Raw genomic sequence first — 288,358 nt, 5'->3', positions numbered from 1 at the left:
ACTGAAAAGAAACTTTGTGTTCCCAACAAGCTAGTTGAAGGTCGGCTTTCACACACACTTATCTCTCAGAACTGAGCATGTGGAGAGACGTTCGTTCATCTAGCACAAAGGGAACGGGTTGCAGGGGAAACTTTACTGTGGTTTCTCAATCTGTTTCCTAGTGCCGGTTTGAAGTTCTTGCAGTTTTCACTGTAAAACCGATTTGGAGCTAGTACCTCCCCATATATATGTATGGAGTGGAGTTTGCAACTGAAAAGAACCTTTGTGTTCCCAACAAGCTAGGTGAAGGACGGCTTTCACACACACATATCTCTCAGAACTGAGCATGTGGAGAGACGTTCGTTCATCTAGCACAAATGTAACGGGTTGCAGGAGAAACTTTTACTGTGGTTTCTCAGTCTGTTTCCTAGTGCCGTTTTGAAGTTCCTGCAGTTTTCACTGTAAAACCGAGTTGGAGCTAGAACCTCCCCATATATATGTATGGAGTGGAGTTTGCAACAGAAAAGAAACTTTGTGTTCCCAACAAGCTAGGTGAAGGACGGCTTTCACACACACTTATCTCTCAGAACTGAGCATGTGGAGAGACGTTCGTTCATCTAGCACAGAGGGATCGGGTTGCAGGAGAAACTTAACTGTGGTTTCTTAGTCTGTTTTCTAGTGCCGGTTTGAAGTTCCTGCAGTTTTCACTGTAAAACCGAGTTGGAGCTAGTAACTCCCCATATATATGTATGGTTTGGAGTTTGCAAGTGAAAAGAAACTTTGTGTTCCAAACAAGCTAGGTGAAGGTCGGCTTTCACACACACTTATCTCTCAGAACTGAGCATGTGGAGAGACGTTCGTTCATCTAGCACAAAGGGAACGGGTTGCAGGAGAAACTTTTACTGTGGTTTCTCAGTCTGTTTCCTAGTGCCGGTTTGAAGTTCCTGCAGTTTTCACTGTAAAACCGAGTTGGAGATAGTACCTCCCCATATATATGTATGGAGTGGAGTTTGCAACTGAAAAGAAACTTTGTGTTCCCAACAAGCTAGGTGAAGGACGGCTTTCACACACACTCAATTCTCAGAACTGAGCATGTGGAGAGACGTTCGTTCATCTAGCACAAAGGGAATGGGTTGCAGGAGAAACTTTTACTCTGGTTTCTCAGTCTGTTTCCTAGTGCCGGTTTGAAATTCCTGCAGTTTTCACTGTAAAACCGAGTTGGAGCTAGTACCTCCCCATATATATGTATGGAGTGGAGTTTGCAACTGAAAAGAAACTTTGTGTTACCAACAAGCTAGGTGAAGGACGGCTTTCACACACACTTATCTCTCAGAACTGAGCATGTGGAGAGACGTTCGTTCATCTTGCACAAAGGGAACGGGTTGCAGGAGAAACTTTTACTCTGGTTTCTCAGTCTGTTTCCTAGTGCCGGTTTGAAGTTCCTGCAGTTTTCACTGTAAAACCGAGTTGGAGCTTGTACCTCCCCATATATATGTATGGAGTGGAGTTTGCAACTGAAAAGAAACTTTGTGTTCCCTACAAGCTAGGTGAAGGACGGCTTTCACACACACTTATCTCTCAGAACTGAGCAAGTGGAGAGACGTTCGTTCATCTAGCACAAAGGGAACGGGTTGCATGAGAAAATTTTACTCTGGTTTCTCAGTCTGTTTCCTAGTGCCGTTTTGAATTTCCTGCAGTTTTCACTGTAAAACCGAGTTGGAGCTAGTTCTTCCCCATATATATGTATGGAGTTGAGTTTGCAACTGAAAAGAAACTTTGTGTTCCCAACAAGCTAGGTGAAGGACGGCTTTCACACACACTTAACTCTCAGAACTGAGCATGTGGAGAGACGTTCGTTCATCTAGCACAAATGTAACGGGTTGCAGGAGAAACTTTTACTGTGGTTTCTCAGTCTGTTTCCTAGTGCCGTTTTGAAGTTCCTGCAGTTTTCACTGTAAAACCGAGTTGGAGCTAGTACTTCCCCATATATATGTATGGAGTGGAGTTTGCAACTGAAAAGAAACTTTGTGTTCCCAACAAGCTAGGTGAAGGACGGCTTTCACACACACTTATCTCTCAGAACTGAGCATGTGGAGAGACGTTCGTTCATCTATCACAAAGGGAACGGGTTGCAGGAGAAACTTTTACTCTGGTTTCTCAGTCTGTTTCCTAGTGCCGGTTTGAAGTTCTTGCAGTTTTCACTGTAAAACCGATTTGGAGATAGTACCTCCCCATATATATGTATGGAGTGGAGTTTGCAACTGAAAAGAAACTTTGTGTTCCCAACAAGCTAGGTGAAGGACGGCTTTCACACACACTTATCTCTCAGAACTGAGCATGTGGAGAGACGTTCGTTCATCTAGCACAGAGGGATCGGGTTGCAGGAGAAACTTTACTGTGGTTTCTTAGTCTGTTTCCTAGTGCCGGTTTGAAGTTCCTGCATTTTTCACTGTAAAACCGAGTTGGAGCTAGTACCTCCCCATATATATGTATGGATTGGAGTTTGCAACTGAAAAGAAACTTTGTGTTTCAAACAAGCTAGGTGAAGGTCGGCTTTCACACACACTTATCTCTCAGAACTGAGCATGTGGAGAGACGTTCGTTCATCTAGCACAAAGGGAAAGGGTTGCAGGAGAAACTTTACTGTGGTTTCTCAGTCTGTTTCCTAGTGCCGGTTTGAAGTTCCTGCAGTTTTCACTGTAAACACGAGTTGGATCTAGTACCCCCCATATATATGTATGGAGTGGATTTTGCAACTGAAAAGAAACTTTGTGTTCCCAACAAGCTAGGTGAAGGACGGCTTTCACACACACTTATCTCTCAGAACTGAGCATGTGGAGAGACGTTCGTTCATCTAGCACAAAGGGAACGGGTTGCAGGAGAAACTTTTACTGTGGTTTCTCAGTCTGTTTCCTAGTGCCGGTTTGAAGTTCCTGCATTTTTCACTGTAAAACCGAGTTGGAGCTAGTACCTCCCCATATATATGTATGGAGTGGAGTTTGCAACTGAAAAGAAACTTTGTGTTCCCAACAAGATAGGTGAAGGACGGCTTTCACACACAATTATCTCTCAGAATTGAGCATGTGGAGAGACGCTCGTTCATCTAGCACAAGGGGAACGGGTTGCAGGAGAAACTTTTACTGTGGTTTCTCAGTCTGTTTCCTAGTGCCGTTTTGAAGTTCCTGCAGTTTTCACTGTAAAACCGAGTTGGAGCTAGAACCTCCCCATATATATGTATGGAGTGGAGTTTGCAACAGAAAAGAAACTTTGTGTTCCCAACAAGCTAGGTGAAGGACGGCTTTCACACACACTTATCTCTCAGAACTGAGCAAGTGGAGAGACGTTCGTTCATCTAGCACAAAGGGAACGGGTTGCATGAGAAAATTTTACTCTGGTTTCTCAGTCTGTTTCCTAGTGCCGTTTTGAATTTCCTGCAGTTTTCACTGTAAAACCGAGTTGGAGCTAGTTCTTCCCCATATATATGTATGGAGTTGAGTTTGCAACTGAAAAGAAACTTTGTGTTCCCAACAAGCTAGGTGAAGGACGGCTTTCACACACACTTATCTCTCAGAACTGAGCATGTGGAGAGACGTTCGTTCATCTAGCACAAATGTAACGGGTTGCAGGAGAAACTTTTACTGTGGTTTCTCAGTCTGTTTCCTAGTGCCGTTTTGAAGTTCCTGCAGTTTTCACTGTAAAACCGAGTTGGAGCTAGTACTTCCCCATATATATGTATGGAGTGGAGTTTGCAACTGAAAAGAAACTTTGTGTTCCCAACAAGCTAGGTGAAGGACGGCTTTCACACACACTTATCTCTCAGAACTGAGCATGTGGAGAGACGTTCGTTCATCTATCACAAAGGGAACGGGTTGCAGGAGAAACTTTTACTCTGGTTTCTCAGTCTGTTTCCTAGTGCCGGTTTGAATTTCTTGCAGTTTTCACTGTAAAACAGATTTGGAGATAGTACCTCCCCATATATATGTATGGAGTGGAGTTTGCAACTGAAAAGAAACTTTGTGTTCCCAACAAGCTAGGTGAAGGACGGCTTTCACACACACTTATCTCTCAGAACTGAGCATGTGGAGAGACGTTCGTTCATCTAGCACAGAGGGATCGGGTTGCAGGAGAAACTTTACTGTGGTTTCTTAGTCTGTTTCCTAGTGCCGGTTTGAAGTTCCTGCATTTTTCACTGTAAAACCGAGTTGGAGCTAGTACCTCCCCATATATATGTATGGATTGGAGTTTGCAACTGAAAAGAAACTTTGTGTTTCAAACAAGCTAGGTGAAGGTCGGCTTTCACACACACTTATCTCTCAGAACTGAGCATGTGGAGAGACGTTCGTTCATCTAGCACAAAGGGAAAGTGTTGCAGGAGAAACTTTACTGTGGTTTCTCAGTCTGTTTCCTAGTGCCGGTTTGAAGTTCCTGCAGTTTTCACTGTAAACACGAGTTGGATCTAGTACCCCCCATATATATGTATGGAGTGGATTTTGCAACTGAAAAGAAACTTTGTGTTCCCAACAAGCTAGGTGAAGGACGGCTTTCACACACACTTATCTCTCAGAACTGAGCATGTGGAGAGACGTTCGTTCATCTAGCACAAAGGGAACGGGTTGCAGGAGAAACTTTTACTGTGGTTTCTCAGTCTGTTTCCTAGTGCCGGTTTGAAGTTCCTGCATTTTTCACTGTAAAACCGAGTTGGAGCTAGTACCTCCCCATATATATGTATGGAGTGGAGTTTGCAACTGAAAAGAAACTTTGTGTTCCCAACAAGATAGGTGAAGGACGGCTTTCACACACAATTATCTCTCAGAATTGAGCATGTGGAGAGACGCTCGTTCATCTAGCACAAGGGGAACGGGTTGCAGGAGAAACTTTTACTGTGGTTTCTCAGTCTGTTTCCTAGTGCCGTTTTGAAGTTCCTGCAGTTTTCACTGTAAAACCGAGTTGGAGCTAGAACCTCCCCATATATATGTATGGAGTGGAGTTTGCAACAGAAAAGAAACTTTGTGTTCCCAACAAGCTAGGTGAAGGACGGCTTTCACACACACTTATCTCTCAGAACTGAGCATGTGGAGAGACGTTCGTTCATCTAGCATAGAGGGATCGGGTTGCAGGAGAAACTTAACTGTGGTTTCTTAGTCTGTTTTCTAGTGCCGGTTTGAAGTTCCTGCAGTTTTCACTGTAAAACCGAGTTGGAGCTAGTACCTCCCCATATATATGTATGGTTTGGAGTTTGCAACTGAAAAGAAACTTTGTGTTCCAAACAAGCTAGGTGAAGGTCGGCTTTCACACACACTTATCTCTCAGAACTGAGCATGTGGAGAGACGTTCGTTCATCTAGCACAAAGGGAACGGGTTGCAGGAGAAACTTTTACTGTGGTTTCTCAGTCTGTTTCCTAGTGCCGGTTTGAAGTTCCTGCAGTTTTCACTGTAAAACCGAGTTGGAGATAGTACCTCCCCATATATATGTATGGAGTGGAGTTTGCAACTGAAAAGAAACTTTGTGTTCCCAACAAGCTAGGTGAAGGACGGCTTTCACACACACTCTATTCTCAGAACTGAGCATGTGGAGAGACGTTCGTTCATCTAGCACAAAGGGAATGGGTTGCAGGAGAAACTTTTACTCTGGTTTCTCAGTCTGTTTCCTAGTGCCGGTTTGAAGTTCTTGCAGTTTTCACTGTAAACCGAGTTGGAGCTAGTACCTCCCCATATATATGTATGGAGGAGAGTTTGCAACTGAAAAGAACCTTTGTGTTCCCAACAAGCTAGGTGAAGGACGGCTTTCACACACACATATCTCTCAGAACTGAGCATGTGGAGAGACGTTCGTTCATCTAGCACAAAGGGAACGGGTTGTAGGAGAAACTTTTACTCTGGTTTCTCAGTCTGTTTCCTAGTGCCGGTTTGAAGTTCCTGCAGTTTTCACTGTAAAACCGAGTTGGAGCTAGTACCTCCCCATATATATGTATGGAGTGGAGTTTGCAACTGAAAAGAAACTTTGTGTTACCAACAAGCTAGGTGAAGGACGGCTTTCACACACACTTATCTCTCAGAACTGAGCATGTCGGGAGTCGTTCGTTCATCTAGCACAAAGGGAACGGGTTGCAGGAGAAACTTTTACTCTGGTTTCCAGTCTGTTTCCTAGTGCCGGTTTGAAGTTCCTGCATTTTTCACTGTAAAACCGAGTTGGAGCTAGTACCTCCCCATATATATGTATGGAGTGGAGTTTGCAACTGAAAAGAACCTTTGTGTTCCCAACAAGCTAGGTGAAGGACGGCTTTCACACACACTTATCTCTTAGAACTGAGCATGTGGAGAGACGTTCGTTCATCTAGCACAAAGGGAACGGGTTGTAGGAGAAACTTTTACTCTGGTTTCTCAGTCTGTTTCCTAGTGCCGGTTTGAAGTTCCTGCAGTTTTCACTGTAAAACCGAGTTGGAGCTAGTACCTCCCCATATATATGTATGGAGTGGAGTTTGCAACTGAAAAGAAACTTTGTGTTACCAACAAGCTAGGTGAAGGACGGCTTTCACACACACTTTTCTCTCAGAACTGAGCATATGGAGAGACTTTCGTTCATCTAGCACAAAGGGAACGGGTTGCAAGAGAAACTTTTACTGTGGTTTCCAGTCTGTTTCCTAGTGCCGGTTTGAAGTTCCTGCATTTTTCACTGTAAAATCGAGTTGGAGCTAGTACCTCCCCATATATATGTACGGAGTGGAGTTTGCAACTGAAAAGAAACTTTGTGTTCCCAACAAGCTAGGTGAAGGACGGCTTTCACACACACTTATCTCTCAGAACTGAGCATGTGGAGAGACGTTCTTTCATCTAGCACAAAGGGAACGGGTTGCAGGAGAAACTTTTACTGTGGTTTCTCAGTCTGTTTCCTAGTGCCGGTTTGAAGTTCCTGCATTTTTCACTGTAAAACCGAGTTGGAGCTAGTACCTCCCCATATATATGTATGGAGTGGAGTTTGCAACTGAAAAGAAACTTTGTGTTCCCAACAAGCTATGTGAAGGACGGCTTTCACACCCAATTATCTCTCAGAATTGAGCATGTGGAGAGACGCTCTTTCATTTAGCACAAGGGGAACGGGTTGCAGGAGAAACTTTTACTCTGGTTTCTCAGTCTGTTTCCTAGTGCCGGTTTGAAGTTCCTGCAGTTTTCACTGTAAAACCGTGTTGGAGCTAGTACCTCCCCATATATATGTATGGAGTGGAGTTTGCACCTGAAAAGAAACTTTGTGTTACCAACAAGTTAGGTGAAGGACGGCTTTCACACACACTTATCTCTCAGAACTGAGCATGTCGGGAGACGTTCGTTCATCTAGCACAAAGGGAACGGGTTGCAGGAGAAACTTTTCTGTGGTTTCTCAGTCTGTTTCCTAGTGCCGGTTTCAAGTTCCTGCATTTTTCACTGTAAAACCGAGTTGGAGCTAGTACCTCCCCATATATATGTATGGAGTGGAGTTTGCAACTGAAAAGAACCTTTGTGTTCCCAACAAGCTAGGTGAAGGACGGCTTTCACACACACTTATCTCTCAGAACTGAGCATGTGGAGAGACGTTCGTTCATCTAGCACAAAGGGAACGGGTTGCAGGAGAAACTTTTACTCTGGTTTCTCAGTCTGTTTCCTAGTGCCGGTTTGATGTTCTTGCAGTTTTCACTGTAAAACCGAGTTGGAGCTAGTACCTCCCCATATATATGTATGGAGTGGAGTTTGCAACTGAAAAGAACCTTTGTGTTCCCAACAAGCTAGGTGAAGGACAGCTTTCACACACACTTATCTCTCAGAACTGAGCATGTGGAGAGACGTTCGTTCATCTAGCACAAAGGGAACGGGTTGTAGGAGAAACTTTTACTCTGGTTTCTCAGTCTGTTTCCTAGTGCCGGTTTGAAGTTCCTGCAGTTTTCACTGTAAAACCGAGTTGGAGCTAGTACCTCCCCATATATATGTATGGAGTGGAGTTTGCAACTGAAAAGAAACTTTGTGTTCCCTACAAGCTAGGTGAAGGACGGCTTTCACACACATTTATCTCTCAGAACTGAGCAAGTGGAGAGACGTTCGTTCATCTAACACAAAGGGGACGGGTTGCATGAGAAAATTTTACTCTGGTTTCTCAGTCTGTTTCCTAGTGCCGGTTTGAAGTTCCTGCAGTTTTCACTGTAAAACCGAGTTGGAGCTAGTACCTCCACATATATATGTATGGAGTGGAGTTTGCAACTGAAAAGAAACTTTGTGTTCCCAACAAGCTAGGTGAAGGACGGCTTTCACACACACATTTCTCTCAGACCTGAGCATGTCGGGAGACGTTCGTTCATCTAGCACAAAGGGAACGGGTTGCAGGAGAAACTTTTACTGTGTTTCTCAGTCTGTTTCCTAGTGCCGGTTTGAAGTTCCTGCATTTTTCACTGTAAAACCGAGTTGGAGCTAGTACCTCCCCATATATATGTATGGATTGGAGTTTGCCACTGAAAAGAAACTTTGTGTTCCCAACAAGCTAGGTGAAGTTCGGCTTTCTCACACAATTATCTCTCAGAAATGAGCATGTGGAGAGACGTTCGTTCATCTAGCACAAATGGAACGGATTGCAGGAGAAACTTTACCGTGGTTTCTCAGTCTGTTTCCTAGTGCCGGTTTGAAGTTCCTGCAGTTTTCACTGTAAAACAGAGTTGGAGCTAGTACCTCCCCATATATATGTATGGAGTGGAGTTTGCAACTGAAAAGAAACTTTGTGTTCCCAACAAGCTAGGTGAAGGACGGCTTTCACACACACATATCTCTCAGAATTGAGCATTTGGAGAGACGTTCCTTCATCTAGCACATAGGAAACGGGTTGAAGTAGAAACTTTTACTCTGGTTTCTCAGTCTGTTTCCTAGTGCTTGTTTGAAGTTCCTGCAGTTTTCACTGTAAAACCGAGTTGGAGCTAGTACCTCCCCATATATATGTACGGATTGGAGTTTGCAACTGAAAAGAAACTTTGTGTTACCAACAAGCTAGGTGAAGGACCGCTTTCACACACACTTATCTCTCAGAACTGAGCATGTGGAGAGACGTTCGTTCATGTAGCACAAAGGGAATGGGTTGCAGGAGAAACCTTTATTCGGGATTCTCAGTCTGTTTCCTAGTGGCGGTTTTAAGTTCCTGCAGTTTTCACTGCAAAACCGAGTTGGAGCTAGTACCTCCCCATATATATTTATAGAGTGCAGTTTGCAACTGAAAAGAAACTTTGTGTTCCCAACAAGCTAGGTGAAGGACGGCTTTCACACAAACTTTTCTCTCAGAACTGAGCATGTAGAGAGACGTTCGTTCATCTAGCACAAAGGGAACGGGTTGCAGGAGAAACTTTTACTGTGGTTTCTCAGTCTGTTTCCTAGTGCCGGTTTGAAGTTCCTGCATTTTTCACTGTAAAACCGAGTTGGAGCTAGTACCTCCCCATATATATGTACGGATTGGAGTTTGCAACTGAAAAGAAACTTTGTGTTCCCAACAAGCTAGGTGAAGGTCGGCTTTCACACACACATATCTCTCAGAACTGAGCATGTGGAGAGACGTTCGTTCATCTAGCACAAAGGGAACGGGTTGCAGGAGAAACTTTTACTCTGGTTTCTCAGTCTGTTTCCTAGTGCCGGTTTGAAGTTCCTGCAGTTTTCACTGTAAAACCGAGTTGGAGCTAGTACCTCCCCATATATATGTATGGAGTGGAGATTGCAACTGAAAAGAAACTTTGTGTTCCCAACAAGATAGGTGAAGGACGGCTTTCACACACACTTATCTCTCAGAACTGAGCATGTGGTGAGACGTTCGTTCATCTAACACAAAGGGAATGGTTTGCAGGAGAAACTTTTCTGTGGTTTCTCAGTCTGTTTCCTAGTGCCGGTTTGAAGTTCCTGCATTTTTCACTGTAAAACAGATTTGGAGCTAGTACCCCCCATATATATGTATGGATTGGAATTTGCAACTGAAAAGAAACTTTGTGTTCCCAACAAGCTAGGTGAAGGTCGGCTTTCACACACACTTATCTCTCAGAACTGAGCATGTGGAGAGACGTTCGTTCATCTAGCACAAAGGGAACGGGTTGCAGGAGAAACTTTTACTCTGGTTTCTCAGTCTGTTTCCTAGTGCCGGTTTGAAGTTCCTGCAGTTTTCACTGTAAAACCGAGTTGGAGCTTGTACCTCCCCATATATAAGTATGGAGTGGAATTTGCAACTGAAAAGAAACTTTGTGTTCCCAACAAGCTAGGTGAAGGACGGCTTTCACACACACTTTTCTCTCAGACCTGAGCATGTCGGGAGACGTTCGTTCATCTAGCACAAGGGGAACGGGTTGCAGGAGAAACTTTTACTCTGGTTTCTCAGTCTGTTTCCTAGTGCCGGTTTGATGTTCTTGCAGTTTTCACTGTAAAACCGAGTTGGAGCTAGTACCTCCCCATATATATGTATGGAGTGGAGTTTGCAACTGAAAAGAACCTTTGTGTTCCCAACAAGCTAGGTGAAGGGCGGCTTTCACACACACTTATCTCTCAGAACTGAGCATGTGGAGAGACGTTCGTTCATCTAGCACAAAGGGAACGGGTTGCAGGAGAAACTTTTACTCTGGTTTCTCAGTCTGTTTCCTAGTGCCGTTTTGAAGTTCCTGCAGTTTTCACTGTAAAACCGAGTTGGAGCTAGAACTTCCCCATATATATGTATGGAGTGGAGTTTGCAACTGAAAAGAAACTTTGTGTTCCCAACAAGCTAGGTGAAGGACGGCTTTCACACACACTTATCTCTCAGAACTGAGCATGTGGAGAGACGTTCGTTCATCTAGCACAAAGGGAACGGGTTGCAGGAGAAATTTTATTCTGGTTTCTCAGTCTGTTTCCTAGTGCCGTTTTGAAGTTCTTGCAGTTTTCACTGTAAAACCGATTTGGAGATAGTACCTCCCCATATATATGTATGGAGTGGAGTTTGCAACTGAAAAGAAACTTTGTGTTCCCAACAAGGTAGGTGAAGGACGGCTTTCACACACACTTATCTCTCAGAACTGAGCATGTGGAGAGACGTTCGTTCATCTAGCACAGAGGGAACGGGTTGCAGGAGAAACTTTACTGTGGTTTCTTAGTCTGTTTCCTAGTGCCGGTTTGAAGTTCCTGCATTTTTCACTGTAAAACCGAGTTGGAGCTAGTACCTCCCCATATATATGTATGGATTGGAGTTTGCAACTGAAAAGAAACTTTGTGTTCCCAACAAGCTAGTTGAAGGTCGGCTTTCACACACACTTATTTCTCAGAACTGAGCATGTGGTGAGAAGTTCTTTCATCAAGCACAAAGGGAACGGGTTGCATTAGAAACTTTTACTGTGGTTTCTCGGTCTGTTTCCTATTGCCGGTTTGAAGATCCTGCAGTTTTCACTGTAAAACCGAGTTGGAGCTAGTACCTCCCCATATATATGTACAGAGTGCAGTTTGCAACTGAAAAGAAACTTTGTGTTCCCAACAAGCTATGTGAAGGACGGCTTTCACACACACTTATCTCTCAGAACGGAGCATGTGGAGAGACGTTCGTTCATCTAGCACAAAGGGAACGGGTTGCAGGAGAGACTTTACTGTGGTTTCTCAGTCTGTTTCCTAGTGCCGGTTTGAAGTTCCTACAGTTTTCACTGTAAACAAGAGTTGGAGCTAGTACCCCCCCATATATTTGTATGGAGTGGTGTTTGCAACTGAAAAGAAACTTTGTGTTCCCAACAAGCTAGGTGAAGGACGGCTTTCACACACACTTATCTCTCAGAACTGAGCATGTGGAGAGACGTTCTTTCATCTAGCACAAAGGGAACGGGTTGCAGGAGAAACTTTTACTGTGGTTTCTCAGTCTGTTTCCTAGTGCCGGTTTGAAGTTCCTGCATTTTTCACTGTAAACCGAGTTGGAGCTAGTACCTCCCCATATATATGTATGGAGTGGAGTTTGCAACTGAAAAGAAACTTTGTGTTCCCAACAAGCTAGGTGAAGGACGGCTTTCACACCCAATTATCTCTCAGAATTGAGCATGTGGAGAGACGCTCGTTCATTTAGCACAAGGGGAACGGGTTGCAGGAGAAACTTTTACTCTGGTTTCTCAGTCTGTTTCCTAGTGCCGGTTTGAAGTTCCTGCAGTTTTCACTGTAAAACCGTGTTGGAGCTAGTACCTCCCCATATATATGTATGGAGTGGAGTATGCACCTGAAAAGAAACTTTGTGTTACCAACAAGCTAGGTGAAGGACGGCTTTCACACACACTTATCTCTCAGAACTGAGCATGTCGGGAGACGTTCGTTCATCTAGCACAAAGGGAACGGGTTGCAGGAGAAACTTTTCTGTGGTTTCTCAGTCTGTTTCCTAGTGCCGGTTTGAAGTTCCTGCATTTTTCACTGTAAAACCGAGTTGGAGCTAGTACCTCCCCATATATATGTATGGAGTGGAGTTTGCAACTGAAAAGAACCTTTGTGTTCCCAACAAGCTAGGTGAAGGACGGCTTTCACACACACTTATCTCTCAGAACTGAGCATGTGGAGAGACGTTCGTTCATCTAGCACAAAGGGAACGGGTTGCAGGAGAAACTTTTACTCTGGTTTCTCAGTCTGTTTCCTAGTGCCGGTTTGATGTTCTTGCAGTTTTCACTGTAAAACCGAGTTGGAGCTAGTAACTCCCCATATATATGTATGGAGTGGAGTTTGCAACTGAAAAGAACCTTTGTGTTCCCAACAAGCTAGGTGAAGTACGGCTTTCACACACACTTATCTCTTAGAACTGAGCATGTGGAGAGACGTTCGTTCATCTAGCACAAAGGGAACGGGTTGAAGGAGAAACTTTTACTCTGGTTTCTCAGTCTGTTTCTTAGTGCCGGTTTGAAGTTCCTGCAGTTTTCACTGTAAAACCGAGTTGGAGCTAGTACCTCCCCATATATATGTATGGAGTGGAGTTTGCAACTGAAAAGAAACTTTGTGTTACCAACAAGCTAGGTGAAGGACGGCTTTCACACACACTTTTCTCTCAGAACTGAGCATATGGAGAGACGTTCGTTCATCTAGCACAAAGGGAACGGGTTGCAAGAGAAACTTTTACTGTGGTTTCCAGTCTGTTTCCTTGTGCCGGTTTGAAGTTCCTGCATTTTTCACTGTAAAATCGAGTTGGAGCTAGTACCTCCCCATATATATGTACGGAGTGGAGTTTGCAACTGAAAAGAAACTTTGTGTTCCCAACAAGCTAGGTGAAGGACGGCTTTCACACACACTTATCTCTCAGAACTGAGCATGTGGAGAGACGTTCGTTCATCTAGCACAAAGGGAACGGGTTGCAGGAGAAACTTTTACTCTGGTTTCTCAGTCTGTTTCCTAGTGCCTGTTTGAAGTTCCTGCAGTTTTCACTGTAAAACCGAGTTGGAGCTAGTACCTCCCCATATATATGTATGGAGTGGAGTTTGCAACTGAAAAGAAACTTTGTGTTCCCAACAAGCTAGGTGAAGGTCGGCTTTCACACACACTTATTTCTCAGAACTGAGCATGTGGTGAGAAGTTCTTTCATCAAGCACAAAGGGAACGGGTTGCATTAGAAACTTTTACTGTGGTTTCTCGGTCTGTTTCCTATTGCCGGTTTGAAGATCCTGCAGTTTTCACTGTAAAACCGAGTTGGAGCTAGTACCTCCCCATATATATGTACAGAGTGCAGTTTGCAACTGAAAAGAAACTTTGTGTTCCCAACAAGCTATGTGAAGGACGGCTTTCACACACACTTATCTCTCAGAACGGAGCATGTGGAGAGACGTTCGTTCATCTAGCACAAAGGGAACGGGTTGCAGGAGAGACTTTACTGTGGTTTCTCAGTCTGTTTCCTAGTGCCGGTTTGAAGTTCCTACAGTTTTCACTGTAAACAAGAGTTGGAGCTAGTACCCCCCCATATATTTGTATGGAGTGGTGTTTGCAACTGAAAAGAAACTTTGTGTTCCCAACAAGCTAGGTGAAGGACGGCTTTCACACACACTTATCTCTCAGAACTGAGCATGTGGAGAGACGTTCTTTCATCTAGCACAAAGGGAACGGGTTGCAGGAGAAACTTTTACTGTGGTTTCTCAGTCTGTTTCCTAGTGCCGGTTTGAAGTTCCTGCATTTTTCACTGTAAACCGAGTTGGAGCTAGTACCTCCCCATATATATGTATGGAGTGGAGTTTGCAACTGAAAAGAAACTTTGTGTTACCAACAAGCTAGGTGAAGGACGGCTTTCACACACACTTTTCTCTCAGAACTGAGCATATGGAGAGACGTTCGTTCATCTAGCACAAAGGGAACGGGTTGCAAGAGAAACTTTTACTGTGGTTTCCAGTCTGTTTCCTAGTGCCGGTTTGAAGTTCCTGCATTTTTCACTGTAAAATCGAGTTGGAGCTAGTACCTCCCCATATATATGTACGGAGTGGAGTTTGCAACTGAAAAGAAACTTTGTGTTCCCAACAAGCTAGGTGAAGGACGGCTTTCACACACACTTATCTCTCAGAACTGAGCATGTGGAGAGACGTTCGTTCATCTAGCACAAAGGGAACGGGTTGCAGGAGAAACTTTTACTCTGGTTTCTCAGTCTGTTTCCTAGTGCCTGTTTGAAGTTCCTGCAGTTTTCACTGTAAAACCGAGTTGGAGCTAGTACCTCCCCATATATATGTATGGAGTGGAGTTTGCAACTGAAAAGAAACTTTGTGTTCCCAACAAGCTAGTTGAAGGTCGGCTTTCACACACACTTATTTCTCAGAACTGAGCATGTGGTGAGAAGTTCTTTCATCAAGCACAAAGGGAACGGGTTGCATTAGAAACTTTTACTGTGGTTTCTCGGTCTGTTTCCTATTGCCGGTTTGAAGATCCTGCAGTTTTCACTGTAAAACCGAGTTGGAGCTAGTACCTCCCCATATATATGTACAGAGTGCAGTTTGCAACTGAAAAGAAACTTTGTGTTCCCAACAAGCTATGTGAAGGACGGCTTTCACACACACTTATCTCTCAGAACGGAGCATGTGGAGAGACGTTCGTTCATCTAGCACAAAGGGAACGGGTTGCAGGAGAGACTTTACTGTGGTTTCTCAGTCTGTTTCCTAGTGCCGGTTTGAAGTTCCTACAGTTTTCACTGTAAACAAGAGTTGGAGCTAGTACCCCCCCATATATTTGTATGGAGTGGTGTTTGCAACTGAAAAGAAACTTTGTGTTCCCAACAAGCTAGGTGAAGGACGGCTTTCACACACACTTATCTCTCAGAACTGAGCATGTGGAGAGACGTTCTTTCATCTAGCACAAAGGGAACGGGTTGCAGGAGAAACTTTTACTGTGGTTTCTCAGTCTGTTTCCTAGTGCCGGTTTGAAGTTCCTGCATTTTTCACTGTAAACCGAGTTGGAGCTAGTACCTCCCCATATATATGTATGGAGTGGAGTTTGCAACTGAAAAGAAACTTTGTGTTCCCAACAAGCTAGGTGAAGGACGGCTTTCACACCCAATTATCTCTCAGAATTGAGCATGTGGAGAGACGCTCGTTCATTTAGCACAAGGGGAACGGGTTGCAGGAGAAACTTTTACTCTGGTTTCTCAGTCTGTTTCCTAGTGCCGGTTTGAAGTTCCTGCAGTTTTCACTGTAAAACCGTGTTGGAGCTAGTACCTCCCCATATATATGTATGGAGTGGAGTATGCACCTGAAAAGAAACTTTGTGTTACCAACAAGCTAGGTGAAGGACGGCTTTCACACACACTTATCTCTCAGAACTGAGCATGTCGGGAGACGTTCGTTCATCTAGCACAAAGGGAACGGGTTGCAGGAGAAACTTTTCTGTGGTTTCTCAGTCTGTTTCCTAGTGCCGGTTTGAAGTTCCTGCATTTTTCACTGTAAAACCGAGTTGGAGCTAGTACCTCCCCATATATATGTATGGAGTGGAGTTTGCAACTGAAAAGAACCTTTGTGTTCCCAACAAGCTAGGTGAAGGACGGCTTTCACACACACTTATCTCTCAGAACTGAGCATGTGGAGAGACGTTCGTTCATCTAGCACAAAGGGAACGGGTTGCAGGAGAAACTTTTACTCTGGTTTCTCAGTCTGTTTCCTAGTGCCGGTTTGATGTTCTTGCAGTTTTCACTGTAAAACCGAGTTGGAGCTAGTAACTCCCCATATATATGTATGGAGTGGAGTTTGCAACTGAAAAGAACCTTTGTGTTCCCAACAAGCTAGGTGAAGTACGGCTTTCACACACACTTATCTCTTAGAACTGAGCATGTGGAGAGACGTTCGTTCATCTAGCACAAAGGGAACGGGTTGAAGGAGAAACTTTTACTCTGGTTTCTCAGTCTGTTTCTTAGTGCCGGTTTGAAGTTCCTGCAGTTTTCACTGTAAAACCGAGTTGGAGCTAGTACCTCCCCATATATATGTATGGAGTGGAGTTTGCAACTGAAAAGAAACTTTGTGTTACCAACAAGCTAGGTGAAGGACGGCTTTCACACACACTTTTCTCTCAGAACTGAGCATATGGAGAGACGTTCGTTCATCTAGCACAAAGGGAACGGGTTGCAAGAGAAACTTTTACTGTGGTTTCCAGTCTGTTTCCTAGTGCCGGTTTGAAGTTCCTGCATTTTTCACTGTAAAATCGAGTTGGAGCTAGTACCTCCCCATATATATGTACGGAGTGGAGTTTGCAACTGAAAAGAAACTTTGTGTTCCCAACAAGCTAGGTGAAGGACGGCTTTCACACACACTTATCTCTCAGAACTGAGCATGTGGAGAGACGTTCGTTCATCTAGCACAAAGGGAACGGGTTGCAGGAGAAACTTTTACTCTGGTTTCTCAGTCTGTTTCCTAGTGCCTGTTTGAAGTTCCTGCAGTTTTCACTGTAAAACCGAGTTGGAGCTAGTACCTCCCCATATATATGTATGGAGTGGAGTTTGCAACTGAAAAGAAACTTTGTGTTCCCTACAATCTAGGTGAAGGACGGCTTTCACACACATTTATCTCTCAGAACTGAGCAAGTGGACAGACGTTCGTTCATCTAGCACAAAGGGGACGGGTTGCATGAGAAAATTTTACTCTGGTTTCTCAGTCTGTTTCCTAGTGCCGGTTTGAAGTTCCTGCAGTTTTCACTGTAAAACCGAGTTGGAGCTAGTACCTCCACATATATATGTATGGAGTGGAGTTTGCAACTGAAAAGAAACTTTGTGTTCCCAACAAGCTAGGTGAAGGACGGCTTTCACACACACTTTTCTCTCAGACCTGAGCATGTCGGGAGACGTTCGTTCATCTAGCACAAAGGGAAAGGGTTGCAGGAGAAACTTTTACTGTGGTTTCTCAGTCTGTTTCCTAGTGCCGGTTTGAAGTTCCTGCATTTTTCACTGTAAAACCGAGTTGGAGCTAGTACCTCCCCATATATATGTATGGATTGGAGTTTGCCACTGAAAAGAAACTTTGTGTTCCCAACAAGCTAGGTGAAGTTCGGCTTTCTCACACAATTATCTCTCAAAAATGAGCATGTGGAGAGACGTTCGTTCATCTAGCACAAATGGAACGGATTGCAGGAGAAACTTTACTGTGGTTTCTCAGTCTGTTTCCTAGTGCCGGTTTGAAGTTCCTGCAGTTTTCACTGTAAAACAGAGTTGGAGCTAGTACCTCCCCATATATATGTATGGAGTGGAGTTTGCAACTGAAAAGAACTTTGTGTTCCCAACAAGCTAGGTGAAGGACGGCTTTCACACACACATATCTCTCAGAATTGAGCATTTGGAGAGACGTTCCTTCATCTAGCACATAGGAAACGGGTTGAAGTAGAAACTTTTACTCTGGTTTCTCAGTCTGTTTCCTAGTGCTTGTTTGAAGTTCCTGCAGTTTTCACTGTAAAACCGAGTTGGAGCTAGTACTTCCCCATATATATCTATGGAGTGGAGTTTGCAACTGAAAAGAAACTTTGTGTTCCCAACAAGCTATGTGAAGGACGGCTTTCACACACATTTATCTCTCAGAACTGAGCATGTGGAGAGACGTTCGTTCATCTAGAACAAATGGAACGGGTTGCAGGAGATACTTTTACTGTGGTTTCTCAGTCTGTTTCCTAGTGCCGGTTTGAAGTTCCTGCAGTTTTCACTGTAAAACCGAGTTGGAGTTAGTACTTCCCCATATATATGTATGGAGTGGAGTTTGCAACTTAAAAGAAACTTTGTGTTCCCAACAAGCTATGTGAAGGACGGCTTTCACACACACTTATCTCTCAGAACTGAGCATGTGGAGAGACGTTCGTTCATCTAGCACAAAGGGAACGGGTTGCAGGAGAAACTTTACTGTGGTTTCTCAGTCTGTTTCCTAGTGCCGGTTTGAAGTTCTTGCAGTTTTCACTGTAAAACCGAGTTGGAGCTAGTACCTCCCCATATATATGTATGGAGTGGAGTTTGCAACTGAAAAGAACCTTTGTGTTACCAACAAGCTAGGTGAAGGACGGCTTTTACACACATTTATCTCTCAGAACTGAGCATGTGGAGAGACGTTCGTTCATCTAGCACAAAGGGAACGGGTTGCAGGAGAGACTTTACTGTGGTTTCTCAGTCTGTTTCCTAGTGCCGGTTTGAAGTTCCTACAGTTTTCACTGTAAACAAGAGTTGGAGCTAGTACCCCCCCATATATTTGTATGGAGTGGTGTTTGCAACTGAAAAGAAACTTTGTGTTCCCAACAAGCTAGGTGAAGGACGGCTTTCACACACACTTATCTCTCAGAACTGAGCATGTGGAGAGACGTTCTTTCATCCAGCACAAAGGGAACGGGTTGCAGGAGAAACTTTTACTGTGGTTTCTCAGTCTGTTTCCTAGTGCCGGTTTGAAGTTCCTGCATTTTTCACTGTAAAACCGAGTTGGAGCTAGTACCTCCCCATATATATGTATGGAGTGGAGTTTGCAACTGAAAAGAAACTTTTTGTTCCCAACAAGCTAGGTGAAGGACGGCTTTCACACCCAATTATCTCTCAGAATTGAGCATGTGGAGAGACGCTCGTTCATTTAGCACAAGGGGAACGGGTTGCAGGAGAAACTTTTACTCTGGTTTCTCAGTCTGTTTCCTAGTGCCGGTTTGAAGTTCCTGCAGTTTTCACTGTAAAACCGTGTTGGAGCTAGTACCTCCCCATATATATGTATGGAGTGGAGTTTGCACCTGAAAAGAAACTTTGTGTTACCAACAAGCTAGGTGAAGGACGGCTTTCACACACACTTATCTCTCAGAACTGAGCATGTCGGGAGACGTTCGTTCATCTAGCACAAAGGGAACGGGTTGCAGGAGAAACTTTTCTGTGTTTTCTCAGTCTGTTTCCTAGTGCCGGTTTGAAGTTCCTGCATTTTTCACTGTAAAACCGAGTTGGAGCTAGTACCTCCCCATATATATGTATGGAGTGGAGTTTGCAACTGAAAAGAAACTTTGTGTTCCCAACAAGCTAGGTGAAGGACGGCTTTCACACACACTTATCTCTCAGAACTGAGCATGTGGAGAGACGTTCGTTCATCTAGCACAAAGGGAACGGGTTGCAGGAGAAACTTTTACTCTGATTTCTCAGTCTGTTTCCTAGTGCCGGTTTGATGTTCTTGCAGTTTTCACTGTAAAACCGAGTTGGAGCTAGTACCTCCCCATATATATGTATGGAGTGGAGTTTGCAACTGAAAAGAACCTTTGTGTTCCCAACAAGCTAGGTGAAGGACGGCTTTCACACACACTTATCTCTCAGAACTGAGCATGTGGAGAGACGTTCGTTCATCTAGCACAAAGGGAACGGGTTGTAGGAGAAACTTTTACTCTGGTTTCTCAGTCTGTTTCCTAGTGCCGGTTTGAAGTTCCTGCAGTTTTCACTGTAAAACCGAGTTGGAGCTAGTACCTCCCCATATATATGTATGGAGTGGAGTTTGCAACTGAAAAGAAACTTTGTGTTACCAACAAGCTAGGTGAAGGACGGCTTTCACACACACTTATCTCTCAGAACTGAGCATATGGAGAGACGTTCGTTCATCTAGCACAAAGGGAACGGGTTGCAAGAGAAACCTTTACTGTGGTTTCCAGTCTGTTTCCTTGTGCCGGTTTGAAGTTCCTGCATTTTTCAATGTAAAATCGATTTGGAGCTAGTACCTCCCCATATATATGTATGAATTGGAGTTTGCAACTGAAAAGAAACTTTGTGTTCCCAACAAGCTAGGTGAAGGACGGCTTTCACACACACTTATCTCTCAGAACTGAGCATGTGGGGAGACGTTCGTTCATCTAGCACAAAGGGAACGGGTTGCAGGAGAAACTTTTACTCTGGTTTCTCAGTCTGTTTCCTAGTGCCGGTTTGAAGTTCCTGCAGTTTTCACTGTAAAACCGAGTTGGAGCTAGTACCTCCCCATATATATGTATGGAGTGGAGTTTGCAACTGAAAAGAAACTTTGTGTTCCCTACAAGCTAGGTGAAGGACGGCTTTCACACACATTTATCTCTCAGAACTGAGCAAGTGGAGAGACGTTCGTTCATCTAGCACAAAGGGGACGGGTTGCATGAGAAAATTTTACTCTGGTTTCTCAGTCTGTTTCCTAGTGCCGGTTTGAAGTTCCTGCAGTTTTCACTGTAAAACCGAGTTGGAGCTAGTACCTCCACATATATATGTATGGAGTGGAGTTTGCAACTGAAAAGAAACTTTGTGTTCCCAACAAGCTAGGTGAAGGACGGCTTTCACACACACATTTCTCTCAGACCTGAGCATGTCGGGAGACGTTCGTTCATCTAGCACAAAGGGAACGGGTTGCAGGAGTAACTTTTACTGTGGTTTCTCAGTCTGTTTCCTAGTGCCGGTTTGAAGTTCCTGCATTTTTCACTGTAAAACCGAGTTGGAGCTAGTACCTCCCCATATATATGTATGGATTGGAGTTTGCCACTGAAAAGAAACTTTGTGTTCCCAACAAGCTAGGTGAAGTTCGGCTTTCTCACACAATTATCTCTCAGAAATGAGCATGTGGAGAGACGTTCGTTCATCTAGCACAAATGGAACGGATTGCAGGAGAAACTTTACCGTGGTTTCTCAGTCTGTTTCCTAGTGCCGGTTTGAAGTTCCTGCAGTTTTCACTGTAAAACAGAGTTGGAGCTAGTACCTCCCCATATATATGTATGGAGTGGAGTTTGCAACTGAAAAGAATCTTTGTGTTCCCAACAAGCTAGGTGAAGGACGGCTTTCACACACACATATCTCTCAGAATTGAGCATTTGGAGAGACGTTCCTTCATCTAGCACATAGGAAACGGGTTGAAGTAGAAACTTTTACTCTGGTTTCTCAGTCTGTTTCCTAGTGCTTGTTTGAAGTTCCTGCAGTTTTCACTGTAAAACCGAGTTGGAGCTAGTACCTCCCCATATATATCTATGGAGTGGAGTTTGCAACTGAAAAGAAACTTTGTGTTCCCAACAAGCTAGGTGAAGGACGGCTTTCACACACATTTATCTCTCAGAACTGAGCATGTGGAGAGACGTTCGTTCATCTAGAACAAATGGAACGGGTTGCAGGAGATACTTTTACTGTGGTTTCTCAGTCTGTTTCCTAGTGCCGGTTTGAAGTTCCTGCAGTTTTCACTGTAAAACCGAGTTGGAGCTAGTACTTCCCCATATATATGTATGGAGTGGAGTTTGCAACTTAAAAGAAACTTTGTTTTCCCAACAAGCTAGGTGAAGGACGGCTTTCACACACACTTATCTCTCAGAACTGAGCATGTGGAGAGACGTTCGTTCATCTAGCACAAAGGGAACGGGTTGCAGGAGAAAGTTTACTGTGGTTTCTCAGTCTGTTTCCTAGTGCCGGTTTGAAGTTCTTGCAGTTTTCACTGTAAAACCGAGTTGGAGCTAGTACCTCCCCATATATATGTATGGAGTGGAGTTTGCAACTGAAAAGAACCTTTGTGTTACCAACAAGCTAGGTGAAGGACGGCTTTTACACACATTTATCTCTCAGAACTGAGCATGTGGAGAGACGTTCGTTCATCTAGCACAAAGGGAACGGGTTGCAGGAGAGACTTTACTGTGGTTTCTCAGTCTGTTTCCTAGTGCCGGTTTGAAGTTCCTACAGTTTTCACTGTAAACAAGAGTTGGAGCTAGTACCCCCCCATATATTTGTATGGAGTGGTGTTTGCAACTGAAAAGAAACTTTGTGTTCCCAACAAGCTAGGTGAAGGACGGCTTTCACACACACTTATCTCTCAGAACTGAGCATGTGGAGAGACGTTCTTTCATCTAGCACAAAGGGAACGGGTTGCAGGAGAAACTTTTACTGTGGTTTCTCAGTCTGTTTCCTAGTGCCGGTTTGAAGTTCCTGCAGTTTTCACTGTAAAACCGAGTTGGAGCTAGTACCTCCCCATATATATGTATGGAGTGGAGTTTGCAACTGAAAAGAAACTTTGTGTTCCCAACAAGCTAGGTGAAGGACGGTTTCACACCCAATTATCTCTCAGAATTGAGCATGTGGAGAGACGCTCGTTCATTTAGCACAAGGGGAACGGGTTGCAGGAGAAACTTTTACTCTGGTTTCTCAGTCTGTTTCCTAGTGCCGGTTTGAAGTTCCTGCAGTTTTCACTGTAAAACCGTGTTGGAGCTAGTACCTCCCCATATATATGTATGGAGTGGAGTTTGCACCTGAAAAGAAACTTTGTGTTACCAACAAGCTAGGTGAAGGACGGCTTTCACACACACTTATCTCTCAGAACTGAGCATGTCGGGAGACGTTCGTTCATCTAGCACAAAGGGAACGGGTTGCAGGAGAAACTTTTCTGTGGTTTCTCAGTCTGTTTCCTAGTGCCGGTTTGAAGTTCCTGCATTTTTCACTGTAAAACCGAGTTGGAGCTAGTACCTCCCCATATATATGTATGGAGTGGAGTTTGCAACTGAAAAGAACCTTTGTGTTCCCAACAAGCTAGGTGAAGGACGGCTTTCACACACACTTATCTCTCAGAACTGAGCATGTGGAGAGACGTTCGTTCATCTAGCACAAAGGGAACGGGTTGCAGGAGAAACTTTTACTCTGGTTTCTCAGTCTGTTTCCTAGTGCCGGTTTGATGTTCTTGCAGTTTTCACTGTAAAACCGAGTTGGAGCTAGTACCTCCCCATATATATGTATGGAGTGGAGTTTGCAACTGAAAAGAACCTTTGTGTTCCCAACAAGCTAGGTGAAGGACGGCTTTCACACACACTTATCTCTCAGAACTGAGCATGTGGAGAGACGTTCGTTCATCTAGCACAAAGGGAACGGGTTGTAGGAGAAACTTTTACTCTGGTTTCTCAGTCTGTTTCCTAGTGCCGGTTTGAAGTTCCTGCAGTTTTCACTGTAAAACCGAGTTGGAGCTAGTACCTCCCCATATATATGTATGGAGTGGAGTTTGCAACTGAAAAGAAACTTTGTGTTACCAACAAGCTAGGTGAAGGACGGCTTTCACACACACTTATCTCTCAGAACTGAGCATATGGAGAGACGTTCGTTCATCTAGCACAAAGGGAACGGGTTGCAAGAGAAACTTTTACTGTGGTTTCCAGTCTGTTTCCTTGTGCCGGTTTGAAGTTCCTGCATTTTTCACTGTAAAATCGAGTTGGAGCTAGTACCTCCCCATATATATGTATGGATTGGAGTTTGCAACTGAAAAGAAACTTTGTGTTCCCAACAAGCTAGGTGAAGGACGGCTTTCACACACACTTATCTCTCAGAACTGAGCATGTGGGGAGACGTTCGTTCATCTAGCACAAAGGGAACGGGTTGCAGGAGAAACTTTTACTCTGGTTTCTCAGTCTGTTTCCTAGTGCCGGTTTGAAGTTCCTGCAGTTTTCACTGTAAAACCGAGTTGGAGCTAGTACCTCCCCATATATATGTATGGAGTGGAGTTTGCAACTGAAAAGAAACTTTGTGTTCCCTACAAGCTAGGTGAAGGACGGCTTTCACACACATTTATCTCTCAGAACTGAGCAAGTGGAGAGACGTTCGTTCATCTAGCAAAAAGGGGACGGGTTGCATGAGAAAATTTTACTCTGGTTTCTCAGTCTGTTTCCTAGTGCCGGTTTGAAGTTCCTGCAGTTTTCACTGTAAAACCGAGTTGGAGCTAGTACCTCCCCATATATATGTATGGAGTGGAGTTTGCAACTGAAAAGAAACTTTGTGTTCCCAACAAGCTAGGTGAAGGACGGCTTTCACACACACATTTCTCTCAGACCTGAGCATGTCGGGAGACGTTCGTTCATCTAGCACAAAGGGAACGGGTTGCAGGAGAAACTTTTACTGTGGTTTCTCAGTCTGTTTCCTAGTGCCGGTTTGAAGTTCCTGCATTTTTCACTGTAAAACCGAGTTGGAGCTAGTACCTCCCCATATATATGTATGGAGTGGAGTTTGCCACTGAAAAGAAACTTTGTGTTCCCAACAAGCTAGGTGAAGTTCGGCTTTCTCACACAATTATCTCTCAGAAATGAGCATGTGGAGAGACGTTCGTTCATCTAGCACAAATGGAACGGATTGCAGGAGAAACTTTACTGTGGTTTCTCAGTCTGTTTCCTAGTGCCGGTTTGAAGTTCCTGCAGTTTTCACTGTAAAACAGAGTTGGAGCTAGTACCTCCCCATATATATGTATGGAGTGGAGTTTGCAACTGAAAAGAAACTTTGTGTTCCCAACAAGCTAGGTGAAGGACGGCTTTCACACACACATATCTCTCAGAATTGAGCATTTGGAGAGACGTTCCTTCATCTAGCACATAGGAAACGGGTTGCAGTAGAAACTTTTACTCTGGTTTCTCAGTCTGTTTCCTAGTGCTTGTTTGAAGTTCCTGCAGTTTTCACTGTAAAACCGAGTTGGAGCTAGTACCTCCCCATATATATCTATGGAGTGGAGTTTGCAACTGAAAAGAAACTTTGTGTTCCCAACAAGCTAGGTGAAGGACGGCTTTCACACACATTTATCTCTCAGAACTGAGCATGTGGAGAGACGTTCGTTCATCTAGAACAAATGGAACGGGTTGCAGGAGAAACTTTTACTGTGGTTTCTCAGTCTGTTTCCTAGTGCCGGTTTGAAGTTTCTGCAGTTTTCACTGTAAAACCGACTTGGAGCTTGTACTTCCCCATATATATGTATGGAGTGGAGTTTGCAACTGAAAAGAAACTTTGTGTTCCCAACAAGCTAGGTGAAGGACGGCTTTCACACACACTTGTCTCTCAGAACTAAGCATGTGGAGAGACGTTCGTTCATCTAGCACAAAGGGAACGGGTTGCAGGAGAAACTTTTACTCTGGTTTCTCAGTCTGTTTCCTAGTGCCGGTTTGATGTTCTTGCAGTTTTCACTGTAAAACCGAGTTGGAGCTAGTACCTCCCCATATATATGTATGGAGTGGAGTTTGCAACTGAAAAGAACCTTTGTGTTCCCAACAAGCTAGGTGAAGGACGGCTTTCACACACACTTATCTCTCAGAACTGAGCATGTGGAGAGACGTTCGTTCATCTAGCACAAAGGGAACGTGTTGTAGGAGAAACTTTTACTCTGGTTTCTCAGTCTGTTTCCTAGTGCCGGTTTGAAGTTCCTGCATGTTTCACTGTAAAACCGAGTTGGAGCTAGTACCTCCCCATATATATGTATGGAGTGGAGTTTGCAACTGAAAAGAAACTTTGTGTTACCAACAAGCTAGGTGAAGGACGGCTTTCACACACACTTATCTCTCAGAACTGAGCAAGTCGGGAGACGTTCGTTCATCTAGCACAAAAGGAACGGGTTGCAGGAGAAACTTTTACTGTGGTTTCCAGTCTGTTTCCTAGTGCCGGTTTGAAGTTCCTGCATTTTTCACTGTAAAACAGAGTTGGAGCTAGTACCTCCCCATATATATGTATGGATTGGAGTTTGCAACTGAAAAGAAACTTTGTGTTCCCAACAAGCTAGGTGAAGGTCGGCTTCCACACACACTTATCTCTCAGAACTGAGCATGTGGAGAGACGTTCGTTCATCTAGCACAAAGGGAACGGGTTGCAGGAGAAACTTTTACTCTGGTTTCTCAGTCTGTTTCCTAGTGCCGTTTTGAAGTTCCTGCAGTTTTCACTGTAAAACCGAGTTGGAGGTAGTACTTCCCCATATATATGTATGGAGTGGAGTTTGCAACTGAAAAGAAACTTTGTGTTCCCAACAAGCTAGGTGAAGGACGGCTTTCACACACACTTATCTCTCAGAACTGAGCATGTGGAGAGACGTTCGTTCATCTAGCACAAAGGGAACGGGTTGCAGGAGAAATTTTACTCTGGTTTCTCAGTCTGTTTCCTAGTGCCGGTTTGAAGTTCTTGCAGTTTTCACTGTAAAACCGATTTGGAGATAGTACCTCCCCATATATATGTATGGAGTGGAGTTTGCAACTGAAAAGAAACTTTGTGTTCCCAACAAGCTAGGTGAAGGTCGGCTTTCACACACACTTATCTCTCAGAACTGAGCATGTGGAGAGACGTTCGTTCATCTAGCACAAAGGGAACGGGTTGCAGGAGAGACTTTACTGTGGTTTCTCAGTCTGTTTCCTAGTGCCGGTTTGAAGTTCCTGCAGTTTTCACTGTAAAACCGAGTTGGAGCTAGTACTTCCCCATATATATGTATGGAGTGGAGATTGCAAGTGAAAAGAACCTTTGTGTTCCCAACAAGCTAGGTGAAGGACGGCTTTCACACACACTTATCTCTCAGAACTGAGCATGTGGAGAGACGTTCGTTCATCTAGCACAAAGGGAACGGGTTGCAGGAGAAACTATTACTGTGGTTTCTCAGTCTGTTTCCTAGTGCCGGTTTGAAGTTCCTGCAGTTTTCACTGTAAAACCTATTTGGAGCTAGTACCTCCCCATATATATGTACGTATTGGAGTTTGCAACTGAAAAGAAACTTTGTGTTACCAACAAGCTAGGTGAAGGACCGCTTTCACACACACATATCTCTCAGAACTGAGCATGTGGAGAGACGTTCGTTCATGTAGCACAAAGGGAATGGGTTGCAGGAGAAACTTTTATTCGGGATACTCAGTCTGTTTCCTAGTGGCGGTTTTAAGTTCCTGCAGTTTTCACTGCAAAACCGAGTTGGAGCTAGTACCTCCCCATATATATTTATTGAGTGCAGTTTGCAACTGAAAAGAAACTTTGTGTTCCCAACAAGCTAGGTGAAGGACGGCTTTCACACAAACTTTTCTCTCAGAACTGAGCATGTGGAGAGACGTTCGTTCATCTAGCACAAAGGGAACGGGTTGCAGGAGAAACTTTTTCTGTGGTTTCTCAGTCTGTTTCCTAGTGCCGGTTTGAAGTTCCTGCATTTTTCACTGTAAAACCGAGTTGGAGCTAGTACCTCCCCATATATATGTACGGATTGGAGTTTGCAACTGAAAAGAAACTTTGTGTTCCCAACAAGCTAGGTGAAGGTCGGCTTTCACACACACTTATCTCTCAGAACTGAGCATGTGGAGAGACGTTCGTTCATCTAGCACAAAGGGAACGGGTTGCAGGAGAAACTTTTACTCAGGTTTCTCAGTCTGTTTCCTAGTGCCGGTTTGAAGTTCCTGCAGTTTTCACTGTAAAACCGAGTTGGAGCTAGTACCTCCCCATATATATGTATGGATTGGAGTTTGCAACTGAAAAGAAACTTTGTGTTCCCAACAACCTAGTTGAAGGTCGGCTTTCACACACACTTATTTCTCAGAACTGAGCATGTGGTGAGAAGTTCTTTCATCAAGCACAAAGGGAACGGGTTGCATTAGAAACTTTTACTGTGGTTTCTCGGTCTGTTTCCTATTGCCGGTTTGAAGATCCTGCAGTTTTCACTGTAAAACCGAGTTGGAGCTAGTACCTCCCCATATATATGTACAGAGTGCAGTTTGCAACTGAAAAGATACTTTGTGTTCCCAACAAGCTATGTGAAGGACGGCTTTCACACACACTTATCTCTCAGAACGGAGCATGTGGAGAGACGTTCGTTCATCTAGCACAAAGGGAACGGGTTGCAGGAGAGACTTTACTGTGGTTTCTCAGTCTGTTTCCTAGTGCCGGTTTGAAGTTCCTACAGTTTTCACTGTAAACAAGAGTTGGAGCTAGTACCCCCCCATATATTTGTATGGAGTGGTGTTTGCAACTGAAAAGAAACTTTGTGTTCCCAACAAGCTAGGTGAAGGACGGCTTTCACACACACTTATCTCTCAGAACTGAGCATGTGGAGAGACGTTCTTTCATCTAGCACAAAGGGAACGGGTTGCAGGAGAAACTTTTACTGTGGTTTCTCAGTCTGTTTCCTAGTGCCGGTTTGAAGTTCCTGCATTTTTCACTGTAAACCGAGTTGGAGCTAGTACCTCCCCATATATATGTATGGAGTGGAGTTTGCAACTGAAAAGAAACTTTGTGTTCCCAACAAGCTAGGTGAAGGACGGCTTTCACACCCAATTATCTCTCAGAATTGAGCATGTGGAGAGACGCTCGTTCATTTAGCACAAGGGGAACGGGTTGCAGGAGAAACTTTTACTCTGGTTTCTCAGTCTGTTTCCTAGTGCCGGTTTGAAGTTCCTGCAGTTTTCACTGTAAAACCGTGTTGGAGCTAGTACCTCCCCATATATATGTATGGAGTGGAGTTTGCACCTGAAAAGAAACTTTGTGTTACCAACAAGCTAGTTGAAGGACGGCTTTCACACACACTTATCTCTCAGAACTGAGCATGTCGGGAGACGTTCGTTCATCTAGCACAAAGGGAACGGGTTGCAGGAGAAACTTTTCTGTGGTTTCTCAGTCTGTTTCCTAGTGCCGGTTTGAAGTTCCTGCATTTTTCACTGTAAAACCGAGTTGGAGCTAGTACCTCCCCATATATATGTATGGAGTGGAGTTTGCAACTGAAAAGAACCTTTGTGTTCCCAACAAGCTAGGTGAAGGACGGCTTTCACACACACTTATCTCTCAGAACTGAGCATGTGGAGAGACGTTCGTTCATCTAGCACAAAGGGAACGGGTTGCAGGAGAAACTTTTACTCTGGTTTCTCAGTCTGTTTCCTAGTGCCGGTTTGATGTTCTTGCAGTTTTCACTGTAAAACCGAGTTGGAGCTAGTACCTCCCCATATATATGTATGGAGTGGAGTTTGCAACTGAAAAGAACCTTTGTGTTCCCAACAAGCTAGGTGAAGGACGGCTTTCACACACACTTATCTCTCAGAACTGAGCATGTGGAGAGACGTTCGTTCATCTAGCACAAAGGGAACGGGTTGTAGGAGAAACTTTTACTCTGGTTTCTCAGTCTGTTTCCTAGTGCCGGTTTGAAGTTCCTGCAGTTTTCACTGTAAAACCGAGTTGGAGCTAGTACCTCCCCATATATATGTATGGAGTGGAGTTTGCAACTGAAAAGAAACTTTGTGTTACCAACAAGCTAGGTGAAGGACGGCTTTCACACACACTTATCTCTCAGAACTGAGCATATGGAGAGACGTTCGTTCATCTAGCACAAAGGGAACGGGTTGCAAGAGAAACTTTTACTGTGGTTTCCAGTCTGTTTCCTAGTGCCGGTTTGAAGTTCCTGCATTTTTCACTGTAAAATCGAGTTGGAGCTAGTACCTCCCCATATATATGTATGGATTGGAGTTTGCAACTGAAAAGAAACTTTGTGTTCCCAACAAGCTAGGTGAAGGACGGCTTTCACACACACTTATCTCTCAGAACTGAGCATGTGGAGAGACGTTCGTTCATCTAGCACAAAGGGAACGGGTTGCAGGAGAAACTTTTACTCTGGTTTCTCAGTCTGTTTCCTAGTGCCGGTTTGAAGTTCCTGCAGTTTTCACTGTAAAACCGAGTTGGAGCTAGTACCTCCCCATATATATGTATGGAGTGGAGTTTGCAACTGAAAAGAAACTTTGTGTTCCCTACAAGCTAGGTGAAGGACGGCTTTCACACACATTTATCTCTCAGAACTGAGCAAGTGGAGAGACGTTCGTTCATCTAGCACAAAGGGGACGGGTTGCATGAGAAAATTTTACTCTGGTTTCTCAGTCTGTTTCCTAGTGCCGGTTTGAAGTTCCTGCAGTTTACACTGTAAAACCGAGTTGGAGCTAGTACCTCCACATATATATGTATGGAGTGGAGTTTGCAACTGAAAAGAAACTTTGTGTTCCCAACAAGCTAGGTGAAAGACGGCTTTCACACACACTTTTCTCTCAGACCTGAGCATGTCGGGAGACGTTCGTTCATCTAGCACAAAGGGAACGGGTTGCAGGAGAAACTTTTACTGTGGTTTCTCAGTCTGTTTCCTAGTGCCGGTTTGAAGTTCCTGCATTTTTCACTGTAAAACCGAGTTGGAGCTAGTACCTCCCCATATATATGTATGGATTGGAGTTTGCCACTGAAAAGAAACTTTGTGTTCCCAACAAGCTAGGTGAAGTTCGGCTTTCTCACACAATTATCTCTCAGAAATGAGCATGTGGAGAGACGTTCGTTCATCTAGCACAAATGGAACGGATTGCAGGAGAAACTTTACTGTGGTTTCTCAGTCTGTTTCCTAGTGCCGGTTTGAAGTTCCTGCAGTTTTCACTGTAAAACAGAGTTGGAGCTAGTACCTCCCCATATATATGTATGGAGTGGAGTTTGCAACTGAAAAGAAACTTTGTGTTCCCAACAAGCTAGGTGAAGGACGGCTTTCACACACACATATCTCTCAGAATTGAGCATTTGGAGAGACGTTCCTTCATCTAGCACATAGGAAACGGGTTGCAGTAGAAACTTTTACTCTGGTTTCTCAGTCTGTTTCCTAGTGCTTGTTTGAAGTTCATGCAGTTTTCACTGTAAAACCGAGTTGGAGCTAGTACCTCCCCATATATATCTATGGAGTGGAGTTTGCAACTGAAAAGAAACTTTGTGTTCCCAACAAGCTAGGTGAAGGACGGCTTTCACACACATTTATCTCTCAGAACTGAGCATGTGGAGAGACGTTCGTTCATCTAGAACAAATGGAACGGGTTGCAGGAGATACTTTTACTGTGGTTTCTCAGTCTGTTTCCTAGTGCCGGTTTGAAGTTCCTGCAGTTTTCACTGTAAAACCGAGTTGGAGCTAGTACTTCTCCATATATATGTATGGAGTGGAGTTTGCAACTTAAAAGAAACTTTGTGTTCCCAACAATCTAGGTGAAGGACGGCTTTCACACACACTTATCTCTCAGAACTGAGCATGTGGAGAGACGTTCGTTCATCTAGCACAAAGGGAATGGGTTGCAGGAGAAACTTTACTGTGGTTTCTCAGTCTGTTTCCTAGTGCCGGTTTGATGTTCTTGCAGTTTTCACTGTAAAACCGAGTTGGAGCTAGTACCTCCCCATATATATGTATGGAGTGGAGTTTGCAACTGAAAAGAACCTTTGTGTTACCAACAAGCTAGGTGAAGGACGGCTTTTACACACATTTATCTCTCAGAACTGAGCATGTGGAGAGACGTTCGTTCATCTAGCACAAAGGGAACGGGTTGCAGGAGAGACTTTACTGTGGTTTCTCAGTCTGTTTCCTAGTGCCGGTTTGAAGTTCCTACAGTTTTCACTGTAAACAAGAGTTGGAGCTAGTACCCCCCCATATATTTGTATGGAGTGGTGTTTGCAACTGAAAAGAAACTTTGTGTTCCCAACAAGCTAGGTGAAGGACGGCTTTCACACACACTTATCTCTCAGAACTGAGCATGTGGAGAGACGTTCTTTCATCTAGCACAAAGGGAACGGGTTGCAGGAGAAACTTTTACTGTGGTTTCTCAGTCTGTTTCCTAGTGCCGGTTTGAAGTTCCTGCATTTTTCACTGTAAAACCGAGTTGGAGCTAGTACCTCCCCATATATATGTATGGAGAGGAGTTTGCAACTGAAAAGAAACTTTGTGTTCCCAACAAGCTAGGTGAAGGACGGCTTTCACACCCAATTATCTCTCAGAATTGAGCATGTGGAGAGACGCTCGTTCATTTAGCACAAGGGGAACGGGTTGCAGGAGAAACTTTTACTCTGGTTTCTCAGTCTGTTTCCTAGTGCCGGTTTGAAGTTCCTGCAGTTTTCACTGTAAAACCGCGTTGGAGCTAGTACCACCCCATATATATGTATGGAGTGGAGTTTGCACCTGAAAAGAAACTTTGTGTTACCAACAAGCTAGGTGAAGGACGGCTTTCACACACACTTATCTCTCAGAACTGAGCATGTCGGGAGACGTTCGTTCATCTAGCACAAAGGGAACGGGTTGCAGGAGAAACTTTTCTGTGGTTTCTCAGTCTGTTTCCTAGTGCCGGTTTGAAGTTCCTGCATTTTTCACTGTAAAACCGAGTTGGAGCTAGTACCTCCCCATATATATGTATGGAGTGGAGTTTGCAACTGAAAAGAACCTTTGTGTTCCCAACAAGCTAGGTGAAGGACGGCTTTCACACACACTTATCTCTCAGAACTGAGCATGTGGAGAGACGTTCGTTCATCTAGCACAAAGGGAACGGGTTGCAGGAGAAACTTTTACTCTGGTTTCTCAGTCTGTTTCCTAGTGCCGGTTTGATGTTCTTGCAGTTTTCACTGTAAAACCGAGTTGGAGCTAGTACCTCCCCATATATATGTATGGAGTGGAGTTTGCAACTGAAAAGAACCTTTGTGTTCCCAACAAGCTAGGTGAAGGACGGCTTTCACACACACTTATCTCTCAGAACTGAGCATGTGGAGAGACGTTCGTTCATCTAGCACAAAGGGAACGGGTTGTAGGAGAAACTTTTACTCTGGATTCTCAGTCTGTTTCCTAGTGCCGGTTTGAAGTTCCTGCAGTTTTCACTGTAAAATCGAGTTGGAGCTAGTACCTCCCCATATATATGTATGGATTGGAGTTTGCAACTGAAAAGAAACTTTGTGTTCCCAACAAGCTAGGTGAAGGACGGCTTTCACACACACTTATCTCTCAGAACTGAGCATGTGGGGAGACGTTCGTTCATCTAGCACAAAGGGAACGGGTTGCAGGAGAAACTTTTACTCTGGTTTCTCAGTCTGTTTCCTAGTGCCGGTTTGAAGTTCCTGCAGTTTTCACTGTAAAACCGAGTTGGAGCTAGTACCTCCCCATATATATGTATGGAGTGGAGTTTGCAACTGAAAAGAAACTTTGTGTTCCCTACAAGCTAGGTGAAGGACGGCTTTCACACACATTTATCTCTCAGAACTGAGCAAGTGGAGAGACGTTCGTTCATCTAGCAAAAAGGGGACGGGTTGCATGAGAAAATTTTACTCTGGTTTCTCAGTCTGTTTCCTAGTGCCGGTTTGAAGTTCCTGCAGTTTTCACTGTAAAACCGAGTTGGAGCTAGTACCTCCCCATATATATGTATGGAGTGGAGTTTGCAACTGAAAAGAAACTTTGTGTTCCCAACAAGCTAGGTGAAGGACGGCTTTCACACACACATTTCTCTCAGACCTGAGCATGTCGGGAGACGTTCGTTCATCTAGCACAAAGGGAACGGGTTGCAGGAGAAACTTTTCTGTGGTTTCTCAGTCTGTTTCCTAGTGCCGGTTTGAAGTTCCTGCATTTTTCACTGTAAAACCGAGTTGGAGCTAGTACCTCCCCATATATATGTATGGAGTGGAGTTTGCAACTGAAAAGAACCTTTGTGTTCCCAACAAGCTAGGTGAAGGACGGCTTTCACACACACTTATCTCTCAGAACTGAGCATGTGGAGAGACGTTCGTTCATCTAGCACAAAGGGAACGGGTTGCAGGAGAAACTTTTACTCTGGTTTCTCAGTCTGTTTCCTAGTGCCGGTTTGATGTTCTTGCAGTTTTCACTGTAAAACCGAGTTGGAGCTAGTACCTCCCCATATATATGTATGGAGTGGAGTTTGCAACTGAAAAGAACCTTTGTGTTCCCAACAAGCTAGGTGAAGGACGGCTTTCACACACACTTATCTCTCAGAACTGAGCATGTGGAGAGACGTTCGTTCATCTAGCACAAAGGGAACGGGTTGTAGGAGAAACTTTTACTCTGGTTTCTCAGTCTGTTTCCTAGTGCCGGTTTGAAGTTCCTGCAGTTTTCACTGTAAAACCGAGTTGGAGCTAGTACCTCCCCATATATATGTATGGAGTGGAGTTTGCAAATGAAAAGAAACTTTGTGTTCCCTACAAGCTAGGTGAAGGACGGCTTTCACACACATTTATCTCTCAGAACTTAGCAAGTGGAGAGACGTTCGTTCATCTAGCAAAAAGGGGACGGGTTGCATGAGAAAATTTTACTCTGGTTTCTCAGTCTGTTTCCTAGTGCCGGTTTGAAGTTCCTGCAGTTTTCACTGTAAAACCGAGTTGGAGCTAGTACCTCCCCATATATATGTATGGAGTGGAGTTTGCAACTGAAAAGAAACTTTGTGTTCCCAACAAGCTAGGTGAAGGACGGCTTTCACACACACATTTCTCTCAGACCTGAGCATGTCGGGAGACGTTCGTTCATCTAGCACAAAGGGAACGGGTTGCAGGAGAAACTTTTACTGTGGTTTCTCAGTCTGTTTCCTAGTGCCGGTTTGAAGTTCCTGCATTTTTCACTGTAAAACCGAGTTGGAGCTAGTACCTCCCCATATATATGTATGGATTGGAGTTTGCCACTGAAAAGAAACTTTGTGTTCCCAACAAGCTAGGTGAAGTTCGGCTTTCTCACACAATTATCTCTCAGAAATGAGCATGTGGAGAGACGTTCGTTCATCTAGCACAAATGGAACGGATTGCAGGAGAAACTTTACTGTGGTTTCTCAGTCTGTTTCCTAGTGCCGGTTTGAAGTTCCTGCCGTTTTCACTGTAAAACAGAGTTGGAGCTAGTACCTCCCCATATATATGTATGGAGTGGAGTTTGCAACTGAAAAGAAACTTTGTGTTCCCAACAAGCTAGGTGAAGGACGGCTTTCACACACACATATCTCTCAGAATTGAGCATTTGGAGAGACGTTCCTTCATCTAGCACATAGGAAACGGGTTGCAGTAGAAACTTTTACTCTGGTTTCTCAGTCTGTTTCCTAGTGCTTGTTTGAAGTTCCTGCAGTTTTCACTGTAAAACCGAGTTGGAGCTAGTACCTCCCCATATATATCTATGGAGTGGAGTTTGCAACTGAAAAGAAACTTTGTGTTCCCAACAAGCTAGGTGAAGGACGGCTTTCACACACATTTATCTCTCAGAACTGAGCATGTGGAGAGACGTTCGTTCATCTAGAACAAATGGAACGGGTTGCAGGAGATACTTTTACTGTGGTTTCTCAGTCTGTTTCCTAGTGCCGGTTTGAAGTTCCTGCAGTTTTCACTGTAAAACCGAGTTGGAGCTAGTACTTCCCCATATATATGTATGGAGTGGAGTTTGCAACTGAAAAGAAACTTTGTGTTCCCAACAAGCTAGGTGAAGGACGGCTTTCACACACACATATCTCTCAGAACTGAGCATGTGCAGAGACGTTCGTTCATCTAGCACAAATGTAACGGGTTGCAGGAGAAACTTTTACTGTGGTTTCTCAGTCTGTTTCCTAGTGCCGTTTTGAAGTTCCTGCAGTTTTCACTGTAAAACCGAGTTGGAGCTAGTACTTCCCCATATATATGTATGGAGTGGAGTTTGCAACTTAAAAGAAACTTTGTGTTCCCAACAAGCTAGGTAAAGGACGGCTTTCACACACACTTATCTCTCAGAACTGAGCATGTGGAGAGACGTTCGTTCATCTAGCACAAAGGGAACGGGTTGCAGGAGAAATTTTACTCTGGTTTCTCAGTCTGTTTCCTAGTCCCGGTTTGAAGTTCTTGCAGTTTTCACTGTAAAACTGATTTGGAGATATTACCTCCCCATATATATGTATGGAGTGGAGTTTGCAACTGAAAAGAAACTTTGTGTTTCCAACAAGCTAGGTGAAGGACGGCTTTCACACACACTTATCTCTCAGAACTTAGCATGTGGAGAGACGTTCGTTCATCTAGCACAAAGGGAACGGGTTGCATTAGAAACTTTTACTGTGGTTTCTCGGTCTGTTTCCTATTGCCGGTTTGAAGTTCCTGCAGTTTTCACTGTAAAACCGAGTTGGAGTTATTACCTCCCCATATATATTTATGGAGTGGAGTTTGCAACTGAAAAGAAACTTTGTGTTCCCAACAAGCTATGTGAAGGACGGCTTTCACACACACTTATATCTCAGAACGGAGCATGTGGAGAGACGTTCGTTCATCTAGCACAAAGTTAACGGGTTGCAGGAGAAAATTTTACTCTGGTTTCTCAGTCTGTTTCCTATTGCCGGTTTGAAGTTCCTGCAGTTTTCAGTGTAAAACCGAGTTGGAGCTAGTACCTCCCCATATATATGTATGGATTGGATTTTGCAAATGAAAAGAAACTTTGTGTTCCCAAAAAGCTAGGTGAAGGTCGGCTTTCACACACACTTATCTCTCAGAACTGAGCATGTGGAGAGACGTTCGTTCATCTAGCAGAAAGGGAACGTGTTGCAGGAGAAACTTTACTGTGGTTTCTCAGTCTGTTTCCTAGTGCCGGTTTGAAGTTCCTGCAGTTTTCACTGTAAACACGAGTAGGAGCTAGTACTCCCCCATATATATGTATGGATTGGAGTTTGCAACTGAAAAGAAACTTTGTGTTCCCAACAAGCTAGGTGAAGGACGGCTTTCACACACACTTATCTCTCAGAACTGAGCATGTGGAGAGACGTTCGTTCATCTAGCACAAAGGGAACGGGTTGCATTAGAAACTTTTACTGTGGTTTCTCGGTCTGTTTCCTATTGCCGGTTTGAAGTTCCTGCAGTTTTCACTGTAAAACCGAGTTGGAGTTAGTACCTCCCCATATATATTTATGGAGTGGAGTTTGCAACTGAAAAGAAACTTTGTGTTCCCAACAAGCTATGTGAAGGACGGCTTTCACACACACTTATATCTCAGATCGGAGCATGTGGAGAGACGTTCGTTCATCTAGCACAAAGTTAAAGGGTTGCAGGAGAAACTTTTACTCTGGTTTCTCAGTCTGTTTCCTATTGCCGGTTTGAAGTTCCTGCAGTTTTCAGTGTAAAACCGAGTTGGAGCTAGTACCTCCCCATATATATGTATGGATTGGATTTTGCAAATGAAAAGAAACTTTGTGTTCCCAACAAGCTAGGTGAAGGTCGGCTTTCACACACACTTATCTCTCAGAACTGAGCATGTGGAGAGACGTTCGTTCATCTAGCACAAAGGGAACGTGTTGCAGGAGAATCTTTACTGTGGTTTCTCAGTCTGTTTCCTAGTGCCGGTTTGAAGTTCCTACAGTTTTCACTGTAAACACGAGTAGGAGCTAGTACTCCCCCATATATATGTATGGATTGGAGTTTGCAACTGAAAAGAAACTTTGTGTTCCCAACAAGCTAGGTGAAGGACGGCTTTCACACACACTTATCTCTCAGAACTGAGCATGTGGAGAGACGTTCTTTCATCTAGCACAAAGGGAACGGGTTGCAGGAGAAACTTTTACTGTGGTTTCTCAGTCTGTTTCCTAGTGCCGGTTTGAAGTTCCTGCATTTTTCACTGTAAAACCGAGTTGGAGCTAGTACCTCCCCATATATATGTATGGAGTGGAGTTTGCAACTGAAAAGAAACTTTGTGTTCCCAACAAGCTAGGTGAAGGTCGGCTTTCACACACACTTATCTCTCAGAACTGAGCATGTGGAGAGACGTTCGTTCATCTAGCACAAAGGGAACGGGTTGCAGGGGAAACTTTTACTCTGGTTTCTCAGTCTGTTTCCTAGTGCCGGTTTGAAGTTCCTGCAGTTTTCACTGTAAAACCCAGTTGGAGATAGTACCTCCCCATATATATGTATGGAGTGGAGTTTGCAACTGAAAAGAACCTTTGTGTTCCCAACAAGCTAGGTGAAGGACGGCTTTCACACACATTTATCTCTCAGAACTTAGCATGTGGAGAGACGTTCGTTCATCTAGCACAAAGGGAACGGGTTGCAGGAGAAACTATACTGTGGTTTCTCAGTCTGTTTCCTAGTGCCGGTTTGAAGTTCCTGCAGTTTTCACTGTAAAATCGAGTTGGAGCTAGTACCTCCCCATATATAAGTATGGAGTGCAGTTTGCAACTGAAAAGAAACTTTGTGTTCCCAACAAGCTAGGTGAAGGACGGCTTTCACACACACTTATATCTCAGAACTGAGCATGTGGAGAGACGTTCGTTCATCTAGCACAAAGGGAACGGTTTGCAGTAGAAACTTTTACTGTGGTTTCTCAGTCTGTTTCCTAGTGCCGGTTTGAAGTTCCTGCAGTTTTCACTGTAAACACGAGTTGGAGCTAGTACCTCCCCATATATATGTATGGAGTGGAGTTTGCAACTGAAAAGAAACTTTGTGTTCCCAACAAGCTAGGTGAAGTACGGCTTTCACACACACTTATCTCTCAGAACTGAGCATGTGGAGAGACGTTCGTTCATCTAGCACAAAGGGAACGGGTTGCAGGAGAGACTTTACTGTGGTTTCTCAGTCTGTTTCCTAGTGCCGGTTTGAAGTTCCTACAGTTTTCACTGTAAACAAGAGTTGGAGCTAGTACCCCCCCATATATTTGTATGGAGTGGTGTTTGCAACTGAAAAGAAACTTTGTGTTCCCAACAAGCTAGGTGAAGGACGGCTTTCACACACACTTATCTCTCAGAACTGAGCATGTGGAGAGACGTTCTTTCATCTAGCACAAAGGGAACGGGTTGCAGGAGAAACTTTTACTGTGGTTTCTCAGTCTGTTTCCTAGTGCCGGTTTGAAGTTCCTGCATTTTTCACTGTAAACCGAGTTGGAGCTAGTACCTCCCCATATATATGTATGGAGTGGAGTTTGCAACTGAAAAGAAACTTTGTGTTCCCAACAAGCTAGGTGAAGGACGGCTTTCACACCCAATTATCTCTCAGAATTGAGCATGTGGAGAGACGCTCGTTCATTTAGCACAAGGGGAACGGGTTGCAGGAGAAACTTTTACTCTGGTTTCTCAGTCTGTTTCTTAGTGCCGGTTTGAAGTTCCTGCAGTTTTCACTGTAAAACCGTGTTGGAGCTAGTACCTCCCCATATATATGTATGGAGTGGAGTTTGCACCTGAAAAGAAACTTTGTGTTACCAACAAGCTAGTTGAAGGACGGCTTTCACACACACTTATCTCTCAGAACTGAGCATGTCGGGAGACGTTCGTTCATCTAGCACAAAGGGAACGGGTTGCAGGAGAAACTTTTCTGTGGTTTCTCAGTCTGTTTCCTAGTGCCGGTTTGAAGTTCCTGCATTTTTCACTGTAAAACCGAGTTGGAGCTAGTACCTCCCCATATATATGTATGGAGTGGAGTTTGCAACTGAAAAGAACCTTTGTGTTCCCAACAAGCTAGGTGAAGGACGGCTTTCACACACACTTATCTCTCAGAACTGAGCATGTGGAGAGACGTTCGTTCATCTAGCACAAAGGGAACGGGTTGCAGGAGAAACTTTTACTCTGGTTTCTCAGTCTGTTTCCTAGTGCCGGTTTGATGTTCTTGCAGTTTTCACTGTAAAACCGAGTTGGAGCTAGTACCTCCCCATATATATGTATGGAGTGGAGTTTGCAACTGAAAAGAACCTTTGTGTTCCCAACAAGCTAGGTGAAGGACGGCTTTCACACACACTTATCTCTCAGAACTGAGCATGTGGAGAGACGTTCGTTCATCTAGCACAAAGGGAACGGGTTGTAGGAGAAACTTTTACTCTGGTTTCTCAGTCTGTTTCCTAGTGCCGGTTTGAAGTTCCTGCAGTTTTCACTGTAAAACCGAGTTGGAGCTAGTACCTCCCCATATATATGTATGGAGTGGAGTTTGCAACTGAAAAGAAACTTTGTGTTACCAACAAGCTAGGTGAAGGACGGCTTTCACACACACTTATCTCTCAGAACTGAGCATATGGAGAGACGTTCGTTCATCTAGCACAAAGGGAACGGGTTGCAAGAGAAACTTTTACTGTGGTTTCCAGTCTGTTTCCTAGTGCCGGTTTGAAGTTCCTGCATTTTTCACTGTAAAATCGAGTTGGAGCTAGTACCTCCCCATATATATGTATGGAGTGGAGTTTGCAACTGAAAAGAAACTTTGTGTTCCCAACAAGCTAGGTGAAGGACGGCTTTCACACACACTTATCTCTCAGAACTGAGCAAGTGGAGAGACGTTCGTTCATCTAGCACAAAGGGGACGGGTTGCATGAGAAAATTTTACTCTGGTTTCTCAGTCTGTTTCCTAGTGCCGGTTTGAAGTTCCTGCAGTTTTCACTCTAAAACCGAGTTGGAGCTAGTACCTCCACATATATATGTATGGAGTGGAGTTTGCAACTGAAAAGAAACTTTGTGTTCCCAACAAGCTAGGTGAAAGACGGCTTTCACACACACTTTTCTCTCAGACCTGAGCATGTCGGGAGACGTTCGTTCATCTAGCACAAAGGGAACGGGTTGCAGGAGAAACTTTTACTGTGGTTTCTCAGTCTGTTTCCTAGTGCCGGTTTGAAGTTCCTGCATTTTTCACTGTAAAACCGAGTTGGAGCTAGTACCTCCCCATATATATGTATGGATTGGAGTTTGCCACTGAAAAGAAACTTTGTGTTCCCAACAAGCTAGGTGAAGTTCGGCTTTCTCACACAATTATCTCTCAGAAATGAGCATGTGGAGAGACGTTCGTTCATCTAGCACAAATGGAACGGATTGCAGGAGAAACTTTACTGTGGTTTCTCAGTCTGTTTCCTAGTGCCGGTTTGAAGTTCCTGCAGTTTTCACTGTAAAACAGAGTTGGAGCTAGTACCTCCCCATATATATGTATGGAGTGGAGTTTGCAACTGAAAAGAAACTTTGTGTTCCCAACAAGCTAGGTGAAGGACGGCTTTCACACACACATATCTCTCAGAATTGAGCATTTGGAGAGACGTTCCTTCATCTAGCACATAGGAAACGGGTTGCAGTAGAAACTTTTACTCTGGTTTCTCAGTCTGTTTCCTAGTGCTTGTTTGAAGTTCCTGCAGTTTTCACTGTAAAACCGAGTTGGAGCTAGTACCTCCCCATATATATCTATGGAGTGGAGTTTGCAACTGAAAAGAAACTTTGTGTTCCCAACAAGCTAGGTGAAGGACGGCTTTCACACACATTTATCTCTCAGAACTGAGCATGTGGAGAGACGTTCGTTCATCTAGAACAAATGGAACGGGTTGCAGGAGATACTTTTACTGTGGTTTCTCAGTCTGTTTCCTAGTGCCGGTTTGAAGTTCCTGCAGTTTTCACTGTAAAACCGAGTTGGAGCTAGTACTTCCCCATATATATGTATGGAGTGGAGTTTGCAACTTAAAAGAAACTTTGTGTTCCCAACAAGCTAGGTGAAGGACGGCTTTCACACACACTTATCTCTCAGAACTGAGCATGTGGAGAGACGTTCGTTCATCTAGCACAAAGGGAATGGGTTGCAGGAGAAACTTTACTGTGGTTTCTCAGTCTGTTTCCTAGTGCCGGTTTGAAGTTCTTGCAGTTTTCACTGTAAAACCGAGTTGGAGCTAGTACCTCCCCATATATATGTATGGAGTGGAGTTTGCAACTGAAAAGAACCTTTGTGTTACCAACAAGCTAGGTGAAGGACGGCTTTTACACACATTTATCTCTCAGAACTGAGCATGTGGAGAGACGTTCGTTCATCTAGCACAAAGGGAACGGGTTGCAGGAGAGACTTTACTGTGGTTTCTCAGTCTGTTTCCTAGTGCCGGTTTGAAGTTCCTACAGATTTCACTGTAAACAAGAGTTGGAGCTAGTACCCCCCCATATATTTGTATGGAGTGGTGTTTGCAACTGAAAAGAAACTTTGTGTTCCCAACAAGCTAGGTGAAGGACGGCTTTCACACACACTTATCTCTCAGAACTGAGCATGTGGAGAGACGTTCTTTCATCTAGCACAAAGGGAACGGGTTGCAGGAGAAACTTTTACTGTGGTTTCTCAGTCTGTTTCCTAGTGCCGGTTTGAAGTTCCTGCATTTTTCACTGTAAAACCGAGTTGGAGCTAGTACCTCCCCATATATATGTATGGAGTGGAGTTTGCAACTGAAAAGAAACTTTGTGTTCCCAACAAGCTAGGTGAAGGACGGCTTTCACACCCAATTATCTCTCAGAATTGAGCATGTGGAGAGACGCTCGTTCATTTAGCACAAGGGGAACGGGTTGCAGGAGAAACTTTTACTCTGGTTTCTCAGTCTGTTTCCTAGTGCCGGTTTGAAGTTCCTGCAGTTTTCACTGTAAAACCGCGTTGGAGCTAGTACCACCCCATATATATGTATGGAGTGGAGTTTGCACCTGAAAAGAAACTTTGTGTTACCAACAAGCTAGGTGAAGGACGGCTTTCACACACACTTATCTCTCAGAACTGAGCATGTCGGGAGACGTTCGTTCATCTAGCACAAAGGGAACGGTTTGCAGGAGAAACTTTTCTGTGGTTTCTCAGTCTGTTTCCTAGTGCCGGTTTGAAGTTCCTGCATTTTTCACTGTAAAACAGAGTTGGAGCTAGTACCTCCCCATATATATGTATGGAGTGGAGTTTGCAACTGAAAAGAACCTTTGTGTTCCCAACAAGCTAGGTGAAGGACGGCTTTCACACACACTTATCTCTCAGAACTGAGCATGTGGAGAGACGTTCGTTCATCTAGCACAAAGGGAACGGGTTGCAGGAGAAACTTTTACTCTGGTTTCTCAGTCTGTTTCCTAGTGCCGGTTTGATGTTCTTGCAGTTTTCACTGTAAAACCGAGTTGGAGCTAGTACCTCCCCATATATATGTATGGAGTGGAGTTTGCAACTGAAAAGAACCTTTGTGTTCCCAACAAGCTAGGTGAAGGACGGCTTTCACACACACTTATCTCTCAGAACTGAGCATGTGGAGAGACGTTCGTTCATCTAGCACAAAGGGAACGGGTTGTAGGAGAAACTTTTACTCTGGTTTCTCAGTCTGTTTCCTAGTGCCGGTTTGAAGTTCCTGCAGTTTTCACTGTAAAATCGAGTTGGAGCTAGTACCTCCCCATATATATGTATGGATTGGAGTTTGCAACTGAAAAGAAACTTTGTGTTCCCAACAAGCTAGGTGAAGGACGGCTTTCACACACACTTATCTCTCAGAACTGAGCATGTGGGGAGACGTTCGTTCATCTAGCACAAAGGGAACGGGTTGCAGGAGAAACTTTTACTCTGGTTTCTCAGTCTGTTTCCTAGTGCCGGTTTGAAGTTCCTGCAGTTTTCACTGTAAAACCGAGTTGGAGCTAGTACCTCCCCATATATATGTATGGAGTGGAGTTTGCAACTGAAAAGAAACTTTGTGTTCCCTACAAGCTAGGTGAAGGACGGCTTTCACACACATTTATCTCTCAGAACTGAGCAAGCGGAGAGACGTTCGTTCATCTAGCAAAAAGGGGACGGGTTGCATGAGAAAATTTTACTCTGGTTTCTCAGTCTGTTTCCTAGTGCCGGTTTGAAGTTCCTGCAGTTTTCACTGTAAAACCGAGTTGGAGCTAGTACCTCCCCATATATATGTATGGAGTGGAGTTTGCAACTGAAAAGAAACTTTGTGTTCCCAACAAGCTAGGTGAAGGACGGCTTTCACACACACATTTCTCTCAGACCTGAGCATGTCGGGAGACGTTCGTTCATCTAGCACAAAGGGAACGGGTTGCAGGAGAAACTTTTCTGTGGTTTCTCAGTCTGTTTCCTAGTGCCGGTTTGAAGTTCCTGCATTTTTCACTGTAAAACCGAGTTGGAGCTAGTACCTCCCCATATATATGTATGGAGTGGAGTTTGCAACTGAAAAGAACCTTTGTGTTCCCAACAAGCTAGGTGAAGGACGGCTTTCACACACACTTATCTCTCAGAACTGAGCATGTGGAGAGACGTTCGTTCATCTAGCACAAAGGGAACGGGTTGCAGGAGAAACTTTTACTCTGGTTTCTCAGTCTGTTTCCTAGTGCCGGTTTGATGTTCTTGCAGTTTTCACTGTAAAACCGAGTTGGAGCTAGTACCTCCCCATATATATGTATGGAGTGGAGTTTGCAACTGAAAAGAACCTTTGTGTTCCCAACAAGCTAGGTGAAGGACGGCTTTCACACACACTTATCTCTCAGAACTGAGCATGTGGAGAGACGTTCGTTCATCTAGCACAAAGGGAACGGGTTGTAGGAGAAACTTTTACTCTGGTTTCTCAGTCTGTTTCCTACTGCCGGTTTGAAGTTCCTGCAGTTTTCTCTTTAAAACCGAGTTGGAGCTAGTACCTCCCCATATATATGTATGGAGTGGAGTTTGCAAATGAAAAGAAACTTTGTGTTCCCTACAAGCTAGGTGAAGGACGGCTTTCACACACATTTATCTCTCAGAACTGAGCAAGTGGAGAGACGTTCGTTCATCTAGCAAAAAGGGGACGGGTTGCATGAGAAAATTTTACTCTGGTTTCTCAGTCTGTTTCCTAGTGCCGGTTTGAAGTTCCTGCAGTTTTCACTGTAAAACCGAGTTGGAGCTAGTACCTCCCCATATATATGTATGGAGTGGAGTTTGCAACTGAAAAGAAACTTTGTGTTCCCAACAAGCTAGGTGAAGGACGGCTTTCACACACACATTTCTCTCAGACCTGAGCATGTCGGGAGACGTTCGTTCATCTAGCACAAATGGAACGGGTTGCAGGAGAAACTTTTACTGTGGTTTCTCAGTCTGTTTCCTAGTGCCGGTTTGAAGTTCCTGCATTTTTCACTGTAAAACCGAGTTGGAGCTAGTACCTCCCCATATATATGTATGGATTGGAGTTTGCCACTGAAAAGAAACTTTGTGTTCCCAACAAGCTAGGTGAAGTTCGGCTTTCTCACACAATTATCTCTCAGAAATGAGCATGTGGAGAGACGTTCGTTCATCTAGCACAAATGGAACGGATTGCAGGAGAAACTTTACTGTGGTTTCTCAGTCTGTTTCCTAGTGCCGGTTTGAAGTTCCTGCCGTTTTCACTGTAAAACAGAGTTGGAGCTAGTACCTCCCCATATATATGTATGGAGTGGAGTTTGCAACTGAAAAGAAACTTTGTGTTCCCAACAAGCTAGGTGAAGGACGGCTTTCACACACACATATCTCTCAGAATTGAGCATTTGGAGAGACGTTCCTTCATCTAGCACATAGGAAACGGGTTGCAGTAGAAACTTTTACTCTGGTTTCTCAGTCTGTTTCCTAGTGCTTGTTTGAAGTTCCTGCAGTTTTCACTGTAAAACCGAGTTGGAGCTAGTACCTCCCCATATATATCTATGGAGTGGAGTTTGCAACTGAAAAGAAACTTTGTGTTCCCAACAAGCTAGGTGAAGGTCGGCTTTCACACACATTTATCTCTCAGAACTGAGCATGTGGAGAGACGTTCGTTCATCTAGAACAAATGGAACGGGTTGCAGGAGATACTTTTACTGTGGTTTCTCAGTCTGTTTCCTAGTGCCGGTTTGAAGTTCCTGCAGTTTTCACTGTAAAACCGAGTTGGAGCTAGTACTTCCCCATATATATGTATGGAGTGGAGTTTGCAACTGAAAAGAAACTTTGTGTTCCCAACAAGCTAGGTGAAGGACGGCTTTCACACACACTTATCTCTCAGAACTGAGCATGTGGAGAGACGTTCGTTCATCTAGCACAAAGGGAACGGGTTGCAGGAGAAACTTTACTGTGGTTTCTCAGTCTGTTTCCTAGTGCCGGTTTGAAGTTCTTGCAGTTTTCACTGTAAAACCGAGTTGGAGCTAGTACCTCCCCATATATATGTATGGAGTGGAGTTTGCAACTGAAAAGAACCTTTGTGTTACCAACAAGCTAGGTGAAGGACGGCTTTTACACACATATATCTCTCAGAACTGAGCATGTGGAGAGACGTTCGTTCATCTAGCACAAATGGAACGGGTTGCAGGAGAAACTTTTACTGTGGTTTCTCAGTCTGTTTCCTAGTGCCGGTTTGAAGTTCCTGCAGTTTTCACTGTAAAACAGAGTTGGAGCTAGTACTACCCCATATATATGTATGGAGTGGAGTATGCAACTGAAAAGAAACTTTGTGTTCCCAACAAGCTAGGTGAAGAACGGCTTTAACACACACATATCTCTCAGAACTGAGCATGTGCAGAGACGTTCGTTCATCTAGCACAAATGTAACGGGTTGCAGGAGAAACTTTTACTGTGGTTTCTCAGTCTGTTTCCTAGTGCCGTTTTGAAGTTCCTGCAGTTTTCACTGTAAAACCGAGTTGGAGCTAGTACTTCCCCATATATATGTATGGAGTGGAGTTTGCAACTTAAAAGAAACTTTGTGTTCCCAACAAGCTAGGTAAAGGACGGCTTTCACACACACTTATCTCTCAGAACTGAGCATGTGGAGAGACGTTCGTTCATCTAGCACAAAGGGAACGGGTTGCAGGAGAAATTTTACTCTGGTTTCTCAGTCTGTTTCCTAGTCCCGGTTTGAAGTTCTTGCAGTTTTCACTGTAAAACTGATTTGGAGATATTACCTCCCCATATATATGTATGGAGTGGAGTTTGCAACTGAAAAGAAACTTTGTGTTTCCAACAAGCTAGGTGAAGGACGGCTTTCACACACACTTATCTCTCAGAACTGAGCATGTGGAGAGACGTTCGTTCATCTAGCACAAAGGGAACGGGTTGCATTAGAAACTTTTACTGTGGTTTCTCGGTCTGTTTCCTATTGCCGGTTTGAAGTTCCTGCAGTTTTCACTGTAAAACCGAGTTGGAGTTATTACCTCCCCATATATATTTATGGATTGGAGTTTGCAACTGAAAAGAAACTTTGTGTTCCCAACAAGCTATGTTAAGGACGGCTTTCACACACACTTATATCTCAGAACGGAGCATGTGGAGAGACGTTCGTTCATCTAGCACAAAGTTAACGGGTTGCAGGAGAAACTTTTACTCTGGTTTCTCAGTCTGTTTCCTATTGCCGGTTTGAAGTTCCTGCAGTTTTCAGTGTAAAACCGAGTTGGAGCTAGTACCTCCCCATATATATGTATGGATTGGATTTTGCAAATGAAAAGAAACTTTGTGTTCCCAAAAAGCTAGGTGAAGGTCGGCTTTCACACACACTTATCTCTCAGAACTGAGCATGTGGAGAGACGTTCGTTCATCTAGCACAAAGGGAACGTGTTGCAGGAGAAACTTTACTGTGGTTTCTCAGTCTGTTTCCTAGTGCCGGTTTGAAGTTCCTGCAGTTTTCACTGTAAACACGAGTAGGAGCTAGTACTCCCCCATATATATGTATGGATTGGAGTTTGCAACTGAAAAGAAACTTTGTGTTCCCAACAAGCTAGGTGAAGGACGGCTTTCACACACACTTATCTCTCAGAACTGAGCATGTGGAGAGACGTTCGTTCATCTAGCACAAAGGGAACGGGTTGCATTAGAAACTTTTACTGTGGTTTCTCGGTCTGTTTCCTATTGCCGGTTTGAAGTTCCTGCAGTTTTCACTGTAAAACCGAGTTGGAGTTAGTACCTCCCCATATATATTTATGGAGTGGAGTTTGCTACTGAAAAGAAACTTTGTGTTCCCAACAAGCTATGTGAAGGACGGCTTTCACACACACTTATATCTCAGAACGGAGCATGTGGAGAGACGTTCGTTCATCTAGCACAAAGTTAAAGGGTTGCAGGAGAAACTTTTACTCTGGTTTCTCAGTCTGTTTCCTATTGCCGGTTTGAAGTTCCTGCAGTTTTCAGTGTAAAACCGAGTTGGAGCTAGTACCTCCCCATATATATGTATGGATTGGATTTTGCAAATGAAAAGAAACTTTGTGTTCCCAACAAGCTAGGTGAAGGTCGGCTTTCACACACACTTATCTCTCAGAACTGAGCATGTGGAGAGACGTTCGTTCATCTAGCACAAAGGGAACGTGTTGCAGGAGAAACTTTACTGTGGTTTCTCAGTCTGTTTCCTAGTGCCGGTTTGAAGTTCCTACAGTTTTCACTGTAAACACGAGTAGGAGCTAGTACTCCCCCATATATATGTATGGATTGGAGTTTGCAACTGAAAAGAAACTTTGTGTTCCCAACAAGCTAGGTGAAGGACGGCTTTCACACACACTTATCTCTCAGAACTGAGCATGTGGAGAGACGTTCTTTCATCTAGCACAAAGGGAACGGGTTGCAGGAGAAACTTTTACTGTGGTTTCTCAGTCTGTTTCCTAGTGCCGGTTTGAAGTTCCTGCATTTTTCACTGTAAAACCGAGTTGGAGCTAGTACCTCCCCATATATATGTATGGAGTGGAGTTTGCAACTGAAAAGAATCTTTGTGTTCCCAACAAGCTAGGTGAAGGACGGCTTTCACACACACTTATCTCTCAGAACTTAGCATGTGGAGAGACGTTCGTTCATCTAGCACAAAGGGAACAGGTTGCAGGAGAAACTTTTACTCTGGTTTCTCAGTCTGTTTACTAGTGTCGGTATGAAGTTCCTGCAGTTTTCACTGTAAAACCGATTTGGAGCAAGTACCTCCCCATATATATGTATGGACTGGAGTTTGCAACTTAAAAGAAACTTTGTGTTCCCAACAAGCTAGGTGAAGGACGGCTTTCACACACACTTATCTCCCAGAACTGAGCATGTAGAGAGACGTTCGTTCATCTAGCACAAAGGGAACGGGTGGCAGGAGAAACTTTACTGTGGTTTCTCAGTCTGTTTCCTAGTGTCGGTTTGAAGTTCCTGCAGTTTTCACTGTAAAACCGAGTTGGAGCTAGTACCTCCCCATATATATGTATGGAGTGGAGTTTGCAACTGAAAAGAAACTTTGTGTTCCCAACAAGCTAGGTGAAGGACGGCTTTCACAAACAATTATCTCTCAGAACTTAGCATGTGGAGAGACGTTCGTTCATCTAGCACAAAGGGAACGGGTTGCAGGAGAAACTATACTGTGGTTTCTCAGTCTGTTTCCTAGTGCCGGTTTGAAGTTCCTGCAGTTTTCACTGTAAAATCGAGTTGGAGCTAGTACCTCCCCATATATAAGTATGGAGTGCAGTTTGCAACTGAAAAGAAACTTTGTGTTCCCAACAAGCTATGTGAAGGACGGCTTTCACACACACTTATATCTCAGAACTGAGCATGTGGAGAGACGTTCGTTCATCTAGCACAAAGGGAACGGTTTGCAGTAGAAACTTTTACTGTGGTTTCTCAGTCTGTTTCCTAGTGCCGGTTTGAAGTTCCTGCAGTTTTCACTGTAAACACGAGTTGGAGCTAGTACCTCCCCATATATATGTATGGAGTGGAGTTTGCAACTGAAAAGAAACTTTGTGTTCCCAACAAGCTAGGTGAAGTACGGCTTTCACACACACTTATCCCTCAGAAGTGAGCATGTGGAGAGACGTTCTTTCATCTAGCACAAAAGGAACGGGCTGCATTAGAAACTTTTACTGTGGTTTCTCGGTCTGTTTCCTAGTGCCGGTTTGAAGTTCTTGCAGTTTTCACTGTAAAACCGAGTTGGAGCTAGTACCTCCCCATATATATGTATGGACTGGAGTTTGCAACTTAAAAGAAACTTTGTGTTCCCAACAAGCTAGGTGAAGGACGGCTTTCACACACACTTATCTCCCAGAACTGAGCATGTAGAGAGACGTTCGTTCATCCAGCACAAAAGGAACGGGTGGCAGGAGAAACTTTACTGTGGTTTCTCAGTCTGTTTCCTAGTGCCGGTTTGAAGTTCCTGCAGTTTTCACTGTAAAACCGAGTTGGAGCTAGTACCTCCCCATATATATGTATGGAGTGGAGTTTGCAACTGAAAAGAAACTTTGTGTTCCCAACAAGCTAGGTGAAGGACGGCTTTCACAAACAATTATCTCTCAGAACTTAGCATGTGGAGAGACGTTCGTTCATCTAGCACAAAGGGAACGGTTTGCAGGAGAAACTATACTGTGGTTTCTCAGTCTGTTTCCTAGTGCCGGTTTGAAGTTCCTGCAGTTTTCACTGTAAAATCGAGTTGGAGCTAGTACCACCCCATATATATGTATGGAGTGGAGTTTGCAACTGAAAAGAAACTTTGTGTTCCCAACAAGCTAGGTGAAGGACGGCTTTCACACACACTTATCTCTCAGAACTGAGCATGTGGTGAGACGTTCTTTCATCTAGCACAAAGGGAACGGGTTCTATTAGAAACTTTTACTGTGGTTTCTCGGTTTGTTTCCTATTGCCGGTTTGAAGTTCCTGCAGTTTTCACTGTAAAACCGAGTTGGAGCTAGTACCTCCCCATATATATATATGGAGTGCAGTTTGCAACTGAAAAGAAACTTTGTGTTCCCAACAAGCTAGGTGAAGGACGGCTTTCACACACACTTATCTCTCAGAACTTAGCATGTGGAGAGACGTTCGTTCATCTAGCACAAAGGTAACGGGTTGCAGGAGAAACATTTACTCTGGTTTCTCAGTCTGTTTACTAGTGCCGGTTTGAAGTTCTTGCAGTTTTCACTGTAAAACCGAGTTGGAGCTAGTACCTCCCCATATATATGTATGGATTGGAGTTTGCAACTGAAAAGAAACTTTGTGTTCCCAACAAGCTAGGTGAAGGACGGCTTTCACACACACTTATCTCTCAGAACTGAGCATGTGGAGAGACGTTCGTTCATCTAGCACAAAGGGAACGGGTTGCAGGAGAAACTTTTACTGTGGTTTCTCAGTCTGTTTCCTAGTGCCGGTTTGAAGTTCCTGCAGTTTTCACTGTAAACACGAGTTGGCGCTAGTACCTCCCCATATATATGTATGGAGTGGAGTTTGCAACTGAAAAGAAACTTTGTGTTCCCAACAAGATAGGTGAAGAACGGCTTTCACACACACTTCTCCCTCAGAAGTGAGCATGTGGAGAGACGTTCTTTCATCTAGCACAAAAGGAACGGGCTGCATTAGAAACTTTTACTGTGGTTTCTCGGTCTGTTTCCTAGTGCCGGTTTGAAGTTCTTGCAGTTTTCACTGTAAAACCGAGTTGGAGCTAGTACCTCCCCATATATATGTATGGAGTGGAGTTTGCAACTTAAAAGAAACTTTGAGTTCCCAACAAGCTAGGTGAAGGACGGCTTTCACACACACTTATCTCCCAGAACTGAGCATGTGGAGAGACGTTCGTTCATCTAGCACAAAGGGAACGGTTTGCAGTAGAAACTTTTACTGTGGTTTCTCAGTCTGTTTCCTAGTGCCGTTTGGAATTTCCTGCAGTTTTCACTGTAAACACGAGTTGGAGCTAGTACCTCCCCATATATATGTATGGAGTGGAGTTTGCAACTGAAAAGAAACTTTGTGTTCCCAACAAGCTAGGTGAAGTACGGCTTTCACACACACTTATCCCTCAGAAGGGAGCATGTGGAGAGACGTTCTTTCATCTAGCACAAAAGGAACGGGCTGCATTAGAAACTTTTACTGTGGTTTCTCGGTCTGTTTCCTAGTGCCGGTTTGAAGTTCTTGCAGTTTTCACTGTAAAACCGAGTTGGAGCTAGTACCTCCCCATATATATGTATGGACTGGAGTTTGCAACTTAAAAGAAACTTTGTGTTCCCAACAAGCTAGGTGAAGGACGGCTTTCACACACACTTATCTCCCAGAACTGAGCATGTAGAGAGACGTTCGTTCATCCAGCACAAAGGGAACGTGTGGCAGGAGAAACTTTACTGTGGTTTCTCAGTCTGTTTCCTAGTGTCGGTTTGAAGTTCCTGCAGTTTTCACTGTAAAACCGAGTTGGAGCTAGTACCTCCCCATATATATATATGGAGTGGAGTTTGCAAATGAAAAGAAACTTTGTGTTCCCAACAAGCTAGGTGAAGGACGGCTTTCACACACAATTATCTCTCAGAACTGAGCATGTCGGGAGACGCTCGTTCATCTAGCACAAAGGGAACGGGTTGCAGGAGAAACTTTTACTCTGGTTTCTCAGTCTGTTTCCTAGTGCCGGTTTGAAGTTCCTGCAGTTTTCACTGTAAAACAGAGTTGGAGTTTGTACCTCCCCATATATATGTATGGAGTGGATTTTGCAACTGAAAAGAAACTTTGTGTTCCCAACAAGCTAGGTGAAGGACGGCTTTCACACACACTTATCTCTCAGAACTGAGCATGTGGAGAGACGTTCGTTCATCTAGCACAAAGTGAACGGGGTGCAGGGGAAACTTTTACTCTGGTTTCTCAGTCTGTTTCCTAGTGCCGGTTTGAAGTTCCTGCAGTTTTCACAGTAAACCCGAGTTGGAGCTAGTACCTCCCCATATATATGTATGGAGTGGAGTTTGCAACTGAAAAGAAACTTTGTGTTCCCAACAAGCTAGGTGAAGGACGGCTTTCACACACACTTATCTCTCAGAACTGAGCATGTGGAGAGACGTTCGTTCATCTAGCACAAATGGAACGGGTTGCAGGAGAAACTTTTACTCTGGTTTCTCAGTCTGTTTCCTAGTGCCGGTTTGAAGTTCCTGCAGTTTTCACTGTAAAACCGAGTTGGAGCTAGTACCTCCCCATATATATGTATGGAGTGGAGTTTGCAACTGAAAAGAAACTATGTGTTCCCAACAAGCTAGGTGAAGGACGGCTTTCACAAACACTTATCTCTCAGAACTGAGCATGTGGAGAGACGTTCGTTCATCTAGCACAAAGGGAACGGGTTGCAGGAGAAACTTTTACTCTGGTTTTTCAGTCTGTTTCCTAGTGCCGGTTTGAAGTTCCTGCAGTTTTCCCTGTAAAACCGAGTTGGAGCTAGTACCTCCCCATATATACGTATGGAGTGGAGTTTGCAACTGAAAAGAAACTTTGTGTTCCCAACAAGATAGGTGAATGACGGCTTTCACACACACTTATCTCTCAGAACTGAGCATGTGGAGAGACGTTCTTTCATCTAGCACAAATGGAACGGTTTGCATTAGAAACTTTTACTGTGGTTTCTCGGTCTGTTTCCTAGTGCCGGTTTGAAATTCTTGCAGTTTTCACTGTAAAACCGAGTTGGAGCTAGTACCTCCCCATATATATGTAAGGAGTGGAGTTTGCAACTGAAAAGAAACTTTGTGTTCCCAACACACTAGGTGAAGGACGGCTTTCACACACAATTATCTCTGAGAACTGAGCATATTGAGAGACGTTCGTTCATCTAGCACAAAGGGAACGGGTTGCAGGGGAAACTTTTACTGTGGTTTCTCAGTCTGTTTCCTAGTGCCGGTTTGAAGTTCCTGCAGTTTTCACTGTAAAACCGTGTTGGAGCTAGTACCTCCCCATATATATGTATGGAGTGGAGTTTGCAACTGAAAAGAAACTTTGTGTTCCCAACAAGCTAGGTGAAGTACGGCTTTCACACACACTTATCTCTCAGAACTGAGCATGTGGAGAGACGTTCGTTCATCTAGCACAAAGGGAACGGGTTGCAGGAGAAAATTTTACTCTGGTTTCTCAGTGTGTTTCCTAGTGGCGGTTTGAAGTTCCTGCAGTTTTCACTGCAAAACCGAGTTGGAGCTAGTACCTCCCCATATACATTTATGGAGTGCAGTTTGCAACTGAAAAGAAACTTTGTGTTCCCAACAAGCTAGGTGAAGGACGGCTTTCACACACACTTAACTCTCAGAACTGAGCATGTGGAGAGACGTTCGTTCATCTAGCACAAAGGGAACGGGTTGCAGGAGAATCTTTTACTCTGGTTTCTCTGTCTGTTTCCTAGTGCCGGTTTGAAGTTCCTGCAGTGTTCACTGTAAAACCGAGTTGGAGCTAGTACCTCCCCATATATATGTATGGAGTGGAGTTTGCAACTGAAAAGAAACTTTGTGTTCCCAACATGTTAGGTGAAGGACGGCTTTCACACACACTTATCTCTCAGAACTGAGCATGTGGAGAGACGTTCGTTCATGTAGCACAAAGGGAACTGGTTGCAGGAGAAACTTTTACTGTTGTTTCTCAGTCTGTTTCCTAGTGCCAGTTTGAAGTTCCTGCCGTTTTCACTGTAAAACCGAGTTGGAGCTAGTACCTCCCATTATATTTGTATGGAGTGGAGTTTGCAACTGAAAGGAAACTTTGTGTTCCCAACAAGCTAGGTGAAGGACGGCTTTAACACTCACTTATCTCTCAGAACTGAGCATGTGGAGAGACGTTCGTTCCTCTAGCACAAAGGGAACGGGTTGCAGGGAAAACTTTTACTGTGGTTTCTCAGTCTGTTCCCTAGTGCCGGTTTTAAGTTCCTGCAGTTTTCACTGTAAAACAGAGTTGGAGTTATTACCTACCCATATATATGTATGGAGTGGATTTTGCAACTGAAAAGAAACTTTGTGTTCCCAACAAGCTAGGTGAAGGACGGCTTTCACACACACATGTCTCTCAGAACTGAGCATGTGGAGAGACGTTCGTTCATCTAGCACAAATGGAACGGGATGCAGGAGAAACTTTTACTGTGGTTTCTCAGTCTGTTTCCTAGTGCCTGTTTAAAGTTCCTGCAGTTTTCACTGTAAAACCGATTTGGAGCTAGTACCTCCCCATATATATGTATGGAGTGGAGTTTGCAATGAAAAGAAACTTTGTGTTCCCAACAAGCTAGGTGAAGGACGGCTTTCACACACACTTATCTCTCAGAAATGAGCATGTGGAGAGACGTTCGTTCATCTAGCACAAAGGGAACGGGTTGCAGGAAAAACTTTTACTCTGGTTTCTCAGTCTGTTTTCTAGTGCCGGTTTGAAGTTCCTGCAGTTTTCACTGTAAAACCGAGTTGGAGCTAGTACCTAACCATATATGTTTATGGAGTGGATTTTGCAACTGAAAAGAAACTTTGTGTTCCCAACAAGCTAGGTGAAGGACGGCTTTCACACACACTTATCTCTCAGAACTGAGCATGTGGAGAGACGTTCGTTCATCTAGCAAAAAGGGAACGGGTTGCAGGAGAAACTTTTACTCCGGTTTCTCTGTTTCAAAGTGCCGGTTTGAGGTTCCTGCAGTTTTCACTGTAAAACCTAGTTGGAGCTAGAACCTCCCCATATATATGTAAGGAGTGGAGTTTGCAACTGAAAAGTAACTTTGTGTTCCCAACAAGCTAGGTGAAGGACGGCTTTCACACACACTTATCTCTCAGAACTGAGCATGTGGAGAGACGTTCTTTCATCTAGCACAAAAGGAACGGGCTGCATTAGAAACTTTTACTGTGGTTTCTCGGTCTGTTTCCTAGTGCCGGTTTGAAGTTCTTGCAGTTTTCACTGTAAAACCGAGTTGGAGCTAGTACCTCCCCATATATATGTATGGAGTGGAGTTTGCAACTTAAAAGAAACTTTGAGTTCCCAACAAGCTAGGTGAAGGACGGCTTTCACACACACTTATCTCCCAGAACTGAGCATGTGGAGAGACGTTCGTTCATCTAGCACAAAGGGAACGGTTTGCAGTAGAAACTTTTACTGTGGTTTCTCAGTCTGTTTCCTAGTGCCGTTTGGAATTTCCTGCAGTTTTCACTGTAAACACGAGTTGGAGCTAGTACCTCCCCATATATATGTATGGAGTGGAGTTTGCAACTGAAAAGAAACTTTGTGTTCCCAACAAGCTAGGTGAAGTACGGCTTTCACACACACTTATCCCTCAGAAGGGAGCATGTGGAGAGACGTTCTTTCATCTAGCACAAAAGGAACGGGCTGCATTAGAAACTTTTACTGTGGTTTCTCGGTCTGTTTCCTAGTGCCGGTTTGAAGTTCTTGCAGTTTTCACTGTAAAACCGAGTTGGAGCTAGTACCTCCCCATATATATGTATGGACTGGAGTTTGCAACTTAAAAGAAACTTTGTGTTCCCAACAAGCTAGGTGAAGGACGGCTTTCACACACACTTATCTCCCAGAACTGAGCATGTAGAGAGACGTTCGTTCATCCAGCACAAAGGGAACGTGTGGCAGGAGAAACTTTACTGTGGTTTCTCAGTCTGTTTCCTAGTGTCGGTTTGAAGTTCCTGCAGTTTTCACTGTAAAACCGAGTTGGAGCTAGTACCTCCCCATATATATTTATGGAGTGGAGTTTGCAAATGAAAAGAAACTTTGTGTTCCCAACAAGCTAGGTGAAGGACGGCTTTCACACACAATTATCTCTCAGAACTGAGCATGTCGGGAGACGTTCGTTCATCTAGCACAAAGGGAACGGGTTGCAGGAGAAACTTTTACTCTGGTTTCTCAGTCTGTTTCCTAGTGCCGGTTTGAAGTTCCTGCAGTTTTCACTGTAAAACAGAGTTGGAGTTTGTACCTCCCCATATATATGTATGGAGTGGATTTTGCAACTGAAAAGAAACTTTGTGTTCCCAACAAGCTAGGTGAAGGACGGCTTTCACACACACTTATCTCTCAGAACTGAGCATGTGGAGAGACGTTCGTTCATCTAGCACAAAGTGAACGGGGTGCAGGGGAAACTTTTACTCTGGTTTCTCAGTCTGTTTCCTAGTGCCGGTTTGAAGTTCCTGCAGTTTTCACAGTAAACCCGAGTTGGAGCTAGTACCTCCCCATATATATGTATGGAGTGGAGTTTGCAACTGAAAAGAAACTTTGTGTTCCCAACAAGCTAGGTGAAGGACGGCTTTCACACACACTTATCTCTCAGAACTGAGCATGTGGAGAGACGTTCGTTCATCTAGCACAAATGGAACGGGTTGCAGGAGAAACTTTTACTCTGGTTTCTCAGTCTGTTTCCTAGTGCCGGTTTGAAGTTCCTGCAGTTTTCACTGTAAAACCGAGTTGGAGCTAGTACCTCCCCATATATATGTATGGAGTGGAGTTTGCAACTGAAAAGAAACTATGTGTTCCCAACAAGCTAGGTGAAGGACGGCTTTCACAAACACTTATCTCTCAGAACTGAGCATGTGGAGAGACGTTCGTTCATCTAGCACAAAGGGAACGGGTTGCAGGAGAAACTTTTACTCTGGTTTTTCAGTCTGTTTCCTAGTGCCGGTTTGAAGTTCCTGCAGTTTTCCCTGTAAAACCGAGTTGGAGCTAGTACCTCCCCATATATACGTATGGAGTGGAGTTTGCAACTGAAAAGAAACTTTGTGTTCCCAACAAGATAGGTGAATGACGGCTTTCACACACACTTATCTCTCAGAACTGAGCATGTGGAGAGACGTTCTTTCATCTAGCACAAATGGAACGGTTTGCATTAGAAACATTTACTGTGGTTTCTCGGTCTGTTTCCTAGTGCCGGTTTGAAATTCTTGCAGTTTTCACTGTAAAACCGAGTTGGAGCTAGTACCTCCCCATATATATGTAAGGAGTGGAGTTTGCAACTGAAAAGAAACTTTGTGTTCCCAACCCACTAGGTGAAGGACGGCTTTCACACACAATTATCTCTGAGAACTGAGCATATTGAGAGACGTTCGTTCATCTAGCACAAAGGGAACGGGTTGCAGGGGAAACTTTTACTGTGGTTTCTCAGTCTGTTTCCTAGTGCCGGTTTGAAGTTCCTGCAGTTTTCACTGTAAAACCGTGTTGGAGCTAGTACCTCCCCATATATATGTATGGAGTGGAGTTTGCAACTGAAAAGAAACTTTGTGTTCCCAACAAGCTAGGTGAAGTACGGCTTTCACACACACTTATCTCTCAGAACTGAGCATGTGGAGAGACGTTCGTTCATCTAGCACAAAGGGAACGGGTTGCAGGAGAAAATTTTACTCTGGTTTCTCAGTGTGTTTCCTAGTGGCGGTTTGAAGTTCCTGCAGTTTTCACTGCAAAACCGAGTTGGAGCTAGTACCTCCCCATATACATTTATGGAGTGCAGTTTGCAACTGAAAAGAAACTTTGTGTTCCCAACAAGCTAGGTGAAGGACGGCTTTCACACACACTTAACTCTCAGAACTGAGCATGTGGAGAGACGTTCGTTCATCTAGCACAAAGGGAACGGGTTGCAGGAGAATCTTTTACTCTGGTTTCTCTGTCTGTTTCCTAGTGCCGGTTTGAAGTTCCTGCAGTGTTCACTGTAAAACCGAGTTGGAGCTAGTACCTCCCCATATATATGTATGGAGTGGATTTTGCAACTGAAAAGAAACTTTGTGTTCCCAACATGTTAGGTGAAGGACGGCTTTCACACACACTTATCTCTCAGAACTGAGCATGTGGAGAGACGTTCGTTCATGTAGCACAAAGGGAACTGGTTGCAGGAGAAACTTTTACTGTTGTTTCTCAGTCTGTTTCCTAGTGCCAGTTTGAAGTTCCTGCAGTTTTCACTGTAAAACCGAGTTGGAGCTAGTACCTCCCATTATATTTGTATGGAGTGGAGTTTGCAACTGAAAGGAAACTTTGTGTTCCCAACAAGCTAGGTGAAGGACGGCTTTAACACTCACTTATCTCTCAGAACTGAGCATGTGGAGAGACGTTCGTTCCTCTAGCACAAAGGGAACGGGTTGCAGGGAAAACTTTTACTGTGGTTTCTCAGTCTGTTCCCTAGTGCCGGTTTTAAGTTCCTGCAGTTTTCACTGTAAAACAGAGTTGGAGTTATTACCTACCCATATATATGTATGGAGTGGATTTTGCAACTGAAAAGAAACTTTGTGTTCCCAACAAGCTAGGTGAAGGACGGCTTTCACACACACATGTCTCTCAGAACTGAGCATGTGGAGAGACGTTCGTTCATCTAGCACAAATGGAACGGGATGCAGGAGAAACTTTTACTGTGGTTTCTCAGTCTGTTTCCTAGTGCCTGTTTAAAGTTCCTGCAGTTTTCACTGTAAAACCGATTTGGAGCTAGTACCTCCCCATATATATGTATGGAGTGGAGTTTGCAATGAAAAGAAACTTTGTGTTCCCAACAAGCTAGGTGAAGGACGGCTTTCACACACACTTATCTCTCAGAAATGAGCATGTGGAGAGACGTTCGTTCATCTAGCACAAAGGGAACGGGTTGCAGGAAAAACTTTTACTCTGGTTTCTCAGTCTGTTTTCTAGTGCCGGTTTGAAGTTCCTGCAGTTTTCACTGTAAAACCGAGTTGGAGCTAGTACCTAACCATATATGTTTATGGAGTGGATTTTGCAACTGAAAAGAAACTTTGTGTTCCCAACAAGCTAGGTGAAGGACGGCTTTCACACACACTTATCTCTCAGAACTGAGCATGTGGAGAGACGTTCGTTCATCTAGCAAAAAGGGAACGGGTTGCAGGAGAAACTTTTACTCCGGTTTCTCTGTTTCAAAGTGCCGGTTTGAGGTTCCTGCAGTTTTCACTGTAAAACCTAGTTGGAGCTAGAACCTCCCCATATATATGTAAGGAGTGGAGTTTGCAACTGAAAAGTAACTTTGTGTTCCCAACAAGCTAGGTGAAGGACGGCTTTCACACACACTTATCTCTCAGAACTGAGCATGTGGAGAGACGTTCGTTCATCTAGCACAAAGGGAACGGGTTGCAGGAGAAACTTTTAATCTGGTTTCTCAGTCTGTTTCCTAATGCCGGTTAGAAGTTCCTGCAGTTTTCACTGTAAAACCGAGTTGGAGCTAGAACCTCCCCATATATATGTATGGAGTGTAGTTTGCAACTGAAAAGTAACTCTGTGTTCCCAACAAGCTAGGTGAAGGACGGCTTTCACACACACTTATCTCTCAGAACTGAGCATGTGGAGAGACGTTCGTTCATCTAGCACAAAGGGAACGGGTTGCAGGAGAAACATTTACTCTGGTTTCTCAGTCTGTTTCCTAGTGCCGGTTTGAAATTCCTGCAGTTTTCAATGTAAAACCGAGTTGGAGCTAGTACCTCCCCTTATATATGTATGGAGTGGAGTTTGCAAATGAAAAGAAACTTTGTGTTCCCAACAAGATAGGTGAAGGACGGCTTTCACACACACTTATCTCTCAGAACTGAGCATGTGGAGAGGCTTTCGTTCATCTAGCACAAAGGGAACGTGTTGCAGGAGAAACTTTTACTCTGGAATCTCAGTCTTTTTCCTAGTGCCGGTTTGAAGTTCCTGCAGTTTTCACTATAAAACCGGGTTGGAGCTAGTACCTCCCCATATATATGTATGGAGTGGAGTTTGCAACTGAAAAGAAACTTAGTTTTCCCAACAAGTTAGGTGAAGGACGGCTTTCACACACACTTATCTCTCAGAACTGAGCATGTGGGGAGACGTTCGTTCATCTAGCACAAAGGGAACGGTTTGCAGGGGAAACTTTTACTGTTGTATCTCAGTCTGTTTCCTAGTGCCGGTTTGAAGTTCCTGCAGTTTTCACTGTAAAACCGAGTTGGAGCTAGTACCTCCCCATATATATGTATGGAGTGGAGTTTGCAAATGAAAAGAAACTTTGTGTTCCCAACAAGCTAGGTGAAGGACGGCTTTCACACACACTTATCTCTCAGAACTGAGCATGTGGAGAGACGTTCGTTCATCTAGCAAAATGGGAACGGGTTGCAGGAGAAACTTTTACTGTGGTTTCTCAGTCTGTTTCCTAGTGCCGGTTTGAATTTCCTGCAGTTTTCATTGAAAAAACCGTGTTGGAGCTAGTACCTCCCCATATATATGTATGGAGTGGTGTTTGCAACTGAAAAGAAACTTTGTGTTCCCTACAAGCTAGGTGAAGGACGGCTTTCACACACACTTATCTCTCAGAACTGAGCATGTGGAGAGACGTTCGTTCATCTAGCACAAAGGGAACGGGTTGCAGGAGAAACTTTTACTCTGGTTTCTCAGTATGTTTCCTAGTGCCGGTTTGAAGTTCCTGCAGTTTTCACTTTAAAACCGAGTTGCAGCTAGTACCTCCACATATTTATGTATGGAGTGGATTTTGCAACTGAAAAGAAACTTTGTGTTCCCAACAAGCTAGGTGAAGGACGGCTTTCACACACACTTATCTCTCAGAACTGAGCATGTGGAGAGACGTTCGTTCATCAAGCACAAACTGAACGGGTTTCAGGAGAAACTTTTACTCTGGTTTCTCAGTCTGTTTCCTAGTGCCGGTTTGAAGTTCCTGCAGTTTTCACTGTAAACCCGAGTTGGAGCTAGTACCTCCCCATATATATGTATGGAGTGGAGTTTGCAACTGAAAAGAAACTTTGTGTTCCCAACAAGCTAGGTGAAGGACGGCTTTCACACACACTTATCTCTCAGAACTGAGCATGTGGAGAGACGTTCGTTCATCTAGCACAAAGGGAACGGGTTGCAGGAGAAACATTTAATCTGGTTTCTCAGTCTGTTTCCTAGTGCCGGTTTGAAGTTCCTGCAGTTTTCACTGTAAACCCGAGTTGGAGCTAGTACCTCCCCATATATAAGTATGGAGTGGAGTTTGCAAATGAAAAGAAACTTTGTGTTCCCAACAAGCTAGGTGAAGGACGGCTTTCACACACACTTATCTCTCAGAACTGAGCATGTGGAGAGACGTTCGTTCATCTAGCACAAAGGGAACGGGTTGCAGGAGAAACTTTTACTCTGGTTTTTCAGTCTGTTTCCTAGTGCCGGTTTGAAGTTCCTGCAGTTTTCACTGTAAAACCGAGTTGCAGCTAGTACCTCCCCATATTTATGTATGGAGTGGATTTTGCAACTGAAAAGAAACTTTGTGTTCCCAACAAGCAAGGTGAAGTACGGCTTTCACACACACTTATCTCTCAGAACTGAGCATGTGGAGAGACGTTCGTTCATCAAGCACAATGTGAACGGGTTGCAGGAGAAACTTTTACTCTGGTTTCTCTGTTTCCCAGTGCCGGTTTGAAGTTCCTGCAGTTTTCACTGTAAAACAGAGTTGGAGCTAGAACCTTCCCTTATATATGTAAGGAGTGGAGTTTGCAACTGAAAAGTAAATTTGTGTTCCCAACAAGCTAGGTGAAGGACGTCTTTCACACACACTTATCTCTCAGAACTGAGCAGTGGAGAGACGTTCGTTCATCTAGCACAAAGGGAACGGGTTGCAGGAGAAACTTTTACTCTGGTATCTCAGTCTGTTTCCTAGTGCCGGTTTGAAGTTCCTGCAGTTTTCACTGTAAACACGAGTTGGAGCTAGTACCTCCCCATATATATGTATGGAGTGGAGTTTGCAACTGAAAAGAAACCTTGTGTTCCCAACAAGCTAGGTGAAGTTCGGCTTTCACACACACTTATCTCTCAGATCTGAGCATGTGGAGAGACGTTCGTTCATCTAGCACAAATGGAACGGGTTGCAGGAGAAACTTTTAATTTGGTTTCTCAGTCTGTTTCCTAGTGCCGGTTTGAAGTTCCTGCAGTTTTCACTGTAAACACGAGTTGGAGCTAGTACCTCCCCATATATATGTATGGAGTGGAGTTTGCAACTGAAAAGAAACTTTGTGTTCCCAACAAGCTAGGTGAAGGTCGGCTTTCACACACACTTATCTCTCAGATCTGAGCATGTGGAGAGATGTTCGTTCATCTAGCACAAAGGGAACGGGTTCAGGAGAAACTTTTAATCTGGTTTCTCAGTCTGTTTCCTACTGCCGGTTAGAAGTTCCTGCAGTTTTCACTGTAAAACCGAGTTGGAGCTAGAACCTCCCCATATATATGTATGGAGTGTAGTTTGCAACTGAAAAGTAAGTTTGTGTTCCCAACAAGCTAGGTGAAGGACGGCTTTCACACACACTTATCTCTCAGAACTGAGCATGTGGAGAGACGTTCGTTCATCTAGCACAAAGGGAACGGGTTGCAGGAGAAACATTTACTCTGGTTTCTCAGTCTGTTTCCTAGTGCCGGTTTGAAATTCCTGCAGTTTTCAATGTAAAACCGAGTTGGAGCTAGTACCTCCCCTTATATATGTATGGAGTGGAGTTTGCAAATGAAAAGAAACTTTGTGTTCCCAACAAGATAGGTGAAGGACGGCTTTCACACACACTTATCTCTCAGAACTGAGCATGTGGAGAGGCTTTCGTTCATCTAGCACAAAGGGAACGTGTTGCAGGAGAAACTTTTACTCTGGAATCTCAGTCTTTTTCCTAGTGCCGGTTTGAAGTTCCTGCAGTTTTCACTATAAAACCGGGTTGGAGCTAGTACCTCCCCATATATATGTATGGAGTGGAGTTTGCAACTGAAAAGAAACTTAGTTTTCCCAACAAGTTAGGTGAAGGACGGCTTTCACACACACATCTCTCAGAACTGAGCATGTGGGGAGACGTTCGTTCATCTAGCACAAAGGGAACGGTTTGCAGGGGAAACTTTTACTGTTGTTTCTCAGTCTGTTTCCTAGTGCCGGTTTGAAGTTCCTGCAGTTTTCACTGTAAAACCGAGTTGGAGCTAGTACCTCCCCATATATATGTATGGAGTGGAGTTTGCAAATGAAAAGAAACTTTGTGTTCCCAACAAGCTAGGTGAAGGACGGCTTTCACACACACTTATCTCTCAGAACTGAGCATGTGGAGAGACGTTCGTTCATCTAGCAAAATGGGAACGGGTTGCAGGAGAAACTTTTACTGTGGTTTCTCAGTCTGTTTCCTAGTGCCGGTTTGAATTTCCTGCAGTTTTCATTGAAAAAACCGTGTTGGAGCTAGTACCTCCCCATATATATGTATGGAGTGGTGTTTGCAACTGAAAAGAAACTTTGTGTTCCCTACAAGCTAGGTGAAGGACGGCTTTCACACACACTTATCTCTCAGAACTGAGCATGTGGAGAGACGTTCGTTCATCTAGCACAAAGGGAACGGGTTGCAGGAGAAACTTTTACTCTGGTTTCTCAGTATGTTTCCTAGTGCCGGTTTGAAGTTCCTGCAGTTTTCACTGTAAAACCGAGTTGCAGCTAGTACCTCCACATATTTATGTATGGAGTGGATTTTGCAACTGAAAAGAAACTTTGTGTTCCCAACAAGCTAGGTGAAGGACGGCTTTCACACACACTTATCTCTCAGAACTGAGCATGTGGAGAGACGTTCGTTCATCAAGCACAAACTGAACGGGTTTCAGGAGAAACTTTTACTCTGGTTTCTCAGTCTGTTTCCTAGTGCCGGTTTGAAGTTCCTGCAGTTTTCACTGTAAACCCGAGTTGGAGCTAGTACCTCCCCATATATATGTATGGAGTGGAGTTTGCAACTGAAAAGAAACTTTGTGTTCCCAACAAGCTAGGTGAAGGACGGCTTTCACACACACTTATCTCTCAGAACTGAGCATGTGGAGAGACGTTCGTTCATCTAGCACAAAGGGAACGGGTTGCAGGAGAAACATTTAATCTGGTTTCTCAGTCTGTTTCCTAGTGCCGGTTTGAAGTTCCTGCAGTTTTCACTGTAAACCCGAGTTGGAGCTAGTACCTCCCCATATATAAGTATGGAGTGGAGTTTGCAAATGAAAAGAAACTTTGTGTTCCCAACAAGCTAGGTGAAGGACGGCTTTCACACACACTTATCTCTCAGAACTGAGCATGTGGAGAGACGTTCGTTCATCTAGCACAAAGGGAACGGGTTGCAGGAGAAACTTTTACTCTGGTTTTTCAGTCTGTTTCCTAGTGCCGGTTTGAAGTTCCTGCAGTTTTCACTGTAAAACCGAGTTGCAGCTAGTACCTCCCCATATTTATGTATGGAGTGGATTTTGCAACTGAAAAGAAACTTTGTGTTCCCAACAAGCAAGGTGAAGGACGGCTTTCACACACACTTATCTCTCAGAACTGAGCATGTGGAGAGACGTTCGTTCATCAAGCACAATGTGAACGGGTTGCAGGAGAAACTTTTACTCTGGTTTCTCTGTTTCCCAGTGCCGGTTTGAAGTTCCTGCAGTTTTCACTGTAAAACAGAGTTGGAGCTAGAACCTTCCCTTATATATGTAAGGAGTGGAGTTTGCAACTGAAAAGTAAATTTGTGTTCCCAACAAGCTAGGTGAAGGACGTCTTTCACACACACTTATCTCTCAGAACTGAGCAGTGGAGAGACGTTCGTTCATCTAGCACAAAGGGAACGGGTTGCAGGAGAAACTTTTACTCTGGTATCTCAGTCTGTTTCCTAGTGCCGGTTTGAAGTTCCTGCAGTTTTCACTGTAAACACGAGTTGGAGCTAGTACCTCCCCATATATATGTATGGAGTGGAGTTTGCAACTGAAAAGAAACCTTGTGTTCCCAACAAGCTAGGTGAAGGTCGGCTTTCACACACACTTATCTCTCAGATCTGAGCATGTGGAGAGACGTTCGTTCATCTAGCACAAATGGAACGGGTTGCAGGAGAAACTTTAAATTTGGTTTCTCAGTCTGTTTCCTAGTGCCGGTTTGAAGTTCCTGCAGTTTTCACTGTAAACACGAGTTGGAGCTAGTACCTCCCCATATATATGTATGGAGTGGAGTTTGCAACTGAAAAGAAACTTTGTGTTCCCAACAAGCTAGGTGAAGGTCGGCTTTCACACACACTTATCTCTCAGATCTGAGCATGTGGAGAGATGTTCGTTCATCTAGCACAAAGGGAACGGGTTGCAGGAGAAACTTTTAATCTGGTTTCTCAGTCTGTTTCCTACTGCCGGTTAGAAGTTCCTGCAGTTTTCACTGTAAAACCGAGTTGGAGCTAGAACCTCCCCATATATATGTATGGAGTGTAGTTTGCAACTGAAAAGTAAGTTTGTGTTCCCAACAAGCTAGGTGAAGGACGGCTTTCACACACACTTATCTCTCAGAACTGAGCATGTGGAGAGACGTTCGTTCATCTAGCACAAATGGAACGGGTTGCAGGAGAAACTTTTACTCTGGTTTCTCAGTCTGTTTCCTAGTGCCTATTTGAAGTTCCTGCAGTTTTCACTGTAAAACCCAGTTGGAGCTAGTACCTCCCCATATATATGTAAGGAGTGGAGTTTGCAACTGAAAAGAAACTTTGTTTTCCCAACAAGCTAGCTGAAGGACGGCTTTCACACACACTTATCTCTCAGAACTGAGCATGTGGAGAGACGTTCTTTCATCTAGCACAAAGGGAACCGGATGCAGGAGAAACTTTTACTGTTGTTTCTCGGTCTGTTTCCTAGTGCCGGTTTGAAGTTCTTGCAGTTTTCACTGTAAAACCGAGTTGGAGCTAGTACTTCCCATATATATGTATGGAGTGGAGTTTGCAACTGAAAAGAAACTTTGTGTTCCCAACAAGCTAGGTGAAGGACGGCTTTCACACACACTTTTCTCACAGAACTGAGCATGTGGAGAGACGTTCGTTCATCTAGCACCAAGGGAACGAGTTGCAGGAAAAAGTTTACTCTTTATTCTCAGACTGTTTCCTGGTGCCGGTTTGATTTCCTGCAGTTTTCACTGTAAAACCGTGTTGGAACTAGTACCTCCCCATATATAAGTATGGAGTGGAATTTGCACCTGAAAAGAAACTTTGTGTTCCCAACAACCTAGTTGAAGGACGGCTATCACGCACACTTATCTCTCAGAAATTAGAAAGAGGAGACACTTTCGTTCACCTAGCACAAAGGGAACGGGTTGCAGGAGACACTTTTTCTCTGGTTTCTCAGTCTGTTTCCTAGTGCCTGTTTGAAGATCCTGCAGTTTTCACTGAAAAACCGAGTCGGAGCTAGTACCTCCCCATATATATGTATCAGTTGGGGTTTGCAAACGAAAAGAATGTTTGTGTTCCCAACAAGCTAGGTGAAGGACGGCTTTCACACACACTTATCTCTCAGAACTGTGCATGTGGAGAGACGTTCGTTCATCTAGCAGCAAGGGAACGGGATGCTGAGCAACTTTTTCTCTGGTTTCTCAGTCTGTTTCCTAGTGCCGTTTTGAAGTTCCAGCATTTTTCACTGTAAAAACGATTAGGCGCTAGAACCTCCCCATATATTTGTATGGAGTGGAGTTTGCAACTGAAAAGAAACATTGTGTTCCCAACAAGCTAGGTTAAGGACGTCTTTCACACACACTTATCTCTCAGAACTGATCATGTGGAGAGACTTTCGTTCATGTAGCACCAAGTGAACGGGTTGCAGGAGAAACTTTTTCTCAGGATTCTCAGTCTGTTTCCTAGTGCCGGTTTGAAGTTCCTGCAGTTTTCACTGTAAAACCGAGTTGGAGCTCGTACCTACCCTTATATATGTATGGAGTGGAGATTGCTACTGAAATGAAACTTTGTTTTCCCAACAAGCTAATTGAAGGACGGCTTTCACACACACTATTCTCTCAGATATGAGCATGTAGAGACGTTCGTTCATCTAGCATCAAGGGAACGGGTTTCAGAAGGAACTTTTACTCAGGTTTCTCAGTCTGTTTCCTAGTGCCGGTTTGAAGTTCCTGCAGTTTTCATTGTAAAACCGTGTTGGGGCTAGTACCTCCCCATATATATGTATGGAGTGGAGTTTGCAACTGAAAAGAAACTTTGTGTTCCCTACAAGCTAGGTGAAGGACGGCTTTCACACACAGTTATCTCTCAGAACTGAGCATGTGGAGAGACGTTCGTTCATCTAGCACAAAGGGAACGGATTACAGGAGAAACATTTACTCTGGATTCTCAGTCTGTTTCCTAGTGCCTATTTGAAGTTCCCGAAGTTTTCACTGTAAAACCGAGTTGGAGCTTGTACCTCCCCATATATATGTATGGAGTGGAGTTTGCAAATGAAAAGAAACTTTGTGTTCCCAACAAGCTAGGTGAAGGACGGCTTTAACACACACTTATCTCTCAGAACTGAGCATGTGGAGAGACGTTCGTTCATCTAGCAAAAAGGGAACGGGTTGCAGGAGAAACTTTTACTGTGTTTTCTCAGTCTGTTTCCTAGTGCCGGTTAGAAGTTCCTGCAGTTTTCATTGTAAAACCGAGTTGGAGCTAGTACCTCCCCATATATATGTATGGAGTGGAGTTTGCAACTGAAAAGAAACTTTGTGTTCCCTACAAGCTAGGTGAAGGACGGCTTTCACACACACTTTTCTCTCAGAACTGAGCATGTGGAGAGACGTTCGTTCATCTAGCACAAAGGGAACGGGTTGCAGGAGAAACTTTTACTGTTGTTTCTCAGTCTGTTTCCTAGTGCCGGTTTGAAGTTCCTGCAGTTTTCACTGCAAAACCGAGTTGGAGCTAGTACCTCCCCATATATATGTATGGAGAGGAGTTTGCTACTGAAAAGAAACTTTGTGTTCCCAACAAGCTAGGTGAAGGACGGCTTTCACACACACTTATCTCTCAGAACTGAGCATGTGGAGAGACGTTCGTTCATCTAGCACAAAGGGAACGGGTTGCAGGAGAAACTTTTACTGTTGTCTCTCAGTCTGTTTCCTAGTGCCGGTTTGAAGTTCCTGCATTTTTCACTGTAAAACCGAGTTGGAGCTAGTACCTCCCCATATATATGTATGGAGTGGAGTTTGCTACTGAAAACAAACTTTGTTTTCCCAACAAGCTAGGTCAAGGACGGCTTTCACACACACTTATCTCTCATAACTGAGCATGTGGAGAGACGTTCGTTCTCTAGCACAAAGGGAACGGGTTGCAGGAGAAACTTTTACTGTGGTTTCTCAGTCTGTTTCCTAGTGCCGGTTTGAAGTTACTGCAGTTTTCACTGTAAAATCGAGTTGGAGCTAGTACCTCCCCATATATATGTATGGAATGGAGTTTGCAACTGAAAAGAAAGTTTGTGTTCCCAACAAGCTAGGTGAAGGACGGCTTTAACACACACTTATCTCTCAGAACTGAGCATGTGGAGAGACGTTCGTTCATCTAGCACCAAGGGAACGAGTTGCAGGAAAAAGTTTACTCTTTATTCTCAGACTGTTTCCTGGTGCCGGTTTGATTTCCTGCAGTTTTCACTGTAAAACCGTGTTGGAACTAGTACCTCCCCATATATAAGTATGGAGTGGAATTTGCACCTGAAAAGAAACTTTGTGTTCCCAACAACCTAGTTGAAGGACGGCTATCACGCACACTTATCTCTCAGAAATTAGAAAGAGGAGACACTTTCGTTCACCTAGCACAAAGGGAACGGGTTGCAGGAGACACTTTTTCTCTGGTTTCTCAGTCTGTTTCCTAGTGCCTGTTTGAAGATCCTGCAGTTTTCACTGAAAAACCGAGTCGGAGCTAGTACCTCCCCATATATATGTATCAGGTGGGGTTTGCAAACGAAAAGAATGTTTGTGTTCCCAACAAGCTAGGTGAAGGACGGCTTTCACACACACTTATCTCTCAGAACTGTGCATGTGGAGAGACGTTCGTTCATCTAGCAGCAAGGGAACGGGATGCTGAACAACTTTTTCTCTGGTTTCTCAGTCTGTTTCCTAGTGCCGTTTTGAAGTTCCAGCATTTTTCACTGTAAAACCGATTAGGCGCTAGAACCTCCCCATATATTTGTATGGAGTGGAGTTTGCAACTGAAAAGAAACATTGTGTTCCCAACAAGCTAGGTGAAGGACGTCTTTCACACACACTTATCTCTCAGAACTGATCATGTGGAGAGACTTTCGTTCATGTAGCACCAAGTGAACGGGTTGCAGGAGAAACTTTTTCTCAGGATTCTCAGTCTGTTTCCTAGTGCCGGTTTGAAGTTCCTGCAGTTTTCACTGTAAAACCGAGTTGGAGCTCGTACCTACCCTTATATATGTATGGAGTGGAGATTGCTACTGAAATGAAACTTTGTTTTCCCAACAAGCTAATTGAAGGACGGCTTTCACACACACTATTCTCTCAGATATGAGCATGTAGAGACGTTCGTTCATCTAGCATCAAGGGAACGGGTTTCAGAAGGAACTTTTACTCAGGTTTCTCAGTCTGTTTCCTAGTGCCGGTTTGAAGTTCCTGCAGTTTTCATTGTAAAACCGTGTTGGGGCTAGTACCTCCCCATATATATGTATGGAGTGGAGTTTGCAACTGAAAAGAAATTTTGTGTTCCCTACAAGCTAGGTGAAGGACGGCTTTCACACACAGTTATCTCTCAGAACTGAGCATGTGGAGAGACGTTCGTTCATCTAGCACAAAGGGAACGGGTTACAGGAGAAACGTTTACTCTGGATTCTCAGTCTGTTTCCTAGTGCCTATTTGAAGTTCCCGCAGTTTTCACTGTAAAACCGAGTTGGAGCTTGTACCTCCCCATATATATGTATGGAGTGGAGTTTGCAAATGAAAAGAAACTTTGTGTTCCCAACAAGCTAGGTGAAGGACGGCTTTCACACACACTTATCTCTCAGAACTGAGCATGTGGAGAGACGTTCGTTCATCTAGCAAAAAGGGAACGGGTTGCAGGAGAAACTTTTACTGTGGATTCTCAGTCTGTTTCCTAGTGCCGGTTTGAAGTTCCTGCAGTTTTCACTGTAAAACCAGGTTGGAGCTAGTACCTCCCCATATATATGTATGGAGTGGAGTTTGCAAATGAAAAGAAACTTTGTTTTCCCAACAAGCTAGGTGAAGGACGGCTTTCACACACACTTATCTCTCAGAACTGAGCATGTGGAGAGACGTTCGTTCATCTAGCACAAAGGGAACGGGTTGCAGGAGAAACTTTTACTCTGGTTTCTCAGTCTGTTTCCTAGTGCCGTTTTGAAGTTCCTGCAGTTTTCACTGTAAAACCGAGTTGGAGCTTGTACCTCCCCATATATATGTATGGAGTGGAGTTTGCAAATGAAAAGAAACTTTGTGTTCCCAACAAGCTATGTGAAGGACGGCTTTCACACACACTTATCTCCAGAACCTAGCATGTGGAGAGACGTTCGTTCATCTAGCACAAAGGGAACGGGTTGCAGGAGAAACTTTTTCTCTGGTTTCTCAGTCTGTTTCCTAGTGCTCTTTTGACGTTCCTGCAGTTTTCACTGTAAAACCAGTTTGGAGCTAGTACCTCCCCATATATATGTATGGTGTGGAGTTTGCAACTGAAAAGAAACTTTGTTTTCCCAACAAGCTAGGTGAAGGACGGCTTTCACACACAGTTATCTCTCAGAACTGAGCATGTGGAGAGACGTTCTTTCATCTAGCACAAAGGGAATGGGTTGCAGGAGAAACTTTTACTGTGGATTCTCAGTCTGTTTCCTAGTGCCGGTTTGAAGTTCCTGCAGTTTTCACTGTAAAACCGAGTTGGAGCTAGTACCTCCCCATATATATGTATGGAGTGGAGTTTGCAAATGAAAAGAAACTTTGTTTTCCCAACAAGCTATGTGAAGGACGGCTTTCACACACACTTATCTCTCAGAACTGAGCATTTGGAGAGACGTTCGTTCATCTAGCACAAAGGGAACGGGTTGCAGGAGAAACTTTTACTCTGGTTTCTCAGTCTGTTTCCTAGTGCCGTTTTGAAGTTCCTGCAGTTTTCACTGTAAAACCGAGTTGGAGCTTGTACCTCCCCATATATATGTATGGAGTGGAGATTGCAAATTAAAAGAAACTTTGTGTTCCCAACAAGCTATGTGAAGGACGGCTTTCACACACACTTATCTCCAGAACCTAGCATGTGGAGAGACGTTCGTTCATCTAGCACAAAGGGAACGGGTTGCAGGAGAAACTTTTTCTCTGGTTTCTCAGTCTGTTTCCTAGTGCTCTTTTGACGTTCCTGCAGTTTTCGTGGTAAAACAGAGTTGGAGCTGTTCCTCCCCTTATATATGTATGGAGTGTAGCTCGCTACTGAAAAGAAACTTTGTGTTCCCAACAAGCTAGGTGAAGGACGGCTTTCACACACACTTATCTCTCAGAACTGAGCATGTGGAGAGACGTTCGTTCATCTAGCACAATGGGAACGGGTTGCAGGAGAAACTTTTTCTCTGGTTTCTCAGTCTGTTTCCTAGTGCTCTTTTGACGTTCCTGCAGTTTTCGTGTTAAAACAGAGTTGGAGCTGTTCCTCCCCTTATATATGTATGGAGTGTAGCTCGCTACTGAAAAGAAACTTTGTGTTCCCAACAAGCTAGGTGAAGGACGGCTTTCACACACACTTATCTCTCAGTACTGAGCATGTGGGAGACGTTCGTTCATCTAGCAGAAAAGGATCGGTTGCAGGAGCATGTTTTACTCTGGTTTCTTAGTCTTTTTCCTAGTGCCGTTTTGAAGTTCCTGCAGTTTTCACTGTAAAACCGTGTTGGAGCTAGTACCTCCCCTTATATATGTATGGAGTGGAGTTTGCAACTGAAAAGAAACTTTGTGTTCCCAACAACCTAGTTGAAGTACGGCTATCACACACACTTATCTCTCAGAACTTAGAAAGAGGAGACACTTTCGTTCACATAGCACAAAGGGAACGGGTTGCAGGAGAAACTTTTACTGTGGATTCTCAGTCTGTTTCCTAGTGCCGGTTTGAAGTTCCTGCAGTTTTCATTGAAAAAACCGTGTTGGACCTAGTACCTCCCCATATATATGTATGGAGTGGTGTTTGCAACTGAAAAGAAACTTTGTGTTCCCTACAAGCTAGGTGAAGGACGGCTTTCACACACACTTATCTCTCAGAAATGAGCATGTGGAGAGACGTTCGTTCATCTAGCACAAATGGAACGGGTTGCAGGAGAAACTTTTACTCTGGTTTCTCAGTCTGTTTCCTAGTGCCTATTTGAAGTTCCTGCAGTTTTCACTGTAAAACCGAGTTGGAGCTAGTACCTCCCCATATATATGTAAGGAGTGGAGTTTGCAACTGAAAAGAAACTTTGTTTTCCCAACAAGGTAGCTGAAGGACGGCTTTCACACACACTTATCTCTCAGAACTGAGCATGTGGAGAGACGTTCTTTCATCTAGCACAAAGGGAACCGGATGCAGGAGAAACTTTTACTGTGGTTTCTCGGTCTGTTTCCTAGTGCCGGTTTGAAGTTCTTGCAGTTTTCACTGTAAAACCGAGTTGGAGCTAGTACCTCCCATATATATGTATGGAGTGGAGTTTGCAACTGAAAAGAAACTTTGTGTTCCCAACAAGCTAGGTGAAGGACGGCTTTCACACACACGTTTCTCACAGAACTGAGCATGTGGAGAGACTTTCGTTCATCTAGCACAAAGGAAAGGGTTGCTGGAGAAACTTTTACTCTGGTTTCTCAGTATGTTTCCTAGTGCCGGTTTGAAGTTCCTGCAGTTTTCACTGTAAAACGGAGTTGGAGCTAGTACTTCCCCATATATAAGTATGCAGTGGAGTTTGCAAGTGAAAAGAAACTTTGTGTTCCCAACAAGCTAGCTGAAGGTCGGCTTTCACACACATTTATCTCTCAGAACTGAGCATGTGGAGAGACGTTCGTTCATCTAGCACCAAGGGAACGAGTTGCAGGAAAAAATTTACTCTTTATTCTCAGACTGTTTCCTGGTGCCGGTTTGATTTCCTGCAGTTTTCACTGTAAAACCGTGTTGGAACTAGTACCTCCCCATATATAAGTATGGAGTGGAATTTGAACCTGAAAAGAAACTTTGTGTTCCCAACAACCTAGTTGAAGGACGGCTATCACGCACACTTATCTCTCAGAAATTAGAAAGAGGAGACACTTTCGTTCACCTAGCACAAAGGGAACGGGTTGCAGGAGACACTTTTTCTCTGGTTTCTCAGTCTGTTTCCTAGTGCCTGTTTGAAGATCCTGCAGTTTTCACTGAAAAACCGAGTTGGAGCTAGTACCTCCCCATATATATGTATCTGGTGGGGTTTGCAAACGAAAAGAATGTTTGTGTTCCCAACAAGCTAGGTGAAGGACGGCTTTCACACACACTTATCTCTCAGAACTGTGCATGTGGAGAGACGTTCGTTCATCTAGCAGCAAGGGAACGGGATGCTGAGCAACTTTTTCTCTGGTTTCTCAGTCTGTTTCCTAGTGCCGTTTTGAAGTTCCAGCATTTTTCACTGTAAAACCGATTAGGCGCTAGAACCTCCCCATATATTTGTATGGAGTGGAGTTTGCAACTGAAAAGAAACATTGTGTTCCCAACAAGCTAGGTGAAGGACGGCTTTCACACACACTTATCTCTCAGAACTGATCATGTGGAGAGACTTTCGTTCATGTAGCACCCAGTGAACGGGTTGCAGGAGAAACTTTTTCTCTGGATTCTCAGTCTGTTTCCTAGTGCCGGTTTGAAGTTCCTGCAGTTTTCACTGTAAAACCGAGTTGGAGCTCGTACCTACCCTTATATATGTATGGAGTGGAGATTGCTACTGAAATGAAACTTTGTTTTCCCAACAAGCTAATTGAAGGACGGCTTTCACACACACTATTCTCTCAGATATGAGCATGTAGAGACGTTCGTTCATCTAGCATCAAGGGAACGGGTTTCAGAAGGAACTTTTACTCAGGTTTCTCAGTCTGTTTCCTAGTGCCGGTTTGAAGTTCCTGCAGTTTTCATTGTAAAACCGTGTTGGGGCTAGTACCTCCCCATATATATGTATGGAGTGGAGTTTGCAACTGAAAAGAAACTTTGTGTTCCCTACAAGCTAGGTGAAGGACGGCTTTCACACACAGTTATCTCTCAGAACTGAGCATGTGGAGAGACGTTCGTTCATCTAGCACAAAGGGAACGGGTTACAGGAGAAACTTTTACTCTGGATTCTCAGTCTGTTTCCTAGTGCCTATTTGAAGTTCCCGCAGTTTTCACTGTAAAACCGAGTTGGAGCTTGTACCTCCCCATATATATGTATGGAGTGGAGTTTGCAAATGAAAAGAAACTTTGTGTTCCCAACAAGCTAGGTGAAGGACGGCTTTCACACACACTTATCTCTCAGAACTGAGCATGTGGAGAGACGTTCGTTCATCTAGCAAAAAGGGAACGGGTTGCAGGAGAAACTTTTACTGTGGTTTCTCAGTCTGTTTCCTAGTGCCGGTTAGAAGTTCCTGCAGTTTTCATTGTAAAACCGAGTTGGAGCTAGTACCTCCCCATATATATGTATGGAGTGGAGTTTGCAACTGAAAAGAAACTTTGTGTTCCCTACAAGCTAGGTGAAGGACGGCTTTCACACACACGTATCTCTCAGAACTGAGCATGTGGAGAGACGTTCGTTCATCTAGCACAAAGGGAACGGGTTGCAGGAGAAACTTTTACTGTTGTTTCTCAGTCTGTTTCCTAGTGCCGGTTTGAAGTTCCTGCAGTTTTCACTGTAAAACCGAGTTGGAGCTAGTACCTCCCCATATATATGTATGGAGAGGAGTTTGCTACTGAAAAGAAACTTTGTGTTCCCAACAAGCTAGGTCAAGGACGGCTTTCACACACACTTATCTCTCAGAACTGAGCATGTGGAGAGACGTTCGTTCATCTAGCACAAAGGGAACGGGTTGCAGGAGAAACTTTTACTGTTGTCTCTCAGTCTGTTTCCTAGTGCCGGTTTGAAGTTCCTGCATTTTTCACTGTAAAACCGAGTTGGAGCTAGTACCTCCCCATATATATGTATGGAGTGGAGTTTGCTACTGAAAACAAACTTTGTTTTCCCAACAAGCTAGGTCAAGGACGGCTTTCACACACACTTATCTCTCATAACTGAGCATGTGGAGAGACGTTCGTTCTCTAGCACAAAGGGAACGGGTTGCAGGAGAAACTTTTACTGTGGTTTCTCAGTCTGTTTCCTAGTGCCGGTTTGAAGTTACTGCAGTTTTCACTGTAAAATCGAGTTGGAGCTAGTACCTCCCCATATATATGTATGGAGTGGAGTTTGCAACTGAAAAGAAAGTTTGTGTTCCCAACAAGCTAGGTGAAGGACGGCTTTAACACACACTTATCTCTCAGAACTGAGCATGAGGAGAGACGTTCGTTCATCTAGCACAAATGGAACGGGTTGCAGGAGAAACTTTTACTGTGGTTTCTCAGTCTGTTTCCTAGTGCCGCTATGAAGTTCTTGCAGTTTTCACTGTAAAATCGAGTTGGAGCTAGTACCTCCCCATATATATGTATGGAGTGGAGTTTGCAACTGAAAAGAAACTTTGTTTTCCCAACAAGCTAGCTGAAGGACGGCTTTCACACACACTTATCTCTCAGAACTGAGCATGTGGAGAGACGTTCGTTCATCTAGCACAAAGGGAACCGAATGCAGGAGAAACTTTTACTGTGGTTTCTCGGTCTGTTTCCTAGTGCCGGTTTGAAGTTCTTGCAGTTTTCACTGTAAAACCGAGTTGGAGCTAGTACCTCCCCATATATATGTATGGAGTGGAGTTTGCAACTGAAAAGAAACTTTGTGTTCCCAACAAGCTAGTTGAAGGACGGCTGTCACACACACTTTTCTCTCAGAACTGAGCATGTGGAGAGACTTTCGTTCATCTAGCACAAAGGAACGGGTTGCTGGAGAAACATTTACTCTGGTTTCTCAGACTGTTTCCTGGTGCCGGTTTGATTTTCTGCAGTTTTCACTGTAAAACCGAGTTGGAACTAGTACCTCCCCATATATAAGTATGGAGTGGAATTTGCACCTGAAAAGATACTTTGTGTTCCCAACAACCTAGTTGAAGTACGGCTAGCACACACACTTATCTCTCAGAAATTAGAAAGAGGAGACACTTTCGTTCACCTAGCACAAAGGGAACGGGTTGCAGGAGACACTTTTTCTCTGGTTTCTCAGTCTGTTTCCTAGTGCCTGTTTGAATAACCTGCAGTTTTCACTGAAAAACCGAGTTGGAGCTAGTACCTCACCATATATATGTATGGGGTGGGGTTTGCAAACGAAAAGAATGTTTGTGTTCCCAACAAGCTAGGTGAAGGACGGCTTTCACACACACTTATCTCTCAGAACTGAGCATGTGGAGAGACGTTCGTTCATCTAGCACAAATGGAACGGGTTGCAGGAGAAACTTTTACTCTGGTTTCTCAGTCTGTTTCCTAGTGCTCTTTTGACGTTCCTGCAGTTTTCGTGGTAAAACAGAGTTGGAGCTGTTCCTCCCCTTATATATGTATGGAGTGTAGCTCGCTACTGAAAAGAAACTTTGTGTTCCCAACAAGCTAGGTGAAGGACGGCTTTCACACCCACATATCTCTCAGAAATGAGGATGTGGAGAGACGTTCGTTCATCTAGCACAAATTGAACGGTTTGCAGGATCAAGTTTTGCTCTGGTTTCTCAGTCTGTTTCTTAGTGCCGGTTTGAAGTTCCTGCAGTTTTCACTGTAAAACCGAGTTGGAGCTAGTACCTCCCCATATATATATATGGAGTGGAGTTTGCAACTGAAAAGAAACTTTGTGTTCCCAACAAGGTAGGTGAAGGACAGCTTTCAAACACACTTATCTCTGAGAATTGAGCATTGGAGAGACGTTCATTCATTTAGCCAATAAGAACGGGTTGCAGGAGAAACTTTTACTCTTTTTTCTCTGTCTGTTCCCTAGTGCCCGTTTGACGTTCCTGCAGTTTTCGAGGGAAAACAGAGTCGGAGCTGTTCCTCCCCATATATATGTATGGATTGTAGCTTGCTACTTAAAAGAAACTTTGTGTTCCCAACAAGCTAGGTGAAGGACGGCTTTCACACACACATATCTCTCAGAACTGAGCATGTGGAGAGACGTTCGTTCATCTAGCACAAAGGGAACGGGTTGCAGGAGAAACATTTACTGTGGATTCTCAGTCTGTTTCCTAGTGCCGGTTTGAAGTTCCTGCAGTTTTCACTGTAAAACCAGGTTGGAGCTAGTACCTCCCCATATATATTTATGGGGTGGAGTTTGCAACTGAAAAGAAACATTGTTTTCCCAACAAGCTAGGTGAAGGACGGCTTTCACACACACTTATCTCTCAGAACTGAGCATGTGGAGAGACGTTCGTTCATCTAGCAAAGGGAACGGTTTGCAGGAGAAACTTTTACTGTTGTTTCTCAGTCTGTTTCCTAGTGCCGGTTTGAAGTTCCTGCAGTTTTCACTGTAAAACCGAGTTGGAGCTAGTACCTCCCCATATATATGTATGGAGTGGAGTTTGCAAATGAAAAGAAACTTTGTGTTCCCAACAAGCTGGGTGAAGGACGGCTTTCACACACACTTATCTCTCAGAACTGAGCATGTGGAGAGACGTTCGTTCATCTAGCACAAAGGGAACGGGTTGCAGGAGAAACTTTTTCTCTGGTTTCTGTCTGTTTCCTAGTGCTCTTTTGACGTTCCTGCAGTTTTCGTGGTAAAACAGAGTTGGAGCTGTTCCTCCCCTTATATATGTATGGAGTGTAGCTCGCTACTGAAAAGAAACTTTGTGTTCCCAACAAGCTAGGTGAAGGACGGCTTTCACACACACTTATCTCTCAGTACTGAGCATGTGGGAGACGTTCGTTCATCTAGCAGCAAGGGAACGGGATGCTGGGCAACTTTTTCTCTGGTTTCTCAGTCTGTTTCCTAGTGCCGTTTTGAAGTTCAAGCATTTTTCACTGTAAAACCGATTAGGCGCTAGAACCTCCCCATATATTTGTATGGAGTGGAGTTTGCAACTGAAAAGAAACATTGTGTTCACAACAAGCTATGTGAAGGACGTCTTTCACACACACTTATATCTCAGAACTGATCATGTGGAGAGACTTTCGTTCATGTAGCACCAAGTGAACGGGTTGCAGGAGAAACTTTTTCTCTGGATTCTCAGTCTGTTTCCTAGTGCCGGTTTGAAGTTCCTGCAGTTTTCACTGTAAAACCGGGTTGGAGCTCGTACCTACCCTTATATAAGTATGGAGTGGAGATTGCTACTGAAATGAAACTTTGTTTTCCCAACAAGCTAATTGAAGGACGGCTTTCACACACACTATTCTCTCAGATATGAGCATGTGGAGACGTTCGTTCATCTAGCACCAAGGGAACGGGTTGCAGAAGAAACTTTTACTCAGGTTTCTCAGTCTGTTTCCTAGTGCCGGTTTGAATTTCCTGCAGTTTTCACTGTAAAATCGATTTGGAGCTAGTACCTCCCCATATATATGTATGGAGTGGAGTTTGCAACTGAAAAGAAACATTGTGTTCCCAACAAGCTAGGTGAAGGACGGCTTTCACACACACTTATCTCTCAGAACTTAGCAAGAGGAGACACTTTCGTTCACCAAGCACAAAGGGAACGAGTTGAAGGAGACAGTTTTTCTCTGCTTTCTCAGTCTGTTTCCTACTGCCTGTTTGAAGTTCCTGCAGTATTCACTGTAAAACCGAGTTGGAGGTAGTACCTCCCATATATATGTATGGGGTGGTGTTTGCAAATGAAAAGAAACTTTGTGTTCCCAACAAGCTAGTGAAGGACGGCTTTCACACACACTTATATCTCAGAACTGAGCATGTGGAGAGACGTTCGTTCATCTAGCACCAAGGGAACGGGTTGCAGGAGAAAGTTTACTCATTTTTCTCAGACTGTTTCCTGGTGCCAGTTTGATTTTCCTGCAGTTTTCACTGTAAAACCGAGATGGATCTAATAACTCCCCATATTTATGTATGGAGTGGAGTTTGCAACTGAAAAGAAACTTTGTTTTCCCAACAAGCTACGTGAAGGACGGCTTTCACACACACTTATCTCTCAGAACTGAGCATGTGGTGAGACGTTCGTTCATCTAGCAAAGGGAACGGGTTGCAGGAGAAACTTTTACTGTTGTTTCTCAGTCTCTTTCCTAGTGCCGGTTTGAAGTTCCTGCAGTTTTCACTGTAAAACCGAGTTGGAGCTAGTACTTCCCCATATATATGTATGGAGTGGATTTTGCAAATGAAAAGAAACTTTGTTTTCCCAACAAGCTAGGTGAAGGACGGCTTTCAAACACACTTATCTCTGAGAATTGAGCATTGGAGAGACGTTCATTCATTTAGCCAATAAGAACGGGTTGCAGGAGAAACTTTTACTCTTTTTTCTCTGTCTGTTCCCTAGTGCCCGTTTGACGTTCCTGCAGTTTTCGTGGGAAAACAGAGTTGGAGCTGTTCCTCCCCATATATATGTATGGATTGTAGCTTGCTACTTAAAAGAAACTTTGTGTTCCCAACAAGCTAGGTGAAGGACGGCTTTCACACACACATATCTCTCAGAACTGAGCATGTGGAGAGACGTTCGTTCATCTAGCACAAAGGGAACGGGTTGCAGGAGAAACATTTACTGTGGATTCTCAGTCTGTTTCCTAGTGCCGGTTTGAAGTTCCTGCAGTTTTCACTGTAAAACCAGGTTGGAGCTAGTACCTCCCCATATATATTTATGGGGTGGAGTTTGCAACTGAAAAGAAACATTGTTTTCCCAACAAGCTAGGTGAAGGACGGCTTTCACACACACTTATCTCTCAGAACGGAGCATGTGGAGAGACGTTCGTTCATCTAGCAAAGGGAACGGTTTGCAGGAGAAACTTTTACTGTTGTTTCTCAGTCTGTTTCCTAGTGCCGGTTTGAAGTTCCTGCAGTTTTCACTGTAAAACCGAGTTGGAGCTAGTACCTCCCCTTATATATGTATGGAGTGGAGTTTGCAACTGAAAAGAAACTTTGTGTTCCCAACAACCTAGTTGAAGTACGGCTATCACACACACTTGTCTCTCAGAACTTCGAAAGAGGAGACACTTTCGTTCACCTAGCACAAAGGGAACGGGTTGCAGGAGAAACTTTTACTGTGGATTCTCAGTCTGTTTCCTAGTGCCGGTTTGAAGTTCCTGCAGTTTTCACTGTAAAACCGAGTTGGAGCTAGTACCTCCCCATATATATGTATGGAGTGGAGTTTGCAAATGAAAAGAAACTTTGTTTTCCCAACAAGCTACGTGAAGGACGGCTTTCACACACACTTATCTCTCAGAACTGAGCATGTGGAGAGACGTTCGTTCATCTAGCAAAGGGAACGGTTTGCAGGAGAAACTTTTACTGTTGTTTCTCAGTCTGTTTCCTAGTGCCGGTTTGAAGTTCCTGCAGTTTTCACTGTAAAACCGAGTTGGAGCTAGTACCTCCCCATATATATGTATGGAGTGGAGTTTGCTATTGAAAAGAAACTTTGTGTTCCCAACAAGCTAGCTGAAGGACGGCTTTCACACACACTTATCTCTCAGAACTGAGCATGTGGAGAGACGTTCTTTCATCTAGCACAAAGGGAACGGGTTGCAGGAGAAACTTTTACTGTGGATTCTCAGTCTGTTTCCTAGTGCCGGTTTGAAGTTCCTGCAGTTTTCACTGTAAAACCGAGTTGGAGCTAGTACCTCCCCATATATATGTATGGAGTGGAGTTTGCAAATGAAAAGAAACTTTGTTTTCCCAACAAGCTAGGTGAAGGACGGCTTTCACACACACTTATCTCTCAGAACTGAGCATGTGGAGAGACGTTCGTTCACCTAGCACAAAGGGAACGGGTTGCAGGAGAAACTTTTACTCTGGTTTCTTAGTCTGTTTCCTAGTGCCGTTTTGAAGTTCCTGCAGTTTTCACTGTAAAACCGAGTTGGAGCTTGTACCTCCCCATATATATGTATGGAGTGGAGTTTGCAAATGAAAAGAAACTTTGTGTTCCCAACAAGCTATGTGAAGGACGGCTTTCACACACACTTATCTCCAGAACCTAGCATGTGGAGAGACGTTCGTTCATCTAGCACAAAGGGAACGGGTTGCAGGAGAAACTTTTTCTCTGGTTTCTCAGTCTGTTTCCTAGTGCTCTTTTGACGTTCCTGCAGTTTTCGTGGTAAAACAGAGTTGGAGCTGTTCCTCCCCTTATATATGTATGGAGTGTAGCTCGCTACTGAAAAGTAACTTTGTGTTCCCAACAAGCTAGGTGAAGGACGGCTTTCACACCCACATATCTCTCAGAAATGAGGATGTGGAGAGACGTTCGTTCATCTAGCACAAATTGAACGGTTTGCAGGATCAAGTTTTGCTCTGGTTTCTCAGTCTGTTTCTTAGTGCCGGTTTGAAGTTCCTGCAGTTTTCACTGTAAAACCGAGTTGGAGCTAGTACCTCCCCATATATATATATGGAGTGGAGTTTGCAACTGAAAAGAAACTTTGTGTTCCCAACAAGGTAGGTGAAGGACGGCTTTCAAACACACTTATCTCTGAGAATTGAGCATTGGAGAGACGTTCATTCATTTAGCCAATAAGAACGGGTTGCAGGAGAAACTTTTACTCTTTTTTCTCTGTCTGTTCCCTAGTGCCCGTTTGACGTTCCTGCAGTTTTCGTGGGAAAACAGAGTTGGAGCTGTTCCTCCCCATATATATGTATGGATTGTAGCTTGCTACTTAAAAGAAACTTTGTGTTCCCAACAAGCTAGGTGAAGGACGGCTTTCACACACACATATCTCTCAGAACTGAGCATGTGGAGAGACGTTCGTTCATCTAGCACAAAGGGAACGGGTTGCAGGAGAAACATTTACTGTGGATTCTCAGTCTGTTTCCTAGTGCCGGTTTGAAGTTCCTGCAGTTTTCACTGTAAAACCAGGTTGGAGCTAGTACCTCCCCATATATATTTATGGGGTGGAGTTTGCAACTGAAAAGAAACATTGTTTTCCCAACAAGCTAGGTGAAGGACGGCTTTCACACACACTTATCTCTCAGAACGGAGCATGTGGAGAGACGTTCGTTCATCTAGCAATGGGAACGGTTTGCAGGAGAAACTTTTACTGTTGTTTCTCAGTCTGTTTCCTAGTGCCGGTTTGAAGTTCCTGCAGTTTTCACTGTAAAACCGAGTTGGAGCTAGTACCTCCCCATATATATGTATGGAGTGGAGTTTGCAAATGAAAAGAAACTTTGTGTTCCCAACAAGCTGGGTGAAGGACGGCTTTCACACACACTTATCTCTCAGAACTGAGCATGTGGAGAGACGTTCGTTCATCTAGCACAAAGGGAACGGGTTGCAGGAGAAACTTTTTCTCTGGTTTCTCAGTCTGTTTCCTAGTGCTCTTTTGACGTTCCTGCAGTTTTCGTGGTAAAACAGAGTTGGAGCTGTTCCTCCCCTTATATATGTATGGAGTGTAGCTCGCTACTGAAAAGAAACTTTGTGTTCCCAACAAGCTAGGTGAAGGACGGCTTTCACACACACTTATCTCTCAGTACTGAGCATGTGGGAGACGTTCGTTCATCTAGCAGAAAAGGATCGGTTGCAGGAGCAAGTTTTACTCTGGTTTCTTAGTCTTTTTCCTAGTGCCGGTTTGAAGTTCCTGCAGTTTTCACTGTAAAACCGAGTTGGAGCTAGTACCTCCCCTTATATATGTATGGAGTGGAGTTTGCAACTGAAAAGAAACTTTGTGTTCCCAACAACCTAGTTGAAGTACGGCTATCACACACACTTGTCTCTCAGAACTTCGAAAGAGGAGACACTTTCGTTCACCTAGCACAAAGGGAACGGGTTGCAGGAGAAACTTTTACTGTGGATTCTCAGTCTGTTTCCTAGTGCCGGTTTGAAGTTCCTGCAGTTTTCACTGTAAAACCGAGTTGGAGCTAGTACCTCCCCATATATATGTATGGAGTGGAGTTTGCAAATGAAAAGAAACTTTGTTTTCCCAACAAGCTACGTGAAGGACGGCTTTCACACACACTAATCTCTCAGAACTGAGCATGTGGAGAGACGTTCGTTCATCTAGCAAAGGGAACGGTTTGCAGGAGAAACTTTTACTGTTGTTTCTCAGTCTGTTTCCTAGTGCCGGTTTGAAGTTCCTGCAGTTTTCACTGTAAAACCGAGTTGGAGCTAGTACCTCCCCATATATATGTATGGAGTGGAGTTTGCTATTGAAAAGAAACTTTGTGTTCCCAACAAGCTAGCTGAAGGACGGCTTTCACACACACTTATCTCTCAGAACTTAGCATGTGGAGAGACGTTCTTTCATCTAGCACAAAGGGAACGGGTTGCAGGAGAAACTTTTACTGTGGATTCTCAGTCTGTTTCCTAGTGCCGGTTTGAAGTTCCTGCAGTTTTCACTGTAAAACCGAGTTGGAGCTAGTACCTCCCCATATATATGTATGGAGTGGAGTTTGCAAATGAAAAGAAACTTTGTTTTCCCAACAAGCTAGGTGAAGGACGGCTTTCACACACACTTATTTCTCAGAACTGAGCATGTGGAGAGACGTTCGTTCATCTAGCACAAAGGGAACGGGTTGCAGGAGAAACTTTTACTCTGGTTTCTCAGTCTGTTTCCTAGTGCCGTTTTGAAGTTCCTGCAGTTTTCACTGTAAAACCAGGTTGGAGCTTGTACCTCCCCATATATATGTATGGAGTGGAGTTTGCAAATGAAAAGAAACTTTGTGTTCCCAACAAGCTATGTGAAGGACGGCTTTCACACACACATATCTCCAGAACCTAGCATGTGGAGAGACGTTCGTTCATCTAGCACAAAGGGAACGGGTTGCAGGAGAAACTTTTTCTCTGGTTTCTCAGTCTGTTTCCTAGTGCTCTTTTGACGTTCCTGCAGTTTTCGTGGTAAAACAGAGTTGAAGCTGTTCCTCCCCTTATATATGTATGGAGTGTAGCTCGCTACTGAAAAGAAACTTTGTGTTCCCAACAAGCTAGGTGAAGGACGGCTTTCACACCCACATATCTCTCAGAAATGAGGATGTGGAGAGACGTTCGTTCATCTAGCACAAATTGAACGGTTTGCAGGATCAAGTTTTGCTCTGGTTTCTCAGTCTGTTTCTTAGTGCCGGTTTGAAGTTCCTGCAGTTTTCACTGTAAAACCGAGTTGGAGCTAGTACCTCCCCTTATATATGTATGGAGTGGAGTTTGCAACTGAAAATAACTTTGTGTTCCCAACAACCTAGTTGAAGTACGGCTATCACACACACTTATCTCTCAGAACTTAGAAAGAGGAGACACTTTCGTTCACCTAGCAGAAAGGGAACGGGTTGCAGGAGAAACTTTTACTGTGGATTCTCAGTCTGTTTCCTAGTGCCGGTTTGAAGTTCCTGCATTTTTCACTGTAAAACCTAGTTGGAGCTAGTACCTCCCCATATATATGTATGGAGTGGAGTTTGCTATTGAAAAGAAACTTTGTGTTCCCAACAAGCTAGCTGAAGGACGGCTTTCACACACACTTATCTCTCAGAACTGAGCATGTGGAGAGACGTTCTTTCATCTAGCACAAAGGGAACGGATTGCAGGAGAAACTTTTACTGTGGATTCTCAGTCTGTTTCCTAGTGCCGGTTTGAAGTTCCTGCAGTTTTCACTGTAAAACCGAGTTGGAGCTAGTACCTCCCCATATATATGTATGGAGTGGAGTTTGCAAATGAAAAGAAACTTTGTTTTCCCAACAAGCTAGGTGAAGGACGGCTTTCACACACACTTATCTCTCAGAACTGAGCATGTGGAGAGACGTTCGTTCATCTAGCACAAAGGGAACGGGTTGCAGGAGAAACTTTTACTCTGGTTTCTCAGTCTGTTTCCTAGTGCCGTTTTGAAGTTCCTGCAGTTTTCACTGTAAAACCGTGTTGGAGCTTGTACCTCCCCATATATATGTATGGAGTGGAGATTGCAAATGATAAGAAACTTTGTGTTCCCAACAAGCTATGTGAAGGACGGCTTTCACACACACATATCTCCAGAACCTAGCATGTGGAGAGACGTTCGTTCATCTAGCACAAAGGGAACGGGTTGCAGGAGAAACTTTTTCTCTGGTTTCTCAGTCTGTTTCCTAGTGCTCTTTTGACGTTCCTGCAGTTTTCTTGGTAAAACAGTGTTGAAGCTGTTCCTCCCCTTATATATGTATGGAGTGTAGCTCGCTACTGAAAAGAAACTTTGTGTTCCCAACAAGCTAGGTGAAGGACGGCTTTCACACCCACATATCTCTCAGAAATGAGGATGTGGAGAGACGTTCGTTCATCTAGCACAAATTGAACGGTTTGCAGGATCAAGTTTTGCTCTGGTTTCTCAGTCTGTTTCTTAGTGCCGGTTTGAAGTTCCTGCAGTTTTCACTGTAAAACCGAGTTGGAGCTAGTACCTCCCCTTATATATGTATGGAGTGGAGTTTGCAACTGAAAAGAAACTTTGTGTTCCCAACAACCTAGTTGAAGTACGGCTATCACACACACTTATCTCTCAGAACTTAGAAAGAGGAGACACTTTCGTTCACGTAGCAGAAAGGGAACGGGTTGCAGGAGATACTTTTACTGTGGATTCTCAGTCTGTTTCCTAGTGCCGGTTTGAATTTCCTGCAGTTTTCACTGTAAAACCGAGTTGGAGCTAGTACCTCCCCATATATATGTATGGAGTGGAGTTTGCAAATGAAAAGAAACTTTGATTTCCCAACAAGCTAGGTGAAGGACGGCTTTCACACACACTTATCTCCAGAACCTAGCATGTGGAGAGACGTTCGTTCATCTAGCACAAAGGGAACGGGTTGCAGGAGAAACTTTTTCTCTGGTTTCTCAGTCTGTTTCCTAGTGCTCTTTTGACGTTCCTGCAGTTTTCACTGTAAAACCAGTTTGGAGCTAGTACCTCCCCATATATATGTATGGAGTGGATTTTGCAACTGAAAAGAAACTTTGTTTTCCCAACAAGCTAGGTGAAGGACGGCTTTCACACACAGTTATCTCTCAGAACTGAGCATGTGGAGAGACGTTCTTTCATCTAGCACAAAGGGAACGGGTTGCAGGAGAAACTTTTACTGTGGATTCTCAGTCTGTTTCCTAGTGCCGGTTTGAAGTTCCTGCAGTTTTCACTGTAAAACCGAGTTGGAGCTAGTTCCTCCCCATATATATGTATGGAGTGGAGTTTGCAAATGAAAAGAAACTTTGTTTTCCCAACAAGCTAGGTGAAGGACGGCTTTCACACACACTTATCTCTCAGAACTGAGCATGTGGAGAGACGTTCGTTCATCTAGCACAAAGGGAACGGGTTGCAGGAGAAACTTTTACTCTGGTTTCTCAGTCTGTTTCCTAGTGCCGTTTTGAAGTTCCTGCAGTTTTCACTGTAAAACCGAGTTGGAGCTTGTACCTCCCCATATATATGTATGGAGTGGAGTTTGCAAATGAAAAGAAACTTTGTGTTCCCAACAAGCTATGTGAAGGACGGCTTTCACACACACTTATCTCCAGAACCTAGCATGTGGAGAGACGTTCGTTCATCTAGCACAAAGGGAACGGGTTGCAGGAGAAACTTTTTCTCTGGTTTCTCAGTCTGTTTCCTAGTGCTCTTTTGACGTTCCTGCAGTTTTCGTGGTAAAACAGAGTTGGAGCTGTTCCTCCCTTTATATATGTATGGAGTGTAGCTCGCTACTGAAAAGAAACTTTGTGTTCCCAACAAGCTAGGTGAAGGACGGCTTTCACACCCACATATCTCTCAGAAATGAGGATGTGGAGAGACGTTCGTTCATCTAGCACAAATTTAACGGTTTGCAGGATCAAGTTTTGCTCTGGTTTCTCAGTCTGTTTCTTAGTGCCGGTTTGAAGTTCCTGCAGTTTTCACTGTAAAACCGAGTTGGAGCTAGTACCTCCCCATATATATATATGGAGTGGAGTTTGCAACTGAAAATAAACTTTGTGTTCCCAACAAGGTAGGTGAAGGACGGCTTTCAAACACACTTATCTCTGAGAATTGAGCATTGGAGAGACGTTCATTCATTTAGCCAATAAGAACGGGTTGCAGGAGAAACTTTTACTCTTTTTTCTCTGTCTGTTCCCTAGTGCCCGTTTGACGTTCCTGCAGTTTTCGTGGGAAAACAGAGTTGGAGCTGTTCCTCCCCATATATATGTATGGATTGTAGCTTGCTACTTAAAAGAAACTTTGTGTTCCCAACAAGCTAGGTGAAGGACGGCTTTCACACACACATATCTCTCAGAACTGAGCATGTGGAGAGACGTTCGTTCATCTAGCACAAAGGGAACGGGTTGCAGGAGAAACATTTACTGTGGATTCTCAGTCTGTTTCCTAGTGCCGGTTTGAAGTTCCTGCAGTTTTCACTGTAAAACCGAGTTGGAGCTAGTACCTCCCCAAATATATTTATGGGGTGGAGTTTGCAACTGAAAAGAAACATTGTTTTCCCAACAAGCTAGGTGAAGGACGGCTTTCACACACACTTATCTCTCAGAACTGAGCATGTGGAGAGACGTTCGTTCATCTAGCAAAGGGAACGGTTTGCAGGAGAAACTTTTACTGTTGTTTCTCAGTCTGTTTCCTAGTGCCGGTTTGAAGTTCCTGCAGTTTTCACTGTAAAACCGAGTTGGAGCTAGTACCTCCCCATATATATGTATGGAGTGGAGTTTGCAAATGAAAAGAAACTTTGTGTTCCCAACAAGCTGGGTGAAGGACGGCTTTCACACACACTTATCTCTCAGAACTGAGCATGTGGAGAGACGTTCGTTCATCTAGCACAAAGGGAACGGGTTGCAGGAGAAACTTTTTCTCTGGTTTCTCAGTCTGTTTCCTAGTGCTCTTTTGACGTTCCTGCAGTTTTCGTGGTAAAACAGAGTTGGAGCTGTTCCTCCCCTTATATATGTATGGAGTGTAGCTCGCTACTGAAAAGAAACTTTGTGTTCCCAACAAGCTAGGTGAAGGACGGCTTTCACACACACTTATCTCTCAGTACTGAGCATGTGGGAGACGTTCGTTCATCTAGCAGAAAAGGATCGGTTGCAGGAGCAAGTTTTACTCTGGTTTCTTAGTCTTTTTCCTAGTGCCGGTTTGAAGTTCCTGCAGTTTTCACTGTAAAACCGAGTTGGAGCTAGTACCTCCCCTTATATATGTATGGAGTGGAGTTTGCAACTGAAAAGAAACTTTGTGTTCCCAACAACCTAGTTGAAGTACGGCTATCACACACACTTATCTCTCAGAACTTAGAAAGAGGAGACACTTTCGTTCACCTAGCACAAAGGGAACGGGTTGCAGGAGAAACTTTTACTGTGGATTCTCAGTCTGTTTCCTAGTGCCGGTTTGAAGTTCCTGCAGTTTTCACTGTAAAACCGAGTTGGAGCTAGTACCTCCCCATATATATGTATGGAGTGGAGTTTGCAATCGAAAAGAATGTTTGTGTTCCCAACAAGCTATGTGAAGGACGGCTTTCACACACACTTATCTCTCAGAACTGTGCATGTGGAGAGACGTTCGTTCATCTAGCAGCAAGGGAACGGGATGCTGGGCAACTTTTTCTCTGGTTTCTCAGTCTGTTTCCTAGTGCCGTTTTGAAGTTCAAGCATTTTTCACTGTAAAACAGATTAGGCGCTAGAACCTCCCCATATATTTGTATGGAGTGGAGTTTGCAACTGAAAAGAAACATTGTGTTCACAACAAGCTAGGTGAAGGACGTCTTTCACACACACTTATCTCTCAGAACTGATCATGTGGAGAGACTTTCGTTCATGTAGCACCAAGTGAACGGGTTGCAGGAGAAACTTTTTCTCTGGATTCTCAGTCTGTTTCCTAGTGCCGGTTTGAAGTTCCTGCAGTTTTCACTGTAAAACCGGGTTGGAGCTCGTACCTACCCTTATATATGTATGGAGTGGAGATTGCTACTGAAATGAAACTGTGTTTTCCCAACAAGCTAATTGAAGGACGGCTTTCACACACACTATTCTCTCAGATATGAGCATGTGGAGACGTTCGTTCATCTAGCACAAAGGGAACGGTTTGCAGGGGAAACTTTTACTGTTGTTTCTCAGTCTGTTTCCTAGTGCCGGTTTGAAGTTCCTGCAGTTTTCACTGTAAAACCGAGTTGGAGCTAGTACCTCCCCATATATATGTATGGAGTGGAGTTTGCAAATGAAAAGAAACTTTGTGTTCCCAACAAGCTAGGTGAAGGACGGCTTTCACACACACTTATCTCTCAGAACTGAGCATGTGGAGAGACGTTCGTTCATCTAGCACCAAGGGAACGAGTTGCAGGAAAAAGTTTACTCTTTATTCTCAGACTGTTTCCTGGTGCCGGTTTGATTTCCTGCAGTTTTCACTGTAAAACCGTGTTGGAACTAGTACCTCCCCATATATAAGTATGGAGTGGAGTTTGCAACTGAAAAGAAACTTTGTGTTCCCAACAAGCTAGTTGAAGGACGGCTTTCACACACACTTTTCTCACAGAACTGAGCATGTGGAGAGACTTTCGTTCACCTAGCACAAAGGGAACGGGTTGCAGGAGACACTTTTTCTCTGGTTTCTCAGTCTGTTTCCTAGTGCCTGTTTGAAGATCCTGCAGTTTTCACTGAAAAACCGAGTTGGAGCTAGTACCTCCCCATATATATGTATCTGGTGGGGTTTGCAAACGAAAAGAATGTTTGTGTTCCCAACAAGCTAGGTGAAGGACGGCTTTCACACACACTTATCTCTCAGAACTGAGCATGTGGAGAGACGTTCGTTCATCTAGCACAAAGGGAACGGGTTGCAGGAGAAACTTTTACTATTGTCTCTCAGTCTGTTTCCTAGTGCCGGTTTGAAGTTCCTGCATTTTTCACTGTAAAACCGAGTTGGAGCTAGTACCTCCCCATATATATGTATGGAATGGAGTTTGCTACTGAAAACAAACTTTGTTTTCCCAACAAGCTAGGTCAAGGACGGCTTTCACACACACTTATCTCTCATAACTGAGCATGTGGAGAGACGTTCGTTCTCTAGCACAAAGGGAACGGGTTGCAGGAGAAACTTCTACTGTGGTTTCTCAGTATGTTTCCTAGTGCCGGTTTGAAGTTACTGCAGTTTTCACTGTAAAATCGAGTTGGAGCTAGTACCTCCCCATATATATGTATGGAGTGGGGTTTGCAACTGAAAAGAAAGTTTGTGTTCCCAACAAGCTAGGTGAAGGACGGCTTTAACACACACTTATCTCTCAGAACTGAGCATGTGGAGAGACGTTCGTTCATCTAGCACAAATGGAACGGGTTGCAGGAGAAACTTTTACTGTGGTTTCTCAGTCTGTTTCCTAGTGCCGCTTTGAAGTTCTTGCAGTTTTCACTGTAAAACCGAGTTGGAGCTAGTACCTCCCCATATATATGTATGGAGTGGAGTTTGCAACTGAAAGAAACTTTGTTTTCCCAACAAGCTAGCTGAAGGACGGCTTTCACACACACCTATCTCTCAGAACTGATCATGTGGAGAGACTTTCGTTCATGTAGCACCAAGAGAACGGGTTGCAGGAGAAACTTTTTCTCTGGATTCTCAGTCTGTTTCCTAGTGCCGGTTTGAAGTTCCTGCAGTTTTCACTGTAAAACCGAGTTGGAGCTCGTACCTACCCTTATATATGTATGGAGTGGAGATTGCTACTGAAATGAAACTTTGTTTTCCCAACAAGCTAATTGAAGGACGGCTTTCACACACACTATTCTCTCAGATATGAGCATGTGGAGACGTTCGTTCATCTAGCATCAAGGGAACGGTTTGCAGAAGAAACATTTACTCAGGTTTCTCAGTCTGTTTCCTAGTGCTGGTTTGAATTTCCTGCAGTTTTCACTGTAAAACCGATTTGGAGCTAGTACCTCCCCATATATATGTATGGAGTGGTGTTTGCAACTGAAAAGAAACATTGTGTTCCCAACAAGCTAGGTGAAAGACGGCTTTCACACACACTTATCTCTCAGAACTTAGCAAGAGGAGACACTTTCGTTCACCAAGCACAAAGGGAAAGAGTTGAAAGAGACAGTTTTTCTCTGATTTCTCAGTCTGTTTCCTACTGCCTGTTTGAAGTTCCTGCAGTATTCACTGTAAAACCGAGTTGGAGCTAGTACCTCCCATATATATGTTTGTGGTGGTGTTTGCAAATGAAAAGAAACTTTGTGTTCCCAACAAGCTAGTGAAGGACGGCTTTCACACACACTTATGTCTCAGAACTGAGCATGTGGAGAGACGTTCGTTCATCTAGCACCAAGGGAACGGGTTGCAGGAGAAATTTTACTCATTTTTCTCAGACTGTTTCCTGGTGCCAGTGTGATTTTCCTGCAGTTTTCACTGTAAAACCGAGATGGATCTAATAACTCCCCATATTTATGTATGGAGTGGAGTTTGCAACTGAAAAGAAACTTTGTTTTCCCAACAAGCTACGTGAAGGACGGCTTTCACACACACTTATCTCTCAGAACTGAGCATGTGGAGAGACGTTCGTTCATCTAGCAAAGGGAACGGGTTGCAGGAGAAACTTTTACTGTTGTTTCTCAGTCTGTTTCCTAGTGCCGGTTTGAAGTTCCTGCAGTTTTCACTGTAAAACCGAGTTGGAGCTAGTACCTCCCCATATATATGTATGGAGTGGAGTTTGCAAATGAAAAGAAACTTTGTTTTCCCAACAAGCTAGGTGAAGGACGGCTTTCACACACACTTATCTCTCAGAACTGAGCATGTGGAGAGACGTTCGTTCATCTAGCACAAAGGGAACGGGTTGCAGGAGAAACTTTTACTCTGGTTTCTTAGTCTGTTTCATAGTGCCGTTTTGAAGTTCCTGCAGTTTTCACTGTAAAACCGAGTTGGAGCTTGTACCTCCCCATATATATGTATGGAGTGGAGTTTGCAAATGAAAAGAAACTTTGTGTTCCCAACAAGCTATGTGAAGGACGGCTTTCACACACACTTATCTCCAGAACCTAGCATGTGGAGAGACGTTCGTTCATCTAACACAAAGGGAACGGGTTGCAGGAGAAACTTTTTCTCTGGTTTCTCAGTCTGTTTCCTAGTGCTCTTTTGACGTTCCTGCAGTTTTCGTGGTAAAACAGAGTTGGAGCTGTTCCTCCCCTTATATATGTATGGAGTGTAGCTCGCTACTGAAAAGAAACTTTGTGTTTTCAACAAGCTAGGTGAAGGACGGCTTTCACACCCACATATCTCTCTGAAATGAGGATGTGGAGAGACGTTCGTTCATCTAGCACAAATTGAACGGTTTGCAGGATCAAGTTTTGCTCTGGTTTCTCAGTCTGTTTCTTAGTGCCGGTTTGAAGTTCCTGCAGTTTTCACTGTAAAACCGAGTTGGAGCTAGTACCTCCCCATATATATATATGGAGTGGAGTTTGCAACTGAAAAGAAACTTTGTGTTCCCAACAAGGTAGGTGAAGGACGGCTTTCAAACACACTTATCTCTGAGAATTGAGCATTGGAGAGACGTTCATTCATTTAGCCAATAAGAACGGGTTGCAGGAGAAACTTTTACTCTTTTTTCTCTGTCTGTTCCCTAGTGCCCGTTTGACGTTCCTGCAGTTTTCGTGGGAAAACAGAGTTGGAGCTGTTCCTCCCCATATATATGTATGGATTGTAGCTTGCTACTTAAAAGAAACTTTGTGTTCCCAACAAGCTAGGTGAAGGACGGCTTTCACACACACATATCACTCAGAACTGAGCATGTGGAGAGACGTTCGTTCATCTAGCACAAAGGGAACGGGTTGCAGGAGAAACATTTACTGTGGATTCTCAGTCTGTTTCCTAGTGCCGGTTTGAAGTTCCTGCAGTTTTCACTGTAAAACCAGGTTGGAGCTAGTACCTCCCAATATATATTTATGGGGTGGAGTTTGCAACTGAAAAGAAACATTGTTTTCCCAACAAGCTAGGTGAAGGACGGCTTTCACACACACTTATCTCTCAGAACTGAGCATGTGGAGAGACGTTCGTTCATCTAGCAAAGGGAACGGTTTGCAGGAGAAACTTTTACTGTTGTTTCTCAGTCTGTTTCCTAGTGCCGGTTTGAAGTTCCTGCAGTTTTCACTGTAAAACCGAGTTGGAGCTAGTACCTCCCCATATATATGTATGGAGTGGAGTTTGCAAATGAAAAGAAACTTTGTGTTCCCAACAAGCTGGGTGAAGGACGGCTTTCACACACACTTATCTCTCAGAACTGAGCATGTGGAGAGACGTTCGTTCATCTAGCACAAAGGGAACGGGTTGCAGGAGAAACTTTTTCTCTGGTTTCTCAGTCTGTTTCCTAGTGCTCTTTTGACGTTCCTGCAGTTTTCGTGGTAAAACAGAGTTGGAGCTGTTCCTCCCCTTATATATGTATGGAGTGTAGCTCGCTACTGAAAAGAAACTTTGTGTTCCCAACAAGCTAGGTGAAGGACGGCTTTCACACACACTTATCTCTCAGTACTGAGCATGTGGGAGACGTTCGTTCATCTAGCAGAAAAGGATCGGTTGCAGGAGCAAGTTTTACTCTGGTTTCTTAGTCTTTTTCCTAGTGCCGGTTTGAAGTTCCTGCAGTTTTCACTGTAAAACCGAGTTGGAGCTAGTACCTCCCCTTATATATGTATGGAGTGGAGTTTGCAACTGAAAAGAAACTTTGTGTTCCCAACAACCTAGTTGAAGTACGGCTATCACACACACTTATCTCTCAGAACTTAGAAAGAGGAGACACTTTCGTTCACCTAGCACAAAGGGAACGGGTTGCAGGAGAAACTTTTACTGTGGATTCTCAGTCTGTTTCCTAGTGCCGGTTTGAAGTTCCCGCAGTTTTCACTGTAAAACCGAGTTGGAGCTAGTACCTCCCCATATATATGTATGGAGTGGAGTTTGCAATCGAAAAGAATGTTTGTGTTCCCAACAAGCTAGGTGAAGGACGGCTTTCACACACACTTATCTCTCAGAACTGTGCATGTGGAGAGACGTTCGTTCATCTAGCAGCAAGGGAACGGGATGCTGGGCAACTTTTTCTCTGGTTTCTCAGTCTGTTTCCTAGTGCCGTTTTGAAGTTCAAGCATTTTTCACTGTAAAACCGATTAGGCGCTAGAACCTCCCCATATATTTGTATGGAGTGGAGTTTGCAACTGAAAAGAAACATTGTGTTCACAACAAGCTAGGTGAAGGACGTCTTTCACACACACTTATCTCTCAGAACTGATCATGTGGAGAGACTTTCGTTCATGTAGCACCAAGTGAACGGGTTGCAGGAGAAACTTTTTCTCTGGATTCTCAGTCTGTTTCCTAGTGCCGGTTTGAAGTTCCTGCAGTTTTCACTGTAAAACCGAGTTGGAGCTCGTACCTACCCTTATATATGTATGGAGTGGAGATTGCTACTGAAATGAAACTTTGTTTTCCCAACAAGCTAATTGAAGGACGGCTTTCACACACACTATTCTCTCAGATATGAGCATGTGGAGACGTTCTTTCATCTAGCACCAAGGGAACGGGTTGCAGAAGAAACTTTTATTCAGGTTTCTCAGTCTGTTTCCTAGTGCCGGTTTGAATTTCCTGCAGTTTTCACTGTTAAATCGATTTGGAGCTAGTACCTCCCCATATATATGTATGGAGTGGAGTTTGCAACTGAAAAGAAACATTGTGTTCCCAACAAGCTAGGTGAAGGACGGCTTTCACACACACTTATCTCTCAGAACTTAGCAAGAGGAGACACTTTCGTTCACCAAGCACAAAGGGAACGAGTTGAAGGAGACAGTTTTTCTCTGCTTTCTCAGTCTGTTTCCTACTGCCTGTTTGAAGTTCCTGCAGTATTCACTGTAAAACCGAGTTGGAGGTAGTACCTCCCATATATATGTATGGGGTGGTGTTTGCAAATGAAAAGAAACTTTGTGTTCCCAACAAGCTAGTGAAGGAAGGCTTTCACACACACTTATCTCCAGAACCTAGCATGTGGAGAGACGTTCGTTCATCTAGCACAAAGGGAACGGGTTGCAGGAGAAACTTTTTCTCTGGTTTCTCAGTCTGTTTCCTAGTGCTCTTTTGACGTTCCTGCAGTTTTCGTGGTAAAACAGAGTTGGAGCTGTTCCTCCCCTTATATATGTATGGAGTGTAGCTCGCTACTGAAAAGAAACTTTGTGTTCCCAACAAGCTAGGTGAAGGACGGCTTTCACACCCACATATCTCTCAGAAATGAGGATGTGGAGAGACGTTCGTTCATCTAGCACAAATTGAACGGTTTGCAGGATCAAGTTTTGCTCTGGTTTCTCAGTCTGTTTCTTAGTGCCGGTTTGAATTTCCTGCAGTTTTCACTGTAAAACCGAGTTGGAGCTAGTACCTCCCCATATATATATATGGAGTGGAGTTTGCAACTGAAAAGAAACTTTGTGTTCCCAACAAGGTAGGTGAAGGACGGCTTTCAAACACACTTATCTCTGAGAATTGAGCATTGGAGAGACGTTCATTCATTTAGCCAATATGAACGGGTTGCAGGAGAAACTTTTACTCTTTTTTCTCTGTCTGTTCCCTAGTGCCCGTTTGACGTTCCTGCAGTTTTCGAGGGAAAACAGAGTTGGAGCTGTTCCTCCCCATATATATGTATGGATTGTAGCTTGCTACTTAAAAGAAACTTTGTGTTCCCAACAAGCTAGGTGAAGGACGGCTTTCACACACACATATCTCTCAGAACTGAGCATGTGGAGAGACGTTCGTTCATCTAGCAAAAAGGGAACGGGTTGCAGGAGAAACATTTACTGTGGATTCTCAGTCTGTTTCCTAGTGCCGGTTTGAAGTTCCTGCAGTTTTCACTGTAAAACCAGGTTGGAGCTAGTACCTCCCCATATATATTTATGGGGTGGAGTTTGCAACTGAAAAGAAACATTGTTTTCCCAACAAGCTAGGTGAAGAACGGCTTTCACACACACTTATCTCTCAGAACTGAGCATGTGGAGAGACGTTCGTTCATCTAGCAAAGGGAACGGTTTGCAGGAGAAACTTTTACTGTTGTTTCTCAGTCTGTTTCCTAGTGCCGGTTTGAAGTTCCTGCAGTTTTCACTGTAAAACCGAGTTGGAGCTAGTACCTGACCATATATATGTATGGAGTGGAGTTTGCAAATGAAAAGAAACTTTGTGTTCCCAACAAGCTGGGTGAAGGACGGCTTTCACACACACTTATCTCTCAGAACTGAGCATGTGGAGAGACGTTCGTTCATCTAGCACAAAGGGAACGGGTTGCAGGAGAAACTTTTTCTCTGGTTTCTCAGTCTGTTTCCTAGTGCTCTTTTGACGTTCCTGCAGTTTTCGTGGTAAAACAGAGTTGGAGCTGTTCTTTCCCTTATATATGTATGGAGTGTAGCTCGCTACTGAAAAGAAACTTTGTGTTCCCAACAAGCTAGGTGAAGGACGGCTTTCACACACACTTATCTCTCAGTACTGAGCATGTGGGAGACGTTCGTTCATCTAGCAGAAAAGGATCGGTTGCAGGAGCAAGTTTTACTCTGGTTTCTTAGTCTTTTTCCTAGTGCCGGTTTGAAGTTCCTGCAGTTTTCACTGTAAAACCGAGTTGGAGCTAGTACCTCCCCTTATATATGTATGGAGTGGAGTTTGCAACTGAAAAGAAACTTTGTGTTCCCAACAACCTAGTTGAAGTACGGCTATCACACACACTTATCTCTCAGAACTTCGAAAGAGGAGACACTTTCGTTCACCTAGCACAAAGGGAACGGGTTGCAGGAGAAACTTTTACTGTGGATTCTCAGTCTGTTTCCTAGTGCCGGTTTGAAGTTCCTGCAGTTATCACTGTAAAACCAGGTTGGAGCTAGTACCTCCCCATATATATGTATGGAGTGGAGTTTGCAACTGAAAAGAAACTTTGTTTTCCCAACAAGCTATGTGAAGGACGGCTTTCACACACACTTATCTCTCAGAACTGAGCATGTGGAGAGACGTTCGTTCATCTAGCAAAGGGAACGGTTTGCAGGAGAAACTTTTACTGTTGTTTCTCAGTCTGTTTCCTAGTGCCGGTTTGAAGTTCCTGCAGTTTTCACTGTAAAACCGAGTTGGAGCTAGTACCTCCCCATATATATGTATGGAGTGGAGATTGCAAATGAAAAGAAACTTTGTGTTCCCAACAAGCTGGGTGAAGGACGGCTTTCACACACACTTATCTCCAGAACCTAGCATGTGGAGAGACGTTCGTTCATCTAGCACAAAGGGAACGGGTTGCAGGAGAAACTTTTTCTCTGGTTTCTCAGTCTGTTTCCTAGTGCCGGTTTGAAGTTCCTGCAGTTTTCACTGTAAAACAGAGTTGGAGTTTGTACCTCCCCATATATATGTATGGAGTGGATTTTGCAACTGAAAAGAAACTTTGTGTTCCCAACAAGCTAGGTGAAGGAATGCTTTCACACACACTTATCTCTCAGAACAGAGCATGTGGAGAGACGTTCGTTCATCTAGCACAAAGGGAACGGGTTGCATGAGAAACTTTTACTCTGGTTTCTTAGTCTGTTTCCTAGTGCCGTTTTGAAGTTCCTGCAGTTTTCACTGTAAAACCGAGTTGGAGCTTGTACCTCCCCATATATATGTATGGAGTGGAGTTTGCAAATGAAAAGAAACTTTGTGTTCCCAACAAGCTATGTGAAGGACGGCTTTCACACACACTTATCTCCAGAACCTAGCATGTGGAGAGACGTTCGTTCATCTAGCACAAAGGGAACGGGTTGCAGGAGAAACTTTTTCTCTGGTTTCTCAGTCTGTTTCCTAGTGCTCTTTTGACGTTCCTGCAGTTTTCGTGGTAAAACAGAGTTGGAGCTGTTCCTCCCCTTATATATGTATAGAGTGTAGCTCGCTACTGAAAAGAAACTTTGTGTTCCCAACAAGCTAGGTGAAGGACGGCTTTCACACCCACATATCTCTCAGAAATGAGGATGTGGAGAGACGTTCGTTCATCTAGCACAAATTGAACGGTTTGCAGGATCAAGTTTTGCTCTGGTTTCTCAGTCTGTTTCTTAGTGCCGGTTTGAAGTTCCTGCAGTTTTCACGGAAAAACCGAGTTGGAGCTAGTACCTCCCCATATATATATATGGAGTGGAGTTTGCAACTGAAAAGAAACTTTGTGTTCCCAACAAGGTAGGTGAAGGACGGCTTTCAAACACACTTATCTCTGAGAATTGAGCATTGGAGAGACGTTCATTCATTTAGCCAATAAGAACGGGTTGCAGGAGAAACTTTTACTCTTTTTTCTCTGTCTGTTCCCTAGTGCCCGTTTGACGTTCCTGCAGTTTTCGAGGGAAAACAGAGTTGGAGCTGTTCCTCCCCATATATATGTATGGATTGTAGCTTGCTACTTAAAAGAAACTTTGTGTTCCCAACAAGCTAGGTGAAGGACGGCTTTCACACACACATATCTCTCAGAACTGAGCATGTGGAGAGACGTTCGTTCATCTAGCACAAAGGGAACGGGTTGCAGGAGAAACATTTACTGTGGATTCTCAGTCTGTTTCCTAGTGCCGGTTTGAAGTTCCTGCAGTTTTCACTGTAAAACCAGGTTGGAGCTAGTACCTCCCCATATATATTTATGGGGTGGAGTTTGCAACTGAAAAGAATCATTGTTTTACCAACAAGCTAGGTGAAGAACGGCTTTCACACACACTTATCTCTCAGAACTGAGCATGTGGAGAGACGTTCGTTCATCTAGCAAAGGGAACGGTTTGCAGGAGAAACTTTTACTGTTGTTTCTCAGTCTGTTTCCTAGTGCCGGTTTGAAGTTCCTGCAGTTTTCACTGTAAAACCGAGTTGGAGCTAGTACCTCCCCATATATATGTATGGAGTGGAGTTTGCAAATGAAAAGAAACTTTGTGTTCCCAACAAGCTGGGTGAAGGACGGCTTTCACACACACTTATCTCTCAGAACTGAGCATGTGGAGAGACGTTCGTTCATCTAGCACAAAGGGAACGGGTTGCAGGAGAAACTTTTACTGTGGATTCTCAGTCTGTTTCCTAGTGCCGGTTTGAAGTTCCTGCAGTTTTCACTGTAAAACCGAGTTGGAGCTTGTACCTCCCCATATATATGTATGGAGTGGAGTTTGCAAATGAAAAGAAACTTTGTTTTCCCAACAAGCTAGGTGAAGGACGGCTTTCACACACACTTATCTCTCAGAACTGAGCATGTGGAGAGACGTTCGTTCATCTAGCACAAAGGGAACGGGTTGCAGGAGAAACTTTTACTCTGGTTTCTCAGTCTGTTTCCTAGTGCCGTTTTGAAGTTCCTGCAGTTTTCACTGTAAAACCAAGTTGGAGCTTGTACCTCCCCATATATATGTATGGAGTGGAGTTTGCAAATGAAAAGAAACTTTGTGTTCCCAACAAGCTATGTGAAGGACGGCTTTCACACACACATATCTCCAGAACCTAGCATGTGGAGAGACGTTCGTTCATCTAACACAAAGGGAACGGGTTGCAGGAGAAACTTTTTCTCTGGATTCTCAGTCTGTTTCCTAGTGCTCTTTTGACGTTCCTGCAGTTTTCGTGGTAAAACAGAGTTGGAGCTGTTCCTCCCCTTATATATGTATGGAGTGTAGCTCGCTACTGGAAAGAATCTTTGTGTTCCCAACAAGCTAGGTGAAGGACGGCTTTCACACACACATATCTCTCAGAAATGAGGATGTGGAGAGACGTTCGTTCATCTAGCACAAATTGAACGGTTTGCAGGATCAAGTTTTGCTCTGGTTTCTCAGTCTGTTTCTTAGTGCCGGTTTGAAGTTCCTGCAGTTTTCACTGTAAAACCGAGTTGGAGCTAGTACCTCCCCTTATATATGTATGGAGTGGAGTTTGCAACTGAAAAGAAACTTTGTGTTCCCAACAACCTAGTTGAAGTACGGCTATCACACACACTTATCTCTCAGAACTTAGAAAGAGGAGACACTTTCGTTCACCTAGCAGAAAGGGAACGGGTTGCAGGAGAAACTTTTACTGTGGATTCTCAGTCTGTTTCCTAGTGCCGGTTTGAAGTTCCTGCAGTTTTCACTGTAAAACCGAGTTGGAGCTAGTACCTCCCCATATATATGTATGGAGTGGAGTTTGCAAATGAAAAGAAACTTTGTTTTCCCAACAAGCTAGGTGAAGGACGGCTTTCACACACACTTATCTCTCAGAACTGAGCATGTGGAGAGACGTTCGTTCATCTAGCACAAAGGGAACGGGTTGCAGGAGAAACATTTACTGTGGATTCTCAGTCTGTTTCCTAGTGCCGGTGTGAAGTTCCTGCAGTTTTCACTGTAAAACCAGGTTGGAGCTAGTACCTTCCCATATATATGTATGGAGTGGAGTTTGCAACTGAAAAGAATCTTTGTTTTCCCAACAAGCTATGTGAAGGACGGCTTTCACACACACTTATCTCTCAGAACTGAGCATGTGGAGAGACGTTCGTTCATCTAGCACAAAGGGAACGGGTTGCAGGAGAATCTTTTACTCTGGTTTCTCAGTCTGTTTCCTAGTGCCGGTTTGAAGTTCCTGCAGTTTTCACTGTAAAACCGAGTTGGAGCTTGTACCTCCCCATATATATGTATGGAGTGGAGTTTGCAAGTGAAAAGAAACTTTGTGTTCCCAACAAGCTATGTGAAGGACGGCTTTCACACACACTTATCTCTCAGAACCTAGCATGTGGAGAGACGTTCGTTCATCTAGGACAAAGGGAACGGGTTGCAGGAGAAACTTTTTCTCTGGTTTCTCAGTCTGTTTCCTAGTGCTCTTTTGACGTTCCTGCAGTTTTCGTGGTAAAACAGTGTTGGAGCTGTTCCTCCCCTTATATATGTATGGAGTGTAGCTCGCTACTGAAAAGAAACTTTGTGTTCCCAACAAACTAGGTGAAGGACGGCTTTCACACCCACATATCTCTCAGAAATGAGCATGTGGAGAGACGTTCGTTCATCTAGCACAAATTGAACGGTTTGCAGGATCATTTTTTGCTCTGGTTTCTTAGTCTGTTTCTTAGTGCCGGTTTGAAGTTCCTGCAGTTTTCACTGTAAAACCGAGTTGGAGCTAGTACCTCCCCATATATATGTATGGAGTGGAGTTTGCAACTGAAAAGAAACTTTGTGTTCCCAACAAGGTAGGTGAAGGACGGCTTTCAAACACACTTATCTCTGAGAATTGAGCATTGGAGAGACGTTCATTCATTTAGCAAATAAGAACGGGTTGCAGGAGAAACTTTTACTCTTTTTTCTCTGTCTGTTTCCTAGTGCTCTTTTGACGTTCCTGCAGTTTTCGTGGGAAAACAGAGTTGGAGCTGTTCCTCCCCATATATATGTATGGATTGTAGCTTGCTACTTAAAAGAAACTTTGTGTTCCCAACAAGCTAGGTGAAGGACGGCTTTCAAACACACATATCTCTCAGAACTGAGCATGTGGAGAGACGTTCGTTCATCTAGCACAAAGTGAACGGTTTGCTGGATCAAGTTTTGCTCTGGTTTCTCAGTCTTTTTCTTAGTGCCGGTTTGAAGTTCCTGCAGTTTTCATTGTAAAACCGAGTTGGAGCTAGTACCTCCCCATATATATGTATGGAGTGTAGTTTGTATCTGAAAAGAAACTTTGTGTTCCCATCAAGCTAAGTAAAGGACGGCTTTCACACACACTTATCTCTCAGTACTGAGCATGTGGGAGACGTTCGTTCATCTAGCAGAAAAGGATCGGTTGCAGGAGCAAGTTTTACTCTGGTTTCTTAGTCTTTTTCCTAGTGCCGGTTTGAAGTTCCTGCAGTTTTCACTGTAAAACAGAGTTGGAGCTAGTACCTCCCCTTATATATGTATGGAGTGGAGTTTGCAACTGAAAAGAAACTTTGTGTTCCCAACAACCTAGTTGAAGTACGGCTATCACACACACTTATCTCTCAGAACTTAGAAAGAGGAGACACTTTCGTTCACCTAGCACAAAGGGAACGGGTTGCAGGAGACACTTTTTCTCTGTTTTCTCAGTCTGTTTCCTAGTGCCTGTTTGAAGATCCTGCAGTTTTCACTGAAAAACCGAGTTGGAGCTAGTACCTCCCCATATATATGTATGGGGTGGGGTTTGCAATCGAAAAGAATGTTTGTGTTCCCAACAAGCTAGGTGAAGGACGGCTTTCACACACACTTATCTCTCAGAACTGTGCATGTGGAGAGACGTTCGTTCATCTAGCAGCAAGGGAACGGGTTGCAGGAGAAAGTTTACTCATTTTTCTCAGACTGTTTCCTGGTGCCAGTTTGATTTTCCTGCAGTTTTCACTGTAAAACCGAGATGGATCTAATAACTCCCCATATTTATGAATGGAGTGGAGTTTGCAACTGAAAAGAAACTTTGTTTTCCCAACAAGCTACGTGAAGGACGGCTTTCACACACACTTATCTCTCAGAACTGAGCATGTGGAGAGACGTTCGTTCATCTAGCAAATGGAACGGTTTGCAGGAGAAACTTTTACTGTTGTTTCTCAGTCTGTTTCCTAGTGCCGGTTTGAAGTTCCTGCAGTTTTCACTGTAAAACCGAGTTGGAGCTAGTACCTCCCCATATATATGTATGGAGTGGAGTTTGCTATTGAAAAGAAACTTTGTGTTCCCAACAATCTAGCTGAAGGACGGCTTTCACACACACTTATCTCTCAGAACTGAGCATGTGGAGAGACGTTCTTTCATCTAGCACAAAGGGAACGGGTTGCAGGAGAAACTTTTACTGTGGATTCTCAGTCTGTTTCCTAGTGCCGGTTTGAAGTTCCTGCAGTTTTCACTGTAAAACCGAGTTGGAGCTAGTACCTCCCCTTATATATGTATGGAGTGAAGTTTGCAACTGAAAAGAAACTTTGTGTTCCCAACAAGCTAGGTGAAGTCGGCTTTCACACACACTTATCTCTCAGAACTGAGCATGTGGAGAGACTTTCTTTCATATTTCATCATGTGGTGGGACGTTCTTCTATCCAGTTAATAGGTAGCGTGTATTTTAATAACACCTTCTCATTTCTTTGTAAGGATTCAATGGTCGGTTTTCATGTAAATCTTTTTTGCTGTTTAAAATGTTTTTGCAGTAGTGCTTGCCCTGGGATATGTAAGTAATGTATTTTCTCTAGACCAGTAACTCTGGTTTTCCAAGGATTTATGTGAAGGACTTCTCCAACACACATACTGATGTGGGAATTCACCATGTGTTGAGCCGTTCTATCATGCAGTATTTAAGTTAAGTAATACAGAAACTCTTACTCTATTTTCTCTGTTTGTTTCTCAAAGCCGGTTTCCAAGAAAAGTTTTTTGCACTCGAAAACCGATTTGGTCCTAATACATTGCCATATATATGAAAACAGTGTAGTTTCCGCTCCCAAAATCTCTGGTTTCCCAAGAAGCCAGTGGAAACGCGGCTTCCATACTCATACAGACCTAAAAATTTTGCATGTATATAGGCATTATGTCATCCAGCATAAAGTACAAGGTGACTTCTAGAGACACATTCTCTGATTTCTCAGAATGTTTCCTGATGCCGGTTTCAAAGTTAAAGCCGTTTCCTCTGGATAACCGTTTTGGAGATTGTGCCTCCCTTTACATATATAATTAGTGTAGATGCTCTAATACAGAAGCTCTGTGTACCCAAAAATCTAGTTTTACAACAGCTTCCACACAGATTGAGATGTCAGAAGTGATCATGTGGAGAGGCTTTTTACATCCGTCATAAAAGGTAGAGTGACATGTAGAAACACTTACTCTCTTTTCTCAGCATGATTCTTAAAGCCGGTCTGTAGTAAAATCGGTTTGCAATGGAAAAGCGCGCTGGAGTTTTTGCCTCCCCTTTGATATGTAACTAGCCTATTTCCCCGTGGCCAGAAACTCTGGGTTTCCAAAAACCTAAGTGAAGGAGGCTGCAACACATATTCCGTTCCCAAAATGGTACATGTGGGGACGCATTCCTTTATGTAACGTAAACAGCAAGGCTACACCTCAAGCACTTACCATGATTTCTCAGCATGATTTCTAGAGTAGGTTTAAAGCTAAAAGCATTTTTCGCTCAAAAACCTTATTAGAGCTTGTTCCTTCTCTTATATTTATAGGTCGGGCAGTGCCCCTAACACCAAAATTCTGTGTTCCAACAGGGTTGGTGAAGGATGATTTGCAAACACATTCGGTTTTCTCTCCTCCTCACTCTTCTGCTAAGGGAACCATGCAGGTTGTCTATTCTGGAAGCCAAGGAAAGTTTTTTCATTTAGGATCAGCCTCGGAGAAAACTGAGACCTGCTTCTGCTTCTGCTTCTTTTCCCTGCTAGATTTCCTCTTGATGCATTTCCAGATCCTCACGAGTGAGTTCCTGTAACCAAGAAATTATTTCAAAGAAAATGAGCAGGTTTCCGTAAGGCCGCTACTTCTTTTATATTCTTGCTTTTTAATACCTCATTTCCATCTCTTTATCTCCAGGTATCTTATTTCTATGTTCTTTGGTTGAGGCTGAAGTCTAATCAGCAATAGTGTAGAAATTATTGCTTGATATTACTGATCTACTTTCTTTCCATGGATATTTGAATTATCATTGGATTTTAGGGAAGATACATTCTTTAAAAAAATTCTGGTAAGTATCTTGTGGGTGATTCTGATTCTCTTTGTCTAGAATTATAATGCTTAATTTCTGAATAAGTGATGCTTTCATAGAGCTCAAAATTCCAAAGGTTTGAGTGCCACCACTGTCCCGAAGCCTTTCAAACTTTTCCTTGGGGGCACTCAGAACTGCGTGTGTCTCTGTGTGTGTGTGTGTGTGTGTGTGTGTGTGTGTGTGTGTGTGTGTGTGTGTCCTTCTGGACTTAGTTTAGCCTGAAATGAGCAAAAGGAAGTACCCCTCTTTTTACACAAACAGCAGACGACTTTCACATATTTATAACTTTTAAAAATATATGAACTGTAATGTTGTAGAATTTTACAAGAGGCAGTGACCTTCAGAGCTGTCAATAATGGAGGCAGAACAGTTGGAAGGACAGCAGGTGCTCGTGCTCAGTGGCTGAAGTCACAGAACATCCACGGCCACCTCTGGTTAATCTTATAGAGTTGGTGCTGTCTGCAGGCATTCAGGGCTGTGCCACCCTCCCCACCAAATATATATATTAGGAAAACTGGTGAGCCTCAGTATGAGAAACAATAAAGTATTAGAAGGGGAAATTGAGTATATTGTTTTTTAAAAAAAATTAGCATCCAGGTAGTTTAATTTCAGCTCCTAATAGACTGATGTGATGACATTGACAAGGATGCGTAAACACCTGTAAGATCAAGGGACAGGACTGGAGACTCTGAAGCAGCAATCACCACACACAACCTTCACTGCTGTCCTTGACAACCTTATTGAATTACTTGATTTAAAATAGACTATAGATGTTAAACATCATCATTTTGAGAAAGCAGATCTTTTGAAATCTTATATATTAATGTAACTGAATTGGATAAAGAAATGCTAAATGTGTAATAAAGTATCCAAAGAGGTAACGATTACTGTAAACACCACAAATTGAATAGGACCACAGCATAATGTGCATATATAGTTTAATGATCTGGAAGAATCACTCACCATTGTATTCAAGACATCTAGAGATGATGTTAAATGTGGTTGTCCTTGGATAGATTTTTGTGAATGTTAGAATGAAATCAGGGTCAAGCACACAAGTTTAGTTTAAAAGCAAAAGGTGAAACAGACTTCTTTTCAAAAAGCTATTGTGTCTGGTTAGAAATCATCGAACCCATGGGTCAAGGGAAGGAAAAAAAACCTAGTGACCACGTGACTGTTTCAGGAGCTGGTAGTAAAATGAAAGTTGACAATAGTGTAAATTAGATATGATATTGATGTCCAACTGACCCAATGATTTTTAGTCCATGTGTAAAAAATATATCAAGGAATAAATACTGATTTATGTGTTCTCAGCTCTGTTGCCCCCCTTCAAGCCTGCATTCTGGTTGGGAAAATAAGAACTTCTACTGCAGGGAGGAGGATTTTCAAAAAAGGAGTGTCCCCCAACCGAGAAAATAAAGAAAAAGTAGACGACCACTTTAGAGACACAGGGAGATCTGTTGAGCCAGATGACACTTGCTTTACTGTCAATTAGTAGGAGGCACAGCTTTTTGATGAGTTGGGTAACGTATTGCTGCCTTTCTCAAGGTATTGCCCACGGCTCTTGAGAAGCGATGAAGTGGGGCCAAGGAATTAGCCTCCGAATGCCCTTTGCCATGGAAGTTGTCTCTATTTTCCACTTTTAAGCTTTAGCTTAGACAAGTTGCCGTGTCTTGCCAAGTGAGCTACAGACAGTAAGTACATCTTGAAGCACACGGCTCTTTCCTCTTCACTGCAGCAGAGAACCTCTGCATTGGAGCATCCTGAGATGTCATTGGTGGTCATTTTTCATGTTAGGAATCAGTAAGGATGCTATGTCCACATGGATGAGGAGGGTAAGGCTTCAGTCTCTAAAGTGTAATGATGGGTTTACCTTTTCACTTAAAGAGTCTCACATCAACAAATGCGGGTCTGTTCTGGACCAAGAAGAAACAAGTGTTTCAAAAATAACAGCTTGAAAGGTCAGTGGGACATGCCAGGCATCTTCTTCATGTCTTCAAGTTCGGGTATCAAACATGGGTTTCCTATCCTGAGTGATAATGACAATTTGTCATGCTCTGTGCCTCATGTATACCAAAGGCTTTCCTAGATAAAATGTCTAGAAATGGTATCATTCTTGATATCTGTTAAACAGGGGAAGATGAAGGAATTAAATTTAGTCCCTAATGTGCATTGATTTTTTTAAAGACATCAATTTTATAGAAACTTTTGAAGAATTAAAGTGACAGAAAATTGTAAAGCACCTTCTCCTTCTGGTAGAAAACTATTCTGTTTTCGTTTTTTGAAGAATGTGACATAGAATCAGTACTAATATTGTTTGTATTGTACTTAGTGTTTACAGAGTGATTGACAGATATTCTCCTATTTCATCTGTGCAATGACCTCTGGAAGATAAGATTTCCTAGTTATGCTTTTTAATGTCTGTTTCCTAACTCTGTCTAAAAGCAGATTGATTGAGCTCCATTTGCTCAATTTAGAAGGCTGGACTGACTAATTGTGTCAGAACATTCCAGGAGGCAGAGGAAAGGAAGAGACAGGGGTTCTACACGATGGAAGCTGCTCCTGAAATGATTTGACAAGCAGTCTTATCCATTTTTCCCAAGGATGGAAAGAAAAGACAACCCAAGGCAAGGAAAACAGGGAGCCCATGAGACTCCAACCTTGGCACGTAGAGTCACAGCTGTCCTCCTGTGCCTTGGAGAAGAGGAGGCTTTGTGTCTCTGTTCTATAATCTCTGTTTTGCTTTTTCTCCACAGTGTCTTGTTTTACTAGCATATGCAGAAAATTGATTTACATTTCATAGCATTAAAACAAAAATCAGGAACTCTTTATCATTTATTAACTATTTGGTAAATAGTTTTTGGTGAATCTTTAACTTTATTATTAGGACTTACCGTGGCAATTTACAACACCTACTTCCCCAGATAACAGCGGTAGCTTACACATGCTAAACTTGTATTTCCCTCTTACATAAAGAAGTCAAGCAATCGGTACCACAGGGCTGGTTTGCATGAAGGTCCCAGGGTCAGAGAACCAGATGTCTCTTATTTTCAGCCCGTCAACTTGATGGCCCAAAGTGTCTGCCTGAGGGTCAAAAATCAGGCCCACATTCCAGGCAGCAGAAAGGAGGGAAGAAAGGTGCTTCAGTTCCCTTTTGGGTTGGTTCTGTAAAGTCCCAGGTAGCTTTCCTGCTTTTATCTTGCTTTAGACAGAGGGCTGAGAGACAGCTTGCTATGAGGTAAGCTTAGCTCAGGACCAGCCATCTCCATCGAGGGGAGGGGAGGGAGGGGGCGGGGAGGCACTGCTCATCCTGCACATGGTGTAAGACAACACGATGAGACGCCGGGGGCCTCCGCAGTCCGTCCATTGCTTCGGGATGCACTGATCGGTTGGTAACGGTTGAGATTTTCCCGTAGAAGTGCGTGTATGCTCGAACAATTGCTCGGTTCATTTAAACTAGTGGCTACCAGAGCACGTTGGAGAACACATTTGTTCTCACCTTCTAGCCAGTGACTCTCCCGCCATGTTTCTGTCCTACTGTTCATTTCCACCTTATTTTCCAAGACTCCCGGAGGAAACGTAAGCAGCCTGATGCTCAAATGCTTTTCTGTGTGATTCCCCCCTTGTTCTTTGAAGGAAAAACAAATTGCCTAGAGAACAGTGGACGAAATGCCAACCCCCCATTTCTTTAAGGGTCTGAGATTTGGTGTTAGGAAATAGAAGAAATTTCCAGAAACACCCTTAAGAAACATTATTTCTTTGAAATGTGATTTGGAACAACAAAGGACAATATATTTTATAGCACAGCTTTTAAGACAAATGAATTGGCAGTAAGTTAGCATAATGAAACTTCCAACGTCTTTATATTTCTCCTGGAATTTCCATGGTTCTTGGTGTAAATTTTTAATAATTAATACCAGCTTTCTATTCTTTCTCTTCCTGTAGTTGTAGAGTTAACTTGAAAATAGCTTGTTGTGTCACTGAGAAAGCCTCCTGGTCAGCCTTCTAGTTAAACAGCTTGTGTGCGTTTCGGTGGCAGGTGTGCTAAATAGTAGTTTTCAGGCACTTGAGGGATGCCCATCACACCAGCACTGCGGGAGCCTATTTCTCACCCACGACAAGGTGAGACCCTCCTTTCCTCCGCTGCCTCGCCCAGGCCCCCGCATTCTGGTTCTTTCTCATGACCCATTTTCATAAAGTTTAGCCCTGCACCAGCAGAGCAAGTCTTGGTTTCTCAAAGACCAGGAACTTAGTTCAAGGTTTTCTGTTAAAGGACAGTGTATAAAATCAGGCAAATTGATATGTCTTTTGAGGCCTCAGGATCTCTGCATTTAAAACAAGAACTTGAGTTACAATACTTTTCTCTTCCACTTTTGAAATTCTAAAGCTCCACACAATAGCTTTTTTAATTGCTAAAATTTTTTTCTAGACTATATTTTTCAAAGATTCACAAATATCTGTTAATTTATATTTAAAGATGTTATATTTAAGAAATGGAATAATTATTTACATTTAAATAGGAATTTAAGTCAAGAAATATTTGATACTGAATGTTTACTCTGAGTTCAAGTATGTAAGCTTAATTTTTGTGGTACTGTCGATAAACCACAAAACGTGAGAGTTGTTGGTTAAAGTTTATCTGGGGCAAAATAAGGACCAGAGCCCAGGTGACAGCATCTCAGAGAGCTCGGAGGAACTGCTCTGAAGAGGAGGGGGAGCTCAGAATTATATAAGATTTCAGTGAAGGGGGACGTGCGGTCCAATACAAGTTTAGGCAGAGGCTGCTGCTAGTCAAGAAGCAGGTGTCTCTGTTAATGATTTTAGCGCTTTTCTAGATAGGAGGGGATGTAAGAATTTGGGCGCATAAAATTTCCTGAAAATGTCTAACTATCTGAAGACTCTTCTGCCCATTTTCCCAGAGCACAGAGCGCCCCATTCCTGATCTCCACACTTAACTACTTTCAGAGGGTGTTGAAAGTCAGCAGCTGCAGTGGCTCATGACTTAACCAAATCAGAGGCAGATGACAAGTGCCAATTTTTAGTTGACAATATGTATATATTGTAGGAAAAAATGTTACTTTCCAACCCTACCCGTGTTCTAGTTTTAGTTAGAGATCAACGGATAACTGTGTTCGATGACTTAGGTCAGACGAGGGGGCGACGGGGTCGTCTCGTGAGCCGGCCAGTGCTCTATGTCAGCCTCCTTGATCACATTCAATTTTCTTTCTCTTCAAACAGTATGCTTCTGATTTTGTGCAGTTTGGAGCCTGTCCTGAGCACATGGGTTCTGGAGGTGGCCCTGTTCCTGTGGTCTTTGTTTATTCTGTGAATTATGGTGTGAATCTTTATGTGCCCAAGCTTCATCATAATTTCAAACTTAAAGGATTTAAATATGGGAGATGGATGCCACGTTCTGGGAATAGATTTTCAGGATAACAGCCAGGATTGGTAAAAAGTAGGGAGAATGGATACGGCCTTCAAAAAAGAAATGCTATTTTACAATTTCTTGTAGACAAATTAAAGTGCTTGTTGGGATTCTATCAGGAATGTTTAATTGGGAGACTTGCCTCCCATTTTCATGAAACAAAATAATTTTATTATTTGTTTAGTGCCTACTGTCTGGCAATGAAGTAGCCCCTTTGCGTACAGTTTTATCATTTAATCTCTACAAAGAGTCCCAGGAGAACACATGTGTCACCGGTGAGGGAACCAAGGTCATCCAGGGTATGTGGCTGGAAGGCAGATGGGCTGGAGGGCTTACCCTCCTTCAGGCTGAGAGACACCAAGGTTTATTGACAAGCATGTTGCAGAATGGCTTACTTAATACTTTGCTTCCTTGATGAAGTGGATCTCTTGAAATTGTTTATGTCTGGCTTATATTCCCCTCTCTCCTGTGCCTCAGGACTTCTCGTAAGTAGAATGAATTCAGCCTGAACTGATTCAGGAAAATCAGAAAATATAAAATTAGCTCACACAAATGTCTGATTAGTCCTTGTAATTCAGTAATTCCTAAAACTCCTAGAAATGCAAGGAAGGTGTGTTACCTCGGGGACTGAGTGCATTTAAAGAGTGAGAAATTTAGTGTGATCTGGTAAAGGCACAGGCTCTATAGACAAAGATCCGGGTTTGGATCCTGGCTCCACCAAGTACTGGAAACATGACCACACATAGCCTCAGTTTCTTCATGTGTTAAATGGGCTGATGGAGCTCACCTCTAAGCAGTCAGGTCAAAATAAGATGGTACGAGTGACTCTTAGGCAGAATGCTTGGCAAAGTGCTAGTTGCTCTTGCTGCTTTATAATGTCTTCTTAGGTAATTCCGTTGTCCATTGGCTTGCAAATATCTCCTCATTTGATTTAAGAAATATAGCATGCCTTAAGAATTTTAAAATAAGGAATGAAGATTTTCTGGTTAATGCTGGGTGTATTTTTATAGGTCATTTATTAAAAACAAGTAGTTCTCTAAAAAGAATTTATTCAGTGTGCCTAGAACATGATTCAGTTAAAAATGATTTTCCTTTAAATTCTTTTCAGAAATTTTCTGTGATATTTTTATCGAATAGTAGTTGAAGTTTTCTGAGGAGGGGTTACATTTTGAAAAGATTATTCTAGTAACAATTGATATATTAAATAAATGATTCATATCCCTGGACAGCGTAAAGCCCTGTTTTTTTTAAATATATATAATTTTGGGGCTTAGTTCTATGTCATTTTATTGGGCAGAAGTATTTCCCATTTCCATTTTACAGGCAGAGAAGATGAGTCATACAATACTCATTACACAAGAGCAGCAGAGGCTGATTAATTTGGGCAGAGGAGGAAAAGTGTGTGGAGAAAAAATCCTTATTCTCAAACTGGACACATTCTGCAGTGCTGTGCAGCTGGAACGGTTTTGAATTTGCTTCTGGGCTGTCCTAGGTTTCGGCCCATGTGCCTGGAAAGATCACTCAGGCAAACATGCTAATTTAAGAAGTTTGTCATTCTAAATGCTCTTAAGAGGATTAAACAAAGTCCACAGCAAATAAATGAACATGTTTGGAAGGTTTTCCACCCTCATGTAATTTCCAGAAAACAGACATGATTCACTTGCTAAACCAAACACACATGTATATTAATGAGCCTGGTTCACATGACTGGACAGCACGGAGGGAGCCTCATCTATTGGCGTGGGTTCTGCTGCAGGAACCGCACCTGAAGGTTTAATTAGAATTTATTTCCAGCGGGTGCTGCTCCAGCCTTTTTCTCCCCAATGTAAGAAAGCGCCCTCCTTGCCTGGCCATTAGTCTGCAGAGCCCCGCGGCTCACACACTCCCCTGCTCATCAGGATGCTGATGAAGCCAGCTTGCTTAGACACACTTAGCTACACTCGCAGCGGGGATCATCAGTCTCTTCTGTGTGTTCACCTCCACGTGCAGGGGAGAAAATCGAGTTTTGCTGGAGACAAACGCTAATTGACCACCAGTTGTTTCAGAGGGACTGTGATGTTGAAAACTGGAGTCCCTTTCATTTTTATATGTTGGATGCAGACAAACTGCACGGCGACACCCCCACTGTAAGTACACCTACCAGGGAGGGGGTCGGAATTTTGATCTGCACGTATTCAGATCCTGGCACTGGTCAGCTTACAGTGTTCTCGCTGGGTTTGGGAGACTGTTTCCGTAGTGATTTATTTGGTTTCCAATAAATTTGCACAGCCGTCTCCTTCAGTCGAGTTCTGATGAGTTCAGTTGGGAGGGGCATGTGAAATTGGGGCAGGCAGAGAGGTGCAATGAAGACTAGACACCATCTGGTTACCTCTCATTTTTTATGGGCCCAAAAATGCTTGTCTTGTTTTCTTTTCTCCTCCATCTACCCCTTCAGTTCAGGGAGTCATCTTCAAGAATTTCATCCTAAAATATAAAGTAATGAAGAAGGCAGTGTGTCTCTTTGGTTGATTTCATTTGACTTGGGTTCATTGTTAAAGATTTTCCAGTGAGGAGTTTGTGAGCTTTTAAAAGCTGGAAGTGCAGCACAACCAAGGAGAGAAAGTCAGAGAAACGAGTCAGCGGCCCCTGTGAGGTCTGCAGGACGAAGGCAGGAAGTGGGGCGGAGGCAGCACCGTGGCCTCCCCTGTAGCCCTGAGGCCAACGTGGGCATGAAAAGCCAGCTTCTCTTGTCGCCATGTGTTCTACCAGGTCTCCAACTAAAGGAATGCGAGGAGATTTGGAGAGGCCTTACCTTTTACCCTCTTGTCAAACATCTTAATGCTGACTGTATTTATTCAAGATGACACAGAGATCACCTGCAGAGCTTGAGGGAGTGGTGCTTGCTTCCTGACTTGCCCTCCCCAGGCTCACTCATCAGACTCCTGATTCTTGCAGGCACTGCAGTGCCCGTGGGGGGCGCTCTGCTCCTGGGGGGGTCTCTGCTCCTGTGGGGGGAGCTCTGCTCCTGGAGGAGCTGGGCACTGGAGTGCTCACATTGGAGCCGGTCGCACAAGCGCTGATCCCTCACCACGTGATGAGCCCTTTGTGTAAGTAGTAGAGGTGGGAAACAGAGTCTTCCTGTGTCTACGGAGTTCTCCAGTAAAGCCAACTTGGAGGAAAGAAAGAAAATGCCTACTGTTCCATGACTGTGTCCTAAGGGTTTAAAGCTCACTGCGGGGCACACGTGAGATCTCATCCAGTAAATACTCTGGGGTCTTGACTCTGACATGTCATGAATTTGGCATTCTCATAATGTTATTTCTCTTAAAATATGTCTAAGCAATCATTTTTGTGTGATGGTTATATGTGCATAAGTGTCCTGAAGAAACTGTTGTGGATGGAAGTGTGGGCATCAGTGGTACCAGAATAGCTGGTGGTCCTGGGGGTTGCCCGAGCTGCACACCATTTGTTACCAGCAGTCTTTCAGGTCGCATCTTATTCCAGAGCTCACCGGGGCTCCCATCTCTCACTATGTGTCTTGAGAGAATATTTGTTCAGAGGGTAGGGGACAGGGTGCTTCCAAGTCTGGGTTCTGGGGTTCCCTGTCTAAAGGTGGCACTGGCACAAATCCTTTATTCATGGGGTAATTAAGCCACACAGTCTCGTGGTTAATTTGGCCTCCCTGTCCTTCTTCATGTTAGAAGCTGGAGGGCTTGGGTAAGGCCCCCAAACCTGTTTTTGGTAAGCTTTCAGCCCTACCACACAACCTGGGTTGTCCCGTTTCAGTCACATGACTTTGATTTTTGCAGGTAGGTGTGACTCCTGGACAGTGCCTGGGACTTCCAGGTTTCCCCTACAGTAGGAACACTGAAGAAATTTCAACCCGTAAGTTGTGTTTGGGGGCCTCGAGGACAAGTAGGGACCCACAGAAAGATATCTGGATGGGTGGCGATCAGGCCCGAGTCTTGGAAGGACAGAGATTCCATTATTGTTTTAACAGTGAACTTAAGGGAGGAATTCGGGAAGGTCTGATGCAATTGAGGTTAAAAATATTATCTGGCTTTTATTGTTAGCAGTAGTGGTTTTTAAACCTTAGACCCATTCCCGCTTTTTATAAGAAATATTTTGCAACCTTTCTTTTTTGGTGCCCGGAATTGAACATCATGGAAAGTGTAACCTAAGTATAAATATGATAAACAAATAGACAGGTAGATGGAAAAATGGGGTATCTAAATTCTTATATTATGGGGTATTTTATATTTATGCTAATTAGTGACCTCTCAGGACAAAAGGCACATACAAAGGGAGACACTTCTAATAAACTGTTTTTCCAAGCCTTACCTAACTGGGAAACAAGTGGCTTCAGAATGTTAGAGCACCTCCCAGGTCCCCGGGGAAATCTCCTTGTCAGAGTTACACTTGCTGATGGTGTCCTGTGCCAAGTGCAAGCAGATGCGGTTCGGAAGCTGCCCGGGGGCTGACACCGGGGATTCCTTCTCCGTCTCAGCTCTGAGGGAGCCTTGCCTTTCCTGACCACAACCACAGAGGCGATTTTGAATCTCTGAAAATTGCCATACCAGTGTATATCACAACCCCCACAAGATATGTTGAATAAAGTAGAAAACTTTAAGTGCCTCCTTTAGGATAGAAATAGGATATAAAATAAATCATGATTTAAAAAATTCTAGTGCCCGAATAAGTGCTACATTACACTGGCTGCATTATTAGGTTAGACAACTTCATTACTGCTTTCCATACCACATCTTCTAGTTAGTTTTTATTTATCTTTTTTTCCCTAAAGAAAAAAATCATATGATGCATTCTTGTGTCAGAGGTGACAAGAAGAGAGCAAGTGTAAAACCGGAAATCGTGATGCTGGTCAGTCTAATATCAGCTCCGTCACTGCACAGATCATCTTAACTCATTTTACTGCAATTTTTGGAATTACCTTCTCACTTGGAAAATCCCCTGTGTCAGTTAGATTTGCTAGTAAAACAATTTTTTTTCTTACTTAGTGCATCAGTGATGTTTTCAAGATGATAAAAAATTTTGCCCATGGCATTTAAACAGTTGCTTCTTCTCGTAATTCATGGTTCACGGTCTTGTATTTGTCACAACTGGAGAAATGTGTTTTCTGTGTGCAAATTCTCATGGTTTTGGTGACGCAGGGACACTTGTCCTTACTGGATGGAGTATGATAGTAGTTGTTTGAATTCTCTCTCTAAATCTGGAGTCCTGTGTTATGATTCCTGTTACCTTAAAAAATATGAATATTGTTATTTACCTAAATAGATAACATCACACCAGTGATGTATATCAAATTGGTCCAACTAGGAATTCCAATATTAAATGAGACAGTAATTTCACAACTCACTATTCCAAAAATTTGGATTGATGGTTCAATTATACCAGGGACATTACCTGTTGTAATTGAATCAATCATTGCTTTCTTCAATAAAAGTTTCCATTCCATCTGCTCTTTTGTTTTATTGTCCTTCAGTGTTTTGTTTGCTTTCTTTCCCAAATATATATGATTTTGGATTTTGTCATTGAAAATCCTTGCTGGTTTTGCTACCTCATGCTGCAGAGAAAGCCTTGTGACTCTTTTATAGTCACTGATTTCATGGTTGTATGAGTGCTTAATGCCACCTTGCAGGGATGTGGAGACCTAATGAAGTGTGTGCATAAAAGGCTTAGTCTACATTGAGTGCAGGGTTAGTGTGAGCAGCTCATGTCATCAGTATCATAGTTAATCCATTACAATCATCCTCTGTTAATCAGTGTTATCATTCTAACGTCTCCAGGAGAGGAAATGTAGTATTCTAAATGCAAATCTTTGCCACTCTTTTAGTCAATTCAACACCTTTAAAGCTTTGCTGTAATAGGACTGTGTGCCTGGTATCCCTACTTTTGCTTCTCCTGACCCAGGACGCGGTCTCCACGGCTGATGATCCATGAGACACTGGATTTTTGGTCCCATGGCTCTGTGTGTTCTGGGACATCTGGGGACTTCAGCACTGTTTTAGGGGCTTTGGGTCCCACCTCTTCATAGCATTGCTGAGATGAGATCTGTGGGTTCACCCTCATTCTTGAGTGTATGGTTCATTTTTTCTAGAACCAACACACGCCACCGTGACAGCACTGCTTTGACCACGTGCTGGGGCAGCGTGTGCTTGTCAGTTCTTGGGTTTAAATTTTCTGTTCAAATTTCTAAAATGGGGTATATTGACAGATACACTCCTTGTAAACAGAAGCTCTGTGGGGTTTTCAGCAACTTCTAAGAGCATAAATATTCCTGAAGCAGCTAATCTTCCACCCAACAAGTGAGGAGCAAGCCGGCAAGTCCTGGGGGCCTGTGGCGGCCAAGCTGTGCAGCCCAGGCTGCTCACCGAGGAGCAAGGAGAAAATCTTAAAAACCTACTTCCATGCTGTCTTTCACAGAATCTCAGAACTGAATGTTTTAATATTTAGAGGGGTGATTAGTTTTTTTATATATTATTTTATTTTTTTCCTTTTTCAGTATTATTAGGTATAATTATTACAGTTCAACTCCACATACACATTGCATGTAAATACATGTATAGAGTATACTGCATTTTTTTAGTTACATATATGTACTAATTATTGTTTCTAAGAACAGATTAGAGTTTCAGATTTTTAAACTTACATAGTTACCAGAGGAATAAAGCCAACTACAAAAGAATAATAAACAGAATATGGTAATCCAATCACAAAGGACAGTCATATGTGCTTAAGCATATTAAAGAAATCAAAATAACAATTAGTTCATTTGTGGTCTTATTATTATTGCTATTAATTTTAGATTCCTCATAAATGAAGTCTTATGGCATTTTTCTTTCTCTTTTCACCCCACTTCACTTAGAATGACAGTCTTCAGGTCCATCCATGTTGCTGCAAATTGCATCTGTTATGGCTGAGTAGTATTCCATTGTAGATATGTATCACCTTGTCTTTATCCAGTCATGTGCTGATGGACATTTGTGTTGTTTCCATGTTCTTTGTTCTATGTCCCTTCTGGCAACAATTACTGATTTTAAATATTTTCCACCTTAAAATCCTTCCTGAAGGAGACGTGGTAACAGGAATCAAAAACAGTTACAGCACAGGGTTGTGTGTGATGGGCCCTAGGGGCTTGGTAGGAAGGTTGGCAGAAAAGATTTCAGATTCTGATCAAATGATTCCTCCTCTTGTAGCCCTGCTGACCGCCTCTCTCACGGCCTGCTCTACTAGTCTGACCAGTCCCTTCTGTGAATCCCACTGTATTGTGCACAAATTTTTTCCAATTGGTGTCATCCCGCAGGGACCTTAGGTGAGGCACCTAAGCTCCTGTGTTGGTTTCTTCCATCAGCCCTTAACTTCCTTGGGAGCCAGGACTGTCTCATTGCCCCAAGGATTCCTAATGCCTAGTGAGATGCCTGATACAGCTGGTACTTAACGAGCACATAAGTCAAATGGAAAAACCTGATCAAAGAAATGGCCCTCATTTTTCAGACATGCCTACTTGAGTACATAGGGTAAAATGACATGTTTTCTTGAATTTGCTGTCAAATACTTCAACAAAGGACAAGTAAAAGAACAAAGGTCTGAATAAAGGAAATATGGAAATGTTTGTGAATTCCTTAATCTGGGTGATGGGCTTATTGTACTATATTTATTGATGTATACTTAAGTTATTTTATAATTTTCTTATCATTAGCTGAATAGCAAGTATTAATACGTATTAATTGAAATCCTTTGAGCCGACCAAACTTACCCCACACAAAATCCTTAATGTCCTAGTAGTGTGTCTTAAAGAAATCTTTTCCCATAAAGACAGGAAGAAAGGGAAAGACAGATCTGTGCAGTATTTCCACATTGTCAAAAGACCAAAGACCGACACAAAGAAGAGATTCTAAAAAAGATAAAGAGGCTGAAATCAATGTCCTGAAAACCAAGCCAAGAATTCTAAATGTCCCAACTTAACTAACCTCAGCACTGCCGCATCAAGAATGAGGCAAGTAGAACCTTGAGGATTTTTTTTAAATAAATAAATAATGATCCAGTTCCTACCACAGGCAATTATGATAAGAGTGAGTATATGTTCTAACACCAACTAGTGTACAAATTGTAATTTATACTTGATTCAAACTGCTTCTTCTATAAAATCTGAATCTTTTTATTCTTAAGACAGATTTGTGGCATATGACCTAGTGATAAAATTTTCAACTCGCTTGTATTCAAAAAGTTCACCAATGTGAGAGTTTATTACAACAACTATTGCTTTTTGGGAAACCCATGTGCCTTGTCACTCTCTTCCATAAGATTTCCTGTGGAAAATTCAATCCCTCATTCAGGAAGGGGCTGAGCAAACAGTCTGATGGAAAACCTTCATACACTGCAACACAAGAAAATTAAAATGACAGTGAGCAGCCCGTGAAGCTGGCAGACACACACAGCTCACGGCTGTGTTCCCGCCATGACTTTCTGTAACCAGCAGGGAAAATGTGCATTTCAAGAAATAGACATAAACACTTTTCAGGACCTGAGCACATAATTTCCCTTTCAGGGTTTAGTGGGCTTCCATTTAATTCTATGAGAAGTGTTTAAAACAACAGAACAACAGCTGAGATATGGTTTAAAGTAACATTTGTCTTAGTGAAAATAAAGCCAGCTGATAGTTATCATTTTTACTTTATTTGATCTCACTCTCCTACTTTACCTCCCCAACCTCCTCCACAAAATGATGGTGAACGTCCCCTCCTGGGTCAGAAGGCTAAGTAGAAAGTACCAATCACATGGAGGTGTGCTTTGTTGTTTTATTTTTCAAAAGAAACATGTTTCATTCATTTGATTTAAAATTAAGATCAAGAAACAAACTCTATTCAATGAATGGTAGCCAACACATGTCGTCATAGCTGCTCATCAGGTTTGGCCCCACGTTACACACATTTACATGGACATGTGACATGTGCTGTCATGGGACATGGTGAGTGGGGACAGGGTCTCTGCTCTCACAGGGCACACAGCCTGGTGGGGGAGGCAGTGTTCAATTATTGCCTTTTTTTTAATGTACTTACAAATTATGGGAAATGCTATTTAAAAAGAACAAAGTGAGTCAATGAAAGTGAAAAGTTCAAGGACAGTATTTAGGTGAGGGAAGACAGGGAACCTCTTTGAAGAGCTGACACTCCACTGAGACCCAAAGGACAACTCCAGTGCTGCAGGTGAAGGGCAGGGACACATTGATAAAGGGCTGATATCCAGAATACACCAAAATCTCTTTAAACTCAACAAGAAGAATGAATAACCTGCTTAAAAAATGAGCAAAATGCCTCAACACACACCTCAAAATGGAAACTAGTTGCCAAAGAAATCTATGGAAACATGCTCCACAGCATCTGTCTTCAAGGGGCTGCAGACTGAAACAGCGAGGTATCACTGCACACCAGTCAGAACTGCCAAAACTCAGAACACTGACAGCACCAAATTCTGGTGAGGATGTGGAGCGTCAGGAATTTTCTTGCATTGCTGGTGGGAATGAAAAATGGCCCAGATACTTTGGAAGACGGTCTGGCAATTTTTTACAAAACTAAACGTGCTCCTACCATATGATCTGGCAACTGTGCTCCTTGGTGTTTACTGAACAAAATGGAAAATTACGTCCACACACAAATCTGCATACAGATGTTAATAGCAGCTTTATTCATAATCACCAGAACTCAGAAACAACTAAGCTGTTCTTCAGTAGGTGAAAGGATAAATAAACTGTGGTCCAGGCAGAAAATGGACTATTTATGGTGTTAAAATAAAATGAGTTATCAAGGCATGGAAAGACATGGAGGAACCTTAAATGCATATTACTAAGTGAAAGAAGCCAATCTGGGAAGATTCTGCAACTGTCTGATTCCAACTGTATGGTGTTCTGGGAAAGGCAAAACCACAGAGACTAAAAGATCAGTTACTGTCAGAGGCTAGAGGGGAAGGAGTAATGAATGAGGTGCAGCAAGGAGCATTTTTAGGGTCACTAAGACAGACTACTCTGTATGATGCTGTGATGGTAGAAACGTGTCATTGTACATCTGTCCAAACCCACAGAGTGCACACCACCAATTGTAAATCCTAGTGTCAAGTATGGGCTATTGGTGATGATGATGTGTCAGTGTAGGTTCACCCATTGTCGCAAATGCACGCTCAGGTACAGGCGTCAATAGTGAGGAGGCTGTGGGGACAAACTGCAGTTCATACACCCAATCCAGCCCCAGCCACTGCTGTGAATAAAGCTCTGTGGGTGTGTGGACTGTCCGGCTGCTCTGGCGTCTGAACAGCAGAGCTGAGCAGCTGCACCAGAGATCAGGAGGTTTGCAGATCCTGAAATATTGACTCCCAAGCCCTTGACAGAAAAAAGTCTGCTGTGTCCTGCTCTACACGAATCACAATTCACCCTGATGAGACAGGAGAGCAGGGCCCAAACAAGGCATGGTTAATCGGACTGAAGCAATGTTTTACTTCCAAAACCTTTGTTGAAGTCCTGCAGAATCAGTGACAGACTGTAGCCAGGAAGCGTCTGCAGAAGGAGTCGGTAGCAGGCCTTCCCGCCAGGCTCCGGGATGCCGGGGGCCAAGCGCTGCACGGGGGCCACCCACTTGAAGAAGACGGACTTGCAGTGGAAGCCGATCAACTCATAGAGCTCGGAGAGGATGCTGCACTGCTGAATTCTCTCCTAGGAATGCTGAAGCACAGGGAAAAAAGCAACAAGCATCTGAACGAAACTTGTAAGTGAAAAAAGACACGTAAAAAATGTTTTCCCATAAAACAGAGACCTGATGACACAGGAAGGAAGAGGAAGGCTGACTTCATGCACTGATGGGACTGGATGCAGAAATGCAGGGAAGCAGCGCTGTGCAGATGCTCCAGACCCCCTCCGGCCCCACCTATCCACGTTCATCCTGTCCTTTTCCTAGAAAGGCCTGTATTCCCTGAAACAGAGGAATCTGCTCCCTACACATGAGACGCAGAGAAAGGAAGGAGCAAAATAAAGGGAAAGTAAAGGAACAACGTTTCATCTAGACCCTAGTATTTGGGCAGGACTTTCACCAAACACACATCTTCTCAAAGCACAGAGCACACAGTGAGAGGCTGACAGAGTGACTGCGACTTCTGCTCCTTAAACACCAGCTACCTGCCAGCACACGCTGCGCCCCTTACTGAATCATTACAATCATCTCAGAAACTATTACTACCCCGTCTCACAGGCAAGGAAATCTGAAACTCGGGGAGGAATTATTATCATCCTGGACAATGTCCCACGACCCAGAATTGTCAGAGCCTCCACAGACCCTGGACTAAAATTCTCCACTTCACCACGGGCCCTGAGCCTCAGGCTGAGGCCACATCAGGCCTGCACGGGCCCAGAGCACGAGTATGTGGGACAGGGAATGGTCCCACTCGAAGTGCCAGGCCAAGGCCCTCAGAAACCTATGAAATGAAACCAAATCCCCAAACTCCTTTCCAACCCACTGCCCTGTCTGGGAGGACTGCTCGGCACATCTGCGCTGTCACCTGTGCACAGGCTGAGCAAGGGGCCCAGACAGTGATGTGACGTCCCAGTGGAAGTGGCTAGGAGGCCGCTTCATCACAGGACAGACTCTCCCGGCTTCCAACGTTAACTCTCCATTCCATTTTCAACTGGAAAGTAAGTTTAGACTTCTTTTCCTCTCCTAGAAACAAAGAGAGTGGTAATATCAGCAGGAAACTCAAGACTGAGGAAGAGTCTCCTGGCCATCTGGAAGAATAGGCCGGGGAGGGAACAGAGACTGGGATCAGAAAGACCCGTGTTCCAGTCCAAAGTCTGCACGTCACTCGCTTTGACAGTTTACTTATTAATACAGGTGAAAAAATCTAATTATGATTGTTGGGAAAACTAATTGAAATAACGTATGCCACTAGCATACGTCTAAAATCCTTCATGAGTGTCCCAGAAATGGAAGTGATCGTGGTTAGTTACTGTCTGCCAAGTCTTGGGTGCTAAGCCCACATCAGCCAGCCAGAGATGTGCCAGAGAATGCCTCACCAGCTAGCAGCCTTCTCCAACTTGGAAACTCACAGTGTCTGAAGAACAGGCAGTGGTGGATGCTTTGGGACACTCTGGAGGTAGCACTCCAGTGATGACTTTAAAAAGCTGGGGAGAATTTAGGGGACCATACAGTTCAAATACAGAAAACACATTCCATGTCTGCCCACATTCATCTCTAGCCATGATGATTCAGAGAGGAAATACATATTCAAACGTACACCATTTTCCCACATAAGTGCATCAAAACAATTTGGAAAGAATGTAACTTTCTTCTCTAGATCACACAGCGGGGATTACAAGGTTTGTACTGAGAGCCCTACTTGTAAAACATCTGCTAACATAACTGGGTCCACTATCAGTCCATTCAAAGAGAAGGATGGAAAAGAACAAAGCCAAGCTAATATGCTCCGGTTTTTGGTGGGTTACAATGTCACAAAGGAGATGGACAGGTCATCAAGGAACCACCCTGCCGTGATCACGGAGCCGGGCAACGGGGTGGGCGGCAAGATGTATGACGCAGCCGCAGCTGTGCCCGCGCTTCTAGGCAGGTATCCAAAGTCTCCTCGACATGGCGTCCAATGCTTGTTCCCACGTCCTCATCACCTGAGATGTATTTAAGAGAAATGAAAACTAATAAACGGAAAATACCTTTGGTGGGCACACCGTCCAAAGAGCAAAGTCACAGTTTGACAACTGGCCATCCCGGTTCCCTGGGATTCATTCTTGGAGAACCTTAAAAACCACCCCTCTGTCCTCAAGAAGTGCTGCCTACTTGTCCTATCTTTGGCTCAGGGATACAGCACGTTCACGTGAACTTCAATGTCTGCACAGATTTGACTGTCTTTCTCCAGGTTCATTTGTCCATTCTGAAGAGGCCTGAGTTAAGTCCATCTTCTGTAAGATCAATTCCCTCCAGTGAAAACTCATCGAGCCTGCAATTAAAAGCCAAATGAACAGGACTGTCCTCAGCTAAAAAGTTCACCCACCCTTCACTGCTTTCTTAATTTCCTTTCCTAGCTAATTGCAACAGACTAAAACCTCCCTCCACCCAGCTCCCCAACTATGTCAAACAGAAAGTAAGGTCCATAAAAGAGGAGACAACTCCATAGTCACCTCTGAATTCCTAGCATATACTAATGTCAATAAATAGAACTATGATTATGGCTTCTTTCCTTTAAAACCTTTCTGGTTATTTAAATGAGACCTTGGAAGAGAGCTGTTTGGGTCTAGTATCTTGATCCAGAAGACTCAGGAGGCCTTTTTAGGAATGGCTGTTCACTGTTTCATTCAAAACTCAACTTCTCATTCCGGGAGGAGCTGTGATTTTCTGCCAGGAGATTGTGGTCACTCTCATGCCAGAACAGCTTTAAACTAAATCCTTACTTTGGATTTGTTATTTTTCCCTGCATCCCCAAAAATTGACTTTCCTTAATTTCTTGCCTTGAGGAATGATATTTTTCTTTCTTTCTAATTCACCCTTTATTAAACAGGATTCTCAGGATGTGCTTGGCCTTACATAGGATGAGCCATCCAACTCCCAGTGTGAGAGGCCCGGGGCTCACCTCCCGCCCTCCTGCCAGGGCAACTAACACTTAGTTCAGGAGCCAACCAGCACCCCAGGGATTCTAAGTCTCACGTATCTCCCAGAATCCCTGCTTTCTGGTATGACTTGGATTCTGAGGATTTCCCCTCACTTTCTTGAAAATTAGCTGTGCAGCTTGAAAGATGAGGAAGGAAGGATTTATTTCTTAATCAGCATTTTAAGGAACTTGTGTAATGAACGTTTTCACGAGTTTCTAGAACACTCCATTGCCGAGACAGAAAACACAATAGATATTTTCTAAACTTAGGTATCATGTGCATTGTTTCTTTGCTTTTGTTTTCTTAACTACTAACACACATTTTTTAATTAAAAAAAATAAGGCCCAAAATAGGATAGAAACTTGAAGGGGCAAACAAAATTTAAGGGCAAAGAAAGAAAAATGATAAGTACTCTACAAAGTTAATATAATACATACACTATGGATCAGATCAGCAATTCTCAGTAACAGCTAATTGAAACATGACCATGAGGTAAAACGTCTCTCCTGTCAGGAGATGACCAACAGATAATAGAATTAAAACAACAAATTAAAATTCTAAGTCTGGCGAGGTATAGAAGGCTACCAGCTAAATGTGTCTACTTCTGGAAAAGAGGGAGGCTCACCAGCTCTTTACTGTGGAGCCTGAGCCTAGGGGAGGGCGGTGAAGAACCGCCCTGTAAGTATCCAATTAACAAAGTGGGTTATGAATAAAGAGACGTGAGTTTTGATGACAGAGATGATACTACTATTCACTTGTCCTTTAAAGAATACTTCACGTTCAGCGATCAATACCTCGGCGTCCTCAGGGATTGAGATTATAGGAAAATGCACAGCCCGGGCCCAGACCTCCTCTGTGAGCTCGTGACACTGCACTTAGATGTCTCAAGAGCAACTCCAACTCCACCTGCAAAGAGCTGACTTCACGGTGCTCCTCCCATAGCCGTCCTGCCCAGGGCCCCTGGTTGGGAGGGAAGGTCTCTCTGCCCCTCCCAGCTCAGGCCCATCACTCACAGATGTGACTGGACCCCTCCTTCAGGGCTCAGATTTCCTCAGTCACCGAGACCCACCACCGACACCTGACCTACCAGGTATTCACAGGCACTCCCTCAGCACTGACTCTGGGCTGGGGACCACGCTGCACACTGTGCGAATGTTATCTCACTGGATCTCCACAACAGTCCTGGGAATTGGGTACATCACTGCTTCAATTGATTAAATAAATTGTTTCACTTCCTTGAGTGCGTCATCCAAAGTGACACGTCTACTGAGCCACAAACATGGGACTGAAAACCACTTGAAAATTCAACACTGCTACACCTCGCAGCCACCCTACTCTGATTCGTCACATCACTTTCTGCCGAGCCTACTGAATGTTTGCAAGCATTCTACAAACACAAAAGTGATCTACGAGAGCACCCCACTCCCCTAATTAAAATCTGTCAATGACGGTCCACTGCTCTTCAGAGAAAGCCTCACCAGGCCTGAGCACAGCCCAACGGCCCGGCATCCTCGTTCCCTGCGCGGCCACGCCGCCTCACCCACCACGCAGCACAGTGCCATGTCCAGGACTGGGATGCTGACTACGTACAACACGGGGCTCGTCTCACTCGAACAATGATCACCTTCTTCAGTGGTCACCCTCTAAAATGCTGACTCTCAGAAAAATATTTTCTCAGGATGAATCAATATCTTTTTCCTTACAACTTCCAGTCATTGATAATGAGCTCCCCCAAAAAGAGAGAAGACTTAATCCTCAGTCTCCTTATCTGTAAAGTGGGAATAACAAGGAAATATGTAAGGTTTTCAGAGAAATAAAATTCATGTGAGTCTGAGGGACAATTCCCAACATACAGTAAGCACTCAATATGGGCTTACTTAGTATTAATAAGAATATGTTGCATTCCAGCAACCTTAAATCAATGATTTATGGCTTTGTCCAACAGACTACTGACAAACAGTTGGACGAACCCCTTTGAGCAGATCAGCACAAGTGTATTGGGAGAGGTAAGCGCTGCCTCCAGTTACAGCTCAAACTCTTACATGTTGTTTGAGCATTTAGTTGTCGTTATTGAATAAAGACAGTTGTTCTTTAGTCAAAGCTCCTGAAACATAAATCTTCAAAGATAGATACAAATTAGGTTTCAAGTACAACATTCTCACTAGAAATTATTTGAAAATGATAGTCTTAGCTCCTCTGTACATCAAAAGGGCATGTTCTTAATGTATCTGACTATATACACTGAAAGGATTGTTTAAAAGAAATTAAGAAGAAGCCATCCTAAATAAGTTCTCAGTATCATCTGCACAAAGCCCCACCCAAGGGTCTCATTTCTCACTTCCACATAGGTGTTCAGGTAGTTTAACCTGGGTCTTGGTTTTTTAAAACACAGGGGAGGGAAGAGTTGTGGATAGATTTATGTAGCAAATATAAACCTAGTGTATTTGATGTGTAGGAATCCTAGAAATAAACAAATTGATATATAGTCCCACCCTTAAGAAGCTCAGCCTTTCCATTTACAACAGCATTAAAAATAAAATGGGAGATACATTTAACAAAAATTTACAAGATTTGTACATTGAACAATTTGAAGTATCACTGAAAAAATTTTAGAAGATCTACATATACGGAAGACATCCCATGTTCATGGAATAGTAGACAATATTGTTAAAAATGTTAAGACTCCCCAAAGTGATCTACAAATTCAGTGGAATCGCTATCAAAATTCCAGCTGACTTCTTTGCAAAAATTGAAAAACTGATCCCAAAATTCATATGGAAGTGCAAGGGGCCCAGGACAGCCAAAGCTATCTTGAAGAAGCAGAGCAAAGTGGGAGGACTCACTTTAAATGTTACTACAAATCTATAGTACTGAAGTCATTATGGTACTGTCATAAGTTTGGGTACATAAATCTATGAGACACAGTAAAAATTCCAGGGGGGAAACTTATATTTACAGTCAGTTTTCAACAAGGGTGCCAACAACACTGCACTGAAAGAATAGTCTATTCAACGAATGGTGCAGGGAAGGCTGGGTATCTGCAGGCAAAAGAATGAATTTAGAATCTGAAACCCCTTATTGTATATAACAAATAAAAATTAATTGAAAATGGATCACAGAAACGTAAAATCTAAAACTATAAACTTTCTAAAAGAAGACATAGTATAAATCTTTGTGGTCCTAGGATAGGTTATGGTTTCCTAGATACAATACCAAGAGCAGAAGTGATAAAAAAAAAAACCAGATAAACTGGACTTCATCAAAATTAAAACCACTTGTTACAAAAGACATCATCAAGAAAGTGAAATGAAAGGGGAAGTGGGTAGCTCAAGTGATAGAGTGCATGCTTGGCAAAAAATAAATAAATAAATAAAATAAATGAATAAATCTAATTACCTCCCCTATAAAGAAATTGTCTTAATGTTTAAAAAAAGTAAAGTGGAATGACAATCTGCAGAATAGTAGAAAAAATTTGCAAAGCATATATCTAATAAGAGACTAGTATCCAGGATATAAAAAAAATGTTTACAACTGACCAATACAAAGAAAATCGACCCAATTTTTAAATTTACCAAGGAATTAAATAGATACACAAATGGCCAATAAGCATATGAAAAGATGCTCAGCATCACTAGTCAAATCAAAATCAAAATGAGATCTCATTTTACACCCACTAGGATGGTTATAATCAAAACACGGACAATAACAATTGTCGGTCAGGAGGCAGAGGAATGGGAACCCTCAATATGCAGCCATTGGAAATGGTCAATGGTGCAGCTTCTTTGGAAAAGTCTGGTGTTTCCTCAAAAGTTTAGTGTTATCATATGGCTCAGCAATTCTACTCCTACATATAGGGTCATCCCTCAGTATCCTCGGGGGATTGGTTTCAGGAACCCACCACCCTGGATTCCATAATCCAAGGATCTTCGAGTCCCTTTACAACCAGCCATCTGGATCCATGAAGTGGAAACTACAGATATGGAGGGCCAACTGTACAGCCAACAGAATGAAAACATATTCTCACAAAAATTTGCACATCAATATTCATAGCAGTATCATTCAGAGTAGCCAAAAGTTACAAACAATTTCCATCCATCAATGAATGGGTAAAAAAATTATCAAGAATAGTCCCAAAAACTTTTGGTCATTGAATCTTTGACAAAGGAGGTGAGAAAATACAATGGAGTAAAGACAGCCTCTTCAGAAAATGGTGTAGGGAAAACTGGACAGCTGCATGTACATCAATGAAGTTAGACTACTCCCTCACAGCACACACAAAAATAAATTCAAAATGGCTTAAAGACTTAAACATGTAGACAAGACACTACAAACCTCTTAGAAGAAAACGTAGGCAAAACATCTGACATGCATCTCAACAATGTTCTCCTAGAGCAGTCTACTCAAGCAATAGAAATACAAGCAAAAGTATACAAGTGGGGTCTAATTAAACTTTCAAGCTTTTTCACAGCAAAGGAAACCGTAAGCAAAACAAAAAGACAGCCTATGGAATGGGAGAAAATATTTACATTAAATGAGACTGTCAAGGGGTTAATTCCCAGAATATATAAACAGCTTTTACACTTCATAAGAAAGAAAAATAAACAATTCAATCCAAAAATGGGCAGAAGTGCTAAAGAAACTTTTCTCCAATGAAAACATACAAATGGCCAATAGGCACATGAAAAAATGTTCAATATCATTATCAGAGAAATGCAAATCAAAACTACAATCAAGTATCACCTCACACCAGTCAGAATAGCCATCATTCAGAAGTTCACAAACAATAAATGCTGGAGAGGCTGTGGAGAAAATGGAACCCTCCTACACTGTGCTAGGAATGCAGTTTGGTGGAGCCATTGTGGAAAACTGTATGGAGATTCACCAAAAGACAAAAAATTTACTTCCCCTATGACCCAGCAATCCCACTCCTGGGCATATATCCAGAAGTAACCCTAATTCAAAAGACACCTTCCCCCAAATATTCACAGCAGCACTATTTACAATAGCCAAGACATGGAAACAACCTAAATGTCCACTGACAGATGACTGGATAAAGAGGTTGCAGTATATTTATACCATAGACTACTACGTAGGCATAAAAAAATAGTAAAATAATGCCATTTGCAGTAACATGAATGGACCTGGAGAATGTCATTCTAAGAGAAGTAAGCCAGAAAGAGAAAGAAAAATACCATATGAGATCGCTCATATGTGGAATCTTAAAAAAAAAAAAAAAAAAAAAAGAGAAACTTATCTACAGAGCAGAAACAGACACAGAGACATAGAAACCAAACTATGGTTACCAGAGGGGAGACGGTGTGGGAAGGGATAACTTGTGAGTTCAAGGTTTGCAGATACTGATTATGTATAGAATAAACAGCAAGTTTATACTGTATAGTACAGGGAAATATGTTTAATATCTTATAGTAACTTATGTTGAAAAAGAATATGAAAATGAATACATGTATATTCCTATATAACTGAAGTGTTGTGCTGTAAACAAGAAACTGATGCAACATTATAAACTGACTAGACTTCAATGAAACTATTTTTAAATAGACCAAAAACAAAAAAAAAAAGAAAAAAGATATTATTAAACCAAAAGAATAAATTACTGTTTCAGGCTACAACATGGATGAACCTTAAAAATGTATGCTGAAGTAAGCCAGAAACAAAAGGACAAATACTGCTCTTTTAGGTGAAGTGTATCTAAGTGTTCATTGTACTACTCCTGTAAATTTTCCGGAAGTTTGAAGTCTATTAAATTAAAAATAAAGTGTATTATTCATTAAAAACATAAAACGATCCCTCACAGGAGGGCTTTAAATAATAAATGAAGAAATGCATGTAAATCTCCTGGAACAACACTTTGCACGTCCACAGACAGTCACTGCTGTCACTGCCACTCAGAGGTTGGTACCAGCGCTGATGAGAGCTGCCTCCACTCGCTGCCCTGCAGACAGGTGTGAGGGCCTGGGGTCTGACAGGCAGGGTGACCTGGAACCTGAGTCAGACACAGCAATGCCCCAGACTCTGTGTTACCCAACTTTCTTATACAAGCTGCTACATGTAACATAAACACGCTAGAGGGATGTATCTTACAACATAGGCAATACAGTCAATGTTTTACAATAACTATAAATGGATCAACTATTGTACACCTGAAACATATATTGTAAATCAGCTATACCTTTTGAAAAAATTAAAAAATAATGTAAAAATATTATAACTTTAATATCAGTCCAGTTTTTAAGTAACTACTAAACAGCTTAGAATGTATAAAAGCATTTAAGTGTGATGTTTATTTACATATTTATTTACTTTCAGCCTCCTGCTAAAAGAGAATTTAAACAATTTTTTAAACACAGCTTAACAACAATAACAACAAAAAGACAAAAGTGAGAGTGAAAAGAAAATGGAGATTCAATACTTAAATGAAACCAGGGGGAGGTAAAGTCATAAAAATGGATGCCATGAAGTCAGGGTAAGTGTTAAAGGCCGACTAGAAATTCAGCTGTAAGATTTTTGGCAGCTAAAGCAAAAAGAAAAAGATGAAGGGGCGGGTGGTAGAGCTCAGTGTTAGAGCGTGTGTATAGCATACACAGGGTCTGGGTTCAAGCCCCAGGGCCTCCACTAACAGATAAATACACCTAATTACCTACCCCCCCAAAAAGAGCCCCAAAGAAAATAAAAAGAGAAATTTGTTTCCTAAAAAAACCTGATATTAAATTTAGATTAAATACTTAAAAAAAAAAAAGGAAAATAGAAACAAATGAGTGACACAAGCGATAATGCCCGTGAGATAAATCTGCGGTGCAGCTGGCAGGTCCCTATGTCCCACGTGGGAAAATCTGAAACATCTTTCACACCACCCAGAGTCATCCTCAGCCTACACCACCCCTCCCCCTGTTAAATGCAGGAGCACAGCCAGGGCCGGGCCTTTGTTCTCTCTGTGTCATCACAGTGAGACAGGATGGAAGGGGGCAGAGCACAGCCATTCAAGGAAGGCCAAAGCAATTAACATCAAAATGGTGAAGGATTCAACCCCCAATAGGCCTTGAGGCTCAGGATGAAGAGATTTAAGTTCTAGCAGATCTTGAGCTTCATTACACACCCATTGTAATAGTAACATGGTGAATAACAAGCCCCCAGGCACCATGGCAGTCCCAAGGCTAGACAAAAATGGTCAAAGGGTGGGAAATGGCCAACTCCCTGTGAATTCCAGCCCCTTGCCCTTAAGCTGGTCCTTCTACTTATTAGCATATGAAACCATCAAGCCCATGAATACAAGCAACACAGCACCGCCTAGGGGTCACACCTCTCTCTCCCGCTTCAGAGAAGGCCCACACTCTGTGGAGTGTGTACCTACTTTTAATCTGAGCATCAAACCCCCACACATCGTGGAATATCTCTTGCCTTTCAACAAATCTCTCTGAATAAATCTACCTTTACTCAACAGTGGCTTGCCCTTGAATACTTTCCTGCATGAAGCCAAGTACCCACATCTGGCAGGGCACATCCAAGGGGCTCAACCAAAGCCTGGGACACAGCCCTTCTCATGCCCACTTATTTTTTCTAGTATCAACAGGACTGGGTTGTGAAGGGAGCTCTAAGGCCCCGGCTAAGGGACAGAAGCAGCCCCAAGGGCTCGAATTGGTGGGCAGCATCTCCCCCAGCAGGGGCCCTGGGGTCTGCCCGTTTCTCTATGTTTCTTTGTTGTGCTGACTCCCCAGCCACAGAGCGTTCTCCCTAGGCCTGTCCCCACAAAACCCTTCTCTCCAAAATACAAGCACATCATGTCACAGTCCTCTTGTTCAACCAGGAAATGTTCAGCCCACTATTTCCCTCCCCAGTAAAGTACCTAACTGTCCTCCCTCCCATCCCACCACTTCTTTCTTTGTGACAACTCTGCACTCTCCACCCACCATCCTGAACGCAGGTGCCTTGCTGGCTGGGACCGAGATGTTTCAGTCTTACACAGCCTGCGTCCTTTCACTTTCCCCTTTCTACCTTAAAAAGCCTTTCCTGAGTCTCCCACCCATCTGATTCTGAACTTCACAAAGTGCTGAGTTTACGGTCACTATGTGCATACATCCCAGGTTTTCACTAGGTTTCCTTCACAAGATCAACATTAAGGCGCTGCATCAAGAAGTTTAAAGAGGCTATTCTTACATCTGAGCGGAGGAGCCTGCATAAAATTTAAATGGCTTTGAATAGACTGTTAACCAGGGACAGAGAGGTCCCAGGTCCTAGTCAACAGTGTCATGAGGCAAAATGTTCTTCAAAGGCTCAGAGTGGCTTCTGAACACGGAGTCGGCAGGGAGGAGGTGACAGGCAGTGAGTGGAGTGTGTGACAGAGCTTACATTCCCCCAGCTGGGGAAGAATTGAATTTTTTTCTAGTTTTCCAAACAATTTCTTACTACCTTTTTCTCCTACTGTCACATACCATTTCCTACGAATTAAGAAATCAATATCAGTCATTTGGGCCACTTGGGAGAAGCTACACGATGCCATTCACAGGGCTGGGGCATGACAGCCACGCCAGTCTAGGTTGAAAGACCAGTGGGGGTATTTTCACGGTAATCACGGGCATGCAGCAAACTCCCCAGCTTCAATGACCTCATCTCAAAGGTGGGGCCAATAAAACTACCAAGCAAAGTGCGTGATGATTATGGCCAACATCTGTTTACTAGGTAAGTGCCCATGACAGCTGCCGCTTAATGGGGAATGAGTATGACTAACGAGGCCCAGTCTACCTGGTCACACGTGCCCTGCCTTCCTGCCTTTGTGCAGCAGCAGAGCTTGTTTAGCTGAGATGAACGCCCCCAGAGCAGCCCCGACGGGTAAGCTCCCAGCGCTGCACGGCAAGGTCTGTTCCTTTCCTTCTCATAGCTGATCACAGTTTGCTGTCATCTGTTTTTATGTTTATCCATTTTGTAACTGCCTCCACCCCGGAGTTTTGCTCAAGCAGCACAGGGCCAGGTATGTCTTGCTCCCTGCTGGATATTCTGGGCTGGGAGACAGCCGAGCACACATCTGGCTCAGGTGCTGAGAGGAGAGGGCAGAAGGCCCAGGGGCCCATGCTGAACTGAGGCCCCTGCACCCAAAATTATGGTCTGACTTTGGGCAAATTACACAGTCTTCTTTACCCTGAGATTCCTCATCTGTCCATGAAAATAACTGCCCATGGCACACAGATTTACCAAAAGGAAATAACCAAATTCACAACCTATTCAAGGGGCTACCAGTGCATCCTCAACAGACAAATGCTGCCTTTACGACTCTGACACACGCGAAGCAGGACGTCCACACACAGTGAACACTGCTAAGTGCCAGTGTGTTAAGTGCTTCATGTGTGCTATAATACTCTTTACAACTTACAACAATCCCAGGTAGAAACCAATATTATCATGCCCATTTCACAGATTCACCAACAGGTTAGGAGAGGTTACATTCTAGTCCAAGGCCCCATTGTGAGGAAATGGCGATTTAAACCTGAATCTGGGTACAGGCTTGGGCTCCATCTCTCTCCCATCCACTTGACCACTTGCCTATGAAATCCACCTGTCCAATACACAAGTTTGCAGCTTGCCAGCTCTTGAATGCAATGTTTGCCACCGTTTCTCAATGTTCATTAATTACCATAAACTGTTCTCAGGAACCACTACAGAAAAGAAAGGTGGGCTTACGTCCCTGCCCACAAAGAAAAGGAATTCTGCCTTCTCCTGTAATGTGCAGAACACCTTCCCTACACCACCAAATCCTTTTGTATGCTTCCTCCATGTTTATGTTTGCACACGGCGTATTAAATTAGAAGGTACCTGAAGTAATTCCATCTCGGTTGCTTTCCAAGTTTGCAGATTATCCATAATCATTTTGTGACCGAAAATACTACAGTGTGAATGAAAATACTGCAACCATGTCAGTAAACAAAGAATGCTGAAACCAAATCATCAGTGGCTGCCAACACACCCCAGCGAAGACAGGCCTGCAGCCCAGCCTCTACAGCCACTCACAACGGTGCCCTCTGAGCAGACTCAGAATAAGAAAGGACAGGATACTTGCCCTAGATAGCTAGGTGCTTGTCTAAAGAATGAATTCAGTGAGTCAAAATGTTTGCTTCCTCCCATACATGGAAAAGCACTAAATTCTTGAACTTGAGATACCTGGCTTTCTTTAGATAACAAGCAATCTTTTATTGTTCCAACAACCTTGTCTTTGTTGTAAAGCTCCTATATATCCTAGCTCCTCCTCAACCACTTGGGAACAGTCCCTCCGAGCGATCTGAGAGGATGTCATCCCGGCTCGAGTCCTCCCGCCAAATAAAACATAACTCTTAACTTTTAGGCTGCACATGTATTTCAGTCAAAAGTTTTGGACACCAGGAAGGGACCCAGAGCAGACTTCTCTCCAGCTGAACTCTCAGAGTTACCGGAGCCTTGGTACCAGCATTGGCACTTTGTGCCCATCTGCCTCCTTGGGGAATCCAGATGAATTTGGGTGAGTCTCTCCTGGTTCTCGGATCTCCCATATTGGTTGATGATCCTGAGTTTTATTTTGTGGTGTATCCAGGTACCTGGCCCTCCAGTTGAAAGATACTGGGGGGAATAACCCACCCAGTGGAGACATACTGGGTGGGGCCTGGTTGAAAGATAACAGGAAACACCCACCTTGAGGAGACGTCTGAAGTGGGGCTGGTGGAAACATACCAGGAAAATACTCACCCAGTGAAAACGTCCTGAGTGGGTCCCAGTTGTAAGACACTGGGTTCAGGACTAAGTGGTTAGGTAAGAGGCTGGTCTAATGTTGTCCTCGATTTGGTTACCTCCATTGAATTTTTCGGAATAGAAGTAAAACTCTTATGAGGAACCTTTCAACTCCAAAAATGGGACCCTCCTCCTGGCTGGTAACAGCTTTCTTGGGTGATGGAGAAAATTACAGTAATGGTAGAGGCAAAGACTTCATGCCATAGTGTTGTCCCTGCGGGAAATCTTACCAGCAATTTTATTCTGAGAACCCGACCTTACAATGGGAAATAGAACTTTCAAAAAAAAATTAAAAAAAAAAAACACAGAACAGAAAAGAAAAAGAAATGACAGATTGCCAGCCTCCAACTAATACACTAGCCAGGTTTATATACGTACAAAACTTACAACATTCATTAGGAATTAGAAAAAAAAACTCACCCTGAAAGTAACTAACCAGGCCTGATAAAATATTTTTTGGAATTCTGAACTTATAAGAACAAAATCCCATTTAGGGGGAACTTGGATTTCTCTTCCTGTGTCCTTGAAATGTAAATGTTTTATCTTACTCTGGGTGTTTTATGTGTGTGTATGTATGTATATATGTGTTTCTTTTTTTTTAAACGACACCTTGGACTCTGTCATACAAAAGGTACAAGTATTGTGTACATATTGTGGCCACGCAAATAAATTGGGATTCTCAAAAATCCTTTGATTGTACCAATTTTCAGATATTTTGCCATCTTAACCGTTGTTCCATCAGCCTGGACCACAAAGGCTTTTAGCTTTTGGAAAGTAAACTTTTGAATTTTATTTAAGCAACACCCCCACTGTCATGTGGAAAAGCCTCTTCATCTTATTGGTTTCAAATCACTTTATATATATATATATAAATTGATGGCCATATGATGGATCCTTTAATTTGGGAAAACTTTTAAATTGGTGAAAGTTGAAAGAGCTCTCATTATAAACAGCCGTTTTATTGGTACCTATTAAAATCAAGTTTAAAGGTAGAAAAATATATCTAATGGTTAACCTAAGAAATTAGTTAAAAAAAAAAAAACTGGTTTGAAAACCTACATTTGTGTTTTTCCTTTCCGATCAATGGTTTTAGGGATGCTAATAAATACTTAGAATAATTAATGTTAATTAGGCTGAATAACTGGAAAAAGGATTGTAAAAATGTCAAAAAAAATAAAGATAAGGGGCTTATCCCAAATGGATAAATATTTTTATATGGTTATTTTGAATGAGATAAATAAAATGGACATTTTTGGATTTAGATACAAGGTTTTGATACTACACTATGTAAAGTAAAAAAAATAAAGGGCCAAAGAGATCACCTACTCCCCGCCAACATTAAAGTTCAAACAAGTCCGCTTTAGCACAGTTTAAAATATATGTATTTATAGAGCTAAAAAAATACATATTTATAGACTGAAATACTTGATCAATGATTGGGACAACAGACCTATTAATCAAATTGAAAATTGAGAAGGGCCTAAGCTCTTTGGCTGAAACTTGGGAATCCCAGAGACTTTTCTATATAATTAGATACAATGCACACACACAAAAAAAAAGCTTCTGACACTCCTTCTAGAAATAGGAATTACTGATTAAACCTAATAAATATAAAAATTAAAGGTACGAGATTTAATAAAATTGAGATAAAGTTTGTAAAATTGGTATATTAAATGGGCTTTATATAAAACATTTGCTTAATTATATTGTGGGATAGATATATTTCAATGGAAAAACGCTTCCCCTTCTTGGTATTATAAGGCTGGGCACATATCTGTCCCTTAGAAAATATTAATTGAACAAAGTAAAGTAAACCAATAGAGTTTCGTGAGCCTTCCAATATAACGTAAAATTAAAAACTAATATTCAGTGGCTAATAGACAATAAAGTAAGAGGTTTACCCTGGGTTTAACTTATAACCCAAGGAAAAGAGACCTCACTAAATACCTTATGCAAGCTTTGGAAGACATGCTAAAGTAAATCTTAAAGTTTTAAAACATGGAATTCTTTGTTTACAGCTCTTCTCACTGATACAAAAAAAAGCCAATTAAGGAGATACAATTGGATCTGCGTGACAGAGCAGTTCTCTGGGGAACTGGAAGCATCTGTCTTTGTCTTGCAGATCAGAAATATAAATACAGCAAACAGTGACCTAGACTGAGCCTAATTAGTTCAACGAGATAATACTTAAGGCCAAGAAATTTTTGGCATTTTAGAACTCATAACTCTGACGTGTACTTCAGCATTTGTCAAGAAATCTTAAATGTCGGTTTCATAAATAGTAAGCCTTAGTGATTTGAGCAAGCAAATTCAGCTTACTCCAACTATTATTATACCTATCTTATAAGTAAGTTTTAAAGTGAACCTATGAGATCTCTAGCTTTTGTCTGTTTATAATCCTGCGTACACATTATAGATGTGAGATATTTCTACAGCTGAAAAAAAAAATCAAAGTCAAAGATCTCTGCTTATTTGACGTAAAAAAAATAAGAGCTTACAAATTAAGTATTTTTAAAATAAAAACTGACCAAATTGACTTTCAGCGTTACGTGAACTGGAAAATATTCAATATTAAGATTACACTTGGTATTGTTTAGTTTAAGTATGTTCTAATTAATATAGACATCTTTAAAGTCATCAATATTAAGTACAATACCTTTACTGTACCTAGTTTTAATGAAAGTCAAATAAGATCCTGTTATATCTGTTGCAGAATTGTCAAGAAAAAAAATAGTAATGTGGTGTAGTAAAATTTTAACTAAATTAAATGCAAATGAGATGAGAGCTTTGGGTAAATTTTTAAAATATATTTTTAAAATGTATGGTTAAGATACTCTCTAAATGTTTGGTATCTTTAAATTCTAGAGTTGTGCTAAATTAAGTTAAATGATAGGAGTTTATTAAATAGCTATGACACTTTCAGATAAAATAAGATTGTAATATGAATTATTTAACATTTAACTTACCCTTACAGAGAAAGTAAAGGTGTTTAGAAAAATTAATAAATGGTTGGTGCTACCCTGAAATAATCTCTATTATTAAGGGTATAATCTCAGTATCCTAGGAAAGTAAGATAAATGTGTAAAGGAAGATATATGAATGTAATTATATTTTGTTAATAAAAAATAGTGACTTTCTTCTGAAGCTGGTTACTTCTGAATGGAAGAGAAAATAAAGGACACACTAATGTGAGTATAGAAAGCTGTGGAACGCTTGTGGAAGAGGAACCCTGAGGAAAGGGTTTTGTACGTTGTCGGAATTGTCTAAGTTTAGAATCAACTTGGGCAAAGTAAATGAATCTTAGAAGTAATCTGGTAGAAGACTAGATTTGGTTTTCTCTCTGTTAAGATGACAAAATTTTCTAAAAATGTTAATCCACTTTCAATAACAAATTGTAAAGCTTCTTATACCACATAACTGACCTGTTCTGCTTTTCCCTTTAACGTATTTTCTTGTTAATGAAAAAGAACTACTTTACAGTGATCTATATGTTTATCTGAGCAAGTGTTCTGAAAACTTTTAACAAGCTCCCCAAATATCAATTTCTAATTAAAGTTCTTTTAATCTCCAGTTAAGTTTGGGATGCTACAGAGGGCCCCTGAAACATCCCAAAGAGAGATTTTAAAGTAGTATGTTTCATTTGGCATGTTAAATAACATGGTATTGTCAAATGAATAATAGATCTTCCTAGGTTATATTGTATGAGAAAATATTATTAATATAGATATTCTAGAAATTATATGGATTCCCTAAAATTCTGGTATATCTGAAATGTTACCAGTCATAATTCTAGTTATAGTGACCAGCTTTCTTTATCGATTATAGTGTAACGTTGTTTAACCATGCTTTTAAATCACTTGTCATTTATATACAGTTAATTGTTTCCTTCTGATGATTTTGCAAATTGCTTTCTCTTCAAGGAGATTTATTGATTTCAAATGAATTTCAAATTATAGCACTGAACTAAACTGGGTAAGTAATTTTAAAGGTCTAATGGATACTCTGAGTAAAAGAATTAGTTACATGGGACTGAGTAAACTGGTGAATATGGTTATAATTTTTGATTTTGTCTGAAATACTACTGGCTTTTAACCTGTTTCCCAGACATAAAGAAACTCTTCTCCTCAAGCTAGTTATGTTTCACAGAAATTTGATAAATTATACTTATGTACGCAGACTTGGAACAGTTATCTTTTCTCTCTATCTGATCCCTTAAGAGACTAAAAACTCTAAGGTCCCCAGTGGCTCTATCAGACAAATGAGGAAGATCATCTCCTAACAGATATAGCAATCTCAAAGTATTTTAAGGATTTTAAAGAGAAAAGAATTTACCTAAATCTGTAAGGCAGAAATCCATGACAAGCCCTTGACGAGGCATTCTGGGCCTAAGAAAACCTTATTAACATTCTACCCTGAGAGTCCTTATTAAAAGTTCCAACACAGCCAATTTAAAAAAAGCCTATATAATCAAATAATCAGACTTAGCTTGTAAATAAATTAATCTTGATTTGACTATAATTGAGAAAACTGAGGGTAACTCTAGAGAGAAAAAAGATTATATTTTAGTGGATATAATTTCTAGTTTTGTTGATTGAGGTCTATATTTACTTAGACATTTCCCAGATCATTCCTTGCTGTTATGTCACATTGCTGTAAAGTTTAATTGAATTATGAAAAGAACACTCTAGGTTTGTTTCTGAGGCTCAGTAATCTATCCTTGGTAAAGATCCAATGCCCCATGACCAGAAGCCAGGGGAATATACATACTGGTACAGGCATGACTTAAAGAACTGTCTCCAACCTGAATGGAAGGACCCTTTATCAGGTACTCTTAACAAGACCATACACACCAAAGCTGAAGGAAATGGACTTTCAGATTCATTTCCTATCAGAAACAGCCCCTGCAGTGCACTGGCCTATAGAGCACTGCTCACCTTAAAACAATGCCCAAATGGAGAAGAATCTACCAGGTCAGGATGAGAAGAAGTCAACATCTGAAGAAGACTGCAGACCCAAGACACAGAACCAGGCCTGTATGCCAATTACTTTGATAATTTCTCCTACCTTTGATTATGAACTACTCCAGCTGCTAAGTTTATGGTAAATTACCTATGTCTAGTACTTCTGTGTTACCTTGGTGGGTTTCCCTACTCCAAGGCTCTAACTAGATAGCCCTCAGAAATGTTATTCTAAAAAGAAATTATAGTTCTCTTTAGGCCACTATTGATCTTACAAGGTGGGAGACCTCACCTGGCCAATTAATACCTGCTCTGACCCTGACCATAAATATGAAATTTCTGATAAGATCACTCAAACTCAATCAGGAACACAAGGAAAATTTTAACCCAAAAATATAACTTCTCGACTATTAAATTCTTACTCATGACTTTATAAACGTTACTAGCTGAATTACTTATATTCTGTCTATATAATAAAATTGTTGTCTGTTACATTTCCCAATGTGTAACTAGGCCTACAAAATTGATGATGGCTAAACATCTTGAAGGAATAGATAAAATTTATAACTCTGTGTAAAATAATTGTAATAGTGTGATTCTAGTTATGGTAATGAGCAATGAAGGGTAAACAATTCCTGGATCATAATAGACTAGTAAGACAGGCGATCCAGAGAACTTTTAGTATCAACAGGGTCTGATAAAAAACTAACACCTTGAATGGCAGCTCAGAAGATAATTCACCTGAACTAGGAATGAGCCATCCTAGCACCCTGGGACAAAATTGGTCATGAAACGTCTCTCAAAATATTGGTCGAATTTAGGACCAAGGGGGAGCACTGTGAATGAAAGTACTACAATGTGAAAGAAAATACTGCAACCATGTCAGTAAACAAAGAATCCTGAAGCCAAGCCATCAGCAGCCACTGCCACACCCCAGCGAGTACAGGCCTGCAGCCCAGCCTCTCAGCCACTCATATTGGTGCCCTCTGAGCAGACTCAGAATAAGAAAGGACAGGATACTTGCCCTATATAGCTAGGTGCTTGTTAAAGTATGAATTCAGTGAGTCCAAATGTTTGCTTCCTCCCATACATAGAAAACCACTACATACTTGAACTTGAGATACCTGGCTTTCTTTAGATAACAAGCAATCTTTTATTGTTCCAACTACCTGGTCTTTGTTGTAAAGCTCCTGTATATCCTAGCTCTTCCCATACCTCTTGGGAGCAGTTCCTCAGAGTGATCTGAGAGGCTGTCATCCTGGCTTGAGTCCTCCCGCCAAATGAAACACAACTCTTAATTTTAGGCTGAACGTTTATTTCAATCAACTCCCAGAATAGACACAACTCATCACTTCTGTAATGGAATACACTGGATCAGTAACCAAAAGCGTGTTCTAGTCCTGAAAAACTAGTGGTTCCTCTTTCTTCCTGTCATTATACAGTCCCACCAGAACTCATTACTTTGCTGTCTGCTCATCTGGTAACCAAACTCAGAGAAGAGTCAACTCAGCAGACTGCCCTACTGGGGAGAACAGCCGGCAAAAGCACTGTGGGTTGCCTGCCCTCCCGCACGCTCTGCTGACCCCTAGTGTCCTCCGTGGAGACCAGAGCAACAGAGCTGTTCCCAACAACTGCAAAGTCCCACACGTTAAGAAAATCATTTTATTTTATACGATATGTTACGTATATACCCATCTCTGAAAACAGCTTTGCCAGAAGCCCAAATCTTCAACATTAATCAGCAAAGGCAAATCCGGTCCCTAAGTGAATACAAGTTTTAAGACGACGCTAAGGCCTCCAAAGTTCTCTCCACGACCATCAATCAAACTGCCTGCAGGTCTGCAGCTGCAGGCGGCAACATGTCTGCTTTTAAAGCAAACCCATCCTGCCCTCGGGTGCTACAATGTCCCTCTACGCCCTCCCATCTCAGGGTAAGAGCAGCCGCTGCAGAACCTCACAGGGCAGCACTGACAGGACTGGACACAGAGGATCAGAGCTAAACTAAGCCTTCTGATGACACTAGCTTGTCACTGTGTCACTTTACAGATGAAGATATATATAGAGAGAACTGGGGTGATCTTGCTCAAATTCACAAAGCTAATAAGTGGCAAAGTCTATAACTCTGCTCCTCCCTCCGGCGTGACACACCAGCTGGGATGCCCACAGGGTTCTCTCGTGCCTGCCTGACCAGTCCTTTCCTGTCACTCATAACCCACCACAGGGTCTGAACCTAGCCTGCCTTTTCAGCATCTTTTACCTCCAGTCTCTCAGGAACAAGGCTGCTCGGGCCACTGTATGACTTCCGGCTTCCCAAACCCTCCGTGCTCAGGGTGGTCTTGCCTGTGCATCCAGCACCCTGCTCAGAGGCTCTTCCTCCCCTGCAGGAGGACGTTTCCACTCTCCGTAGGGACACCCCCTCAGGGAAACCCTCTTCTCGCCCTCAGCACAGCAGGTGTCCCAGGCCACATCACGAGCTGCCCCATTAGGACTGCGGGTGCCCAGGTTTGCCAGTCAGACCAGAAGCCTCAGAGCAAGGGATTATGCCCGGGTCTCCCTGCAAACCTACTGCCCGCCTAACAGTCCCCAACCAGCAGGTCACCTGGAAGTCACAGCAAGTGCCCCACCCAATCCAGAAGTCTCTTCATTTACCAGCACCGCTGAAGACTGGTTTCCAACCTTTGGTCAGTTTTGCACAAAAAGGCACCTTCCACTGTGAACCAGGGGGGGGGTTTTGCTTATGCTACTCACCCTTACTGGAAACGTCAAGGGAAACCAAAAGGCCTTTTCTCGACAATTTTTTGATGACACCCTCCCACCCACAATACTCAAATGTTCAAGAGAATTGGGTCCACGTGATTTTGTTTTCCTTACGCTGTGGCTCAAAACACTGCGGGTTTCTTTCTCTTTTGAGGGTATTTGTACTAAGTTTATAGGCTTTAATCTGCTTTTGTCTCACTCTTCAGTATCCCTAGCAGTTGCCACTTCTTACTCCCTTCAGCAGCCTCCCTCCCAACATCAAGTCTAGGAAATCAGCTGTGATGAGGGGCCCAGGGGCAGTCACAGAAGATGCAACTAAGGCACAGAGAGGCGACATAATTTGCCCAAGGTGATCAGCTTCAACCCCTAACAGTGTGTGTCACGTCCCTCTGTTTAACTCTTATGCTAAGCAAGTTAACTTTTTGTAGATTATAGTTATAAACAGATGAGGTATCAAAATATACACAAGGACACACATCAAATCTAAGATGTTGATTAACTCCACTATTTTGTTTCTATTTATTTTATTTCTCTTAAAAAAATTAAGAACCTCTGCAGTCAATAATGCAAAATGTTACTGGGTTTTAAATCCAAAATATAGAGGTGTTAAGTGTGTCATTGCTCATCCTTATTTGTATGTTCACAAGACAAAATGATTTGAAAGACTCTCTCCCCTCCCCCTACTCACTACTGGATCTCACCAGAGCTCCCAGTCCACACATTTAACAGCCTTTCATTTACCCACAGCTGAACTCATCAGATTTTCCCCAGAATTCCCTCTGCAGGTTTCCCTCATCACAGCACAGCAGGACTATCATTTACCTCATTAATCCACCCAGAAACCTGGGCCTTACTCCATTCTAACTTCACAGACAGCATTCATCCTTTCTTATTTACCATCGAAACATGTCTTCAATCTGTTTGCTTTAACACATTAACCGTCCCACCGCTCAAGTGGAAGCCACCAACACTGCACTCCTGGACTCACGAGTCTCCCAAGTGGCCCTAAAGCCGCTCTCCCCTACTTGAGACAAATGGGATTGTGTCACTCCCTCGCTTTTAGGACTCTTTTCAAACCCACTCTTCTTAGAAGAAACTCCCAGTTCTTCACCTGGTGAAGGTCTTTGCCGTCAAACTGTCAGCTCAGGGAGGGCAGGACACGCCCTCTCCCCTTGGCCCCACCCTCTGGCAGAGCATCAGCATGGGAGGACCTGCTGAGCTACACCAGCCTGTATTCTAAACCTGGTCTTGATTTCTTAGCAAACTGCTTCACTTATCCATACAAATCCAAGGTAGATTAGAAAGATTTTAGATGTTGAGCTAGACTATTGATTTGGGGATTTTGCACTAGCAACCTGCAAGTACATGTTCTAATGATTCTGTCTTCTAAAAACCACACCCAGATTTAAGTAGTACTTGTGGAATGTCTTCGGAGTAAAAGGGACTGTACTTTTACAGACTTTATATTTTATAACATGAACAAACCGGACAGGGTCACAAATGGAACTGCCTCACAAGTGACAGAAGACAGGTGAGAGGCATATAGCAACAGGTCACAAAGATGGTAAGAGAAACGTTGATTCTCCAACCCCCCAAAAAATTTTTTAAAGAACCGAAAACTCTGAATTTTGAAAGTAAAACACTATCATATAAAGAAATAAAATAAATAATCCTCTTCATCAGTGTTTCAAGATCTGACTGCAGAATTTTTAGCAGGCCATACTGAATCCTAGCACAGAAAAATCAGATGGACTAGTGGTGAGTAAGTTCCAGGGAAACGGCAGCAATTCCTCCACTTGTAAGAGGACACACACTCAATTGTCGAAGGTGATTTTAAACCACATTCTGGAGAAATTCAGAAGATTCAGGCACCGATTCTAGATGGTGATGACACGGAAGGACGGGTTGGATGCATGCTTCTAACTGAGTCACCGGCATTCTTACACTGCAGGGGGAAACGGAGGCTCTCAGTTATGAGCAGAGATGTTCCTGTCATGTCTCCCAGGCCGTGCCTCGGGGACTCAGTGCCCTGCAGCAGCCTGGCCCCAGGCGAGGACCCGCAGCGTGGCCCACTCAACCAGGAGGGGCACTGTGCTTGAGAAAGCCCATCCCCGATGGGAGAAAGAGGGGCTGGTGGGATTGTGTGTACCTATAAATTATCATAGAAATACACCTGCATACATTCATTTGATACAATTAATATTAGCAGGCTATTTAACAAAATTTCAATTGTCAGTGTTAATTTTACCATTCCTTTCCTCTTGTCCCCTGCACTCTGAGACAGGCTTAGGCTCTCTCACACCTGCAGCTCTGATGCAATAGTTGTGAAGTCATTTTACTTTGCTGCAAGTGTCCTTGCTCCCCGTGTCGCTGTGACTGTCGTCTCTTAACAGAGTCAAATATCTTCCTGGATCTCTCCCTGATTTCCCTGCTCCTGCTTCTCAGATCCTGAGATAAAGAACAAGTGAAGACACATGACTAGAAAAGGCACTGTGGACTTGACCAAAGTCCTCAGTGACCCCCTAGGTGAGTGCTGCCCACCCCTTACCTTCGATTCTCAACGTTCTGCCCAGGGTGACATCCAGACAGGAAAGAGTCTTGGGCCCAATTAAAAGCTGTGAGGCTTGGGTGCAGGGAAAGGTGCAGGAGCTGGTTCTGGAGCCGGGCCCCTCCCCACCTCTGCTACTCTCTCTCCCGAGGCCCTGCCCCCAAGCCCCCAGGCTCCCTGATCTTCTGTCCTTCTCTTCTACACTACTCCAAGCCCTTTTCCCCTTCCTTTATTCCCTGATTATCCCCAGCTGTAGTGATTTTTTCATCACAGCATCTAAAAAAATTTCCTACAGCTGAAAAAGAAGTCTCCAGAGGTCAATGCCCACATGGTGGTTCCTGAAGAGAGCCCCTGGTTAGGGGGACCCTCACCAACACTCACAGGGCATCAGACATGTTGCAGGGTCGACCACACCCAACAAGAGTTTGCTGTGACCCCTATGCCCGCACAGCATCCCTGTTCACAAAACTGTAGTTGGGCCACTTATCCGTTATTAAGAAGCAAAAGTAAAAAAATTGCTCATGTTTCTTACTAAAATTATCTATGAGGTGGAAAAAGAAATTGTAATAGAAAAGAACAAATTTGACTCCATGTTAGATGTGTTCATTTGGCTTTAAACCTGTACCCTGTTTTCTAGGCTAAGACTTGTTATCTCTGCACCTTTTGTAAAAGAAAGTTGCCTTTAGCCTGAAATATCCAGGAGGGCCTATTCTGCGGGCTCTGATCTTTAAGGATGTTAGCTCTTCTACACTTATGTAGAGATGGCAAGTTGCAAAATAAAGAATAAACTTTGTTTTTTTTGAGGTTTTACAGGGGCGCCATGATTTGACCCACATGGACAGCTGCAAGAACAAAGGATTCCAAGGAAATCAATTCATACAGCAAGAAGTTTGCAACAACCAACCACACCCCCACCACTTTTTAGTATAAAAGGAGACTGAATTCTGACTTGGGGAAGAGAGTTCTCCTGGATATCAGTATGCCATCTTCTGAGTCTGCCAGCTTTTCAAATAAAGTCACTACTCCTTACTCCAAAAGCTCATCTCCTGATTTATTGGCCTGTCATGCAGCAAGCAGAACGAGTTTGGACTTGGTAAATAAATGACTGCATTAGAGGTAGTATGTCTCCACTGTTTCCTCATTTCCAGTATGTCACAACCAATCAATTTTATATGCTGTTTAACAACACGACCAAAAAACCTATTATTCGGAATTGATTCCATGGAAATAAAATTATTTCTACTCCTTCAAAACTTTGTTCTTTTCTATTTTATTTTGTTTTGCTTATTGAAAAGAAAATAAAAGTCAAATCATTTTATTTCACGTATTTTTTATAGCTACATATTGTAAATACTACAAAGATATTTAAATTGCAATAAAAATTGTTCATATATTAGTATAAAGATATATACACAATCAAAGCAGAGTAGGAAAGAAGTGGATATTTACTAAAAATCCACTGCACATCCAGTCTTTTACAAGCATATCCTGGAATATAAGCTCTATTATCCAGGGGTCCACCACCCCCATTCTCACTGCCGAGTTCCATAGTAATCAACCTCCAAGGCACCAGCATAGAACCACGCGATCACTATTTTAGGTATAAATGAGGGAATTAGCTCATTCAATTCTAAAACTGAAACCTTAAAATAAATACTGAACTTATTTACAAACAAAGAAAATTGGACACAAAAAAGTACAGTTTCTCCCCCAAGTCACAAAGATAATTACTGGTAAAGGCAATATTTGAACTCATCTGCCTGATTCTAAAAACTAAGGTGGAAATCCCCTTCGACTGTGGAGGTCCAGCAGCACAGCCTATCACCCTATCTTTGTTCAGATCTAGCATTAGACAGCCTGAGACAGCACCCCATTCCTATGGAACTCGAGGGCAAACGATAACAATAAGGATTTTATATTCAGTAGTTTCTTGGTCTCATTTATATAAAGTGTCAGCAGGTCAGCAGAAAACTCTGGGAAATATGAGTGGGTCCAGAGCTTTTTGCTGATAAGAAACAATCTATCAGGACAGAGTGACCTTCCCATGAGAGGCCTCATGGACATAAACTAAAGGCAGCTGAGCAATGAAAACTAGCAAGACCATGGAACTCAAGCAAGAAAGATCCCTGCCATCCCCCACCCAGTTGCCTTTTCACCCACATGGACAAGATGGCAGAAGACCCAGGTTCTTGTCCAAGTTACACCATCATGGATTCTTACCCATAAAAAGTTATGACTCTATGCTGTCTTAAGCCCTTTCCAACTCAAATATGATGACACCAATATCTCAGCAGAATGTCTATGTCTTCACTTTCTCTCTTCTATTAGGATACTATATCTATGGCCAAAAAGCAGAAATCCAATTAAAAACACCATGCACGAAGGCTGGTGAAAGTCTGCGTAAGAGACTTTGTTCTCACGCTCAGTGAATGAAAACTCAGAAAAAGTGTTCCTTCTCCCTCTGCAAGTGGGAGGTAGCCTGATTGTGTGTGTGTGTTTGTGCAAGCGTGTGTTTGTGTAAATCAAATACAATGCATTCTGGGATGTGTACAGATTTTTTTTATGTTACTGTCATTTCATGAGGATGAGCCAACCTTAAAAGTAACTTGAATCTAGTGTTCTGAGAGAGTCCCAGGATCTTTTCATGGAGGAGGGGAAAGGGGAAAGGAAAGGAGGAAAGAAGTAAATGAAGCAAAGGAGTAAGAATACTACTAGGGAAAGGCAAGAGTTTAATTTTGTTCCTACTTGCATCACACACAAATTAGGGACTGGCTTTCCCCCATGTCTCATCAAGCACTGAGTTGCAGAAGAAGAGGTGACAGCCCATTTCTCACTGAGATTGTGACTGTACATGGCATCTTATAGACACAAATTATTTACCCTGATCAAACACTCTAGCAGCAGGCCGTAATTCTCCTGTTTTGAGAGACAAGAAAACAGGAGTTCAAAGAGGATGTATAACTTGAGAAAAGTCAGAGGACCAGTAAACTAAAGAGGATGAATTCAAACTCAGATCTGAATGGAGAGTCTGATCTTCCCACTCCCAGGGCTGGAAAATCCTTAACAGACAGGCTTCCCAGCTCCCTGCATTGTTCCTGGCACCAAGCATTTTCCATGGCGATGGTATCCTGTTCTCACAGACACAGTGCTCTGTGCAGCCAATAACCTCCATTCGACCTTGATCATATACCTGCCTCACTCACCAGGCTTCTCCATACAGGCAGGAAAGCTGGCTTTCAAGTGCGTACAAAGCCACCCCTGGTCTTACCTGGGCTCTTCAGCGGCTTTTCCAGCATAAAGGCAGCCATGAAAGTGCTCACAGTTTGTACATGAGCCACACTACCTCTCTCCATCTGTCTCCCCACCTATACTACTTAGCTATGACCATTTTGAGAATCTTGGAAACAAATTTTTAAAAACAGAAAAGAAACTATTCTGTAACAAGTACTTAATACTTACAATTTTAAATGACAAGTTACAAAGTGAGTATTTACAAATTGAATCTGCCTTCCTAGGTGTCAGTTTTAACAGTTAAAAAATATAATAGCAAAAAATTCTCACTTACAAAATTAACAAAAACATCAACAATAATCTGGAATAAACTCAAAAACAATGCCCATGTTTTACATGGAGAAACACAGGACTGTACTGAGGGGTAAAGTAAGAAGTGTGAATGCAGAGACATCAACATATTGTATGGAGGAAAGCAGTTTTGTAAAGATGAACGTTCTCCTAAAGATAATTCAAAACTTACTAAAAAATCCCATGACAGCTCTTATCTGTTTTTTTTTAACTTGAACAAAATATTTTGGAACTCTTCAGGAATAATAAAGTGATAATACTAGACAAGAAAATTGGGGATGGAAAAAAGAATAAAAAAAGTCGCACTGTCAGATATTAAATAAATTTTTACAATATGTAAGATATAGCACTGGAGTAAGAAAGTAAGACTGACAGAAATAAACCATGAGCTCAAAAAGAGACTCTAGTGTACATAAATATTTTGTACAGGTGGGATTTCAAATCAAAGAGCAAAGTATGAATTCAATAATTGTCTTGGGACAATCAGAGAATCACCTGGAAAAAACAAATTCTATTCCAGTCATAATGACCACAAGAAAAATTACAGATAGTGATGTAAATATTAGAAAGTACTAATAACAGCAAATACAACTCTTTGCTTATAGTAATTCAACTTCTCCTCACTATAAAAAGTAGTATTATCATCTCCATCATAGAGATTAAAAAATCCTACAGAGGAGATATATACCATTATAAGAAAGTATTTCTAAGAATACTATCAAGGATAAAACCCAAAAAGAAGACATTTACTGTCTTAAGATTATTTTCGGCCACAACAAAAATAAACCTACTGAACAAAATGAAAGGCAAGAAATGACAAGAAAAAGCTCTGTGATACATGTTAATGAAGACAAGGGGTTAATGTTCATAACATACAAAGAGCTGTCACAAAGCAACAAGAAGCTCCCTCACTTAAATGTGTGCAAAGGACAAAAGGGATCATTCACCTTTTAAAAGTCAGATGGCTAATGAGTGAAAAATGCTCAATACCTCACTGGTCATCAAGTGCAAACTAAAACAATGAAAAAGCAGTTTTGCTCATCATATTGGCAAATGTTTTTAAAAAATATTCTAGGTAGTGTCCATCTTTGAGAGAACAAACTGAGCGATCTTTTTGGAGGACGACGTGTCAATGGATATGTAAACTCTGAAAAATGTGTGTACAAACAGACTGAACTCCATTTTAGGAATCGTTTCGTTTAGAAAAAAAATCAGTTCAAAAAGATGTACTCATCAGAGCATTTACACAGCACTGTTTACAATGGTGGGAAGAAAAGCTGAAGTGAAATCATATCCAGCGATAGAGAATTGGTTACATAAGTTATTCTACATCTTTTCATTCCCCGCAGGAGAAGGAATTTCTAGAGTCACTTGAAAGGAGCCTGTGACGTATGTAATTGTCACATCCAGGGACTAAATTTCCAGAAACCTTAACTAAAGGAATACTCATACAAGATCACAGGAATGTTTGTACAAGAAGGACGCCAGTCAAACACCCTTTCTGACAGTGGAAAATGGAGAAAACTTAAGTATCCACCATCAAGACAATGATGCGGTAAATGAAGGCGACCTGTGGGCACTAAGGGGCAGGCGTTTTGGCTTGGTCCAAGGCCTTGTCCACAGTACTCTCCCACCAAAGGTGTCCTTGCACAAGAGACCAAATCTACTGCACATCAGGAGACCCCTCTACTCTATCTGAAATGACCGGGTGAGTCTGGAGTGGGAGGACGTCTATGATATACACCTCAGTGTATAAACCGAGCTGCACAAAACATATAGTATGGCCTTATTTTTCAATAAAGCATATATACACACACATATACATAGATTTCTCATATACATGTATGTATGTATGTGTATATATATATGACAGGCATAAAGGTCATGAAATATATACACCACATTTTCAGCAGTTTTTACTCTCAGGAAAAAAAGGGGAAGGGATGTAGGGGCCTTTCGGTACCACCACAGTTCTCTTTTCAGTATTTCAGTTAAATATACTTGGAATTTAAAAGGTTATTTAAGTCCGAAGTAAAATGGACGTTGCCTCCACAAGACAGAATGCTATACTGGTCATTAAAAATCATGCCAGGGGAGAGAGAATACTGTAGAAAAAAGTGTAATAAGCCGAATGGAAAATGGAGGTCTCCACAAAGTAAACAGGCACAGAGTGCTCGCTCGTTTTTATGACAGACGTAATACACACTGATGAAAAGAACAGAAAATAGATGTTAAATTGTTAATTATTATCTCTGAGTAGTGGGGCCAGGATAGACCCTTTTGTCCCTTTTTTTAAGACTTATTATATTAAATACACATTATTTTTCATCTGAAAAAAGCATTTTTAGATGTCTAGTACCACACATTGAAAAAAATACACGAGTACTTACAGAAATAACTAGGAGACACGGCAGCAGCGTCACACAGTGTAGAACGGGCGATCCTGAATAACACTGCGCAGTTACATAAGGACCCACAAATTGAGAGCACCTGCTGTCACAGGGCATAGCCCCCTTCTATTTGTCAGTTGTGTCTTCAGGGCTGAGGCAGTTCTGAGCACGGCCAGTGTCAGTGCTGGTGTCTGGATGGATGCCACTGGAGGTGAGGGCACCTGCAAGCCGAGAGGAAGAACAGAAATCATCCCCTGCTTTTTCTGTCTTGTTTCTTTGTTACTTTTGAAGAGAGGTGTAAATAAGATAAACTAAATCTTCCCTACTAAAATTTCAGTAATGAAACCGTTTTTAAAGTGTTCACAACTTATATTCTGCCTATAACTGTCTTTTCAACAAAGCATCATATTTTTTAAATGTTAATTAACTCAGTTAATTAACTACCTGTTGAAACCTATTAAAGAACATGAAATGCACTATGTAAAATCACCACGCCTGCAGTGACTGGCACAGCTGTCTTGATAGCAGTGAAGTCAGCCCCCACCATCCCGTGGCCCTGAGCTCCTGATGCTGCTAAGAGAGCACGCTGCCACCTCAGATGGAGAGAAACGGTGAAAGCGTTTTCTGAAATCTACAGCACTGACAAAACATAACTGACAAATCCCAGGCTCCTTTGAGGCTGTCATTTTCTGTTTCTGGCCAACCCCCGTCAATGAGCAGAACCACCCCATTTCCGAGCCATGGGACTCACGTGGGAAGCAGTTTTGGAGAAATTTCCAGGTATAGAATGTAACAAACTATACATAGATCTCTGAAAAAAGAAAAGATGCAATACTCTGATTTTGGAAGAAACTCAAAATATTCTCCTAAGCCTTAGTAGCTGGAAAGGCTGGGCATCTCCTAAGCCACTTATTTATTTCACAGCCAGTGAGAATCTCCCAGAAACCCTGTTTCCCTGTGTCTGCTGGGAACCTCAGGCACACTGTTGCTGTCGATCTTATAAGTCACAGGGCTGAGGCGTGTGTCTCACGCCTGCAACTCTCACACAGGCTCGCCTCCTAGCCTCACTGTCTGAACTTGGCCCCATTTCCTCACCTGTTTATTTGGTATCTGTTCTTCTGTAAGCTGCCTGAAATGCTTTTTGGAATAAGTCAGAAGAATCAGTGGGTAGATAAATGGACAGATGGACAGGTGAGAGTTGGGGAGACAGAGTGACTCCAAGAAAAGGGGAACAAAGAAAATTTCCTATGCAGAACCCTCTTCTAGTCAGGGAAGAAAACCACCACGGAGAAGTGTGAAGAGGCAGGTGGCTTAGGACTGTTTCCTGGATTCCATGAAAAGTCACACCAAGAGATGAGAGGGTAGAACTATAAATAATAAAAGAAAAAAGCATGCATGCTTGAAAAATATATCTACAATATGTACTTTCTAAAGAATAGATTCAAATCAGCACGGCCCAATAACAAAATCCTTGGGTATTTACAGAAGTGAGAATCCCATCTCCAAACCACAAGGCATCCCTTCGGAGCACTAAGAGTCTACACGGGACGGTCACAAAGTTGTCACCGCAAAAGCGATGCTATCCTGCCCTTACGAGGAATGAGCAGCTGTGCTCGGGCTGCCCACGCGTGCCATTTACACCCCACAGCACCTCTAAGGGGGAGGGACGCCTAGCGAGCCCCATCTCTGCAGGACAGAAAACAAGTCCGGGAGAGGCTAAGCCGACCTACCAGTTCTCCATCTCACAGGACTGGTCACTCCAGAGCAGGACTCGAACTCGGAACCACGTTTGTAACCGCAGTACTACCGTGATTTGTGTGCTTTTTGTGTGTATAATACATTTGTTTCCGGCATGAAAGGATATTTAACAAATGTTCGGTTGTCTTGTCTATCTCATTAGCTCACAATCTTTATATTTTTGAATTGTACTCTTTTCCCCTGGAGAAAGGAACGGAAAGAGCGAGGGTCAGAATGAGATGGGGCTCCATTCTTTATCTGTTAACACATCTCATCCAGTCCCCAACCAGGGAGAAGGAGCAAATGTTCTCTTCATCTTTAAAGAGAGAGCTCCACTGATGGTGACTTACTCAACTCCAAAACCAAGTCTGGGGGAAGGGCACAGACAGCAACCAGAGAAGTATCACCCGTAGGAAGGAGAAAAGAGATCAGGGGAGGGCTCAGGGGGTCAGCCTGATTTAATTTCAATGGATAATATAATACCACAGACTAAAAATACTAGCATGCAGTGAATTTGCTATTTCTTGACATCTAGCAAGTTTTCATAGCCCGCATGAAACATTATCGTGAACTAGTGAAAGGAAGAGTCCACACTCAGGGAAAATCAATGCCACAGGCAGGCTGAAACCCAGGTTGGAGGAAAGGAAGAGAAAAGGCATAGTTAAGAAGAGGGGGAAGTCTGGGAAAAAGACATCATCACAAGGACTCTCCAGCATCATCCAGCAATCATATAATCATTCATTCAAGAGAGAGTTACTTAGGTCCTATTTTGTGCAAGATTTTACACAGGGCAAAGCAAGAGTGCAGCGTCCATGGTGGCAGCAATTGGCGGGGCTATAATACAATTCTGATCCTAGTACCTTGCACAATTGTACTCAGTATAAAGGCAAAAAAATAAGGTAAAATAATACTATGTAAACTCTACGCATTGTTGAAAAAAATTAAAGAAGACCTAAATACCTGGACAGACACACCACGCACATTCCTGGATCAGATGACAGCGCTCTTGGGATGGCAGTGCTCCCCAGAGCGATCTGTATACTCAACGTGGTCTCGATCACAATCCCAGCGGGCTCCTCTGCAGTAACTGACTAGCTGCTGCTACTATTCATATGGGAATTCGAGGGACTCAGTAACCAAAACGTACTTGAAAAAGAAGAAAAACATGAGAGGACTTGTAATTCTCAATTTCAAACCTTACAACTGTATCTCCAGGTGAGATTAGAGGCCATTTTTAAGTTATTACTGGGTTTATCCTTATTTTCAAAATTCTGTACAATGAATATACCTGTTAGAATAAGAAAAATAAAAAGTAAGGTATCTTGTAAAACATGCACAGTGATTCATTCATTAGGAAAAAAATTATTTTAACTATAAAGAGGTAAACAAATATCTAGTGAAAAAGGACTACTTAAAAACAAGTGTGCATTTACAATTTTCATAAATTGAAAACTGAAAAGCACAAAAACATCAAGTTTCTAGGGAGACTAGTGAAACATATTAATAGTTATTTTCAAAAATTCTAATTGAACAATGAAAACTCAAGAAAAGGAAAATTGTGATTGACACCCAAGTGCAAACACATGGAGAGCAAAGGCCTAGAAATCACAGTTCCTTTAAATCTGCTTCTAACACAATAGGAGAGGAAATTCCTCACTTAGGGGACAGTGGAATCCCATACATAAGACAGGATACACAGTACAAACTGCAGTAGTATCGGGAGTGAATTTCTTAGAATTCTAATGTTACAACATTGCTGAAAAACTATAAAAACACTGACAGACAGATTAAAACACACAGTCATATATATTATATTGAAACATATGAAGTCTGCTCCCATGTTGCATAGAAATACAAACATATTTGTTCATTTATAGGCACTGATTACTTTATCCCAGATAGAATATTTCAACTAAAACAAAAAATCAATAATACACTCCTCTTGACAAATCTACTTGATAAGTTACTCTGCTATGTAACCATAATGTGTTTAAGATAGATCTAAAATTAGTGAAAAATCTTTGTATGGTTTCTTGAATTGTTCTCAAAATTCCAAGCTTAATTTTCAAATAGATCTGAGCAGTATTTCTATATTATCTTTTCCCTTGTGAAATGAACAACACAGTCTGTTGTCAAAATTCTGTCCTTACAATGATTCACGAGCACCGTTTCCTAACAAAACTGCTGAACAGCAAGGCACTATCCAGACACTGTGACCAAATAAATGAAACACAAGGAAGACAGTGACCCTAACCTGGAGGGCTTATAATCTGTGTCAACAGCGGGTTTTTATTTGATTGGTTTGATTGGGTAGCAAAATAAAATCAATCAAGTACTTTCTGCTTTTTGCATTCTGTAAGTCATGACTGTTTTTAGTTTCATGAGAAGGAAAGACTTAAGCATGACTTGATTAGGTCAACTAGCAACAATCATCACTGGAGAGTGAGTAATAAAGAAGTTAACTGATAGAAATGCTTCTGCCTACATGAGACCTAAAATAAATCTACACTGATATCCGAAAGGAAAATGAGGAGATGAGGTCCCCAATGAGAAAACAAACAAGGAATCAAAAAAGGAAAGACGTTTTCATTAACGATTCCAGGCAGTAGTGGAGCATGGTGGTGAGGATCACAGATGTTTGGGACGAACATGAGTGCCTGAACTCCCACAGCACTGGGTAGCTGTGAAACTGATATTTCAGAGAAATTTTCTGCATCTCAGTCTTCTATCCATACACTGGGGACAACAACCGCACCCATCTCCTAGAACGGTCCTACGAATTAAGTTATTTTATATATAAAATTTTAAATAAAATACCTCAGATTTTAAATAATACCCCAAAAGCACAAGGAACAAAGAAAACAGAGATAAATTGGAGTTCATCAAAATTTAAAACTTTGCTTCAAAGGGCACCATCCAGAAAGTGAAAAAACAACACACAGAAGAAATTTTTTTCAAATCATTTATCTGATAAGGAATTTGTATCTATAAAAAAAACAAGTACCTCCTACAAATCAACAATAAAAAGGCAACTCAATTAAAAGGTGAATAAAGGATCTGAAATGGTATTTTTCAAGGAAAATATACAAATGGCCAATAAGCACAATGAAACGATGTTCAATATCATTAGCTGTAAGGGAAATCAAGTCAAACCCACTAGGAGAAACCGCTTCACACTCACAACAATAGGTTATAATAAAAAAAAGGGTAACAAGCACTAATAAGGACACAGAGGAAGCGGAGCGCGCAGCCCTTGCTGGTGAGGACATAACACAGCGTGGCCACTTTGGAAAACAGCCTGGCAGGTCCTCAGAGAGTTGAACATTTGGTTTCTGAATGACCCAGCAACTCTGCTGTCTGGGCACAAACGTAAGAGAACTGAAAACAAATGTCCACATAAAAACTCCTACAGGAATATTCATGGCGACACTACTCATCACAGCCAAAAAGCAGAAACAACCCAATTGCCAATCACCTGATGAATGGGTAAACAGTGGGGCCCAGCCATACAGTGGAATATTAGTCAACAATAGCAAAGCATAGAGTACTGACCCAGGCCACAACGTGGACAAACTTTGATAACGTTACTCAGTGTGAAATAAGTCAGTCACAATAGACGGTTCCACTTACATGAAGTGACTCGATTTAAATGAAATGTCCAGCACAGGCAAATCCACAGAGAGAGAAGAGTGGCTCCTTGGGGCTGGGGGAGGATGGGGAAGATGGGAATGACTGCTTATGCATACGGGGCTTCCTGTTGGGGGAATGAAAATATTCTAAGATTAAATGGGATGCACAATTCTGGGCATAGAGTAAAAACGACTGTATATTTAAATGGGTGAGTTGTATTAAAACTGGTAAGAAAAAAAGCACCTCGGGCCAGTACCTTCCCTAGTAAATGCAAATTGCTAACTTTTATTAGAGGAAGAAGAAACTGCCCTCAGCATGAAAGTAGGAGATCAGCAAATGTGAGTTAACCAAAATTGGACAAGAGCATTTCACTTGAAACAGTTGCTGAGTGTACACGAAATATTCAGAATTAGGAAAATCAGTTTCACATCAGGAAGAAGCATTCTGCTTCAAATGCAGATCAAGGATTCGGCAAGCCCAGCTGCTACAAATGACCAGAGAAGAAACCTGGTTCTTAAAACAAGCACCAGAGCCAACAAGGAAATGGTGGTGAGGAAAGCAGGCGGCCGAAAATCTGGAACAGTTTGCTAAAAATAATTTCTCCACTGAAAATTTAAAAATAAAATGAAAGTTATGTAATGCTCTGTTGACCTCACGTGAATGGGCTTCCTTCGGTGCTCGACTGTTCTGTAACCCCGATTGAGAGACTCAGGAGAATCAGCATGTCTCCTGGGAGTCCCCAAAGGACTGCCCACCAGCACGCTGACCACCATCACATCTGCCAGGGTTGAATTGCAGAGAAGAGAACAACTTCTGAAAGGCACAGGAAATGTTGACAAGGGAAGAAAAGGCTGCAGTCAGTCCTGGGACAGAGGCCCTCTGAGCAGAGGCCAGAAGGCTGCAGGTGAACTGCAGTGGCCGTGGGACAGGAAGCGACCATGGGGGAGCATATCTCAATTCTCTCCTCTGTCTCCATCGGGTAGGAGAGGTAAACCTGCATCCTTCTCACCTGGAACTGTGGGTTGGCTGGCAGAAGTCTTACCGACATGGAATGATTATTCAAGTCTCTGTGGAAAAAGTCAATAAATCGAGAGGGAGTAGGGAGCCAACTCCACGAGCCTCTCAATTGCACCCTTATTTATTGTGTATAATCAAAGGAAAAATTCATTAACAGTTGTGTGATAGTAATAGGAACTTCGGGAAAGACAGTATGAAGCAGAGATTGTAGAATACACAATGAGTACAAAGGATTAGTGTATCTTTAGGGAAGTAATGGGGTGAGGGGAACAAGATACATTTTTAGACATGTGAATTACAAAGCAGACCACCAGACCAGCCAGGTCCTTGTTCTGTGGATCATAGACTATCTAACAGCACACAAGCTCAGCGTTTATACCTGAGGGCCTCGGTCCTTGCTTTGCAACCAGCAGAGTGCTATCTAAAACCTCAACTATGCAAGCAAAGCATTGTCTCTGCTTTTTAATGCAAGGAGACTGGAGTGAGTATGTACAGGCACTTGCTTGTAAAGCAGTTTTTAAGCATATATTTTTCTTCTTAAAGTTCACAGGCGGCTGGAGTGTGTTACAATTTGTTAAACCAATCATGGTCTCCCACATGGAACCATTATGGAGGACACCCTAGGATGACAAATCCTGCCTCTGGGTCTTTTCCTGCCATCTTCAGCCACTCTAGCAGGGTCTAGGTACATCCGTGAATAACGATCCTACAGAACTACCCACACTCTTAACTCCTGGTGCTTGAAACTTAATTTTAGCTCTACACAACTTACCGTAGAAAAGTTTCAGAAATAAAAGGTATAATATTCCTTTTATATCTCATCATATTACTGATTTTTCTGATTGCTCTAAGTTGCTTCTACTTGGTAAAGCACATAATTCTGCAGGTGAATTCAGTAATTTCCATTGGGCATATCTAGCCATTTTGGGCTCTCTAACTTCTATTGGTCAAATACCGATACACTTAATTGATTTCTTTGTTTATCAATTTCAGCCGGGAGGAGAGGGAGTGTCACTCTTTTCCTCAGCCCACCCTCAACCCTTTTCTCATCAACTCAGGCCTCCTGAAAACAAAACAAAGGATTTGTTTCCCTTCTACTCTTTCCACAAAACCAACAGGAAACATCAGCCTGGAGAAAGAATTCAACACAAATGTTAAAACAAAAATCTATAAACCTGGAGCAACTCCATCTCCGAATCATGATACACAATGACATGAGAGTAAGTGTGTCAGGCACAAAGCATGCGTGAGCCTGACCACCTGATTTCTATTCTTCAAAGGAAGGAAGGTTTTCATATTTTTTATTATCATTCTTTGTCATTGTTTCTGAATATGCCAAAAAATAGTTTATGAAAGAATTATGCACTTCAATAACAGGTTACTATTGTATCAATTTTAGAAGGCATTCAGAGGGGATAGGAAAAGCCACCTCTGTAAAAAATGCAAAATTTCTTCCCCTGTTAAGAACACGTATACAAAATGCAACAGAGAATTCAAATTCTTGTGGAGAGGAGCAAAAGCCACAGAACCAAAGCAAAGTCAACAGAATGAGTTAATTCAGAATTCACTGGACAAACATGCTCAATGTATTCAAATAATTTTAAAGGCACACTGCAAACCATTCACTTAATGATCTGCAGGCTAGAGGAAGCATTTCCTGCTTTAACAGACAACAGAAATCAATAGGGTGCCCCAACAAACAAGGACCAAAGAACAATCAGGTTTTTAACAGCTCTGATAAATCAGCATGTTCTAAAGATCAAAATCCAGAAATTTTAAACATTCATTCACACCACAATGAAACAAGCACTTAAAAAAAAAAAAAAAACAAAGAAACTAAGCACATAGATCATGTACATAGATCGATGAGGACTTCATGTACCGCTGGAAGAACAGACTATAGCCTTTTACTTGAAAAATAAAACTACATTTAATGATAACTGCTAAAACACATTTCATCATTCATGTTGCCTTGAAAAATCTGAGGCACTTGTATCTGATCAGAAAAGCAATTCTGGGTAATAGTAGGTTACAATTCAGTGCCAGTTTGCTTTAGAAGAAAAGAGAAAAAAAAGCTACTCTTTCTCATATCCTGCACAAAGTGTGAAGTGCCTCCCGGCCTCTTTCTCCTCCCGTTTTCTGAGCTCATGCTCCCCAACCCTTCTGAAACAAGTATGACAACCTCTTATTCCCACCAATATGCAAAATGACAAAAGAATATCAATTTATTTGTGTAAATATATGCCTATACCTTGAACTGTAGGAGAAAGGTATCAGAAGTCCATATGGAACTTATTTCTAGATTCCTGAAATCACACACACAAACGTTCACACAGACACAGACACATACCCCCTGGATTACTGGGCACTTCACAAGTTTAGGAATTCCAACTTCTAGAAGATAACTTTGTAGTTAGTTTAAAATACAAATCTGTCAGCTTATGAAAGCCTTGATCATCTGCTAAACCATCCAAATATCAAAGAGATCCAATTAGCTTTCTCTGTAGAATGTAATTTCACTTGATGGCAAAACAGACTGTACTGGATCAAAGATTCGTGTTTATCACTACCTATGATCGTTTTTAAGCACATTAACAGATTCAGAAATGTATGTCTCAACAACATTTATTCTTATTGAAAAAGCATACGTGTTCAACTCTCTATACAGAGACTAGGTCCCATGATGGTGTTTAAGAGCTATTTTGTGTATTGAAATATTTATTTTCAAGTGCAGACAAGGAGGGTGTGTATTACTCAGTTGTAGAGCACCTGCTTAGCATGAACAATGTCCTGGATTCAGTCCCCAGTACCTCCAAAAAAATAAATAAAAATAAGTGCATATTTAAAAATAAGAATAAAGTTATAAAAAAAAAAGCAGACTAAAAAGCACTGCAATTTATGTGCTACAATTATACTAAAAAAACAAGTGTTTCTTTCAAATATTGACTATATGCCAATCACAGAGACAATCACAAATCACACCTGAACCATTACGTGTGATTCTCAACAACCCTAAGTAGACACGGATGAGAAACCCGGCACTGAGGATGAGGAGACGGAGCTCGGAAGATCCGGGGACTCTGACCGTCCTGCTCCCCGTGCCACCACGTCAACCCAGGGCAAGCACTGACAGACCTGCTCTGAGGGGACACCCAGCTGCATGGAACCTTGGGGCATTGGGGAGTCCCAGAAAACACTAAAAATTGTTCAGTGAAAAACCAGCTCAAATATATTACACTTTGCCACATCCTTTAAAAAGGGAAAATGACTGAGACCTATTTGATGCCTCCGTGTCCTTTCTGCCATCATCAATTATTTGCCCTCTCAGGGTGACCAGTGATGAACTGGACCCCATATGAAATGCGCTCAGATGGAAGAGCTTTTAAAGTTATTTTACGAAGTTTGTAAGACCCTGTCTATGCCTCACACAGGTGGTCATCCATCACTTCTCACCGGTTTGGACGTACCACCTGAAATCACTCCTTTCTGCTTTTTAAAATCCCTTCATCTAATCCAGGCTTTTCAACAGCAAAGAAGCACCTCAACCACAGACACTGGACAGCTTTTCACCAAACGGACTCGAACAGCCCATCGGACTACCTGGAAACCCTTTTCTTCTATTAAAACCACTTCCAGGTACTTCATCATTTTCTGATTGGTGGACTTGGCCTCTGACTGGCCTACTCAGAGAGCTCCCAGCCTCACATGCGGGGGTGGGAGAGGACCCTGCTGTTGGGGGAAATCAGTGAGGAAGGCGGACATATTCCCGCCAGGTCTGCACGGGTAGAAGTGCCACAACGTGCTCAGAAATTATACCGTCATCACCCCTGGGCTCCCATGGACTTGTTTCACATTAACCAAACTCATGACACACTGATGAAAGAAAACCAGAAACTTAACTTATTAATGTAACAGAAGACGTGAAACTATGAACCAGACTGAAATATCAGAATTCAACCATGAGTACATTTTCTCAATGGCCTAATCATGGGGAGGCAGTCACATGGCAAGCATGGACAGAAACAGAGCAGGAAGGGTTTCTAGATTAACTCAATGGACTAAATTTCTGTTATAAGAACTGATCTACTGCCTGGAAAACAAATAACGCCAATCATGATGCACTCTCTGTGGACAGTGGCCAAGACATGACTATGAGCATCTGTGTAACTCTCCTTTCCCTGTCCTTTCTGGGCTAACATATGCACAGAGGTACAAAGATTCAGGGATGCAGATAACGCTAAACACCCAAAGCCCATCTCTGGGAGCCTCAAACCAGTCAGCCAGGGTTTAAATACCAGCTCTGCCACTTACTAGTTCTGTGATTTTGGCCAACTTACCCTCTGTGTGCCTCAATTTCCACACTGTAAAAGTGGGATAACAATCAAAACTTCCTTACTCGCTTGTTGAGAAGATTGAAGGATTCATTTCTGTAAAACTCTCAGAAAAGAATGTAGCACATTTTGGGTGTTCAACAAATGTCAACTTAATATCAAAGTGATTTACAAGTCTCCCTTCTAATCATCTTATGTGTTTCCTGGCTAGTCTAAGTCCCAAAGAAAATCCTTATTTCTCCTTTTATAAACTCTTGGGGAGGACCCTTCTCTTCCATCCCACCACCTGTTTAAACCGAGGGAGGGAATGCCTCCTAACCACTCCTCTGGGCCATGGAGAGTGCTTCTCCATTCACACCCCTGGCCCCTGGCCCACAGCTAGCCCTCGTCACACTAACAGAGTGAGGTGTGAGTCCGGGGAGACAAGCAGGGCATTTGAAACCCTTCCTTTCCCTCCAGTGTTGATCACCATCGGGAAGCACTTGGGATGCTCGGCTCCATGGCAGGACAGCCTTGTGCATGAACGGGCAGGTCCTCTCAAGGGAAGGCTCGCTGTGTCACAGAGCTACATGGGACAGGGTGAGTCTCTAATTCTGGGACACAGTATCATGACACGCATTTTCTCACAGCCCTGAAGTTCATGGAGAACGTGGCTTCATCAGTAACAAAGAAGACATTTATTGCCTGCCTAATCTTTTGTGTCATCTCTCAGTTGGCTGCTGGAGACAACATGTGTATAAGTATTGGATCCCTTTAAGCCCCAAAATATATGAAGTAACAAAGAATTCTGTGGCTTAACATTGGTTCAGGGCGACTGTGTAACAGTTCTGACTCTGCTGATGCTTAATTATGGGTATAGGAACTAAGGAACCTCCTCAAATATCTTTCATCATAAAACCAGCTTTTCTTATTTTCCTGTTTCTTAGTAATTGCCAAAGACTCTCAAATGATGGCTTCACACAAAAAAGCAGCTAAAGTTTATGAGCCCTCTTGACATACCGACTGTGGTAAACACTTTACATAATTTCTAATTCTCACAATTCTACAAAGCAGATATGAATGTCCCCATCTCACAGACGAGGGAAAAACTCAGAGCAAACTGACTCAGGCTCACGTGGCTCAGTGGCAGCACGTGCACGCAAAGCCAAGTCAAAAATCTACACCCCTTCGTATATGTACCAAATCTCCTACCACCAATTAACACACAGCAGCGGGGTCAATACTCAGGGAACCCAGTACACTTTTCAGCTTTAAAGTGCTCCAGAGGCCGCTTCTAGCTGTTTTATAAAATCCCGGCTCACTGACTTCTAACACTGGAAGAAAAGACCGATTTTGCCATTGTTTGCACAGCAAGTCTGAAATGTTCACAGCGAGATGACAGAATAAGTCTAAGACATAAGCAGAATAATTTTTCCAGGTAGACAGACATAATGGACATTGTGCTATTCTGAAGCACTAAGCAACGGAATCAAAACAAAATAACATTTGTTAAGCCTTCTTTTGCAAAAGGAATATTAAGACTGTTAGAAGGTGCAACAGCGCCACCTATGGCTAAAATGACCTTCCAGGATGCCGGGAAAGATGCAACACAAAAATTGCCTGTAGGATCAGAAAAGAGAATCAGATAACTAAAAGCTTATGTAGCACATACTGCACTTTGCTTCGGGGGAAAGGAAGGGTATTCAGTATTTAATCTGATATTGCTAATACTCCTGAATATAAACAAAAGACATAGGTTCATGGAAACTCATCTTAGAAGAGGAAAGAATCCAGTCCAGCCACTTCATTTTACAGGAGGGGAAACTGAGACATGGGTTCTGTCCTGCAATCGGCAGCAAAGCTCTCCCAGGCCTCATGTCTTGCACTGTAGCATAAACCAACAGATCTGTACTAGGCCTATATTCATAAAAGTCACGTTTGTATTTTTCCAACAGTAGGTTATCTAAGTATCTTGCAAAATAATTCTCAAAAAGCCAGGATATCATACAAGTTTGATGAAATACAAAAACATTTATTTACATAATAAAACAGCATGAGCTTTATTCTATTAAAAAAGTGACTTGTTAAATCAATGTTTTGATATTTTAAACCTGTTAAGAGTGCAGAAAAAAAAATCAAAATTTTGCTTAATCACAAAAGAGAGAAGCTTATTCCCTGAAAATGATCAATGTGGATTTTACTAAACTTAATGAATCTGGTCAGAATCCCACGAATTTAAATGTCTGTGTGGATGGTTACACGGCAACATGAATTCTGAGTTGTAACAATACATATTCTGTGTAAATAATATTCAAGGTCGTCTGATTAAGGCAATTTAACTAGTCCCTGTCTCACTAGTATGATACAGATTTCATTAAAACTTCATACTACACTAAAAAAAAAAAAATGAATCCTTGTTACTTTAAACCATATTCAAATATATCATATATATAAGTATTATAAATATTGAATATGCATCAGAAATAAGCGACACTCTTTAGTATTCAGAGTTGATCCTTCTAAAATATCTGTCATTCTGACAGCACATTTTTATTAAGCACCTCTTGGGTTCTTTGTATACAAGGCGTCTAACTCTCACAGTCAGACAAGTTAAACGATATTACTCAAATTTCACAAATGAGGAAATGTACTTAAGCCATGAAAACAACTTACATATTCACCATCAGGAAAGAAAAGAGTAAAGATTTTACTTACAATATTCACTGACAATTTTTTCTTCCATATTAAGACTACATAAAACCAATTCAGTCTTTGTAAGTATTTCTGTCAATAAGGGCCACTAGAGAAAAACAAATAACATCATTAACAGTGGTTGGACTTTCAAAGCCCACTTCTCTTTGGCACTATAATTGTTTTTAATGTTTTGTTTTTTGTGCTAACAGACCACTAAAATAAAAAAATTAAGTTTTTAAGTAATTACCTGAGAATTAAACATTTGTGAAAATGTACAAATTTAATTTATGCCACTCTGTCTCACATTCTCACTGGTGTCTCTCCTTTGAAGGCCTCATAAGGCTGAGATCACTTAAATCGGCCATTTATCGAGTCACAGGCGTTCGGGTAACCACTCAACGGGAGGCTGATTAGAGGAGCAATTAAGAATGCATCCTGTGCAGCCTGGGTTCCAGCACCGAGCTAGCCACCGCCAGCTGCGTGTGATTTGGGACAAGCTGCTCCATCTATCAATCCCTCAGCTGCAAAAAAGGAGACACTGATACCTACCGTCAAACACCTGCTATGAAGTAAAATATGAGGAAAGCATTTTAGCCTTAGGTATGTGTCCACTCAGAGCGAGTTTGGTCATTATGATGATGAGGATGTCTGTTAATAAATTGAGCTAGACCAAAAAGGAGAAATCACCTTAAAGGAGAAACATTTTAAGCCAATGAGCATTTCCTTTTGGATGGATTGCAGAATATTCTATTAATTTTTTTAAAAAACAAAGTTTTGTCCATTAATAATAGATTTACAGGTTCATGGACAAGTCTCCAGAAAAAGAATTAGAGGCCTCTAACCTCTGAATACTAAGAAAGTAAATTAAAAAAAAAATCATTTGGGAGATTATACCTCATTTGGGAGAGTATGTGCTTAGCATGCATGAGGCCCTCAGTTCAGTCCCCATAAACTCCATTTAAAAACTTTCTTTTTTAAGAAATGGAGAATTAAAGCAAAAAGATGGAGGAATACAGAATTTTTTAGAGACTCATCTCAGATTTAAGATGGGGAGAAAACATCCATTTCTCAGAGGAAATCTTGAGAACTATGTAAACAGGATCTGAGATGTCTAGTCTTCTAACATTATTCATGAATTCATATTACCAAGTCTTAAAACTACCTGATAACCCACAGAGGTGTTACTGATTGTAACACCTGCCAACACGGATCGAGCTCCCGCTAGGACTGCTCTGTTCTGACATCTCTGCTCCTGAGGCCTGACCAGGCTGAGAGCACTAAATTCGGTCATTCATGAGCATCTCGTATAAGTCCTCCATGTGTGCTCCTAACTCTCCCCTCACCAGCCCCTCTGAGGGAAGCACTGTTATCATCATCCCCACCCGCAGATAAGGCCACTGAGGCACAGAGACTAAACCCGTTCCAGGTCACATTGGCATTAAAGGACGTCTGTATTTCTGCTGTTTTGCTTTTGACAAAGGAATCTGACATATCAATTCAAGGGAGACTGTTAAATAGTCAAGTCTGTCAGGTCTTCACCTCAAAGAGCAGATACTATAAATTCCTGATGTAGGATGAGGCTGCCGCCACAAACTGACTCAGCTTGAAATTAATATCCAAGATGAAGTAGTGGATTCACGTAAATATTCACGACTGTCAACTCCGCTCTCGGGTCTGGGCACTTCACTGCCTGAACGGGGGTGAAATCCCCACCCGTGTCAGGGAGGGAAGCGCAGCTCTTCCGGGACTTACCCAGGATTCACGGGCTGTTTCCCCCCACAGGCTGTCCTCAATGATTTAAAAGCTCTCAAGATTTTTACACCATGCCAAACTAAAAGACATTTCTGCAGATGGAGCACTTTCTCAGGCTTAAACCTTTTTTGCCTACACTCAGCAAGGGTCAAAAAAAAAAAAAAAGAAACATGACTCTACAAAGTCTCTGACCCTCACCACTCACGGGAGTAGAACGGCCACAGCAGCAGATGAGTCTTCTCATTGCACGATGAGAACAAAATAAAGCCGCCCCAACAACAGGCACTCCCAGAGACAGAGCTCAGCAGTCTTCTGCATACTCACAGTTGTGCAGCCCTCACCACCATCTATTTCCTGAACACTTCATCACCCCAGAAGAAACCTCCTGTCACTAACAGTCACTCCCTAATCCCCCTCCACCCAGCCCCTTTCAACCATCCCCTGCTCTCTGCCTCTGCATGTGCCTTTTCTGGGCATTTCAGATCACTGAAATCAACAATATGTGGCCGTTTGTGTCTGCTTCCTTTCACTTAAAATGCTGTTTTCAAGGCTTGTCCATTTTGAAGTGGTATCAGCATCTCTCTCTCTCTTTTTTTTGAAAAAGTTAAAGTTTATTAGAAGGTAGTAAGTACTATCAAAAAAAGTACGGTGGAGCATAAGTGATTTGGTTTCAAAGGGAAAAGTGCGGGTTGAACAGTCAGGGATGAGTTCCCAGAACTGGTAGCCTTTTTCATTTTCCTCTTTATTTGTTTTTTCTTTTTTATTCACCCTTACATGTGAATAATGTTCCACTACATGGAGATACTACATTCTGTTCTTCCATTCAGCAGCTATTTATGGACGAAGTCCAGTAGAATGAGTGTAAGAAGTGACTACCATGGATGGCATTTAAGCAAAGGGCAAGACGTGCTTTCAAAAAACAAGCCAACAAACAGAGGCACAAGGAAATTCAGTGCGTTTCTGAGCAAAGAGCATGCTTGCTTCGGCAGGACTACCGTGCAGGGCTGGGGCGGATACTGGCAAGAATCACGGTGAGGGAGTCACCTGAGAAGACTCCCCACTGCAAGCAGCTCAGCCAATTCTCCCTCATCCTGTATTGTTAGAGCCATGTTTCTAGGTTACTCTTATTTCAAGTAATAGTACTTTAACTGCACATCTGATCATCTGCCTCAGACCACATTACCTCCAAGCCACAGAAAATCATTCACTGACCGGAGCAGCTCCAGGACATAACGGTGATGGATCAGGGAGTCCAGCAGCATTCCAGCCTGCAGGCACAAACCCCACATGTGCCCTGGTGATGTCCGGAAAATAAAATGCATGGAAATATCTCACTGCTGGTACACGACATCTGCCCTCAAATTGCCCCAAAATCATGCTGGCAAAGCACTACTCAACCTTTTCACTCCAAAAAAAAAAAAAAAAGCTAAGAAGGCAAATTTAGTCCCTTCCATTAAAAACCAGCAACCATCACTGCCAGTATCTGAGTTGGAATGCTCCTGACTTCAAAAACCACCGCGCAGTTACTTTTCAAAAGTGAAAGTCATATATGTATTCCACGTAGATGATATTACAGTAGGATTTTTCTTTTCAAAATTTCCAGTTGCAACATTAGCACAAGAAAGTTTATGTTTCAGCTTTAAAAAAAATCAATTATCCTCCACTTTCTTAATTTTGAACCTATTATTATTTTATAAAGGGAGCTATGCTGCCTATTATAAACCAACTGTTTCGTTTCTGCAAATAAGACCTTTATGACCTCACTATTTCAGAGCAAACTTTAATGATGTTTTGAGAGGTGGGGCCTGGGGAGCTCACTAACAGCTCTTTAAATACTGACAAGTATGTGCTCTTAAGTAATGCAAAGGCTCTAACTCCACACTAGCTCAGAAAGCAAAGACACTGCACCAAAGACTTACTTTAACAATTTAATATATTCCTATTGTTTTGAATATTAAAGTTCTTAAAAGATATGATTTTTTTTGAGAAAGCCAACAGCTGTATTAAATTTCCTCTCACCAAGAAAGCAATCTTTATCAAGAATAAAAACCCCTATAGAAATCGAAATGACGGGACGTTTCTAGCTAAGTGAACATGCAGATCTGAACACAAACCAAAATCCTATCAGATCTCACTCGAACGAGCTCAACAAATTCCTGGGCTACCCTGGAACTTAGCTCTTCTTTTCCAAAAGTTGGCTGAGCTAAGATCATCACACAAGGCAGGGAAGGAGAGAAGAGGAAAGTCCACCTGGCAGCCTCCATCTGTTTTCTTCCAGCCAAAAGTCGCCTCTAGGGTCGCCCTGCTAACAAGCCCTTCCCATAAGGAAATCCGGCATCCACACTGCCCCTGCCATCCCCAAGCAGTCCCGACGCCTCTCTCCCAGACTGTGAATGTTCTTCTAATGACCCCCCTGTTGGTGGCACCCTTCCCCTCTTCCCTGCTACACACACACACACACACACACACAGAGCCACAGCAGTCTTCCCAAATCACAAATTTGATTACATCACCCCCACTTCATACCCTTCAGAGGCTCCCTGGTGGAATTCTAGTCCCACCCCAGACACTGCTTGCCCAGCCTCACCTCAGTACACAGGTTCCCAGTGACCTCAGGGGTCCCCTGAATTGCTCCTACTTCCCACTTGTCTCCAGGCTCATTTTGACTGTTTCCCAAGGAAGCCTTCCCTCCTTCCAAATTCCACAATTTGTTCCTCTATTCCTAGAACATTGTAGGCTAAGTCAACTTCTGACAATGCTAAGCTCACAAGAAGCAAATACATTTTGCTTACTAATGTGGCTCCACCCTCTCTCCCCTAGACACACAGAAGTGCACGTGTTATGAATAAATGAATGACGGGGTGGGTCTCAAAGGGACAGACATACCTACTCTCGCCCGTCCCGACCCTTGTGTCTGTAGAATATCAGAAGCAAAACCAGAATTACCTTTCCTGAGGGTCACTTTCTGATGACACCCTTCACTGACTACTGTGTCAGTTCTAGTAAAACCCAAGCTCTTCCAAAGACCTCCATCCCGGACCCTCTCCAGTGTCCTCACCAGCAGGGGCACCTTCCACCCTGGACCACACAGGGCACTCTCCCCGTTTCCCCACGCCAAAAGCCTCCAGGCATCTGCCCGGGCTGCACCTGCCACCTGAGCCACATTCTTGACTACTTCTCCTGGCTGACACTCTGTCCTCACAAATGAATGTAGAGTCCATTTCTTCCAGGAAGTCCTCTCTGATAATGTCCTTTAGGTCTTGGTTGGGCTTCATCTATAGCAGCAGTACATGGTGACCAACTGGGTGTTTGCCCGCTCCTTTGAGACCACGAACTCTTGGGGGCCACATGGGAAGGAGTGAGAGATTACAAGAGGGGTGGGGGAAGCAAAAAGCAAAAATCACAGCCCAAGTCCCAAATTCAAGGATACTTTCTCAGGAAAAAGTATAAACAATTTCACACGTGTGCAATTTGGCTACTGTTTTTGTGGCTTGTGGACAGCAAGAACTTGGTGTTCTAGTCCAAAACCCAGATTACATGCAAAGAAATGTATATATTCATATCCAAAGGAAACCAGAGCTGCTTAACAACAGTTTGCAGTTAGAATTGAAAGGAACTTTGATAAAGGCAATCTCTCTCTCTCTCTTCCTTCTTTTCTGGCATCATATAATTTTAGAAGTATTTGCGTGACCAAGAGATGGCTACAGCCCGTGATTCTTCACTGGAGTGTTTGAGGCTGAGGAAGACCAGATTACATTCACTGCGTAAATGCAATCACACCAACACACTGATAGGTGCCGTGGTGGTGGAGAGGATGTTCCAAAGCAGGCAACCATATTCTGTAAGAGAACTCTAAATAGAAAGTAAGAAATGCAATGTTCTGTAGTCAATTTCATTTGCTATATGGGTCATTAATTGATAGTATATCTTGTCTAATGAAACCCAAAAATAAATTGTCAAAGTCGATTTTCTTCATCTGACCATTTTATGCTAACTTTGGATATTAAACCCTCACTCCATAAGTAAAACTCAGGCCTACGCTGCAGCACAGTTACATCCCGTGGAAGAAAGCCGATCAAGGGAGAACTGGAGAGTTTCCCTTCAGAAGCTGCTAAGTCTGGTTTTGCACCTGTACGTGATTTGCAACCACGTCATCGAGAATGGAGTAAAACCTAACAACTTTGGGGCGAAAAGCACTGCGGTGCTTCAGAAAAATCAAAGAACGCTGAGCTTTGTGAAACAGTCCTGAGGCACTTAAATCGTACTTTTTCTGAAAGGCTCCAAAACTGACCCAATTCACCATTCCAGGTTCAACAGGGAGGTACCGGAATTAGTAGAGAAAACATGCCCTTGAAGTCTGACAATGCCTTGCTTGAATTCTGCTACAGCATTTACTAGCCACTAAACGGACCAATTCCTTAACCCTCTGAGAAGGCTTCCCGATCTGCAAAAGGGGGCTGCCACCGCCCACCTGGGAGGCATGGATGTGAATTCAACACGCAAGTAGGGCGGCCGACTGGTACCTGACACGGGGCCTGGCTAGTTTCCCTCCACTGCCCTTCTCCCCCTTTAAACTTGCACTGTTCCCCCGGTAAGGATCAAGACCACGGAACAGAATGCCCGATTCTTCTGTGTATCCCTGGATACATGACTTACCCTTAGGAGGCCAGAAAAACTGCCTCCTCCCCAGTCACTATCAACGTTCTTAAGGTTCTGGGTATTTTTAACTCTATTTTCCAGAGAGACTATTCCAGATATTTCCAAGCACCATTCTCCAGGTTGGCTCCCCTCCCAGCACCCATCCCTTCTCACCTCAGATACTCTGTATGATTGCCTTCTGTTCATGGGAAAGCGAGTCTGGTAGGGTGGGGACTCCCAAGGACTCCCCCCTCCCTCACAGGTGAGTGTGACTACCTTCTGCCCACTCCTCACTCCAGCTTCTAAGAAGTCTACCCTCCCGGACCCTGCAGACTCTGCATCTTCCCAAGACACACACGTGGCCACGACCCTCCCTTCAGATTTCTTCCTGGCTGGCCCTGCACAGCCCCCGGCCCCTTAAAGATAAATGGCATTAGGCTGAAATCGCAAATGCCGCTGACTGACACACCAAAGCTGCATGGTCTGGGCTTTCCTCCAACCCAGGCAGGGCCCTGCCCCCCCTCAGCCTCAGTCTGCAGCTCTCGAGATGATCTAATTCACATGGAAGGCTATGAACACCAGCTAAGAATGACGACTCCCAACGTGTATCTATAGTCCGGCTCCTTCACCTGAGCCACAATCTCATAGACACGAGTGCCTCTTTGAAGTCCTAACTTGGATGACAAATGGCATCTTAAAAATGCCTCATGTTCACCATTTACTCTGGAATTCGATTCCTGGCAGGTACCTCCCAGACTCCCCATTTTAGTAACAACCCCAGCACCCAACTATGTGTTTGAGGTCACATTCAATTTCCAATGTACCCTCCCCTAATCCCTGCCCTGGAATCAGTCCTATTATTTCCGTCACTAAGCCCATCTCAAATGTGGTTCTACAGGGACCATGGCCGTAACCCCCCAAGTTCACAGCATGGTACACTGACTAACAGTCCTCCGTAGGGTGCTCCCTGGAGAGGGAGGCATCTCCTGCCGCTGGTCACCTCAGAAGGCACTGGATTCTCACAAAGGAGGCCCAGGAGAAGGGACTCAAGGTTCTCCCGTGGTCTGAGCTTTGAAGGGCCCGAGGTCTGGGGGAGCTCCTAATTAGCAGACACACTTGCCAGTGAGCAGATGAGGATGGAGGAACCCAGGCAAGGCTGTTCTCACTCCAAACCCTGGGATCTCGGGAGCCACGGGAAAGGCCTGTGTCCAGGGCACAGCCCGGCCATCAAAGATCCCAGCCAGCATTAGCCAACCCGGACAGCCTAGACTCCATCTAAGTGTGACACTTACTTCTGTTCTGTTCCCCACCCAGAATGTGATGGACTCATTCAGATATTATGGCCTGTCTCAAGCGAGACAAATTCAGTGATAAATGAAGTGTCCACATTTGGACCAGAGCATGAAAGGAGAAACAAGGCCTCATGTTCAGCATGATGGTGGTGGCCAAACCCTTCCACCGAGTGAGATGAACCATGATGGGGGTGAGAATCCAAGGTCCTAGGTCGGCCAAAACATCTTCCTTCAAGGTTGGCTGGGGTGTTGCAGACTCCCTACCACAAAGTAACGACACGGCCGTCAGTGGTGGACGTCAGCTGCAACAGACACGGAGTCAGCTATTTATGCCAACATGGGTTAAAAGTAAAGGCCGGGGCAGGGAGGCCTGCACAGCTGCTGAGGCAAAGCTCAGACCCGGCTCTGAATGCCCACTGGCTGGAGAAGAGAGGAAGCTACGGTCCCCTTTAGCGGTCCCTGTGTCAACCAGATCCAGGTGAGCCAGCTACTTAGGAGAAGGCCATGTTGTCCTGATACTCAGAAAAACCAGCCTCGTAAAGGGAACACAAGAGTGGCATGGATTTTAGACCCCCCTAAGCCACTTTATGAAGGCAAATTAAAGTAAATGGCACAGGGATGTTGAATGCAAAAAAAAAAAAAAATTAAATAACTAAACGGTGACTGCTTCCTCCAACAGCGTCCCCTGCAGCTGCACACCCACGAGCCTGTCACTTTCTCACCAGTGACCGCTGGCCAGGAAGTGCCATCACGCACGTCACACAGTGACAGACAGGAACCGCGTGAAGAGCACGTTTGTGTAAAAGCAGGAATCGAGCAAGATGCTGCAGACTTTGACTTGACAAGTTTAAATACTCCATGAAAAGAATCCCTCAGCAGCCGCCTAAATCAATTCGCATCTCACTTCTTCAAAACAATCAAACAAATTTAATAAGGGCGCATTTGTCACCAAATATAAGGAGGACCAAACAGGTTCCTCAAAGCAAGGATTTTAACAGGTATCAAACACCAGTGGGTGATGTGCTAACAAAGCAAATTTTCCAAAAAATTAGAAAATAAAAAATGACTAGGATAATACATGGATCAAGGCAGCTGTTAAGTTTTTGCTCTTTAAAGCGATGGAGACAGTACGGAGGGCAATCTGGCTATTTCCAATGCAGGGTGTGCACAGCCCACATTTTCAGACGCAACAACATGCTCACTGGGCAGTACAAGAGAAAAAGAATAAAGAAAAAGGAAAAGAGGAACAAGAGAAAATTAGAAACACACAAGAACAAAAATGATTTTGACAGCATGTACAAGAATTTATGTGAGTGTGTGAGGCCAGGGATGCTGTGACGGTGAGACCCACACTCACCTCGTGCTCCAGGGAAGGCAGGGGCCTGAGGGGAGCGGCGCTGCCGGGGGACCCCAACGTGGTCAGCGCCCCTAACCAAAACTCCACCTATATGCGTCTAGGCAGCTTTTGAGCTACAAATTGTGGTCGCATTTCAGGCTGGACAGTTTTACTCACTTCCACCAAGAGTAGCAGGAGAGAATTAGGCTGTTCCTGTACCAAAGCATTGTTGAAAAAATTAATGACTGTGGAATAGTAAAAGCAAAAATGGAGTAAAAGTGACTGGAGGAGAATGTGCTTGACCCGAGCTCACTGGCCACGTTATCTCACTGACGTAAAGATGCTGGCTGAGCCCTTATGGTAACAAAACAGACAGACCCACCAGGAGGGAGGTTTAATGCGCTGCTGTATTTTGATGCCGAGAGCCATGCCTGGTACACAAGGTTCTGGGTAATCAATGGTGACAGTGTCAACCACTATGGGCTAAGCACACATCCAGCTACTCCGCCAAATCTCAAGGGCAGACTTCAAAAGGCAAAAACAAGTTGGCATTCTCTGGTGGGTCTGCAGAGTCAGAGCCAAGCAGTTGCTGAGCAAAAATGTCACCAGTGCCTCCTATGACAAAAGAGGCGGCACTGGCCTGGGGCTGGGGCAGGGCTCTAGGCTTCCACTGCTCACCAGCCAATCTGTCCAGGGGGAGAAGGTGGTCTCTGCGTATGTTGCACCTATGCACCTACCTTGACTGACGCCTCTGGGCTCAGCAGGAGGTGACATGAGAGGTGAACGGAGCCAGCCTCGGTGTAGCACAGTGCTGGCAGCTATGCCCTCAGCAGTGCCCAGGCTCCTAAACCTGACACCTCATCTCCAAGGAGCAGAAGGGGACTGCGGGCATGAAGATCACAGGGCCCTGTGAGGACAAGTACAGTCCATGACATGCCTTGCCCCTTCCTTAAGCCATAGAGTTATGACCGGGAGGAACAGAAAATTCATCCAGAGCCCGCTAGGCACCTCACACACGTGGGGGACTCGGGTCCCCTGTGCCTATCACTCACAGGGCTGGTCTGGACATTCTTTTTATCAATCCTCTGGCATCTGCTCCTCCAACTTCCCAACAACCAGAAAGTAGAATCTGATCTTAGTTAATTTCAAGAATCACAGAGCACTGCCTCCACAGTGGGCCCGGCAGCCGTGCCAGGTCCTCCGACCGTCACCTGTCAGACCGCCATGAGTACTCTCCAGACTCAAGGCCCGAGGCCATAGGCCGTGGGCACACAGCTTCCCTCACTCTCCCCAGCAAAGGGGGACCACCTCTCGGCAAAGGCATGTCACCCTCTTCTGCACGAAGGACAGCACTATAGATACACGGGGAAACAGAGCAAATGGTGGGGGGGTAGGCAGCACAGAAGAGCTCGTCTGTAATTCCAAGACAAAGTGGGGCCATTGACTTAATCACAGGGACAAAGTGAGGATGAACATCTCCCTGCTCTTTCCCATACTCCGTGATAAGCCTTTCCCTGCATAAGGAGTTCATTCGGAGGTCCCTGGCGGTGATTCTGATGTCCTAACATGGCATGCTGCCTGTCGGGCAGGAAGAGAGGGCCTGAGCCGAACAGGTGCTGGGCCTGGGAGGCAGGAGACACCGGCTCCAGCCCCAGCTCAACCAGTGCCTCGTTCTGCCTCTCGGGATTCAGCATCTCATCTACAAGCAAAGGGATTAGACTGTCTTAAGACAGGCTGCCCAACAAATGAAATGAGAGCCATGTAAAGAAAGTTTCCCAGTTGCCACATTTAAAACGGTAAACAAAGAAACAAACCAACAAACAAAAAGACAAGTACTAGAAACTGATTTTAAGAACAAATCTTAACCTACTGTATGTAAAATACTATCATTTTGACATGTAATCAATATAGGAAGTGACAAGATAGTTTACATTCTTTTTACTAGACAAGTCTCAGCGTCTGATGTGCATTTGACCTACAGCAAATCTCAGCTCAGAGCAGCCTCCTCCCCAGCTCTCCTAGCATCAGTGGCTGTGGCTACTCTATTGGACAGCAACTCCAGGGGTCCCACCAGGGTCCTGGCTGAAAAGCTGGAGTAAGTGTCCACAATAACCCTAAAAGGATCTCTCTGAAACAAAGGCGGATTCACTTTTAAATGTCTGTAAACCTGCGGGCTGCACCTCCCTCCACCCTTGGCTACAAGAGAGTCCTCTTCCTTCCTGATCCCTTTCTGGATGTAGGGAAGAAACCCGGCACACAGCCAGTGTGGACTGGCCTCCAGGTAAACTTACCTGCTTTCTGTGTCCAGTCCCATGATGTCCTCCTTCTCAAATGGGATGCAGAGAAGGAGGATCTTGTCCCCAAAATTGTCGGATGCACCGTCCAGCCACTTGGACTTAGTCAAGATGAAGAGTGACTCAGTGAAGTCCTCGATCCTCTTCTCCACCACCCTGCAGTCCTCGTAAATTGAAGGCCACTTCGGTGCGCGGCTGCTCGGCCACCTCCCCATGCAGCAGAAAGTCAAAGAGCTGAGAGTCATAGAGCGTGGTGCCATACAGCACCTCTGCACGTGGAGCTTCTCGAAACCTTGGCCGAGAGGCAGTCAGTAATGATGACAAGGCCCAAGACCTTGCGGTGGGTCTGGAAGACGCTCCACCCATTCTTGGGCGCATAGTGGTGCCTGTAGTGGATACAGATTGCCCACTGGGAGCCGCACGGACTGATCTGACTCACCAAGGTGATTCACTTATAGATGCAAAAGAAATTCTCCTCTGAAATGATCCCCACGTGTTCGACCACCATGGGGAAAGTCTGGTGGTCCTCAGCACACTGCACGTAGTCAGGGATGCTCATATTGCAGGCCCCGACGAGAGGGGAGAGGAGATCGAGGTACATACTGTACTGTGGGCTGCAGGCCCATCTGGGTTGTGGTGACCTGGTGTGTACCAACCAGAAGGCAAGGGAAGCTCAAGCAAATCCGGGGGTACAGTTTGTCCTCAGAGTCTTCAAATGGCTACCGTAGCTCGGATCACATTACCCAGCTTTTGGTCTAGGCTTCCTGCCCTGCAGAGAAGGGTCATTACTTGTTTTCTGTTTCCAAGCACCTACCAAGGCCCTGATGCAAAGTCACTGCTGAAAAATGCTGAATAAGGAAATGAACAAAGGAAGTGCTTTCCCCAACCTCCTTCAGCAGAATATAAAGAAAAGTACTACAGTGGGATCAAAAGATCTGGATTTCTATCCAATTTATTTGAACTCCTAAGCTTCAGAATAATGGATAAGAAAACTTGCCTTGGGGAGGAGGGTACAGTTCAGTGGTAGAGCATGTGCTTAGCATGTACGAGGTCCTGGGTTCAAACACCAGTACCTCATTTTAAAAAATGAAACAAATAAATAAACCTAATTACCCTCCTGAAAAAATATTTTTTAATTCAAAATTCAAAAAAAAACCTTGCAATTGACACAACATTGTAAACTTGACTATACTTCAATTAAAAAAAAAAAATCTTTGCCTTACATGAATATATCTGGATTACAGAATTTTGCAAATGTAAAATGCCTAGGGTACCACCTGCATAAAAAGGGGTGACTGTACAAATTTAGTATCGCTCCTTTATGAGCTATATTTCCTTTGGGGGGGTTATAACTTCTTAGAGCTAATTTTCTCAGATTAAAAAATATAAACATTACCTGATTCTCAGGACTGCTGAAGAATCAGGTAACCCTATGAAAGCATCTGACCCACAGAGGTTACTCAATAATGTTTGTTGAATGAATGAATAACCCAGCAAAGTGAATGCTGCTCCCTGCCACAGACCATCATAATGGTACTGCCTGGAAATCCCAAGCCCACGTTCCACCCGTCTCTACACTAACCATGTGGGTGACCTGGTCAGGTCTGTGTGATTCTCTAAGCCCCAGTTTAATCGTGAATAAAATTAGGGCAATAACACAAACCTCAAATTGTTAGTGAGTCAGTAATGAATTGTACCCCAAACTTGCAAGTTGGAACCATTAAGGAAAACTATACAAAGGGTCCATAGGCCCTCTCCATATTATCTCTTACAACTACATGGGAATCTACATTATATCTCAAAATAAAAAGTCTAATATTTTAAAGAGGCTACTGAGGTTAAATGAGCTCACTGTCTCAAATAAGGAACACAAAGCACAAATAGGACAATGCCCAGCACATGAGATACACTCAGTTAACATTCCCACTCAACCCATTGGTCCCTCCAACTTCAGAGCAAGAGGATGGGTCCTCGTGGCAAGAGGCCACTGCACCTGAAGCTAACAAAACTAATGGTGCCCACTTCCAAGAGCTCCTGTCATCACCCTTGTTCTAATTTTCTATTTGCAATATTTTTCTTTTTATTAAATAGAAACTCCCAATTGCATAGCCTTCACCTGACCAGACATCATGATGGCAGCCCTTCAAAACCTGACCACAGAGATCATGATGGCAGCCCTTCTTGGTGAAACAATAAAATGAAAAGCCATTTCCACAAGACCTCTGTGTAAATCTACAAGGGAACTTAATCCTGGACTGAGGAAGAGGACTGGGGAGGAGGGGGCAATCAGGCGCACAGAGAACTATGGGCCACCTGTCCCACGATGGACTTTAGACTCAACCCTCACCCTCCAGGAAATTCAAAATACACACCGACAGAGTGCTATGGACAAGATTTTTTTTTTTTTAAACAAATCCCTGAATCCCTAGCAGGTCTTATTTCTACCGAAACACAAATGGATTATGTGTATAATGTTTCACAAAAGCCCTAAAATATTATCACGCCAACTTGACACATCAAGAAAAACTGAGGTAGAGAAGTTTATCACATTGTACATGATTAGAGAGAGGCCACGTCAGACACCGTATTTAAATCCAAGCCATTGCTCCAGTGCTCACACTAGAAAGTGTGACATACTGCTCCTTTCCTGCCCTCTCCCTGCAATAAATCTCTGGAGTCTTTTCTGTGCCACCTGGAATCACAATCACATCAATTTTCCACAAAGTGCTATGTCACTCCTTGGAGGCTGTATCAAAATCTAAAGGGTTGGGATGGGAGGAGTGATTTGCATTTTCTGTTTCTCAAAGGAAACATGGCTTTAAAAGAAACTGAAAAGCACATATCTAGTCTAAGCCCTCATTGTGCAGAGAAAAAAATGGAAGCTCAGAAGAGATGAGGAAAGGGCCTTATTAATAAATATATCCTCAGCGTAGCACCAAGCCAGCCCTGGGCACTGCTGGGGGAGGATCTGGGAGGCCCAGGAGAATGAGTGTTAGAAAAAGGAAAGAGAATTAGCATAAAAGGCCCTGTCTCTACACCACCATACCATGAAATTCCACCAAATTACCAAGTATGGGTGCAGCCAATATTAAGGTGGGCTAAGCAGGTTATAGAAACCTGGAAGTCTCAACCATATTGGAAATTCCAACATTTACTTTGTTTTTTTCCCAGTTCAAGCATCAACTCAGTGAGAACTCTGTACCAGGGACTACACGAGGCCTGGAGTTCTCCCAAATACAGACCTCTATTACCACGTGTACAAACCACATAAAGGCCACCAGAAGAAAAGCTCCCACAAATGGAATTACTGAAACTGAAAGCAGCCAACCAGCATATATTACTAAGAAAAATGGTGCTCCTAGAAATGGACTCATGGACATAGAAAGCCAACTGTGGTTAGCAGGCAGGAAAGGGAGGATTAACAGATACACGTTAATAAATATAAAATAAATGACAAGGACCTACTATATAGCACAGGGAACTATATTCAAGTTCTTGTAATGAGTTGTACTAAAAACAATCTAAAACATATGTATACACATATGCATATGTTTATAACTGAATCTCTGCTGTACACCTGAAACTAACATTGTAAATTGACTACACTTCAATAAAAATTAATTTAAAAAAATAAGTAAAAATAAAAGCAACGCCTTTAAGAAAAAATAAAAGAACACTCTAATCCCCTTAGCTGTAGCTGCTGAAGAATTTTGGTTGCAAGCACCAAGTCCACTGGATCACTCCAGCACTGGCTGTCACTCTTTCTGACCATCAGAGAGTCACTTGGCTTCACTGAGGTTAATTTTCTCTTCTGTGAAAGGCTACAGTTGCAACTAATGATGTATAGAATCTCATCATTCACAAGCCCAACAATTAGTGAGGACTTCCCATGGGCCAGGCTCTGGAGAGTTGAAAATATAGGGTCCCAGATATATTCATGGGTAGAAGAAGTTTATGCCATAAAGACATTAATTCTTCCTGTTTTGATAGACAGATTCATTGCAATTCTGATTAGAATTCCTACCAGATTTTTCATGGAATGTAACAAGTTAATTTATGGTCAAGAATAGCCAAGAAACTTCTTTAGAACCACCACTGGGGAGGGGTGGATAGGTCATTCATTTCCACTGGTCTTTCTGATGTGATGAAAATGTTCTGGAATAATAATTGTTGCACAACTGTAAATATGCTAAAAGCTGCTGAATTGTACCATTTAAATGGATGGACTTCATGGTGTGTGAACAATATCACAATAAAGCTTTAATATGAAAAAATATTTCTTGACAATTATTTTTCCCTCTATACTACTTAGTCTGCCCCACAATTTAAGAAAAACAAAAAACCAAAACAAACCAAACTGTGCCAGGAGCTCTTTAGGACTGCAATGTCCCTGGGTCTCCAACGCCTCTGGTGGTGCTGTTCCTGTTAACACACCAAGCTGGGCTGGGCTAGTTAGGGAATGTAACTGTCTTTTTAAAATGGATGGTCACACGTTTCACCCTGGGAGAGGGAATGAAGGAGGATGTCACAGCCTTATGCCTTCAGCTCATTTTTAACTGAACAAAGCCCTGCTTTCAACACTGTAATCCCTCACACTATAAAAACACATGACACCAACAAGCACCGCCATCATAACACCTGAAAGTGTTCAAGGAACTTACCTGGGGCAGAAACACTGAGGGAGGAGACAGAAGCTCGCTTGGCACTGAGGATCCCTTTTCCCGACTCCACCAGTAGCTGGGTTTTACAGCCGGAGGCTCTCAGCCCGGGGAGCAGCGCAGACGCCACTGAGCTGTCCCTCAGGGAGCGGGAAAGGAAGACCAGGGAAGCCCCGGAGTCGCAGGGCAGGGAAATGGGTGGAAACGCGGGCTGCAGCCCCGCTCGGAGGCCATCCCCAGCCCCAGCCCCAGCTGCCCCGTCTGGGTCCGCAGACCCCGCCCGCCTGGGACGCATCCCGCCCAGTTGTGGGGACGGGCCGGTGGCCGAGGAGAGGCAGCCCGGGAGGAGAGGACTCACGGGCGATAGAGGGGAAGGGGACGCCAGCAGCGGACTGAGGGGAGCCCGGCTGGGTGAGAGGCGGCAGGTGCACACCTGGCCCCGTGAAGCTGTGGCCGGGGTGCTGGGGCACTGGGGCACTGGGGCAGGTGGCGCGGGCAGAGGGGTCTGGCCTGAGCAATTCAGCTGAACACAGGCTGACTCACGCCCTCGTGGTCTGTGACACGCGGACCGCCCTCCCGCAGCCGCCTGACCCCTTTCCCGGGAGACCCCACATTGCACTTCCACAGCCAGAGGCACCGGCCCCGGGCAGGACCTAAAGGCCTGCCGGGCGACAGAGCTGAGAAGCCTTTGGGGCTAATCCCGGCTCGGAGCTTGAGCTTCAAACCCGCGGTCCAGATTACACCGACCGCCCATGCGCAGGAGGGCCAGCAATCCGCTCTGGGTTCTGCGAGAGAAAGTGGGGCAGTGAGGGAGGGAAAAGATGAGAGGGGGAGGAGAGGAGGGAAAAAGTGGAGGGAGACAGATGGACAGGAAGAGCAGAGAGAAGGGAGGGATCTGGAAAGGGTAAGGTCCTAGCGGGGATGGAGAGAAAAAGCTTTACCTCTGGTGGCACCCTGAAGAAGGCGGCAGTCCTGCCTCTGTACCCTTCTGTAACCCTTCAAGGCCCGCAGCTCAAGTTTTACCTCCCTGATCCAGCCCTCCATCCGATGCTGCTGCAGAACCCCTACGGGTATCACACCTGTTGCCCCCACGCGGAGCAGGGTTTTCTGTTGGTCTCGGAACCAAGCACCCGCAGGTGTTGTCGCTCAGAACTACCTTGGGAAGAGTACATATTCCCCTTTTACACGCTGGGAAACAGGCAGGCACGATCTTTGCCTTAGCTCCACTGTCCCAGGTGTTGGGCTGGCAGGGAGCGGGGTGGTTCAAGATCAGAGCCCCAGACAGAGCAGACTGCCTGAGTGTTGGTGCATAGTCCCCATCCGTCCTGGGTAAACCACATTCCACCCTAGTGGAACCATCAAGGGCTCACAGTAGTTCCCTGGGTGTGGGAGAGCTGTCCTCATGTGAAGGAAAAGCCCAGCTGGGCTAACAAGCTAAGCCACAAATCTAAGTGTGATAAGTGTCGGTTTACTGATCTAAATTCTGCTGGGCTAACTCGTAAATCTGAAGTTTAGTGTCAGTTTACTGGGCTAACAAGCTAACTCGTAAATCGAAGCTCAACAAGTGTCTATTACAAGTTGATAAGCACCAGTGTGCTGATTCCTTGCTTTTTGTTGCTTGAGCCTTATAGGCTAATACACCCTTACTTGTAATTAACCCTTTAAAACTTCATGTGTATGTCTTGGAGGTGGGTGCTCAGAACTTCGGAGCAGAAGCCCCTCTGAGCCCGCCGGCATAATAAATCTGAGTACGCCAACACTCCGAGTGGTGATTGTTCCTTGGCTGGCCTGTTGTTTCCATAACACTCAGTTCCAGTGCCCAGCTTGCTAGGTATATAGGAGTGCTACCAAGTCCAAATTCATTCTCTTCAGTGCAGGACAGGCCAATAAGTTGGGAGACCAGGTGTTGGGGCATGGAATAGCAAGTTTCTGTAGACCTAGATGGCAAACTAATGTCCTGGAAAACCATCTCCCCAAGTCAGAATTCAGGCTCTTTTCCTACGTGCTTGGTTGTTGCAATCTTCTTGGTGTAGGAATTCCTTCTTGTTAGAATCCTTTGTTCTTGCAGCTATCTGCCTGGGTCAAATCTCTGTAAACCTCTAACAAAACAAACGTTATTTTCTATTCTGCAATTTCTTATCTTTTTATGAATGAAAATGTGTTAAATATACTTAAAGATCAGAGCCTTCAGAATAGGTTCTCCTGTATATTTCAGGCTCTAAGCAACATTGTTTTACAAGCAAGATGAAGCCTAGGAGACAGAGCATAGGGTTAAAGTCAAAGGAAAAGATCTAATATGGAGTCAGATTTGTTCTGTTCTATTACCCGGGCAGAAGCCACTTGAGGATTTAAATCCCTTTAAGTTAAAAATAACTAAAACTTTAAAGGAATTTACATACATAGGTGGGAATGTGCATAGCATATCTGGAAAAGCACCCAAAGGATAGTAAACAGTGGCATCTCCAGGGAGGGCTGAAAGAAGAGAGGATGAGGGAAAACTTCTTTCACTTGTGTATTTTTGTGCTCTGTTTGAATTTTTTTTAACTATTTGCATGTATTTCTTATTCAGTTAAAAAAATGTGTAATGGAGCAAAGGAGTAACTAGCTCAGCAAATACAGCAGCCATGGAATCACTGAGTCATCACTTTTGATTTAAGCCAGGAAGCATTTATTGACTCTCACTTATGTGCCCAGTGCTGTTTTAAGACTTCTTTTATTATTATTATTATTATTATTATTATTATTATTATTATTATTATTATTATTATTATTATTATTATTATATGAAATAATAACAAGGTATCCCTCACCCCTGCCCATGGCTGGTGGAAAACCAACTGAGTTTTTATTGAGTTGTTTTCCAAGGAGTAGAGATGAGTTATAAACTGAACACATCTTCAGGGCAAAACAGGCGGAGTGGTTTTCCAGCAGGCCAGACAGCTATGAAGGGTTTTCAATAGAGGCCCCCAGATGCTGAGAGGGAAAGCCTCGAGGACCCTACAAAAAGCTGCCCAAACTGTCTTCTCCATGGCACTACTGAAATAGGAAAGAACAAATCTGACTCCATATTAGATTTGTTCCTTTGACTTTAACAAAGCCAAGTTAATACTCTCCGGTCTTTTCATGGGTTATGATGTCACAGAGGAGATGGACAGGTCAACAAGGAACCACTCTGCCGTGATCATGGAGCCGGGGAGCGGGATGGGCTGCAAGATGTGTGACGCAGCTGTAGCCATGCCCGTGTTTCTAGGCAGGTACCCAAAGTTGCCTCGACAAGGTGTCAAACACTTGTGCCCACGTCCTCATCACCTGACATGTATTAAAGAGAAATGGAAATGTATAAAAGGCCAATATACTTGGTGAGTACACCATCCAAAGAGCAAAGTCACAGTTTGACAACTGGCCATCTCGGTTCCCTGGGCTTCATTCTTGGAGAACCTTAAAAACCACTCCTCTGTCCTTAAGAAGTGCTGCATATTTGTCCTATCTTTGGCTCAGGGATGGAGCATGTTCAAGTGAACTTTAATGTCTGCACAGATTTGACTGTCTTTCTCCAGGTTCACTTGTCCATTCTAAAGAGGCCTGAGCTAAGTCCATCCTCCGTAAGATATATTCCCTCCAGTGACTGCTCATTGAGCCTGCAATTAAGGGCCAGCAGAACAAGAATGTCCTCAGCTAAGAAGTTCACCCACCCTTCACTGCTTTCTTAATCTCCTCTCCTGGCTAATTGCAACAGACTATCACCTCCCTCCACCAAGCTCCCCAACTGTGTCAGTTTGTCTCCCCAAAGAGAAGGTAAGGTCCATAAAAGAGGAGACAACTCCATAGTCACCTCTGAATTCCTAGCATAAAGTAATGTTAAGAAATAGAACTATGATTATGGTTTCTTTCCTTTAAAACCTTTCTGGTTATTTGAATGAGACCTTGGAAGACGGGTGTTTGCAGTCAAGTATTTTGTTCCACAGGACTCTGGAGGCCTTTTTCGGAATGGCTGCTCACTGATTCATTCAAACCACAGCTTCTCATTCCAGGAGTAGCTGTGATTCTCTGCCAGGAGTTTGTGGTTACTCTCATGCCAGAAGAGCTTTAAACTATATCCTTACTTTGGATTTGTTATTTTTCCCCTCTTCCAACAAAATTGACTTTCCTTACTGTCTTACCTTGATGAATTTTTTTTTCATAGTTAACCCTTTAGTAAACCATGCTTCTCGGGATGGGCTTGGCCTTACATATGATCAGTCATCCAACTCCCAGTGTGAGAGGACTCGGGCTCACCTCCTACCCTCCTGTCAAGGCAACTGAAACTCAGTACAGGAGCCAACAGGCACCCCAGGGCTTCTAAGGCTTGCGTATCACCCAGAATCCCTGTTTTCTGGTTTGTCTTGGCTTCTGAGGATTTCCCCTCACTTTCTTCACAATTAGCTGTGCAGCTTGAAAGATGAAGAAGGAAGGTTTTATTTCTTAATCAGCATTTTAAGAAACTTGTGTAATGAAGGTTTTCACGAGTTTCTACAACCATCCATTGCCGAGACAGAAAACACACTAGATATTTTCTAAGTTTAGCTATCATGTGTATTTTCTCTTTTATTTTGTTTTTTAACTGCAAATAGACATTTTTTAATTAAAAAAAATAAGGCCCCAAATAGGATAGAGACTTGAAGGGGCATACAAAATTAAAGGGCAAAGACAGAAAAATGATAAATACTCTACAAGTTTAATATAATACTTACACTATGGATCAGATCAGCAATTCTCAGTAACAGCTAATTGAAATATGTCCATGAGGTAAAACGTCTCTCCTGTCAGGAGATGTCTAACAGAAAATAGAATTAAAACAACAAACTAAAATTCTAAGTCTGGCGAGGTACAGAAGTCTACCAGCTAAATGTGTCTTCTTCTGGAAAAGAGGGAGGCTCACCAGCTCTTTACTGTGGAGCCTGAGCCCAGGGGATGGCGGTGAAGTGAGCTCTGTAAGTACCCAATAGCAAACTTGTGATGAATAAAGAGATGTGAGCTTTGATGACAGAGATGATACTACTATTCACTTGTCCTGTAAAGTATGTCTTCACGTTCAGTGATCAATACCTCGGAGTCCTCAGGGATTAAGATTATAGGAAAATTCACAGCCCGCACCCAGACATCCTCTTTGAGCTCATGACAATGCACTTAGATGTCTCAAGGGCAACTCGAGCTCCACCTGCAAAGAGCTGACTTCAGGGTGCTCCTCCCATAGCCGTCCTACCCAGGGCCCCTGGTCGGGGGGCAAGGTCTCCCTGCCTCTCCCAGCTCAGGCCCATCACTCACAGATGTGACTGGACCCCACCTTCAGGGCCCAGATTTCCTCAGTCACCGAGTCCCACCACCCACACCTGACCTACCAGGTACTCACTGGCACTCACTCAGCACTGACTGTGTGCTGGGGACCACGCTGCACACTGTTCACACGTTATCTCACTGGATCTCCACAGCAGTCCTGGGAGGTCGGTACATCACTTCTTCAATTGATTAGATAAATTGTTTCACTTCCTTGAGTGCATCATCCAAAGTGACACAGCTACTCAGCCACAAAACTGGGACTGAAAACCACTTGAAAATTCTACACTCCTACACCTCGCTGCCACCCTAATCTGACTCATCACATCACCTCCTGCAGAGCCTTCTAAATGTTTCTAAGCATTCTACAAGACAAAAGTGATCTACGAGAGCACCCCACTCCCCTACTTAAGATCTGTCAATGACGGTCCACTGCCCTTAGGAGAAAGCCCCACCGGGCCTGAGCACAGCCCAACGGCCCGGCATCCGCGTTCCCTGCGCAGCCTCACCGCCTCACCCACCACGCAGATCTACACGTGCCGTGTCCAGGACAGGGATGCTGACTCCGTACAACCCGGGGCTCGTCTCAATCAAACAATGATCACCTTCTTCAGTGTTCACCCTCTTCAATGCTGACGGTCAGAAAAATATTTTCTCAGGATGAATCAATATCTTTTTCCTTACAATTTCCTGTCATTGATAATGAGCTCCATCCAAACTACAGAAGACCTAATTCTCAGTCTCCTTATCTGTAAAATGAGAATAACAAGGAAATATATGAAGTTTTAAGTGAAATAATATATATGTGAGGCTGAGGGACAATTCCCAACATACAGTAAGCACTCAATATGTGCTTACTTAATATTAATAGGAATATATTGCATTCCAGCAACCTTAACTCAATGTTTTATGGCTTTGTCCAACAGACTACAGACAAACATTTGGACGAACACCTTTGAGCAGATCAGCCCAAGCGTGCTGGGAGAGGTAAGCACTGACTCCAGTTACAGCTGCAGCCAACCAGCCCTACGGGGCTGGAGCAGTTTGCTCAAACTCTTAAATGTTGCTTGAGAATTTAGTTGTCATTAATGAATAAAGACAGGTGTTCTTTAGTCAAAATTCCTGAAACATATATCTTCAAAGATTGATGCAAATTTGATTTCAAGTACAACACTCTCACTAGAAAATATTTGAAAATGATAGTCTTAGCTCCCCTGCACATCAAAAAGGGCATGATCTTAATGTATCTGACTACACGAAAAGTGTTGTTTAAAGGAATTTAAGATGAAGCCATCCTAAATAAGCTCTAAGTATCATCTTCACAAAGCCCCACCCAAGGGTCTCATTTCTCACTTCCACATAGGTGTTCAGGTAGCTTAACCTGGGTCTTGGTTTCTTATAACACGGGGGTGGGAAGAGTTGTGGATAGATTTATGTAGCAAATATAAACCTAGGGTATTTGCTGTGTAGAAATCCTAGAAATAAACAAATTAATATATAGTCCTACCCTCAAGAAGCTCAGCCTTTCCATTTACAACAGCATTAAAAATAAAATGAGAGATACATTTAACAAAAATTTACAAGATTTGTACATTGAATATTTTGATGTATCACCGAAATAATACTTAAAAGATCTACATATATGGAACACATCCCATGTTCATGGAATGGTAGACAATATTGTTAAAAATGTTAAGACTCCCCAAAGTGAGTTACAAATTCAGTGGAATCCTTATCAATATTCCAGCTGACTTCTTTGCAAAAATTGAAAAAATGATCCCAAAATTCATATGGAAGTGCAAGGGGCCCAGGTCAGCCAAAACAATCTTGAAAAAGCAGAGCAAAGTTGGAGGACTCACTTTAAAGGGTACTAAAAAGCTATAGTACTAAGTCAGTATGGTACTGGCATAAGTTTGGATAAATAAATCTATGAGACATAATAAAAACCCAGGGGGAAAAAACTTACATTTACAGTCAGTATTCCACAAGGGTGCCAACAACACTCCATTGAAAGAATAGTCTATTCAACAAATGGTGCAGGGAGTGCTGAGTATCTGCAGGCAAAAGAATGAATCTGGAATCTGGACCCCCATATTTTAAATAAATAAAAATTAATTCAAAATTGATCACAGACAGAAACGTAAAAACTAAACCTATAAACTTTCCAAAAGAAGACGCAGTATAAATCTTTGTGGTCCTAGGATAGGCTTTGGTTTCCTAGATACAATACGAAGAGCACAAGTGATAGAAGAAAAAAGCAGATAAACTGGACTTCATCAAAATTAAAACCTTTTTGTTACAAATTACATCATCAAGAAAGTGAAATGACAGGGGAAGGGGGTATATCAAGTGACAGAGTGCATCCTTAGCAAGAAAAATAAAATAAATCAATACATCTAATTACCTCCCCTGTAAAGAAATTGTTTTAATGCTTAAAAAAACTAAAGTGAAAGGACAATCTGCAGAATAGGAGAAAAATTTTGCAAAGCATGTATCTAAGAAGAGACTAGTATTCAGGATATATAAAAAATGCTTACAACTGAACAATACAAAGAAAATCGACCCAATGTTTAAATTTGCCAAGGAATTAAATAAATACACATATGGCCGATAAGCACATGAAAAGAAGCTCAGCATCACTAGCCAAATCAAAATCAAAATGAGTTCTCATTTTACACCCACTAGGACGGTTATAATCAAAACATGGACAATAACAAGTGTCGTTGAGGAGGCAGAGATACCTCATTTGCGGCCAGTGGAAAGGGACAATGGTGCAGCTTCTTTGGAGAAGTCTGGTGTTTCCTCAAAATGTTAGAGATATATGGCTCAGCAATTCCACTCCTACATGTAGAGTCATCCCTCAGTATCCTCGGGGGGTTGGTTTCAGGAACCCCCCAACCTGGATACCATAATCCAAGGAAGTTCGATTCCCTTTACCACCAGCCATCTGGATCCATGAAGTGGAAACTACAGATATGGAGGGCCAACTGTACAGCCAACAGAATGAAAACATATTATCACAAAAACTTGCACATCAATATTCATGGCAGTATCATTCAGAGTAGCCAAAGGTTACAAACAATATCCATCCATCAATGAACGGATAAACAAAATTACCAAGAATAGGCCCACAAACTTTTGGTCATTGAATCTTTGACAAAGGAGGTGAGAACATACAATGGAGTAAAGACAGCCTCTTCAGAAATGGTGTAGGGAAAACTGGACAGCTGCATGTAAATCAATGAAGTTAGACTACTCCCTCACAGCATACACAAAAATAAATTCAAAATGGCTTAAAGACTTAAACATGTAGACAAGACACTATAAACCTCTTAGAAGAAAACATAGGCAAAATATCTGACATACATCTCAGCAATGTTCTCCTAGAGCAGTCTACTCAAGCAATAGAAATACAAGCAAAAATATACAAGTGGGATGTAATTAAACTTACAAGGTTTTGCACAGCAAAGGAAACAGTAAGCAAAACTAAAAGACAACCTATGGAATGGGAGAAAATAGTTGCAATAAATGAGACTGACAAGGGCTTAATTCCCAGAATATATAACACCTTTTACACTTGATAAGAAAGAAAAACAAACAATTCAATTCAAAAATGGGCAGAAGGCCTAAGGAAGCTTTTCTCCAATGAAGACATCCAAATGGCCAATATGCACATGAAAAAATGCTCAATATCATTATCAGAGAAATGCAAATCAAAACTGCAATCAAATATCACATCTCACCAGTCAGAATAGACATCATTCAGAAGTTCACAAACAATAAATGCTGGAGAGGCTGTGGAGAATAGGGAACCCTCCTACACTGTGGTTGCAGTTTGGTGGAGCCATTGTGGAAAACAGTACAGAGGTTCCTCAAAAGACAAAACATTGACCTCCCATATGACCCAGCAATCCCACTCCTGGGCATATATCCAGAAGGAACCGTAATTCAAAAAGACACCTACACCCCAATATTCAGAGCAGCACTATTTACAATAGCAAGACATGGAAACAACCTAAATGTCCACTGACAGATGACTGGATAAAGAGGTTGTAGTATATTTGTACAATAGACTACTATTCAGCCATAAAAAAATAATAAAATAATGCCATTTGTAGAAACATGAATGGACCTGGAGAATGTCATTCTAAGTGAAGTAAGCCAGAAAGAGAAAGAAAAATACCATATAAGATCGCTCACATGTGGAATCTAAAAAAACAAAGAAACAAAAAGATAAACTTATCTACAGAACAGAAACAGACACACAGACATAGAAACCAAACTATGGTTACCAGAGGGGATAGGTTGTGGGAAGAAATAAATTGGGAGTTCAAGATTTGCAGATACTGAGTATGTATAGAGTAAACAGCAAGTTTATACTGTATAGCACAGGAGAATATATTTAATAACTTATAGTAACTTATGTTGAAAAAGAATATGAAAATGAATACATGTATGTTCCTATATAAATGAAGTGTTGTGCTGTACACAAGAAACTGATGCAAAATTATAAACTGATGCAACATTATAAACTGACTAGAATTCAATGAAAATATTTTTAAATAGAGAAAAAACAAAAAAAAAAAGAAAAAGGATATTATAAAACCAAAAGAATAAAGTACTGACTGAGGCTACAACATGGATGAACCTTGAAAGTTTATACTGAAATAAGCCAGACACAAAAGGGCAAACAGTGCCCTTTTAGGTGAACTGTATCTAAGCATTTATTGTACTATTCCAGTAAATTTTCTGGAAGTTTGAACTCTCAAAATCAAAATAAAATGTATTATTAATTAAAAACCTAAAATGATTCCTCACAGGAGGGCTTTAATTATTAAATGCAGAAATGCATGTAAAGCTCCTGGAACAACACTTTGCACGTCCACACACAGTCACTGCTGTCACTGCCACTCAGAGGGTGGTGCCAGCGCTGATGAGGGCTGCCTCCAGTCGCTCCCCTGCAGACAGGAGTGAGGGCCTGGGCTCTGACAGGAAGGGTGACCGGGAACATGGGTTAGACAGAGCCACGCCCCAGACTTTGTATTACCCAACTTTCTTATACAAACTGCTCCATGTAACATAAACACGCTACAGGGATGTATCTTACGACACAGGGAATATAGCCAATGTTTTACAATAACTATAAATGGAGCATAACAATAAAAATTGTGCAACTATTGTACACCTGAAACATATCATATTGTAAATCAGCTATACTTTTATAAAATGTTAAAAAATAATTTTAAAATGTTATCACTTCAGTATTCAATTCGGTTTTTAAGTAACTAATAAACAGCTTAGAATGTATAAAACATTTAAGTGTGATGTTTGTTTACATATTTATTTACTTTCAGCCTCCTGCTAAAAGAGAAATTAAACAATTTTTAACACAGCTTAACAACCATAACAACAAAAAGACAAAAGTTAGAGTGAAGAGAAAATGGAGATTCAATACTTAAATGAAACCAGGGGGAGGTAAACTCATAAAAACGAATGCCATGAAGTCAGGGTAAGTGTTAAAGGCCGACTAGAAATTCAGCCGTAAGATTCTTGGCAGCTAAAGCAAAAAGTAAAAGATGATGGGGCGGGTGGTAGAGCTCAGTGGTAGAGCGTGTGCTTAGCGTGCACGGGGTCCCGGGTTCAACCGCCAGGGCCTCCTCTAACAGATAAATACACCTAATTACCTACCCCCCCAAAAGAGGCCCAAAGAAAAGAAAAAGAGAAATTTCTTTCCTAAGAAAACCTGATGTTAAATTTAGATTAAATACTTGAAAAAAAAAGAAAGAAAAATAGAAAAAGATGAGTGACACAAGCGATAATGCCCGTGAGATAAATCTGCGGTGGCTGCTGGCAGGTCCTCATCTCCCACGTGGGAAAATCTGAAACATACTTCTCACCACTCAGAGTCATCCTCAGCCCACCCCACCCCTCTCCCTGTTAAATGCAGGAGCACAGGCAGGGCCCGGCCTTTGCTCTCTCTGTGTCAACACAGTGAGACAGGATGGAAGGGGCCAGAGCACAGCCATTCAAAGAAGTCCACAGCAATTAACATCAAAATGGTGAAGGATTCAACCCCCAGTAGGCCTTGAGGCTCAGGATGAAGAGATTTTACTTCTAGCAGATCTTGAGCTTCATTATACACCCATTGTAATAGTAACATGGTGAATAACACGCCCCAAGGCACCATGGCCATCCCAAGGCTAGCCACAAAATGTCAAAGGGTGGGAAATGGCCAAATCCCTGGGAATCCCAGCCCCTTGCCCTTAGGCTGCTCCTTCTAATTATTAGCATATAAAACAACCAAGCCCATGAAAACCAGCAACACAGCGCCACCTCGTGGTCATCACTCTCTCTCCCTCTTCGGAGAAGGCCCACAATTTGTCTGTGGAGTGTGTACCTACTTTTAATCTGAGCACCCAACCCCCACACCTCGTGGCATTTCTCCTGCCTTTCAACGTGTCTCTGTGAATAAATCTACCTTTACTCAACAGTGGCTTGCTCTTGAAATCTTTCCTGCATGAAGCCAAGGACCCACGTCTGGTGGGGCACATTCCAGGGGCTCAACCAAAGCATGGGACACAGCCCTTCCCATGCCCCACATGTGTTTTCTTGTATCAACAGGACTGGGATGTGAAGGGAGTTCTGAGGCCCCAGCTAAGGGACAGAAGTAGCCCCCAGGACCAAAATGGCGGGCAGCCCCTCCCCCAGCAGGGGCCCTGAGGTCAGCCCGGTTCTCTGTGGTTCTCTGTTGTGCTGACTCCCCAGCCAGAGAGCGTTCTCCTAGGCCTGTCCCCACAAAACCCTTCTCTCCAAAATGCAAGCACATCATGTCACAGTCCTCTTATTCAACCAGGAAATTTTCAGACCACTATTTCCTTCCCTAGTAAAGAATCTATCTGTCCTCCCTCCCATCCCACCACTTCTTTCTTTGTGAGAACTCTGTACTCCCCATACACCATCCTGAACGCAGGTGCCTTGCTGGCTGGGACAGAGATGTTTCAGTCTCACACAGCCTGCATCCTTTCACTTTCCCCTTTCTACCTTAAAAAGCCTTTCCTGAGTCTCCCACCCCTCTGATTCTGAACTTCACAAAGTGCTGAGGTTGCAGTCACTGTGTGCATACATCCCAGGTTTTGACTAGGTTTCCTTCACAAGATCTTCATTAAGGAGCTTCATCAAGAAGTTTAAAGAGTCTTTTCTTACATCGGAGTGGAGGAGCCTGCATAAAATTTAAATGGCCTTGAAGAGAGAGTTAACCAGGGACAGAGAGGTCATAGGTCTTAGTCAACAGTGTCATGAGGCAAAATGTTCTTCGAAGGCTCAGAGTGGCTTCTGAACACGGAGTCGGGAGGGAGGAGGTGCCAGGCTGTGAGTGGGATGAGTGACACTGGGTACGCTACCCCAGCTGGGGAAGTATTGGATTTTGTTCTAGTTTTCCAAAGAATTTCTTAACACCTTTTCTCTTATTGTCACATACCATTTCCTACGGATTAAGAAAATCAATGTCAGTCATTTGGGCAACTTGGTAGAAGCTACACGATGCCATTCACAGGGCTGGGATGTAACAGCCACACCAGTCTAAGTTGAAAGACCAGTAGGGGTATTTCCAAGGTAATCACGGGCATGCAGCAATCTCCCCAGCTTCAATTACCTCATCTCAAAAGTGGGGCCAATAAAACTACCAAGCAAAGTGCGTGATGATTATGGCCGACATCTGTTTACTAGGTAAGTGCCCGTGACAGCTGACACTGGATTAGGAATGAGTATGATCAACGAGGCCCAGTCAGCCTGGTTACATGCACCCTGCCTTCATGCCTTGGTGCAGGAGCGGAGTTTGTTTAGCTGAAATGAACGCCCCCAGAGCAGCCCCGAAGGGAAAGCTCCTAGCTCTGCACGGCGAGACGTGTTCCTTTCCTTCTCTGAGCTGATAACAGTTTGCAGTCGTCTGTTTTTACATTTATTCCTTTAGTACCTGCCTCCCCTCCGGAGTGTTTGCTTAAGCAGCACAGGTCCAGGTTTGTGTTGCTGCCTGCCGGATATTCTGGGCTGGGAGACAGGCGACTCCACGTCTGGCTCTGGTGCTGAACGGAGAGGGCAGAAAGCCCAGGGGCCCATGCTGAACAGAGGCCCCTGCACCCAAAATTATGGTCTGACTTTGGGCAAATTACACCGTCTTCTTTACCCTAAGATTCCTCATCTGTTCATGAAAATAACTGCCCATGGCACGTAGAGTTTCAATGATTAAAGGAAATCACCAAATTCACAACCTATTCAAGGGGCTACCAGTACGTCCTCAACAGGCACATGCTACCTTTACGGCTGTGACACACGCTAAGCGGGGCGGAAGGACACAGTGAACACTGCTAAGTGCCTGTTAAGTGTTTCATGTGTGTTATAATACTGTTTAAACTTACAACAAACCCAGGAAGAAACGAATATTATAATGCATATTTCACAGATTCACCAACAGTTTAATGGAGGTTACACTCTAGTCCAAGGTCCTTTGGTGAGGAAATGGCGATTTAAACCTGAATCTGAGCCCAGGCCTGGGCTACACCTCTCTCCAATCCACCTCACCACTTGCCTATGAAATCCACCTGTCCAATACATGTTTGCACAGGCCAGCTCTTAAATGCAAATTGTGCCACCGTTTGTCAATGTTTGTTAATTACCATAAAGTGCTCTCAGAAACCGCTACAGAAAAGACAGGTTGACCCACATCCCTGCCAACAAAGAAGAGATATTTTGCCTTGCGTTCTCCTGTAATGTGCAGAAACCCTTCCCTACACCACCAAATTCAAATGTATGCTTCCTCCATGTTTATGTTTGCACACGGCTTATTAAAGTAGAAGGTACCTGCAGTAATTACATCTCGGTTCCTTTCCAAGTTTCCAGATTATCCACAGTCTGTGAATGAAAATACTACAATGTGAATTAAAATACTACAACCATGTCAGTAAACAAAGAATGCTGAAACCAAGTCATCAAGGCTGCCGCCACCCCCCAGTGCGGACAGACCTGAAGCCCAGCCTCTACAGCCACTCACATGCTGCCCTCTGAACAGACTGAGAATAAGAAGACAGGATAATTGCCCTAGATAGCTAGGTGCTTGTCTAAAGAATGAATCCAGTGAGGTCAAATGATACATACAAAGGCACTAAATTCTTTAACTTGAGATGCCTGGATTTCTTTAGATAACAAGCAATCTTTTATTCTTCCAACTCCCTGGTCTTTGTTGTAAAGCTCCTATATAATCCTAGTTCCTCCCCTACTTCTTGGGGGCAGACCCTCAGACAGATTTGAAGGCTGTCATCCCGCCTCGAGTCCTCCCGCCTAATAAAGTGTAACTCTAAACTTTCAGGCTACACATTTCTTTCAGTCGACAAGTCCCAGAATAGACACAACTCATCAATTCTGTAATGGAACACACTGGATCAGGAACCAAAAGCGTGTTCTAGTCCAGAAAAACTACGGGTCCCTCTTTCTTTCTGTCATTATACAATCCCACCAGAACTCATTAATTTTCTGTCTGCTCATCTGGCAACCAAACTCAGAGAAGAGTCAACTCAGCAGAGTGCTCTACTCGGGAGAACACCCCGCAGCAGCACTGCAGGCTACCTGCCCTCCCGCACGCTCTGCCGACCCATAGTGTCCTCTGTGGAGACCAGGCCAACAGAGGTGTTCCCAACAGCTGCAAAGTCCCACAGATTAAATAAAAGCATTATATTTTCTACGATATGTTATGTATATTACCATCTCTGAAAACAGCTTTGCCAGAAGCCCAAATTTTCCACATTAATCTGCATAGGCAATTCCGGCCGCCAAGGGAAAACAAGTCTTATGACGATGCTAAGGGCTCCAAAGTCCTCTCCAGGAGCATCAACCAAACTGCCTGCAGGCCTGCAGCTGCAGGCGGCTACATGTCTGTTTTTAAAGAAACCCCTTCCTGCCCTCGGGCGCTACAAAGTCCCTCTATGCCCTCCCATTTCAGGGTAAGAGCAGCCACTGCAGAAACTTGCAGGGCAGCACTGACAGGACTGGACACAGAGGATCAGAGCTAAACTAAGCCTTCTGATGACACGAGCTTGTCACTGTGTCATTTTACAGATGAAGGTATATACAGAGAGGTGGGGTGATCTTGCTCAAAGTCACACAGCTAATAAGTGGCAAAGTCTATAACTCAGCTCCACCCTCTGGCGTGACGCTCCAGCTGGGACACCCACAGGGTTCTCTCGTGCCTGCCTGAACAGTCCTTTAATGTCACTCATAACCCACCACGGTTTCTGACCCTAGCCTGACTTTTCAGCCTCTTCTCCCTCTAGTTTCTCAGGAACAAGGCTGCTCGGGCCACTGTGTGACTTCGGGCTCCCCAAACCCTCAGTGCTCAGGGTGGTCTTGCCTGTGCATCCAGCACCCTGCTCAGAGGCTCTTCCTCCCCTGCAGGAGGACGTTTCCACTCTCCACAGGGACACCCCCTCAGGGAAGCGCTCTTCTCGCCCTCAGCACGGCAGGTGTCCCAGGCCACATCCCGATCTGCCCCATTAGGACTGCCTGTGCCCAGGTCTGCTAGTCAGACCAGCAGCCTCAGAACCAGGGATTATGCCCGGGTCTCCCTGCAAACCTACTGCCCGCCTCACAGCCCCCAGCCAGTAGGTCACCTGGAAGTCACAGCAAGTGCCCCACCCAATCCCGAAATCTCTTCATTTGCCAGCACCGCTGATGACTGGTCTCCAAAGTTTGGTCAGTTTCACACAAAACAGCAGCTTCCACTGAAGCTGAGGGTTTTCACTTCTGCTCCCCATCCTTACTGGAAACGTCAAGGGAAACCAAAAGACCTTTTCTCAACCCTTTTCTGATGACACCTTCCCACCCACAATACTCACATGCTCAAGAGCTTTGGGTCCACGTGATTTTGTTTCCCTTATGCTAAGTGGCTCAAAACACTGCAGGATTCTTTCTCTTTTGAGAGTATTTGTTTGTACTGAGTTTATTGACTTTAATCTCTTTTTGTCTCTCTCTTAAGTGTCCCTAGCAGTTGCCACTTCTTACTCCCTTCAGCAGCCTCCCTCCCATCATCTAGTCTAGGAAATCATCTGTGATGAGGGGCCCGGGGGCAGTCACAGAAGATGGAACAAAGGTACAGAGAGGCTACATAATTTGCCCGAGAAGATCAGCTTCAAGCCCCAAAACTGTGTGTCACGTCCCTCTGTTTAACACTTATGCTAAACTAGTTAACTTTTTATAGATTATGGTTATAAACAGATGAGGTATCAAAATACATAGAAGGACACACATCAACTCTAAGATATTTATTAACCCCACTATTTTGTTTCTATTTATTTTATTTCTATTAAAAATATTAGGAACCTCTGCAGTCAATATAACAAAATGTTAATGGGTGTTAAATCCAGAATATAGAGGCGTAAGTGTATCATTACTCATAATTATTTGTATGCTCACAAGACAAAATGATTTGAACGTCTCTCTCCCCTCCCCCTATTCGCTACTGGCTCTCACCTGAGCTCCCAGACCACACATTTAACAGCCTTTCACTTTATCCACAGCTGAACTCATCAGGGTTCCCCCAAAGCTCCCTCTGCAGCTTTCCCTCCTCAGAGCACAGCAGGACCATTATTTACCTCATTAATCCACCCAGAAACCTGGGCCTTACTCCATCCTACCTTCACAGACATCATTCATCCTTTCCTTTTTACCATCTAAACATGCCTAAAATCTGTTCATTTTTTCCCGGTGACTGTTCCACTGACTGTCCCACCGCTCAGGTAGAAGCCACCAACACTGCCCACCTGGACTCACGAGTCTCCCAAGTGGCCTTCCAGCTGCTCTCCCCTACTTGAGACAAATTGGATTTTGTCACTCCCGTTCTTTTATGACTCTTTTCAAACCTAGTGTTCTTAGAAGAAACTCCAAGTTCTTCACATGGTGAAGGTGTTTGCCATGAAACTGTCAGCTCAGGGAGGGCAGGACCCCCCTCCTCCTTGGCCCTCCTCTTTCCCCAAGGCCCCGCCCTCTCCCTCGGCCCCACCTTCTCCCCCTCAGCCCCGCCCTCTGGCACAGCGCTGGCTCAGGAGGACCTACTGAGATACACCAGCCTGTATTCTAACCCTGGTGTTCAATACTTAGCAAATTGCTTCACTTATCCATACAAATCCAAGGTAGATTAGAAAGATTTTAGATGTTGAGCTAGACTATTGATTTGGGGATTTTGCACTAGCAACCTGCAATTACATGTTCTAATGATTCTGTCTTCTTAAAACCACACCCAGATTTAAGGAGTTATTTGTGGAATGTCTTCGGAGTAAAAGGGACTGTACTTTTACAGACTTTATGTTGTATAACATGAACAACCCGGACAGGGTCACAAATGGAACTGCCTCACAAGTGACAGAAGACAGGTGAGAGGCACAAAGCAACAGGTCGCAAAGACGGTAAGAGCAAATTTGTTTTGCCAACCCCCTCAAAAATGCCTGAAAGAACCAAAAATTCTGAATTTTGAAAGTAAAAGATTATCATATAGTGAAATAAAATAAATAATCCTCTTCATCAGGGTTTCAAGATCTGACTCCAGATTTTTTAGCAGGCCATACTGAATCCTAGCACAGAAAAATCAGATGGACTAGTGGTGAGTAAGTTCCAGGAAAATGGCAGTAATTCCTCCACTTGTGTAAGGACATACACTCACCTGCAGAAGGTGAATGTAGAACGCATTCTGGAGAAATTCAGTAGCTTCCAGGCTCCGCTTCTGGATGCCGAGGACACGGACAGCTTGGAAGCATGCTTCTAACAGTCACCAGAATTCTTACACTGCAGGGGGAAAAGGAGGCCCTCAGTCGATAGCAGAGATGTTCCTGTCGTTTATCACAGGCGGTGCCTCAGGGACTCAGTGCCCTGCCGCAGCCCGGCCCCAGGCGAGGACACGCAGCGTGGCCCACCGAAGCAGGAGGTGCACTGTGCTTGAGAAAGCCCATCCCCAATGGGGGCAAGAGTGGCTGGTGGGGTTGAGTGAACATATAAATGCCCACAGAAATATGCCTGCATTCATTCAAGTGATACAAGCAACAGTAGCAGGCTATTTAACATAATTTCAATTGTCAGTGGAAATTTTGCCATTCCTTTCCGCTTGTCCCCTGCACTCTGAAACAGGCTTAGGCTCTCTCACACCTGCAGCTCTGAAGCAAGAGTTGTGAAGTCATTTTACTTTGCTGCAAGTGTCCTCGGTCCCCTTGTAACTGTGTCTGTCCTCACTTAACACAGTCGGATATCTTCCTGGATCTCTGCCTGAGTTCCTTTCTCCTCCTCCTCAGATCCTGAGATAAAGGACAAGTGAAGGCACATGACCAGAAAAGGCACTGTGGACTTGACTGAAATCCACAGTGACCCCCTAAGTGAGTGCTGCCCACCCCTTACATTCGATACTCAAGGTTCTGCCCAGGGTGAGATCCAGCCCAGAGAGGTGGCCCAGGCCAATTGAAACCTACGTGGCTTGGGCACGGCGACAGGTGCAGGAGCTGGTTCCGGGGTCAGGCCCCTCCCCAACTCTGCTCCCCTCTCTCCCGAGGCCCCGCTGCCAAGCACTCAGGCTCCGTGATCTTATGTCCTTCTCTTCTACTCTACTCCAAACCCTTTTCCTTTTCCTTTTTTCCCTAATTATCCCCAGCTGGAGTGATTTTTCAATCGCAGTATCTGAAAAAATTTCCTGCAGCCGAAAATGAGGTCTCAAGAAGTCAAAGCACATATGCTACTTCCTGAAGAGTGCCGCTGGCTAGGGGGACCCTCACCAACACTCACGTGGCATCAGACATGTTTCAGGGTTGGCCACCCCCAACAAGAGTGTGCTGTGACCCCTATGCCAGCACAGCATCTCTGCTCACAAAAATATAGTTGGCCCACTTATCGGTTATTAAGAAGCAAAAATACAAAATTGCTCATGTTTCTTACTAAAATTATCTATGAAGCAGAAAAGGGAATTGTAATAGAAAAGAACAATTTTGACCCCATGTTAGGTCTGTTCCTTTGGCTTTAACCCTGTGCCCTGTTTTCTAGGCTCAGACTGGCTAGCTCTGCACCATTTGTAAAAGAAAGTTGCCTTTAGACTGAAATATCCAGGACAGCCTATTCTCCTGGCCGTGATCTTGAAGGATGCTAATTCATCTGCACTTATGTAGAGATGGCAAGTTGCAAAATAGAGAATAACCTTTGTTTTTTTTTTTTGGAGGTTTCACAGGGGCAACATGATTTGATCCGCATGGACAGCTGCAAGAACAGCGGATTCAAAGGACAGGCAATTCATACAGCAAGAAGTTTCCAACAACTAACCAAAACCCCGCCCCTTTTTAGTATAAAAGGAGACACAATTCTGACTTGTGGAAGATGATTCTCCAGGACATCAGTCTGCCATCTTCTGGATCTGCCAGCTTTGCAAATAAAGTCACTATTGCTTGCTCCAACACCTCATCTCCCGGTTTATTGGCCTGTCATGCAGCGAGCAGAATGAGTTTGGACTCGGTAACAAAATGACTGCATTGGAGGTAGTATGTCTCCACTGTTTCCTCGTTTCCAATATGTAACATGCACATTACTTATGATCTAGTGCAAATAATTCATCAAAGACAACCACAAAAAGAAACTATACTCACCCAGCTATCAATACTGAAGACAAAACCTGTCAATTTTATAAGCTGTTTAAGAACACAACCGAAAAACCTAACATAGGGAGTTGATTCCACGGAAATAAAATTATTTCTACTCCTTCAAAACTTTTTCTTTTCTTTTCTATTTTATTTTGTTTTGCTTATTGAAAAGAAAATAAAAGTCAGATCATTTTATTTCACGTATTTTTGTTATAGCTACATACTTTAAATACTACAGAGACTTAAATTGCAATAAAAAATTGTTCATATATTAGTATAAAGATATATACACAATCAATGGGGATTAGGAAAGGAGTGGACATTTACTAAAAATCCACTGCAATCCAGTCTTTTACAAGCATATCCTGGAATATAAGCTCTATTATCCAGGGGACCTCACCCACATTCTCACTGCTGAGTCCCTTAGTAATCAACTACTAAGGCACCAGCATGGAACCATGTGATCTGTATTTTAGGAATAAATGAGGGAATTCATTCAATTCTAAAACAAAAACCCTAAAATAAATACTGAACTTATTTACAGATAAAGAAAATTGGTCCCTCAAAAAGTAAAGTTTCTTCCTCAAGGTCACAAAGCTAATAACTGGTAAAGGCAAGATTTGAACTAATCTGCCTGATTCTAAAAACTAAGGTGGAAATCCCATTAGACTGGGGAGGGTCCAGCTGCGCAGCCTATCACCATATCTTTGTTCAGATCTAGCCTTAGGCAGCCTGAGACAGCACCCCATTCCTATGGAACTCGAGGGCAAATGATAACAATAAGGATTTTATATCCAGCAATTTCTTAGGTCTCATGTATATAAAGTGTCAGCAGGTCAGCAGAAAATCTCTGGAAACCATGAGTGGGTCCAGACCTTTTTGCTGATTAGAAACTCAATCTATCAGGACATAGTGACCTTCCCATGAGAGGCCACATGGACATAAACTAAAGGCAGCTGAACAATGAAAACTAGCAAGACCCTGGAAATCAAGCAAGAAGGATCCCTGCCATCCCCCAACCAGTTGCCTCTTCATCCACGTGGACACGAAGACAGAAGACCCGGGTTCTTGTCCAAGTTACACTATCATGGATTCTCACCCATAAAAAGGTACAACTCTATGCTGTCATAAGTCCTTTCCAACTCAAATATGATGACACCAATATCTCAGCAGAATATCTATGTCTCCACTTCCCCTCTTCTAATAGGAGAATATTTCTATGGACACAAAGCAGAAATCCAATTTAAAAAACCATGCACGAAGCCAGGTGAATTTCTGCTTAAGAGACTTTCCTCTCACGCTCAGTGAATGAAAACTCAGAAAAAGTGGTCCTTCTCCTTCAGCAAACGGGAGGCATCCTGATTGTGTGTGTGTGTGTGTGTGTGTGTGTGTGTGTATAAATCAAATATAATCGTCTGGGATGTGTACAGATTTTTTTTAATGTCACTGTAATTTCATGGGGATGAGCCAACATTTAAAGTAATTTGAATCTAGTGTTCTGAGACAGTCTCAGTTTCTTTTGGTGGAGGAGGTGAAAGGGGAGAGTAAAGGAGGAAAGAGGTAAATGAAACAAAGAAGTAAGAATACTGCTAGGGAAAGGCAAGACGTTAATTTTGTTCCTCATTGCATCACAACAAATTAGGGACTGGCTTTCCCCCGATGTCTTACCGAGCACTGAGTTGAAGAAGAAGAGGCGACAACCCATTTCTCACTGAGATTGTGGCTGTACATGGCATCTTATAGACACAAATCATTTACACTGATCAAACACTCTAGCAGCAGGCTGTAATTCTCCTGTTTTGAGAGACAAGAAAACAGGAGTTCAAAGAGGATGTATAACTTGACAAAAGTCAGAGGACCAGTAAACAAGAGAGGATGAATTCAAACTCAGATCTGAATGTAGAGTCTTATCTTCCCATTCCCAGGACTGGAAAATCCTTAACACACAGGCTCCCCAGCTCCCCTGCAGTGTTCCTGGCGCCAAGCATTTCCCATGGTAATGGTCTCCAGTTCTCACAGACACAGCGCTCTGTGCAGCCAATGACCTTGATCAGACCTTGATCATCTACCTGCCACGCCCACCAGGCTTCACCATACAGGCAGGAAAGCTGGCTTTCAAGTGCATACAAAGCCACCCCCGGTCTAACCTGGGCTCTTCTGCAGCTTCTCCAGCCTAAAGGCAGCCATGAAACTGCTCATAGTCTGTACATGAGCCACACTACCTCTCTCCATCTGTCTCCCCACCTATACTACTTAGCTATGACCATTTTGACAATCTTGGAAACAAATTTTTAAAAACAGAAAAGAAAGGATTCTGGAACAAGTGCTTAATACTTACAATTTTAAATGACAAGTTACAAATTGAGTATTGACAAACCGAATCTTCCTTTCTAAATGTCAGTTTTAAGCATTTAAATATATAATCGCAAAAAATTCTCACAAAATTAACAAAAACATAAACAATAAACTGGAATAAATTCAAAAATAATGCCCATGTTCTAAATGGAGAAACTTCAGGACTATACTGAGGGTTAAAGTAAGAGGTATGAATGTAGAGACATAAACATATTGCATGGAGGAAAGCAGTTTTGTAAAGATGTAAGTTCTCCTAAGAATAATTCAAAACTTACTAAAAACTCCCATGAAATTTCCAATCTGATTTTTTTTAACTTGAACAAAATATTTTGGAACTCTTCAGGAATAATAAAGTCATAATACTAGACAAGAAAATTTGGGATGGAAGAAAAGAATCAAAAAAAATCAGACTGCCAGTTATTAAATAAATTTTTACAATATGTAAGATATGGTGCTGGAGTAAGGAAGGGAGATTGACAGAAGGGAACCATGAGCTCAAAAAGAGACTCTAGTGTATGTAATTATTTTGTACAGGTGGGATTTCAAATCAAAGAGAAAAGTATGAATTCAATAATTGTCCTGGGACAATCAGAATCACCTAGAAAGAATAAATTTTATTCCTGTCATAATGACCACAAGATAAATTGCACATAATGATGTAAATAATAAAAAGTACTAATAACAGCAAATACAACCCTTTGCTCTTATTAACTCAACTTCTCCTCACTATAACAAGTACTATTATAATCACCACCTTACAGATTAAAAAAACCTACATAAGAGATGTATTCCATTATAAGGAAGTATTTCTAAGAATGTCAAAGTTAAAACCCATAAGGAAGACATTTATTATCTTAAGAGTAGTTTGAGCCACAACAAGATTAAAAGGAAATCTTGTTTCTGAACAAAATGAAAGGAAAGAAATGACAAGAAAAAGCTCTGTGATACATGTTGATGAAGTCACGAAGTAAATTTTCATAGCATACAAAGAGCTGTCACAAAGCAACAAGAAGCTCCCTCGCTTAAATGTTTCCAAAGGACAAAATGAATCATTCATTTTAAAAAATTCAAAAGGCTAATGAGTGAAAAAAGCTCAAAACTTCACTGGTCATCAAATGCAAACTAAAACAATGAAAAAGCACTTTTGCTTATCATATTGGTGAATATTTTTAAGATATTCTAGTTAGTGTCCATCTGTGGGAGAACAAATCATGAGCGACTTTTTCAGAGGATGACATATCAATGGATATGTAAACTCTGAAAAACGTACGTACGCACTGACTCAACTCCAATTCTAGGAATCGTTTCCTTTAGGAAAAAAAAAAAATCAGTCCAAACAGATGTATTCATCAGGGCATTTACACAGCACTGTTTAGAAAGGTGGGAAGAAAAACTGAAGTGAAATCATATCCAGCGATAGAGAATTGGTTACATAAGTAATTGTGCATTTTTTCATTCCCCAATGGAGAAGGAATTTCTAGAGTCACTTGAAAGGAGTCTGGGATGAATGTAAATGTCACATCCAGGGACTAAATTTCCAGAAGCCTTAACTAAAGGAATATACATACAAGATCACAGGAATGTCTGTACAAGAAGGATGCAAGTCAAACATTCTTTCTGACAGTGGAAAGTGGAGAAAACTTAACTGTCCACCATTAAGACAATATTACGGTAAATCACGGCGAGCTGCGGCTGCTGAGGGATCCGGCGTTTCGCCGTGGTCCAGGGTCTTGTCCACAGCAGTCTCCCACCAAATGTGTCCGTGGACAAGAGACGACACCCGCACATCAGGAGACCCCTCCAATCTATATGAAAGGACAGGGTGAGTCTGGAGTGGGAGGACGTCTATGATATACCCCTGAGTGTATAAAGCGAGCTGCAGAAAAACATATAGTATGGTCTCATTTTTAAATAAATCATATATACACACACCTATACATTGATTTCTCATATGTGTATATATATGTATCTCATAGGCATAAAGGTCATGAAATATATATACGAAATTTTCCACAGCTTTTACTCTCAGGAAATAATGGGAAGGGAGTTAGGGGCCTTCCTGTACCACCACAGTTCTCTTTTCAGTATTTCAGTTAAGTATACTTGGAATTTAAAAGTTTATTTAAGTCCGAAGTAAAATGGACGATGCATTCCGTAAGACAGAATGCTACACTGGTCATTAAAAATCATGCCAGGGGAGATAGAATATTGTAGAAAAACATGTAATAAGCCGAATGGAAAATGGAGATCTCCGCACAGTAAACAGGGACAGAGTGCTCACTGGTTTTTATGACAGAGCTGATACACACTGACGAAAAGAACAGAAAATAAATGTTAAATTGTTAATTATTATCTCTGAGTAGCGGGACCAGGATAGACTCTTTTGCCCCTTTTTTCAGACTTATTATATTAAATGCAAATTATTTTTCATCTGAAAAAAGCATTTTTAGGCGTGTAGTACCACGCATTGGGGAATAATACATGAATACTTACAGAAACAAGTAACTAGGAGACACCGCAGCAGCGCTACACAATGTAGAACGGGCGATCCTGATTAACATCGTGCAGTTACATAAGGACCCACAAAGTGAGAGCACCTGCTGTAACAGGGCGTAGCCCCCTTCTATTTGTCAGTTTTGTCTTCAGGTCTGAGGCAGTTCTGAGCACGGCCAGTGTCAGTGCTGGTGTCTGGATGAATGCTACTGGAGGTGAGGGCACCTGCAAGCGGAGAGGAAGAACAGAAACCATCCTCTGCCTTTTCTGTCTTGTTTCTTTGTTACTTTAAAAGAGAGGAATAAATAAGATAAACTGTGTATCTTCCCTACTGAAATTTCAGTAATGAAACCGTTTTTAAAGTCTTCACAGCTTATTTTCTGCCTATAACTGTCTTTTCAACAAAGCATCATATTTATTAAATGTGAATTGACTCAGTTAATTAACTCTCTGTTGAAACATTCTAGTAAAGAACATGAAATGCCTTATGTAAAAGAACCACACCTGCAGTGACTAGCACAGCTGTCTTGACGGCAGTGCATTCAGCCCACACCATCCTGTGGTCCTGAGCTCCTGATGCTGGTAAGAGAGCACGCTGCCGCCTCAGATGGAGAGATACTGTGAAAGAGTTTGAACTCTACAGTACTGACAAAACATAACTGACAAATCCCAGGCTCCTTTGAGGCTGTCATTTTCTGTTTCTGGCCAACCCCCGTCAATGAGCAGAACCACCTCATTCCCGAGTCATGGGACTCACGTGGGAAGCAGTTTTGGAGAAATTACCAGGTATAGAATGTAACAAACTATACATAGATCTCTGAAAAAAGAAAAGATGCAATACTCTGATTTTGGAAGAAACTCAAAATATTCTCCAAAGCCTTAGTAGCTGGAAAGGCTGGGCATCTCCTAAGCCACTTATTTATTTCACAGCCAGTGAGCATCTCCCACAAACCCTGTTTCCCTGTGTCTGCTGGGAGCCTCAGGCACACTGTTGCTGTCGATCTTATAAGTCACAGGGCAGACGTGTGTCTCTCATGCCTGCAACCCTCACACAGGCTTGCCTCCTAGCCTCACTGTCTGAACTTGGCCCCATTTCCTCACCTGTTTATTTGGTATCTGTTCTGTAAGCTGCCTGAAATGCTTTTTGGAACATGTCAGAAGATTCAGTGTGTAGATAAATGGACAGATGGACAGGTGAGAGATGGGCAGACAGACAGAGAGACTCCAAGAAAAGGGGAACAAAGAAAATTTCCTATGCAGAACCCTCTTCTAGTCAGGGAAGAAAACCACCACGGAGAAGTGTGAAGAGGCAGGTGGCTTAGGACTATTTCCTGGATTCCATGAAAAGTCCCACCAAGAGTGAGGGTAGAACTATAAATAATAAAAGAAAAAAGCATGCATGCTTGAAAAATATATCTACAATATGTACTTTCTAAAGAATAGATTCAAATCAGCACGGCCCAATAACAAAATCCTTGGGTATTTACAGAAGTGAGAATCCCATCTCCAAACCACAAGGCATCCCTTCGGAGCACTAAGAGTCTACACGGGACGGTCATAAAGCTGTAATCACAAAAGCTATGCTATCCTGCCCTTACGAGGAATGAGCAGCTGTGCTCGGGCTGCCCACGCGCCATTTACACCCCACAGCACCTCTAAGGGGGAGGGACGCCTAGCAAGCCCGTCTTTGCAGGACAGGAAACAAGTCCAGGAGAAGCTAAGCTGACCTAACATTTCTCCATCTCTCATGACTGGTCACTCCAGAGCAGGACTCGAACTCGGACCCACGTTTGTAATCACGGTACTACCGGGCTTTGCGTGCTTTTTGTGTGTATAATACATTTGTTTCTGGCATGAAAGGATATTTAATAAATGATCGGTTGTCCTGTCTATCTCATTAGCTCACAATCAATGTTTATAGTGTTGAATTGTACTCTTTTTCCCTGGAGAAAGGAATGGAACTAGCGGGTGTTAGAATGAGGTGGGGCTCCATTCTTTATCTGGTACCTCATCTCATCCAAGTCCCCAACCAGGGAGAAGGAGCAAATGTTTTCTTCATCTTTTAAAGAGAGGGCTCCACTGATGGTGACTTAACTCCAAAACCAAGTCTGGGGAAGGGCACATTCAGCAACCAGAGCATTATCACCTGTAGGAAGGCGAAAACAGCTCACGGGAGGGCTCAGGGGGTCAGCCTGATTTAATTTCAATCGATAAAACAGTAACACACTCTAAAAATACTAGCATGCAATCGATTGGCTCTTTCTTGACATCTAGCAATTTTCCACAGCCCACATGTAAAATGATCGTGAACAAGTGAAAGGAAGTGTCTATAGACAAGAAAAATCAATGCCACATGTAGACTGAAACCCAGGCTGGAGGAAAGGAAGAGAAAGGGCATAGTAAAGAAGTGGGGAAAGGCTGGGGAAATAAAATCATCACAAGGACTCTCAAGCATCATCCAACAATCATACAATCATTCAAGAGAGAGAGAGAGTTACTGAGGTCCTATTCTGTGCAAGGTTGTAGAGCGGGCAAAGCAAGAGCGCAGCGACCATGGTGGCAGCAAGTGGCGGGGCTCAAATACACTTCTGATCCTGGTACCTTGCACACTTGTCCTCAGTATAAAGGCAAAAAACAAAAAGTAAAATAAAACTCTGTAAACTCAAAGCATTGTTGAAAAAAAATTAAAGAAGACCTAAATACCTGGACAGACACACCACGCATATTCCTGGATCAGAAGACAGAGCTCTTGGAATGGCAGTGCTCCCCAAAGCAATCCGTATATTCAACGTGGTCTCGATCACAATCCCAGCGGGCTCCTCTGCAGAAACTGACTAGCTGCTGCTACAATTCATATGGGAATTCAAGGGTCTCAGTAACCAAAACGTACTTGAAAAAGAAGAACAATTTAAGAGGACTTGTTATTCTCAATTTCAATCCTTACAACTGTATCTCCAGGTGAGATTAGAGGCCATTGTGAAGTTATTACTTTGTTTATTCTTATTTTCTAAATTCTCTACAATGAATATAACTGTTACAATAAAAAGAATAAAAAGTAAGGTTTGTTTTAAAATATACACACCGATTCACTCATTGGGAAAAAAATATTTTAACTATAAAGAGGTAAACAAATATCTAGTGAAAAAGGACTACTTAAAAACAAGAGTGTATTTACATTTTTCATTAATTGAAAACTGAAAAGCACAAACACATCAAGTTTCTAGGGAGACCGATGCAACAAATTAAGTTATTTTCAAAAATTCTAATTGAACAATGAAAACTCAAGAAAGGGAAAATTGTGATTGACACCCAAGTGCAAACACATGGAAAGCAAAGGCCTAGAAATCACAGTTCCTTGAACTCTGATACTAACTCAATAGAAGAGGAAATTCCTCACTAAGGGGACAGTGGAATCCCATGCATAAGACAGCATACACAGTACAAACTGCACTAGAATCTGAGGTGATTTTCTTAGAAGAATTCCAAGGTTACAACATTGCTGAAAAACTATAAAAACACTGAAAGACAGATTAAAACACACAGTCATATATATTATATAGAAACATATGAAGTCTACTCCCATGTTGCATAGAAATACAAACATATTTGTTCATTTATGGGCACTGAATATTTTATCCCATGTAGAATATTTCAACTAAAACAAATAATCAATAATACACAACTCTTGTCAAATCTTCTTGATAAGTTACTCTGCTATGTAACCATAATGTGTCTAAGATAGATCTAAAATTAGTGAAAAAGTTCTTTGTATGGTTTCTTGAACTCTTCTCAAAATTCCAAACTTAATTTTAAAATAGATCTGAGCAGTATTTCTATATTAACTTTTCCCTCGTGGAATGAACAACACAGTCTGTTGTCAAAATTCTGTCCTTAGAATGATTCACGAGCACCGTATCCTAACAAAACTGCTGGACAGCAAGGCACTATCCAGACACTGTGACCAAACAAACGAAACACAAGGAAGACAGTGACCCTATTCTGGAGGGCTTACCGTATGTTTCAACACCGGGTATTTATTTGATTGGTTTGATTGGTTAGCAAAATAAAATCAATCAAGTACTTTCTGCTTTGAGCATTCAGTAAGTCATGACTCTGTTGTTAGTGTCATGAGAAGGAAAGACTTAAGCATGACTTGATTAGGTCAATTGGCAAAAGCCATCACTGGGGAGTGAGTAATAAAGAAGTTAACTGATAGCAATGCTTCTGCCTACAAGAGACCTAAAATAAACCTACACTGATCTCTTTAAGGAAATGAGGAGATGAGGCCCCAATGAGAAAAACAAAAACAAGAAATCAAAAAAGTAAAGACTTTTTCATTAACGGTTCCAGGAAGTAGTGGAGCATGGTGGTGAGGATCACAGATGCTTGGGACAAACATGAGGGTCTGAATTCCAACAGCAACTGTGTAGCTTTGACACTGATAAGTCAGTGAAATTTTCTGAATCTCAGTCTCCTATCCATAGACTGGGGACAACAACAGCACCTGTCTCCTAGAACGGTCCTAATAATTAAGTTATTTTATATATAAAAGGTTAAATAAAATACCTCAGATATTAAATATTACCCCAAAAGCACAAGGAAAAAAGAAAACAGAGATAAATTGGAGTTCATCAAAATTTAAAACTTTGCTTCAAATGTCACCATCCAGAAAGTGAAAAAACAACACACAGGAGAAAATTTTTTCAAATCATTTATCTGATAAGGAATTTGTATCTATAAAAAAAAAAAACAAAAAGGAACTCCTACAACTCAACAATAAAAAGGCAACTCAATTAAAAAATGAATAGAGGATCTGAAAAACATTTTTCAAGGAAAATATACAAATGGCCAAAAAGCACAAAGAAACGATGTTCAATATCATTAGCTGTAAGGGAAATCAAGTCAAAACCACTAGGAGAAACCGCTTCACACTCACTACAATAGGTTATAATCAAAAAAAGTGTAACAAGCACTAATGAGGACACAGAAGAAACGGAGGTCGCAGCCGTTGCTGGTGAGGATATAACACAGCGTAGCCAACTTGGAAAAATGCCTGTCAGGTCCTTAGAGAGTTGAACATTTGGTTTCTGAATGACCAGGCAATTTTGCTTCCTGGGCACACACGTAAGAGAACTGAAAACAAATGTTCACATAAAAACTCCTACAGGAATATTCACGGCGCCATTACTCATCACAGCCAAAAAGCAGAAACAACACAAATGTCTATCACGTGATGAATGGGTAAACAGAGGGGCCCAGCCATACAGTGGAATACTATTCAGGAATAGCAAAGCATAGAGTACTGACCCAGGCCACAACTTGGACAAATATTGAAAACGTTACTCACTGTGAAAGAAGTCAGTCACAATAGATGGTTCCACTTACATGAAGTAACTAGATTTACATGAAATTTCCAGCACAGGCAAATCCGCAGAGAGAGAAAAGTGGCTTTCTGGGGCTGTGGGAGGATGGGGAAGATGGGAATGTCTGCATATGCGTAAGGGGCTTCCTGTTGGGGGGATGAAAATGTTCTAAGATTGACTGGGATGAACAATTCTGGGCATAGAGTAAAAACCGCCGTACATTTTAATGGGTGAATTGTTATTAAAACTGGTAAGAAAAAAAGCACCTCCAGCCAGTTACCTTCCTATAGTAAATGCAAATTGCTAAATTTTATTACAGGAAGAAGAAACTGCCCTCAGCATGAAAGCAGGAGTTCAGCAAATGTGAGTTAACCGAAATTGGAAAAGAGCATTTCACTTGAAAGAGTTGCTGAGTGTACACAAATTATTAAGACATGACGAGGAAAATCAGTTTGACATCACGAAGAAGCATTCTGCTTCAAATGCAGATCAAGGATTCGGCAAGCCCAGCTGCTAGAAATGACCAGAGAAGAAACCTGGTTCTTTAAACAAGCGCCAGAGCCAACAAGGAAATAATGGTGAGGAAAGCAGGCGGCCGAAAATCTGGAACAGTTTGCTACAAATACTTTCTCCACTGAAAATTCAAAAACAAAATGAAAGTGATGTGATATTGTGTTGACCTCACGTGAATGGGCTTCCTCCGGTGCTCGACAGTTTTGTAACCCCGAATGAGAGACTCAGGAGAATCAGAATGGCTCCTGGGAGTCCCCAAATAACTGCCCACCAGCACGCTGACCACCATCACATCTGCCAGGGTGTAATTGCAGAGAAGAGACCAACTTCTGAAAGACACAGGAAATATTGACAAGGGAAAAAAAGGCTGATGTCAGTCTTGGGACAGAGGCCCTGAGAGCAGAGGCCAGAAGGCTGCAGGTGAACTGGAGTGGCCCTGGGGCAGGAAGGGACCACGGGGGAGCAGATCTCAATTCTCTTCTCTCTCTCCCTAGGGTAGGAGAGATAAAGTCTGCATCCTTCTCACCTGGAACTGTGGGTTCTGGCTGGCAGAAGTCTTACCGACATGGAATGAATGACTCAAGACTGTGGAAAAAGGAAAGAAAGCGAGAAGGAGTAGGGAGCCAACTCCAAGAGCCTCTCAAATGCTCCCATATTTATTGTGTATAATCAAAGAAAATAGTCTTTAACAGTTGTGTGATAGTAAACAGGAACTTGGGGAAAGACAGGATGAGACAGAGCTTGTAGAATCCACAATGAGTAAAAAGGCTTAGTTTACCTTTAGGGTAGTCATGGGGAGAGGGGAACAAGATAAATTCTTTAGATATTCATTAAAAGCAGACCAACAGTCCAGCCAGGTCCGTGTTTAGGGGATAATAGACTAACAGCACGCACGCCCAGCATTTATAGCTGATGGCCTGGCTCATTGCTGTGCAATGAACAGAGTGCTATCTAAAACATCAAATATGCAAGCAAGGCATTGTCTCTGCTTTTTATGGCAAGGAGACAGGAGTGAGGATGCACAGGTGCTTGCTTGAAAGCAGTTACTAAGCACACTTTTTCTTCTTAAAGTTGACATGCATCTGGTGTCTGTTAAATTTGTTAACCCAATCATGGGTTATCACATGGAACCATTATGGAGGACACCCTAGGATGACAAATCCTGGCTCTGGGTCTTTTCCTGCCAGCTTCGGCCATTCCAGCAGGGTCTAGACACATCCCTGAATAACGATCCCACAGAACCACCCAGACTCTTAACTCCTGGTGCTTGGAACTTAATTTTAGCTCTACACAACTTAACATAGAAAAGTTTCAGAAATAATAGATATTATATTCTTTTTATATCTCATCATAGAACTGATTTTTCTGATTGCTCTAAGCTGCTTCTACTTGGTAAATCACCTAATTCTGCAGGTGAATTCAGTACTTTCCATTGCGCATAACTAGACAGTCTGGGCCCTCTGACTTCTATTGCTCAAATAAATACCGATACACCTAATTGATTTCATTGTTCATCAATTTCAGCCTGGAGGTGAGGGAGTGTCACTCTGTTCCTCAGCCCACCCTCTATTCTCTTCAGCAACTCAGGCCTCCTGAATACAAAACGTAGCATCTGTTTCCCTTCATCTACACTTTCCACAAACGCAACAGGAAACATCAGCCTAGAGAATGAATTCAACACAAATGTTAAAACAAATATCTACAAACCTGAAGCAACTCTATCTCCGAATCATGATACACAATGACATGAAAGTAAGGGTGTCAGGTACAAAGCACGCGTGAGCCTGACCACCTCATTTCTATTCTTCAAAGGAAGGAAGGTTTTCATGTTTTTTATTATCATTCTTTGTCATTGTTTCTGATTAAGCCAAAAAATAGTTTATGAAATAATTAAGCACTGCAATAACAGATTTTCGCTGTATCAATTACAGAAGGCATTCAGAGGGGATAGGAAAACCCACCTATGTAAAAAATGCAAAATTTCTTCCCCTGTTAAGAACACGTATACAAAATGCAACAGAGAATTCAAATTCATGTGGAGAGGAGCAAAAGCCACAGAATCAAAGTCATTTCTATGAGTCAATTCAAAATTCACTGGACAAACATGCTCAATGCATTCAAAGAATTTTAAAGGCACACTGCAAACCATTCACTTAATGATCTACAGGCTAGAGGAAGAATTTCCCTCTTTAACAGACAACAGAAATCAATAGGATGCCCCACCAAACGAGGACCAAACAACAATCAGGTTTTTAACAGTTCTGATAAATCAGCATGTTCTAAACATCAAAATCCAGAAATTTTAAACATTCATTCACACCACAATGAAATAAGCACTTAAAAAAAAAAACAATAACCCGAAGAATCTAAGCACAATTTTCATGTACCTGGATCAATGGGAAATTCTTGTAACGCTGGAAGAAAGAACAGGCTATAGCCTTTTACTTAAAAAACAAAACTACATTTAAAGATAACTGCTAAAACACATTTCATCATTCATGTTGCCTTGAAAAATCTGAGGCACTCATATCTGATCAGAAAGGCAATTCTGAGTAATAGTATGTTACAATTCAGTGCCAGTTTGCTTTAGTAGAAAAAAGAAAAGCTACTGTTTCTCATCCTGCACAAAGAGTAAAGAACCTTCCTGCCTCTATCTCCTCCTATTTTCTAAGCTCATTCTCCCCAACCCTTCTGAAACAAGTATGAGAAACTTTTATTCCCACCAATATGCCAAATGACAAAAGAGTATCAATTTATTTGTATAAATATATGCCTACGCCTTGAACTGGAAGAGAAAGGTATCAGAAGGCTATATGGAACTTATTTCTACCTTCCTGAATTCACACACACACACACACACACGTTCACAGAGACACATACATGTACACACTGAATTACTGGGCAATTCACAAGCTGAGGTCTTCCAATTTATAGAAGATAACTTTGTAGTTAGTTTAAAATACAAAACTGTCAGCTTTTGAAAGCCTTCATCATCTGCTAAATCATCCAAATATCAACGAGACCCAATTAGCCTTCTCTGTAGAATATAATTTCCCATGATGGCAAAACAGACCCTAAGTAATGGATCCAAGACTCGTGTTTATCACTACCTATGATCGTTTTTAAACACGTAAACAGATTCAGAAAGTATGTCCCAACAACATTTATTCTTATTGACATAGCATATGTATTCAATTGTCTATACAGAAAATAGGTCCCATGATGGTGTTTAAGAGCTATTTTGTGTATTGAAATATTTATTTTTAAGTTCAGACAAGGAGGGTCTGTATTACTCAGTTGTAGAACACCTGCTTAGCATGCACAATGTGCTGGCTTCAGTCCCCAGTACCTTCATAAAAATAAATAAAAATAAGTGCTTATTTAAAAATAAGAATAAATTTATAAAAAGAGTAAATGCAGACTAAAAACCACTGCAATCTAGGAGCCATAATTTTAATAAAAAACAAGAGTTTCTATCAAATATTCACTATATGACAATCACAGAGACAACCACAAATCGCCCCTGACCACCATCAGGTGTGATTCTCAGCAACCCTACTAAGTAGACACCGAAGAGAAACCCAGCATTGCGGATGAAGAAACGGAGCTCGGAGGAGCCGGGGATGCTGACCGTCCTGCTCCCCGTGACACCACGTCAGCCCAGGATGAGGGCTGACAGAGCTGCACTGAGGGGACACCCAGCTGCAAGGAACCTTGGTGCACTGGTGAGTCCCAGAAAACACTCAAAACTGTTCAGTGAAGAACCAGCTCAAATATATTACATTGTGCCACATCCTTTAAACAGGGAACATGACTGAGACCTTTTTGATGCCTCCGTGTCCTTTCTGCCATTATCAATTATTTGCCCTCTCAGGGTGACCAGTGATGAACTGGACCCCATATGAAATGCACTCAGATGGCAGAGCTTTTAAAGCTGTTTTATGAAGTTTGTAAGACTCTGTCTATGCCTCACACAGGCGGTCATCCATCACTTCTCACCGGTGTGGATGTACCACATGAAATCACACCTTTCTGCTTTTTAAAATCCCTCCATGTAATCCAGACTTTTCAACAGCAAAGAAGCAGCTCAACCAGAAACAGCGGATAGCTTTTCACCAAATGGAATCGAACAGCCCATCGGACTACCTGGAAGCCCTTTTTTTCTATTAAACCCACTTCCAAGGACTTCATTATTTTCTGATTGGTGGACTTGGCCTCTGACTGGCCTACTCTGAGAGCTCCCAGCCTCACATCCGGGGGTGGGAGAGGACCCTGCTGTTCGGGGAAATCAGTGCGGAAGGCGGAAAACTGCCACCCAGGTCCGCACGGGTAGAAGTGCCACAACGTGCTCAGAAATTATACCGTCAGCAACCCTGGGATCCCATGGACTGATGTCACATTAACCAAACTCATGAGAGACTGATGCAAGAAAACCAGAAATTGAATTTATTAATGTAACAGGAGATGTGAAACTACGAACCAGACTGAAATATCAGAGTTCAACTATGAGTACAGATTCTCCTCAGCGGCCCAATCACGGGCAGGCAGTCACATGGCAACCATGGACAGAAGCAGAGCAGGAAGGGTTTCTAGATTAACTCAGTGGACTAAATTTCTGTTATACGAACAGATCTGCTGCCCAGAAGACATTTAACGCCAATCACGGTGCACTGTCCGTGGACAGTGGCTGAGACACGACTGTGAGCACCTGTGTAACTCTCCTTTCCCTGTCCTTTCTGGGCTAAGTGATGCACAGAGGTACAGAGATCCAGGGATGCAGATACCTCTAAACACCCAAAGCCCATCCCTGGGAGCCTGGAAACCAGACAGCCATGGTTTAAATACCAGCTCTGCCACTTACTAGCTCTGTGACCTTGGCCAACTTTCTTACTCTCTCCATGCCTCAATTTCCACATTGTAAACCTGGGATAACAATCAAATATCCCTTACTCACTTGTTGTGAAGTTTGAAGGATTCATTTCTGTAAAACGCTCAGAAAAAAATGTAGCACATTTTTGGTGCTCAACAAATGTGAATTTAATAAGAAAGTGATTTACAAGTCTCCCTACTAATCATCTTCTGTGTTTCATGGCTAGTCTGAGTCCCAAAGGAAATCCTTATTTCCCCTCTTATAAACTCTTGGGGAGCACCCTTCTCTTGCATCCCACCACCTGTTTAAACTGTGAGAAGGGATGCCTCCTCCACACTCCTCTGGTCCATGGAGAGTGCTTCCCCCTTCACACCCCTGACCCCTGGCCAACGGCTAGCACTCTTCACAATAACAGATTGAGGTGTGAGTCTGGAGAGACAAGCAGGGCATATGAAACCTTTCCTTTCCCTCCAGTGTTGGCCACCCTTGGGAAGCACCCGGGATGCTCAGCTCCATGGCAGGGCAGCCCTGTGCAGGATGGGGCAGATCATCTTAAGGGAAGGCTCGCTGTGGCCCAGAGCTAACTGGGACTGCATGAGTCTCTAATTCTGGGACACAGTATCATGACACGCATTTTCCCACAGCCCTGAATTTCATGGAGAACGTGGCTTCATCAGTAATAAAGGAGACATTTATCGCCTGTCTGTTCTTCTGTGTCATCTCTCAGTTGGCTGCTGGAGAAAACATGTGTATAAGTATTGGGTCCACTTAAGCCCCAATATATATGAAGTACCAAAAAATTCTGTGGCTTAACATTGTTTCAGGGTGACTGCGTAACGGTCTTGACTTTGCTGATGCTAAATTATGGGTATAGGAACTATGGAACCTCCTCAAATACTTTCATCATAAAACCAGCTTTTCTTATTTTCCTGTTTCTTAGTAATTGCCAAAGACTGTAAAATGATGGCTTCATACAAAACAGGAGCTAAACTTTATGAGCCCTTTGACATTCCCACTGTGCTAAACAATTTACATAATTTCTGATTCTCACAATTCTGCAAAGCATATACGAGCATCCCCATCTCACAGACGAGGGAGAAACTCAGAACAAACTGACTCAGGCTCACGTGGCTCAGTGGCAGCGCGTGCACGCAAACCCAAGTCAAATCACTACACCCCTTCTTCTATGTACAAAATCACCTCCCACCAAATGACACACAGCGGGTGGGTCAATACTCAGGGAACTCAGTACACTTTTCAGCTTTAAGGTGCTCAAGAGGCCGCTTCTAGCTGCTTTATAAAATCCCGGCTCACTGGTTGCTAACACTGGAATAAAAGACTGATTTTGCCATTGTTTGCACAGCAAGTCTGAAATGTTCACAGCGAGATGACAGAATAAAACAAAGATATAAGCAGAATAATTTTTCCAGGTAGACAGACATAATGGACATTGTGCTATTCTGAAGCACTAAGCAACGGAATCAAAGCAAAAAAATATTTGTTAAGCCTTCTTTTACAAACAGGAAAATTAAGACTGTATGAAGGTGCAACAGCGCCTCCTATGGCTAAAAAGACCTTCCAGGTTGCCGGGAAAGATGCAACACAAAAATTGCCTGTTGAATCAGAAACAAGAATCAGATAACTAAAAGCTTATGTAGCACATACTGCAGTTTGCTTCGGGGAAGGGAGGGGTATTCAGTATTTAATCTGACATTGCTAATACTCTTGAATATAAACAAAAGACACAGGCTCATGGAAACTCATTTTAGAAGAGGAAAGAATCCAGTCCAGCCACTTCATTTTACAGGAGGGGAGACTGAGATCTGGGATCTGTCCTTCCGGCAATCAGCAGCAAAGCTCTCTCTCCTAGGCCTCATGTCATGCACTGTAGCAAAAACCAACTGATCTGTACTAGACCTCTATTCATAAAAGTCACGTCTGTATTTTTCCAAAATTAGGTAATCTAAGTATCTTGCAAAATACTTCTCAAAGAGCCAGGAAATCATACAAGTGTATTGAAATACAAAAACATTTATTTGCACATTAAAACAGCATGAGATTTATTCTATTAAAAAAAGTGACATGTCAAATCAATGTTTTGATATTTTAAAACCTATTAAGCATTCAGAAAAATAAATCAAAATTTCTTTAATCACAAAAGAAAGAAGCTTATTCCCTTAAAATGATCAATGTGGATTTTTCTAAACTTAATAGTTCTGGTCAGATTTCTACGAATTTAAATGTCTGAGTGGATGGTTACACGGCAACATGAATTCTGAGTTGTAACAACACACATTCTGTGTAAATAATCTTCAAGGCCGTCTGCTTAAAGTGATTTAACTAGTCCCTGTCTCACTAGAATGATACAGATTTCATTAAACCTTCATACTGCACACACACCCAAAACCCTGTATCCTTGTTACTTTAAGCCATATTCATATATTCATATATATGCATATTGAATATGCATCAGAAACAAGCCACCCTCTTTAGTATTCAAAGTTGATCCTTCTAAACTATCTGTCCTTGTGACAGCATATTTTTACTAAGAAGCTCTTGGGTGCTTCGTATACAAGGCGTCTACATCTCACAGTCAAACAAGGTAAACGGCATCACTCAAATTTCACAAATGAGGAAATGTACTTAAGCCATGAAAACAACTTACATATTCATCATCAGGAAAGAAAAGAGTAAAGATTTTACTTACAATATTCACTGACAAAACTTTCCTCCATACTAAGACTACATAGAACCAATTCAGTCTTTGTAAATTTTTCTGTCAATAAGCACCACTAGAGAAAAACAAGCAACATCATTAGCAATGGTTGGACTTTCAAAGCCCACTCCTATTTTGCACTATAATCATTTTTAATATTTTTTTTTAGTGTTTACAGAGCACTAAAATAAAAAAATATAAACTTTTTAAGCCATTGCCTGAGAATGCAACATTTGTGAAAATGTACAATTTCAATTTATGCCACTCTGTCTCACATTCTCACTGGTGTGTCTCCTTTGAAGGCTTCATCAAACTGAGACCGCTAAAATCGTTCACTTATGGACTCACAGGAGTTCGGGAAACCACTCAACACGGGGCTGATCAGAGGAGACATTGAGAAAGCATCCTGTGCAGCCTGGGTTCCAGCCCTGAGTCTGCCAGCGCCAGCTGTGTGAGATTTTGGACAAGCTGCCCCATTTCTCAATCCCTCAGCTGCAAAAAAGGAGACACTGATGCCTACCCTTAAACACCTGCTATGAGGTAAAATATGAGGAAAGCATTTTAGCCTTAGGGAGGTGTCCACTCAGAGCAAGCTTGGTCATTATGATGATGAGGATTACTTTTAATAAGTTAAGGCAGACAAAAAATTAGAAATCACCATAAAGGAGAAACATTTTATGTCAATGAGCATTTCCTTTTGAATGGATTGCAGAATGTTTTATAGAATTTTTTCATAAACCAATTTTTGTCCACTAATTATAGATTTACAAGTTCATGGACATGTCTCCAGAAAAAGAATTAGAGGCCTCTAACCTCTGAATACTAAGAAAGAAAAGTTTAAAAAAAAATCACGGGGGAGATTATACCTCACTTGAGAGAGTATGTGCTCAGCATGCATGAGACCCTCAGTTCAGACACCAGTAACGCCATTTAAAGACTTTTTTTTTCAAGAAATGGAGAATTAAATCAAAAAGATGGAGGAATACAGAATTTTTTTAGAGACTCAACTCAGATTTAAGATGGGGGAAAAATATCCATTTCTCATAGGAAATCTTGAGAACTATGTAAACCGGATCTGAGTTGTCTAATCTTTTAACATTATTCATGAATTCCTATTACAAAGTCTTAAAACTGCCTGATAACCCACAGTGGTGATACTGATCATAACAGCTGCCAACAACGGATTGAGCTCCGGCTAGGACTGCTCTGTTCGGCCATCTCTGCCCCTGAGGCCTCACCAGGCTGAGAGCACTAAATTTTGTCATTCATGAGCATCTCGTGTAAGTCCTCCCTTTCTGCTCCTCACTCTCCCCTCACCAGCCCCTCTGAGGGAAACACTGTTATCATCTTCCACACCCACAGATAAGGCCACTGAGGCACAGAGACTAAACCTGCTCCAGGTCACATCGGCATTAAAGGACCTCTATATTTCTGCTGTTTTACTATTGACAAAGGAATCTGAGATATCAATTCAAGGGAGACTGTTAAATAATCAAGTCTGTCAGGTCTTCACCTCAAAGAGCAGATACTATAGATTCCTGATGTAGGATGAGGCTGCCGCCACAAACTGACTCAGCTTGAAATTAATATCCAAGATGAAGCAGCGGATACACGTAAATATTCACGATTGTCAACTCCGCTCACGGGTCTGGGCACTTCACTGCCTGAACGGGGGTGAAATCCCCACCCCTGTCAGGGATGGAAGCGAGGCTCTTCCCAGTGTCACCCAGGCTTCACGGGCTGTTTCCCCCCACAGGCTGTCCTCAACGATTAAAAATCTCTCAAGATTTTTACACCATGCAAAACTGAAAGACATTTCTGCAGATGGAGCATTTTCTCAAGCTTAAAAATTTTTTGCTTACACTCAGCAAGGGGGAAAATAACACATGACTCTGCAAAGTCTCTGAGCCTCACCACTCACAGGAGTAGAATGGCCTCAGCACAAGATGACTCTTCACGTATGAGAACAAAATAAAGCCGCCCCCAACCACAGGCACTCCCAGAGACAGCGCTCAGCAGTATTCTGCACAGTCACGGTTGTGCAGCACTCACCACCATCTATTTCCAGAACACTTCATCACCCCAGAAGAACATCCCTGTCACTAGCAGTCACTCCCCAACACCCCTCCACCCAGCCCCTTGCAACCATCACCTGCTCTCTGCCTCTGCCTATTCTGAGCATTTCAGATCACTGAAGTCAACAATATGTGGCCGTTTGTGTCTGCTTCCTTTCACTTAACGTGCTGTTATCAAGGTTCGTCCATGTTGAAGTGGTATCAGCATCTCTCTCTTTTTTTTTTTTTGAAAGTGTTAAAGTTTATTAGAAGGTGGTAAGTACTATCAAATAGAGTAGAGAGGAGCATAAGTGATTGGGTTTCAAAGGGAAAAGAGCGGGTTGAGCAGTCAGGGTGGACTTCCCAGAAGCGGTGGCCATTTTCATATTCCCCTTTATTATTTTTTTCTTTTTTATTCACTCTTACGTCTGAATAATATTCCACTACATGGAGATACTACATTCTGTTCATCCATTCAGCAGCTACGTATGGACAAGGTCCAGAAGAATGAGTGTAAGAGGTGACTAGGCAGGGATGGCATTTAAGCAAAGGGCAAGATGTGCTTTCAAAAAATAAAAGCCAACAAACAGAGGCACAAGGAAATTCAGCGCGTTTCTGAGAAAGTGCATGCTTGCTTCAGCATGACTGCCGTGCAGGGCTGGGGGGGTGTGGAGTGACAGGAGACACAATGAGGGAGTCACCTGAGAATATTCCCCATGCAAGCAGCTCAGCCAATTCTCCTCCCTCATCCTGTATTTTAGAGCCATTTTTGATAGGTGTTCTATTTCAAGTAACAGTACTTAGTTACACATCTGATCATCTGCATCAGATCACCTTACCTCCAAGGCACAGAAAGTCATTCACTGACTGGAGCAGCTCCAAGACATAACGGTGATGGACCAGGGAGTCCTGCAGCATCCCGGCCTGCAGGCACAAACCCCCACATGTTCCATGGTGATGTCTGGAAAGTAAAATGCATGGAAATATGTCACTGCTTGTGCACGATATCTGCCCCCAAATTGCCCCAAAATCATGCTGGCAAAGCACTACTGAGCCCTCTCACTACAAAAAAAAAAAAAAATAGATAGAGAGAGAGAGAACAGAAAAGAAAAGAATAAAGCTAAGAAGGCAAATTTAGGGTCTTCCATTGAAAACCAGCAAGCATCACTGCCAGTATCTCAGCTGGAATGGTCCTGACTTCAAAAACCACTGCGCAGTTACATTGCAAACGTTATAGACATATATGTATTCCACGTAGATGATATTACAGTAGGATTTTTCTTTTCGAAATTTCCAGTTGCAACATTAACACAAGAGAGTTTATGTTTCAGCTTTAAAAATATCAATTATCTTCCACTGTCTTAATTTTGAACCTATTATTATTTTATAAAGGGTGCTATGCTGCACATTATAAACCAACTGTTTGGCTTCTGCCAACAAGAACTTTATGACTTCACTATTTCAGAGCAAGATTTAATGATGCTTTGAGAAGTGGGGCCTGGGGCGCTCACTAACAGCTTTTTAAATACTGACAAGGATGTGCTATTTAAGTAATGCAAAGGCTCTACCTCTACATTAACTCAGAAACCAAAGAAAGTACACCAAAGCCTTACTTTAACATTTTTAAATGTTGCTATTCTTTTGAATATTAAATTTCTTAAAAGATAAGATTTTTTTTTTGAGAAAGACAGCAGCTGTATTAAATTTCCTCTCACCAAGAAAGCAATCTTTATCAAGAATAAATACCCCTATGGAAATCCAAAAGACGGGACGTTTATAGCTAAGTGAACATGCAGATCTCAACACAAGCCTAAATCCTATCAGATCTCACTCGAACGAGCTCAACAAACTCCTGGACTACCCTGAAACTTAGCTCTTCTGTTCCAAATGTTGGCTGAGCTAAGATCATCACACAAGGCAGGGAAGAAGAGAAAAGTCCACCTGGCTGCATCCGTTTTCTTCCAGCCACAAGGTGCCGCTAGGGGGTCCCCGTTAATAAGCCCTCCCCATGAGGAAATCCGGCATCCACAATGACTCTGACGTCCCCAAGCAACCCCGACGCCCCTCTCCCACTGGTGGTCCCCCAGCCTGTCAATGGTCTTCTAATGACCCTCCCAGTTGGTGGCACTCTCCCCCTCTTCCCCGCTTCACACACACACACACACACACACACACACACAGAGCCAGGACAGCCTTCCCAAAGCACAAATTTGATTACATCACCCCCACTTCAAACCCTTCAGAGGCTCCCTGGTAGAGTTCTAGCCCCACCCCCGACGCTGCTCGCCCAGCCTCACTTCAGTACCCAGGTCCCCAATGACCTCAGGTGCCCCCTGACCTGCTGCTACTTCCCACTTGCCTCCAGGCTCATTTTGACTGTTTGTCAAGGAAGCCTTCCTTCCCTCGAACCTCTGCACTTTGGGTTAGGTGCCCCTGCTGTGTTCCTAGAACATTCTACTCTAAGACAACTTCTGACACTGCTAAGCTCTCAAGAAGCAATACATTTTGCTTAATACTGTGAGTCCACCCTCTCTCCCCTGGACACTCAGAATTGCATGTGTTATGAATAAATGAATGAAGGGGTGGGTCTCAAAGGGACGGGCAGAGCTGCTCTCGCCCACCCCGACCCCTTCTTTCTGTAGAACATCAGAAGCAAAACCAGGAGTACCTCTCCTGAAGGTCACTTTCTGCTGACACCCTTCACTGCCTCTTCTGTGTCAGTTCTAGTAAAAAACCAAGCTCCTCCAAAGCCCTCCATCCCTAGGCCCACTCCAGTGTCCTCCCAAGCAGGGGCACCCTCCACCCTGGACCGCACAGTGCACTCTCCCCGAGTCCCCACCCCACAAGCCTCCAGGCCTCTACCCGGGCTGCTCCTGCCACCTGAGTCACCCTCTTGATTCCTTCTCCTGGCTGACTCTTACTCTGCCCTCATAACTGAATGTAGAGCCCATTTCTTCAAGGAAGCCCTCTCTGATGATGTCCTTTAGCTCTTGGCTGGGCTCCCTCTACAGCAGGACTGCTTGGCGACCAACTGGTGTTTGTCCACCTGCTCCTCGGAGACCATGACCTCTTGGAGGCCACGTGGGAAAAGGACTGAGACGACAAGATGGGTGGGAAGAGCAAAAAGCTAAATCACAGCCCAAGTCCCAGATTCAAGGATTCTGTCTCAGAAGAAAAGAATAAAATGTTTCATACGTATGTCATTTGGCTATGAGTTTTGTGGCTCATGGAAAGCAAGAGGTTGGTGTTCTAGTCTAAAATCCAAGTTACATGCAAAGAAATGTACATATTCATATCCAAAGGAAACCAGAGCTGCTCAACAACAGTTTGCAGTTAAAATCAAAGGAACTTTTATAAAGGCAATCTCTCTCTCTCTCTCTCTTTTTTTTTTTTTTTGTATCATATAGTTGTAGAAGTATTTGTATAACTAAGTGATGCCTACAGCCTATGATTCTGCACTGGAGTGTTTGGGGCTGAGGAAGCCCAGATTACATGCACTGTGTAAATACAATCACACCAACACACTGACAGGCGCCCTAGTGGCTGAGCTGAAGTTCCAAAGCAGACAACCTTACGTTGCAAGACAGCTCTCATTAGAAAGTAAGGAATGCAATGTTCTGTACTCAATTACAAACGTTATATGGGCCATTAAGCGATAGTGCATCTTGTCTAATGAAACCCCAAAATAAATTGTTAACGTCGATTTTCTCCATCTGACCCTTCTTTGCTAACTTTGGATATCAAACCCTCACTCCATACGGAAAGCTCAGATCTACGTTGCTGCAGGTTACATCCCGTGGAAGAAAGCCTATCAAGGGAGAACTGGAGAGTTTCCCTTCAGAAGCTGCTAAGTCTGGTTTTGCACCTGTACGTCATTTGCAGCCACGTCAGCGTCAAAGGAGTAAGACCTTACCTCTGTGGGGCGAAAATCACTGCGGTGCTTCTGAACCATTAAACACTGAGCTTTGTGAAACAGTCCTGAAGCACTTAAATAGTACTTTTTGTGAAAGGCTCCAAAACTGACCCAATACACCAATCCAGGTACAACAGGGAGGTACCGGAATTAGTAGATAGAACATGCCCTTGAAGTCTGACAAGGCCCTGCTTGAATCCTGCTACAGCATTGACTAGCCGCTAAACGGACCAATTCCTTAACCCCTCTGAGAAGGATCCCAATCTGCAAAAGGGGGCTGCCACCGCCCACCTGGGAGGCATGGATGAGAAAGCAACACGCAAGTAGTGCTGCCGACTGGTACCTGACACGGGGCCTGACTAGCTTCCCTCCACTGCCCTTCTCTCCCTTTAAACTTGCACTGTTCCCCCTGGTAAGGGTCAAGCCCCCGGACCAGACTGCCCGATTCTTCTGTGTATCCCCGGATTCATGCCTTACCTTTAGGAGGCCAGAAAAAGAACTATCTCCTCCAACTTCACTATCAATGTTCTTAAGAGTCTGGGTTTTTTTAACTCTATTTTGGAGGAAGACTATTCCAAAACTGTCCAACCACCATTCTCCACTTTGGCTCCTCTCCCAGCGCCCGCCCCTTCTGACCTCAAATCTTCTGTCTGTTGGCCTTTTGTTCGTGGGAAAGAGAGTCCTCTAGGGTGGAGACTCCCTAGGCCTCTGTCCCTCCCTCACAGGTGAGTGTGACTACCTTCTCCCCACTCCCCACTCCGACTCCAGCTTCCGAGGAGGTTCCCCTCCTGGACCATGCAGCCTCTGCATCATCCCCAGACGCGCACGCGTGGCCACAACCCTCCGTTCAGATTTCTTCCTGGGTGGCCCTGCCCACCCCCAAGACCCTTAAGGATAAATGCCATTGCTCTGAAAATCCCAAACGCCACTGAGTGACACACCAAAGCTGCATGGTCTGGGCTTTCCTCCAACCCAGGCACAGCCCTGCCCCGCCTCAGCCTCAGTCTGCACCTCTCGAGATGAGCTCATCCACCTGCACGGCTGTGAACACCAGCTAAGAATGACAACCCCCAACGTGTATCTCTATTCCGGCTCTTTCTCATGAGCCCCGGGGCCATAGACCCGAGTGCCTCTTTGAAGTCCTAACTTGGATGACAAATGGAATCTTAAAAATGCCTCATGTCCACCATTTACTCTAGAGTTCGATTCCTGGCAGGTACCTCCCAGGCTCCCGATTTTAGTAACAGACCCAGAACCCACCTAGGTTTTTGAGGTCACATTCAATTTCCCCTGTTCCTCCCCCCGGCCCTGCCCTGGATTCAGTCTTGTCATTTCTATTGCTAAGCCAGTCTCAAGTCTGGTTCTGCAAGGACCACGGATGGAACCCCACAAGCTCACAGCAAGGTGCAGTGCGTCACAGTCCTCCGAAGAGAGCTCCCTGGAGGGGGAGGCATCTCCTGCCTCTGGTCACCTCAGAAGGCACTGGATTCTCACAAAGGAGGCCCAGGAGAAGGGACTCAATGTTCTCCTGTGGTCTGAACTTTGAAGGGTCCAAGGTTTGGGGGAGTTCCTTGTTAGCAGTCACACCTGCCAGTGAGCAGATGAGGATGGGGGAACCCAGGCAAGGCTGTTCTCACTCCGACCCCTGGGCTCTCGGGAGCCACGGGAAAGGCCTGTGTTCAGGGCACAGCCCAGCCTTCACAGATCCCAGCCTGCATTTGCCAACCCAGATAGCCTAGACTCCTACTTGCGATTCTTCTGTTCTGTTCCCCCCCAGAATGTGATGGGCTCTTTCAGAACGTCTGGCCTTTCTCAAGCGAGACCATGTCAGTGAAGGATGAAGTGTCCACAATTGGACCAGGGCATGAATGGAGAAACAATGTCTCATGGCCGGCATGACGGTGGTGGCGAAACCCTTCTCCCGGGTGAGATGAACCAGGGTGTGGGTGAGAATGCAAGGTCACTTCACAGCTGACTAGGGTGTTGGAGACTCACTACCGCAAAGTAACGACACGGCCGTCAGTGGTGGACGTCAGCTGCAACAGACACCGAGTCAGCTATTTACTGCCAACATGGGTTAATAGTAAAGGCTGGTGCAGGGAGGCCTGCACGGCTGCTGAGGCAAACCACAGACCCGGCTCTGAATGCCCACTGGCTGGAGCAGAGAGGAAGCTACGGTCCCCTTTAGTGGTCCCTGTGTCCACAAGATCCAAGTGAGCCAGCTACTTAGGAGAAGGCCATGTTGTTCTGATACTAAGAAAAACCAGCCTCGTAAAGGGAAAATAAGAGTGGCATGGAGTTTAGACCCGCTCCTGCCTCTCTATGAAGGCAAAATAAAGTAAATGGCACGGGGAAGGTGAATGCAAAAACAAAAAACAAAAAACCGGTGACTGCTTCCTCCAACAGCATCCCCTGCAGCTGCTCACCCTCGAGCCTGCCACTTTCTCACCAGTGACCACTGGCCAGGAAGCTCCGTCACGCACGTCACACAGCGACAGCCCGGAACCGCGTGCCAAGCACGTTTGTGTAAAAGCCAGAATCAAGGAAGATGCTGCAGATTTTGACTTTCCAAGTTTAAATACTCCTTGAAAAAAATCCCTCAGCAGCCGCCTAAATCAATTCACATCTCACTTCTTCAAAACAATCAAACAAATTTAATAAGGGCGCATTTGTCACCAAACATAAGGAGGACCAAACTGGTTCCTCAAAGCAAGGATTTTAACAGGTATCAAACACCAGTGGGGATGTGCTAACAAAGCAAAAATTCCAAAAAACTAGAAAAGAAAAAGATGACTATGATAATATATGGATCAAGGCAACTATTAAGTTTTTGCTTTTTAAAGCGATGGGGACAGCATGGAGGACAATCTGGCTATTTCCAATGCAGGGTGTGCACAGCCCACTTTTCAGACGCAACAACATGCTCACAGGGCAGTACAAGATAGAAAGGGAAATAGAAAAAGGAAAAGAGGAACAGCGAAAATTAGAAACACATGAGAACAAAAATAACTGAGAGCAATTACAAGAATTTACGTGAGTTTGGTGAGGAAAGGGATGAGGGGACGGTGAGACCCACCCTCACCTATTGTTCCAGGGAATGCAGGGGCCTGAGGCGAGCGGCGTTGCCGGGGGACCCCAACGTGGTCAGCTCCCCAAACCTAAACTTCACCTAGATGCGTGTAGACTGCTTTGGAGCTACAAAATGTGGTCGCATTTCAAGCTGGACAATTTTACTCATTCCCACCAAGAGTAACAGGACAGAATTAGGCTCTGTTCCTGCACCAAAGCATTGTTTAAAAAATTAATGACTGTGGAATAGTAAAAGCAACAATGGAGTAAAAGTGACTGGAGGAGAACTTACTTGACCCGAGCTCACTGGCCGCGTTATCTCACTGACGTTCAGATGCTGGTTGAGCACTTACGGTACCAAAACAGACAGACCCACCAGGAGGGAGGTTTAATGCGCTGCTGTATTTTGATGCTGGGAGCCATGCCTGGTACACAAGGTTCTGGGTAAACAATGGTGACAGTGTCAACCACTATGGGCTAAGCACACAACCAGCTACTCCGCCAAATCCCAAGGACAGACTTCAAAAGGCAAAAACAAGCTGGCATTCTCTGGTGTGTCTGCAGACTCAGAGCCAAGCAGTTGTTGAGTAAACATGTCACCAGTGCCTCCTGTGACAAAATAGGAGGCACTGGTAAGGGGGCTGGGGCAGGGCTTCAGGCTTCCACTGCTCACCCACCATTTTGTCCAGGGGGAGAAGGTGGTCCCTGCTTACGTTGCACCAATGCAATGACATTCACTGATGCCTGGGGACTCAGCAGGAGGTGACACGTGTCGGGAATGGAGCCAGCCTGGGAGTGGCACGGTGCTGGCATCTGTGCCCTCAGCTTTGCCCAGGCCACTACATCTGCCAGCTCATCTACAAGAAGCAGAAGGGGAGAAAGCCGTGTAGATCACGGGGCCCTGCGAGGACAAGTACAGGTCATGGCCACGACATGCCTCACCCCTTCCTTAAGACATAGAAGTATGTCCGGGGAGGAAGTGAAAATTCATCCAGAACCCGCCGGGCACCACAAGCAGGTGGGACTCGGGTCCCCTGTGCCTGTCACTCACAGGACTTGTCTGGACTATCTTTTTATCAATTCTCTGGCATCTTCTCCTCCAACTTACCAACAACCAGAAAGTAGAATCTGATTTTAGACTCACAGAGAATCGCAGAAAACCTCCTCCACATCAGGCCCGGCAGCACGTGCCAGGCCCTCCGACCGTCACCTGTGGGACCGCCATGAGCCCTCTCCAGACTCAAGGCCCGAGGCCGTAGGTCGGGGGGACACAGATTCCCACACTCTCCCCAGCAAATGGGGACCACCTCTCGTCAAAGGCATCCCACCTTCTTCTGCCCGAGGGACATCTCGATAGATACACAGGGAAACAGAGCAGAAGGTGGGGGGGTAGGCAGCCCAGAAGAGCTCGTCTGCACTTCCAAAGCAAAGTGGGTCCGTTGACCTAATCACAGGGACAAAGTGAGGACGAATCTTTCCCTGCTGTGCCCCATTCTCTGTGACACGCCTTTCTCTGCCTAAGGAGCTCATTTGGAAGCCCCTGGCAGTGTTTCTGTTGTCCTAAATTGGCATGGTGGTGTCAGGCCGGGAGAGAGTGCCTGAGCCGTGCAGGTGCTGGACCTGGGAGGCAGGAGACACTGGCTCCACCCCCAGCTCAACCAGCACCTCATTCTGCGTCTCAGGATTCAGCATGACATCTATAAGCAAAGGGATGAGACTGTCCCAGGACAGGCTGTCCAACAGGAATGAAATGACTGCCATGTAAAGAAAGTTTCCCAGTTGCCACATTTAAAAATATAACCCCCCCCAAAAAAAACCCTAGAAACTGATTTTAAGAACATACCTTACTTATTCTACAGTATGTAAAATACTATCATTTTGACATGTAATCAATAAAGAAAGAAACAAGATAGTTTACATTCTTTTTACTAGACAAGTCTCAGCGTCTGATGTGCATTTGACCTACAGCACATCTCAGCTCAGACCAGCCTCCTCCCCAGCTCTCCTAGCATCAGTGGCTTTGGCTACTCTATTGGACAGCAACTCCAGGGGTCACACCAGGGGAATTGGCTGAAAAGCGGGAGTAAGTGTCCATAATAACTCTAAAAGAATCTCTCTGAAACAAAGGCGGATTCACTTTTAAACGTCTGAAAACCGGCGGGTTTCACCTCCCTCACGCCTTGGCTACAAGACAGCCCTCCTTGCTGATCCCTTTCTGGATGTAGGGAAGCAACCCTTCACATAGCCAGGGTGGCCGGGCATCCAGGTAGAATTTCCTGCTCTCTGTGTCCAGTCCCACGAAGTCCTCCTTCTCAAACAGGATGTAGAGCAGGAGGATCTTATCCCCAGTCTTGTCGGATGCACAGTCCAGCCACTTGGACTTGAGCATGATGAAGAGAGACTCAGTGAAGTCCTCGATCCTCTTCTCCACCACCCTGCAGTCCTCGTAAATTGAAGGCCACGTCGGTGCGCGGCTGCTCGGCCACCTCCCCATGCAGCACAAAGACAAAGAGCCGAGAGTTATAGAGCATGGTGCCATACAGCTCCTCTGTACATGGAGCTTCTCGAAGGTCTTGGCCAAGAGGCAGTCGGTAATGGTGACAAGGCCCACGACCTTGCGGTGGGTCTGGAAGTCGCTCCACCCATTCTCGGGCGCATAGTGTTGACTGTAGTGGATACAGAGTGCCCACTGCGAGCCGCAAGGGATGATCTGCCTCACCAAGGAGATTCGCTTATAGATGCAAAAGAAATTCTCCTCTGAGATGATCCCCACGGGTTGGACCACCACGGGGAGAGTCTGGTGGTCCTCAGCACACTGCACGTAGTCAGGGATGCTCATGTTGCAGGCCCTGACTACAGGGAAGAGGAGACAGAGGTACATACTGTGCTGCGGGCTGTGGGCCTCACTGGGTTGCGGTGACTTGGTGTGTACCAGTCAGAAGGCAGGGGAAGCCCAAGCAAAGCCGGGGGTAGAGTTTGTCCTCAGCATCTGCACTTGGCTACCGCAGGTCGGATCACATTACGCAGCTTTTGGTCTAGGCTTCCGACCTCTGTAGAAAGGGTCATTTCTTGTTTTCTGTTTCCAAGCACCTAGCCAGGCCCTGATGCAAAGTCAGTGCTGAAAACTGCTGAATAAAGGAATGAATAAAGGAACTGCTTCCACACCCCTCAGCAAGATATAATGCAAAGAAACACAGAAGGATCAAAAGACCTGGATTTCAACTCCAATTTATTTGAACTCCTAAGCTGCAGAATACTTGATAAGAAAACTTGCTTTGGGGAGGAGGGTTCAGTTCAGTGGTAGAACACATGCTTAGCATGTATGAGGTCCTGGGTTGAATACTCAGTACCTCATTTAAAAAAAATGAAAAAAATAATTAAACCTATTTACCCCCCTCAAAAAATATTTTTTGAATTCCAAATTCAAGAAAAAAAAAAAAAACCTTGCAATTGACACAACATTGTAAACATGAGTATACTGCAATTGAAAACAAATCCTTGCCTTACAAGAATATATCTGGATTATGGAATTTTACAAATGTAAAATGCCTAGGGTACCACCTGCATAAGAAGAAGGAACTGTACAAATTTACTATCCCTCATTTATGAGCTATATTTCCTTTGGGCGGTTTATAACATCTCAGAGCTAATTTTCTCAGATTTAAAAAAAAAGAAGGAAACATTACCGGATTCTCCATACTGCTGAAGAATCAGATAAACCTATGATAGCATCTGACCCACAGAGTTTACTCAATAAATGCTTGTTGAATGAATGAATAAACAAGCAAAGTGAATGCTGCTCCCTGCCACAGAGCATCATGATGGTACTGCCTGGAAATCCCAAGCCCACGTTTCACCCGACTCTACACTAACCATGGGTGACCTGGGCAGGCCTGTGTGCTCCTCTTAACCCCAGTTTAATCATGAATAGAAATGAGGGCAATAACACAAACCTCAAAGGGTTAGTGAGTCATTACTGAATTGTATCCCAACTTTGCAAGATGGAACCTTTAAAGAAACTTGGGCAAAAAGTCCGTAGGCCCTCTCCATATTATCTCTTACAACTACATGGGAATATGCAATATATGTCAAAATAAAATGTCTAATTTATTAAAGAGGCTATTGAGGTTAAATGAGCTCACTGTCTCAAATAAGGAACACACAGTACAAATAGGTCAATGCCCAGCCCATGAGATACACTCAGTAAACATTCCCACTGAGCCCACTGGTCCCTCCAACTTCAGAGCACGATGATGTGTCCTCATGGCCAGAGGCCCCTGCACCTGAAACTAACAAAGCTAATGGTCCCCACTTTTAAGAGCCCCTGCCAACACCGTAGGACTAATTTTGTACTTGTATTTTTTTCTTTTTATTAAATAGAAAAACGTAATTGCATAGCCTTCAGGTCACCAAAACCTGACTACAGAGTTCATGATGTCAGCCCTTCTTCATGAAACAATAAAATGAAAAGCCATTTCCACAAGATCTCTGTGTATATCTACTAGGGAACTTCATCCTGGACTGAGAGGAAGAGGCCTGGGGAGGAGGGGGCCATCTGCGGCACACAGACCCATGGGCCACCTGTCCCACGATGGACTTTAGACCCAACACTCACCCTCAAGGAACTTCAAAATAGACACAGACAGAGTGCTGTGGACAAGATTTTTTTTTTTTTAAAGAAATCCCTGATTCTCTCGCAGGTTTTGTTTCTACCGAGAAACAAATGTCTTATGTGTATAATGTTTCACAAAAGACTTAAATTATTATCACCCCAACTTGACGCATTAAGAAACTGAGGGAGAGAGGTTTATCAAATTGTGCAAGATTAAAGACAGGCAAAAAAAAAAAGATTAGAGAGAGGCCACGTCGGACACTGTATTTAAACCCAAGCCCCTGTTCCAGTGTTCACACTAGAAAGTGGGATGAACTGCCCCTTTCCTGCCCTCTCCCTGCAGTAAATGTCTGAAGAGTCTTTTCTGTGCCACCTGGAATCACAATCACTTCAATTTTCCACAAAGAGCTATGTCACTCCTTGGAGGATGTGTCAAAATGTATATGTTGAATGGGAGGAGAGATTTGTATTTTCTGTTTCTCAAAGGAAACATGGCTTAAAAGAAAGTGAAAAGCACCTTTCTAGTCTAAGTCTTCATTGTGCAGAGAAGGAAACGGAGGCTCAGAAGAGATGAGGAAAGGGCCTTATTAACAAATATTGCCTCAGCGCAGCACCAAGCCAGCCTTGGGCACTTCTGGGGGAGGATCTGGAAGGCCCAGGAGAATGAGTCTTAGAAAAAGGAAAGAGAAGAAGCATACAAGGCCCCGTCTCTACACCACCATACCATGAAGTTCCACCAAAATACCCAGTATGGGTGCAGCCAAAATTAAGGTGGGCTAAACCGGTTATAGAATCCTGGAAGTCTCAACCTTAGTGGAAATTCCAACATTTACTATGTTTTTTTTCCCAGTTCAAGCATCAGCTCAGTGGGTGCTCTGTACCAGGCACTAAACGAGGCCTGGAGTTCTCCCAAATACACAACTCTTATATCACGTGTGCAAACCACACACAGGCCCACCAGAAGGAAAATGCCCACAGATAAGGTGGAATTACTGAAACTGAAAGCAGCCAACCAGCATATATTACTAGGAAAAACGGTGCTGCTAGAAATAGACTCATGGACATAGAAAGCAAACTGTGGTTAGCAGGCAGGAAACGGGGGATTAACAGATACACATTAATAAATATAAAATAAATGACAAGGACCTACTATATAGCACAGGGAACTATATTCAATTTCTTGTAATGAGTTGTACTAAAAACAATCTAAAACATATGTAGATACATATGCATATGTTTATAACTGAATCTCTGCTGTACATCTGAAACTGACATTCTAAATTGAGTACACTTCAATAAAAAATAATTTTAAAAAATAAGTAAAAATAAAAGCAACGCCATTTAGAAAAAATAAAAGAATACTCTGATCCCCTTAGCTGTAGGTGCTGGAGAATTCTGGTTACAAACACCAAGTCCACTGGATCACTCCAGCACTTGCTGTCACTCTTTCTGACCATCAGAGAGTCACTTGGCTTCAGTGAGTTTATTTTCTCTTCTGTGAAAGGCTTCAGTTGCAAATAACGATGTATAGAATCTCATCATTCACAAACCCAACAATTAATAAGGACTTCCCATGGGCCAGGCTCTGTAAATATGAAAATATAAGGTCCGAGATATATTCATGGGTAGAAGAAATTTATGCCATAAAGGCATTAATTCTTCTTGCTTTGATAGACAGTTTCAATACAATTCTGTTTAGATTTCCTACCAGATTTTTTATGGGTAACAAGATAATTTATGGTCAGGAACAGCCAAGAAACTTCTTTAGAACCAGCACTGGGAAGGGGTGGATAGGTCATTCATTTCCACTGGTCTTTCTGAAGTGATGAAAACGTTCTGGAATATTAATGGTTGCACCACTGTGAATATGCTAAAGCTGCTGAATTGTAGCATTTATGTGGGTGGACTTCATGGTGTGTGAACAATATCACAATAAAGATGTTAAATGAAAAAATATTTCTTGACAATTATTTTTCCCTCTATACAACTAGTCTGCCCCACAATTTAAGAAGAACAAATAAACCAAAACAAACCAAATTTTGCCAGGAGCTCTTTAGGACTGCAATGTCCCTGAGTCTCCAAAGCCTCTGGTGGTGCTGTTCCTGTTAACACACCCTAGCTGGATTGGGCTATTTAGGGACTGTAACTATTTTTTTAACATCGACGGTCACACGTTTCACCCTGGGAGAGGGAAGGATGGAGGATGTCACAGCCTCATGCCTTCAGCTCATTTTTAACTGAACCAAGCCTTGCTTTCAACACTGTAATCCCTCTCACTATAAAAACAGTGACAACATCAAGCACCGCCATCATAACACGTGAAAGTGTTCAAGGTACTTACCTGGGGCAGAAACACTGAGGGAGGAGTCGGAAGCTCCCTCAGCACTGACGCTCCCCTTTCCCGACTCCACCAGGAGAATCTGGGGTTTACAGCCGGAGGCACTCAGCCGGGGGAGCAGCGCAGACGCCACTGATCTGGTCCCCAGGGAGAGGGAAAGTGAGAGGAGGGCAGCCCCGGGGTCGTGGGGCAGGGAAATCCGTGGGGGGAGGCGGGCTGTAGCCCCGCTCGGAGGCCAGCCCCAGCCCCAGCCGCCCACCCCCATCCGGGTCCGCAGACCTCGCCTGCCCGGGACACAGCCCGCCTAGGGGCGGGGACGGGCCGGCGGCCGAGGAGAGGCAGCCCGGGAGGAGAGTACTCGCGGGTGGGAGAGGGGAAAGGGACGCCAGCCGCGGACTGAGGGGAGCCCGGCTGGGGCGAGAGGCAGCAGGTGCACACCTGGCCCTGTACAGCTGTGGCCGGGGCGCCGGGGCAGGAGCATAAGTCCTACCAGGCGAAAGAGCTGAGCAGCTTTGGGGCCGATCCCCGGCTCGGAGCTGGAGCTTCCAACCCTCGATCCAGCTGGCAATGACTGCGCATGCGCAGGAGGGCCAGCGATCCTCTCCGAGTTCTGCGAGAGAAGGTGGGGAAGCGAGGGACGGAGAAGATGGGAAGAGGACGGGAGAAGGGGAAAAGTGGAGGGAGAGACATGACCAGGAGGAGCAGAGAGAAGGCAGGGAAATGGAGGGTGGAGGAGAGTAGCAGAGATGGAGAGAAATAGTTTTAACTCTGGGGGTATCCTGAAGGAGGCAACAGTCCTGCCTCTGCACACTTCTCTAACCCTTTAAGGCCCGCAGCTCATATTTTACCTCCCTGGTCCAGCCCTCCACCCAAGGCCTCTGCAGAACCCCTATGGGGATCACACCCGTTGCCCCCAAGTGGAGCTGGGTTTCCTTTTCCTCTGGGAACCAAGCACCCGCAGGTGTTGTCGCTCAGAACTACCTTGGAAAGAGTACATTTTCCCCTTTTACACTCTGGGACACAGGCAGTCAAGATCTCTGCCTTACCTCCACTGTCCAAGGTGTTGTGCTGGCAGGGAGCGGGAGGTACGAGGTCAGATCCCAGAAGGAGCAGACTGCCTGAGTGTTGGTGCATAGTCCCAATCCTTCCTGGGTAAACCACACCCCACCCTCGGGGAACCATCAAGGGCACACAGTATGTCCCTGGGTGTGGGATAGCTGCCCTCATTTCCAGTGCCCAGCTTGCTAGGAAGATAGGAGTGTTACTGAGTCCAAATTCATTCTCCTTATTGCAGGACAGGCCAGTAAGTTGGGAGACCAGGTGTTGGGGCATGGAGTAGCAACATTCTGTAGACCTAGATGGCAAACTAATGTCCTGGAAAACCATCTCCCCAAGTCAGAATTCAGGCTTCTTTCCTACGAGCTTGGTTTTTGCAATCTTCTTGATGTAGGAATTCTTTGTTGTTAGAATCCTTTGTTCATGCAGCTATCTGCTTGGGTCAGATACCTGTAAACCTCCAACAAAACAAACGTTATTTTCTATTATGTAACTTGTTATCTTTATATGAATGGAAAAGTGTTAAATATCCTTAAAGGTCAGAGCCTTCAAAATAGGATCTCCTGTATATTTTAGGCTCTAGGCAACATTGTTTTACAAGTAAGATGAAGCCTAGGAGACAGAGCACAGGGTTACAGTCAAAGGAAAAGATCTAATATGGAGTCAGATTTGTTCTTTTCTATTACCAGGGCAGAAGACACTTGAGGATTTAAATCCCTTTAAGTTAAAAATAAGTAATACTTTAAAGGAATTTACATACATAGGTCGGAATGTGCATAGCATATCTGGAAAACACACAAAGGATTGTAAACAGTGGCATCTCCAGGGAGGGCTGAAAGAAGAGAGGATGAGGGAAAACTTCTTTCACTTGTGTATTTTTGTGCTCTGTTTGAATTTTTTTAACCACATGCATGTATTTTTTTTTCAGTTAAAAAATGTGTAATGGAGCAAATAGTAGCAAGCTCAGCAAATACAGCAACCATGGAATCACTGAGTCATCACTTTTGATTTCAGCCAGGAAGCATTTATTGACTCTCTCCTATGTGCCCAGTGCTGTTTTAAGACTTCTTTTTTTTTTTTTAATAAAATAATAAAGTGCTATTCCTCACCCCTGCCCATGGCTGGTGGAAAACCAACAGAGTTTTTATTGAGTTGTTTTCCAAGAAGTAGAGATCAGTTATAAACAGAACACATCTTCAGGGCAAAACAGGCGGAGTGGTTTTCCAGCAGGCCAGATAGCTATGAAGGGTTTTCAACAGAGGCACACAGAGGCTGAGAGAGAAAGCCTCCAGGACCCTACGAAAAGCTGCCCAAACTGCCTTCTCCATGGCACTACTGAAATAGGAAAGAAAAAATCTGACTCCATTTTAGATCTGTTCCTTTGACTTTAACCCTGTGCCCTGTTTCCTAGGCATAGTCTTGATGGTTCTGCACCTTTTGTAAAACAATGTTGCCTAGAGCCTGAAATATACCGGAGAACCTATTCTCAAGGCTCTGACTTTGAAGGATATTAACACTTTTCTATTCACATAAAGATAACAAGTTACAGAATAAAAAATGACATTTGTTTGTTGGAGGTTTACACGGATGTGACCCAGGTGAAGAGCTGCAAGAACAAAGGATTCTAACAACAAAGAATTCATACACCAAGTTTGCAACAACCAAGCATTCCCACTTCCCATTTTTAATATAAGAAGAGACTGAAATCTGACTTGGGGTGATGGTTCCCCAGGAAAATATTCTACCATTTCTCAGCTGGCTTTCCAAATTGAAGTCGCTATTTCTTGCCCCAAAACCTGGTCTCCTGATTTATTGGCCTGTAATGCAGGAGCAGAACAAGCCTGGACTCGGAAACACAGACATTGAAAGTATCCATTTGGTATATTAAATGACCTGCTTCTACTCATCTTCCTGACGTTTTATTCTCTTGACCACTCCTACTATGTTTATGAAAAACTTGTCATGTGGACACATTTCCACTTCTAGCCACTACACTTCCAGTTAAGAACTGATGCCAAGAAGGCAATGGAAGTTGCTAGAAGGTATTACCTGGACAAAATAGGGCAGAAGTGGGTTCTGGCTGATGTTCAGGAGCAGGCTGGAACACCTGACAAGTTGTTATAAGTACGGCTAGACAGCTGGGCACCAAAGAAGAAGCTTCTAAACTTCCATGAGGGACTTGTTGGATAAGAAGAAAAGTCCCAGACTATAGCTCGGATCCCACCACGAGCTTCCTGGGCGAGTCTGGGCAAGTAATTTAAAATCTCTAGGCCCGTGCTGTCCAACATGGGAGCCACCAGCAACATGCAGGATTATGAAGTTATTCTGTAGCCAGACAGAATTATAAAAAGACATTTTATTGCAAAGGCCCAGCAGGTATAATATTTAAAAACGTTATTGGTTATCTTGAACTAACGATTTATTTTTGTATGTGTAGGTTTCTGTGGTTTGTAAGGCCTGTGACTAATGATTCCGTTACAGTGAAGTATTTTGTAATTATAAGTTACTGGACACAGTATCCTCATATCACAGTTGAAAAAAACTGATCCACATAAGCAAGGTAATCTGACTTATTAGTTATGAGCAGGGGCTCTTGGGCCAGCCTGCCTGAGTATAAATTCTCACTCTGCCTCCAGGGGGTTCTGTGTGAATCTTGGACAAATTATTGTTGTTTTTGTTGTCATTGTTATTATTTGTGCCTCTTTTTCCTTACCTTTTAAGTAGCGAGGAATATGTAGACTCTATCTCCTACTGTGTTGGCAGGATTAAATGAGTAAACGTCTGTGCTGCCCACTTCCCTGGGTTTCAGCATTCTCCAGGCAATCAGTGCCAAACTCAGAGGCATTCTCCACTGTCTTCGTCAGTCTGGGATGCTGTAACAAATTACCGTGTGTCGGGTGGCTTAAACAACCAGCATATTCCTTATGGTTTGGAGGCTGAGACTTTCATGGTCAATGTATCCTTGAGAAGATTGCCAGCTCGAAGATGGCTGTCTTCCCAATATCTTCATACCCCAGAGAGCAGAGAGAAGCAAGCACTCTGGGGGCTTGTATAAGAACACTAATCCCATTCATGAGGGTTCTACTCTCATGACCTCATTTTGTCCTACAAATCACCTCCCAAAGGCCCCGCCTCCCAATACCATTACCCTGGGAGATGGGGTTTCGACATATGGATTTTGAGGGGATGCAAACATTCAGTCCACACATCGGCTAAGTCTCCCCAACATGCAGTCATCAAACCTGTAGCTAATTTCAAAGTAATATTTATATCTCTCTGCCCATTTCCATTCCTACATCCACTATCACTGAAGCCCTGTTACATTTTATTCCTTATTTTTCTGGTAGAGATATAATTGATTCCTCTAACTCCAATGCTCCCCTCGCTCCAGTCTGCTTAACAGCCCTGCCAGGTAGGTCTTCCTTAAAACACCTTCCCATTTCACCTGGTTGTTTTTTAGGTGTAAATGTCAGAATCCTCTCCACACCCAATCCTATACCTTTAATCCGTTACACTACGGCTCACTGTTATTTTCCTTTTACCAATGTAAGAAATTTCCATAAGCTTAAGAGCTTAAACCAGCACAGATTTATCAGCTTATGGCTGTGGAGGTCAGAGATCCAACACAGTTCTCACTAGGCTAAATTCAAGGTAGCAGCAGGGTTCCTTCCTTCTAGAGGGTCTAGAAGAGAATGTTTCCTTGTTGTTGTTTTTTTTTTCCAGTTTCCAGAGGTCACCCACCTTCCTTAGCTTGTGCCCCACGACTTCCTCCAGTTTCATGGTCAGCAGCCTTTCTGAACATTGCTCTATGGCTACACCTCCCTCTGAATTTAAACTCAGCTGGGAAATGTCCTCCATTTTAAGGACCCCCGTGAATACATTCGGCCCACCTGGACAATCCAGGCTACTCACCCTATTGTCTCATCTCAGGATCCCCTTGTCCCATCCCATTCAGTCATTACGGATGTGGCTGTGACACTCACCTTTGTAACATTTCCTCTCATGAGCATTTTATGGTTCAAGGCACTTATGAATGACTTTTTCTTTTTCTTCCTTAGCCTTTCTGCATTCAGTATGTCTGGTGGATTATATGAATCCTTTTTATTTGTCCCCCTGCACTAATCTTTAATAATGTATCATGGGTTTAAAATGCTAACTGATAGACAATTTAGAAGACAGAAATCCTCTAAGATTTTTGTCCTAAAATATCTGTCATGCATTTTGCCATGTACAGTAACACGTCACAGGTGGCTACCCTGTGGCCGGGGAGGGACATGATTCTGCCATCACACTCCCCTCATTCTCACCAATGTGCTGATCACCTAACCAAGGACCTATGCTCCCCGCTTCGCTCACTTCCTCCTCCTTTCCTTTGACTACCCTGTTCCCATCGCTTCCTTCATTCAGCACATCAGGATTTCATGACCACATTCTTCTCTAAATGGAATGGGTATCTTGAATCTAATGTCTGACAACTGTTCTTACTCTATATGCACACACTGACCTGCACATAACCCCGTCCAGCTCTTTATTTTCCTAGAATCTCCCAGAGGAATCAGTTCCATGATGATGGTGATGATGATGATGATACTGACAATGATGACAGTGACCTCTCAAGGATTCTGATAAAGAGAGAATCAATAAAGGGAGGGAATCATTACAAAATTGCCCCAGAGACAGGCTTAAATGTAAATAACTGCTATAGTGTTTAATGAAATTGACTAATATTTAACTATTTTTAAAACTTTATATCACTGAATTTAAAATTTTAACGGGAATTCTCATTCACCAGTAACCAAGATTCAACTCTAGGACCAAAGTCTAAGGATTTCAATCTTCTAACAAATTGTCCACTAGCCTTTTAAACACGTGATCCTTTTAAAAAGCTTAGTGCTGGGCTGAAAATAAGCAGGATTCATATAATCTCACCAGACACAGTGAATGTGGAAAGACTAAGGAAGAAAAACAAAAAGCCATTCATAACGTCTTGAACTTCACGTTGCTCACAGGAGAAAATGTTAGCCAAGGTGAGGGTCACATCAACATGACGCCTGAGTGGGATGGGGAAGCTGATCTTCCTCATCAGACATTTATCCTGATTTGTTAGATGCCAACACAGTTTCCTCATTGGATTTGCTTCTAACAAGTATGGAAGAATTTACGTTCTACCAAAAGCAGTCTAAACATTTTCCACTGCTGTCAGGTCTCTGGACTGAATGTCCCCACAAGAAGGACATGAATATGTTTCATAGGGAATTCTTCCTGAGAAGCAACAGGATTTTCGAGGGAAGAACTGCAGGCCCCCCATGGAGGGCTGGAGGAGGGCTAGAGGGGGCACTGGAAAAACAGCAGGAGTGAGTTCAGATACTACCGCTCAGGTCGCCAAAGACAGCATTGCTATCTCTGAGGATATGACATTCTCCCAAAAGTTCCATGAGTGAAGGTACCTGTGAACACTAAGCAGTTTGTTAAGAAACAGCAGCACATAATTTGCGTCACAGCTCAATTACAGTATGTTTTGATATTTGGAAAATAATTAGCCCATTTTCCTTTGAAACTGCAGCAGTAGCAATAGAAATAAAAAAGGCTGAGCCGTCTTGGAGACAACAATCAATAAACAATTCTAAATCTGCAGGATTCCTTGACGATATGCAAGCAGTGAGCTAGATGTGTGCTGCAGATACCTCTTACTGCAGGGCTCAATCCTGCAAAGCATAGAACTAGTTTTCTCAGCAGACAGATGGAACCAAGTCAAGATTCCAAATCTTGAGAGATTTACTATCTGGCAGCAAAGATCACACAAGTACATCCAGCCAAATATGAATAAATGTAATCAAATATTATCAAATGTGATTGGAGCACAGATGAAACAGGAATTCCTTTCACCCGGGATCTAGAGAGACTTCTTCAGAAAATGTGGCTTTGGAGATGGCCAAAGACATGGGTGGAATTTTGGCAGAACAGGATGTAAGGAATTTTAAAACTGATTCTAAAATTCGTATAAAAATTCAAAGGATCCCAAATATCCAAAACAATTTTGAACAAGAAAAACAAAGTTGGAAGACTTGCACTATCTGATTTTCAGCCTTTTTTTTTTTTTTAAACTACAGTAATCAGAATGTATGGTGTTGGTGTAAAACAGGAAAATAGAATAATGGAGCAGAATAGAATGTTCAGAACTAAACCAACACTTATATAGACAATTGATTCTCAAAAAGGATGCAGTGGAGAAAGGATCTTTTCAACAAGTAGTGCTGGAAGAATTAGATAGTGATATGCAAAAAAAAAAAAAAAAAGAACTTTGATCCACAACTCACAAAATATACAAAAATTAACTCACAATGGATCATAGATCTTAATAGGAAATCTAAAACTATAAAACAGCTAGGAGAAAAAGCATAGGCTTAAGCTTTATGACCTTGGGTTTGGCAAATATTTCTTTGCTATGACACCAAAAGTATAATCTATTTTAAAAAGAAAGTGATAGAGTGAACTTTATCAAAATGAAGACTCTTCAAAGCTGTTCTAAACACTGCTAATCAAATGAAAAGACAAGCCATAGACAGAAGCTATTTGCAGATCATATATCTGATAAAGGTCTCTCTTTGTATCTGATCCAGAATAAAGAGGTCTCAAAACTCAATAATAATGCAAACACCTGAATGAATGAATGAGGCCAGAAAACACACTTCAGTAAAGATATCCAGATGGATAATAAGCATATGAAAAGATGCTGATTAAAGATGCCATTAGTCATTAGAGAAATGCTTTTAAAAACCACAGTGAGATACTAGTACACATACATACAAGAATGAATACGATTAGAAAGACCGACCTTACAAAGTGCTGGTAAGGAAGTAGAGCAACCAGAGCTGATACACACCACAAGGAATTTACAATAGTACAACCATTTTGGAAAAGTCTTTAACAGTTTCTTTAAAAAAGGTAAATACCTATCTACCATATAACCCAGATATTCCTCATCTGGTGCTTTAGAAAAGAAAAGCATATGTCCATATAAAGACTTGTAACCAAATATTCACTGCAATTTTATTTATAATAGCTCAAGTTATAAATAACCCATGCATCCATCAAGAATTAAATGGAGAAACAAATGATGGTCTATCCAAACACTTCTCACAACAAACTCTTCAGTAAAAACTCAGCACAAAATAATACTCTGCTATAAGACAAATAAGCTATTAATACAGCAACACAGATGACTCTCAAAATAATTACACTGAATGAAAGAAGTCAGACAACATAGAGTAGATACTGCATTAATCCATTCATACAAGGATCTTGAAAATGCAGACCAATATGTTGTGATGGAAAGCAGATCAATGGTTTCCAGGGGAAGAGATGGGGAGGGAGGGAGGGACAACAAATGGCAGGAGAGAAGCTTTGTGGGTGATGGGTATGTTCACTCTCTTGAATGTGGTCATGGTTTCTTGGGGATATACTTATGTCAAAACGTATTAGCTGTACACTTTATACGTGTGAAAATTACTTTGCTAAGTATACCTCAAAGCTGTTTTAAGAAAAAAGGCACTTCAGTCTTGATCCACCTCAGCGCCTGATTGGAGTGACATGATCAGTCCCTCACCCTGTTTGCCTAACAGGAAGGTAGAAAACCTCTCACGGAAAATAACATATGGATTTTTCATTTGCAATGTCTGCCATGTAATAAAGAATTTCAAGACATGCAACATGTCAAGACTATATAACGGATAATATGAGAATAAGAAACATTAGACAAAGGATGCAAACCCCCAGGTGATGTAGGCATCAGAGTTACCAATAAAGGCTATGAAATATTTTTAATATATTCAAGAAAATAAGGAAATTATGTGAGAATAGATAACAGGGTAAAGACTTTCACCAGAGAAATATACTGGAATGTATTTTTAAGAGAAATCAAACAGATACTCTAGAACTGAAGCTTTCAGCTCTGGAGACAGGTAAACAGAGCTAATTAGGATCCCTTTTAAGTAAAACTTTCAGTAATGCCGGGTAAAATACAACAACAAATGTAACACAGTGCTAACAATGGAAAGAGAAGTTCCCAGCTGACAATAAAAAGAGGACACTTAAAGCCCAGAGTGGTAACCTTGTGAGCTGATGCCACCACACCCTGGAGGGAAGGGGTTTTAATCTGCACATAATTAGAGATACAATGTCCATTTAGGAAAAAGGGTCCATACCAGATGTAGAAGACTCTTCCTTTATAACTATATAGTCAGAGACAGAGATGTAAAGTGGCAGCAGAGGTCACAGAGACACAGGGCCCTGGGCCAAGGAGTGTGAACACCTCTGCAAGCTGGGAAAGGTAGGAAGACGAATCCCTCCCTAGAGCCTCGGCGTGGAACATAGCCTTGGCCACACGTTGGTTTTAGCCCACTGACAATGACTTTGCACTTCTGCACAATAGAACAGTGAGACGATGAATGTGTATTGCTTTAAGCCACTGAGTCTGTGGTCCTTTGTTACAACAGCAAAAGGAAAGAAACTCAGGAACCAACATGTTCATGAACCCCAAGCTGCCTGCTGTGCTGGAAGGAAGTTCTTTGTCTCTGATAATGAGGGAGTCTCCTGTCTTCTAGCAGCATCCACAAACTACCTCATGCTAACTTGACAGCTTGCAGAGGGTTAAATCTTAACCCTGCACAGTTCTTGATATTTAGTTAATAAAAATGATGGTGTCATCATGGGTATTTTTCCATCTTTTAAATACCCTTCAGTCTTCTAATAAAGCTACCTCTAATTGAGAGACAGTGTAAATAGTTTTCAATCTTCATAATAAATAACTGTGGTTTTATTTGGTTACTTAAATTATGAATAATAATATTCACATTAGTAAAAGTTATTAAAATCAACATTGTTTAATGAAAATATCATTTCTTTTTGCATGAACATGTATTAACTACAATAAATGTTCCATGCTTTGTTCTACGATTTACTGTTAGAGCCTTAAAGAATAATATTTTCCTCAAAAGATATTATGGCAAAGGGATTTCTTTTGGTGGAACAGTTCCTACATCAAATCTGGTGCATGGCTCAGGCCACTGGGAACCTAGAGATGATAGAAATTAGGAGGCATTATAAACACAAAATGATTTTTAAAGGAATTAAACAACTGGATGTGTGAAAACAAAGAATCTGAGAATATTCTAGTGAAATAAATGTATTTTTCAGCTTAAGCAAGACACTGGGTGAATAAATCTAAAATGAAAAAAACACCCAGAGATCAGCAGTGAGTCATGCATGCAGCGTGACTGATCAAAACCAAGTTGTTTCCAAACCAGTGTGCAGGCTTGATGCCTTCATGAATCAAGTCTGTGTGGCACCAGGTCACCTAGAATACATGTTGATGAGGTATTTATAAGCCCTTCACCATCCCAGCACAAAGCCCACACATGAGCCACAAGACCATCACCTACACATCTGCAAAACACACAGCATGGTCAATAGCACTTTTCTTGTTCAGTAGCCGGTGGCAGGGCACTGTGAGCAGACAGAGATACAGGGACACAGAGACACAGAGGCACTTCCCCTCACTCAGCTGATAACCTTCCGTGCATCCTGGGGACAGGATTGTCATAAAATGCACCATGGATTGATCCTCCTCCTAGGAAAGGAACGGTAGGGCTGTCCTCAGGTTGGAGCAAGGGTGGCCGGAGGATCTCAGAAGAGCTTTTTCAGCACAACCAATAGAATTTTCAGCCACCGTGACCATGAGAGACAGGTCTCCTGCCATCCCGGTAGGCACTTGGGCTCCTGAAAAAAGCTGGGCTCAGTAAAGGCTTGAGTAGAAGGCACAGACCTGAGGGATGCCCCAGCAAGAGACAGGAGGTAGGGCCTGGTTTATACTGCTCTGGGTGTATCCCAGCCTCATCCGAATACGAAATCAGAAATTTGCAAAACAGCAGAGCTGGGATGGATCATCTACTCCAGATTCCTCACATTACAGTTTAAAGTGTGGCAGCCCTGGGAGGCAAAGCAACGTGCTAAAGGCAGAACATGGAAGAGGCAGCGCGAGATAAAATGCACCGTGCCAACCCCTGTTCAAGGATGCTGACACTGAGTGTGGTGCCAAGGTTTCCAACGTGGAGAATGAGACAGTGTAAATACTTTGTTCCCCCCAAAACCCCAAATATTTTTTAATGGCACAAAACTCACCTTAACTAGCTCTCTTCTGAGGGGGCTCTCTTCTGCTTCTTCGTCTTTCTGTCTGTCTCCATTTCTCTCTCTCAGACACAAACACATACAATTTTGTGAAAGGGGAATTCCTGCCATACAAAGACAGAATTCATATCTTCAAAAAGACACCTGACAAAGCACGTTTCTCAATTCAAGTCTTTGTGTGGGGTCTGGGCAACTGGCTTATTTTCTAGAACAATCGGTGGTTCGAAATTCAGGAGATCATCTTCCCCAAAGGAAGAGTTCTGGTCCGTGTTGATGAAGTTGTGGATGTCACATTTCATGAGCACGTTCGGCTCCTCCTCTGGCCACCTGCTGCATCTGATGGCTTCCTGGAGCCGAACATCACTGTCAAGGGCTATGGTTGGGATACCAGGTTTGGCCTTGTTGAAGTGGCCCACTTCATTGACGTAGCAGTGAAAGAGGGACCTAGATTCGTCATTGACCTGCCAGAGAACATCTTGGGCACCAGCGGTCTCCCAAATTCTGACACAAATCTGTTCAGTCTGAATCTGTTCTCGGGAGACTCTGCATTGCTATAAAGAAAACCAAAATAAAATATCGCTCACACTCTAGCTCGGTGACCTGAAGAATCATAGTTTTTGCCATCTACTGAGAGCAAACCCCTGCAGAGAGCATGCTGACAAGCACTGGAAGTGAAAGACATCACTTCTGAACACATACAATTACACCCAAGGCAAAAGTCTCAAGTGAGGGCCCTTGGAAAATCCTGAAAAGACATCGCTCCCTGAGAATCCTCAATATTGGTGTCTCGCACACCAGTGTTTCTCAGTGGGACACTCAGATCATCTTCATCAGATTTAGTTAAAGTGCTTCTTAAAATGCAGAATTCTGCTGTGCACACCCTCAGAGTCTCAGAGGTAAGGACGGGTAGTCTGTATTTTCATAGCCACCAAGATCACTAAACATGCTCAGGTTTAGCACCGCGGTCTACATCGGGTCACCTGAGCATCGACAATGCTGTCTCATGTGGTGGGGTGGCCATGTGTGTCAGGGTGCTGTCCTACCCACGTGACTCCCCTGATTCTCAAAACTCACAGTGCAGCCCCATTGGGCAAGAAATACCACCATTTCACAATGCATACTCAAGGCGCCCGACTGACAGATACAATCAGTGATAGGAGAGGGGACAAAACTCAGCTTCCTGATACCTTCTTTCACATACTGTGGGACAAATGATCAATTCAATGGTAATAAATTAGTGAATGATTGAATAAGATGACTCGTTAGTCCCACGAGTGCCTGGAAGAGCGAGCCTGGGCACACTGAGTACCGTAACAGCCCATCTACGTAATTGCCATTCTCCCCAGATCTATGTAAAGGTTACTACCACGCAGGCAGTGACACCTGAAGGGCAAGAATCATGTCTGAACACACTCTCAAATCCAGAACAGAACCTGACAACTATTAGGCTCTGGAGTCTGTGTTTAGCGAGTGTGGAATCTCAGTGATTTCAGCTCTTAGACCTTGCCTTCCCATCGCACCCGTCATGATATGGCCCCTATGACCAGTTCTTTCAGGGCTGGTGCCACGGAACACATTTACAGGACTGGAAGAATCTGATCATATAAACCATCCCCCAGATTATCATCAAGTGTCACCTGCATTTCAGGGATCAGTAATTCCAGAAGCTTTGCAGTTCAGGCAGCTGAGGGATTTTTATATCAGCTCTGTCTTCTACTGTGACTGCCTGGGTGACATCCGACAAGGAATTCTCAAAAGCCTGAGCTTTTCTTTCAGGAATAATCTAATTAACAAATCTCGCTGACCACTCAACAAATGTGATGTGAAGATCAATGATTTACACAGGAGTACAACATTCACTTGGTCGTGGATTTAGAATCAGAGAAAAATCATTTGAGAAAGATTGACAGAATTTAACTTTAATGCAAGTTTAAGTATTCTTACCTTTCAGTAAATCATCTTCCCCTACTTATCACTTCACCCAAGTTTAAAAGATATTTGAGAACAGGGATGAGTGTGCCAGCAATCTGGGACCCAATAACCTAAAATGTCACCTAGGAAAAAGAGAGGAGTAACACATTTTTAAAAAGCATGGTGAGGATGGTGGGGCCATCCCCCAACTCCAGACTAAGAAGCTCTGAGTAATAGCTTTCCTGCCTGCCTGGGGCATCAGCTGATGTGAAAACCCACCCAGAAACCTCACTGTCCAGCAGCTCTTCCGTAACACAGGCTACACTTCCTCAGAATTAAGAATTGGGTCAAGTAACCCCTTCGCTGAAGAATAAAGACAAAGGGGAACAAGAGGGTTCTGCCCCTCCCCAGGTGAGAGCCCAGACCTTGGGCTGCATGCTCTGCGCCCACCTCCCAGGAGAAGAATTAACTGGAGAAGGGCGTTCTGCGAAACTGGGGCAGCAAAGTTTGAGATGGGAACAAATTGACCAGCTGGTCAGGGACAGCCCCCTTCGTCGCTGCCTTGGCAGCTGCCTCCGCCCCTTCAGCACATCCTGCCCACCTCCAGTGGCTAAGCTGTCAGGGAAACTGTGCTTTGGGACCTGGGGCAAAAGAGGCTGCCCCCAGGCCAAGATGAGGAAGAGATGGGAGTTAAACCACCAGCTCCCAAGCGGCAGGCTCCATACCCCCGCAAACACCCCGCCGCCCCCTCACCCTACTGCAACCCCGGGGCAATATGACCCGGAGAAGCGTGACCTGGGAACGAGGGTCGGCCACGTCAGGCCTCCAGAAAGATGGGAGCTTATCCTCCACCTCGCCAGGGGCAGCCCCTCTCTCCTCTCCACCACCTGATCTCACCGCGCCCACCTCCCAGGAGCAACCAGACCGGGTGTGGGGTGTCAGGCGAATCTTGCGCGGGAGAGGCCATCCCCAGGCCAGGTCAGGGGAGAGGAGAAGAAGTGGCCCCATTAGGCGGGGCAGCCGGACATCGCAGCTGCCTCTGCCCTTCGACCGCATCGCGCCCTTCTCCCAGGAGCAAGCTGACCTGGAGACGGGCATCCGGCTTCTTGGGCAGCAGAGGACGCCCCCAGGATTGGCAGCGGGGAAGAGGAGAGCAAATTGACAGGCTCAGCGCTGCAGGTCTTCTACCCCCGGCGTCGACACCCCCGAACCTTAAAGGCACCGCCCAGGGCACCCCTCCCCCAGCAGGTTGAATGGGACAGGTGTGTCTGGTGATCTGGGGGAGGAGAGGCCACTCCCACACCAGGCAATCGGGGAGACGGGAGCCAATCCACCAGCTCCCCAAGGCAGCCACCTACCCCCGCAGCAGCCACCTCTCTTGCCCCCTGACCTCACGGTGGCCTCCTCTAGGGAGCAGGCTGACCTGGAGATGGACGTTCGGCGAACTTGGGACAACAGGGACCGCCCTCAGGGCAAACCATGGGGGGAAATGGGAGCAAATGGACCGGCTCCATGGGAAAACCTGCCGCTGCTGCCACCACCCTCAACGTACCACGCCCGCCTCCCGGGGTCAGGCCGACTAGGATACACGTGTCCCGTAACCCAGGGTAACAGAGACCGCCCCCAGGACAAGCCGCGGGGAAGATGGGAGCAAATGTGCCCGCTCCCCCGCTGCAGGCCCCCGACCCCCGCCACCCGTGCACCCTGACTACCCTGCCTCCCGCCCCCAGCAGGCAAAGTGGGACAGGGGTGTCCGGGGACCTGGCGCAGCAGATGCCGCCTGCAGGCCACGCGGCACAGACATGGGAGCTAATACACAAGCTCCCCCTGGGCAGCCTCCCTATCCCCGCAGCCACCACCTTACTAGCCCCCTGACTGCACCGCACCCATCTCCCAGGTGCAACCTCACCTGGAGTCGGACCGCAGGCAAATCTCCGGCGGCAGAGGTCGCCCTCAGGCCAGGCCGCGCGGGAGAGAAGAAATGGAGCAACTCCCTGGAACGGACCCCCTCCCCCTGCAGCCGCCGCCGCCGCCTCCCAGGAGCAAGCTCACCTGGAGACCGGCGTCCCGCTACTAGGGCAGCAGAAGCCGCCCCTGGCTCCTCCGCGGGGGAGAGCTGAGCGAACTGACCGGCTTCCGCGCGGCAGCCTCCCTAACCCCGTGGGCCCCGCACATTAATGGCACCGTCCCCACTCAGCAAGCTGAGTGGGACAGGCGTGTACGGTGACCAGGGGCATCAGAGGCTGCTCCCAGGCCCGGCAGCCGGGAGAAGGCAGCTATTCCACCAGTTCGCCAGTGGCAGCCGCGCTCCGCCCCCCTGTCGCTGCCGCTGCCGCCTGACCTAACCGCCCCACCTCCCAGGAGCAAGCTTACCTGGAGTCCAACATCTGGCGAAACTCCAGCGGCCAAGGCCCCCCTAGGCCAGGCTGCAGGGAAGAGAAGAAATCGACCTGCTTCCCAGCGCAGCCTCCCACACGCCGCCGCCTCCGCCGCCCCAAACAATTGCACTAGCCTCCCGGGGTCAGGCTGACTGCGAGGATGTGCACTTGCCTTCTAATCCTGGCCACGTGCCTGAGCACCTCCCTGCATCCCTACACTCCCTGCACCTCTGCACCCCTGCCACTATCTGCACTTCTTCACTGCCTGCACTTCTGCACCACTGCACCCCCGCATCCCCTGAACTGCCTGCGCCCTCCACAGCCCCTGCACCCCTGTCACCAGTTATACTTTTGCACTGCCTACACTCCTGCACCCCTGCATGTCCCACACACCACCTCTTGGGCCTGTGGCAGAGTCTCTGCTGTTAGACCAATGCACAGGAACTCACATCTTTGCCAGTATATGATGCATCAGTGGACGTCTGGGGTTGGCTGCAGGAAGGTACATGTTCCCGGTCACTAGCCTGGGCCACTAGGGTGATCTCTCTGAGGTCACCAAGGGCGGGCTCAGAGATGCTGTTTTCCGGGAAGAGAGGAGTTGGAACAGGTCTTGAGGGCAGAGCTGTGCTCACCAGGCCGTCCACACTTCATGTTTTACACAGGGCTTCAGAGAAGTGAAATGGATCCAGCCAAGTAAGACCGGCCTGCTGTACGCCCACCTCAGTCCTGGGCTCTGAGTCAGACCGACTGGCTCCCACCCTCACGGCCCAGTTTTGGTACCTGAATGGTCCCTTTGAGGCATCCCATCAGTTCTCAGGAAGAAGTCTGACTGCTTCCACCCCATGGCCCTCCCTCCTGTGCTGGCCTCAGGAAGTTTCCTTATTTGGGGAAGAAGGCAGCCTACCCCCTACCCCACCCCTCACCATGCTCTCACCCAGGCTGCTGCTCTCTCTGCCCATCAGAGTCTGGGAAGCCATCCCCCTTCAGTTATGTCCCTTCTGAGATGGACTTGCTTCCACTCAATTCTAGGCGAGGATGCACCATGGAATGCACTGGGTAAGAGAACCAAAATAAATAATTTCTTCTGTGAGGTTTTCTGTTTATCTACTGGGATGGGCTGTGTGTAGTTTGCTACAGCTATTGGTGTGAGAGGCTAAAACAGCCTGTGTGTCCTTGTTTTCATCTCCCCGTTGTCTTTGGGTTTTCCCTTGACACTCCTGAGACATTTACTTCTTTTAGTTTTATTCCTGTTATTACACAGGGGCCCTACTGACATGGAGGTAAGGTGTTGGGGGAGCAGGACAGAGCAGGGCATCTGTAGTCCTGTGATTAGTTCTCATTGAGCCTGTGCCCTGAGCTGTGACCTCCACAAGTGTGTCTCTTTCCCCCCACCCCAATTTGGGTGAGACAGAAGGGATTTCCCTTCTCCCAGGTTGGTTAGGCTCTGGTAAAATAATTTCTCATTAAAAAAACAAACAAACAAAAAACAACTTCCCCAAATGAAACAGAATGTTTTGGGTATATTTCAATAGAGTTATTTTCTCCTTTCCAGGCAGGAAGCATGAGGAGTTATCCTCTGAGGCCTTCATTCTGAGAACAGGACACGGTCCTGGAGGTAAAATGCATGAAAAAGAGCAGGGGGCCCCTCTGACTGGCCCCCTGGAGTTGTCCCACTCGGACTTCCCCACGCTGAGACTTCCACTGGCCTCAGGGACCTTTTAAATCTGCCTGCCCTGGGGGTTGTTACAAAAGCGGGTTCTGCCCTGGGAGCTGTGACTCGCCAAGCCTGCCTGGCTGCCTCTCTGTGTTGGGAGCAGATTTTCCCCTCATTTTTCTGGGATCTAAGAAGTACAGTGGGATTGCAGCTCCCTCAGCTCTGGTGTTGTTTTCAGGACAGAAGGAGAAATTTCTGAGCTCCACACGAGCTGGAACAAAGGCTGGAATCCTCCCCTCCTCTGCCTCCGTGCAATAAGTGGCTGTGGTTCTAGCCGAGTTTCTGAAGATGTGGATTTAAACACACACATCCCAGCCCCTACAGGAGCACACAGTCCCATAAATCCCCCCAGTTTCCACTGGTAACTACTGAGCCAATGGGGACACGGGTTTCGGGACCACAGAGGCCTGACTGCACTACTTGCTCCGTGGCCTATTAACGTGGTTGCTCTGGGTCTTGTCTGAAGTGGCTTGCTTACCGCACCTGGTACATGGGAAACACAAAATAAGTACTAGATCCTTCACTTTTTCTCCCTCCAGGGCCTTCAAACATAGAAAGTATTAAGTGAACTCAGACGGCCTAGTCACCGCAATGAGGTCCGTCCAGCCTGGCTCTCCTGAGTGATGGGCACTGACTTGCACCTTAACTCGGAACAGTAGGGGAACTGCCTTCCTCTAACTGGGCCTCTCCCCACACCGGGCACGCCCTCAGCTGAGAAGGGGCCAACTCCCCCATTGAGGTGTGTGCTGGTGGCTTCAGTGTGACCTGGCCCTGCCGGGATGTGAACCTGCAGTGAGTGAGGTTGAGGGTCGGGTGGAGAGGGGTCCGTTCTTGGGTGGCAGGGGGCCCGGTAGCACCCAGCCCGGCCTGGTGCCTGGGGCTCCCTAACACCTCCTACAGCTCCTGGGTTGGCTCCGGTCCTGGCCAATCCGTACACCCTCCCAGCATCTTCTCATTAAGTCCCTTTTTGCTTTTATCAGCGAGAGGTGGCTTCTGTTGCTTGTTCAGTGAAACAGTACGTAGGGAAACCAGACTATTTCTAACATCAGTAAAATACCAACCTCAGTTATCTCGCCGGGCAGACCGTGCAGCACAAAGGCCTGCACAGGGCTGTGCGAACGGTTTACGTGAAGGGTCCTCATCATCTGTCTTCAGAGATGCAGAAGCTGGTGGTTCAGGTAAAACCTCAGGGAGGGATTGAGGAATCCAAAGCTGGTTGGTTTCAAAGGCTAACTGGTCAGACCAGACCCCTGAGCTGTGGTCAGAAGCCTAGCTCAACATCACGCAGACTCAGCACCCTAAGTGCCAGGTGGGGGCGGTGGTGTTCCCTTTGCAGGCTCTCATTGGGGATTCACTGTAGCCCCTTAAATGCAGCAGAGATTCCAGCCCCCTTAGCCCCCACCCTGCGTGTTCCATGACACAAATCCAGGGAGTGTTTAATTTTCATCTTTGTTTAGGAGGATGAAGGAGGGGCAAGAGGAGACATAAATTCATACTGACTGACACAAGGTCACAGCCAGTACCTCCTCCTTGGAGAGATATGTGCTCCCAAATTGGTGGCTGGGGGGCTGGGCGGAGACCCTCCACTGGTCCCAGAGGGACTCCCTCATCTGGCCACAACTGATGGGTTGGACAACAGATCCAGAGGGAGACAGAGCATCTTTCCTGGGAATTTGGAACTGACACACAGAAATCAAGTTCACTCATCTGGGGATTGGCGAGGGTGAGGGGCGGTGGTTGGAAGTCAAATGAAACCAGAGCATGAGAGAAAGTTAGAAGTGAAAGAGAGAGAGACAGAGAGACTGAGCTTGTGAGAGCAAATAGTCAGAAAGAAGGAAAACAATCAGGGGACAGAGGAATTCCAGCTCCTGACTGTCTAGTCTGTCCTAGCCCATCCACGACCCCGCGGGATGGTTAATAAAATTCCAGTTTTGCAGATAAGGATAAAGGCTGAAAGAGGTGGGGGCTGGGTTTGGGTGCACATTTAATTCAAGTGCCGCTGGACCCCTCATTTCCCATTGCCTGAAGGCACTGTAATCCTCACTGGGACCCCTGCGGTCCCCTGACAGCCCAGCATCCTGATCAAATGGCCCCTGCGGGAGTGGGAACCCCTCTGAGCGTGAAGAGTTCCCTGAACCGAGATGCCATGTATCAGCAGGCTCCTGCACACCCCAGGTTAACATCTCCCCAGCTGTGCAGTCTCCCGACTCACTTCCCTCCCTGCCAGGCACCCCTTCCTTACCACCGAGTGTACTGCAGGAATTCAGACACAGGGATGCCCAAAGCAACACGAGCCCACCGGCTATACAAACAGCAGACTCCCAGCCCCACCTGGGTTCCGAGGGGACAGTAGGCGTCCTCAGCTTCCATGTGTCTAAGACAATCTTCTTCAGCTGGAGGTTATAGAGAAAAATAAAAGGTCCAAAACATAGTTCAGTGAGGAATTCCTCCAAGGACCTGACTCCAGAGACTACAACCAGGGGTACCAACCCCCCGGACTTGGGGTGAAGGTGGATTATTGATCAGCACAACCTCCGGTGGCCCAGCTCCTCAACTTGGCTGCCCAGAGTGGGCTGGGGGAATGGGTAAAGCCAGGGCACTCAGGAAGAGCACAGAGGACCTGATCTCCCCTCTCCGCACTTGTAAACCCTTCCTCAAATCTCAAGGCATCTGACAGAGAGCAGCCACCACAATAAGGAGATGCTCCCATCTCTTCACTCACTCCAGTCTGTTCACTTACGTGCTGAGCATCCACTGGGTCCCAGGACATGACACATAGGATGGCCGATGGGACAGGCTTGGTCCTTCCCCCTGGACCCTGTTCAATCTGATGGAAGAATGATCACTCATAAAGAGTTTCTCAAAATTATAAAGAGACCAAAGACAAACTGCAGAGTGAACCAAATTTAAAAATATATATGAAGATCCCCCAGTCTCCCCACCTAAGGTTAACAGCATAAAGCAAAAAGATCTTGCCTTTGATCACCAAGGAAGTGGTGACCCTCTCTCAGGAGGAAAGGAGAGTTAATCTTTGAGCAGGACACAGAAGTGCTCCATCGAATTGGACCAGGACCTCTGCATTCATTCAGCAAATCTGTATAAGCTCCTACTACTTATGGGAATCTAGTAACTATACCCATTCCCAAGGCTCTTGGGCTTTATTAGTCAACAAAATAGACACGACTCCCCATCACTGGGGGCTCAGAGTTTTAGCAGAGAAAACAGGCAACATGATGGGGGTAGCAAGAGCTTGGGGAAAAATAAGAGTGATATGAGCAAACTCAGGTGATGGTGGTGGGGTGGGAGGCAGGCAGGAGGGAATAAGGCAATCCTGGCAGATCTCAAGGAGTAATGAACTTGAAGCAGAATAGATCCGGAGGAAGAAGGAAGAGCCGGAGCCAGAGGCCCCCAGAGTGATGGGGAGAGTGTGGGCGGAGAGGCAGAGCAGGCCGGGTCCTGGAAGACTTTGGGACGACTTTGGCTCCTAATGAAATGATGACCCGTTTAGTGAGTTTTGAGGGGAGGGGTGATATAGTCCAACTTAAGCTTTTGTGTTTGTGTTTTCTTGTGGGAGGTAATTTATTTATTTTAATGAAGGTGCTGAGGATTGAACCCAGGATCTCTTTTTTTTTTTAACATTTTTTATTGATTTATAATCATTTTTGAACCCAGGATCTCTTGCATGCTAAGCATGCGCCCTACCACTGAACTAAACCCACCCCATCAATGTATGCTTTTGCAGGCTCCCTCTGACTCTGTGTGGATGAGAGATTGTAGGAAAGCAAAGATGGAAACAGGAGGCTATTGGTGTCCAGGAAGGGCTGAAGGTGGCTCTTAGGAGGGCGGGGAGCAGGGAGCAGGTGGTTAATGAAGACAGAATACCCAGAATTTTCTAACAAGCTGGATTTGCTGTCTGTGTGTGTAAGAGAAAGACAGAAAGAACATTGTTCCAACATCTGGACCTGGACAATCGGAGGGATGACCTCTCCATCCACAAGGGATGGGACAAGGTGGGGCTGAGCAGGTGGAAAGGGGCTGGTATCAGCTCAGTTCTTCAATGTCATGGTTAAGGGGTGTATTACATATTGCCACAGAAATGCTTAATAGGTAGAGGAGTCTGTTTTCTTTTTCTTTTTAACATTTAAAAAATATAATTTAAATGTATTAATTGTATTATGTGAATGATTTGGGAAGTTTGTTTCATGCCAAGGTATATGTTATATATAGCCAAATGGAAAATATATCAGAAAGGGGAGAAATGAGGGCTTTCACATAAACTGACTGTCCATAACGTAGGTAAAATTTCAATAAAACCAGTCTTCAGTGCAAAAACCTCATCTTGGTGTTATATAAAAATAAACGAAAAAGGACTATGTTAATGTATCATTATTTCATGTTACATAATAGCCCCAAACAAACACACTGTTTAACTATGTGGCTTGTAGAAATGCTGTTCGCTTTTTTCACATAAATACAGAAATGCAGAAAGGTTCTAAGGTAGAATAAGCATCTTAGTGGAAATAATACAGATTTGAGCATTTTACATGATATATATATTTACTGATACAAAATTTGGAAAAGTAATTACATAGTAGAACATATGTATGAATGTGAAAGCAAGATTAATGAAAGAAAAAGAATGTGAGTCTCAGGGATAAAGGTCCAGATGGAAAGGGCAAATCAGGGAGTTTTGGAGAAATCGAGAAATTGATGGCATGCCAATTTCCAAGGCTGGGTTGCTTCCACCAAAGGAATAGCAGAGAGAGAGATGAGAGGCCCAGGAACCAACCCTGGGGCACACCCACAGTGTATGTTTGGGAAAAGAGGAGACATTGGCAAAGGACCAGCCAGTAGACCAAAAGCAGAAAGCAGACAGAGCGATGGGCTGGAGTTTAAGTGAAGCAGGAACACGGGGGAGGAGGGATGGAAGAGCTGGGTCAAATGCTGCCGAGGGTCTACGCATGATGAGGACTGAAAATTGACCGCTATATTTAGCAACGTGTGGTCACTGATGGCCTTGACAGGGCAGTTTCCATAGAGCGAGGGATCAGGGGAAGAGCCAGAGTGGGTGTAAAAGGGGATGGCTCAAGAGAAGATGCAGACAGTGAGTTTAAACAACTCCTTAAAGATTTGCTGCAAAGACACAGGGTGGCAATTGGTGGGGGTGAATTAGGGTCAAGGAGTGCTGTTTGTTTCTTTTAAGAAGATGGACGTTTATATACTGATGGGAGCCAACTAGCAGGAGAACAAAATAGATGAGGTAGTGAAAGAGAGGATGGTTTTGGGAGTGACAACCCAGAGAAGATGGGAGGGATGGGTCCCTGGGGACTTTTCGAGGAATTGGCTTTCGATGTCACCTGTAATAAGAGGTGGGGCACCGAGAGTGAGGTCACAGACAACACTAGGTGAGCGGATGTGCTGGGAGTTGCTTGTGAAACTTCTCTTCTGTTGGCTTGTTTGCTTGTTCAAAGTAGAAAAGTAACCTTACCAGCTGAGGGATGAGGAGGAAGAAAGAGTTACTGGAACCATGAGAAGAAGATAAGAAAGAGCCTTCCAGGGACAATGGGACAGTGAAAAGAGCAGGGGGAGATGGGGGAGTGCGCTCCCAGAAAGTTACATTTTCTCTTTGACGTCCCCAAATTTGTGATGTGTGATTACCCTTCCTGCTGTCTACGAAATAAAAATTAAGTATGGTTCAGAGGAAATGCTATTTCATTCTAAGAGGCTACCTGTTTCTCAGGAATGGCCATCTTAAACTGCAAATATTACAAAAAATGTTGAAAAGATGAACCTGTGTACCTAAAATCCCCTATTTTCTATTAATCTGGTTACTATCTAATTCCCCTATCAATAACTCATAACCAATACTGCCATGATGGAGGTACACTGATGCTTAAAAGGAAATGAGATCTGTATCCTTTTCCTAAATTCCATGGCTTCCTTAATATACAGTTACCCTTGGAATTTAGGAATGTCTGGTATAAGAAGTGAGAAACAGTTTGAGAAAATCCCGGCTCAGAATTACACAGCACAACCGCATCTCAGAAGTATATACAGCCGTAAAGAATTTTAGAAGCAAAACTCCGTAACTACTCTTAAAGACTTTTGCAAACCTGGGCCTGCCCAGATGTTTCCAAACTGGAAAGGGACTCCAATCACTTGCCTGGTACCGGACCAGAGGCTGGCCAGCCTTTTCTGTAAAAGCGAGAGAATAAATATTTTCAGTTTTGCAGATCATTTTGTTGTAACCATGCAGGTCTGCAATAAGAAAGCTAAGAGCACTGGGAGACAGGAAACAAATGGGCATGCCCACACCCTCCCTTCCACTCAGGGCAGATTCTCTGTGGTGGGCAGTTTTGCCACAATAACTTGCTTCTTTGTTTCCATTGGTTTCTTTGTTTCCACCTTACTGCTCAAGCTCAGAAATTCATTTGGTCCTGGTCCTTCAGCATCCATGCAGAGAGAAGGCTGAGCGGGGTTGGGAACCCCACCTGATGGAGAAGAGAGATTGCTGGGAGGGACACTACGGTGGCCACCATGACACGAGACAATCACACCTTCTGGGGTGAAAGGGAATGAAGACAAGGGAGGGACAGAGCAGTGGGGCCCCTAGGTCGCCTGCCAGGCTTTCTCTCCCTCCACAGCCACCCTGGGTGCCTGGGGGGTGTTGGGATTCAGCTACGGTGATTAGGCTGAAGGGACTCAATATAAAGGACCATCCAGCTCCTCACTAGGTTCCAAAAGCAGCCCCTCAAAGTCCACCCTCTGAGTTTCTGGAACTCAGCTGGAAGAATAAATGAGCAGGCCAGATCCAGAGCCCAAGCCAAACACGACGGTGGTCACGTGGGGTTGTAACCCCATGTTCAGTGGTAGGGGACGCCTTGCAAATCTGCAGAAATCCCTGTTCCACCTCATTCCTGGGGGAAACCCCAGATCTCCTTCTGCTCTGTCTGTTCTTCTCTTGATGCTATTGTCCTGGATGGATGCAGAGTCTTTGAACCTGGCCCTCCAAACGTACACAAGCAGCCTGTTCGATAAAACAAATTATGCACTTTTTCACATTTGCCAGTTTTTTGATTCCAGAAATTTTGCGGGACTCATTCTCACAGTCTCCTGTGACCCCACCACTTGGTGGCCCTCTGCTCATGGAAACACCATTTCCCACAACTGCACCCTGCCTCCCAGCTGGTCAGAGGGGAATGTCCCACAAAGACACAGGTGTTTGTGAGGATCCTGCCCCCAGCAGAAAGCCTACTCCTGGAGCCACGAACAGGGATCTGGCCTCCTGAGCCGCTCAGCTCTAATTCAAAGCCTAAACTGGGGGCCCCGAACATTGCTGAATGACTTTCTGAGTCACCTGGACTGGAGGGGCCTGATTTTTCTTTCCAGGAATGGATGTAGTGCAGCCTCAATTTTCAGGGCTGACATTGACGATGGATCTAGTTCCCCCCACTGCACCGCAGGAAGGAGAGGCCCTTCCATCCCACAGCTTGGAAACCCAGCCCAGGTAAGTTCTGAAGCAGTGTATCGCTGCCAGGTCCAGTATCCCTGCAGAGTGGCCTCTGTCCCTGAATGAGCCCCTTCCCTGGGCCTTTCCTGCCCCGACACAACCACACCCCAGTCTGTGCCAGAGATCTGGGGCTCTGTGTGTCCAGGGCACACAGTTGGGACCTGAGCCAGGTGTCCCCTGGGCCTCAAGGGGGAGAGGTCTGCCTCTGCATCAGGGGAAGGTGATCCCTCATGGCTGGCAGGACGCTCTCAATATGGACCTCCAGGAGCCCAGGGAGCAGTTTCCCTGCAGGTGTTAGAAGCCATCATCAGGAGGGCAGGCCCCTCTTTGTGCAGACCATCCCGCAGTGCTGGGCCCACGTGCTGACCACAGAAACCTACATGTCCCCAGGTTACCCCAGGCAACCTCAGAAGTTCGTCACTTGGTGACCTGGGTAACACGGGCTCATTGGCCATCCCATGAGGGTGGTCCTTGCAGGCATGGTCTCCAGGTGCTCCCGTTAAGAAATCCCCCTGGGTTTCTGTGGTCACAGAGCCCACACCAGAAGATTCTAGTCCTGCAGTGACCACCACAGCAGTCACCTCCCCTGTGCATGTCCAGGAACAAATGACAGCAATTTATTGCCAGGAATCGTGATGAACAAGGGGGTGGGATTCCATACTAATTTTAGGATCCTGGTAACTCACTCTGCACCCCAAAAAGCATCCATGAGAAATGTGTTTATTGGGATATCTGTGCCCCTAGAAGAGCTGTTCCTCAGGGCTCCTGGGACCCTCCAGCCCCTCTCAAGGTTCTCAGAGCTTGGGTCTAAATTTCTATCTCCCTCCTTTGGTGTACAGCCACCTGTGTCTCGTGATCACAGGTCACTTTATTGCATGACTTGGCATGTTCTTAGTTCTCGTCCTCCACCCCTGCACTAGACTCCCACGATGTTCCCACTGACCCTTGGCTCCCTGGGTGGGTCAGGGGGCACTAAGTCTGCACCCTTCACTCTCCTCCTCTACCCCCAACTCTGAGGCCACCCCTAGGTGGACTGGAAGGTGTTTGTAAATGAGTCTTACACAAGGACATGACTGGACAAAGCAGGGCTCCACCCCCGGAAAGCACACCTGCTCCCTTCTCTGATGAGGACCCCACAGCCCCACATTGCCTCCAGGGGTCTACTCAGCACACAGTCCCCCAGTTCTGGGAAAGGCGTCTCCCTGGAATCCTTGCTTCCAGGCAGAGTCTCTCTGTCCTTCTGAGTTTAGAGTTGTTCCCATGTTCCTGAGCACCAAGGTGCCCAGCGCAGACCCTTCACTGACCTGGAGAGACAAGGAAGATTTGTGGCCACAGGTATCACAGGACACACCTGCTGGGACCCCAGGCCAAAGGGCCATCCTTCTGCCTTCTCAGGTGTGGATCCCGTGGTACCTTTTTGCAGGGGGCCCAAATGGGGAGTGGGGCCCAAAGCAGTTCATGGGGCTCTCTGGGCAGGGAAGACTTGGGCCAGGCAGCCTTGCCTGGTTTCCCTCCTGGGGCACTCTGAAAACCCCTGCTCCTCTGGCTGTGGCTGGAGGCCCCCCAAACTTCAGGGCAGGGCCCTTACTCTCAGCCTCCACTGCCTCCAAAGCCACGCTGGAGCTGGCATGGGGAAAGAGCTTTCTTGCCCTCTTGTGGCCAAGCTGCCAGAGGTGGATGCTGCGGGGAACTGGAAAGAGAGTTAGCAGTTGCTCAGATGTGAGTGGTTAGGCAATTTGACACCCTGTCAACTAGCCTTAAACATTGGAAAGAGGGCTTTCCCGGGAAAGCTGGAAGTTACTTTCAGTAATTTGTTTAAAGATTTCTTTTTTTTTCCCTTAAAGACTCATAAAACCTCTCCCAGGTCATTCCTGGTATGGACCATTATCCAGGGATCAATCGGGAAATGCAGGAGGAGAGGGGTGGGGGTAGGGGAGAGGGGAGGGGAGATCAGAGCCCACAGAGAGGAGATGCCCCTCCCAGGAGCCACAAACTGGGCAGTGGCTGCTGGCATCCAGCTCTCCTGTTCTCAGGCCCATTTGATCTGTGCGGTGTTTCCAAAAGAAACAATGGTGGAAGGGCCATGGAGGACCCCTAGACCTCCCAGAATAGACAGGGGGAGCAGAGTCACCATGCTGGCCCAGGGCTTGGAGACAGACCTGCCGTGGAGACCACAGGTCTTCTGAGAAGCCAGTTTCGAAATAAAGGCAGTATGCGCTGGAATACCCATTTCGAGCAATTGCTTCATCATAGACATGTAATTTACATAGTTCTTCTCACCACGAAACTGTGTTCCCAACACGCTACATGAATGACGGCTTCAACACACATTCATTTCTGAGATGTGAACAAGTGTAGAGCCGCTCTTTCGTCCAGCATATTGGGCATGGTTACACCTAGGAACGCTTACCAAGATTTCTCAGCAACAGCCAATTTCGAAATAAAGGCAGTGTGCGCAGGAAAAGCCGGTTGGAGTGAGGGCTTCCCCATACCCATGTAAGTTATATAGTTCCCCTCACCATGAAACGCTGTTCCCAACATGCTACATGCATGAAGGTTTTGACACACATTCAGTTCTAAGGAGTTAGCATGTGGAGAGCCGCTCTTTCATTCAGCATAAAAGGCCTGGTTACACCCAGGAAGATTTACTCAGATGTCTCAGCTGGTTCCTTCACCCAGATTCAAAATAAAGGCCGTTTTTGCTGGGAAAGCCTGTTGGAGCGTGTTCAGAGCTGTTTCGGGCTCTGTCCCAGCTGGAGGGTGCAAACCCCAACCTCCAGAATGAGGGACCAGGACCCCACCGGCCAGGTGGTGTTGCCTTTGCTGGGGAACAGTGATCTTTGGGTTAGATATTTTGCAGCTCTCTCTAAAACCTGTTTTGACTTAAGTTTGCATCCTAGTCATCAGTTTCAGGGCAACAGAAAAAGCATATCCTACATCCCTTTGCACTGAAATCTTCCCAAAAGAGCAAATATTTGCCCATGAAAATACCAGCTGCTCTTCTAAGGCCCCCTAAATACCCAGCAGTGTGGCTGGTGCACTCTTGATCAGGAACAGGATGAGACGGACCAGCGGTCTTCCAGCAGGCTTGGCCTGGTGTGGCAGCTGCGCTGTGGGTCCGTGGTGGGAGGGCCATGCAGGGAATCCTGTTTGAGGGGCCTCTGTGCACGTCTGCATTATGCTCTGAGGTTTCATACAAGGCTCCAGGCATCCTAACTGGTCAGATACAGCCCCCACCCTCGGGCTGGAACCACCAGGACCTCAGTACCTGTAACAGGGACGGTGCCCGGTGTGGAGAGAGGTCATGGGACACTCCGGGGGCAGCGGCAGTGGTGCTGGGGAAGGCAGGGGATGCAGTGAATGGTGGAGGGAGCAGGGTCCCTTGCTTGGGTGTGAGAGTTCTTGGGGAGACCACAGAGCATGGCACACACCATCCCCACCCATACCCCAAATTCCTAGCCCCGCCAACACAGGGGTTTCTCTGAACCCTCTCACCGTGGCTCGCCTGTAAGACCGCACCTAACCCGGCATCTGGCACCCCTGCCCTATCTCCCCTCTTAGGACAGATACCGTCTCCTTGGAAACTGCCCAGCAGCGCGAATTCAAGGCCGGCAGCGGGCCTGGCGTATCTGCACTTCAGGTGCCCTACCTGGCCAGCCGTTTGTGCCTTGGCTCTGTCCTCTATCTTGCTCAACGGCAGCCTGGGTCCACGTCCGGTGCAAGGGGAGGCCGCGGAGCCCAGGCTGAGCCACACACACGGACAGGTGAGGGTGCCCCCGCCCCGCTGCCCCGCCGCTCCGAAGCCCCGCCCACTGGTGGCAGCACCGCCCCAGCATCCGGCCGGCGCCATCTGCAGGTGAGGACGTCTGCTCGGCACCGCCCGCCCCGGCCCCGCCCAGCTGCCCCATAAGCCTCCCCCCAGCCCCCGTCCTGGCCTAGCCCTGGCTCCCATTGGCTCCGCAATTTCTGCCCTCTCACGTCTAGCCTAGGGAGGACACAGACGCAAGCGCTAGAGGAGGGCCCCGCGGTGTTGCCATGGCTACATGCGCCGCGCTCTGCGCTGGCCGGTGTGAGCTTCTGGGGCGGGCAGCGGGCTCCGGAAGTGTGCAGCTACCCGGGACCATGGCAGTGCTTGCTGCTGGGGCTGGCGGCTTGCTCGCCTGGGCGACTAGTTCTGGCCTGGTCAGTCGGCGGCCGACATCCTGTCTGGGGCGGCGTCCCACAGACGGTAAACGTACGGCCGCGCCGTTGGCGGTGCCAGTGGACATGGGCCGGGGTGGGATCCGGGTTGGTGTGGCTGCCGGGGAGGCGCTGTGTTGCCGGGGAGCGGGTTGGGGCGGGGAGGACAGTGCTGGGGCACAGCCTCGGGCTTTCCTCCCCCTCGGGCACTGGGGCTGGGACCGCGAGTCCGGGTAGCCCTGCTTGGCCGCGGCCTCCCAGAACCCCCGGGAAGGGCAGGCGAAGGACCTGTCTTTTGTGAAGCGGGGCCTTATCCGGGTTTTGAAGAGCCCCAGAATCAGATGTTGGAATGGGGTGGTTTATCAGCTTTGTTTATCTGCAGGGAAATTTCAGTTCCATCCAGATGTTGGCTCCTTCGGTAAACCTCAGGAATAAGACAAGGGTCATTGCCGATTAGCAGTTATATAGGGCTTGACTCAAAATAGACTGTGCGGGGTGTAGGGATGGTAGATGGGCCTTCCCTCTCAAAGTTGGCAGTCTTCTGGGATTAGAGGACCCAGTTGAGGATTACATCCTCATCTGCGGTAATGGAGGTTGTGGGAACATTAACACAGAGAAGGGAGGAGTGTGGCTGCGGTAACTCATTAAAGAAGCCAGGACCCTTGCCTGGCTCTTGTGTAGGAGAGTCTCGCCTAGGGTAGGGCAGCAGTTATCAAAGTGTGTCTGAGGCCCCTGAGATGCAAGACTATTTTCGTAGAAACGCCGGTATGTCAGCTGCCTTTTGCACACTCTTGCACTCCCGAGTTTCCTGTGGGGATTTCCAGGGAAAACCTGGTCTGTGATATCACAAAACAGGGAATTTAGAGGCAGATAGAATTCAGAACTCACCAGTCCAAAAGAATTTTGCAGAAATTAAAATCACTGCTCTTCTTCTCATTAATGATTTTTGTTTAGAAAAATATACTTATTTTTTGCTTAAGAGTATTAATGGTAACATGTAGTAGGTTGTTATTATTTTTAAGTGAAATCATAAGCATTTTTTAAAGTTCTTATTTAAGTTCTAACACAGGAACTATTGATAGATTTAACCCACATAAACAGCAGCCTTTTGGAGTCCTCAGTAATTAAGAGTGTACAGGGGTCTGTAGGCCAAGAAGCTTGAGAGACCCTGGAGAACGTGTGTTCAGGTACTAGTCAGGTACTTAGCGTTGTTAGACAGATTCCAAGATGTCTTCTGCATGTGCTCCCGGACTCGAAGTAATTGGCCACATGGAGACGGGTGGGCAGTGCCTCCAATATACAAACCAGAAGCTGGTGAACGTGTCTTGAGTCTAGGCCATGTGCTGTGCAGGGATTCCCATTGTATCTGTTCTATCTAAGCCGGGATTCCTGTGCAGAGGCTTGGCCCTGAAGACCCGCTCTCCTTTGCTCCCTGCCAGGTACCTTCTGTGTGATGTCAACCCTCCAGAGGGCTTCAGCCTCCGTAGAAGCGTCTGTATCCACATCGCCTTCCTCCTGAAGACCCTGCTGAAAATGGAGGAATCGGTGCTGGTGATACCCCCTTGGGGCCTCCTCTACCATTGGCAGAGCCTGGACATCCACCAGGTCCGGATTCCCTGGTCTGACTTTTTTGATCTCTCAAGTCTCAACAGAAACATCCCTGACACTGAGTACGAACCGTTCATTGCAGGTGAGATGGTGATCGTTTAACTGGGGCCAGACGGTTGTTGTTCTGGTTCCGATGTGAACATCAGGCCATCTTGCTTCGGGCTTGTCGGTCTGCTAAGGGGTCCTGCTCATGTTTCCCGCACTGCAGGTGAATTTGGTCTTTCCATAGTTTTTCTCAGGAAATAGATCTGAAGTGTATGAGATCTGTGTTCCCTCCGCTCTGAAAATCCTGGCCTCCTGGTGAGATGGAGCGGTGACAAGAAGGCCACTGCCACACAGGCCTTGTCTAAGGAGGACTCGCTCCCTGGACAGTAAGGGCCATTCTTACCTGAAGGAAAACACGATGTGTGTGTAGCATGGGCCACGTGCTGGAGAAGGTATGTAACCTCTCATTCAGTATAATTTGGTCCTGCTCAAGCTTCCCATTTTACTTTCCGTAAGAGGTAAGAGTTGAAGATTTTCTTTGAATAAAGGTATTTAGAACTTATCTTTTTCTTTAATTGAAATGTGGTTGATTTACAATGTTTTGTTAGTTTCAGATATACAGCTGTTTTGTTAGTTTCAGGTATAAAGCATAGTGATTCAGTTGTACATATACATAGTCTATTCTTTTTCAGGTTCTTTTCCATTAAAGGTTGCAAGATACTGAATATTTTCCCCTGTGTTCTGCAGTGAATCTTTGTTGTTTGTCTATTTTACATATAGTAGTTTGTAATTGTTAATCCCAAACTCCTAAGTTAGTTTTCTAAGTCTGTGAGTGTGTTTTTGTTTTGTAAATAAGTTCATTTGTATCATTTTTAAAAATTCCACATACAAGTGATATCATATGATACTTGTCTTTCTCTGTCTGAGTTATTTCACTTTAGTGTGATAATCTCCAGGTCCATCCATGTTGATGTAAATGGCATTATTTCCTTCTTTGTTATGACTGAGTAATATTCTTCTATATCTAAATTCTACATCTTTATCCAGTCATCTGTCTGTGGGTGTTTAGTTTGCTTCTATGTCTTGGCCATTGTAAGCAATGCTGCTGTGAACATTGGGGTGCAGGTATCTTTTGGAATTAAGGCTCCCTCTGGATATATGCCCAGGAATGGGATTGCTGGATCAAATGATAAGTCTTTTTTCAGTCTTTTGAGGACTCACCATACTGTTTTCCTCAGTGGCTGCACCAAACTACATTCCCACCAACAATGTAGGAGGGTTCCCTTTTCTCCACAGCCTCTCCAGCATTTGTGGTTTGTGGATGTTTGAATGGTGGCCATTCTGACTAGTGTGAGATGATAACTTATTGTAGTTTTGATTTGCATTTCTCTGATAATTAGCAATATTGAAACTTTTTTTCATATTCCTATTGGCCATTTGTATATCTTCATTGGAGAATTGCTTGTTTAGTTGTTCTGCCCATTTTTGGATTGGGTTGTTTATTTTTTTTTCTTATTAAGTTGTATGAACTATTTATATAGTCTAGAATTTAAGCCATGTTCAGTCTCATCTTTTGCAAAAATTTTCTCCCATTCCATAAGTTGTCTTTTTGTTTTGCTTATGGTTTCTGTTGCTGTGAAAAAGCTGATAAGTGTAATTAGGTCCCATTTGTTTATTTTGTATTTTATTTCTGTTGCTTGGGTGTATTGCCCTAGGAAAACATTGCTGAGATATATATCAAATAATATTTTGCCTATGTTTTCTTCTGAGAGATTTATAGCGTCTTGTCTAATGTTTAAGTCTTTAAGCAATTTTGAGCTTGTTTCTTTTTTTTTTTTTTTTTGCGACTCTATTTTATGCTTTCGATTTGTGGTTATCTTTTTTTCAAGTATATCAACCCATTACTATATCTATTTCCTTTAGACTGATAATCACGTAGGCTCCAACACATCCTAAGAATAATGAGAAAAAAAAAAGAAAGAAAGAGAAAAAAATCTTTCTTTTCATGCTACCGTCTCCCATTACCACCTTTTTGTATTTTGATGTACTTTTTCTTTTTTCCATCTTCATGTTTATTGTCTTGTAACTCGTTATTGCATTTCCAACTATGGTTTCCCATTTGTATAGCATCCTGCTTCCTTTCTGTTTAGAATAGAAACTTTTAATGTCTCTGTTTGGTTCAATAATGCTGAATTATCTCCCCACCCCCCTCCCCCCTGCTTCTCTGAATCCTCAGTGCAGGGAAGCCAAACCATCCTTGCCTTCATCGGTTCTGGGAAAGCAATCTTCAGAGTGGGAAAGAAAACATTGAAAAATAATATTCTGTGTGTTGCTTTCTACCCTTGCCCAGAGAGTGAGAATCACCTCTGAAGGCGGAGGAAGAAAGTTGGAGGTGCGGGGCACAAAGTCTTTTGTCCTTTTGCTACTGAAAAAATGATTGCTTTTGTAATTAGTGATGATGCCCTTTAAATTGGTGAGATCGAGATTCTACAGCTTCAGCGCCTGTGAATAACCAGCCGGGAGAAAGCTCTCCAGGGCCCCTGCAGTGGGAAAGGCAGCCCCTCTGAGCACCTGTTGTTCTGTATTCTTCCTGACTCCACATGGGTTTGCTACGCACCGCACCGTGCAGGACGATGCAGTTACCCGAGGTGGAGGACAGGGAGACCCCTGCTGTGTGGCGAGCCACAGGAGCCCACATTTGAAGGACAAAATGAAGAGTAGTGGGGCGGGCATAGGAGGAGAGGATGGTTGAGACCCAGGATGGTGTCCTGGAGTCCAGCAGGCGAGGCTGGCGGGGCAGATGGGGCCCTGGGGCATGGGCAGTCCTTGAGGGATCTGAAGCAAAGATATGAACCAAGAGACTGGATTCGTGTGGGCGTACAGCGCCCCCTGGAGGCCGCGGGGCAGTGCAGCAAGCCCAGGAGGAGCGGGCAGTTCCCCAGATTTGGGTTGACAGGTCACAACCAATTCACTGGGGACCGAGAGGTACCGAGATATTGTTAACTTTTTGTCCCTCTTCCTGGAAAAAAGCTGCTTCCTGTTGAATAGCCTGTGTCGTTAGTGAGAATTAAAGACATGAAGCAACATTTCCTCAAATGTCATCCATTGTGTAGTTGTTAATAAGGGTCAAATGCAGACTTGAATAGACTAAATCAAATATTCATCATCGGATTTTAAAATCCTTTAAAATAAAAATTCTTGCTGTCTTTGTTCTTCATTTCAGGGTTCACTTGGTGATAATAATAGTAAACAAAGCAACAGCAAACCCTTACAGAACTCTGTCCTGCTGTTCCAGGAACTCTGTGTTCACGACAACCCAATGAGGTGGCACTTTACAGGAAGGACAGTCATTAATCACATAGCTAGTAAATGGCAGACCTGGGACTTGAACCCAAGCTGTCTGGCCCCAGAGCCCCCTCTCAGGCCTTTCATTGCAGCTCATCACTTGGCATGCCCGACACAGGCCAGCATTAAGGAGCAGCGTGACCTTGGCCATGGCTGCTTCACCGCTTGGTCTCTGTTTCCTCATATGTAGAATGAGGGTGTGGGCAGTGAATTCTGTGAGCTCAGTGGTCACTTCCTCCAGCTCTGCTATTCTACTGCTTTAAGTTAATTTATTAAGTATCTGAGCCTCTGAATGGGCCACCTTGGCGCTTTGCTAGGACCTGGGTTACGGAGAAAAGTAAGATCAACTTGCTTCTCCAAGGAGCCTGTCTCCCTCCACGAGAAACAGCTGCAAGGCCCAGGTTCCCTCGCTGGCAGTCGGGGGCTGGGCAGGAAAGTCTGATAGAAGATGGAGGCAGAGCCCCTACGAGAACAGTGTTAGCCACACAGCTCTCAGGAACAGGAGCGTCTGTCCAGGCTGCTGAGAGGGGTGTCCTCGTGAGGCCAGCAGCCCCCCCAAATTAAGCCCTCAGGACAAAGATCCAGCCAGCCCTGCAGTGTCACCATAGAGCCAGTCCATCCTCATCACTGTGCCCCTGTGCTCCTTTGTCCTGGGGCCTCTCTTTCCCCTACACCCAGAAGACTCTTCTCCCTCTCTTCTCTGAGTGTCCCCTCACTTCACCCGTGGTCCCTGCTTCCTGGGCCACCATCTCTGGAGTTGACACTTTGCCCCCTCACACCCCCGTTTGATAAGGAGCCTGGGTTTGCCTCCTTGTGCTCACTTTCCCCCTTCAGATGATTGCTCCTACTCTCCTGGGAGCTCCTGGAAAACCCAGGTCCATTCCTAGCAGTGCCTGCCACCCTGGCCTCCCTGCTCATCTGCCTCAGTCAGGAGCACCTGGACCACCAGCTCTGTATTGCCTCGCCTCCTACCATCAAGACGTCAAAGTTCATTCTCCCTCCACCACCCAGTATGTTCATTTTAGGGTCTTCTTCACCGTCAGCCTGAGCCAGCCACGCCCCATTCACCCTACCCACGGGCTCATACCCGGGTGTGTCTCCACCCCAGGTCCAGCCTCTCTCTTTAAGTGCCCACCTCTAGCCATCCAGCTGCTTCTCCACCAGGCTCCTTGGCCCTCATTCACCCTCACTAAGGCCTCATGCACTGACTCCTCTGCTTTCCTGCCTGTCCACGTTCCTCTTACTTCCACTACCCCACCTTCCAGCTCTGCATCCACAGTCAGCACTCTCTTTATGACAAACAAAACCCCCTTGAGCCTTGACCTTTTCAGTTCCTCACCAGGCCGACTTCCATCTCTGTTCACCCAGCTCTATTTGTTCTGAGCCTGCAGGCAGCAGGCTCTCCCAGCACAGGTTTCTAAGACTACAAATCAATGCCCACCGTGTTGCCACTGCCAGGCAATCCTCCAGGGTTTCTCTAGTGAGCACATTTCCCCACTTATCACTCAGTGGTGTCAACATTCTCTGCTCTCTGCACACCTCTAAGCTTCCCTCTGTCTCTTCCCTGACTCCCAGCAGATGGCTTTGCCTCCTGCTTCAGTGAGAATGACATGTCACTGGAAAGGAACTCACTCACCTGTAGCAAACCTGCTCACCTCACCTTTTATCTGTCCCTCTCCCACCTGGACTCTAGCTGTAGTTCTTAATTCAGTGAGTTTAGTTGACATATATATACACAGTTAAAAGCACAGCACACTATCGCCTACCTTCTAGGGCTTATTGTTTCAATTTAACATAGAGTGTGTGATTCATCCACTTTGCTGCATGTACCTGCAGTTCATTTGTTTTAACTGATCTTAAGTGTTGTGTGTGTGAAAGTAACACAAGGCAAGGGTAAGCCAGGATTCAGGATGCTGGTTACTTCCTGTGAGAAGAGGTCAAGTGCAGGTTATTACACAGTATGTCACTGTCAATATTCCTGTTCTGATGCTGGGTGATAGGTTCACAACTGTTTCTTATAATATTAATTTTAATACATTAATACTTCTCAAAGGCACCTAAGGTGAGATTGTGTCATGAACCAAGGCATACAATGGGTAATATTACATCATTATTGTTATGTAATCTTGTTATAAAATATATTAATCATAATCCTACATTGTTATGTATTATATATTATATAGATGCATGAATTATATATTATGGTTATAAATACCTACATACGTATTATATACTATCTGATAATAAATAAACAGAACATATTATGGTAGTATATCTACTATTATGTATTATTTAATTAATAATAACATACTGTATCCTGTTATATGACATGACACCTAATCTTTAATCAAATAAAAATATGCCACTATATGTAATGGTAATTAATAAAATTAAATTAAAAAGCCCGCAGCTTTTAACGCCAACACCGCTTCAGCTGTCACTATCTTTTTCTTCCCTTTCATGGCCGAGGTCCTCACAGTGCTATCTGTTCCCCCTTTCATCTCCTTGTCCTGAGCCTTCCTCTTCCTCCCATCCCATGCTGCCTCCTGCCCCGTGGCCCCTCTAGTCACCAGCGGCCTCTGAGGCACTGATTTTCGGAGATGGTCTCGGGCCCCTGCTCACCTGCCTGTCCTCCGCCTCTGCCACCGCTGGTGGGTGCGGGGTTGGGGTCAGAGTGCACCTCTTGTCCTGGAAGAGAACACAGCACAGACTGTGACCAGCAGCAGGTGTGGCCGGGAACTGCAGGACTGGGGGGAGAGCCAGACTGTCTGCTTCCAGACCGGGGGCTCTTGGCGTGTGAAGAAGCCCAGTCCTCACTGCCCCTGAAGTGAGGAAAACACCCTCAGGTGAGTTAAAGTGCTTAAGACCTAGGTCTGTTGGCTGGAAAGGACAAACGGGTCCCTAAGGGGAGGTTAGTTGATGTTCCAGGCCCCACCAAGGCCCTAAGGGCTGGCGGGGAACCAGGCTGGATGCTCCACTGGACCCGGTGCCCCCACGGGGCTGGGGCCTTCGGGAACAAGCAGAAAGCCCTCAGTCTCTGGGGGGAACGGGGCAGTGTGGGAGCATCCCTGCAGCGAGTCAAGTGACGTCAGGGCTTGTGGGATCCGTTTTTATGGCCACACCGAGCCTCAGCAGAAGCCACCGCAGGAGAGGATTCCTGTCTCTCCAGGTGCCATCTTGTCTGAGTTCCAGGATTCAGACCCGATCCCCTGGGGTGCTAGGACAGTTATACACAGAGGCGGCTCGAGGAGGCCTCAAGAGGGTGGTAATGGCCTTCCTGCCAACACGATTACACAAAGATGAATCAATCGATGGGAAGTAAATAAGAACCATGGTCACATCTGGAACCCAAGCTTAGACGTGGTATATGGGTGACATTTATCGACAATCCAACGAGGTTCTGGTCAGAGCTAGAGGCCAGGGCAGCAAGATGGGAGTGGCACTAAGGAGCATTGTGGTGCAGAGGCTAGACTGGGGGTCTACAGGCTCCTCCCAGGAGGAGCCTCAGAGTTTTGGAGGTGGCTAACTTTCCTGATTCGTGTCACCAGCAAGTGATGCCACGTGCTGAAAATTAGCTATAATCCTGAGCCGGGTCAGCCCTGGGTGATGTGATAAAAGCTCCTACAAGAGGGAGCACCAGGCGGATAGTGAACCAACCAACAGGCTGATGCGTTTCTGGCCTGTGTTTATCGTGCTTTCATAGCCAAGAATGAGGAGAGAGTTGAATGGCTCACCATGAAGATTTTAACAACTTAAAAGAGGTTTCCGTGTCTCACTGCATTTCAGTGTCACCCGGAGGAATTCAGGAGGTGTTTAGACCCAGTGGAGACTAACGGCATCTTGGTTCCTCAACCTGGCAAACCTACCAGCCCTCTATGGCCAGACCTTGTCAAGTGCCTTCCCTTGTAACAAAACCCTTTCCACCCACGCCTGTGGTATGCTTTTATTTTTTTAATTAATGGGAATGAATATACCTTACAGCCTCCTCAGACCTTTCCTTGGGGCTTCTGCCCTTAGACCCCGGCAAGGGGGCCCTCTGCTCTGGGTCCTGCACTACAGAGGGTCCCTCTGGCCCTGACACTTCCTCTGGCCATGCCCTCCATGGGGTGGAGTCAGCAGGGCCAAGGGGACACGGTCATTGGCTCCGCCCTGTGCTCTAGAAACCCAGGACCCCAAATGCCCTGTCTCAGCAGCCCCTGACCCATTTCTAGTGCCTGCATCAGCTCTCCCCGGAGTTCAGATTCCTAGGACTCACAGAGAGGCCAAAGCATAGCTGTTTGCATGGAGGGTATGAGCAGAGCCCGGACATGAGGTCTGTGTGTCCCCCTGTGCACATCCAAGGCCCCTTGTGGCAAGGGATGGACCCAGCATTGGGAAGAAAACGGTCAGGCTAGTGATCAGAGACTGGGAATCAGCTCTCCCCACACGCTCACTTTCTTTGCCGGACTCCCCTGTGTCTGGGAATTCTAAATTTGAACCTGGCCTTCCCCCTTATAATGAATGTATATTTGTAAAGGCAGGAGTTTAGACCCTACTGCACTTAACATGTTTACATGTATAGGATGTGAGCTCCCAGGTATGCTCTGGCCCTGCACTTCCAAAGGTCCAGAGCAGTTATGTTGGCTCTACTGAGACTGTAAGTGGTAAAGACCATCTCCAGAGAGGAGGGGCTCCTGCTTCACGCTCCAAAGTCAGGATCTTCTGAGTGGATAAAACAATGGACACTGTGACCCTCAATTGTAAATTGATTTAGAATATCGCCAAAGTGTGTAAGACGTGTGTGTACGCATGCACGCACCTGGGGACGTGTGTGGTACATGACTGTGTGTGTGTGTGTGTGTGTGCATGCGCATGCCTGGGGATGTATGTGGTTCTGTATGTTATGTATGTGTGTGCGCCTGAGAACGTGTGTGGTTGTGTGTATGTTATGAGTGTGTGTGTGTTACATGACTCCATGTGTGTGTGCCCGTGGGGATGTATGTGGAGCAGAGCCAGTGTGTCTGCACGGGTGTTTGTGTGTACGTGCATGTATTAGTTTTAATAGTAGAAGCTGTCCTTTAGAATTATGAAGTAGTAAAAATTGTATGATGTCCTTTGCTGTATAATTCAAAATTAAAATATTCTTCAATCACCAGAAATTTAGACCTCCTCAGATTCTGATATTTTTTCCATATTGATTATGTCTTCATTTCACTGATGAGGAAACTGTAGCTTAGAGATGTTAACTGACTCAACCAAGGACATGGAGCTAGCGAGCCCAGGACCAGGACGCAGTCCAAGCCTCGCTGTTCCAGAGGCCTGGAGCCCTGCTCACGATCACGCGTGGCCTCTTGGCGGGGGAACAGATTCTGATGGGCTGTGGCCAGCGTGCAGTCTGCCCAAGCCGGGGATTTGGGAAGCTGGGCGGAGAGTACCAGACAGCAGACAAGAGTGAAGGGCTGCTCAGAAGTCAGATAGGTTCCTAGGTCTTGGATGAGGAAGGAGGCTCACTGATAATCCTTGATCCATTTGCTGGTGGCTAAAAGGGACCAAGGCCTATGAGAGCACTTCTGGGAGCTGCCTGCCAAAACCTGGAAAAGGACTGCTCAGGACTGGCTCTGCAGTAGGAGCAGAGGAAGGAAATGTAGCTTCCTCATGGACATCCTTGGTGATGGCAGTAGGAGGCCTAGCAGCCTTGGCATAGAGGTAGCAGGACAAGGTCCTAGTGGATGATCGTTTTCACGTGTCTTAAAAATCATTGCTTCATATATTTTATCCATTTTGTGGTTTATTGTAGGGTGGTAATTATGGTCAGTGTTACTCCATATTACCTGGATTAATTAATTTTTTTATTGTTAATTTTCTCTTCAGTGATTTGGAAGCTATATTACCTCTTAATGAAAATTCTCTCTAAATTTTTAAAAATCATCTCTAAGTTCATAACTTTATATGCAATTGGACCAGTATTCCTATAAGAGTCTCAAAAATGAAATAATCTATTAGATCCTGTTCCTCAATAATGAAAAATTTAGCATATTTTACCTCTCTGCTGTTCCAAACTGTGTGTGTGTGTGTGTGTGTGTGTGCGTGTGTGTGTTTGTGTGCTCCAGTTACTTTTTAGACAGTTGCTTTAAGTTTGTTACATTAACAAAGAAAATATAGGTATAAACATCTTGGATTTCATTGCTCACTACCACTATTTAATTCCATGTGTTTCCCACTTTTGAGTTATTTACTTATCGGGATTTCCCAATCAACTGGACACATGATTGACTAATTTTTTTCAAGCGGTTGACTTGGAAAACTTACATATCTATATGCAGATTTATGTTCTCCTCATCAAAAACTCTCAGTGTGTTGTTCATAGCCCAAACCTTATTTTAAATTAAGGCATTGTCTTTCATCACCAAAAAAAAAAAAAAAAAAAAAAAATTCTTAATTTAAGGTGCTGTCTTTTTATGGCTGGCTAGTCTTGTATGCTGAATGGATATTAATAGAGATTTCCTTAAACTTCCTCCTTCTTTTTGCCATAACTCGAATTCATTGAGAAGCATGTTTTTACCATTTATCAGATGGGCTTCCACTTTTACTTCCGCTTTAAACCATCACCCCACTCTTTTTCTCCATGCTTATTCCTGAAAAAGTGAGCTCTCTATCGGTTTAAAGGTGGTTCCTGTTAAAGATGTGTGACTCCCTGTCCAAAGGTCCAAAGGAAGAGAAAAGGAAAGATTCCTGTTTCTGGTGGTTACATTTTGTCAGCTTAGAGATCTAGTTATCCGTGTGGCTGCGGTGGAATCTGCAATATCTTGGCACAGAGTTTCCTTTTTCTGGCTTACTAGGGGAGCCGCATTAGCTGGGGTCACGGCGCTGTGGCCGTTGTCAGGATCCCGGGGCTGAGGCAGCCCCTCTCCCTCCTTGTTATTTTGATCGTGCAAACTGGGTCCCAGCTATGTGAACCCTGCACCTGGCGGCCAGGATCGGCCCCCATGCACCGTGTCCCCAGTTCCTCGGCGTCCCTCACTGCTATCAGCTAGTTCCAGTAAGAGTACGAGATGGCTTCCGCTGCTGTCCTTCCTCCTTCCTCTCCAGGCAGGCCCTCCTTTCCCACTAGTTGGCCCTAAGCCTTCTCTCCTGCGCTACATATGCTGACGGAATTCCTCAGGGTTTCCAGCAGGTAGATGGCGCTCTTCTATGTTTGGACCCCTTCAGTGCTTGCAGTGGAAATTTAGGAGGTGGGAAGGAGGAGCTTGGGGGTTCTCCGTATCTAGGGGCTCCCTATCCAGCAGATTCAACTAACTTTGGATTGAAAATACTCGGGAAAAAACACAAAGTTTCAAAAAGCAACACTTGAACTTGCCATACACTGGCAACTACTTACATAACATGCATGTTGTATTAGATACCAGAAGTAACCTAGAGATAATTTAAAGTACACAGGAGGACACAGCAAAAGAGAAAGTGACAACAAATATACGTGTATATTCATGTATAACTGAAAACTTCTGCTGTATGCTGGAATTTGATACAATGTTGTAAAATGACTATATCTCAATAAAAAAAGTTTGTATATATATTGAAAAAGTAGATGGGAGGATGTACATGAGTCCCATGCAAGTCCTTTGTCATTTTATACAAGAGGTGTCAGCATCCATGGATGTTGACGTCTGAGGGGAGTCCTGGAACCAGTGCCCCATGGTTACCAAGGAATGACTGGAGGCCCAGGCTCCTTATCCCAGCCTGTCAGGTCTCCATGTGGTCTGAATCCTACCTGTACCACACTTCCCTTGTCACTCTCCTCCAGCCCTGGCAGACTGCCCTCTGATTCTTGAACAAGCCACACTCACTGCACTTCATGTCCGGCCCCTAGAAATACCCGTTACTTTCTGAGAATGGCTCTGCTTTCACAAAATGGGCTGCATTGTCACTAGAGAAGACAGTGTGGATGTTCCTTTAAAAACTGAAAATGGACTTAACTCATGATCCAGCCTTCCCACTCCTGGACATATGTCAGAAGAAAACTCTAATTCAAAAAGTCACATGCACCTCAATGCTCACAGCAGCACTATTTATAATAGCCAGGACATGGCAACAACACAAATGTCCATCAGCAGCTGACTGGATAAAGCAGTAGTAGTATACTTATACAATGGAATACTACTCAGCCATGAAAAAACAAAACAATGTTATTTGCAGTAACATAGATGGACGTAGAGATAGTCATTCTAAGTGAAGTAAGCCAGAAAAAGAGAAAAATGCCATATGATTTCACTTATATGTGGAATCTAAAAAAAGACACAAATGAATTTAACTACAAAAGAGAAACAGACCCACAGACATAGAGAAACAAACTTATGGTACCCAGGGAGAGAAGGGGATGGGAAGGGATAAATATGGGGATTCAAAAAGTGCCCCTCTTGGGGAGTGATGGAAATTTTAGCTATCTTGATCGTGGTGATGGTTTTCTGGGTGTAGACATTTATCAAATTCATCAAATAGAACATGTGAAATATGTGTATTTTACTGTACAGGAATTATACGACAATAAACGTGCCTGTAAAAAAACAAGAAAAGATTGGCGGCATTTTGTCCTACTTTTTTATGTGTCTTTAGTGAGTGGGTCTTCAAGTTTCTGGTCTGCCATATTTTCTGAACCAGAAGTGCCCTGCTTCCCTTTCCTTTGTTAAACTGTCAGTGGGTGGCATTTATTCCCGTGGCTTCAACTGCTCTCTGTCCACTGATTAACTGTCAAATCTTTTCCAGCATGGGCATCTCAGTTCAGTCCCAGAAATATACGTACAATTGACAACTAGACATTCCCATTTTATTAGCCCATAAAAATCTCAAGCTCTGTATGTTTGGATGTACACTCGCTCAGACCTAGGTTTACTTTTTCAAACAACGGCATCACTATCCCTTCTGTTTTCCGTGCCATACATCTGGGAGTTTTCCTTTACTTTTCCACTCCCTCACCCCTGTCAGTACAACAATTCTATTCCTTAATGTCCCCCAACTAAGTCCCTGCTCCTCGCTCCCCACTGCATTAATTCCCACCCCTTGCTAGTCTGCCCAGTGCTGTTCTTTAGAGTGAACAATCCACTTTGCTCACTTTTAATGACAAATTTCTGTCACTCTCCTCCTTAAAACCCCAAAGAATTCCCCGCTGCGTATGTGAGGAAGTCCAAGCTCCCTGATTTAACGTCACACCTTCTCATAACCTAGTTGCTGCTTTTTTTCAGCCTCAGCTTCCGTTAGTTCCTCACAGCCTCTAGCCTCACTGACCTTCCTTCCCTAATTGCAAAGTGCTGTTAGACACGACCAGACCTCTGCACGAGACACGCAAGCTGCTGAGAATCCCGTCCCCACCACGCACTCTCCTGGTCTACAGATTTGCTGGAATCCTTCAGATGTCAGTGCAGAAAGCATTTCCTCTCTGACACCTTCCCTACCTTCTAGAACCCTGCCCCAGGCAGTGCAAGAGCCCCTCTGAACATATAGTATATATGATGCCAAGTGACTGTTACCACATTGTTTTGAAAACCTATTTAAATTTGACTCTTCCACGACACACTGTGATCTCCTTGAGGGATGGGGGGCTGTGTGGTATTTGTCTAGACAGCTAATGTCTGGCACAGACCCCGGGCCATCGGAAATAGTCTGCTGACTCATCAAGAATTGTCGTCTTTGCGATGTAAGAAAGACTACATGATGTCTGATCTTACACCATCCGGCAAGGGTCAAAATAATTTCACATAGAACTACACAGGAAAAATATGTGTATACTTTTCCTCTTTGTGAGCCCAAGATCATAGGCAGCCTGGAACGGAGGTGTCACTCTAACCTGTCTGTCCCCTAGGCTGTCACGTCCAGCTTCAACATATTTTTTAGAAATTGTTGGGATACATGTACATCACCCCGTCTTAGAACAAACGGTGCTTCAGCCTGACCAACTTTAATGTCCATATAAAAATCAGAAATCTTCCAAACTGAAGCCTGAAGAAACATTTCACTTCTCTCCTTCCAGTCTGTCTGCCATCTGCATCCCACATCCCCACTGCTCACCTGCGTCAGACCACCTTCTATCTAGAAACATTTTAGGTGGGACACTTGGATGAGAACTAATTACAGCAGTCATGAAAATGGTCCCATGAACGTACACTCTGCATAACAAGGATGTTTTGACCGGAGGCCTCAGCCGTGGCCTTCAGGGTCTGTTCACATGTTCTGCCTGGCTTCCCTACAGATGTTCTGCAGAAAATCAAGCCTGCAGTTAAAGTCATAGAAGTCCCAAGACATCCTGAAAAATAGAGTGAGATTCATTTCCTTGGGAATATTTTTGAAAACCATCCACTAATAGGAAGAAGAGCTTTAAGAGGGCCATTTCAGATCAGATGATGTCCAACTGCAGGTGGGTCAGTTTTGTCATTGTTGCTCGCTAGTTGGCTTTCTGATGCTTCTAACATGCCGCTGTTTAGAGAAGTGGCCTGAGTCTACCCTCAGAGCAGAAAGGTGAGCTGGGTCTGGAAACAGCCAAGCTCCTCTGCTGTGTAGTGACCCGCTGAGAAGGAAAGGATGGCCCAGGGCTTCCTCTGACTCTCTCCCTCAGTTATAAACTCTATGAAGGGAAAATGGAACAAAAAATCTTAATTCAATATGGTATTGTCAAAGTATAAAAATAATTGCCTTTGGAGGGGATGGTATAGTTGAAGGGGTAGAGTACATGCTGGGTTCAATTCGCAGTACCTCAATGTAAAAATATAATAAGAAAAAGTCTTTACAATAAAAGAAATATAACAAATAAGAAAAGAGATCTCAAAGAACCCAAGTTTAAAAAGAAAAAAATGTCTTTTAAAAATAGTAGTCAGCTCTGTCTTTTGCTAGATTTGGAGTTTGGGATTAACAGATACACACTACTATGTATAAAATAAATAACCAACTCCCAGGTCCTTAATAACCTAGTTCAAACTGAATCCTTTCTCTTTTTTCCCCTAAGCAACCCGTGGAAGCATCTGAAATTCTCATCTTATAAAAGAATTCATTTAAAGGCGTTTTGAAAGTTACTGGTTAAAAGTTATTTGTGGTTCCATGAATATAGGCCTAGTAAGAATGACAGACAATAAACCAGTAAGCAAATAAATATATGACGTACTGCCAGGTTCTAATAATTGCCAGAAAGAAACATAAAGCATATTAGGAGAGAAAATGATTGAATAGGAAATATGTGCGTGCTATTTTAAATAATGTGGTCAGGTAAGTCCTCTCTGAGGGTAAAATAATTTGAACAAAGTCCTGAATGAAGCAAAAGAATAAGCCACATAGGTAACAGGCAAGAAAAGCCTCCCAGGCTGGGAGAAGTGTAAGTACGAGACGGAGTTACAAACACAGCTGTCCTGGTGGGGACCATCTGGGCGGTGAAGATGGGCTGGAGCAGAACGGTGAGAACTAAGGCTGCAGAGATGGGTGAGGGACCGGATCACACAGGGCCTTGGTAGGGACTCTGGATATCCTTCTGAATACAATGGAAAATTACGAGATTATTTTGCAAAGCGGAACAGCTTGATCTGATTCATAATTTAATAAGACCGTTGTGGGTAATATATGGGGAATAAGCAATGGAAGCAGGGCAAGGTAAGCTGATGGGAAGCCAATGGGAAGAGTGCTGCTGACCTGGAGAGAGACACCGAGGTTGGGCTGGGATGATGGCGGGAGACGGGCTGAAAGGGGGACACGATTTGACAGTAATGGTAACAGGCCTTAATGCTCGAGTTGGACACAGACACAGAGTGGTTCAGGGTGATGATTATGTGATATTTGGGGCTGAGCCACAGTTTTTGTGCAGAGACCTGAAAGGAGAATAAAGTGGGGACGTTGACATCGGTAAGAAGGGTTGGTGGGTGTTTAATTCCCCCTAGGGCCACGTCTCTGTTTCTCTGTAGATGAAGTCAGCAGAGCAGGGATGGGTGTTCCTAAATCTGCAGTGAATTGCGTGTCCTTCTCATCGACAAATTCGAGAGGCTGACCTGCCCATCCAATTGCAACATCTTGAATCTGCTTCTTTCTATCCAGGAGGAGATTTCCAACTAAGATGCCACTCAAAAATTCCCATGCCCAGAGTTAGAGCTGTGTGCCTTTGGAATGATCTCAGAGATGCCTCCACAGAGGCTTGGTGTGCTCTCTCTCCCTCAGAGCACACAGTTCCCCTCAGTCTGGTGGGTCTCAGCAGAGAAGATTTCACAAGTAGCCCCTCTCAGGCCCTGGGGACCAACCTCATGCTTGGCAGAGCTCTGAAAATGAGCACGAGTTCCGGGCAAAGGGCATTCTCCAGGGCGCCATCTGGCAGATTACATGAAGACAGTGTACAAAAGAGTGGGAGGGTTGATGGTATAAATGGATTTTACTTTTTGCTCTGAATCTCATTCTGTCCTTCCATTTTATTAAGGAAGAGTTCTTAGGCCAGACATGATTCTCTTTTTTCTTTCTATTTGATCATCCAAGAGGTTTAGATAGGGTATTTGTTTTAGGGTAAGAATCTTTAAAAAAAAAAAAACAACTATGAAAATAGTATCTTGTTAGGTATTTGGACAAGTAAATTCTCCCAGCAGTATTGAACCCCCTTGTACCTCCAGGGGTTCTCCAAAGGTATACATGTTCCAAATCTGACCCAAAACCAATGAGCCTTTTTGTTTTAAGCACTTCACCATGGACAAAAGATGTCACTAAAGAAGGTGAGAAAAGAGCAGGTCCCCATCATCCAGAGTCCCTCCCAAAGGGCCCACAGAAGTAAGGAGGAGATGAACGAGAGAAACGGTTTATTTATACACAAGCAGGAGCCAACCAGAAAAGTAAGTACCATGTTAAATGGTGAAAGTTAAAGGCTTTTTTATTAACCTAACTTAATAGGGCAAAGGGAGAGGAGAGAATTGGCTTCCATGACAGGTTTTCTTCTACATCTATTGAATCTCAGGTGTCTTCAGCTTAAAGTGCTTTTGTATTAACCATGGGTTCCATCTGACTTTCCATTCCTCGAACTTTGTTTTCTTTTTCAAGATTCACTCATGTATTCTGAGCCCCTGGATTTTCCACGTGAATTTTAGATTGATTGTCAATTCCTGCAAAACACCACCTGGGATTTGGGTAGGCATTCTTTGAATCCTTAGATCTATTCGTGGACTATTGTCATCTTAGTAGAATGAAGCCTTCTGCTCCATGAATATGGGATTATTCTCTGTGAATGTAGGTCTTAGTTTCTCTCAACAGAATCTCTAATCTATTGTAGTCTTAAGTGTCCAAGTCTGGTACTTCTTCCTCACCTCTTTGGATGCTGATTCAGAAGAGACACGACCTCCTGGAGAACCTCTGCTGCCACGGAGCTGACATGGAACTGCGTCCTGAGAAGACTTTAAATTCTTTTAAAAATAGGATTAATGTACTTTAATTACTCCATAGATGAGTAATGAATTGGTCACATTAAGATAGGATTTTAATCCTTTTAGAATTAGTAGAGTAATATAGACACAGTACAAAAAAATGAAATATTGCCTAAAAGAGAAGAGATTTGTAATTCCCACCCACAGAGGTGACTGTCATGAGTGATTTGGTTCTTATGTCTCAGTCTCTGTGTCTCTCAGTATGTCTTTCTCCATCTCTGTCTCTCGCACACTCACAATCAGATCAGTTTACATCTATACTGATTTCACACATATGTGGTCATGCAGATGGGACCCTGGGTGCAGACAGTGGGTCTGCATACTTCCACCCTGAGGCCTCCCTTGACATTGGGTTGAGACCAGACACCCACTTTTCCAACTGCACAGCATTCATCCATCCACATGAACCAGAAAAAATGGACCCCATACACTCTTCATCAACATTAGTATTGCTTTAATTCAGACTGTTTCAACCAGTGCTGTGATGATCACCCTTGAAAAGGCATCTTTGAATAGGTGTGTAAGGATTTTAGTGGGATGAACTGTAAGGATCAGAACTTCTGGGGAAGAGCTGCATCTGTGGCCCTTTGATGCGTCCTGCACCCTGTTCTCCTGAAGAGGAGCGTCCCTTCTCTCTTCCCTCCAGGGGATCTGCTGAAGCCTCTGCCTGCTTACATTGTCACCAGGGCTGGTTGTCACCTGACTAAAGACCCGCCAGTGTGATGGTGACCGGTGCTCTCTCTGCAGTGTTTCCTTCTGCCTGTGTTCTCACCTGAGAGGTCAAGCATCTCTAACACACACTGGCCACCTGCATTGCCTCTCATTGGAACTGCCCATGTCTGTTCTGTTTCTTTTTATAACACTGCGTTTTGAAAGGATTTTGGACTACAGGGATGGGAATCCTTTCTCCAACCTTGGGTTATGAGGAATGCTTTTTCCAGGTTGTGGTCTCACTTTCAAGCAGTTTTTCTGGGCTTTTGCTAATTTTTTTGATTTGTTTGGTTTTGTTTTTGCCACAGGAAGAGCTAAGCATCTCCCTTATGTCTTCTGGCTGTGGTGTCACAGGGGGAACAGCAGTGTCTACCCTGAGATTATGCACAGAGTTACTAAAAGGGCTTCATTTTGTACATCACATCTTTAATCCCCCTGGATATCTCCTTAAAATGATAAAAATGCTGTTTCAAGTGAAAACAAAAAAAAATCCCCAGCCCCAGCTAAAAACAAGTGGGCAGGGACAAAAGAAACGTTTTTTTAAAGTTTCATTGACATGGAACAACAAGGAGAGGTAAAGATACTCAGAGAGAAAGAGGACTTGGTGTTGTCAGGAGCTGGGTGAGGAGGGAGGGGAGTGCCCGCTCTGGATCCAAGGTTTCACTTTGAGGAAAGAAATAGTATGAAACTAGATGGTAGTGATGGTCGCACAACATTGTGAATGCCTGTAATGCTCCTCAGTTGCACAATTTAAAAGGGGAAAAGTCTATATTTTATTAATGAATCTCTAAAAAGAAAAATAAAGCTTGCCATAAATGACGTGAAACAAACAAAGGAAACTAAAGAAAACCAAACAAAAACATCTCCAGAGGAAGGGAAGTCAAGTTTGGGAGGGGGAGGGGGAGGGGACTGATAGTGGGAATTTGGAGAACATTTTGGAGAAGAAGGTGTGGGTGGGTGCAGAGGGGGCTCTGCCCCAGTTGGTGGTGATGCCTGAAATGGTTCTCCGTTGCCCAGCAGTCCAGCTGCAGATGCAGGTTCAGGAGGAGTTGCAGGAGCGGCAGGAGGGAACTCGCGGTCTCCTGCTGGATCCAGATTATCCTTTTTTTGGTCTCTGACATCTTCCCCTGCCCCTGCCTCCTCTGTAACCATTGGATGTGGAGAGAGATTTAAGTCTTGTGGAAGAGCTCATGCTGTGTGAGAGGAAAAATTTACCCACCTGCCTCCCTTTCCATGTGCCTCTTCAAGGACAGAAAACTTCCCAGAGCTTTCCAGACAGCTCCCACCCAGAAAGTGCCCACAGGATGTGTTCTGTGACTGAATTTTCCTGACAGGTGGTCTGAGGGCATTCTTTGCTCTGGTCCCAACAGTAGCTTCTGGGTACACCTCCTTGTGTGGCCCAGCCCTCGCCCCTCCCTCACCTACACACACGCATCAGCCCTGCCTTCCTGAACTTCGGGCTCTGCTTCGGGGGCTCCTGGTCCTCCACCTGACTTGCAGCGAGGTGGGCACTGTGCTCCATGTCAGAGCAGGGTGTGCTGAGCAACCCGTCATCCCTGGGCAGGTACCTGGGGAGAGCCCTGGGTGATCTCTGGGTCGGAGGCGTGCCCCACTGATTTGTGGGCCATGGTGGAGGGGACCCTGCCATATCCAGACCCACCTGGATCCTGCGCTGGCCCTCAGAAGAGCGGCACATCAGCCCTTCACTTGGGGAAGGGGCGTTGGTTTTCTTATTCATCAGCTGCTGTTCAATATGTGGTATCTGGCTCTGCAATGACAGTGACCAGCAGCTGACCCGGCCTGGAAGTCTCAGAGCCCTGCCCGGCCAGGAACACTCCTGCTTCTGTCCACTCGACCCTCTGCTGCCAGATCAGACCGAGACCTTGTTCAGCTCAGACACCCGGGAGGGAAAAGACATACCCAGAATGCATGGGCTCCACCTTGGGCAACAGGACACTTCCCTGGCTCTCCACATCCCAGCCAGCCAGCTTTGACCTGGGCTGTGGATGTGACCGGCCCCCCAGGCCTCTGACCTGCTTTTGCTTGAGGCAGAAACCCATCCCCAACGTGACTGCTCCACCTCCACCAGCCAGGACGGGGCCGTGGGGATACCTGGGTGGGATCTGAGTGGTGGCCTGGCCTGGGCGGGCCTGCCCTGGGCCTCCCTGTGTTACCTTTGGGTCTCTCTGGCCAAAAGTCCAGAGGCGCCTTGGGTGAGACATGACCCAGCGCTGGCAGCGTTGGTAAAGCCCCTCGCTGTGGGCTTTCCGGGGTCTGTGGCCTCGGGATATTGGGATGCAGCAGAACGTGACTCTGTCTCCAATCAAGTGAGCTGAGTAGGGACTTCTCTACAGAGTGTGTGCCTGGTGACTTTAGTTCCAAGTTCTGTTGGGCTCTATTGCAGGGGAAGTGAGATCACTTCCTGGGGTCCACTTACCCAAGCTTCCTCCTGACACATAGCTCCCCAAGGATCTTTCTGGGCTGCCGATCTCTCATTTCTCACTCATGCCATGTCCACACACAGTGACACCAACTCAGCCCCCCTCATAGCCCTGGGGAGGCCTGGATGCAGCCAGTGCTGCAGCTCTGAAGATACAGCTGGGTTCAGACATGGCTCCCCCCACTCAACAGTGCTATCACCATGGAAAAGCCACGTGCCTCTCAGGGTGTCCCCAATCTCCCGTCAGCACAGTGGGGATCATTCTGGCCCCTGCTTCCTAGAGAAGCCATCCTGTCTCTAGACCTAGAAACACCTACTGCATCTGTCACCCCCATGGGCTGGCATCACAGGGAGCTCGTGCACAGACTTAGCAAAGGAATGACCCCACAGAGGGCTGGCGGAGTGCAGAGCAGATGCCACACAGCCCTGGGTCTGCCCTGAGGTCTGGAGAAAGTCACTTTCCTTATTGCTTGCTTCCCAGCTCCCAGTCGTGCGACTAAATTTAAATACAACTCTGAAGTCGTCAGCTCTGGCAAACAACCTCTTAGGTCTTTCTGTCATGTTGACATACAGGCCCAGTGTCTGATCTCGGCCTCTGTGGTGGACTGCCCAACAATGGTTTCATACTTTTTGCCTTCAGTTCCCACGCCCTTGTGTGATCCCCACACCCTCCCCTGGAGGGTGGATGGACTTTGAGACCAGGTTCTGACATGCAGACTGACTTGTGAAAATGTGCGTGAGTTCCACTCCTTCCCAGCTCCAGTTTTCCTTCTCTCTGTCTCTGTTTCTCAGTGCCTCTCTCTCTGTCTTGTCTCTCTCTCTGTTTCTCTGTCTCCCCTGCTTCTCTGTGTTTCAGTCTGTCTGTCTCTTTTCCTGTATGTATGTGTGTATATATTTATGTGTATATGTGTTTATTTATATGTGTGTATTGTTCGGGCCCAGGGCAGGTCAATTCTGAAAATCCCTTGATGACATATTGATTATTTTGAATTCATGTTACTAAAGAAAAATTATCTTTGAAAATTGTGCAAGCACTTTGGTGGAATCTTCTCTAAGGATCAGCACTGCTAGGGAAGGGATGTTCCTGTGGCACTTTGATGTATCCTGTACCTTGTTCTGCCGGAGAGGAGCGTCCATTTGCTCTTCCCTCCAGGGGACCTCCTGGGGCCTCTGCCTGCTCACGTTGTCACCAGGGCTGGTTGTCACCGGGCTAAAGACCTGCCAGTGTGATGGTGGCCAATGCTATCTCTGCAGTCTGTCCATGTGCCTATGTCCTCACCTTACAGGTCGAGCATCTCTAGCACACACTGGCCACCTGCACTGCCTCTCATTGGAACTGCCTGTGTGTGTTTTGTTTCTTTTCAGAACACTGGGCTTCAAGAGGTTTTTGCACCACAGCGATGTGAAGCTTTTCTCCGACCTTGGATCATGAGGAAAGCTTTTTCCAGACTGTGGTTTTTCTTTCTAGCTGTCTTTCTTGGCCTTTGTTTTCTGCTTTATTTGGTTTTATTTTGCCACAAGAAGAGCTAAGCATCTCCCTTCTGGCTCTGGTTTCACACTTAGAACAGCAGTGCCTACCACGAGATTATGCACAGAGTTACCAAAAGGGCTTCATTTGGTACGTCTCATTTTTAATCCATCTGGATTTCCCTCTCAAAATACAAAAATGCTAATTCACGTGAAAAGAAACAAACAAAAATTTCACCCGTCCCTACTTAAGATATGAGGGCAGCGAGAAAAAAAGCCACCTTTTATATGATTTCATTGATAGGGAACATCCAGGATAGGTTAAGACAGAGAGAGAAAGGGGATTAGGGCTTCTCATTGGCTGGGGGAGGTAGGATGTGGGGTGAACTTTGTATACAAGCTTTTAGTTTGAGGAAGGCAATTATCTAAACCAGTGGTGTTGGTCTCACAAAATTTTTAATGCACTTAATGCTCCTTAAAATTGCACAATTTAAAATGGGAAAAGGCTAAACTTTATTCTTGTAAACTTAAAACAAAAATAGAATATACTATAATAGAAAAGAAAAATATCTGACTCAATAGAAGATCTGTCCTTTTGGCTTTAACCCTGTGCCCTATTTTCTAGGCTTAATCTTACTAGCTCTGCACCTTTTGTAAAACAGTGTTGCCTTTAGCCTGAAATATACAGGAAAGCCTATTTTCAAGTCTTTAGTCTTTAAGGATATTAACACATTTGCACTTATATAAAGACAGCAAGTTGCAGAATAGAAAATAACTTTTGCTTTGTTAGAGGTTTTACAGAGGCCCTATGACCTGGTCTACGTTGACAGCTGCAGACCAAGATAATGGCAGACTAATATCTTGGAGAACCATCTTCCCCAAGTCAGACTTCAGGCTCCTTTTCTAGTAAATAGGGGAGGGGCTGTGGTTGGTTGTTGCAAACTTCTTGGTGTCGGATTTCTTTGTCCTTTGAATCCTTTGCAGCTGTCCACGTGAATCAGATCACCGTGTTCCTGTAACACCTGCAACAAAACAAACTTTTTCTATTCTGCAACTTGTTATCTTTATAGGAGTGCAAAAGTGTTAATATCCTTAAAGGTCAGAGTTTTGAGAATAGGCTCTTCCATTTATTTCAGCCTAAAGGCAACATTGTTTTACAAAAGTTGCAGAGCTAGCAAGACTAAGCCTAGAAAACACGGCAGAGGGTTAAAGGAAAAGGAAAAGATCCAATATGGAGTCAGATTTGTTCTTCTCTATTACAGTGCCTTTGGGTGAGAGCTAAGAGGATGATTCCTGGGTGGGTCCTCTACTGTCCCAGGCTGCAGTTCAGGCAGGGTCCCTGCCAGATTCACCATGACTTTGGACCTGATCTCCCGCAGAGAAAGTGACAATTATTGGATTAAAATTACCTGTCAAAATCCCTTCAATTGCCTGTAAACTATACCACAGCAGGGGATGTCTCTTTGTCCAGTTAACTGCCAGTCTCCCCTGATGCAATGGACCAGCGTCACCGCGGGATCCATGGTGGCCTGGACAGTGCACATTCCTACTTTTCTCTCCAGCCTTGGCTTCCTAAAATTGATGCTTTGAAAGCTCCCGTCCCTCTTCCCTCTGGCCTGGTGTGAATGAACAAGATACCTGCACCCACCTGGGCTGAGGCCAGGCCACGCACACAGCCCCATGCCCACAGCCCACCATCTGCTGTCTACCCCTGGGCTCAAGTGCACCCTCTGAACTCCCCCACCCCAAAGGTCCACGTGCCCAGTGCCTCCGCCCTAGGGGTGCAGATCACCATCAGGACCATCAACCACCCAAGGCCCACAGGCCATTGGCTGGCAGCCTGGGATCACCCTGACCCATCGGGTCAGATGAGACACAAGGTGCGGGGATCAGGGTGCCAGGGAGGGAATTGGAACCGCTTTCAGCCCAGCCTGCCTCGCCCTGTAGCCTCAGACATTAACTATGAAGGTGCACACTAGGCTGGATCCCCCGCTGGTGGCAGTAGTCATCATTACTGGAGCTCAGATTTCCCCACCCCAACCACAGGGTTAGGGGTGAGGGAGTGAGCTTAGGGTAGGGGTGCACTCAGAGTGAAGGGGATCCCATGGTGAGGGGGTATAGGTTGAGGAGTGTGGGGCCGCTCAGGTTGGAACTGACCTAGCT

At 43.9% G+C, this 288,358-nt stretch overlaps 6 long non-coding RNA genes across 11 annotated transcripts; 1 reads left to right on the top strand and 5 right to left on the bottom strand.

Annotated features, from left to right (window-relative positions):
• Positions 1–118,183: 118,183 nt before the first annotated feature.
• Positions 118,184–175,625, bottom strand: LOC135321523 (uncharacterized). 4 transcript variants are annotated; one of them, XR_010381360.1, is made up of 5 exons: positions 175,383–175,622; positions 153,383–153,568; positions 150,686–150,906; positions 120,545–120,758; positions 118,184–118,424 (listed from the first exon to the last, which is right to left on the bottom strand). It is a non-coding gene; the product is annotated as an uncharacterized LOC135321523 (long non-coding RNA). The 4 variants fall into 4 exon arrangements; XR_010381362.1 differs by lacking the exons at positions 118,184–118,424; positions 120,545–120,758 and adding exons at positions 120,838–121,746; positions 122,751–123,034 and having other exon boundaries at positions 175,383–175,625; XR_010381361.1 differs by lacking the exon at positions 118,184–118,424 and having other exon boundaries at positions 119,711–120,758; positions 175,383–175,612.
• Positions 175,626–185,859: 10,234 nt separating this feature from the next.
• LOC135321521 (uncharacterized) lies at positions 185,860–201,832 on the bottom strand. The gene is made up of 3 exons (XR_010381357.1): positions 201,676–201,832; positions 198,060–198,181; positions 185,860–186,105 (listed from the first exon to the last, which is right to left on the bottom strand). It is a non-coding gene; the product is annotated as an uncharacterized LOC135321521 (long non-coding RNA).
• Positions 201,833–203,978: 2,146 nt separating this feature from the next.
• On the bottom strand, positions 203,979–234,499 carry LOC135321520 (uncharacterized). 2 transcript variants are annotated; one of them, XR_010381356.1, is made up of 5 exons: positions 234,307–234,499; positions 221,211–221,332; positions 207,559–207,744; positions 204,856–205,080; positions 203,979–204,167 (listed from the first exon to the last, which is right to left on the bottom strand). It is a non-coding gene; the product is annotated as an uncharacterized LOC135321520 (long non-coding RNA). The 2 variants fall into 2 exon arrangements; XR_010381355.1 differs by lacking the exons at positions 221,211–221,332; positions 234,307–234,499 and having other exon boundaries at positions 207,559–207,777.
• Positions 234,500–237,503: 3,004 nt separating this feature from the next.
• Positions 237,504–248,984, bottom strand: LOC135321519 (uncharacterized). Its single transcript, XR_010381354.1, has 6 exons — positions 248,814–248,984; positions 248,540–248,560; positions 247,489–247,598; positions 245,539–246,095; positions 238,073–238,232; positions 237,504–237,684 (listed from the first exon to the last, which is right to left on the bottom strand). It is a non-coding gene; the product is annotated as an uncharacterized LOC135321519 (long non-coding RNA).
• An 843-nt stretch (positions 248,985–249,827) lies between these two features.
• Positions 249,828–257,033, bottom strand: LOC135321518 (uncharacterized). The gene is made up of 7 exons (XR_010381353.1): positions 256,905–257,033; positions 254,288–254,374; positions 253,790–253,940; positions 252,609–252,732; positions 250,768–250,885; positions 250,283–250,409; positions 249,828–249,881 (listed from the first exon to the last, which is right to left on the bottom strand). It is a non-coding gene; the product is annotated as an uncharacterized LOC135321518 (long non-coding RNA).
• A 6,143-nt stretch (positions 257,034–263,176) lies between these two features.
• On the top strand, positions 263,177–268,316 carry LOC135321517 (uncharacterized). Of its 2 annotated transcripts, none has more exons than XR_010381351.1 (3): positions 263,177–263,285; positions 264,676–265,281; positions 267,180–268,316. It is a non-coding gene; the product is annotated as an uncharacterized LOC135321517 (long non-coding RNA). The 2 variants fall into 2 exon arrangements; XR_010381352.1 differs by having other exon boundaries at positions 263,177–263,291.
• Positions 268,317–288,358: the final 20,042 nt, after the last annotated feature.

The sequence above is a fragment of the Camelus dromedarius genome, chromosome 6, assembly GCF_036321535.1.
Source record: "Camelus dromedarius isolate mCamDro1 chromosome 6, mCamDro1.pat, whole genome shotgun sequence".
Taxonomy (NCBI): domain Eukaryota; kingdom Metazoa; phylum Chordata; class Mammalia; order Artiodactyla; family Camelidae; genus Camelus; species Camelus dromedarius.
This window is presented reverse-complemented; position numbering and strand designations above follow the sequence as displayed.